Source organism: Sitophilus oryzae, unplaced genomic scaffold (genome assembly GCF_002938485.1).
Source record: "Sitophilus oryzae breed Bouriz unplaced genomic scaffold, Soryzae_2.0 scaffold_359_pilon_pilon, whole genome shotgun sequence".
Taxonomy (NCBI): domain Eukaryota; kingdom Metazoa; phylum Arthropoda; class Insecta; order Coleoptera; family Curculionidae; genus Sitophilus; species Sitophilus oryzae.
In genome coordinates, this window is record NW_022146928.1 from 1,068,824 (window position 1) to 1,348,856 (window position 280,033).

Sequence of the window (280,033 nt, forward strand, 5' to 3'; positions counted from 1 at the left end):
GGAAACCGATAGAAACGGACCCATAACGGACCATAAAACCATAACCAAGGTAAGCAATGAAATACACCCTAAATAAACAAAAATTGTAAATATGAATTTTTCAAATGAAGATAAGCGTGTAAGATTATTGGTTCAATTTTTCTTCGCCATACATTATCGAGCATACGTTGACCGGTGAACATTACTTATGTTTTTTAGAGAACGGTTTTCAAGATATGTTAGAAAAGTTAAATTTAGATACTCGCTCATTAATAGAGTGGTTCCAACATGACTTTCATTATGACACACTACCACAATGGAAGAAATGTTAAAAATTATTTATATCATAATTATGTAGACTTAGGGATAGAAAGAGGTGGACTAATTAGTTGGGCCTAGCAATTGCATGGGCCTCCTCAACTACCTGACCTATCAATTTTAGATTTTTTCTTCGGTTATGGTTAACAGCAAGTTTTACAAAAGAACTTAAGAAGAATTAAGAGCTGCACTCGAAGAGGCGGTACAGGAGAAGTTTAATTAAGTCGACCGGTCGTTCTGTGAGAATAGCTAGAAATTCAGTTTTAAAAAGATGCATTTATGTACTTAAAACAATGTCAGATTTTTGGAAATGTTCTAAAATATCTTAAAATGTATGTAATGATATTATTTTTTTTAAGTTTTAGTTTGTGTAACGTAAATTGTAAAGAGCCGTTTAATAATATATTTTGTCTTTTTATAAGTTATAAATCATAACAAAATAAGAACACCATGCCAACTAAGTGAAATTAGTCAAGAAAGATAAGAATTAGTTATAACTCAGTAATTTTGTGAAAAAAAACATAATATAGCTTATATCGCTGAAAAGCCATAACCAACTATGGTTTCAATTTAAAAAAAAACATATGTTTTGTTATATGTCAAAAATTACAGGCTTTAGAAAAAATCGGAGAACACAAATTCATTAAGGATGTGATTGTCTACAACTTTTTTCTGATTTTTTTTTGTTAAAATTGTTTATAATTGAATTAGGTCATGAACTTTTTCAAAAATCTGAAAGGCGCATATTTATGACCCCATAAAACTGCAATTCTTTCCCCATTTAACCGACTCTCTATCTCCAGTAGTTTCCGAGATACCGATAGAGAACATCGTAGGAAACTCACCCTGTATCATTAATTCAACGGACTAATTATCAGCAGTGGTTTACTAATCAACAAATTTGCCTAGCGGACAAAAAAGTAGGTTTTTTTCGTTAAGCCTTTTTTTTCGTTCATCAGTAAACCACTGCTGGTAATTGAGGAGTAGACTTTCTAGATACATTTTATCCATTTTTTCGAATTTTGAAAAACAAAGTAAACCTGCCTCACTGTTTGCAAGAAACTTACCGAAAAACTAGGTTACTTAGAAAATGGACAAAAAATCACAAAAAAATAGTACACCTACATGTGAAAAATCTAGTTTTGATGATATCTGAAAAAATTGAGAAAACTGTTGACTGTCCTTTTGACTGTCCTTAAACTTACCGAAAAACTAGTATACTTAGAAAATGGACAAAAAATCACAAAAAAACAGTACACCTACATGTGAAAAATCTAGTTTTGATGATATCTGAAAAAATTGAAAAAACTATTGACTGTCCTTTAGACGTGAAATTTCTCTTTATTTTTTTGCTGCCACGATTCATATCCCCAACTACATGGTCCCCAGTCGTAGTTCCATTCATTATTTTAAGTAGTAATATTCAAAAAATAGAGAAGTTGTAGTATAAAAAAAAACTCTTCATCTGGCAATGACAAACAAAAAGCTGTTAGTCCACTGCACATAAGGACATACTTCTGCAATTTGTCTAACGCAAATGCACGTACAGCACATAGAAAGTCTAAGGTATTTTCGCCATTTAATTCGAATGGGATAAAATGTATTTATCTACGTCAGTGAGTTAAGAAGCTCTTAACTCGCGTATTTTGAGTGAGTTAAGAGCTTCTTAACTTACGCATTTTCATTACCGCACTCCTTGTTTAATGATACATATTCATACTTCTGTTTCGATCTTGCTGGAAGCAATCCAGAAATAGCTCTGAATGCCTCTTCTTCAATGTCAGAGGGAACACTTTCCGAATCGCTCATTTTTAAACTAGTGACATCAATATTATTTACTGTCATATTGACATTGCCATGCATGGTGTTATTTGAACAAAGGTATTAAGGTAATTGATTTTTAGGATAGGTATATAGTTAAGTACAATAATTTTTAAAACTCATTGTGTGTTTTTATAGTTAGACGTAGATAAAATATTGTACAATACACGCGAGTTAACTCCATTTACTGTCCTCCATTCACGCAGTTGTGCAGCTCTGGGCCTGTATTCTGTAACTTTGACATCAAAACGTTACGTTTTCAAAGCGGTGAGCGCAAGTATTCGATCAGCGAAACGCAAGGCAGTCGATTTTGGTATTCTCGTTGCCATCCGAATCATGTTTCTGGATACGCGTTAAGCACATATTGGCAACATTACATTTTCTAATGTAGGTAATAGTCAAAAGTTGATAACTGACGGATGTAACAATGAAAAATGTCAATGTTACGTGAATTTCATAACCTATTGTTGAGTTATGTCAAGCAATTTTTCTATGGATATGTCATTATTCTTATTATACGAGAGAAGTGTTGAAGACGCTTCTCAGCATTTTCGATGTTTTGAACAATATTTATAGCTGCCGAGTCGTAAATTATCAATTACTTATTGAGGAATTTATAGAAGAAGTAGTAATTTTCACTAAAGAGCAAGATAACGCACAAAATCACAATTTTTTCGATTTTCACTGACAGTTCGACAAGCAAAACGATCCTTTAAGGCAACCGTTTTCAAAGCGCTCAGCGCAATCAGTAAAGACGCTAAGCGCGTCAGACGAGAATACCGAAATCGTTAATTAAGTGCGCGCTCAGTGAAAATTAACGTCATATACGATGAGCGACTAAAAGCGTTTCAAAGTTACAGAATACGGGCCCTGAACTGTTCAAGAACGCGATACTCTCACTCCATTCAATTGAGTCATAAAGTTCAGAACTATTCCGCGCCATGTGGAGGCAACGGGCTATCGCGCACAGCTCCTTTCAGAACCGTTCTGAGTAGCCCAGGGCGTAAAGCTCTGGAACTTGAAATTCGCGAATGGAGGACAGCAATTAAGATACTTGTGTGGTTGTGTGGTCACACGCGTATCTTAATGATGCTGTTAACTCACTTGTATCGTAAATATCTATTAACACGTCGTTTCTGGCATCATATTTTAACTCTTTGTATGTAGTTTGCAATGCCACCTTTCGTTGAAAATCCTAAAAAATGGACTAAGTGCATTTAGTAAGTCTGCTCCTATCAATTAGTCTATGTAAAAAATGAATATAGTATGTCTCGCTTATAATAAGAATATACTGTAATTATAAGAACAAACGACTTACCTGTAGGAAGTTCGTTCTGAATTATATGAGTATCCTCGTCCAAATAGATATACACCCGTAGTATCATTATCATACTTTATCGAGCACATTTTATTCCCAATTACGTAAAGAATGCATTTTTTGTTAGCCATAGACCTTAGTCATCCGTACTCGACCGTCAGCCTTCTCATAACATTATTTTGCTTTTAAATCAAAAAGAATTTCTTGGGAGGGCTAGTATAGGTAGGGGTCGGGACCTATCTATTTGGACGAGGATACTCATATAATTCAGAACAGACTTCCTACAGGTAAGTCGTTTGTTCTTATAATTATATTTCGTATCCTCGTCCAAATAGATATACACCCGTAGATGTTGAAAGAAAAGAAATTCTTTTGTGGCAGTTTATATTTTGCTATTTTTTCCAACAGGTGATGTAAAATATACATAATCGTATGACATTTAATTATTTGACATTTAACATTTGATTAATTTAATACAATTTATAGTAACATAACTATAAACGTATATTTAAATATAATATGTCAAACCCACAAAACAAAAATATATATAATCTACTCCTACATACATGTTATTATATTATATAACAAAATAGCAAAAAAAATTAATGTAATATAATATGCATCACATGATTCTAAATTAGTATAACACATAGTAGTAGTAAAACACATACATATTATACTAAGGGTCGGCATTTTTGGTCTTGGGTGCCGGTTTTCATGTGTACGAAGAGTACGGTCAACACGCTTAGTAAAATAAGATGTACTGAATAAAGACAGAAGGCGAGTATTTTCCCAAGCGCATGGAATCTAACGTCAGATTAAGTAGTTATGTAATAAATACTTCGTATTTTTACTCACTCCGACTTAGTAGATTGCCATAACGACTCACTCCTATACATTATACATATTGTTTGAAATACTTTTGATTTTGATTTTGAAACATTTAATGTTTTTGTGTATCGGTTTTTTATTTTTTATAAAAGCGCCACACAGTTCCTTTATCTAATTTTTTGCTTTTTTTTTTTTTAATTTGTATTTTAATTAATGTATTTTAAAAAAAAAAGGTAAATAAACTATTTGAATTTGAATTTGAATTATAAGTAATTAGAAAAATATAAAACATACTTATTAACATTAACACAATAAGAGCAACTTACTAGAGCAGTTTATAATGACTGCACTTGCTTCCTGCATGTTTCTATAAAGTTATTTTTTTTTTCTTTTATTCAGTGGACGATTATAAATTGTTTGAAATACTTTTGATTTTGAGGTCCACCCTATGGTATTCTTTATTTGATCAATATTAAATCCCTTTCTGTAGGCCGCTGAAGACGTCGCGTATGTCTGTAATACTGTGAGTACTAAACAATTTTGTGTTGATCCAGCGACTTATAGACTGGGAACTTGCCACTTTGTGTTTTTTTTTTTTTTTTTTTTTTTTTGAGTAAGAAAAAGATAATTCTCTTCTCCTCTTAATGATTCAGTTCTTCTAGGTAAGCTTCTAAAGTGCTGGCAAACATAAATCTTAATAGAGTCGTCTACTTCAGCTATATTTTTTAGTGTCTGAACTCTCTGGCCAGTTGCAAGAATTAGGAGAGTAGCAAGCTTTTTTGTGAGCAATTCTAATGAGAAATTTTCGAGTGGACACCATCTTTTTATAAATTTAAGGACAAGTCAAGGACAATCGACCATTTTCAGATTTTAGTAGTGATAAAATTAAGGTGCAAATATTTTACACCTCCCATTTTATTAGTATATGATATTCTTGGTCTCAAAAACCTCTAGCGTTTAAATAATTACAATAGGTACCCTAACCCGATTTTGATGCATCAATAACCTAGTAAGTAAGAGTAGTAAGAGTATATTTAGGAGGCATGAAATTTTGACCTGCACATTCTGTGTTTCTGAGCCAAAAGCCGTAAACTTCAGAAAAAAAAAACTTGTTAGCACAAAGAACGTGTTATAATTTTCATTATTTTCCTCAAGGGCTTTGTATTTAGTGCATTCAAATCTCTTAGTATCTATAAAACCAGCTGTATTTATCTGCGGGACAAAAAGAAATTAAAGTGCTTGTAAGTTGCGAAGAAACCATCTTATAGTTAGTATGGATACATACCATCTATATTTTCTGGAAAATTTCAGCACTAACTTTTTAATCTTACATTTCTTTGTGTCTGTAGGATACATTTCCATTAATTTTGTATTTAAAATAAAATCTAAGTATGAAATTTCTTGAGTAGACGTGAAGATACTTTTTTTTTTTTATTTATTTATTTATTTATTATTCTTTTTTTTTTATTTAATTTATATTTCCAGTAAATTCCACTAAATGTTTGTTTATTAAAAGAACATGGTCAAGATAACAGTTGTTAATTACCGGTGTTCAGGGTGTTGAAAAACATATGCATAGTGCAAATTCCAAGAAAAAGAGCTTAATTTTTTTTTTTTATTACTATTATTATTATTATTATTATTTATATTTTTAAAGAGTATAATTTAAATTCAGTTTTCTGCAATGAGAGTTTCTGGATAACTATATTGTTTAGGTTAGTCTTAAATTTTAGGTTTAGGTCTACTAGTATAGGACCTAAAAGGTATCGTAATCGTAACCATATTTATTATAACCTTTTAAATAACTTAAAACAAGTTTGTTATGTGTTATTTTCAACCATTGGCTGTAAATAGTCCAGTACCAGCATATTATATATTATAGTCCAGTACCAGCATATTTGTTTTGAGTTCTAACCTGAATTATTGTCTCCTCCAATATATTCTGCCTTCTTTGGAATTCTTGTTCCCCCCTCGTTCTTTTTAAAATGACTCTTCTAGGAATTTTCCCCTTCTTATCTTCTCATTATTCTGTCTGTGGACCTTCACCTGGATCTCAAAGCACTCATTTTTAAGTGTTTTGATTTCTGAGATGAGCCTGCTAGTATTTTCAAGATTCTTGGCTTCTTTGCATTTTTCACTAAAACTTTACTAAAAAGCATATCATCTCTTATTTGGCCAATCGCCACGCTTTTAATTTTGCTATTCAAGTGTGAATTTAAAAAAAAAAGAAAACCTTACAATGGTTCGTACAGTAGGATGCTCCTAACATAACGATTTCTCTAAATCTATCAGATTTTAAGGGCAACTGCAACCTTAGTTATTTTCTTTGGAAAGTTTCACTAACCTTGTAATTTTTTGGTCTAGTGGTGACATTGTTTTTCCTAAAAACGTGCTTTAGGTCTATCAAAAAATATATTTCTTACTTTCTGCTGGAGAAAACATGATTTGGACCTCCGGATTTAACCTCGGTCCTTAAAATATAGGTACTGCAATTGCTGGGGATGGGAAAAATATTTTAGACTGTCTTTCGTTTCTGTTACTAATTATAAGAAAGATAAGCATCCACCTAATTTCAAGTGTGTCACGTATTTTAGGTCCTACTCCTACACAGATCTTTCTCTCTCTCGAATTTGAATTAATTGATTTTTTTCTCTAGATTTGATTCCGAGGACGATTGGAATTAAATAAATATAAGTTTATTGTAAGCCATAATAATGTAAATACAATTTTTTAACCAATTTATGCTATATTGCAACCAAAAGATCTCTTAATTTGTAATGTAATTATATAACATGTAATTCTAAGACAAATCCTAATATAAACTCACTATCTGAATCTGTACCTTTAATAAAAGGCAAAAAAAACATTTTTGGAAAGCGTTTAAAATATTTTATAAACTCAGCCTAAGCCTTGTATATAAGAATATATAAACAAGGGCCTAAAGTACATTTGTGTAACTTCAGCAGTTCCCCGTCCCCATAGCAAGATGTTTAGTTTAAGCCTTGGTTTAAGAATCGATAGCGGTCACCTAGGTACTCATTTTTGTAAACAAATAGCTTTGGGGTTTTTATTTTTTATTATTAAACAGATTCAGATTCGTTTTGACCTGTCTAAAAAAATAAAGTTCATTATTTTATCAAAAGTTATTAAAATTAATTTTAATTAAATTCATTATTTTATCAAAAGTTATTTCTAGAGCAAAAAACACTCTAGAAAAAGGTAAACAAACAACAATGTTGCGTCACCTTGCCCTGTAGAAAAGCACTCCGTTCGGCGTTTTGTGGCCGGGTATAACATAATATATAGTTACCTGTTTGAGTACAAGCTTATTTAATCAAAAGCTTATTTAATCAAAACTGCAAAGCAGATTTTTCAAATACAGTCACAGAATAAAGGATCTGATATCTAGATCATTTTAATAGTTTTCTGAGACATACTAGCGTGCATAAGTCAAGGACTATGCTGGGTTACAATGTGTAGGTATATGAGTATATGTTTACATCCACCAAGGTGGATTAACCCAAGATAGTAAATATTAGACAGAATAATAATACTTGTCTTACCATTTTCCAATTCCAGCCGGAAAATACAGATCATGTTAATGTAACCCACGTGTATATAATTATATCCACAGGGTGGATTAACCCAAGCTAGTAAATTGACTAAAGTAAATCTACTTCTACTCTTCTATCTCTAAAATAATTACTTACTTATTACGCCCCCTGTTGGCAAAAAATAGCTTTAACAGTTATAGCTATTACCTGCAATTTAGACTTAACAGTTATGTCTCTTTTTATACTTGGCTTTAACATTTATAGCCAGTAACTACGAAAGTATTTAGAACTCACTTTCGTTCTCATCACTAGTACTACTGTACACTCTTATACGCCGTTTTCGATCCAAAAAATCCAATTTTTTCAAGAGATGTCTTCTTTCCCTTTCCAGCCTTTCACTTTCATCACCACTAGCACTTAAGGTACGTTTCCTGTTACTATATTTCGGCATTTTTATTTTCACTTCTAACTATACTGTTTACTCGACAAAGCACAATAATGTTATGAGAAGGCTGACGGTCGGGTACGGATGACTAAGGTCTATGGCTAACAAAAAATGCATTCTTTACGTAATTGGGAATAAAATGTGCTCGATAAAGTATGATAATGATACTACGGGTGTATATCTATTTGGACGAGGATACGAAATATAATTTTTTTTAGATGTACGTTAACATTTCTTTCAAAGCAATTATATTTCGTATCCTCGTCCAAATAGATATACACCCGTAGTATCATTATCATACTTTATCGAGCACATTTTATTCCCAATTACGTAAAGAATGCATTTTTTGTTAGCCATAGGCCTTAGTCATCCGTACCCGACCGTCAGTCTTCTCATAACATTATTGTGCTTTGTCGAGTAAACAGTATAGTTAGAAGCAATATAAAATGCCGTGTAATAAACGTACCTTAAAGTGCTAGTGAGTGATGAAAATGAGCTGGAAAGAAAGAAAGAACATCTCTTGAAGAAAAATTGGATTTTTGGATCAACAACATGCTCAAGAGTGTACAGTAGTACTAGTGATGAGAACGAAAGTGAGTTTCTAAATACTGTTGTAGATACTGGCTATAAATGTTAAAGCCAAATATAAAAGAGACATAACTGTTAAGTCTCAAATTGCATGTAATAGCTTATAACTGTTAAAGCTATTTTTTGTCAACAGGGGGCGTACTGAAAGTGCAATTATATATTTTCAGAGATAGAAGAGGTAAACAGATTTACTTTTAGTTAATTACTAACTGGGTTAATCCACCCTGATATAATATATACACGTGGGTTACATTAATTATGATCTGTATTTTCCGGCTGGAATTGAAAATTGAGACAAGTATTATGATATTGTCTAATATTTACTCCGCTTGGGTATTAATTCACCTTTGTGGATGTAAGCATATGCTCATATACACAATTGAAACCCAGCATTAGTCCTTCACTCATATTTACGCTAGTATGTCTCAGAACTGTAAAATGATCTAGATATCGGATCCTTTATTCTGTGGCTGTATTTGAACTAATTCTGCTTTGCAGTTTTGATTAAATAAAAGCTTGTATTCAAACAGGCAACTATTATGTTATACCCGGCCAACCTGCACCGAACGGAGTGCTTTCACAGCGGCAGATGACGCAACGATACTGAGTTGATTTTCCATTTTCTAGAGTGTTTTTTGCTCACTTTTGATAAAATAATGAACTTTATTTTTTTAGACAGGTCAAAACGAATCTGAATCTGTTTAATAATAAAAACCCCAAGGCTATTTGTTTACAAAAATGAGTAGGTGACTAAAATGCTAAGTAAGGACTGCTATCGATTCACCAAGGCTTAAACTAAACATCTTGCTATGGGGACGAGGAACTGCTGAAGTTACACAAATGTACTTTAGGCCCTTGTTTATATATTCTTATATACAAGGCTTAGGCTGAGTTTATAAAATATTTTATTAAAAAATATTTTAAACGCTGTCCAAAAATGTTTTTTTTTGTCTATTATTAAAGGTACAGATTCAGATAGTGAGTTTATATTAAGATTTGTCTTAGAATTACATGTTATATAATTACATTACAAATTAAGAGATCTTTTGGTTGCAATATAGCATAAATTGGTTAAAAAATTGTATTTACATTATTATGGCTTACAATAAACTTATATTTATTTAATTCCAATCGTTCTTGGAATCAAATCTAGAAAAAAATAAATTAATTCAAATTCGAGAGAGAGAGAAAGATCTATGTAGGAGTAGGACCTAAAATATGTGACACACTTGAAATTAGGTGGATGCTTATCTTTCTTAAAATTACAGAAACGAAAGACAGTCTAAAATATTTTTCCCATCCCCAGCAATTGCGGTATATTTTAAGGACCGAGGTTAAATCCGGAGGTCCAAATAATGTTTTCTTCAACAGAAAGTAAGAAATATATTATTTTTTGATAGACCTACAGCACGTTTTTAGGTAAAACAATGTCACCACTCAGACCAAACAATTACAAGGTTAGTGGAACTTTCAAAGAAAATAACCAAGGTTGCAGTTGCCCTTAAAGTCTGATAGATTTAAGGAAATCGTTATGTTAGGGAGAAGTCTACTATACGAACCATTGTAAGGTTTTCTTTTTTTTATTAAATTCACACTTGAATAGCAAAACTAAAAGCATGGCGATTGGCCAAATAAGCGATGATTTGCTTCTTAGTAAAGTTTTAGTGAAAATGCATAGAAGCCAAGAATGTTGAAAATACTAGGGCAGGCTCATCTCAGAAATCAAAACACTTAAAACGAGTGCTTTGAGATCCAGGTGAAGGTCCACAGACAGAATAATGAGAAGATAGGAAGGGGAAATTCTAGAAGAGTCATTTTAGAACGAGGGGGATCAAGAGTTCCAAAGAAGGCAGAATGTATTGGAGGAGACAATATTCAGGTTAGAACTAAAACAAATATGCTGGTATAATTGACTATTTACAGCCAATGGTTGAAAATAACACATAACAAACTTGTTTTAAGTTATTTAAAAGGTTATAATAAATATGGTTGCGATTACGATACCTTTTAGGTCCTAAACTAGTAGACCTAAACCTAAAATTTTAGACTAACCTAAACAATATAGTTATCCAGAAACTCTCATTGCAGAAAACTGGAATTTAAATTATACTTTTAAAATATAAATAATAATAATAATAATAGTAATAAAAAAAATGAATTTTAAGCTCTTTTTCTTGGAATTTGCACTATGCATATGTTTTTCAACCCCCTGAACACAGGTAATTAACAACTGTTTAAGGGAAAACATTTTTTGATTGTGACTAAACTATCTTGACGATGTTCTTTTATTAGACAAACATTTAGCGGAATGTACTGGAAATATAAATTAAAAAAATAAAAAAAATAAAAAAAAAATAAGTAAATAAATAAATAAAAAAAAAAGAGTATCTTCACGTCTACTCAAGAAATTTCATACTTAGATTTTATCTTAAATACAAAATTAATGAAAATATATCATACAGACACAAAGAAATGTAAGATTAAAATGTTAGTGCTGAAATTTTCCAGAAAATAGATAGTATGTATCCATACTAACTATAAGATGGTTTGTTAGCAACTTACAAGCACTTTAATTTCTTTTTGTCCCGCAGATAAATACAGCTGATTTTATAGATACTAAGAGATTTGAATGAGCTAAATACAAAGCCCTTAAGGAAAATAATGAAAATTATAATGCGGTTCTTTGTGCCAACAAGTTTTTTTTTCTGAAGTTTACGGCTGGTGACTCAGAAACACAGAATATGCAGGTCAAAATTTCATGCCTCCTCAATATACTCTTACTTACTAGGTTATTGATGCATCAAAATCGGGTTAGGGTACCTATTGTAATTATTTAAACGCTAGAGGTTTTTGAGACCAAGAATATCATATACTAATAGAATGGGAGGTGTAAAATATTTGCACCTTAATTTTATCACTACTAAAATCTGGAAATCGTCGATTGTCCTTGACTTGTCCTTGAATTTATAAAAAGATGGTGTCCACTCGAATTTTTCATTAGAATTGCTCACAAAAAAGCTTGCTACTCTCCTAATTCTTGCAACTGGACAGAGAATTCAGACACTAAAAAATATAGCTAAAGTAGACGACTCTTCTATTAAGATTTATGTTTGCCAGCACTTTAGAAGCTTACCTAAAAAGAACTGAATCATTAAGAGGGGAAGAGAATTATCTTTTTCTTACTCATAAAAAACCCAACAAAACCACAAAGTGGCAAGTTCCCAGTCTATAAGTCGCTGGATAAAGGAGGTGTTAAACGAAAGTGGAATCAACACAAAACTGTTTAGTACTCATAGTATTACATACGCGACGTCTTCAGCGGCCTACAGAAAGGGATTTAATATAGATCAAATAAAGAATACCATAGTGTGGACATCAACATCAAAAGTATTTCAAAAAATTAATCGTCCACTGAATAAAGGAAAAAAAAATAACTTTATAAAAACAGGCAGGAAGTAAGTATAGTCATTATAAACTGCTCTAGTAAGTTGCTCTTTATTCTGTTAATGTAATAAATAGGTACTATAATGTTAATGTAAATACTTATATTCTTATTCAAATTCAAATAGTTTATTTACCTTTTTTTATATATTAATATACAAATTAAACAAAACACAAAATTAGGTAAAAGGGACTGTGTTGCGATTATAAAAAAAAAACGATACACAAAAACATTAAATGTTTTTGTGTTATACTAATACCCCGCTGGCAAGCGAACCTTTAGGTCGGCGTTTACATGTATAGGAGTGAGTCGTTATGGCAATCTAGTAAGTCGGAGTGAGCAAAAATAGGAAGTATTTATTACATAACTACTTAATCTGACGCTAGATTCCATGCGCTTGGGAAAATACTCGCCTTTCAGTATATCTTATTTTACTAAGCGTGTTGACGGTACTCTTCGTACACATGAAAACCGGCGCCCAAGACCAAAAATGCCGACCCTTAGTATAATATGTATGTGTTATACTACTACTATGTGTTTGGTTTGGTTTTACTAATTTAGAATCATAATTATGTGATGCATATTATATTACATTAATTTTTTGTTGCTATTTTGTTATATATTATAATAACATGTATGTAGAAGTAGATTATATATATTTTTGTTTTGTGGGTTTGACATATTATATTTAAATATACGTTTATAGTTATGTTATACGATTATGTATATTTTACATCACCTGTTTTAAAAAAAATAGCAAAATATAAACTGTCACAAAAGAATTTCTTTTCTTTCAACATCTACGGGTGTATATCTATTTGGACGAGGATACGAAATATAATTATAAGAACAAACGACTTACCTGTAGGAAGTTCGTTCTGAATTATATGAGTATCCTCGTCCAAATAGATAGGTCCCGACCCTACCAATACTAGCCCTCCCAAGAAATTCTTTTTTTGATTTGAAAGCAAAATAATGTTATGAGAAGACTGACGGTCGGGTACGGATGACTAAGGCCTATGGCTAACAAAAAATGCATTCTTTACGTAATTGGGAATAAAATGTGCTCGATAAAGTATGATAATGATACTACGGGTGTATATCTATTTGGACGAGGATACTCATATAATTCAGAACGAACTTCCTACAGGTAAGTCGTTTGTTCTTATAATTATAATGATAAACAATATAATTTCGATGCAACAATATTATTAAAGTACGAAGTTTGTGTTTTCAGTATCATGTAAAATGTTAACCCTAGTTCTGATGTTATACCTCATTTAAACATTTCTGGCATGGTTCAACCATAATGAGCAGCCTACCAATATGTGCAGCTAGCCATAACGCTTGTAAGCCAATAAACATATTACTTCTTGCTTTGATTATTTCAATCAATAAAAAGTACGGGGTCACAATCAAATGAAGTAAACAGCTTAATATTAACAACTGAAAAAAAAAACATTTAATACGATTTAAGTTCTTTTTGTGGTTATATATTGGTAGATATTACTTACTACAACTCCATAAGACGCAGTTGAATTGACAATTTCAACGGATTCTCTAATTCTTCCATATACCGTTAATAGTTCTATCATTCTGTCTGCTAAAACAGAAAAATAGGTGAAAATATTCTTCTAATTGTTGATTTTCGATTATTTTGAAAATGTCGTTAAAAATAACAGAAGAGAGTTAGTTAAGTAGTTAAAATCATTAAAAAAAAACTTACAATTCTTAATACTTCCTAACACCTATTCAATACAAACTACTATAAGATAATTCTAGGTTTTAAAGTAATTGTACCATACGATCGAAAAAAAAAACGGCGTCAAAGACGGCTGGGGAATGACAATTTTGGCAAGGTCAAGCCCTAGACGTCATTACTGCGGGATCGACACATTACTACTGGGTAACCGAAACGATCTCAATCAAGATCAAACCGCTTCGTTCCGGGCCGATGCGTCGACGCTCGGAACTCAGGGGATTCCCATTCTGATTCTGAAAGTGTCCTTTCGGATATTGAAGGCATTGCGCAAAACGTTGTCGATTCCCTACTTCCCGAAAAATCAAGACAAACGTACGAGCAAGCCTATGTAAAACTTGAAGATTAGGGGTTAAGGGAAAGGAATCAAGAATAGGTAGTAACGAAAAGGTTCTCCTGACATATTTTGAACATCTTTCAAAACATAGGAAGGCTTCATCACTTTGGGTATATTATTCCATGCTACGTTCAGTTATATCAGTGAAGAAAAATACAGATATTAGTAAGTACGTCCATTTAATTGCATATCTAAAAAGAAAATCGGAAGGATTTCGGTCAAAAAAATCGAGAATTTTAAGAAAAGAAGACATAACTCGTTTTTTGTTGGAAGCTGATGATAAAACTTATTTCCTGACAAAACCTTCATTGATAGTGGGACATGCGGGAGCCTGCCGGCGCGGCTTATCGAGTTGACAAATCTGCAGCTGCAAAATATTAAAGATGAAGGACAATGCATTCATGTCATTATTCCATTTACGAAAACAAAGATATCACGAGATTTTTTTATAACGAAAGGGAATGTTGAAGGAATAAATATGGTGGAAATGGTTCGAAGATATATAGCTATGCGGCCAAGCAACAGAAAGCATACTCGATTTTTTGTGGGGTACAGAAATGGAAAATGTATTAAGCAACCCGCTGGCATTAATATTTTAGGGAAAATGCCTTATAAAATAGCATTGTTCCTAAGTCTTCCAAATCCTCAACAATACACTGGACATTGTTTCCGTAGATCGTCTGCGTCGTTGCTTGCAGATTCAGGAGTGGATTTATTATCTGTTAAAAGACATGGTGGTTGGCGCTCTAACACAGTGGCAGAGAGCTATATAGAAAATTCCAAAGAAAATAAGAAAAAAGTGTCATGTAATATTTTGGGTAACATTTCTGGCAATGTTAATTTGCAATAAAAATTTACTTTCTAAAAATTCAACTCACCTGTCATCGTCTGGAATTAATTTAACCAATTGTACTGATATTATAATTAATGTTTACAATAAATAGACGTATTTAGGTACCTTTTTTTGCTTGTTTCTTATTTTAAAATTTGCGTGTTATTATGAATTCATAATAGCACTAGTGCTACATAGATAAAAGACTTATAATATTATTATTTATTATTGCTAGTGCTATTACGAAAGCCATAATGAGATCCAAATGACAATGTTAAATGTGTCATAATGACATTGTCGTAGATTAATAAATTAAGAAATGTAAAACACAAAATTGTTTCCAAATTCTTTATAGAAATGTTTTAAATCAGCAAGGACGTTCTTTGTCTGTCTCACGGTGTCCTACATTGTACTTACCTATGTTTCTTTCAAATTTAAGAGATTCGTTCGATTTGAGCTCGATTTTGTTAACAATTATTGTTGATTTTTGTCGAATAGTAAAGATCTTCCTAAACAAACATGAAATCGCCTGTTTCTCTTTCCTCAAATTCCTATTTAAACTGGACATTCGAATGTGAATATAAGATATCAGATGCCAATAGAAAATTTCTTGAAATACTATTATATAGTACAGTAAGTAATAAGTTGTGTACTTTTTCAAGTAGAATATGGATCTGTCTACCATTCCACGCATGGTAATAGTAATTCCTTTTGGAAAACAATAAAATATGATATCGAAAAGAAATAACGCAGTGAAATTTAACAAAGTTGTTAATAGAAAAACGATCGACTTCTTCCTGTACTTCTGGTGGTTTGATATTGGTATAACGTTGTCGATCTGAAAAACAGTATACAGGATTAATTTCTTACCTTTTTTAGTGTTATTATTCACTAGCTTTATACAGGGTGAGTCTTAAATAAGTGCAAATATTTTCATGGGTTGTATATTTTGACCACAGGAACACAACGCGACGTCTATGAGGTTTTTTCGCTAAAAAATGATGTTGAAATCGTGCATTTTCTTTTAAATTTCTCTGTATATTTTTAGAAAACTTTTTAGAACTGCCTGTTCACCGCAAATTTTCCCACGGTATAATTTCTTAATCTCTGATATTACCATAGTTACGGCTTTACTCCATGGTTCCGGTAATAAAAGGGATGCAAATACAGAAAAAAATCCGGTGGCTCTCAAAATTTTTTCAAAAAAAATCATTTGTTTTAAATTTTCAAACTAACTTAAATAACTCGGTTATTTTGGACTTATCTGAAAATGGTAAAGAGCTTCACAAATATGATCCTTTTATCGAGATCTACCAGCACTGAAAATATTTGCACTTATTTAAGACTCACCCTGTATATCAATAGCTTAATTTTTGTTGGATATATGGGCTTTTGAAGAAGACACTAACATCATTGTGGTCCTGACAGCTCTAAGGACTGTCCGCCGGGTCTTGCTGCAAACCCAAAGCAAGGTAGCTCCAATAACGTTGCCTTATGTAGTGGCTATTATATAAAAACACCTGATTATTGCAGGGTACGATAGAACTATTTTTAAAGGGTAACTCAGTAACAATATCTCTGTTGCGTGAAAAAGTGAAGCTGCCTGGTTATTGTAGCCACCCCTTCAATTATTAGGCCAGTAAACGTAGCCGAGTATTATATGTAAAGGTGGAAAAAATTAGTAACCAACCAATCTCAACGGGAATATGTAGATAATTATCTCCTATTTAACCGCTCAAAAGTCCCATTCGGTCCCAGGGGGGAAGTTTGAAAAAAACCGCCGCCATCTTGGATTTTTTCGTTTTTTTCAAATATCTCCGTTTACTTAACTTTTTTGGAAAAAACTAAAGATAATTTTTTTATAGAGAATTAAATATAGAATATTTTACTTTTATTAATTTTTTCTCTAAAATAAATAGTAATAAAGATAGAGCAATTTTTTACTATACGTTTTATAAATTTTCCAGTTTTTTTAAACCAATCAGCTATAATTTTTGCGTTAACAGTATAGTGTTAATATAGATAAACAAAGTATAAATTTAAGCTTTAAAACAATTAAAAATAACGTTTAAACATTATTTATTAAATAAAATTATTGTTAAAAAAATTATTATTAAATTAAATTTATTAAATGAAATCTGTTATGACGCCATCCAGAGCGTCATTTTCGTTCTCAACTGAAATACAAAAGTTTGTGCAACTGATTCCGTAGCACTAACCACACTTTGAAAAACATTTAAGACCCAGTTTTCTACAAGAGCAATTTTTAGAGCACTGTCTTTGCAATTGCAAAAAAATAATTTTAGTAATAAATAATATTTAAACGTTATTTTTAATTGTTTTAATGCTTAAATTTATACTTGGTCTCGCTTGGTTATCTATATTAACACTATACTGTTAACGCAAAAATTAAAGCTGATGGAAAATTTATAAAACGTATAGTAAAATATGGCTTTATCTCTATTAGTTTTCATTTTAGAAAAAAAAAATGACTGAAGGTTATTCTAAATTTAATTCTCTACAAAAAACATATCTTTAGTTTTTTCGAAAAAAGTTATGCAAACGGAGATATTTGAAAAAAAACCAAAAAATTCCAAGATGGCGGCGGTTTTTTTCAAACTTCCCCCACTGGGACCGAATGGGACTTTTGAGGGGTTAAATAGGAGATCATTATCTACACATTCCCGTTGAGATCGGTTGGTTACTAATTTTTTCCACCTCAACCTCCAGATTGACTGGCCTATATGCTCTCCTTTTCGTGTTGACACTCTTTCGGCAATTTCGTTATTATTTGAAATTGCCACAACATAACGCGTCGCCCAGTTTGGGTTCTGTTTCACTTAATTTTTACTACCCGAAACAGCGTTACATCACACAAACTTCGTACCTAAGAGTTTTGTAGTTTCAATAACTAGTAGCTAATTTAATAGTAAAAACTATAATATTTAAATATATGACAAAATCATGATTTTAATATTATTTCAATGTGATCAATATAAACGGTAACCCTAACTGCATGAAATACAGAGCAGGAAAGTTTTGGTTTCTGCCGTACCGTGCCCTGCTGTCGAAATTTTAAAAATCAACTGAAATACGCCAAGCCAACATTCAATTATAACTTAGCATGTGTTTGAAAGTTGGTATTCTCCACAGATTAAGTTGATTACTTAAAAATTCCTATAAAATGGACATGGTTAGTATTTTCCTCTTGCCCTTCATGTAACTATTTATAAAAGAAAGTATCTAATGTCAACCACAACTTATTTATTGCCAGGTCATCTTAACTTTTTCTTCAGTATTCGCATGTCAAGTACTGCAATTATTGTTCGCGTATACATGCCAGATTATACAGGATGGTCCGAACTGTATTCCGGAAACTTCGGCGGCATATTCTGCAGTTAAAAATAAGTAAAACAGTTCGTATAAACTTATGTCCTAAAATGCTTAGCTTGAGTGCAAAAATGCCAGTTGGTAGAAATAGCTGCGAGCAACGGTTTTCAAGATATTTAAAATGGAAATAATCAATACATGTCATTATTGACAAAAAAATGAACACGTTGAGTAGATAGTTATTTGACTGAAATAATAAATTTGGGAAATTTTTATTTTTTTTAAATTAATCATAAATTTTTCTGTGAAAAAATGACGATAAAACAGTTTTGGTTGAACTTTTGGCACAAAAATATTTCAAATTTATGATTTCAGTCTAATAACTATTTAGTCAATATGTTTAATTTATGTCACTGATGACAGGTAGGATTTATAATTTCGATTCCAAATATCTCGAGAAGCATTACTCGTAGCGATTACCAAGATAACTTCATACTTCGTCATAAATGATTGTTTTTGTACTCAGTAGTTTTATACAGGTACGGACGAACAGTTAATACTCTTCAAAGCAGTTAATAAATATTTAGGTGGCGCCTTCTACAAGTAGGAATCATATTGACAACAAAATCAAATTTCTCATGTCAAAAAATCCCAGATACCAATTTTCATCCAAATATTGACGTTACTTCAGAAATTATTTGGAAAAAATCGAAATAAAAATGAAACTTCTATACCCTGTATCTCCGAAACTAAGCATTTTAGGACATACATTTATACGAAGTTTTTTACTTATTTTTATCTGCAGAATATGCTGCCAAAGTTTCCAGAATATAATTCGGACCACCCTGTGTAGCACGTAGATTTTCATGCAAATGATCGTAATCATCAGCAATGAATAGGCTGTAGCGTCAACTAAATTTGGTATTATAAAAATATAATTTTACCTTAGTCCATATATCCAGTAACTTGATAAATGTTCGCATTCTGTATGGAATGGCCAATATTCCGTATAAAGCTATAATAATCACAATAGCTATATCACAAGCTGATATAAATAATGTTTTATTTTTTCGCATTCTTATGGTGCATGTTCCGCAAGTGGCATCTGCGTGAACACCCAGAATAGTTCCAATACCTTTTTAAAAATAGAATAATTCATTAATAAATTGACCTTTTATTTGTAATATCTCAAAAGATTGTAGATATACAGATTGTTAACTGGACGGTTACTTATTGGGGAACAGAATGACAACATTCCAAATAAGTACTAAAAGCTAAGCTGCCGACTCGTTCCGTCCGCGTCGCGTCGTCTCTCGACGAGCGGGCCGAGGTTGCCATATTTCAACCATAAAGCTCTTGCCGCGAGTAATAAACAAATTAACAACCTGTATATCTCTCGATTGTTGTTATAATACGAACTAACGCTTATAACTATATCACTTATAGCTGAGAGAGGGTTGTCTCACTTGGGTAAAAAATATACATTTACTGTCAAAATATTATTTTACTGCAAATAGTCTATCAACGACTGCAAAGAAAATAATATTATATCTGCCATAGAATTATTATAGTCGACATGTAATTCCAACAGAGACACCCCTCGTAAATGAGGGTATCAAATCCTTAGTCCAATAACATACATTTATTACAATTCTATGGAATAAACCTAAAATTTAGGTTGGTCAGACTATACAGGGTGCTATACAAATTCGAGGTACGAGCATTGGTATCTCGGTAATCGTAATAGATACAAAAATGGTTAAATTGGGGCAAAGTTGCGCTTTGGAATCTCCACCAAAATGCCATCAAAAAAGTTTAAAAAATTTTAAGCACTGATGAGTTTTTCGGAAAAAACGGATTTTTTTGAAAATCAATTTTATTTTTTCCTCTCGTTACTTTTTAGAAAATCAAAAAACTAATTGCACATTCTCATAGGCACTTTATTAGGACTATCTGATAGGATTTTTAGATTTCTAAATTAGCTGATAATATGTGAGATACAGAGGGCAACTTCATTTTATTTAAATTTAAAAATTATTTTTTTTTAATTTAATTTTTAAATTTAAATAGAATGAAGTTGGCCTAATTAGAATTTAAAATGATGCATTTTTCCATCCTCGGGTATCTTATAACTTATCGAAAACGTAAAAGCACGATACCATAGAGGTTTTCATGTATAGAATTAAGCAGGGACGCGCCAAGTACTTTCGGCGCCGTCGTGCGAAATAAGACCATAATGAGTAAAAAAGGAGTCTTTCGTCCAATCCCGATTGAGTAAAAACACTCAGTGCTTTTCACTCTGAGAATTGAAGATTCACTCAGTTCTATAGAGTGGAAATTTCACTCAATCGGGTGTGGACAGAAATTGAGAAAGTATTGAGTGAAATCTGAGTGAAATTTCACTCATTTTTTTTACAGTGCACTGGCGTTCATAGATAAAAGTATTACTTAAATTTTATGTTAATTTGTTGATAAGTTCCAAAAATTTGTTTTATTTTTTCAAGTCAATCAACAGTCAACAATCGCCGCGCTAATTCAAAATAAATTTCTATTAGATAAATTGTAAATAAGTTATAAATAGTTCTTTAAGTCTTTTAATCGTTATTGTTTTTGTTAATTAGTGTTAAATAAATTGTGTTTAAATAAATTGTGACTTTCTATCCACATGGAACCGACGAAAAACGTAACAATAATATATCATATTTTACGCAAAATTGTAAAATTTCCAGGGGTTTTGTGCTTAAACGGTTGACTTTAGCGAAAATTTTTATGAAACATTTTTTATAGGAAATTTCATTCTCTTTAATTTTGCTCTCCTCAAATTTTCGCGAAAAACGCATAGTTTTCGAGATATTCACAAAATACCGATTTTGGGCGCCATCTTGGCAAGATGGCGGCGCCGGCGGCAAGTCTGGAAATGTGCATTTTATGGATTTTAGTTAGGGACCCCAAAACCTATAAACTTGCAGAGTTTCAAAACTTCCGGACTTTTTTCCAAGCAGGCCCCTTTTTTGATCCCCAATGACTGAACTGTATACTTATTTTCATAAACAAGGAAAAAAAGCGGCCGTTTTATAGTAGGTGCTAGTTCCTGCATGTAGAATTATGTATTGCACAAGTGCATTAAAAATATCAATAACTCAGATTGGCAGCATGTTATCTTAAAGTTCCACAACTTTCTTTTCAATGCACTTTATTAAGATGACACTATGGAAAGCAAAATAATCTAGCTAAATTAAATTAAGTAAAATAATATTACCCTTTTAAACTAGCTTTATTTAAATTAAAAATTTTAAAAATGCATTTTTACCTTATATATTAAAAATGAAAATAAATATATAAGCAAATAATTTAAAACAATAATATACTAGGTTAAAAAAAACATAAGTTTTTTAACCTTTTATGATTTTTTTTGTGAAAACTTTTTTTTAATTTTATATTTCCAAAAAATTTTAGAAAATTTTAAAATTTTCAGTTTTTAAAATTTTCAAATAACGTATACCGAGACGTATACAGCGTGGTCCAAACTGTATTCCGGAAACTTCGGCAGGATATTCTGCAGATAAAAATACGTAAAAAAGTTCGTAAAATGTATATCCTAAAATGCTTTGTTTTGGAGATACAGGGTGCACACAAATTTCATTTTTATTTCAATTTTTTCCAAATAATTTTAACGTCAATATTTGCATGAAAATTTGTGTCTCGGAGTTTTTTGACATGAGAAATTTGATTTTGAGGTCAATATGACTCCTATTTGTAGAGGGCGCTACCTACATGTGTTTTAACTGTTTTGAAGTGTAATAACTTTTCGTCCGTACCTGTATAAAACTACTGAGTGAAAAAATATACATTTCTGTGATTTTTTACGTAAAAAATATCTCTTGGTAAAAATTGCTGCGAGCAACCGTTCTCAAGATATTTAGAATAGAAATAGTCAATACATGCATTATTGGCAAAAAATAAACATATGTATATGTTGAGGAGATTGTTATTTGACTGAAATGATAAATTTGGTAACTTTTTATTTTTTTAAATTAATCATAAATTTTTCTTCGAAAAAATGATGATAAAACAATTTCTGTTGAACTTTTAACACAAAATCATTTCAAATTTATCATTTCAGTCTAATAACTATTTAGTCAACGTGTTTAATTTGTGTCTATGATGAGAGAGGTATTGATCATTTCGATTCCAAATATCTCGAGAACCATTACTCGTAGCGATTTTTACCAAGAATCCTTTTTTACGTGAAAAACATCGTAAATGTATATTTTTTTAGTTTAGTTCCGTAGTTTTATACAGGTGCGGACGAAAAGTTATTACTCTTCAAACCAGTTAAAACATATGTAGGTAGCGCCCTCTACAAATAGGAGTCATATTGATATTAAAATCAAATTTCTCATGTCAAAAAACTTCTAGATCCCAATTTTTATCTAAATATCGATGTTAGTTAAGAAATCATTTGGAAAAAATCGAAATAAAAATGAAATTTCTACACCCTTATCTCCGAAACTAAGCCCATTTTAGGACATACATTTATACAAACTTTCTTACTTAGTTTTATCTGCAGAATATGCTGCCGAAGTTTCCGGAATACAATTCGGACCTCCCTGTATATTAATAATGGCAACATAGGTAGAAGATTAAAATAGAGTAACGAAAATAGAGAAGAAAAAACAGTGGTTCTCAAAATGTTAAGCAAACATTCATTTTTATTAAATTTTCAAAGTAAAATATGTTGGATGTTTTTAACTTATATGAAAAACGGGAAAGACAAAATGTATTTCTTTTGTCAAGATCTTGTCAAGATCTACCGCCGCGCCGCGCCGGTCCTGAAAATATTTGCACTTATTTAAGACCTACCCTGTATATACCACATGAACTCCATTTTGTATATACAGGGTACATAAAAATACATAATATAAAAATATACTTGGAAAATTTATTATTCTTGAACCTTGAACCTTGCTTTTAAAAATTCTGTTTTTTTTTAATTTTCTTGGGATTTAGGTTCGGGAAAACTCTAATTAAGTTTTAATTTGGTTTTTCATATCTTTATTTCATTTTTAAAAGGAAAAACAAACGTTTCGGCCAAACATTACAGCTTTCATCAGTGTAGTGTCAAATCAAAAAAACAGTGTCGAACATAATAAAAAAATACATACAAAAAACCCACAATCAGTCAATATACATAGATAGTTTTAGTGTTACGAATGATAATTTTAAAAAATATGTGGTCATCTTTTGACAAGTTTATTTTAGTTTATTAATTATAGTAAACATTATGTTATGTGTGTTTGTGGGTTTTTTGTATGTGATTTTTGGATTATGTTCGACACTGTTTTTTTGATTTGACACTACACTGATGAAGGCTGTAATGTTTGGCCGAAACGTTTGTTTTTCCTTTTAAAAATGAAATAAAGATATAAAAACCCAAATAAAAACTTAATTAGAGTTTTCCCGAACCTAAATTCCAAGAAAGTAAAAAAAATCAGAAGATATAAAAATATATATGTATATAGAATGAAGTGCATAATTAAATAAAAAAAGTTAAAAAAGTCATTTCTTAATATTCGTAATTTGTATAATTTAAAATTATTACTACATGTATATTTCTGAACATGAACATTACTTACCAATTGATACTACAATAGTATAACTATAAAGAACTAAAACCTTTGAGTACTTTGCTTCATAAAACTTTCCGATTTTTGCGAACACGATTGGACAGAGACCAAAAATTCTTGCGCTTAGTACTAACGGTTGAATGATTTGATATTGATATTCTGAGAACATTATCTCTTGATTTAATTTCTAAAACAATATGATCAATGTTATACAAAGGTATAACAGAATCTATAGCTTTTATTTTATTATTTAAAAATAAAAAAATGAATAATTTTTAATTAAAAGTTTTCAATTTTACCCAAAAGTTCTTTATTTTAAGGAAACTTTTCGTTCCATAGTCCATTTTATGGTCACTGTAAATTGTATACTATGTATCTTCTAGAATATTTGGTTGTATTTGATTATTGTTGTGAAACTTGAATAATATTTTCTTTGTAGTCCATTAGTTTCCATTAAATCAAGAAAAGTAAACAGTATGTTTGCGACGTACAGACTTATATCAACACAAATGTTTTATCCGATAAAAATCTTTTGTACTTGTTTACAATTGATGTACTCAAGAATATAATATTACATTTTAAATATAAAAATAGCAAATACATTTTGTATGATAAAACTTTTATGATCAAACTGGCCATAACATGCTATTACCTTGTCTGTAAAAAAATATAATGTATTTTTTTATTATACACTTTTTTCTGTTATTGTGAAGTGTATTTATAATATTTATGTGTAAAATTATTTTTAGCGTCTGTAATGCTGTATAATGTAAAATAATATGATTCTTCTAATATACCTTTTAACCAAATATAAAAGAGTAGGTACGTGCATAAGCATTTTTTCTATCTTGTAGCTAATACGTTTAAAAACATTTTAGTAATTATTTTAAATGAGTTATACCGTATGATCGAATAAGAACGACGTCATCGATAGATATGAAATGACAATCGATGACATTTCCCATATAAATTTATATATAAAATGACAGCGATCTTCATTGCATAGCCATCGTTGACGCCGTTTTTATTTGATCATATGGTATTAATGATAATAATATATGTGACTGAAATAATAGTATATTGTTTTGTTAGGAATAAAATAAAAATTTCTGTGACGAGGCTGTAAGTTTGACATTACAATCACAAAAAGTCATTTTTACTCCTAACAGAACATGCTATTTTTTCAAACAAATACTTTTTTAAGTAATTTCAAACGATGTAAATAATATAAAAAGATTTACAATTAATACCTTTTGTAAGTATTATTATTATTATTTTTTAACCTCACCTAACCTAACCTAACTATTTTATTTTGTAGATTTTCTTGCAGTGGCGAAAAACCCATATAGGATTTTTTTGGAGAGATGAATCCGCTACCGCTACACAGACACAGGTAAAGACATTTTTTATAGTACCGGGTGGCCAACTAAGAATGGACGCCGGCTGTATCTCAGAAACTACTTATCGTATAGCTTTGGGAAAAAAATTCTTATAAGTAAATCGACCAAGAGAAATAGTTGGAAATTATTTTCAAGTTCGAAAAATGTCCGCTAGGGGGCGTTTTGCTGGTAGCCAATCAGAAAACAGGGTTTTACTCAAAAATATGCAGGTGAACAGGTATTTTAAATATTATTATTATAATCATCGAGAAATTTGTATTTTTTTTTATATAGAGTGTTTTGCTCTATCTCATAAAATAAAGAGTGGGGGAAGGTTAAACTTGCTTTTATTAAAATAAGGATAACTCTGGTTTAGGTTAACCGATTTAAACAAACTAGGGCTCGTTTAAAAGAGCTTTTCTTCCTTAATGATCTCCAGTATAAATTTTGTTTTCATCATTTTTTTCGTGGTAGCTAGAGGGCGCTGTTTGACATTACAACAGATATTGCGCGTTTGCATAAAAAAATTAAATAGGAAGATATATTTCTCTTTACACAGTTAAATAGAGCACAAAATTTCCAAAATATCAGCGCAAACCGCAATTTTCTATCTTGTCTCTAACCGGAGATATTAAGAGAACAAATTATGTTAGGCTGCCGCTTAGGATTATATAGTTTAAAAATTATAGTAGTAGGCTAGGAAACAAAAAGAGGTAAATTGGTTACGTCAAAATATCAAAAGATATATTTTCATTTCATTTTAATACCATTTAATTGTTATTTATCCATGTTCGTTCTTGATTCAACCCCATAAATTAAAACCCAAGCATATTGAATCCGATGACCTAGCCAGCCATGGATATATGCCGCTCCAGCGTCTCTATCTACTAAAGTAAGTGGTATCCAAGAAGCCCCACACCTTCATAGCAAAATATGCGACACAACTGCACCAAACTGCATTATCTACACCAACAGCATTCATGCTGACGAAATTACAACAAATGCATTTTCATCATGATGGATCGGATCCAGATTGGATCCCCTAACAAAATTGGCAATTCATCTCTTAGAAATTATGGATAGTTCATTTCATTCAGATAATCATTTGTTATCCTAGAATTCCTGGCAAAGATGTACCGACCAACGGTCTTGGTGCTGAACTACTTGCATCCAAGGTAGATTTGGACCAGTAGTGCATATTGTTAACATTCGCACCTTCGGGGCTATATAAAAAGTGATCCTAACGACATAAACTTTATAATACAATAATAAATAACACAAACAACAGGTAAAACACGACAACAAGTGAAATCAAGGACGAACTTGGATTAATAGCTAAATGACGTTACATGAAATAAACCCCTAGTTTTCGGCCATACGAAATTTGACCGTTTTCTGTTAAAAGCACAAAATTCTTAGAAATTTTAATAAAATTATTGATTGTCCGATTTTCGGGCATTTTAATCTGAGAACTACCTACGTATAATTAACCAAGAAATTCGTAAAAATTATGGATGGACGATAATGTTAGATAAACACATTTTAATGTTACATAAACACGTTTAAAAACTTGACGTCATCTTTTTTAAGAAAACGCCCGAAATTCGGATACGTGAAAACTGAACTTAAACGTTTTGATATTTTGACGTAACTAATTTACCTCTTTTTGTTTCCTAGCCTACTACTATAATTTTTAGACTATATAATTCTAGATTAGATTAGATTCTTAGAGGTGGCTTTCGGCCTGATCCACTGCGACCTTCTCGGATCTATTGTGGTCCTCTTCTGATCCTTAGATTACATTCTCCAGTCCTATCCTTCTCACAAAGTTTAGCAACTTGGAGACTGAACCCTCCATGTAGCTCCTTGGCAATGGCCTATCATTGCCTATTACCGGGAACCGCACATTTGCCAGGCTGTCACACCGACATAAAATGTGTTCTGACGTTTCTTCTTCAGATTGGCAGAACCTACACATAGCTTCGTCTGTCAATCCCATCAGCTTTAGATGCCTATTTAGCTTACAATGCCCTGTTAGTAGACCTACTACAGCTTTGACTGTCTTTCTGTCCTTGTATATAATTCTAAGCGGCAGCCTAACATAATTTGTTCTCTTAATATCTCCGGTTAGAGACAACTGATAGATAGACTGATATTTTGGAAATGTTGTGCCCTATTTAACTGCGTAAACAGAAATATAGCCTCCTATTTAATTTTTTTATGCAAAAGCGCAATATCTGTTATGATGTCAAACAGCGCCCTCTAGCACGAAAAAAATGATGGAAACAAAATTTACACTGGAGATCATTAAGGAAGAAAAGCTCTTTTAAACAAGCTCTAGTTTGTTTAAATCGGTTAACCTAAACCAGAGTTATCCTTATTTTAATAAAAGCAAGTTTAACCTTCCCCCACCACTTTATTTTATGAGAGAGTAAAACACTCTACATCAAAAAAATTACAAATTTCTCGATGATTATAATAATAATATTTAAAATACCTGTTCACCTGCATATTTTTGAGAAAAACCCTGTTTTCTGATTGGCTATCAGCGAAACGCCCCCTAGCGGACATTTTTCGAACTTTAAATAATTTCCAGCGATTTCTCTTGGTCGATTTACTTATTAGAATTTTTTTCCCAATGTTATACGATAAGTAGTTTCTGAGATACAGCCGGCGTCCATTCTTAATTGGCCACCCGGTACACTACAACTTTCCTATATCATATCTCATATAATTTTCTATTATATTAACGTACACAACAGTAACAGTTTTCGGGGAAAGAAATAAAACATGAATAAAATTGACTAAAATATGATCTTGAATCGTTAAATTTTTTTGTTGGTTAAATCATAAATTAGGCATAGGAAAGCTTAAATTTGGTTTATAGTAGCGATGGGAACTATCGAATGTATTAGACTATCGAATGGTTACTGAATGAATGATTTCAGCTATCGAATGGTTTTATTCGAATAAAATCATTCATTCATTCATTTGTATACTAAAGCATATGTGATAACCTCGCCGTGCGACTAAATGGTTATCGTTGAGCCACGACTATCGAATGCTTTTGATAAATGAAATTTAGTATTCGTTTGATTTTTGTGTGCGTCAGTGCTTTATTAGTTCTTCCAAATTTTTATAACTTCGCCTTATAAATACTGTGCTATTTTTGCGTTTATTAAAATATTTAAAATACTAAAATAGTCGTTTTATTAATTGACGATTGTATGCGTGTGCAGGTGTCAAAATTTTTCCGAAAATTTGTGTGATTTTCCGAAGCCCGATCTTTCAATTATTTTATTTTATATGGTATATGGTCTATTTTTTTATCGGAAATTTTGAGAAGTAGCAATTTTTAAGAGAGATGAGATGAACTTAGAATTAATTTTAAAAATACATATTTGTATTTTAGATGTTTTAATAATATGAATTAGTTGAACTTATAATAATCATATTTAAGTAATGTGGTTAAGTAAATGGTTATCGAACTCAAACTATGGGGTGAGAAAATTAAATTGAAAGTTTTACACGTGCCAATTTAAAAAAAAGTTAACGATGTTTGTATTTTGTTTATGCTAATTCTCTTACATGTAGTTTTTTGCAAAGAAATATTTCATTTATTTTTTAAAGTAAATGCCAGTAAAAGTAAATATTATTTTTAAATAGTAATATAAAGTAATAAAAAGTAATATAAATAATTTTGATTTCTAATTTTTTATTTATATTTTCCTTCCATTACACTGCTTGCTTAGAAAATTAATAAATGTTTATATTTCATGATTTTAAAATTTGTTGTTAATATAACAAATTAGTTCTGTAATTATTATTATTTAATAAACCAACGTTGCCACATTTAGAGACTATATTATTTTTAAATAGGATCTAATATAAATACTTTTGACTTCTATTTATTGTTTATATTAAGCTACTACTTAAAAAAATGTTTATATTATTAAATGATTTTAAATTTTGTTGTTAATAGGTATAACAAATTATTACTGTTATTATTATTTATTAAACCAGTCTTTGCTTAAAAACATTAAAAATCATTTTCCTACATCCAAAATAAAAAGTATTATTGCAGTGTAACAACAGAATATTAATAAAAAAAATGCAAAACATATAGACATACTATCCCTAACTAACTAATGCTAAAGAATAATATTCTTTGCTAAAAGGCTAATACCAACTAATACGAATATATGGCAACAGCGCCCTTCATAATGTATTTTCTGTGTAAATACTAGCACCTCAATAAAAAAATTAATGTGTCCTTATCTTTATTTGACTCCGCAAAAAATCTAAGATGCCCGCTTCTTTCATAGCATTGCCACCGACCGCTGTCGGGTTTCTCGGAAAGAAACCTACGTCGCCGGGCGACAACTAAAATCCAGTTAATATTTTATTATAATCGATCCTGACGAATAAATGAATTTCATAAATGAATGAATTTTATAAATGAATGGTTTTTGCTGCCGAATTACTAGAATACAATATTTCAAGGCAGATGACGCATCTATTCGATAATTTTTATTCGAATAGTTTTCAACGAATGTTTTCTTACTAGCTATCGAATTATTCGAATGAATTGCAACTATCGAATATTTCGATAGTAGGTATTCATTCGATAGTTCCCACTACTAGTTTATAGGCTAAGTCGGCATATTCGAACTGTGTAAATCAACCGATCAAAGATCGGATCAAAGAGATCAAAAAATACATATTTCCATTTGTTATAAAACCACCCAAATCATTGCTATTTTAAATTTAGGCCTTTTAAAATTAAGCCTTTTAAAAGTCTTTAAAAAATCGAAACATAAATAACATTGAATTATAACAATATACCATGTACCTAAATCAGGTTTACCTTCTGGTTTATTCAGTAAAATCATATAAAAGATAATCATTCTTTTATAAAATTGTTTGGTTTAAAGAAAATCGTTACCATGAGAAATATTCAATTGCCATTGCAACGAAATTCTTGAAATAATCTTATAATAATAGAGTTATTAATATTTAAATAACTCTACTTAATTAACCGGAAGGTTTAGTTATAGGAACATATCAGGAACATATCGTTAAAACGCAATTTTATTAGTCTTAATTTAAAAAAATATATATAGGTTTGAATTTAAATTAACAAGAATTTGGGCAACTTGATAACAAACGGAAATAAATATTTTACAGATCAAATACAGGGTCAGAACTGTATTCCGGAGTAAAAAAATATACATTTACGACGTTTTTTACGTAAAAAGGTCTCTTGGTAAAAGTCGCTACGAGTAATGGCTTTCGAGATATTTTGAATCGAAATTATTAATACCTGTCATCACTGACATTAATTAAACATGGTTGACTAAACTGAAATCATAAATTTGAAATATTTTTGTGCCAAAACAGAAACTGTTTTATCATCATTTTTTGCAGAAAAATTTATGATTAATTTAAAAAAAATTAAAATTTTCAAATTTATTATTTCAGTGAAATAACTATCTACTCAACGTGTTTATTTTTCGTCAATAATGACATGTATTAACTATTTCCATGCTAAATATCTTAAGAACGGTTGCTCGTAACGATTTTTACGAAGAGATATTTTTTACGTAAAAAGTCACACAGATGTATATTTTTTCGCTCGGTAGTTTTATACAGATACGGACAAAAAGTTATTACGCTTCAAAACAGTTAAAACACATGTAGGTGGCACCCTCTAATAGCAGGAGTCATATTGACATCAAAATCAAAGTTCTCATATCAAAAAACTCCCAGACACCAATTAACATCCAAATATTGACGTTACTTCAGAAATTATTTAGAAAAAATCGAAATAAAAATGAAACTTCTACACCCTGTATCTCTGAAACTACGCATTTTAGGACCTACATTTATACGAACTTTTTTATTTATTTTTATCTGCAGAATATGCTGCCGAAGTTCCGGAATACAATTCGGACCACCCTGTATATCGACTTTTGTTAACTTATAATCCAAATTTAACTTAGGTACTTTAACAAAATTACAAATTTTGGTAAAAGGAATTTTGAAGAAGATACTATTATACACTACTTTCTGTTAAAAAAAATAATAATTCGTCGAATTTAGAATTTTAAAAGGGCTTTATATAAGCAGTAAATTTAGTTTACAAACGGTTATATTCAAAAACCACTCGGTATAGTACCTATACGACATTATTTTATTTTTAGAACGAAATTTAGTGTCAAATCCACTGAGCAAAAAATATAGTATATAGTATTCCATTTAAAAATATACAACTTTTTGTTTGAAAATATGTTTGTATCACCCTGTATTTTTCCAAAAATATTTTCAAAATGTGCGTTACAATTACCCCCATATTATGTAAAAAAAATTCACAAACCAAAAACCTAATATATAGCTTTTTAGGAAGCCTAACTGAATCACCCTGTAATCGATATTTCCATAACAACTACTGTTACATACAAATGATGACTTGTGACAAAGACTTTGATCGACTTTGATGATTAAAAACTAACATTATACAACGTGCTTTATACAAGTTTTTAAAATATTAAAGTCAAATTAATCATTTAGCTCCATATACTTGAAAATGCCTGGTCTACCGGATGAAATGTACTGTTCAGAACAGATATGCATACCACCAACTTTTCCATATCTTTTGAGACAGTACGCTAAAGCTGCCATTCGCACTCAGCCTCGAGATCTTTTAAAGTAAGTGAAATATAATGTTTGGCCATATATCTCTCGGACTATAAAATCATAATAATTGAATATATTCTTGTTATAATTTACTTTATAATATAAATTACATAAAATGTATGTTCAGTTTTATCAGTTGCCATCTGTTTCTTTTACAGAATATATTTTAATTTTACCTTAAAGTGGAGTATCTTTGTGATAGCAGTATAACTTTGGTACATTCCTCATATTTTCACATTGTGTAATGTATGGGGTTCGTCATTTTCAAAAATAAAGTTATCTCTACTACATGCTGTCAAATATACACTGTGTCAATTTTAAAAATACCCACCCTTAATATCTTTCTCGCAGTCAAAAATATGAAAAATCGGAAAGACATGTCAATTTTATTTGTAAGGGGAACACTTTAAATTAATATTTTTAGCCGTTTTCTTTTATCCCTCTAGGAAGGGGGAAATGTCACCATTACAATATTAAATGGGAATGGGGGTCAAGTGGCACATCGTTTTAAAAGGCGTTTAATTCTCTTTTCAGTGGTATCCTACTTTCTTGCTTTTTGTCCAGAGGTTTCCGAATAATCGCGAGATTTAAAGTTGCAGAAACAATTAAACATGCCTGCGTTGAGATTTTGGTTTTCAGACTGGTGTTTACACAAAAATTATTGCAATGGGTCTCCTTGTAGTTGATGAGAAGATTAGATAGCAACATGGACATAGCCATTACATTTTTCTAGGGGGGTCGAAATACTAATAAACAGAAAAAAATCATAAACATTAACGTTTCTTTTCTCAAATACGATTATTGCAGTGACGAAAACCCGCATATTTTTCGAGAAGGACATACACAATATCCCCAAAAAGTTAATGTTATGGTTGGTTATCTTAGATATGCCATTATTGGTCCTTTATTTATTGAAGGAAACTTGACAGGGGTCATCTGTACCTTAATATGCTTCAAGAAACTATTGATCCTCTTATCATCCAAGAGCTAGATACTCAAATACAGGGGGATTTGTTAACATTCCAGAAGGACAGTGCTCCATCTCATTATTTTCTTCCGGTCCGACAGTGGTTAAACGAGAGATTTCTGGGTACATGGATTGGCAGAAGGGGACCAATTGAATAACCTCCAAGATGACCGGATTTAACACCCTTAGACTTCTTTCTTTAGGGACATCTTAAATTCCATGTTTATGAGACACAACTTACTGATATTTATGATCTTAAAAGGCGAAGTACAACAGAATGCCGGTCAATTCCCGGTGAAGTTTACCGAAATGTTAGAGAGGAGTTTGAAGAGACTTTCTTATTGTTTGCAGGAAAATGAATAACATTTTGAACAACTTATAAGACAGGGCGTAAGTGGTGTAACTTAATATTCTAATCATTTGTACTACAAGGAGATCCATTGCAATAATTTTTGAGTAAACATTAGCCTGAAAACCAAAATCTGAATGCAGACATGTTTAATTGTTTGTGCAACTATGAAACGCGATTATCCGGAAACCTCTGGACAAAAAGCAACACAGTTGGATACCACTGAACAGAGAATTAAATGCCCTTTAAAACGATGTGCTACTTGACCCCCATTCCCATTAAAGATTGTAAGAGTGACATCTACACCCCCCCCTAGGGGTTTGAAAGAAAAAGGCAAAAAATATTCATTTAAACTGTCCCCCTTACAAATAAAATTGACGTGTGCAAGAAAGATATTAAGGGTTTTAAAATTGACACAGTGTATATAAAATACGACTAAATAACCCAAACTGATCATTCTGCATTGAACAGCGCATGTTTATTAACGGTTTACGGTACGACATTTTATATTTAGCTATATGATGGTTTACAAGTGTCTATTTTCATTTTCTAGATGGTCTACTGCTTATTTCCGTTGTTTGTCTCTAAATATTCCTCCACCGGTAAAACCAAGATTGGAATATCCAATACCGCGAGATTATTATGGCATTACCCCTGGTTGGTTAAAAGCCTTAATTTTTCAGCTTCAAAACAACTTGACCATTTCATTTAAGGTATAGTAGATTAGCTACATGATTTATTTTCCATTTTCTGCATTTTATCTTCTAAATTTTATATTTCGAACATATATACTCTTTTTGATTAATTTGACCAAGTGATAAAAATGCTGAATTTCGTGTGCGTAGGTCTTATGGGACAGATGGATTGGAGCTTGCCTGCAACACAAAACATTAATCAAAATATTATGTCTTGGTGGTTTTGATGATGTGGAAGCTATTCCATGGCTAAGATTTGTTGCTCTGTGTGCAGGAACACTATCAGATGTAAACTAAGTTTTATTCAATCTGCAGATTGTCTAGTCATTGCATAATTTAATTTATATTTCTAGGATCTAACACACACGATGATTTTACTTTGCGAAATCATAAGTGAAGAACCTGAAGGTGAGTTGCTAACCAAATATACTCCACAGTTATTTATAGTATTTTTTTAGGGGGATCCGCCATAATAAGCTGTGAAACTTTTATAGACCTCTACACATTTTTGGCAAATATTGATGCATCACACGATCAAATACTAAGAAACTATTTATTTAGAGACTCTTTGCTATCATTATGGAGGGAAAAAGTTCAAAAAGTTGAGGACATGGAAGAAGTACACGAAGATGTGTTATCTACAACTGAGCGGAGGTAATAGATATTTACGATTACAAGTGAGTTAACATAATCATTAAGATACGCGTGTGAAAGTTAATTTACAAGGACAAATATCTTAATGGAGTTAACTCGCGTGTGTTGTACAATATTTTATCTACGTCTAACTATAAAAACACACAATGAATTTAAAAAATTATTGTTACTTAACTATATACCTATTCTAAAAATCAATTTTATTACCTTAATACCTTTGTTCAAATAACACAATGTCAATATGACAGTAAATAATATTGATGTCACTAGTTTAAAAAATGAGCGATTCGGAAAGTATTCCTCTGACATTGAAGAAGAGACATTCAGAGCCATTTCTGGATTGCTTCCAGCAAGATCGAAACAGAAGTATGAATATACATACTCTAAGTATGAAAAATGGTGCACCGAAATAAAAGTACCCAACTATGAAAATGAAAAGGTACTCCTAAATTTTCCCAATTTATCCGCTACTTATAAGCCTTCGTCTCTTGGGGCTTTCTATTCAATGATACGTACTATGATATCTATTAAAATAAATATATATGCTTCATCGGGCATTTACTTCAAACTGTATCATTAACATTTATAATAAAATAAGTTTTCATGTTTTTATAATTATTATTATCAATAGAACAGTTTATTTGTATTTAGTGCAAAATAAATGTTTTACAAAATATTTTTTTCTCTTTGGTAGTCATCTAAACAAGGAGTGCGGTAATGAAAATGCGTGAGTTAAGAAGCTATTAACTCACTAAAAATGAGTGAGTTAAGAGCTTCTTAACTCTCTGACGTAGATAAATATATACCTATTATTTTATAGACACAAATTATAAATCAACAATCTTTAATACTATTTTAGTAGTGAAAGTAAAAGCTCAACCCTATCGGCCGAGGAAACTGAAAAAAAGGATGATGTATATAAAGTGGTGTCTTGTCCAAGTCTGCCTGATGATGACCATTACTCTTTAGACTATCTTAAAGAAGAAATGGCGGAGGATGAAGAAGCAGTTGATCAATTAGATGTGGCTCTTGATAATATAGCGATGGAACAAGAGGCAGAGGAAGGTACAGAACATGTAGAAGAAAGTACAAAAAGTGATGTGGAAGAAAGTGAAGAGAAAAAGAAACAATCAATGTAAGTTGAGATATTATAAATATTGAGCAAAATATGATCATACATTTTTATTAATGTAGCTATTATATTATTATACAGGGTCCGGCAATAGTGCGTCGGGCATCTGTAGCTCCTATAATAAAAAACTTGAGAATTTTGTTTAAGTGCAAACCTAAAGTATGTACCAGGATGTATTTCAGGAAAATATTTTAACTTCTATAGGGTGGCTCAAAAAAGTGTGAGTGGACCTGGATGATTTTTTTTAAATGGAACACCCTGTATATTATTGCATTTTTGGCTTCCTTTCAGATCACTTTACATAACCCTAAGATATGAATAAATATATTTCGATAGTTTCAGAGATATTAAAAAATAAATCAAAAAAATATATTTTTCAGCCCTTCTTAAAAAAATTATTAAAAATACAAGAACTGTTCTGAAATCAAAACTATATGAGGTATTTACTTTAGATGGTCTGTTCTTACTTTGTTATAAATATGGTAATCGTAAATCATACAGGATGTTCAATATTCAACGCCTTTGATGCTTGAAAGTGAAGAGAAAAAGAAACAATCAATGTAAGTTGAGATATTATAAATATCACTAAAAACCACCCAACATATGTATACTTGCCCACTGTGCCCCGCCAAGTGCACTATAGAGGACCTTATGGCAGCAAAGTCGAACGCAATTGACGTCGCCCGCTTCTGGGCAAAATATGTTTAGTTTCCCGTCTCAAATGATGTTTATATATGCTATGTTTGTTTTATATCTATTAATCGTTTTAATGTACTGTGGTTTCATGTATAACTTTTATGTTTGCAATTTTACTTATTATTATTATTATTATTATATGTAATTATTGTTGTTATTGTTGTTGTATGTGATATTATATGTATATGTAATGTAATCTTGATGATGCCTCTGACACGAATAAATAAATAATATTCAACGCCAAACTTTCTAAAATATAAAATAATTTTTCTTTGGTTTTTTAAATGGAACACCCTGTATATTATTTTTTATTAAATGGAGAGTTAAAAAATAAACATTTTTTGTATTTAGAGTATTTCAAAATTTTTATCGGTTTCGCAGATACACGCAGTATTATTTCATATGGCGCTTTCAATGGTAAAATACGAGAGAAAAATCATTGGGTGGCTTTGATAAAAATTTACTGTGGAAAATTCCATATGAAATATAAAACCGCAAATATCTGCGAACTCGTTAAAAATTTTTAAATACTCTAAATACCAAAAATGTTCATTTTTTAATTCTCCATCTATTGAAAAAATAATATACAGGGTGTTTTATTTAAAAAAACGAAGAAAAATTATTTTATATTTTAGAAAGTTTGGCGTAGAATTTTGAACATCCTGTATAATTTAAGATTTTTATATTTATAGCAAAGTAAGTACAGACCATCTAAAGTAAATACTTAGTATAGTTTTGATTTCAGAACAGTTCTTGTATTTTTAATATTTTTTTAAGGGCTTAAAAATATATATTTTTGATTTATTTTTTAATATCTCTGAAACTATCGAAATGTATTTATTCATATCTTAGAGTTATGTAAAGTGATATGAAAGGAAGCCAAAAATGCAATAATATACAGGGTGTTCTATTTAAAAAAAATCATCCAGGTCCACTCACACTTTTTTGAGCCACCCTATTGAAGTTAAAATATTTTCCTGAAATACATCCTGGTACATACTTTAGATTTGCACTTAAACAAAATTCTCAAGTTTTTTATTTACAGATGCCCGACGCACTATTGCCGGACCCTGTATATAGTATAGAGATCTTTATACAATTGACTTTGTCACTAAATAAAAATTCTTGAAAAAAATTGTGTGTGCACTATGTGCGCATATTTGAAGTGACTCTTCTTACTAACAACTATTAAATTGAAGGATTTGAACGACATGTTTAAAAAAGTGTAGGTCTTTTCAAAAGGATCTTTTCATTTTAAAAGGCATACGTGGAGTTCTACCTCGAAAAGCAGCTGCAATAATTATTTCTCTGCTATTGTCGACAATAGTTGGCCAAGTTTTGTAAGCACTGTCTTTAAAATATCCCCATAAAAAATCGACACTAGATAAAATCAGGAGCATTTAAGTATTCTATTAATTTGTGAATGCACACTGCATTCACCAACTAATGGAATCATATCAATTCTCTCTGATGTAAGATAAGTTTGCATTTTCGGCAAAATTCTGAGAATTTAGTTTGTTTTCACTGACACAAAATGATAACTAGTTGTTAAACTTGGACTAATTAGACAGCTATGTTGAAGTAACATCAGACATATCACAGTCACCTAGATTTTATCAAATAATAAAGATCTACTCAGATCAAATCATGTAAATGAAAATATCTTGGAAAATATTTGTTTGAGGGGTAGGCAACCTTAATAGTATTTTGAAGAGACATGAATTCTCCATTAAGTATAGGAATAATATACTGGGTGTTCCATTTAAAATAAGAGAGTAACATGCTTTTAAAGGTGATCAATGTTCAATATTAATTTTATCTCACCCTGTACAACTTTTTGGATCAAGTTTTAATTTGATTTAAAGTACATTAGTTAATTTAACTACATATAGGCTATACCGGGTAAATTCCAATATAGGTAGCTTTTATTGTAATTTAAAAATTGTTCTTTATTTCTAGAAAATGTTAAATATGTCAAAAACCTTACATTTTAGAGATTCATTCTCTTATAAAACTCACCTTTATTTTTCTCCCAGAATCCGAAAATCAATTAATATATAGGGTGTTCCATTACAAAAAACACAACTTTGATATGTACCTTTTTTTGGGGACACCCTGTAGAACTCTCCATATTTTTAAAAAAGTGCTCTGAATATGAACATATGCTCACAAAATTATATTTCAATACAAAAGGTCGTTCTCATTAGAGCCTCCGAGGCGTATGAGAGGCGCCACCCTGTATTTATATTTTCTATTTTATTACATAAAAATGACATATGCCCAAAAGAAAGACAGACGATTGATTAATCGGTGTCAAAGACAAAAATAATCAGATAGTCGAATGTCGCTGACGTATCTTCAACAAAAATGAAGCGAATTTACTTATACGCGAAGTTTATAATATCTAAGGTTTCAGCCGCTAGCTCATATAGGACCCGAGTTACGATGCTCCAAAGACCCATCTCACCTTCCTCATTGGCTTACCACTTTTCGATCGTTATCACTTTTCATGACGTTAGCTCGTGTGCCACGGCCTTCAATTTTTACCCCCAGTACGCGTAAAGAAGTTTCACTTCAAAAACTGTTGCTATGCTTTCTTCTTGAATTTGATTTATTGAAATAATTAAAGCTTGATTTTCATGCATCCGTTGTCCGACGATACGATGATACGAAGTCTTTCAATTCAACCAATAAAATTAATATCGTATCATCGTATCGTCGGATAACGGATGCATGAAAATCAAGCTTTATTCGTAGCGGTTTTCAAATTATATCTAAATTTTAAGTAATTAGTTAAATAGTATTGCTAGTAGATTCATTTAAAAAAAATGATTGTTTTTTAATTTAGTAAATCCGAAGATGAAGATGATTTGTCAAATAAACATGAGGATAAAATAAAAAGTATGTATGTCAATTTGATTAGCAATATTTAAAAAATGTCTATACCTATGTGGCGGATTCATCTCTCCAAAAAATCCTATACGGGTATTTCGCCACTGTTGTATGGTATTTATCATGAATCATCTCATGAATGCTGACAAATCTTAAGTGCCATTACACGGCGTGTGGAGCGCCGATCCACGCTCCAGGCGCGTGAAGCGCCGCGCCTAGACGCGCCAAGACGCGCCCCACAGTGCGGCGGGTGGTAATTCTAGCCGGACAAAACCTCAGGAGCGATGTTTGGGACTTAAAATCTAAGAACGTAGCAAATGGTTTAATATATGTATAGCACCCATATGGGTTAAATTTATTTATTTATTAACAACTTAATTTATTAATAAATATAATAACAAGATAATAAAACTATTATATTATTCGTACGTGATACACAAAAATCGTACTGTAAACTAATGCTAAATAAATAAAATTATGATATCAGGTAAATACTTAAAAAAAACTTTTTTTTTGCAGTTATTTTTTAATTACTTTGTGATCTTGTAAAACCCTGTATATTTTATTTTAAAAAAATATATTTTATTTAAAAAAATATATTTTATTTAAAAATAAATAAAACAGTTATTTTAATTTTAATTTTAACACTCTGTAATTGTAAATTCATATATAGTAAGTATCTAAGACAATTTTTAAAACTTTTATTAAAACTACTAATAATCATTTAGTTTTCATTAGAAATTATAAGAAATTAAAAAAGGATTTTGCATATAGTCATGCTTTATTTAACTAGAACATCATTTGGATTTTTTTGTCTTGAGAAAAATTGCCGAACTGACTCAATAGTCAGTAAAAATCAATAAATGACACCAATGTGTTATTTATTGATTTTTTAAACGCAGTGTCTTTCGATGGAGTTTCAGTTAAGGTTTCAACGATTACAGCAGCATTCCTACCCCCACTAGCCCTAAAGTTCATAGTACTTGCAAAACCTAATTCTTCATTTCAATGCTCTTCAATTAGCCCTTTAATGAGTCTTTGTTTCGTTATTATACTAGCCAATTGGAATAAAACTTTAGGGCCACCTTTTAAGCTTGAACTCTAAAAAAAACAAGAGAAAATGATCGTAGATGGGTTTTAACACCTTTCTTTTCTTCGTTACTAAGAGAGTTGGGATCTAAAAATTGCATCATGATATCCCACAAAACGGTCAAGAGATGATGTTGGTTTTAAAACGCCTTTTTACATACCTTTGGCAATCTCCAACATATTTTGGGTTTGGAATAGAATGTATGCACTTGTAAATATTTTGTTTTCGTATGACCTCTACCTGGCTGAGCAGAAAACTATCAAATTTTGTTGATAAAAATGTATACGACCAAAAAATAATTCATGCATTTTTATATCAGTTGGAATGAACACTATTTATTCTTATCAGTACACATTTTTTGGCTTATTTTTATAAACAAAACGGTTTTGTCCCGCTAGGCTTATCATCCACCGCACTGTGCGCCGGCGCCGATGGGACGACCGACCGGCAGGCAGATACAAAAAATGCATTGTATAACTTTTTAACATAGATTATCGGTTTAAATTGGGTTTAAATTAATACAATCGAATAATACTAATTTATTCCCCAACTTTATTTTCAGTGCAGTTTATTAAGATAACAAAGTGGAAAGCAAAATCATCTGGTTAAATTAAATTAAATAAGATAATAATACTTTTTTAAACCAGGTTTATTTATGTTCAAAAGTTAAATAATGATTTTTTTACCTTAATTATGAAAATAATTAGAGTATATCGTATTTTTAGAAAGCCCATAACTAGGCAAATAAAATAAAAAATAATACACTGGGTGTCATTTATAAAATAGAAGTCATATTTCGAAAATGAGAGTTACAAGCGAAACTAGTTAACGTCACTGGATTCTATATAAAAAAAACTCAATTAGTCTCGTTGAGTTTTTTATTTTTTAGTTTTCACCTTTTCGATATGTTAACCAATATACGATGGGGTCGAAAAATGCAACATTTTAAAATTCGCTCTGTATTTTAGGAACTAAAAAGACTAGGACAACTCTTGGAGCATCTTTGGTTTCATAAAAAGTAGCATAGTGATGTGAAAACCGCATCTTTAGAAGTATAAATGCAATAAACATTATTAAAAAATACAGTAATTATTACTCATACATACATAAGTCACCTCAGCAAAATTTATCTAGTGTTCCTTACCCTTTATACAACATTTAGAATAAATAATAATAATTATTTTAAACAATAAGATTGTAGAGTATATTGGTATAACCCGTATTTTCAGTAATTTTCCACCTAATTAATATGATATATATAGATTTCTTTAAGCGAATATCAAATTATGCATTTTCGTATTAAATGGAGATATTTAAATAAATTATGTAACAATTAAATTTAACTAAATTAAAAAAATTATTGGCGAAAATTTTTCGCGACGCGTTTGCTTTGGAGTGTGCAGTTTACCGCCAGTTGACGGGAACGACACGCCGCCTGACGATCTCCGCGCCGACCCATTCACACGGCGTGTGGAGCGGTAGTTCACGGTTCAGGCGTGTCCTGGCGCGGGATTCCACACTCCGTGTAAAGGCTGATTCATGGTACACCGGGCCGTACCCGAGCCGGGCACGTTCCGTAAAGTAGACACGGTAGTAGAAGCTCGGCCCGTGCTCGGCTTAGCATGAATGCATAGGTATAAATACCATTTGACAATGTTTGGCCGTGCCTTCACCGTCGCACGGCCCCGGCCCGTCACGGTGTACCATGAATCAGCCTTAACTGCTCATATACCAGGCCCGTGACCCGAAAATCGGCGCGCCGACCCAATCACACGGAGCGTGGAGCGGCAGTCGACGGTCCAGGCGCGGTGCTCCACGCGCCGTGTAATGGCACCTTTAGATTTGTGAAAATCTCCCTTTCTTAAATAATCTTTATGTTCTTTAATTCGAACATTACGTAATAATTATAAATAATGTTAGAATTAAAGAACATAAAGATTATTTAAGAAAGGGAGATTTTCACAAATCTAAGATTTGTCAGCATTCATGGGACACAGTGCACAGAATAAATTTTAATAACGTCAAAATTATAATGAAAGAAGCGATAGCCTCTAAAAGAAAAATAAAAAAGGCTTTTTTAATACAGTCTAATAAAAATAAATGTATTGCTCATGCATCTGTATAGATGTTAGTAATGTATGGCAATCGCTTCTTTGATTTTAAAGAACATAACATACGTAAAATTAAAAATAATCAGTGACAAAATACACCCATAAACGATTTTTTGGAGCAATATTTAAGTAATTTATTAAAATGTTTTTTAAAGGCGAGGAAGACATCGAAGAGACTGACGTTGAAAAGCATAGCGTTGATGATCAAGAAACTAGTAAGGAGGTCGAACCTGAACACGAAAAACATGAAGATGTTGAAGAAAAATCTGACGAAAAAATGGACGGTATAGATATATTTTTTTCAATAATTTCAATTTAATTCCAAATATGTATAAATAAATCTTATTATTTTTGAATTATAGAAACAGAAACAGAAGCGAAGGAATACGAGTCAGTAGATACAATTAGTAATGAACCACTTAGAGATTTAGAACACGTATTCGATGAAGACATTACGTTAAAAGAAGATTTGGAGCGACTAAAAGTACATATCTGTTAATTTAATATTTTCTAGTAATATCTAATTAAAATAAATTTATAGGCGTTACAACAGGAAATGGCTGGAGAAACAGACGATGAGCTGGAAAAGTTTAAATGCAAACTCATAGCAGATATGCCTCTTACACAATCCCAAGAAGAAGGTAACATTTTGTAATAACAATCAACCATTTTTTATTGATTTCTTAATGAGTATATTAAATAAAATTTAAAAAGACTTACGAAAAATATATAGGGTATCAAAAAATAGTGTATAAAGTCTGTCCAACAACAAAATCCTTGACAGTGATATATGGGTCTGTCATTTTAATTTCCAAGTAGATAGTTTACTTTATTCTACAAAGAAATAAGTTGTTACAATTGGAACGCATAGCAGGAAATTAATATATTTAAAATTTGAGTGACAAGTGATTAAAAGTAAAAGTTTTTTAATATTGCACAGGAATAAATAAAACACAACATAAATAAAATAAAACATTTTAATAACACTTACTGAATTGTATAACTTAAGTTGATTAACTAACTTTAACTTTTCTTAACCAGTACCTTTCGACATTATCTTTCTGCAGTACTAAAATCTATTATTTGCCTATCGTGTGATGTCGTTATTTTACCGATACTCTTGTTTCTAGTATCAAATACCAAATACGAGATGGTATACAAACTTTACTGACGGTAACTTTATTGGTGTATAAAACTCTTTGTCTGGGCACTACATATTAACTATAAACTGTGCTCTGGGTCTACAGTTCATTTTTCCTCGATTTTTTCACTAGGGCTCTAACTCACTGACGACCAGGTCGCAACGACCTGGCCGTCGGCTGGCCGGATGCATTGCGTTTTAGCTGCGGCTAGATGAACGACCAGTTTCAACAGAGTTGTCAGATCTAACGATTTTTTACGTTTTACCAATTAGAAAACATTGTTTCAGAAATGTTAAAATATCCGAGTTAACTAAAAAGCGAAGTTGCTGTAGCGTTTTTTAAACCACTACCACTGCCAACGGCAGCTTTTCATCGGAGAGCAGTCGTGGATAAGGTATTTCACTAGAGAGAAAATTAATCAGTCATAATTAACAAAAGATATATAGATTTATAGATAATTAACAAAAGAAATATAGATATTGGGCGCCAGGCATGTACAGAGAAAGAAAACACAGTTGTATAATACTTAAAACTAATGACTATATTTATTCATGACGTTCTTTGCTGATACATGACATTGTAGAGTGCTAGTAAATATATAGTGGTTATATGTCAAAGAAAGTGGTGGTAAGAGTCGTACTAAATATCAATGAAAACAACTACGATAAAATACAGGACATGTAAAGTTTAAGAGAAAATATGAAATGTAGCATTACTTTAATTAATTTGATATATTCCATATGATGCTAAATCGAAGATGTTACACCTGTAGATTCTAGAATCTATGTTTGATTATCCATCTATTAAAATAGTGCAATAATATCTATAAAAGTAATACCATTACAAGATGTAATGCAATGAAACCTAAGATCTAAATTATATTTTAAAGATTATATCGACATGAATGTTCTTAACAATCTAACCACTGAACATAGTCTGTACGATATTACTTAAGATGTACGTTATTGTTTAAGACTGAAAATATAGAAAATCTAAACATAAAAACTAGAACGTAAATCTACACTTAGCTGTTCTTTATGTAATCTTGCTTCAAACAGTAGCAGCGTGAGGTGGTCTCGCATCTCTGTACTCAGCCATCCAACACAACCAAAGGGGCCAGCATGAGACACCATAAATTGGTACAGCCGTAACTAACTAGCTTACAGCTGGGAACGAAGCAGCATAGGACTCAAGCTACATCCACGCTGTGGCACTTATATGTAAGAAAAAATCGTTCTTACTGGGGACACTCGTCCACAGGACATCTGTACATAAGATAATGTCTATACATAAGATACTACCCGTACCTTGGACACAGTCCGTACCTTGGAAATAGTCCGTACCTTGGAAATAGTCCGTACCTTGGACACAGTCCGTACCTTGGACACTGTCCGTACCTTGGAAATAGTCCGTACCTTGGACACAGTCCGTATCTTGGACCCTAAAAATATGAAACTCCTGTTTAAAACCAAACAAGGTCTAATAAACAAAATAAACCTACCTCGAAATACTTCCGAGGGCTTAATAAATAATAAACATGTCCTTTCTTCCATGTGACATTCTGGAGGACAAAAGAAAAGGGACGCCAACGTGCCAGCAAAACACAAATACAAGTTGGGACATCCGTAACTCTACCCTAAAAATATTCAATAATAATATCGAATCTAAAAGGATAATATTTCATCTTTACCTGTTGCTTTGAAATAGCAGCTGATTCAGATTATACAGCAAGATTTAAATAATGACCATGTGGCAGACTTCCAAAGGTAGCAAGTGCCCGCCACAGATTGGTTGGTTCCACGGGAGGAGAATAACAACCCTGAATGGCCGTCCAGCTGATATCTGTCAATCGAGGAAGAGGAAGGATTATTCTGTGGATAGACATTCGACCTTCAACATTCACGTTTCGCGCCAAGAAACCGAATTCTTATGTTTTGTAATAGTTATTTAGTTTTGTAACAATTGATCGAGTTAATTAAATGACTTAATTATTTAGTGTGCCTAATTTGCTACCCGCAACGGCCACATTGGTGACCCCGACGAACGTGTGAGTGCAACAAATTCAGATACGCAATGTCCACCTCCGACACGAACGACTTCCAAACCGACGATCAAGTCGTTATTGCCCGTGTAGGGATTAAAGCACCGGAGTTTTGGCGCACAGAGCCCGAACTATGGTTCCTACGCCTGGAAGCCCAATTCAGGCAAGCCAAAATAACATCTGATGACTGCAAGTTCGATCACACCGTAACAAGTTTAAACAGCGAGGTCCTATTAGAGGTAGCCGACATACTACGAAATCCAACTAGAGGTAGGGCCTACGAAGACCTCAAAACTAGACTGTTAGAGAGATATGACAGTAGCGCTGATGACAAAATTCACCAGCTTATGGAGATGACCTTGGGCGACCTTAAACCAACACAGCTTCTCCACCGAATGCAAGCTTTGGCCTCAAATAACGTTTCTACGCAGGTTCTAAAGAAACTCTGGTTAGACCGCCTACCACCCCAAGCCCGGGGAGTCATAGCAATCCTGGATGGAGACCTGGAGGAATTGGCCAAGAAAGCTGACAAATATATACAATGTTCTAGTTTTCCTATCATGGCCATGGACGGAAAGCCTGCGTTAAACAACAAAGTAAGTGTGGACGAGAAAACTGACGGGCACTGCTACTATCACAGGAGATGTGGGTCCCAAGCTAAGAAGTGTAGAGCACCATGTACCTTCTCAAAAACGATCAAGAGGGGCGCAGTAATCGCGACAACCACTGCCCCCCCCATGCACCACGTCGCCTTTTCGTCACAGATAAAGCCCTAAAACTGCAGTTCCTCGTTGACACTGGAGCCGACTTAAGTGTGCTGCCACGCAAAGCATGTTCTGCTTCAAAACCTAGTATGATACGCCTATACTCTGCTACTGGTTCCTGTATTAGAACGTTTGGGCAGAAACAGTTGACACTTGACCTTGGTTTTGGCCAGCCAGTCACATGGACCTTTGTTGTTGCAGATGTCACTACTGCCATCCTAGGTGCTGACTTCCTCGTACACCATGGTTTCACCCGTAGATATGCGAAACAAGCGCCTTGTGTGTCCAACTATACCAAGCAGCATTACGTGTGTGTCTCGACGAGTAAGCGCGTTGGAGGTGGGAATATCTACTGCCCATCCTTATGACCGACCAACGGATGCACCAGACGACCCTGGAAGAGTCCAGCACTATATCGACACCGAAGGCCCACCAGTGTTCTCCAAGCCGCGCAGGCTTCCACCAGACCGTCTACAAGCTGCACGGGCCGAATTCAATCAACTTATACAAATGGGCATTGTTCAGCCATCAAAATCGCCATGGGCTAGCCCGCTTCACATGGTCCAAAAGCCAACGGCCAGTGGCGTGCTTGTGGGGATTTCCGTCGGTTAAATGCAATTACCAAGCCTGATCGCTATCCAGTGCCACATATTCAGGACTTTGCAAATCAGCTACATGGAAAGAAAATTTTCTCTACCATTGATCTTGTACATGCATTCCACCAGATCCCAGTCCGCCCAGAAGATGTACAAAAAACGGCTGTTATTACACCTTTGGTTTGTACGAATTTCTACGTATGCCCTTTGGCTTACGTAACGCCGCCCAGACACTTCAGCGGTACCTCGACCATCTCTTCCGAGGGTGTTCATTTGTATATGTGTACATCGACGACATACTGGTAGTCTCGGAGACGGAAGCAGAACACGAGCAGCACTTAGCAGTAGTTCTTCAGATCCTAGAAGCAAATGGACTCCAAATCAACAAAGAAAAGTCCAAATTCCGGATACGAGAGGCAAATTTCTTGGGCGTCACAGTCTCCCCAACTGGAGTCAGGCCTCTGCCAGCTAAAGTCAGTGCTATTCGCAGTTTTCCGCAACCAACAACATCAAACAGCTACGTCGCTTCTTAGGGATGGTTAATTTCTATCGACGCTGGTTACCGAATGCTGCAAAAGAGCTTATGCCACTCACCGAGCTACTTTCCCACCAAAAGAAAAAGCAACAGGACCTCAACTTGACCCCAGCAGCATCAAGTGCCTTCACCAGAGTTAAAGAACTCCTAGCTACTGCTGCCGAGTTGGTTTTTCCAGCACCCCATGCTCAGTTGAGCATGTCAGTCGACGCTTCGGACACCGCGATCGGTGGTGTATTGCAACAGCTTGTTGGTGAGCACTTACAGCCTATTTCTTTCTTCTCACGGAAGTTGTCGAAGACGGAGCGTAACTACAGTACCTACGACCGCGAGCTGTTGGCAATATTTAGCGGTATTCACCATTTCCGCTACCTTCTTGAGGGCATGCCATTCATCATATACACTGACCACAAGCCCTTGACGTATGCCTTTCAGCAGCGACATGACCGTCAATCTCCACGACAGATCCGCCAGCTGGAATTTATTGGTCAATTTTCCACAGACATCCGACATGTCCAAGGAGAAAAGAACATTGTAGCCGACTGTCTCTCACGACCTGAGGTAGACGCAATAACATCACCCATCACCATTGACTTTGACCGGTTAGCTGAAGCTCAGACAACTGATGAAGGTCTACAAGAAGCTCTGCAGGACCCCACAAGCTCTTTAAACCTTCAACACATTGTCATACCAGATAGCGAACGACCCCTATACTGTTCAATCCAAGATGGACGTGTACGTGTGTACGTGCCGGCGACCTTCCAGAGGGATGTTTTCTTGAAGTTCCACACCCAGTCCCACCCTGGACACGCTGCTACGCTGAGAATGATCGCCGAACGCTTCGTGTGGCATAATATGAACCGTCAAGTCAAGCAGTGGTCCAGAGAGTGTCTTCAATGTCAGCGGGCCAAAGTAGGACGTCATACTGTTACACCGGTGACACCACTAGGAATGCCTGACGAACGATTTGCCCACATACATATCGACATTGTGGGACCACTTCCACCTAGTGACAATTTTCGATACCTACTCACGATCATTGACCGATTTACGAGATGGCCTGAGGCTATCCCTATTTGTGAGATAACTACTGAAGTAGTGGTACAAAAACTCCTCGAAGGATGGATATCCCGCTTTGGTGTGCCAGCGACCATTACTACAGATAGAGGCAGACAATTCGAGAGCCAGTTGTTCCGCCAGCTCAACACAGCACTTGGTGTACAGCACATAAAGACGACTGCTTATCACCCACAATCAAATGGATGTATCGAACGCTTTCACCGAACCCTCAAGGCTGCACTCATCGCTGCTGACGTCGTATCCTGGGTCGAAGCTCTTCCCCTCGTCATGCTGAGCCTACGGAACACCTTCAAACCGGACATCGCCTGTACAGCCTCCGATTTAGTGTTTGGTGCACCAGTTCGCCTCCCTGGACAGCTATTTGTTCCAAGTGCTACCCCAACTGACGAACACCGATTTGTTCAACGACTCCGTGAGACCATGGGAGCATTGAGGCCTGTACCAACGAGCAACCACTCAGTTCGCACCGCCTATGTCCATCCCGACCTACAGACGACTACACATGTCTTCATACGTAACGACAAGGTGAAGCCTCCATTGACACCTCCATATAGCGGCCCGTACAGAGTTGTGGAACGAGATGACAAGTTCCTAACGGTGGACGTCCAGAATGTTCCCCAACGAGTCTCCATGGATCGACTGGAAGGCAGCATATGTTCCAGCATCTCATCAACTGGCGGAGGAACATTCATACGCCAACCGTTTGCTGCTCAACGTATGCCAGCAGAACCGTTCGCAACCAGTGGCTTCCTCACTGGGGGGGAGCCCTGTGGCAGACTTCCGAAGGTAGCAAGTGCCCGCCACAGATTGGTTGGTTCCACGGGAGGAGAATAACAACCCTGAATGGCCGTCCAGCTGATATCTGTCAATCGAGGAAGAGGAAGGATTATTCTGTGGATAGACATTCGACCTTCAACATTCACGTTTCGCGCCAAGAAACCGAATTCTTATGTTTTGTAATAGTTATTTAGTTTGTAACAATTGATCGAGTTAATTAAATGACTTAATTATTTAGTGTGCCTAATTTGCTACCCGCAACGGCCACAACCATTTCTAAAAGCTGGGATACAACAGAGAGTCAAAACAAAGTGAGGTTAAGCACGGAGAGAGTTGATAGAAGCGACGTTGACAGCGCGCGCCTCCACAGAATAGTAACAGGGTTGTGTCGAACGATAACAGGGTTGGCGACTAGGGAACGTAAAAATTACGCGTCAAATAAACTATCCGGCCTGAACGAGAGGGAATCCGGTGATGATAAGCCAGACATCATATATCATATGTAAAAAAGACATGTAACGAACTAAAAACGTTACATTGCTATTCATGAGTTTATTAAATGTTCTAATATTAAATAAGGCATTTAAAATATTCTTGGATTTTTCGTTAATAAATACTGGTGGGGTAAATGAAGTAAGTAAAATCTCCAACCCCGACTGAGTAAAATTTGCTAATAAATACTGGTGTGGTAAATGGGACAAGTAAAATCTCCAACCCCGTTATTTCCATGTTTTTCAAATCAGCGATGCTTGCTATTCCATCAGTCGTTTCATAACAGAATATTCTACATCCTACGTGTATGTAATTTAATATATGTGTAGAGTGAGACATGTAACTCGAGAGATTTTCAGCATTATAGCAATAAAGGATAAAAACAGTATTGTTCCTAAAGGTGCGTCCAGACTTGAGCATTTTAGCCCAAACGAACCGAGCGCGCACGAACAAGCAGAACAAATAGGCCGAACAAAAAGCATTGTGTACGCGCGACCTACAAAAAGGGAGATATTCTGTTTCTTTTTTCTACTGATATGGACTTCTACTGATGGCTCTTATCGACTTTAGAAGTAAACATATTAGGGCCATCGTTAAAAAAGGTGGTCAGACACTGGCTTTAAATATAAGCAGGTAGAAAGTTTAGCTTCCAGTTATTTCAATGTTTACAATATAAATTCCCCTTTTTTATTGTTACTGAGAATCTACAATAGTAATTACTTCTATTTTTATGAATGTTTAAGTTACTTTTACTCTTAATTTTTATCTAAAAATAATGTACCTAGTAGAAATATAGTCAAATGAACCCTGTTTGAAAAACGTTAAATTAAATATAATATTTAAAATATAGTTATCCTCCTTGTACATGACTGCAATACAACTAAAAAAACTAATTTAATAAAAAAAAGTGGTTGTAGAAAAACTTTAAATATGATTTTTTTTTTATTTTTTAACATCGAAACTCGAAGGTATAATAACAGGTATCATATTAACTATAAATAGAGTAGGTATGCCATATAAAAATGTTTTGAATTTCTACTAGAATCGACCCTTGATAAAAAAGGACTAGATTTAAGTTTCCCTTTGATCCAGTTTGTATTCTATTTCTTTGGATTTTCTGCACGTGTGCAAAAACTACACTAAAACACTATATCTTATAGAAAATAAAATATTGTGCGTTGAATTTGAGGGATTTTATCTGAAAAATTATTAATTTGGAAGAAAAACGGCAACAAGCGGCAGAAAGTAATAATATTTTAGTGCAGTCTACTGGTCGCAACGACCAACGGACGGCCAGGACGTTAATGTGCGCCGTATCATTTGAAATAATGGTTTTAGAGGTAGCAGCGGCTTGGCCGGTGCGACCTGGTCGTCAGTGTGTTCGAGCCCTTAACTTTAAAAGACGCAAAACACACGTAATAACACGAACCAAAATGCAAAAACAATTCGCAAATGTTTAAAATCTTCTCAAACGCAGGTTATTTGACATAATGTGACACAAATTTATAACCTATAGTTTGGCAAGCGAGTTCATATACGCACGATATACGCTTCCGCGTCCATGCATCGTTCATCGTTGCGTTACTCCGTTACTCAAATATTTTTTAAGTTAACTATGGATGGGTTTATATATAAATCCGTCTTGTTGTTTTTAACCAGTTTTATTGGTTTATTTAAAAAATGACAGATCATATTTCACTACTATTGGTTTAATGGAACGATGAACGATAAAGGGACGCCGCGCCGATGCGTATGAACCAGTATGAACTCTATGAAATTTTTGAGAGTTGTCAAACTCTTGCCAAATTATAGGTTATAATTTTGTGTCAAATTATGTCAAATATAAATTATAAATATTTTGCACTTTGCATTTTGGACTTGTGTTTCGTGTTGTTTAAAATTAAGTGGAGGTCAACACGAGGGAAAATTAAGTGTTGACCCAGACCATAGCTTATAATTAATATTCGGTGTCCAGAGGCCGCTACAGACACAGTTTTGAGGAGACTATGCCTAGAGAATTGTATTAGACAAATAAAGTTTGTACCATCTCGTATATGGTACCAAAACTGGAGTATCTGTAAAATAACATCGCACGATAGGTAAATAATAAATTTTAGTACTGCAGAGAGATAATGTCAAAAGATAGTAAAGGTACTGGTTTAAAAAAATGAGGATTGAAGTTAATTAACCAACTTTTAAGGTATAAAATTCAGTAAGTGTTATTATTAATAAAATATTTTGTTTCATTTATGTTGTGTTTTATTTATTCCTTTGCAATATTTTTTTTATTTGTATTATATTGATAAATGTAAGTTGCTAGAGTTTGAAAGTAAGAAATCTTTTTATATTTTTTTGGTATGTGGATGGTGATGTTTTATTTAAAATACACCCATGTTTGTTTTGTATTAATACATACCATAATTTTTTTTAAATAAAATATCTCGATTAGATTTTTTCAGTTTTATAGAGGACATTTTTTTTCACAATAATTTGACATTTTTTTTCACTGAGACATTTTCACTTTTTTTCACAGAGACATTTTTTTTCACAATAATTTGAGGTAATCACTTGTCATTCAAATTTTAAATATATTAACTTTCTGCTATGCGTTCCAATTGCACCAACTTATTTCTTTGTAAAATAAAATTAACTACTTTGAAATTAAAATGACAGACACATCTATCACTGTCAATGATTTTGTCGTTGAACAGATTATACAAATTATTACAAAATCGAGCTGATTTAAAGTTTTAAGACACACAAATACCTACTGATCTGACAATTTGTTGACAATTACCCATTCTTCTAGGTGTAAAGCATTTTATGGGAAGTGAAATAATGAAATGTTCAAGTGATAAGCTTAAAGTTATTGGGGAAAAGAAATCAAAAAGTGATACCAGCACCGATAGTCAAATTGAAGAAGGAGATAAAGTAAGCAAGTGTATTGTTCAAGACATTTCGACGTTGTTGAAATAATTTTGATATCTATTCTTGCTTACTGAACTAAAACAGCAATCTAATCTTGCATATCGGCAATTCTAAGGCGATTGTAGGTTAGACGTTTATAGAGAGCTGGTGATAACATATTTTTTAAAGTGCGGATTTTTGCATAAAGCTAATAATTTACCTGTTCCGTCTATCAAAAATATTTTCAGAGAGTACTTTAGTACATACATTGAAAAGAGGTGGCACCTTTGTTTTTTTTTATTTTATCATTTAAATGGAACATCCGGTATGTTAGTACCGTAATATTTATGGAAACTATTTTTCTATCTCCGTATCTACCGGGTGCGTCTCAAAAGTGGTTCACCCCTATAACTTTTTTATTTTTACAGATAAAAAAACGAGATTTGGTATGTTAGTATATGACACAAATTAGGATTGATTGACGTATTCAATTGTTTTTGGTCACTTCCTGTTTCACCGGAAATGGCTACAATTTTTGATTTTTAAATGACACTCTCCGTATTTTTTTACTTTATTCCATAGAAAATGTCACTCTCAATAGAATGACATATCACATGTCAACTTTTGACATTTTTGCTTTAAAAACAATCGTATTTTAAATTTCAATCTAGTGTGCCATGGCTGTGTATCATGGCCTTGAGAAAATGTTTTTCGTGTCTTGTCTTGGACGGTTAAAAGATGCCCAAATCGTATTTTTAACCATATCTCAATTTTTTCAAATGGAACGAGGGTGGCTAATTAGCAAATTTGGAAAAAGCATTTTTTGCGAATAATTTGGTACCACACACTTGGTATTTCGAGTCAAATTATCGTTATGAACTGCATGTTACAATTTAAAATAAACCATATGAGAAAATGCCAAAAGTTGTCATTTTATTCAGAGTGTCATTTTCTATCGAATAAAGTAAAAAATACCGGGGGTGCCATTTAAAAATCAAAAAATGTAGTTCTTTTCCGGTGAAACGGGAAGTGACCCTGAAAAACAACTGAATACGTCAATCAGTCCTAATTTATGTCATATACTAGCATACCAAATCTCGTTTCATTATGTGAAAAAGTAAAAAAGTTATAGGGGTGAGCCACTTTTGAGACGCACCCGGTATACTGGGTGTTCCATGCATTAATTTAATATGTTAATATAATAAAGATCTTAATAAGGTTCTCCATAAACGTCAAATTTCCCATGGCCGTGAATCACCGTGTATATGCAAGTCTGGAACTTTACTAAAAAATAATTTAGTATTAAAGTTTGTTGGATTTAAAAATACTTTATAGTAGGTACTATCGCTTCGTCCTACGTGGGCGACAAACGGGGGCGATTCGTGCGGTGCGAGCGACGCGACCTTATCAAAAAACGTTTTCTTATGAACAATTAATCATTTTTTATGTAACTTATGAATTAGGTCTGTTATCTATGCTTATGAAGGTGTCCTGCATTGCCGACGCAGGACGATTTCAGAAGAAAAAGGTGTTTGAAAAAATACTTGTTGCTCGCATCGTCCGCTGTTGTCGCTTGATCCTACGTGGGGGACAAAAGCGCGCGATTGCGGTGCGAGCGACGCGTATTTATCAAATAACGTTTTCTTACGAAGCTGTCCTAGGTAGGAGAGTCGCACGACTGAAGCGGCATCGCAGGCAACTGAAATATGTCGCGCGAGTCGCGCTCATCGCCCTCTGCTGTCGCACGCGTTGCTCGCTCGCTTTTGTCTCTCACGTAGGACGAAGCGTATGTGTAACGCTGGAATATTTAAAATTTATTTTAAATTTTCAGAGACCTTACGAAGATGTATTTGTTGAAGCAATTCCGGGTATTGGTGGTATAGTGCCAGAAGATCTAGTAAAGGCAGTTGTGTTTTATGTAAAAAAGTGTGCCAAGAACCAACATGGAATGATTATGCCAAGGAATATTAGGCATTACAGCTGCCCTCCTTTAGAAGTGCTTAACGATTAATGAAGTTTTATCACAAGTCTTTGAGATACGCTGAGTAGTATCATTAATAAAATAAACTGAATGATATTAAAGTTTGTAGGGTTTTTGATTTCGTAGTTTGTTACACCACAGACTAAAAGTTAGTCTATAACTACGGCAGCATATGTTGCAGATAAAAATAATTATAAAAGTTCGTATAGATTTATGTCCTAAAATGCTTTTTTGGTGATACGTACAGGGTGTAGAAATTGCATTTTTATTTCGATTTTTTTCCAATAATCTTTGAACTTGTCGATATGTGGGTGAAAATTGGTGTTAGGGTATTTTTTGACATGAAAAATTTGATTTCAATGTCAGTATGGCTCCTACCTATAGGGGGCGTCAAGGATCTTTGGAAAATATATTTGATCATATAATGTTTTTAGAGTTTTATCCTAGCCGGTTAGAAGATGTTCAAATCGTATTTTTAATGGTATCTCAATTTTCTTCAAATAGAACGAGGGTGGCTCATTGGCATATTTGGAAAAAAGTTAATTAATCCTAATTTATGTCATATATACTAACATACCAAATCTTGTTCTGTAATCTGAAAAAATAAAAAAGTTATAGGGGTGAGTCACTTTTGAGACGCACCCCTATATAACATATTATGATAATACATAATTGAGATTTTAGTTCATCGCATAATATAACTTAAGGATATAAAAGGATTTATTTTGTAAATAACTAAAAACATTTTTTTTATACATCGTACATTTTTATTAAACTATTAATGTTAAAAAATTCGGCGACATTAATTTTTAGAATATTAACATAAATTTATAATATTTTATTAACAAAATTTCATAAGAAAAAAAATGGCTAAAATTTGTATTTAAATATAAGATTTTTTTCTATTTAATAACATCTAAATAACTGATTTTCTTACAACTCAGTTTAGCCTCTTTTATAGAAGGTGAGTTTATGGGTATCTCGGAAACTACTGGACATTGAGAGTCGGTTAAATGGGGAAAGAATTACAGTTTTGTAGGGTCATAAATATGCGCCTGTCGGATTTTTGAAAAAGTTCATGGCTTACTAGATATTTCGAAAAAAAAATTTTGCCAATTTTAAAACTTGTCCCTAATTCCATTATAATCTATTTTATAGACAAAAAAGTTTTCAGATAAAAGTTGTAGATAATCACATACCTAACGAGTTTGTGTTTTTTTTTTATTTTTTTCTAAAGCCTGTTATTTTTGACATATAACACAAAAAACTTTTCGGCGATATAAGGTATACTTAGTGTGTTTATTTCGAAAAATTACTGGCTTATGGCCAATTCTTATCTTTCTTGACTAATTTTACTTAGTTGGCATATTATTCTTATTCTGTGATGATTTATAACTTATAAAAAGACAGAATATATTAATAAACGGTTCTTTACAATTTACATTACGCTAACTAAAACTTCGAGTGCCTCTCTTAATTCATCGAGGAGGCCCATGCAATTATTGGCCTACCTCTTCCGATCCCTGAGTTTGCATAATTATGATATAAATAATTTTTAACCTTTCTTTCATTAAGGGAATAACTTTTTATGTCATGGCCAATTACGATTTCCATTTAAAAAAACATATGTTTGTGTCATATGTCAAAAATGACAGGCTTTAGAAAAAAATGGAGAACACAAACTCATTAGGGATGTGATTATTTACAACTTTTATCTGAAAACTTTTTGTCTAAAATAGATTATAATGGAAGGCAATTTTTGTTAGAGACAATTTTTGAAATAGCCAAATTTTGTTTTTTTTTCGAAATATATAGTAAGCCATGAACTTTTTCAAAAATCTGAAAGGCGCATATTTATGAACTCACAAAACTGCAATTCTTTCCCCATTTAACCGACTCTCCATCTCCAGTAGTTTCCGAGATACCCATAGAGAACATCGTAGCAAACTCACCCTGTATACAAACATAGTGTGTTATTTCGTGATTCTCAAGTGTAAGTATTCAATATTAATGAGTTCATCACATTAATGTTCACAAAATTTTGATCAAATATACTATACATTGTTTGGTCTAGATAATTTTAAAACATTTTAACAAATATTTTGGTCTTACAAATAATTTTCTAATAAATTACATTTTATATTTAAAGCCTGGAAAAATGCTAAGAGATCCTAAGTTCACTTAATACCGTTCAGACATTTGTTAATAAATTGAAAAACACTGGTGACGTAGCTCTCTCTATTTTCAGGTAGATGCTTGACATGTAAACTTGTCTCGTAACATACAGTTGACACATCAACGTCCATATCTCTTCGAACCTTTGCGAAATGTTCAATATCCTATAAAATTATGAAATTCAGGATACTAACGTTTCTAATAGTAATAATTAAACAATGCCTGTTTAAACTTGCACTGCCTGTAATTAATTATTCTAGAATTTTTATTCTGCAAGACACATAAAGTGACCATTGTTATCTTGTAGGACATCAAACATTGAGAATGGACACATATGAGTAAAGCTTCAAGATAAAGAATAAATTATCCAACAACCAACATCAAATTATTTGACCTAAAAGCATTTCTTATTTATGATTGAAATACAGGGTGGCGCCTCTCATATGCCGCGGAAGCTCCAATGAGAACGGTAGTTTATATCGAAATGAAATTTTGACAGCATATGTAGGTTAACTGAAAGTATTTTTACAGGGTGTCCCCAAAAAAAGTTACACATCAAAGTTTTGTATTTCCTAATGGAACACCCTATACATCTAGGAAAAAAATAAAGATGAGTTTTATTAAAGTAGCATATACCTAAAATCTAAGGATTTTGACATATTTCACTTTTGGTGAAAATGAAGAGTAAATTTTAAATTTCGGTAACAGCTACCTAAATTTTACTTGACCTTGTATAGCATGACATTTAATCACAGTAGCTATTGTATGTTAAACTAAATTGAAATTTGATCCGAAAAGTTATACAGGATGAGACAAAATTAGTCACTTTTAAAAGCAAGTTACTCCTTTATTTTAAATGGAATACCCAGTATATTTTTTCGGTGTTCAATGGGGAATTTATATATCTTCAATATCTTATTAAGGTTGCCTACCCCTCAGACAAAGATTTTCCTAAATATTTTAATTTTTATGATTTTGCGTCAGTAGATTTTTATTTGAAAAAATCTAGGGTGGTTGTGTGATGTAGATTTTGTTAATTTAACAAAAATTAAAGATTGTAGAGTAAAATACTCAACGGTAATGAAAAGATACACGTTTAAAACATTATTTTAATTATTACAGAATAAAAACTAGATATACACCTATAATTATGTGACACAAATTAGCTAGATGAAATCAAATGCTCAAAATGTTTCCTTTCCTGTTAACTGCATAAACTGATGGTCTTTTCAAAAGGATTTTTTTATTTTAAAAGGCGTACTTTATGAGGAGTTCTACCTCGAAAAGCAACTACAATAATTTCTCTCATGTTGTCGACAATAGTTTTGTAAACACTGTCTTTAATATATCCCCATAAAAAAAACAGACTAGATAAAAGGAGGAGCATTTAAGTTTTCTATTAATTGGTGAATGCACACTGCATTCACAAACTAATAGAATCATATCAATTCTCTCTGGTGCAGGATAAGTTTCCATTTTCGGCAAATTTCTGAGAATTTTTTTGTTTTAAATTACACAAAATTATTAACTGACACAAAAAGTTGGACTAATTAGACAGCTATGCTGAAGTAACGTCAGACATATCACAGCCACCTAGATTTTATCAAATAATTAAGATCTACTCAGATTAAATAATGTAAATGAAAATATCTAGGAAAATCTTTGTTTGAGTGGTAGGCAACCTTAATAGTATTTTGAAGAGACATAAATTCTCCATTGAATATCGGAATAATATACTGGGTGTTCCATTTAAAATAAAAGACTAACATGCTTTTAAAGATGACCAGTGTTCAATATTAATTTTGTTTCACCCTGTATAACTTTTTGGATCAAGTTTTAATTTGATTTAAAGTACAATAGTTAATTTAACTACATATTAGGCTATACCGGGTAAATTCCAATTGAGGTAGTTTTATTGTAATTTAAAATTTGTTCTTTATTTATAGAAAATGTTAAATATATCAAAAACCTTACATTTTAGTCATATTCTTCTATTATAAAACTTACCTTTATTTTTCTCCCAGAATCCTAAAATCAATTTATATATAGAGTGTTCACCCTGTAGCGTATGAGAGGGGCCACCCTGTACATATTTATAGAAATATGCTTTTCAATATTTTCCTACTGATGAGCTCCATTGAACACAATTTCTCTGCATATGATTGGTAACTACTTATATCTAAAAGCTTCACATAATTTAACTGGTGATATTAGATATTTATTGGCTACCCAAAACATACCTATTAAAACATTAAAAACATACCGGGTGGTGGCATCGGCGCGGCGTTAGTATCATAGGAAATTCTTTGTAAAATTTAACTGTCCAAATATTGAATCCCCTGTTGATTTTACAGGAAAGTCGTGCCAAATTTGAACAATTTTAGATAAGCCGTTTTTGACTAATTTAAGAAAAACTGCATCTATTCTTAAATTAAAACTGAACAGGTTACAATGCAAAACCAGACAAATGTCAACATGCCATAATTCCTCAACCAATGATTTTATCAGTTTGGTGTGCTGTTTACGCACGTTATAGTACCTACATTTAACCCTTTATAGCATTGTGGTCACTAAATCGACCACTTTAATTTAACCAACTAATCAGTCGCGTGGAAGCGTATTATCGCCCAGTTTGTTTGCTATGCTTATTTTTATGCGCGCTTTGGCCATTTAATCAACCATATCTATACATTTGTCGAATTGGCGCTAAAAGTCTAAGTAAGCGGCTGAATATTCGACCAGTGAGCATTGGTGAGACTGAGTTCGCTGTGTATCATATTATATAAGTAATATTTGTAGTCTAAGCATTTTCTATGCAAATTTCGTATGATAAAAATTTAAAAATATAGAATGAAATGTATCTGTGACGTTTATTTCTAATTTAGTGCACCAAATTTCCATGCTCCGATGATATTTTTTAAAATCGTTAACATATCCTGTATATTTTGGATCATAAGATGCGAGTTTCTCGAAAAACAAAACTTGATTTAAAGAGGTAACAGAAATAATCAAAATGGTTTACTCTATTTTCTTACACTGAATGATGCATACAGTTCATACATTATATAGGTATGTCATTGTAAATGTCCGAAAGCCGGTAAAACCTAGGATAAGCGCGCTAAATCTAGGATTTACCAAAAACAAGTGGTAAAAGCTCGAAAACTTCTTTATTTTGCTTCCATTTTGGACTTTTTCCAAACGGACCCAAACAGTAAATCTGAATCTTAGGATTTAAATCTTAGGATTTACCACACAGTATTGGTAAAAGTACAAATTATTTTTCTTATAGCAACAATATGGGTGTAATAATGCATTGGTTTGTCTCGTTATTTGGAGGGTGTTAATGCATTGGTTAGGTGGTTATTTAGTGGGGTTGGTTGGTTTTTACTACCACTTGCTTATTCGTACTTTTACCAATGCGGTGTGGTAAATCCTAAGGCTCGCGGTTAAATTGGACGCGGGTCCGTGCGTTTTTTATACGTGCGAGCTCTGACGGAATTTACTCGCACGACTATTTTATTATAGTGGTTACATTAGATGCTCGTTCATGGTGTCCTGAGTGTCGAGTTTGTCAAAACAAGCGCCACTACTTTGATGCTGTGTGAGAATATAATGTTAAAATAACTACTCATGATAAGAAGAAAATGTTCGGTAAATTATTTCTGTGGTTATTTGCCAAAAGCTGATATGTCACTTTTCATCAATATTGAGATTTTGTCACCTTGGTATGTCAAATAGACCAAATTTTGTGTTTGGCAAAACATGATATCTCAATATTTAAAAATAAGCATGCATCTAATGTGGTCATTACTTGATATCTGTTTTAACTCTGTTTCAGTTTTGGGAGAAACCTGTTATGTTATACATACATGCAAAATGATGAAAATCGACATATCAGCTTTTGGCAAATAACCACAGATTTATATGCAAGAAGAGGACAATAAAATAAATATGTAAAACATTTCGTGAATTAAGACAGAAACCGGTCAAATTTTTTGAATATTTTAGGATTTATCCATCAACATTTAATAAAATTACACCTGTTATTCAAAAATATTTAAATTTTCGGGAATGTATTGGGACCAGAGAAGAAAAATTCGAACGCTCGGACGTGCACGTATTAAAAAAACAAACCAGGATTTTTTCATCCGATCAACGGTAATAGACGTACGTGCACGGACGCGCAAGCTCCGATGCGTAACCGCCTGCGTAGATAGCATTTGTTTGTTTTTTGTTGCGTGCACGTTCGTGCACGTACGACCAAGAAAACGCACCGACACGCATCCAATGTAACCACGGGCTTACTGTTTGGTTTGGTTTGGTTGTGAAGGATGGAAGCAAAATAAATAGTTTTCGGGCTTTTACCACATGCTTTTGGTAAATCCTAGGTTTAGCGCGCTTATCCTAGGTTTTACCGCATTTCGGACGTTTACAGTAACATATACATTAGATCATTAAAATTATCTATTTGCTTTCCTAACATCACCCTCACTCCCTTATTTGTTAACTTTTTGAAAAATGTTATTAAGAAGATATATGCTCCCTTTGTGCTAGTTTATATATTTTTGAAGTCAATTTGATCAAACTAGAAAATAATTAGTACTGCCCTATAAAGGGTTAGGTGTGCCCGAAATGATTTTTTGTAATTTAAAACTTGTTACAAACACCTAACGTTTAGGAAATACAATATGACATTTACAAAATCATAGGTTGACAAGCTAAGGTAAGTTATGAGCATTGCCTGGAAACTTATATGATGAAATTTTGATAAAATAATTTAGTACTCACTAAAAACACGGTATGTCGCTAGTGGTAGGAAAAATAATTTTTAGAGGTTACTAGTTTATTTGGTTGCCTGTGATATGCATATACAGGGTGTTTCCTAATTAATCTAAAAAATAAAAAATCGTTAGAAAACGGCTTAAGGCAGGCTCTTAATAAGTATATTTATTTTTTTCTCGGCAACCGTTTGATGAACAAGAAAAACTCAAAAGATCAATTTTGTTGAAAAAGGATGACCAGTCAAGAAAAAAATATATTTTCTTTAAAAAGGCAGTAGTGTACCATTTATTTTAAACAAAATATCGATTTTTTTTTAATCTTTAACACCCTGTAGATCAGAAAGGAAGTACTTTAGACCCAATGGTTATATAAAAATTGTTTTAAAAACACATGAAGAATCACACCACAATTTTTTAGACTAATTAGAAAGCACCCTGTATATTGTCAACTTGACAATGATTGTTGATAAATCAAAAAATACCTTTTCTGTGAAAAAAGCCCGATTTTCGCGGGAAAAATTTTGGTTTTTATTGAATTTGGGTCTGTGTCTGCAAATACCGGTATGTTTTTTAATATTCTATCTATCTAAATTTTAAATATCATAGTCAGAAATAGTTTTATTATTTATTAACTGTAAAAATGGTATACTTATAAGTTTTATCAAATATTGTGATTTACTTTCTACCTTGTAGTCAAAATTTATATTTAATAAACTGTAAAATATGTATATTCTTATGTTTTATTAAAGTTACTCTCATATATTAATACATATATCAGTGTAGCTTTAAAACTAAATCCTTTGAAATCAAATATAAACATAAAAAATATTTACAGCAGAAAAGGCGAAGGCGCTGGGTTAAACGTAGTCTCTACTAAGAACACGGAGGGGCGCTTTGACCCAAAATTTTACTATTAAGTTTCATATCTATCTTAATAGAAGATTATTTTCTTTTATCTATGGTTATGAGCATTGCCTGGAAACTTATATGGTGAAATTTGATAAAATAATTTAGTACACACTAAAAACACGGTATGTCGCTAGTGGTAGGAAAAATAAGTTTTAGAGGTTACTAGTTTATTTGGTTGCCTGTGATATGCATATACAGGGTGTTTCCTAATTAATCTAAAACATAAAAAATCGTTAGAAAACGAATTAAGGCGGGTTCTTAATAAGTATATTTATTTTTTTCTCGACAACCGTTTGATGAACAAGAAAAACTCAAAAGATCAATTTTGTTGAAAAAAGATGGCCAGTCAAGAAAAAAATGTTTTTTCTTTAAAAAAGCAGTGCCATTTATGTTAAGCAAAAAAATCGATTTTTTTTTCAATTTTTAACACCCTGTAGATCAGAAAGGAAGACCCAATGGTTATATAAAAATTGTTTTAATAACACATGAGGAATCACACCATAATTTTTTTAAACTAATTCGAAAACACCCTGTATATTGTCAACTTGACAATGACTGCTGATAAATCAAAAAATACCTTTTCAGTGAAAAAAGCCTGATTTTCGCAGGAAAAATTTTGATTTTTATTGAATTTGGGCCTGCGTTTGCAAATAATCGTTTGTTTTTTAATTTTCTATCTATCTAAATTTTAAATATCATAGTCAGAAATAGTTTTATTATTTATTAACTGTAAAAATGGTGTTTTCTTGTTGTGTTGCATCTTGCAAAGAAACTAACAAAACTGCAAAAATGTACGTGTTTCCAAAAGATGATAAGGTATGTATCTTAGATAAAAGAAAAATATATGGTATGTATTCGTTGTTTGATTTTTTTTCGTTCGCTTTAAAATCTATAAATCTCGGTCTATTCATTAGACAGCCAGTCGACTTACGATCATTTACATGAAACTCTGTAAAATAAATAAAAAAATAAATTGTAAAAGATATATATTCTTATGTTTTATTAAAGTTACTCTGATATACTAATATATCAGTGTAACTTTAAAAATAAATCCTTTGAATTCAAATATAAACATAAAAAACATTTACAGCAGAAAAGGCGAAGGCGCTGGTTTAAACGTAGTCTCCACTAAAAACACGGAGGGGCGCTTTGACCCAAAATTTTACTATTAAGTTTCATATCTATCTTAATAGTAGATTATTTTCTTTTATCTATGGTTATGAGTTGGCACATGGACAGGAAACTAATATGGTAAAATTTTGACAAAATAATTTAGTATTGACTAAGGAGACGGTATGTCGCTAGCGGTAGGAAAAATAATTTTTAGAGCTTACTAGTAGTTTATTTGATAGTCTATAAAATACCTATAATGTCTATTAAATGTATTTGTATTCAACTTGTATTGTCAACTTGACAATGAAAAATAATAAAAAATAGTATTATTAAATTTGGACCTGCGTCTGACTGAAAAAATATCGGTTTGTTTTTGAATTGAAAACAGAATTGACATCTATGGATATACAATGCCTTCAACATCAAAAGAAAAAGTTTTTAAATTGTTTTATTATACTCTCATGAATATTTTTCATATTAGAAGTGTTTACTGTAAAATTAATATTACATTGACTTATTATAAAATAAATCAATGTAATTTTGCAGTTACTAGTCAAAGAAACATTTCAGATAGAAAGAAATATATCTTGTGAATAAGAAATATATTTCTGTTAAATATACTTTTGTAATTTTTATTAAAAATATTGTTATGTAATTACTAGCTTATAGACAAAATTTATTTTTAATAAACTGTAAAATTTATCTATTTTTATGTTTTATTAAAGTTACTCTGATATACTAATACATCAGAGTAATTTTAAAAATAAATCCTTTATATTCAAATATAAATATAAAAAACATTTAGAGCAGAAAAGGCGAAGGCGCTGGGCTAAACGTAGTCTTAACAGTCTTTCATATCTATCTTAATAGATGGCTATTTTTTATCAATGATGTTGGCATTTGCCTCGTTTTGCATTGTTGCCTGTTCAGTTTAATTTAAAAATAGATACAGTTTTTCTTAAATGACTTAATCCTAAATCAGCTTATTCAAAAGTTTTCAAATTTGGCATGTGTATTCAGCATATTATGCAGACCTTTAATAAATATATTTACGACTTCGCTGTAAAATTACTTGGACAGTTCAAAATTTGCATGGAATTTCCTGTTTCCAGCGATGATTCACCAACAGATATAATAGAGGCAATGCAAGTCAAAACATATTCGACATACAGGGGCGAATCCAAGATTCGGGAAAGGGGGTGGCTAGACATAAAACTTTACTCAAAATACATAATCCGGAGTCGTTTCTGACATAATAAATTAATAATATCGTATTACTTGACTGAACCTAAGGGGGGATTGAGTCCCCAAATCCCCCCACCCCCATGGATCAGCCACTGTCGACATATAGTCTACATGAAATAATACAATAACTATTTTATGGATTCGTTTTGCTTTTCTGAGCTTATTTTATGTTATTTGTTATCTATTCGAATAATTGGTTTTGTTTAGAGGTAATAAATTTAGAAATATATTGTATCAAAACTGAAATTAATAATGATATTATTGGAAACTCCAGATAAAGACTGAAAAGTAGTTTGTAGTGCATTTCAATTTGCTTAAATCTTCCTGTAGCCTATTTATTTTTTGTTGTTAAATAATTATTATAACTATTTTTATCTTTGTCATGTGGTTTATAGACCAGCGCAGCGGTTAAAAAGTGGGGTAGTAACGAAAACGTTCCTAACCACTGGTTTTTCGACCGGAAGATTTTGAATAAATAACAATTAAAAATGTTAATTACCTAGTCAAGAAAAAAGTCATGTCAAATATTAATTTTAAAGTCAATGAATATAAACATAAAACATAAACTCGCTAAAAAATAGCAAAATTTCACAGCAATAGAAAAAATATAGTAACGATACAATTCAGTTGTCACACAAAACTATCAACCATAGATAAATGAAACAAGTTTAAATTGGAAAGTGCCCATAAGGAAAATGCAAGCACTATTTGGCGCTATTCTTGCAACAGTCGCGACCCAAAGCTTTTCAAAATTTCGGAGCGGTTCCGCTTTTTCCGGAATTATATCGACTAATATTATTTATTCAAATTTATTATTATTTTCTTTTAATTTTATAAATAAAATACAGTGTGTTGCATACAAGAATCTTTATTTTAAATAAGGACATGTATGAAATACCTATCTATGAGACATACATATCCACGATTCATAAACAATCCACGATGTTTTTTTGCAGTTCACAGCTCACAGCACATCTTTTTAAATTTTTAATGCCACTTTTTCACAGTTATTACGGGTTTGAGTAAATAAAATTTAAATTAAACTTACAAGATAACAATAATTACTTTGGGGATGGACGCTTTAAACCAGTGGCGTAGCTAGGTAACCAAGGGCCCTGGGGCCAATTAAAAGATGGGGCCCCACTGCTATGTAAACTGATTAGGTTTTATAAACAATAAAAAATTGATTTAAAGAGCTAACAGAAATAATCAAAATGGTTTACTCTATTTTCTTACACTGAATGATGCATGATGCAAATTGCATCAATTGTTATTGATGCAAAAACAAATAAAAATATGAAATATACAAATACTTTAATGCTAAGCTACTTAAGCTCTTTTTTGTGCACTGTAGGGCAGGTAATAAAAATTTTAAACAGTAACAACATAAATTACAATTAATACTCATTAGCATAACTAGCAATTTATCCTGGGTTTGGGCCTGGGGGCGGGGGCCTGTGGTTGAGACCAGGGGGGGCCTAGCACTTTTGTTTTTTTTTAAATGAAAAATAATTTTAAAAACACATTTTTTGAATAATACGTTTACATGAATTTCTCTATCAATAATTTTCATAGACTTGGTTATCAAACCGTGTTCCCGTAGATTACTTAAATACCTACAAATTTTCTAAAAAAATAAAAATTAACACATTTTTGAACACATCAAAAATAATATTAACTAAACAAAACTAGAAAACGTTATTTTTACTGCCTCACGAGCAAATAAAAATTTCATACATACACACATACTGCCACTACTCGCTGACGAGTATTCGACACGCATCAAAAGATGGTCACGCAAGGCGTTTTCTTACATGAGCTTCTCTGTGACTGAAAAGCCCGATAGGTGATGTTATTTGCCTACCGCACTCCGGACGTTCAAAAATCTCATTGCTTTGTTGCCTCTTTACTTTTTGGTTGTCGCTGTTAACTGAGTTTACAATTCTTCTCCATTGAGTTCTATTGTGAATTGCTTCTTCCCAATGATTCTGCATGTTAATCCCCTTTAAGTTTTCGTGGAAAATGTCCTTGCACCTTTTGAGTTGTCCACCCGGCCTCCTCTTACCGTCTACAAGCTCACCGTAAAGCAGAGATTTTGGTATGCGATTTTCTTGCATTCTGCATACGTGACCAGCCCATCTTAAGCGGCATTTTGTAACCATGACTTCAATACTCTCGCAGTTAGCTTTTACCGATACGTTTGAAACATAATGGAACCACCGGATTCTTAAGAGTTGTCTAAGGTGTCTCTGTTGCAACTTGTTTAATCCGTTCATGTGTCGGCGGTACGGCACCCAGGTTTCGCTCCCATATAACATGGTGGGGATTATAATTGCTCGATACACTGCAAGTTTTGTTTTTGTACTCAAGTCATGATTGTAGAAAACCCTGTCCTAGTAATCCTAGTAATTTCCAGAATGCTCTCGAGGCGCTGCTAATTCTGTGCTGAATTTCAGAGTCGATATTGGCCTTTTCCGAAATCAGACTGCCGAGGTAATTAAATTCCGCTACATATTCCAATAGTTCTCCGATTTTTATAGCATTGTTATGATCTTCTGGAGGAATACACATGATTTTGGTTTTGTTGATGTTTAGCTTAAGGCCCAAAGCCTCGTATGCCCAGGTATATGTGTTCAACATTTCTTGTAATTGTTGTAACGTGTTTGCAACTAGAGCGCAGTCATCAACGTATTGAAATTCTGTGATGAATTGTGTACGTGTTTTTGCCCTGAATCTTTTTATGTTGAACAGACCGCCGTCATATCTGTATCTAATGCCCAATCCTCTCTCCTGCAGTTTGCTGTCCACTATAATGGAGAGCGCTGCCATGAATATGTTGAATAAGAGAGGCGCTAAGACACATCCCTGCCTAACTCCTGTACTTGTCAGGAAGGGATCGCTCAGTGATCCATGATGTGTCACTCTTGACTGGTTGTTATGGAGGCTCTTACACACTGTAAGAAATTTGTTAGATACACCGAACTTTTTCATAATTGCCCAAAGTGCATCTCTGTTCACAGAATCGAAGGCTTTTGTTAGATCGATGAATGCAACATAAAGTTTAGACTGCTGCTCTTTTACTTTTTCTTGTAGTTGGCGGATGGAAAATATGGAATCGACGGTGCCACGGTTGGTGCGAAAACCCGTTTGCGATTCTGGAAGGATTTTTTCTATATGTGGGTGCAGGCGATTTGACATAATTTTTGCAAGAATTTTTCCTCTGATAGCCAATAGTGAAATTCCCCGGTAATTTCCGCAGTCTGATGCACTTCCTTTGTTCTTAAATATATTCACTATATTCGCGTTGCAAAAGTCCTGAGGTACCTCTCCGCTTTCCCATATGACATCGAAGAGAGCCTTAAGATGACCATTAAGTTCTTTACTTGCACACTGGATCGCGTCACAGCTAGCTGATTTGTTGTTTTTAAGCTGTTTTATGGATGCTATTATTTCCTGTTCTGTTATTGGAGTATCTAATACATCGAGGCTGTTATACTGAGGTATTGTATTTAGTGCTTCCATATTGGGGTTGTTTTCTTGGTTAAAGATATGGCTGTAGTGCTCTTTCCAGCGGTTTCTAATTTGCTCTTCCTCTTTTAGAAGTTCGCCATTTTGTGCCATGATTGGGCAGCTTACCTTCTTGGTTGGGCCGTATACTTCTTTTACATCCTGGAAGAATTTACAATAATCGTGATGTGTGGCGTACTCTTGAATCTGATTAGCCTTTTGTGACCACCAGTCATCCTTTAATTGGCGCAGATTTCTTCGAAGCGTATTGTTGGCTGCTTTAAAGTTGTCTACCAGCCTTGGATTGTGTGGATTTGCAGTGACTGCTTGATGTGCTCTATTCTTTTGTTCCAACAAGGTCTGTATATGATATGGTTGTTTCATATATTATGGTTGTTTCTTTTTGGTGGACTTTCCCAATACTGCTTCGCTAGTTTTATGAATCGCATCCCTTAATTGTGTCCAGCCTTATTCAGCTTCCAAGATTGAGACAAGTTAGCGGTGGAAGTGATTCTTTGATGGCTTCCCGGAGGGCGTCGGCGGTATTTTTGGTCTCTAGACCCCGTACGTTTAATCTGGTTATGTTGTTTTGCTTTTTACAGTGTGAATGTTTCGGTTTTAACTGGATTTTCATTTTTGAAATTAAAAGTCGGTGGTCAGTGCCGCATTCGGCATCTATTCTGGCTTTTGTGAGTTTGACATCTTTTAGATGCGTCCTTCGAACGATTACGTGGTCCAATTGATGCCAGTGACCTGATCTGGGATGTTTCCAGGTACCTTTAAACTTGTCCTTCAACATGTGCATGTGGTTAATAAGCGTTCACCATTGCTATTTACGTTTTCCATTCCATGTTTTCCCAATACGTCAGGCCATATTTCCTGTTGTCTACCGACACGAGCATTAAAGTCATCCAGCAAAATGATTCGTTCGTGCTTTGGAATTCGTTGGAGAGCATTTTGTAGAGCTTGGTAAAATTTATCCTTATCCTCAATTTTAGCGTCTAGGGTGGGAGCGTAGGCACTAATGATGTTGACGTAAGATTTGTCTGATATGGGGTACCTTAGGGTCATAAGACGTTCGGAGACACCGATAGGCACTTCTGTTAATTTGGTGGCGATTTCGTTTTTGATTGCAATGCCTACGCCATGAATTCTCCTGTGTGTTGCGGGGTGACCTTTCCAAAAGAAGGTGTAATGCTCTTCAGTGAGACTACCCTCGTCCGCGAAGCGGGTTTCGCTAAGAACGGCAACATCTATATTTAGTCGGTGGAGTTCCTGTGAGACCAGTGCTGTTCTTCTCTCTGGTCGATTTGAATTTATCTTGTCCAGTAGAGTGCGGACGTTCGCCGCAAACGTGAAACATTGATGTTTTTTGTTTTTCCGATGATACGCTCGAGTAGGCACCCCCTCCCGGAGATCCGACTGAGGGGGTATTTTACCCCCAGATGATGATTTTGTACTACTGTTCCATCATTGATGTGTGTTAGCTGCGTGAAAAGGTTTAACTGTAACGGTTACGCTGCCGCACAGTTTTGGCTGCAACTGTAGCACGGGATGGCTATGGCACAGTGAGGACCGCGACAATAGTTCCCTTGTGCTACGTTCTCGGCCGGCTAGGAGTAGTTTACTACTCCTCTTCCCCAGAAAGATGGTAGGTCTGTGGGGTTGTGTAAGGTTATACCGCCTATACTCGGACGTCAGAGCCTCGTTTGTGTAAACAGGGTGCACCGCGTGAAGGTAAGGTTGACTTTTGGGTAAGCTAGGCTATATGTGTCGCTTCACTACCCCTTGCACCCCAAATAAAAATTAATGCTTAGCCAAGAGTCATAATTCAGAATTTCTCTGGGGGGTGCCCAGCAGTACCTGGAAAGGGACCCGGCACCCACGGGCTCCCCTGTAGTTACGCCAATGTTAATACTTGGTGTAGGTTTGGCTAATAAAACGAAATAGAGAAGATTCAAGGGTTTATTATATAAAGGTCAACTACCAACTGACTAAATAACAATTATATTTACAATTTTTTCCTAGCTTTAGTTTTCGCAAAAGTATCAATGACTTCGTTTAAATCCAGGCTTGATGCGGTTTTGTTTTCAATTGCTATTAGCGATAAATGTCGGATTCGAGTTGGCCCCTATTATTTCTTAAATAATTTTTTATTATTTTTAATTTGCTAAATGACCTTTCAGCTGCTGCAGAAGTGTAGTATAGTATACTATCAAGTGTACTATATAAGTATATCATCAAAATGTTTTTTAACTTTTCTTTGCCTTTTTTCTTGAAAATGGGTATCAATACCATATTTTCTTGTAGTTTCACTGGTTTTGCACTTGAATAATTCGAAATCATTTCTATAAATTTCCAACTTTGCTTTGGTCTCTGCTAAAACTTTACTCGCCTCGCTCAAATTGATGTTTCATTTTTGTAAAGTTTTGGAGGCATAATTGATGTCGTTCAATACACTGCACATAAAACGCACATATCACTATCCGTCAAATTGACAACACTGCCAACCATGCTGCCAACCTACAGAAAGAATTTAAGGGAATTCCATAGGCATAACTTTTGAATTTCTCTCAACTGAGTTGTCATGATTAAAGTGGGGTTGCAACCTGTCATATTTATTTTGAAAATGGGAGAAATTTCCAAAAGTTCAGTTCGATCGAGATTTCTGGTAAGGATTCGAGGGCCCCCTGAGCTTGAGGGTTCCCGGGGCACTGCCCCGCCTAGCCACTAGGTAGCTACGCCACTGCTTTAAACACTTTTCGGTATTTTCTCAATGTGAGCGGTTTAAATTTTGAAAAATTTTATAATTTTTGAAGATTTGGACTTTGACAAGAGAAAATTATTTCTGTTATTGTTTGCGGTTGTTTTTAGCAACCGCTAAAGCAGCCGCGTACAACGGTCGCGACCCAAAAAAATTATATATTTTGAGGGGCTTTCCAATCTAAACCTATTTCCTTTATCTATGACTATCAATCTGTAAATATTAAACATGTAAAAACAGAGATAATTAAACTGTTACCATAGAAAATATTTTACTTGAGGATGTAAATGAAAAAGTAATTTCTGAAATCGGTAGTTTTAATGAATTAAATAGATTTAAAAACTTGTTTTTTTTTAATATTTTACTTTTCTTTAACTGGTTTGGCGGGATTTAACTAAAATACTTACTGTGTGCGGTATAAGGTCGTCGTTCTTTGAATAAATGAACAACTGTGGACATCTGTTTTTTTCCTTCTGTAAATTCTCAAAAGGATTGTGACTATGGACATTTAATCTAGGAGAAAACTGGTTCCTAACAATCTAAAACATAAATATTTATGAAGCATTTTTAATATTTTTTTTTTCTACAAAATATTACCTCGTACAGCCAGACGACCGACAGAAACATTGTCATAATAAAAGACACAGAAAAATTGTAAATTATATTGCCTTCCAAAATGGCTGATATAGCCCTGAATAAACTCATTACTCGTCGTTTACCCGGTGCTGAATCAAATATAACTCCTTTTATCTAAAAAATGTATTATTTGATTGTTATAAATATAATCTCGATATATTATACATACAAATGACCGAGCATCAGCGATAATGAAGATCACTGTCATTTATATGTGCAGCATATGTAGGTTAACTAAATCATTTTAGAAAAATATATAGAACAGGGTATCCCCAAAGAAAGTTACACATCAAAGTTGTGTTTTTTCTAATGGAACACTCTATATATTAATTGATTTTCGGATTCTAAGAAAAAAATAAAGGTGAGTTTTATTAAAGAAGCATATACCTAAAATCTAAGGATTTTGGCATATTTCACATTTTGTGAAAATGAAGAGTAAATTTTAAATTTCGATAACATCTTCCTAAATTTTAGCTAACCTTGTATAGCCTGATATTTAATTACAGTAACTATTGTATGTTCAACCAAATCGAAATTTGACCCGAAAAGTTATACGGGGTGAGACAAAATTAATATGGAACATTAGTAACTTTTAAAAGTAAGTTACTCCTTTATTTTGGAAAATATTCTGGAACACCCAGTATATTTTCCGGTGTTTAATGGATAATTTATATATCTTCAAAATATTATTAAGGTTGCCTACCCCTCAGGCAAAGATTTTCGTAGATATTTAAATTTTTATGATTTTGTGTCAGTAGATCTTTATTATTTGAACAAAACTAGGGGTGGTTGGTGTGATATACCTTTTGTTAATTTAACAAAAAATGATGGTGCCCAGTGGCGTAGAGGTACAGGTTCTCGTCTACCAATCTGAAGGTAGTGGGTTCGATTCCCACACCCGGCATTGCATCAGCCGACTATTTTTAAAATAAAAATAGTTTGGGTACCTAGGTCGACTCAGCCTTAAATGAGTACTTGGGATGAAATGAGTCACAATCCTGAGGTAATAATAGGCGGTTGAAACGTAGTGCTAGCCACATTACCTTCCTTGTACAACGAACGGCTCTAGTATGGCAAGCTGTACCTTGCTACTCCCAAGGCGTTAAACGCTATATACGGGAGCTATTATTATATAACAAAAATTAAAGATTGTAGAGTAAAATACTCAACGGTAATAAAAAGATGCACGTTTAAAATATATTTTAATTATTACAGAATTAAAACTATAATTATGTGACAAAAATTAGCTAGATAAAATCAAATGCTCAAAATGCTTCCTTTCCTGTTAACTGCATAAAATGATAGTCTTTCCAAAACGATCTTTTCATTTTAAAAAGTATATGTGGAGTTCTACCTCGAAAAGCAGGTACAATAATTTCTCTCATGTTGTCGACAATAGTTGGTCGAGTTTTGTAAACACTGTCTTTAACATATCCCCCATTGAACAAAACAGACTGGATAAAATCAGGAGCATTCAAGTATTCTATTAGCTCTGATGTAGGATAAGTATGCATTTGCGGCAAATTTCTAGAATTTTTTTGTTTTAACTGACATAAAATGATAACTTGTTGTTAAAGTTGGACTAATTAGACAGCTATGTTGACGTAGTAACGTCAGACAAATCACAGCCAGCTATATTTTATCAAATAATAAAGATCTACTCAGATCAAATCATGTAAAAGAAAATATCTAGGAAAATCTTTGTTTGAGGGGTAGGCAACCTTAATAGTATTTTGAAGAGACATGAATTCTCCATTGAATATCGGAATATTATACTGGGTGTTCCATTTAAAATAAAAGAGCACATACTTTTAAAGGTAACCAATGTTCTTTATTAATTTTGTCTCACCCTGTATAACTTTTTGGATCAAATTTTAATTTGATTTAAAGTACAACAGTTAATTTAACTACATATTAGGCTATACCGGATAAATTCCAATTTAGGTAGCTTTTATTGTAATTTAAAAATTGTTCTTTATTTCTAGAAAATGTTAAATATGTCGAAAACCTTACAATTTTGTCATAATATACTTCTCTTATAAAACTCACCTTTATTTTTCTCCCAAAATCCACAAATCAATTAATATATAGGGTGTTCCATTACAAAAAACACAACTTTAATATTATGTAACTTTTTTTGGGGACACCCTGTAAAACTCTCTATGTTTTTAAAAAGTGCTCTGAATTAACGTACATATGCTCACAAAATTTCATTTCAATACAAACTCGTACATACAAATTATTGATATTGTTGTGGTCCTCTTCAGAAGGGCCAACTTGTTGAGGGTCTTTTCGGGTGTGGAATTAATGTACACTGTTGTTTTTTAATATAACTTAACTTTAATTATGATAAACTAATTACAATAGTTACCCTGAGGGAAACTGTGAGAATTAATAATGTGTTGAAGAGTAAAAAGAGAGTTGAAGAGCAAAAGTAAAAGAGTGTTTAGCAAAAAGAAGGTTTCAGCAAAAAAGTTGTGAGGGCCTGTCTTGCAGTTCCTTAAATAATATCTAAGCTACAGAAATGCCAGAGGCGTACAGTACAATTTTTATATCCTTAATCTAATATTCAGAGCAGTGGACGACACTGCCCTAAACTTACATTGTTCAGATCATTGCCTGGAAACTTATATGGCGAAATTTTGATAAAATAGTTTAGTACACACTAAAAACACGGTATGTCGCTAGTGGTAGGAAAAATAATTTTTAGAGGTTACTAGTTTATTTGGTTGCCTGTGATATGCATATACAGGGTGTTTTCTAATTAATCTAAAAAATATAACATCGTTAGAAAACGAATTAAGGCGGGCTCCTAATAAGTATATTTATTTTTTTCTCGACAACCGTTTGATGAACCAGAAAAACTCAAAAGATCAATTTTGTTGAAAAAGGATGGCCAGTCAAGAAAAAAATATATTTTCTTTAAAAAAGCAGTGGTGTGCCATTTATGTTAAGGAAAAAAATCGATTTTTTTTTTATTTTTAACACCCTGTAGATCAGAAAGGAAGTACTTTAGACCTAATGGTTATATAAAAATTGTTTTAAGAACACATGAGGAATCACACAATAATTTTTTTAGACTAATTCGAAAACACCCTGTATATTGTCAACTTGACAATGACTGCTGATAAATCAAAAAATACCTTTTCAGTGAAAAAAGTCTGATTTTCGCAGGAAAAATTTCGATTTTTATTGAATTTGGGCCTGCGTTTGCAAATACTGGTTTGTATTTTAATTTTCTATCTATCTAAATTTTAAATACATAGTCAGAAATAGTTTTATTATTTATTAACTGTAAAAATGTTGTTTTCTTGTTGTGTTGCATCTTGCAAAGAAACTAACAAAACTGCAAAAATGTACGTGTTTCCAAAAGACGATAAGGTATGTATCTTAGATAAAAGAAAAATATATGGTATGTATTCGTTGTTTGCTTTTTTTCGTTCGCTTTAAAATCTATAAATCTCGGTCTATTCATTAGACAGCCAGTCGACTTAAGATCATTTACATGAAACTCTGTAAAATAAATTGTAAAATATATATATTCTTATGTTTTATTAAAGTTACTCTGATATACTAATATATCAGTGTAACTTTAAAAATAAATCCTTTGAATTCAAATATAAACATAAAAAACATTTACAGCAGAAAAGGCGAAGGCGCTGGTTTAAACGTAGTCTCCACTAAAAACACGGAGGGGCGCTTTGACCCAAAATTTTACTATTAAGTTTCATATCTATCTTAATAGTAGATTATTTTCTTTTATCTATGGTTCAGATAGACAGACGTCTGCGAAAGCTATATAAATTTATGATCAAAATTCCCAACAGTAATAGTTAAAGTTATCAATTAGAATTATATTGTAGGGTCGTTTATGACCTCAAAGGTATGAAGGTTTTTATTAGAGATGGGACATTCCTAAACTAATATTACAAATTTGATTAAAATGAGGACGGGATTATAACACCTCCCCCCTAAGAAAATTTTTTTTTATGACAAAAAAAAATTAAGGGAACAAAAATCGTCAAATTAAACAATAAACAATACACACAATAACTACACTATTCTAAGAGTAAAAGTTTGAAAAAAAAAAATAAAAAAGGTAAAAATACACTGAACATTTTAGTCTTTAATTAATCCATATGAACCGATGGTGTTCTAGTCGAGCGTCGACCACTTAAGTTTAAAAATTCCACGGCTGAACGATTACTTGGGAGTCCACTTCTTCCAGCTTCTTCTTCCAATCTTTGTTCGAATTGGGCCTGAGTTATTGGATTTGGAGTATTAATATTTGTATTAAATAGTTTAATACAGCAACCTTCAGAGAGGGTCCTGGGCTCCTTGGTACAGCATAGTAATCTTCTTAGCAGGTTAAAGAGTCCACACCATTTTAGAATATTATACAATAAGATGATCGTACAATAAGAGGATAGTCCAACAGTATACCAGTGTGAATGTTGCACAATAAATGGTTTCTTCAATTGTATGTCTAAAAGATCGTCCATCTGTTTAAGCTTGTGATTAGCTAAGTTCAGTTTATCCAATTTTAAATTTGTTATCTTCACTGGCTCCAGATTTGATGGAGTTAAGTTAAGTTCTTGAATTCTTATAACTTGAGGATGCTTGCATATGAATTCGTTTTCGGTGGTTTTCGTACAACTTGATAGATCCCACATCGCTACGTAATATATCTTACTAGTTTGATTACTGAATTGATTAAAGAATTTTGTATTTATATTTAAAAATTGTTAATTTAAGTTAAAACTTGTGAATACTGGCTTTAAAATTTTGAATAGTATTTGAAATAATTCTTATTTGTTGTTTCATAGTAAGTCGAGTTTCGTAATTAACGGTAAATAGTTATTTTATGGCTTGATCATAAAATTTTGCATCAAGTATACAAACCATCGATTAAAAGCGTATGAAGTGCCATTAAAAATTCCTCTTTTCAAATTATTATATCAAAAATTATTATCGAGACCTGTATCTTCATTACTTATGACATAATTTAAAAGATCTTTAATATGCGTGAGAGAGCGAATTTAGTTTATCATTATAATAAGATAAATTTAGGTGTGTGAAAAGAATGATTTCAGAACCGGATATCTTTGCATTTCCCAATTTATGATAATATATTCCCGCTTGTCCAGGTAGATAAGTTATATGATAATTAGAAGTGTTAGAGGGTAATGGAAAAAGTATAAGGTATAAAAATAAGGCGAACATTTTAATCTGAAATAAAGGGTTTTATCATGTTAGTATGATAAATAATATGTCTTTTTCCCAATTTGAATTGAACATTTTTTTCATTAAGTACTTTTGTTATTCTATACGGGCCTTTAAAATTAGGGGATAATTTTTTGCTTAAGCCTGGAGAAACTTGTTTATTTAATATATATACTAGGTCATTAGGTTTATAAATAGTCGTTTTAATTTTTTGATCGTAATATTCTTTTGATTTAAGCTTTGATTTAATTATTTTTTCTTTAGTTTGAGTTATAAATCTGTTTTCATTCTCGGTAATGGGTAATGAACCAACTATATCAATCGCTAATTTTTCGAAAGCCTTTTGGCTGGTGGATGTAGTTTCCATAGGGACCTTATTTGGTTTATAATTAATTTTATTTATTTGGCACAAAGAACAGCGTTTAATATATTTTTTGATATCTTTCTTCATATTGTTCCATTTATAATTTTCCTTAATCTTTTTATAAGTTCTAGTATAACCAGAGTGTCCGGCTAATTTAGAATCGTGATTTTCTTTTAATATTTGTTCAATCTCTTCCTTAGTCTCAGGTTTATACTTTTCTCTATTAATGACATGTACGTTAATATTGGTATCTCTAAATAAATAATGAATTATTTTGTAGTACATAGATTTTTTTAAATGTGTACAATAAAGTGAAATGTCAGGTAAATTTATTGTTTTCATATCATCTTTTATTAACTGAGTTCTTAAATTACGTAGAGAATAAAATATATCCTTATAGCTTAATTTATCAAAATGAAAATGTTTTGTAATCATTAAATAGCATAATTTATTATGATTTTTTAATTTGTAAATTGAATATAAATTAGGAGAAATTATCTGATTAATATTGTAGTCGAAATTATCTTTAATGTGTTGCGAAAATGGATTATTTTCGTCCAGATCTGAAGAAAAATAAATAGCAGCATCTAAATTATCGAATAAATTTGAGTTTTTAATATCAAGTTTCGGAGTAATTTCTGAGGTTTGATAATGATATTTAATAAAATTTTGATAATCGTCGTCTTTTGATATTATATTAATGTTGATATTTCGTGATAGAGCATCTACATTAGAATTTATTCTGCCTTGTTTATGGACAATCTGAAAGTTTTGTTGTCCAGATACATTTTGTTTTTTCGAATATCTATAAGTTTTTGCTGATAAATTAATTTCGTGTTTCATAGTTTGAGTACAAGTAAATTTATCGCCAGGTAGGTGAAAAATATCATTATATTCCGTACATAAATTTAAAATATGTCCTTTTTCCTCAATATTTAAATGTTCTAGTCTAAGGTTTTGATTTAATAATTTATTTCTGCTAAATAAATCTGTTGAATTAGTAAAGATATTAAGAGTTTTAGCATTATTATTTAATGGTTCTAAATAAACTGAAAATGGTTTTAATTCGTATTCTGTTACTCTAGTGTTTAGAATTGTAGCAAAAGCTTTTTTATTAGAATTGACCTTAGTAATAGCTTTTGATAAGTAAATACCCCTTTCGAGTTCTAGATTAGGTAATATTCCTTCGTTTAAATCAGAATTTAATACATTAACTTCAATAACAGTTTCTGTTCTGGGCTTTAAAATAAGATAATTATTATTATAAGGATTAATATTCATTTTTAGATGTAGCGGAAAAGGTAGCGAGTCAAGAGAGAATAATTGCTTTTTTAAATCAATTTGGGCGTTTTGTGATTTAATAAAGTCGTATCCGATCAGACCGTCATAAGGGACGTTTGTTTTCTGATTAAGAATATGGAACTTTATTTTCAATGTATGATTCCTAATATTAAATGGAATTATAGTACTACCCGCCGTTAATACAGGAGAATCTGTACTTAAACCGTGTAAGGTTAATTTCTCGCTAGGAAAAAATTTAGTAATTTCAGGATTTAACTTATCTAATTTGATTAAAGATACACTAGCACCTGTATCTAATAAAAATCGAAATATTTTATCTTTATTATTAGAAAAATCAGACTTAAATTCTAAAAATATAGAGTTGTTATCGTCACTAAGAATTTTTAGTTTTCGAAGACCTGTAACATTTTGATCGATTCCTCCAGAGGGGTCTTCTCCGCCAGAGGAGCATGGGAGTTTAAAGATAGTTGATTATTTGTTACGGATCTAATATTCGATACTTCATTAGGTATTTGATTCTGATTCGATACCCTGTTAAAATTTTTATTTTGTATATCATTAGGATTTTTGTTTTTGTTAAATACATTGTAAGAATTTTTATATTGCAATTTCCTACATTCATCTATTGTATGTCCGTACTTTTTACAATATTTGCATTGTTTAATATTATTATGTTGACTATTTGAAGAAGGTTGATTAAATGTATGATTAAAATTATGATTATTAGATTTATTAGAATTGTTAACATGAACTCGGTAATTTCCATTAGATTGCGGATAATTTTTACAACAATTATTTGTAGAATGCGAATTGTTACGACATATTTTACAGTATTGGTTGCTTTTATTAGTTTTTAACATATTTAATATCCTTTCTTCACAGAGGGCAGCATTATGAGCCTCCTTAATGCAATTAAATCCTTTATATCTTAACATTTGTGAAATTTCTGGTTTAGAATGGTAAATGAATCTGTTTAAAGTTAATTCGCGTATTGTTTGAGTTTTACCCGGTAATTCGGCATCGTTTCGATAACTCTGCTGAGCAGAAGAAATCGTACGATGGTATAAAACTTCTAAACGTTGAAAGAAATCATCTACGGATTCATTAGAATTCTGTCTACAGTTATTTAGTTCTTCTATTAATTGGACATAATGTTTTCGCTCTTTATATAAATCTTTTAACTTTTGTCGTAAAATTTCCCAAGATTCAAAGCTTTGTGTTGTTAGTTGCTCTTTTGCTGTACCTGATATTCTTGATAATATAAAATATAATAGAGGCAATTTTTGATTTTGACTGGCTAACTCATTGGCACTATTACAATTTGCCAAAAATTGTCCTAATTCGTTTCTATCACCGCTAAATCCGAAAGGAATCAACCTACATATGAAATCTAACGATAGTGAATCGATATTTGAATTGGTATTCATGATAAATTTTGTTAATAAATTTAGTAAAAAAAATGATTAATAAAACTTAGTAAAGTACTTTTTAACGGAGTTAAAAAAAATACTAGTAAGTTATACAAAACGCTCGATACAAAATCTAAACAAGATATACAAATTCCACTTACCAACGGTATTCTCCTGGACCAGTTTCCTGTTTTTCCTCCTTGAGAATCCTTTTGTCCCGTACTATCCCGTCTTGTCCTGAACTGGCCTAACCAATCCTGAATCCTTATCTGGACTAACCCAATCCTATATCCTATCCTGTTCGCAGCGCCAATTTTTGTTGTGGTCCTCTTCAGAAGGGCCAACTTGTTGAGGGTCTTTTCGGGTGTGGAATTAATGTACACTGTTGTTTTTTAATATAACTTAACTTTAATTATGATAAACTAATTACAATAGTTACCCTGAGGGAAACTGTGAGAATTAATAATGTTTTGAAGAGTAAAAAGAGAGTTGAAGAGCAAAAGTAAAAGAGTGTTTAGCAAAAAGAAGGTTTCAGCAAAAAAAGTTGTGAGGGCCTGTCTTGCAGTTCCTTAAATAATATCTAAGCTACAGAAATGCCAGAGGCGTACAGTACAATTTTTATATCCTTAATCTAATATTCAGAGCAGTGGACGACACTGCCCTAAACTTACATTGTTCAGATAGACAGACGTCTGCGAAAGCTATATAAATTTATGATCAAAATTCCCAACAGTAATAGTTAAAGTTATCAATTAGAATTATATTGTAGGGTCGTTTATGACCTCAAAGGTATGAAGGTTTTTATTAGAGATGGGACATTCCTAAACTAATATTACAAATTTGATTAAAATGAGGACGGGATTATAACAATATTATCTACTACACCTACATTATATTTTTGCATATTATTTTAAATAAAAGTAGAAAGTAGAATCTCATTGATAAACTGGAATCTAATACAGTCATCTTAAACCCCTATCGTACTCGTTCTAAGTGTGTTGATATGCTCTTTTTTAATATATTTATTCAAAATAGTCTACAAATTTGTTGTATGAAACAATAAAAAAAAATCATTTCTTCGTTTGGTGCTTACCTGAAGGGGTTTGACTTGTTTGTCTAATGCTATTGAAAAGTTCTGATAGAGGAACGCTCCACCATTAGAAAAACAATGGATAAATATCGGATGAGTTTCAAAGTTCAAATCAAATAATAGTTTGACTAGTTTTTCCCCGATAACAGCCATTAAATGTCGTTTGGTAAACAGTAGCTTTATCGGCGCTGTATATCTTAAAGTAATTAATCTGAAAATAAAAACAAATATTATATAATTAATACATAAATTTAATATTTAGGCTGGAAAGATAATACATATTTAGTATTCATATCGATTGGAGATATTAACAAATCCCACAACACAATCTGTGGACAATTTTATTGTTCTAAGTAAAATATAACGACAGATTTCTAATAAGAAATATAGATGCTGATAAATGTTATTGGGAGATGGCGCAATAAGGTTGATTATCACAAAGATTATCACTTATACGTGCTTATACGTTTTGTATCCGCTACTTTCCGTTTACGGAGAATATTCTATCTCATGGAAATGAATAGGACCATGCACGCTATCCGTTCCGTTTTTCGTACTGTTTCCATGGTTACGTTTAACAGTGTGAATACAATCAAATTAAGGTTGATTCTCTCTATACCTTCCGTTTCCATTCCATATCCGTTCCGTATTTTTGACTGTATTCACGCTATACGTATGCTTCCGTTCCGTATTAGTTCCATACTTTATATTGTACAATTTATATTATTACTAAAGTTTTATTTTAAAAATTTGTATCTTTTGAAAAAGGTAATAGATTTAATTAAGAGGTGAAAGATGTATCACCTCAGATGTATCAGAGGCAATCAAGCTGCATTAAATGCGATCAACTCAATAACCGTCAATTCGAAGTTGGTCATAGAATGACTAGAGAAGCTGAACAAGATAACCGTTGGGAGTTGTAACCTTATGGTGTTGTAACAGCAAAATAAAACACTAATTCACAGAAAGCTGGACCAATCAGACAAAGAAAACAGTGTTAAAAAAAGTGCTATTCTGGATGCCATCCTATCAAGGGATAGAAAGTAATAAAAAAGCAAACGATCTAGCTAGAAAAGGAGCGAATACTCCATTAACTGAACCAGAACCGTTTTGCTTTCAAAGTGGAAATCAACTTAAAGCGGAACTCAAGAACCTGGAAGACTCCATCTGTAACTTGGAATGGGAATCCTCCAACGGTCTAAGTCAATCAAAGATATTTCTTAGAACTTACGACTGAGAATTAAATATTTTCTTTGATATAAGTAACAACGATCTTCGGATTGTCACGATGTTTTTAACAAGGCGCTGTCTCCTCAATGCACACCTCAGTAGAATGAAGCTGAGAAACAACGGCGAATGTAGATTCTGTGATCACAAAATAGATCTACAAGGTTGCTGTGATTAATCGTGATATTGCATTGGTTTGGACCAATACAATGCTATTAGTACCGCAGTCGTCAAACCCAAAATCTGGCTTCGATATGTTGATGATACCTTTATAATCTGGAATGGAACCGATAGACAGTTGGATTCCTTTCTCACTCATCTTAATTCGCAAAATAACTCAATCAGATTCACGATTGAGAGAGAGAAAAACTTTGTGTCTACCGTTTCTGGATGTTTTTGTCAGTAGAAGCAATGGAATATTTAAGTTCTCAGTCGAACCATTCTGAAGCAACCAAAAGAGATATAATAAAAACATTATGTCATAGAGCAATCAATATATGCAGTGACCAAGAATCTCTGAATTATGAACTAAGTAATATTAAAACTGATTTGCTTCAAAATGGTTACTTTGTAAAATCCCTAGACAATGTTATATCCAATTGCAAGTCTGACTCATTGGTGCCCCGGCCTGAGGAGGATGCTGGCTCTCTCTTGACGATTCCATATACAGTGTGGTCATTTTAGTGTGCAACATATGGGATTTTTTTTATTTATTGCACTACCAAAATTCTAATATTGCGAAAAGTTGGTGCATATTCGATAATCATATTAGGTGGATTTAGAATGGTTAAAAGTCAAATAGTATACAAGGTAAGACAAAAAATATAAAAATTGCACGAGAGTAAAGTACCCTTATTTAAAAAAAAAATCAGCAAACTGTCATTAGGAAAAGTTGTTTAGAATTAAAAGTTATGCCTAAATACCAAAACACGGCCTCCTCAGTTAAAATATATTTTTTCTCGAATAATATTAATTATGAAAAAAAAACGTTCAAAATAAATTATACTTTTTTAAATCAGGATTCTTTAATATTCTTATTGTAATAAGTGATGGTTTGACTAGTTAAAAAGAATGTTTGAAAATTTGTATACTATTTGACTTTTAACCATTCTAAATGCACTTAATATGATTATCGAACATGCACAAACTTTAAAGGGTTGTGATAAATACGTAGTTATGTGTTTTTATCGTGTGTTTAAATCAAGTAATTGAGAAATTATATATGATGTAGGCATTAGACATTGCCATCATATATTTTTTTACTTTAAATACAGACGGGTACAATAGGTGAAATGTATTTTTTAAAAGTAGTTTTTGTAACATTTGTAATAGCTCAAACAAAAGTGATACATCAACATAATATACGCCCAATAACAAAAACTTCACAGACCTTGCAACCACTAAAATTAATTTGATTTTTAAATTTTCGCCTAATTTTAATGGTTTTTAATACGGAATATCACACGAGCATAAATTATTTCCGGAATATTTTTAGACTTTGACTCTTGAGAATTTTGAAAGTATTTGTAGCCTGATAAGAATTTCCGGAAAATATTTTCTCTTGTGATATTATAAATGATAAATTTTGTTAGTTTTATTATATAGGGTGAGCCTTATAAGAGCAAATATTCTTTGTTAAATAAGTGAAAATGTTTTTATATTTTGATCCCAGAAACATGATTATGATTTTTTTTTCACGAATAATGTTTTTGAATTTTTTTTAGAACTTCTAGTTTTTAGTTAAAAAAACATAATTTCTTGATAATATAACAGCATTATCATAGGTAGTAGATTAAATTTACAAGAAAGATAACCCAACAAATATCCAATGGTTCTCAAAATTTAAGCAAAAAATATTTTTTTTTGGAAATTTTCAACGTAAAAAAACTCGGTACTTTGGACTTATATGAAAAAACGGTAAAGAGAAAATCTGTTTCTTTTATCGAGGTCTACCAGTCCTGAAAATATTTGCACTTAATTAAGACTCACCCTGTATAGGTAGATAAATTCAAGAGTTAAAATCTGAGTGGCTTTATATTATGTAGATATCTGAAGTTGATGAAATATTTTTTATTTCAACAAAAGCTTCTTATTTTTAGCGCTTCTGTATTCTTTTTATTTTTTCACTCTTGTGATTAAATTGATCTAAAATATTAAAAATATAAAATACTTACAATAGAAAGAAGACTAAAAGATTAGTGATGGGAAAAACCGATTACTTTCAATAATCGAGTACTCGAGTTTCAAGCGATTGAATCGAGCGAAATATCGCCCGTATTTAAAAATACGGTTTTTCACCCGTCACTTGTCACTTGTTGCTTGTACTCGTAGCACCAAGCAGTAAGTTGCGTGCGCAGAGCACATATTCTTTCGGTGATGAATGGCAAGTAGCAAGCGACCAAGCGACGAGTAATTCGCTTGATTTATTTTATTTCAAGGCATTGTCGATGTAGGTCGTAAAATTTTGTCACTCAAATACGCAACGGATAACGTATAAACTTGCTACCTGCAATGTATGTAAAAAATTCGCTCGGCTTTTTATCGAGTATGTCACATTAAAATTAGTGATGGGATTACTTGAGCGAGAATTCGCTCGAGTACTCGATTATTGAAGTAACCGACATCGTTCGATTATGAACAAGCGATGCAAGTGACGAGTTACAAGGGACGAACGCAAGCGATCCTAGAATGAAATAAATTGAAATCCGAATTTAGTTAGATCTTAAATAATCGGTTTATTAGAATAATTTTGAATATGGCGAAGTGCTATAAAAATTTTGAAATCGAAGTTCTTGATTCGACAACCTCATAGACAATTTCAGCCTTTTATTGACCATTAAAATAAAATTTTAATGACTCTCATAACGTCATTCGATACTACGGTTAAAATAATTACAAGATTAAATCAATATATTTACTTATATACGTTTATATGAACTTAATTATTGATTCCGCAGTAACAATAGTACATAATATGGTTTTTAATTAAGTTGATTGTTCTGTTAATTGTGATATTATCAAAATACTATTTTTTCCAATAAACATTTTATTCATCATAATGACAATGTGAGGAAATAAATAAATAAATGCGGCAACTTGGCATTTTTTACAGTAGAGCTACCACCTGAATCCCCAGCACGAAGTTTAAATTCCAGTTAGTCAGCCCGGCGCCGAATATGTCCATGGTTGGTAACAATGAATTGAAAAATTGCGCCCTCCACTACGTAACTACAAATTTAATTGATATCAAATATACTTAAATAATATTTGAAGCAAAAAAATAGTTTTCCTTTTTCTCTATTCTTATCTTCAAAAAATGGGCTTTGTAAAATATTACTGAATAAAAATATATCTACAGGATATAAAAAAATAGGCATAACCATAACACTTTCAGTGGATGGCACTAAAGTTAGAAATAACCATGGAATAACATAAAATGTTCCTATGAAAATATGATCTAAGATGCTTGTGTAATTTTATAAGACCATTGGTAAATAAATTCCCTTCAAATATGTTATTCTTATGGTGCGCTAAGGCGACTCGTGTACTTGGAAAATATTTGTTATACTTTTTAAAGTTGTCAAATGATGACAGAAAAAAAAGCAGTTGACGTCCATACCAATCTTTGTCTATTTATTTCACTACAAAAAGTTTCGATTATTTTTTAAGGTAATTATGGAATTATGGATGGGTTTATATATAAATCCGCCATGGCGTCGTCTCTTGTTGTTTTTAACCAGTTTTATTGGTTTATTTCAAAAATGACAGATCATAATATTTCAATATTATTGGTTTGACGGAACGAAGAACAACAAACGGGCGCCGCGCCGGTGCGTATGAACTCGGCTTAAGATTTCTGAGAGTTGTCAAACTCTTGCCAAATTATAGGTTATAATTTTGTGTCAAATTATGTCAAATAGAAATGATAAATATTTTGCATTTTGGACTGTGTTATTACGTGTGTTTCGTGTTTTTTAAAATTAAGTGGAGGAAAACACGAGGGAAAATTAAGTGTTTACCCAGACCATAGTTCAGAGTTAATATTCGGTGCCAAAGGCCGCCAGAGACAGTTTCCCGAAGACTATGGCCAGAGAATTGAATTAGCCACAAATAAAGTTTGTATACCATCTCGTATATGGTACCAAAAACTGAAGTATCTGTAAAATAACAGAAAATAACATCATACGATAGGTAAATAATACATTTTAGTACTGCAGAGAGATAATGTCAAAAGATACTGATTTAAAAAAAATAAGATTAAAGTTAATTAATCAACTTTTAAGGTATAAAATTCAGTAAGTGTTATTATTAATAGAAATTTTGTTTCATTTATGTTGTGTTTTTATTTATTCCTTTGCAATATATTTTTTTTATTTGTATATCAGTTATATTGATAAATGTAATAATAAATGCAAGAAGTTACCCATTAGCGTAACTAGCAATTTATCCTGGGGTGGGAATGGGGTTGAGCGCAGGGGGGGGGCCCAGGGCTTTTGTTTTTTTAAATGAAAAATAATTTTAAAAAACACATTTTTTGAATAAAACGTTTACGTGAATTTCTCTATCAATAAATTTCATAGACTTGGTTATCAAACCGTGTTCCCGTAGATTATTTAATCACCTACAAATTTTCTAAAAAAATAAAAATTAACATATTTTTCGAACACAACAAAATAATATTAACTAAACAAAACTAGAAAACGTCATTTTTACTGCATCACAAGCAAATAAAAATTAATACGCAGCCAAGAGTCATAATTCGGGATTTCTCTGGGGGGTGCCCAGCAGAACCTGGGGGTCCCGGCACCTCCGGGCACCCTTGTAGTTACGCCAATGAAGTTGCTTGAGCTTGAAAGTAAGAAATCGTTTTATATTTTTTTGGTATGTGTATGTGATGTTTTGTTTAAAACGCACCCTTGTTTGTTTTGTATTAACACATACCATAATATTTTTTTTAAATAAAATATCTTGATTAGATTTTTTCAGTTTTAAACAGTTTTTTTTCACAATATTTTGAAATAATCACTTATCACTCAAATTTTAAATACCTATATTAATTTTCTGCTATGCGTTCCAATTGTACCAACTTATTTCTTTGTAAAATGAAATAAACTATTTTGAAATTAAAATGACAGACATATCACTGTCAAGGATTTTGTCGTTGGACAGAAGAACAGACTATAAATACGATTCGTATTATGGAAGTAAAATAGTTGACTACCTAACAAACAATAAAAACATAAACCTTATTTAATTAAGGACACTGTGGAGTATGCAATGTACATATTATCATAAGTTTATAAATTATTTTTGAATAATAACTAATGTCTACTTATATATTTATGTATTACCACAAACTAACTTAAACAGATGCGACACCTTATGGGAAATTTTGTGTTCAAAAAGACCTATGTTCGGAAGTGCGACGACAGAGCGGCGATACCGTCGATGAAGGCAAAATATTCGGCCAAACAAACAGCCGTGGTGACTTCAAATCGTTCCCGCACACCCCCTTCTCTAAGCTTCCATTTCTTTCGTTCTGTTTCTCGCATTTAACCTTGCCTTTGATACACCGCGCCGTCGTCACAGCCGTCGCAGCCGACGTACGATTATAAAGTCAAAGCGAGATTGCCAGTTTGAATTTTTTTATGTGAAAATTAAAAATATTATATGTACTTGTATTAGCGCTTCTCCTGGATAATAATAAATAACTATAATTACATGATGTTAGGAAATATCAGCTAATATTTATTTGTAAAGTATGAGAAATTTACAAACTTTAACAATGGGTTAAGATCAATACATATGTATAAAGAAAATGACGATATCTTTAAAATTAAAAATGATATAAAATATCAGAAATATAAAATTCTTAAAGAATAGGATCTTTGTTGTTGTCAGCTTGCCGTTTGTATTAGCTGTACTTCCAGCTGTTAATTTCAAATATTAATCTAAAGTCTATCTACTATTAGCCAGCTTAAATTATCTTTTAATTATTTTTATATCCTGCTTGTTAATAGTTTTATGCACTACTATCATTTTATTTGATATTTTAAATTGATTTAAAATTTAGTGTGCTGATCTTTTTATATAGCAAATAGGTACTTTTATGATACAGACACGGCATATTGTTTGCATGTGCCGTGATACCGATATAGTTTATACAAATTGGTAAGTAGAATTGGCACACAGTGTCCTAGAAAAGAATACCAAGAATCTAAGATGGGAATATTGAAGGCTTTCAGAGGATTTTAAGTCAGTTTCTTCAGTTGTTTCACATATGGATATTACATACATCACATTATTATTATTAGCTGCTGTTTCGATTTTTAATTTTCCTGTTGGGTTTTTGTTGGTTTACATTTAGTTAGTTCACGGTGTTCTTAGTATTGTTTAGTTTAATTCAGCTATTCAGTTTAAGTTTCTTGTTTTTTTATTTAAAATGCTTTTAAAAAATGTGCATTCAATGGATGAGAAAACACTAAAACTGAAGAAGATACATTTTAGATTTTCTAGGACTAAATTATATCAAAAACTATGGGTGTTTTTTCCGAAAATACCTAGATTTTCTAATACGAAAAAGCGAATAGACATACAGTTCGATCAAATAATCGACTTATTAACTACATAAACTTTGTAAAAATATTATACTTCTATGCCAGGTAGTAATAAATTTTCTTTTCATACCAGCTTTCACCCTATATCATCCCCCGAGATGAGGAATTTTCAAAAATTTCCATTAACATACAAACTGGATAAAATGTTCTCACATTTATGTCCTTGAGCCTGAGAAAACAATATGGCGATATTATTATATAACTTGGTCATATTTGACGGGTAGTTTCATCTCGTTGGAATTTGACTTTCAGAAAATCTGTTTGTCAAAAATAATAATTTTTTTTACGTCAAGCAGTTAAGCAGAATCGTAGTTAATTACCCAACTTTTTTGGAACACCCAGTATGATTTTTAAAAAAATTCAAAATATGTAAAAAAAAAACAAAATAAATTATGCGTGTCAAGCGTTTTCCGAAAGACTAACCGTTTTTTAAATAACAAATATTGTAATATTTGAGGGGCATTTTCACCCCTCTTGGAATCGAGAAACCCCTCCTTCTTATGGAATCTCTACACCCCACAGTCAATCCGTTTGCCAAAAATCATCAGCTTTAAACGTCAAGCAAGTTTAAGCAAAATCGTGATTACTCAATGGTCATATATTTATGAAACACCCTGTATAAATTTTAAAAAAAATCTTAAAATATGTAAAACAACAAAAAATAAAATATATGCGTTTTTTAGGCTTTTCGAAAAACTCTCATCGGTTTTTAAATAAAAATATTCTAATATTTGAAGGGTGGTTTCACCCCCTTAGAATTCGAGTTTCGAAAAATCCCTTCTCATCGAACCTCTACACCCTAAAGTCAATCCGTTTTCCAAAAATCAGCTTTTTACGTCAAGCGCTTTAAGCAGGATTGTGATTAATCAATGACCAGATTTTTCGAAACACCCTGTATACATTTTTAAAAAATCTTAAATTATGTAAAAAAACAAAATAACTTATACGTGTTTAAGGGTTTTTTCGGAAACTTGTAATATTTAAGGGATGGTTTCACCCCCTTGGAACTGGAATTTCTAAAAATTTCTTCTTTTCGGACCTCTACACCCTAGAATCAACCTGTATGCCAAAATTGAGCTTCTTACGTTGAGTGGTTTGAGCAGGATCGTGATTAATCAGTGAGTCAGTCACTCAAATTTTATATATTAGTAGGTATAGATTGTGAATGTATCAAAAATTGAAAAAAAAACTAATGAAATTAAAATCATCTCTATTTGATTCGAACTACAAAATTTCCCTCTCTATTTTCTACACAAAGGAGGCGTGGCTTCTTAGTAAACGAATGGAGGTTACTTTGCTGGTCCGCTGTAAAATTCGCCTATATGACAAATCTAACGGAAAAATTTGCCTTGCGCATTCGCCAAAATGTAATTTTCACATTTGCATTGTTTGTCGCATCTGTTTAGGTTAGTCTGTGGTATTACTTATGTATTTAAACACTGTAATGTAGGTATATTTTATTAACTTATTAATGACATGACTGCTTACATTAGTCAAGTAATTCTTTATCGTTTTCAGTAGTCTTCAAGATATTATATCATAAAAATAAATAAAGCAAGAAGTAATATTTATTCTATATTACTTTTTTTAATATTTTGTATTATTATATACCTGAAACTAACAAAATTAATGTTTAAATAATATTTAGCAGTAGAAAAATTACTTATTACTGTAACTATAAATAACAAATTATTTTATTTATAGCTGGCACTATACGATATTATCTGTAGTTAAAATAATATAAATTTGAAAGTGCGGTATAATTATAGGTTCCTTTTTTCTAATGTTGTTGTGAACATACATTTAATATGGTTATATGTATATGTATATTCGACAAATTGTATAAAATATTATTTTTACCCTTATTCTACGGCTATGCCTAAAGAATTTAAGGTACGAAAAATACCATCAACATTATTATTCTTCTCAGAAAGATGGGTGATGCAAATAAACAGAACCATTACCTTAAGATGAAATTTGGAAGAAATAGTCATAAATAGTTGCATCATTTTTAGTTTTCCTTTGTAATTCGTTTACTTTCAGACGCGATGTCTGGTTTCTATTTACTTAAGAAATGGTCAATGTTTGTCCCTTTGCAAACCTAATACCTGAAAATATTATTAAAGAGAAATAGTAGGTACGCCCGTGAGTGTTTTCAGAGGGCATTCTCATAAAAACACGGTCACAGAAGGGACCGGGGACATTCATAAAAATTTTTTTCATAGACGTAATACTGCTAAATTTATATTTTGTATTAAAAGTTTAAAATAAAAAAGTAATAACAACTTAGTAAAATTTAATTATAAAAAATAAAGAATACAACATTCCCAACAAGTGGTGATACGAGTCAAATAGAGAACTACAACATTTGGTGGCAGCGACTACAAGATTGGTGACGACGGTGGTCCTAATCCAGGATCACGACATTGGTGGCAGCGGTAAAAACTACCAAGGTTTCCTGAAGGTGCGCCAGACGCAGCAGAAACCTACCAGTTTTTGGAAGAAGATAGAGGCAACGGGCAGTTCTTGAAGGTGCACCAGAAGCAGCAAAAGAAGCCCTCGGACACGAGACTGGAGCATTGGGGGACACTGAAGGAGCGCCAGATGGTCCAGCAGCAAGTCTCAGAGGGAAGCTTTTTGTTTTCACCAGATGATGACAGGGTAAGTCTTTTCATTTGTTTACTGTATTGTGACGCTACTGTTTTTCTTCTGATTTTTAGTTAGTTAGATTTAAGTTAAGACAATAATAATTCTGGGCTGCAAATAACAAAACAAAAAAAAAAAATATTGCTTAAAATTCGTAACATTTTTTTCTCTCTTCAAACTAAAAAATACATCTATAAAATAAATAATAATTCTTAAACTAAAGTAATAAATCATTAATAAAATATAATAATGGCAGGAGGTAAAAGACACCAACTGATGTTCTTTGAATTTAATTCATTTGATGGTCAGGGTGACGCAAATTCACTCAATTTTTCTTAAAAAAATTGTGATTCAATAATAAAATTGTCAAAGTGGATCAAAAAAAAATTACTAGTAGATTTAATTTTTGGTACTAAATTAAAGGGAAGGCACAAGAGGTAACACAATATAAACAGTTTCAAAATTGGGAAGAACTAAAAGATTTCTTATTAGAGCACTTTACTGATAAAACACCACCATCGCATTTTCCTAACACAAATAATGAATATAAAGCAACATTTAGAGGAAACTGTAAAAGAATATGGCGATAGATTACAAATTCTCTTTAATAAATATAAAGAAACGTGTCACTTAAATTATGCAAATAACGAAGCTACTGTTTTAATAGAAAATTTAAACTCCATTTTAGTCAATACTTTTAGAAAAGGACTCAACGATGAAAAAATTCAAATGCGTATTATTGCCGAAAATACTACATATTTAGATAAAGCTTTATCATTAGCAATTGAAATGGAACTTGAGAATAATGACAGGTTTAAAAACTCGCATTTTAAAAATATAGGTTTTGTAGAGCGTGGAAATAGACAATTAAATAATCATTCTTCTAATAATTCCTGTTTATTTTGTTTTAAAAATAATCATTTAACATCACAGTGTAGACAGCTTAGGCAATACGAACAAAATAGTAACTCATATAATAGAAATGTACCTAGCAATAATCAGACACGCCCACCGCAAAATTTTAATAGCAATAATAATTTTTCAAATAGACAAGACGTAAATACAGTACAATATAATCAAGGACGTTTCACTAATCGAAACTACAACAATCAAAATTTTAATCAGAACAACGACGTGCGTAATTATAATCGTAATTATGGTAACAATTATAACAGTAATAATCCTCGTTCAAATTACAATAATAGATATTCTCAGAATCCAAGAAATTTTAATAACTCACAAGTTCCTCAACGGCAGCAAAATGTTTCGATACCTCAACAATCTCAAAATTTTTCTAATTACAATAATGAATCCAGTACTACCAATTTTAATAGTTCAAATAATAGATCACCACAACAAATTCAAACTATAAATTCTCAGTCGTTAATCAATTCAGCAGATAATTATTTTTCAGAACCGAGCACATCTCAAAATTTTTCGGGAAACGAGAGCGAAGCCTTGGTCGCGAGCAGCCGATTAAGCGCTTCTTAAAATTAGATAATAGCTGTTCTATGAATTACACACTACCTGAGCATAAAAATAAAATTAAAATTGAGCAAAACTTAATTGACATACCGCATAAATCAGTATTATTTTCCGATAGTTACCAACAATTAGAGATAATTAAAATCCCTTCTTTAGATATAAAAGATAAAGAATTACATCTTTTATTAGATACAGGGGCAGATATATCTTTATTGAAAGAATGTATCTTATTACAAAATAATCTAAAATTAAATAAAACTTGCATTATAGAATTAAAAGGTATAAGTAAAGAACCTGTATTTACTAAAGGTGTTTGTAACATCCCAATTAAATTAAACAATAACAAAGCAATAACTCATCCTTTTCACATTGTGCCAGATAGTATACCGATTAAAAGTGATGGACTATTAGGACGCGATTTTTTGCAAAAGTATAAAGCCAAAATAAATTACGAAGACGGAGTCATTAATTTTGAAGACAATTTTTTTAAAATTTTGCCGTCAGAAGCAACTACAATAATTCCCGCGAGATGTCAAATTATTGTACCTGCTCTAGCTAATTTATCTTCGTCCGAAGGCATAGTAGTTTCAAAACAATTATCCGAACATTTATATCTAGGGTCAAGCCTAACAAAAGTCCAGAACTATAAATGTTTAGTTAGCATATTAAATATTTCTAATGAAGCTCAAACTATCCATACACCTAGAGTGAATGTCGAACCTATTTCTTTTAATGAGTACGAATTTATAGAAACATATAATTATGACATTATCGATCGTTTTGCTAAAATAAGAAAAGAAATTAATCTAGACCAATTAAATGAAGAAGAAACTAATTCAGTATTAGATATTTGTAGAGATTTTAACGATATTTTTTACTTAGAAGGCGATAAACTAACAAGCACCAACACAATAAAACACACTATACCGACAGAAAGTAATAAAGGTCCTATTAACGTAAAACCTTATAGATTGCCTTTCAAACATAAAGAAATAATTAATGAACAAACTGAGCAAATGTTAAAAGACGGGGTAATTTCCGCTTCGGACAGTCCTTGGAATAGTCCTTTACTAGTTGTTCCTAAGAAAAGCGACCCATTATCACCTAAATTTAGAGTATGCGTTGATTTTCGAAAGTTAAATGAAATTACCATTGGAAACGCATATCCTCTACCTAATATAGCAGAAATTTTAGACCAGTTAGGAAAATCTCATTATTTTACTACCTTAGATCTTACTAGTGGATTTCATCAGGTAGAAATGGACGAAAAAGATAAAAATAAAACCGCTTTTAGCACTAATACAGGACATTACGTTTATAACAGAATGCCTTTCGGTTTAAAAGGAGCTCCCGCCACATTTCAAAGACTCATGAACACAGTTTTAAGCGGTCTTAATGGTATGAAATGCTTTATTTATTTAGATGATATAGTAATTTATGCAAACAACTTAAATGAACATAACGATAGATTAATTGAAGTTTTTCAAAGATTTAGACAACATAATTTAAAACTTCAACCTTCGAAGTGTCAGTTTTTACGAAAAGAATGTTTATACTTAGGTCACATTATTACAGAAAACGGCATTAAACCAGATCCATCAAAAATTCAATGTGTAACAAACTTTCCGCAACCTAAAAATCCTAAAGATATAAAATCTTTTTTAGGGCTTGTAGGATATTATAGGAAATTTATCAAAAATTTCGCTAAAATTGCTAAACCTTTAACCGAATTATTAAAAAAAGATTCTGTTTTTAATTGGGGTATAAAATGCGAAAATTCTTTCCAAATTCTTAAAGATAGTATAACTTTTCCACCTGTTCTCCAATACCCAGATTTTACCAAAGAATTTATTATAACAACAGATGCGAGTAATTTCGCAGTAGGAGCAATTTTATCGCAGGGTAAGGTTAATCATGATCGTCCAATAGCGTTTGCTAGTAGAACTCTAAATAAAGCAGAACAAAATTATTCAACTTCAGAAAAAGAGCTAACTGCAATCGTCTGGGCAGTAAAACATTTCCGTCCATATATTTTTGGCACAAGATTTAAAATTGTTACAGATCACAAACCCCTACTCTATATATTTAATATCAAAGACCCTGGTTCTCGTTTGACGCGTTTTAGAATAAAACTTGAAGAATATGACTATGAAATAATTTATAAAGCTGGAAAGATTAATACAAATGCTGATGCATTGAGTAGAATAGTTAGCACAACAAATGTCAATTCTATTATTACCAATTATGATAATTTTAAAACACATCTCGAAAGCCATATAATTATTAATTCCAAAGTCAAAGAAAAAAACACAAATCTGTTTGAAACACCACAACTTATACCTATAGTTTTATTTTTGCCAAAATTATTCAACAAAAACGACTTTAAAATTCTAGAAAAAAATAAACAAATTAATACATTTTTAGAACATTACGATAACACAAATCCTTTAGACATGCCGTCAGTTTTTCAGTATCAACAAAATAATTGTAATATATTTCTATTAACAGACAACGAAAATACATTCAGTGATATTAATTATGAAAATATTTGGTCTTGCTTACTAACTTTACGAAATATTATATCCAACGAAAAAACCGAACTATCATTTATAAAATATCATTACAACTCATTAGTCAAATGGGAAATCGTTCTTCCTATGATAAGATATATTTTTAAAGACCTCTATTCAGAAATTACAATATTTAACAACAGTCTTATCAACCCCTCAGATGCTGAAAAAGTTGTATTATTAAATGAAAATCACAATTGTCCATTAGGAGGTCATCAAGGGTCATCCCGCACATATAAAAAATTATCTCAATTATATACATGGAAAGGTATGAAAAAAGACATAAAAGAGTTTATAAAAAAATGTGAACTTTGTCAAAAAAATAAACAGTCTCGAAAAACAAAAATGCCTATGGTAATTACGACCACGGCATCAAAACCGTTCGAAAAATGTTTTTTAGATATAGTTGGACCACTACCAGAAACCGAAAATGGTCACAAATACATATTAACCTTTCAGGATGATTTAACAAAATATATAATTAATATACCTATGAGAAATCAAGAAGCTGTAACTGTAGCGCATCATTTTGTAACGAATATTATATGCATTTACGGAATACCTGACATGCTAGTCACAGATCAGGGGTCAAATTTTTTAAGTGATATTTTTAAAAGTACTTGCAAGTTTTTAAAGATAAAAAAGATCCAAACAACAAGTTATCACCCAGAGTCAAACGGAGCACTAGAACGCTCTCATAAAGTTCTAGAAGAATATTTAAGACACTTCATTAAGACATCTCAAACAGACTGGGATAATTGGATTCCCTATGCAACATTTACATATAATACTACACCTCACACTGCTACACAATTTTCTCCATTTGAACTTTTATTCGGACATATTCCTACATTACCAACATCAGTTAAACAACCACCTAAAGTCAATTATACTTATGATGATTTCATAAACAATCTTAAACAAAAAATGCAACATTCTAATCAATTAGCTAAAGAAAACTTATTAAAATGTAAAAACATATCAAAAAATAATTACGATAAAAACAGTTATACCAGAATATTCGAAATTGGTGACAAAGTGTTACTTTACGACGAATCAGTTCGACGTGGCAGAAGTAAAAAACTTTCCGCCTTATGGATTGGTCCATATACCATTATAAAAAAAATATCAGATGTAAATTATACAATTCAAAAAAGGAAAAAAATAAACAAACTATTCATGCAAAATAGATTAAAATATTTTTATTATTAAAACTAAACATAATCAGTATATATAGATTATAAAAACTAGAATTAATAAATTTTAATTAGCTTATTATTAGTATATATATTTTGTTTTAGGGTTAATTTATTTATAATAATTACCAGTAACACTTGGTTATTTGCAGTTCCTCATCCAGAAACTCTTACGATATCATGTAATAATAAAAAAAATCACGTAGATGTAATACTAAAAAATTGCGGTAGTGTCACTATAGGTAAACAATGTAAAGCTTATAGCGCATCATCAATGCTAATCCCTCATGGAAATACAGTCCAGTCCAATATTTCAAGTGATTTTATTCCACCATTCGACATTAGTGATAATTGTTGCGAAAGGATAAAGGAAGAAAAAATAAACATTAGTGAAATATTTCTCAACGAACATTATAGGAAATTAACAAAGCACATCCCCGAACTTAATGTAGCGAGCCATAAGCTAGAAGATATTGAAAAGTTAGGTGATGAAATTCTAAAAAGGAAACTTGTAAACAATTATACATTTCCAGCATCTGTAATTGCCTATATCTTAGCTCTTCTTGCTATTATTTTTATTATTTATAAATTGTATACAAAATGTACTAACAAGACAGCCTGTTGCGGAATTATTCCAAACTTATGCATTAGAGTTAATCAGTCTGTGGAACCATCTTCTAGAAATAGTGATAGATATGTTGCTCATTATAATCGTAATATTAGCCAAAACTCTGAAAATGTAGGTAACTATGAAAACTCCGAAGAAGAGAATGTTAATTTACAGGCGCCCTCGCGCAGACCCATTGGGTATGTACCATCAAGGCGACCATTAAAAGAAAAATAATTTCCGCATTTGATACATTTTTAAATCTGCAATAGTTATAAAAAAAAATGTTAGTTAAGTTAGAATGTAAGTTAGTTATAATTAGTAGTTAAGACTTGTATAATACTTTTATATATGTACTTTTATTCATTTCCATCTGAGTTATACTAATTAATTATATAAACATTTGTTTTGAGATTTCATATCACTTTCACCTCATGAAATCTCTCATTAAGGGGGGAGGTGTTGTGAACATACATTTAATATGGTTATATGTATATGTATATTCGACAAATTGTATAAAATATTATTTTTACCCTTATTCTACGGCTATGCCTAAAGAATTTAAGGTACGAAAAATACCATCAACATTATTATTCTTCTCAGAAAGATGGGTGATGCAAATAAACAGAACCATTACCTTAAGATGAAATTTGGAAGAAATAGTCATAAAAGTTGCATCATTTTTTAGTTTTCCTTTGTATTCGTTTTACTTTCAGACGCGATGTCTGGTTTCTATTTACTTAAGAAATGAGGTCAGCGTTTTGTCCCTTTTTTTGCAAACCTACCTGAAAATATTATTGAAATAGTAGGTACGCCCGTGGAGTTTTCGGAGAGGGCATTCTCATAAAAGCACGGTCACAGAAGGGACCGGGGACATTCATAAAATTTTTTCATAGACGTAATACTGCTAAATTTATATTTTGTATTAAAAGTTTAAAAATAAAAAGTAATAACAACTTAGTAAGAATTTAATTATAAAAAAATAAAGAATAACATTCCCAACAAGTGGTGATACGAGTCAAATAGAGAACTACAACATTTGGTGGCAGCGACTACAAGATTGGTGACGACGGTGGTCCAATCCAGGATCACGACAATGTGCAGTAATACATCTTTAAAATTTAGACACAAAACTAAAGTACAAAGCTATACGTGAACTGTAATTAACAAAAGCCGCTAAACTTACCCTCTTTCCTCGTATATCTGCGAATATTTGGCCAGATATCTGTCTTTGCAGCCGGCCCATCCGAACAAAACAATAACCGGTAGTTTTTCCTCATTGACGACAAAAACAAAATCCGACTCGGCATTGTTCTGGTTGTAATTGAAATTGGGATTGGGGAATTTGATGTGATATTCCAGACCGTCTGGGTTAGCCATTTTTAGGGAACAGCGAGTTTTGCGCGTGTTCCTCTACCGCCGGTCTGTATCGATTGAATTATATTTCCGTGACGTGCAGACCGGCCCTGAAATAATTCCCGTTGTTGCTGTTTTATTGACGAATTTGGAAAAAGTCGAATTTGAAAATTAGAACGCAAATTAGCGTAGTTGGTTAAAATTGGCTATTTAATGTCCAAGTCCAATTTTTAACGAAATTACTGCTCTCAGACGCAAAAAAACGCAACGGAGAAATTTTTGGTCAAATTTAAAGTGCTATATTTGTGTTGTTTTTAGCCTTATTTTCATAAGTTTTTTAGCAAGTTGTATATAATTATGTGAACTTTAATTCGTAAACTCAGTTTATATAAACTTAGTTTTTGGCATATTATACAGGGTTAATCGAGGGGTTGTTTTTTACCCTAACTTTAAAAGACCCTGTGCAATAATTTCGTTTGTAAATTTTCCTAAAATTTAATTTTGCGGTTAGAACCATGTTTCCTGTGTATTTTGTTTTTTGGATCATGTCAGTACATGCCTTCGTTAATTTTTAAGAGGAAAATGAACTGATCACAATCAATTTGCAATTTTTTCAATTATCATTACCTTTTGCTTTAATTTTTTAATATAACGAGTTGGTTTTGGTGACAAACAAATTTTGCATTGGGTATTCTATACTAAATCAAAACAAACTGTTAAAGACTGAAGATACAGTCCTGGTTTAAATAAACATTAATAACGATAATAGGAAAAAAAAAGAAAAAAAAAACATCTGTAATACTCAATTATACAAACAGAGAAAAAAAAATATAAAAAATACCCTGATACTTTGTATTGCCTCCCTTGGATGCTATAACTACCTGTATAGGTCCATTTATACTGTCAATGAGGCTGCATATATCATATTGCGTTATTTTTTCCCATTCTTCTTTAGGGCTCAAACACACTGACGACCAGGTCGCACCGACCAGGCCGCACCTACCTCTAAAACCATTAAATCAAATGAGATAGCGCACACTAACGTCCTGGCCGTCCGTTGGTCGTTGCGACCAGAAAACTGCACGGAAATATTATTATTTTCTGCCGCTTGTTCGCCGGGTTTTCTTCCAATTATTAATAATTTTCAGATGAAATCCACCTCAAATTCAAAGGCACAATATTTTTATTTTCTATAAGATATAGTGTTTTTAGTGTAGTTTTTTTCACACGTGCAGAAAATCCAAAGAAATAGTATACAGACTGGATCAAAGGTAAACTTAAATCTAATCCCTTTTTTTATCAAGGGTCGATTCTAGTAAAAACTCAAAACATTTTTATATGATATACCTACTCTATTTATGGTTGGTATGATACGTGTAATAACAGGTAAACTCAAAGGTATAATAATACCTTTGAGTTTCGGTATAATAATACCTTTGAGTTTCGATATTAAAAAATAAAAAAATAATATTTAAAGTTTATCTACAATCACTTGTTTTTTTTATTAAATTAGTTTTTTTAGTTGTATTCTAGTCATGTACAAGGAGGACAACTGTATTTTAAATATTATATTTAATTTAACGTTTTTCAAACAGGGTTCATTAGACTATATTTCTACTAGGTACACTATTTTGAAAAAAAATTAAGAAAGTAACTTAAACATTCATAAAAATAGAAGTCATTACTGTTTTGTAGAGATTTACTTCTGTTATATTGTAAACATTGAAAATAACTGGAAGCTAAACTTTCTACCTGCTTATATTTAGAGCCAGTGACTGACGATCTTTTTTACGATGGCCCTAATATGTTTACTTCTAAAGTCGATAAGGGCGCCATATCAGTAGAAAAAAGAAACAGAATATCTCCCTTTTTGTCGGTCGCGCGTACACAATGTTTTTTGTTTGTTGTGAATAGCAACTTCGCTTTTTAGTTAACTCGGATATTTTAACATTTCTGAAACAATATTTTCTAATGGGTAAAACGTAAAAAATCGTTAGATCTGATAACTCTGTTGACACTGGTCGTTCATCTGGCCGCAGCTAAAAACGCAATGCATCCGGCCAGCCGACGGCCAGGTCGTTGCGACCTGGTCGTCAGTGAGTTTGAGCCCTTAAGGACCAAGCGAAGTTTATTTAATGAAGCTGGTACCGCTTCGCGACCTCTAACCCTCCTGCCAGGCATTCCCCAAACATCTAACATGATGGGCAGTTCATAGTAGTAGTATATAGTTCATAAAAATCACCAAAGCCGCCTTGCCATATTAAAAAATAACTTCAAAAAGAAATAATAGATCATTGAAAAAATTGCAAATTGTTGGTGGCAAATTTTAAGTCATTTTGCTCTAAAAAATTAACGAAGGCATATATTGACATGATCCAAAAAACAAAATGCTCAGGAGACATGGTTCTTACCGTAAAATTATATATTAGAAAAATTTACAGACAAAATTATTACACAGGCTGTTTTAAAGTTAGGGTAAAAAAACAACCCCTGGTTAACCCTGTATAATATGCCAAATGCTAAAGTTTATAAAAAACTGAGTTTACTAATTAAAGTTGACATAATTATATACAACTTGCTAAAAAATTTATGAAAATAGAGCTAAAAATAACAAAAATATAACACTTTGATTTTGACCAAAAATGTCTCCATTGCGTTTTGAGTGTACAGGATGGGTCAAATTAGACGCTTTTAAATGGAAACACCCTTTCCTATAGGAGATAGACGAAAACTAATATCGGTGTCTGGAGCTCAATTTTCATCAAAAACATGATGGTGAGAACCGCACATCAATATCCGTTACCGTTTCGGAGTTACGGGGTGTTTTTCAAAAATGTGCATTTTTAACAAATCGCTGTAACTTTTTTACTATGGAAAATTTTGTATTTCTATGAAAACATTTCCAAAGCAACTTTTTACGTAGAATTTAATGGTTTAAGTATAATTTTTTTAAAATTAATAATTTAAGAGTTATCAACAAAAAAAATGATTTTTTATTTGGGACACCCTCTATATTTTTAATAAACTGAAAAGAATTTAAAATTACCTTTCCAAAAATATAGCACACTTGATATTTTGTTATAATCTCCTTCGAAATACAGAATTTTTAAAAGTTCGCCACTTTTAACTAGTAGGCTTTGGACTTTGGACCCCTTATTGATGATATGCCCTTAATGGAACTCGAAAAAATATATTTCCAGCAAGACGACGCACCGCCTCTGAACGCTGAAGTTATCAGCAAATTTTTGCAGTCAATTTCAAGAATAATTGAATAGCTAACCAAGACCCCAGCCGTTGGCCGTCGAGGCCGCCTGACTTAGTGCCCATGGATATATTTGCGGAAGAATAAAGGTTCCTTATTCTTCCGTATAATCTAGACAAGAATTAGAAATACTTAGCAGTTATGAGAGGGTATATTTCACACCTACTGAGTTAATGAATTCCGCGAGAAATGTTCAAAAACTGCCCCCTCTGTCCATAACAGAAGACGGTCGATATGTCGAACACCTGTAGCAAAATCTTATGTCTTGGTTTGCTATTTATTTTTATTGTTATTAGATATAGTTTAAATGCGTTGATGTTAGTTAAATATATTTTAAATTGCTATAAAATTCTGCATCTCTCATAGCAAATATTATTTTCGTTTTAATTGATGCTCACAGCTAGAATTTTTTTGCATTACAGCCGGTGCCGTTCAAAGCCTACTTATTTAAAGCCGGCGAATTTTTATATACTCTATATCTCGAAGAGGAATCGAGCAAAATATCAAGTGTGTTATATTTTTGGAAAGGTAATTTTAAAGTATTTTCAATAAATTAAAAATATACAGGGTGTCCCATATAAAAAATCAAATTTTCTCTTGATAATCCTTAAATTATTAATTTAAAAAAAATATACATAAACCATTAAATTCTACGTTAAAAGGTGCTTTGGAAATGTTTTCATAAAAATACAAAATTTGCCTTAGCAAAAAAGTTACAGCGATTTGTTAAAAATGCATATTTTTGAAAAACACCCCGTAACTCCGAAACGGTAACAGATATCGATATGCAGTTTTCACCATCATATTTTTGACAAAAATTGAGCTCCAGACACCGATATTAGTTTTTGTCTATCTCCTATAGAAAAGGGTGTTTCCATTTAAAAGCGTCGAATTTGACCCACCCTGTACATTAATATTATACAACTATGGTATGTACCGGTTGTTTTACTAAAACAGCCCCTACACTTTCCTCGAAATGTTATACGAAAGATTTCTGGACATATTTCGTGAAACATTTTGCAAAACATTTCTGAAAATAATACGATAAATATAAGCCCGTGTTATAAAAATTAGTCCCCACGTTTCCTGAAATTGATCGAGACTCGCCGTGATTGGTTATTTGTTTTTTATTGTTAACCCAGATTAACAAATTTAAAAATCAATAAACATTATTCAAAAAATGGAATTGAGCTATTAAAAAATTATCATAAATAATTTCTTTCAAATGGAAACCCCCTTTTTATTTTACTAGTGAAAAGTTTTTCAATTTGTTACTTTTTGACTATACATGTTCCTATACCTAAAATAAATCGTTTTTAAGTTATTTAAGATTTAGTTTTAAAACGTATATTTTTCTTGATTTTATCTAGGTTCCTTTGACATTAAGTGTCAGACAATTTATTCCCTTCTGTCAAAAAACGAATTATTTGAATTCCGTATATTGTAAATACTGCTGGTAAAATAAGTGTATTTATGAAAATATAATATATCTAGTATTTTAGTGATAGCTAATGGCAATATGACATGGCCAGATATAGTTTTACATTGCCGTAACGATTAAAGTCATAAGTGGCTGGTTAAAAAAACCAAAAATTTACTCTTTAAAACTAAATCTTAAATAACTTAAAAACGATTTATTTTAGGTATAGGAACATGTATAATCAAAAAGTAAGGAATTAAAAAACCTTTTCACTAGTGAAATAAAAAAGTGGGTTTAAATTTGAAATAAATGATTCATGATAATTTTTTAATCGCTCAATTCCATGACTGCTACGACCAATATTATATAACATTCGAACAATTTAATTTCTTAAATAGATAGCCACATGTCTTCTCTTTATGTCACACTGGCTGTGGTAACCACTAAATTTGTTGTTTAGACAACACAACAGTTTTTTTTGACAGGCAGTTTTTTTCCTCCAAAAATTTTAATTTTTTTTTCTCAAAAAACGGTTAAGGTTAGATATCAAAATTCATAAAATTTTATAGAGAATTTAGGTATGTAATAAAAAATGGGGGTACCCATTTAAAATAAGAAAATTGCTGTCAACTTCCGGTATGTCCGGAAGTGTCGCCATATTGAGAATATTTTTAATCCATAGATCTTGTTATGAAACAGTATTGTGAAAAAAATCTCCGATCTGGATATTGTAGTTCTCTAGAAACTTTTAATGCACGCTCAGCCTGGGACATCCTGTATATCTATTTATAATACAACTGCCGGTATGTAGCGGCAGAAATTTCAATAGAGTTCAGGACTAGATGTAGATTTCCATGCAAATAATCGGCAGGCTGGATATAAGTAGGCTGTAATTTGAAGGTAATCTAATATACAGGGCGTTCCAGAAATAAGTGTAAATGTTTTAGGGGGTTGTAGACTTGTTGTAGATCTGGTCAAAAGAAACATATTTTCTCTTTACCATTTTTTAAATACATTGATAATAACCGAGTTATTTAACTTTGAAATTTTTAAAAAATAACGGCAACATTTTGAGAGCCGCTGGGCGTGCATTTCTACAGGGTGGTCCAAACTGTATTCCGGAAATTTTGGTAGCATATTCTGCAGATAAAAATAAATTAAAAAGTTCACACTGTCAAACTGTATTCCGGAAATTTTGGTAGCATATTCTGCAGATAAAAATAAATTAAGAAGTTCATATAAATATATGTCCTAAAATGTTTAGTTTCGGAGATACAGGGTGTAAAAGTTTCATTTTTATTTAGATTTTTTCTAAATAATTTCTCAAGTAACGTCAATATATGTGGATGAAAATTGGTGTCTGGGAGTTTTTTTGACATCGGAAATTTGATTTTGCTGTCAATATGACTCTTATTTGCAGCGGGGCGCCACTTAAAACTTACATGTGTTTTAACTGTTTTAAAGAGTACTAACTTTTTGCCTGTACCTGTATAAAACTACTGAGTAAAAAATATACATTTTCGTGATTTTTTACGTAAAAAATGTCTCTTGGTAAAAATCGCTACGAGCAACCGTTCTCAAAATATTTAGAATGGAAATAGTCAATGCATATCATTATATTGACAAAAAATAAACATGTTGAGTAGATAGTTATTTGACTGAAATGCTAAATTTGGGAACTTTTTATTTTTTTTAAATTAATCGTAAATTTTTCTATGAAAAAATGATGATAAAACAGTTTCTATTGAACTTTTGGCACAAAAACATTTCAAATTGATGATTGCAGTCTAATTAAAAAATATGTAGGTAGCGCCCTCTACAAGTAGGAGTCATACTGACATCAAAATTAAATTTCTCATGTCAAAAAACTCCCAGACACTAATTTCCATCCAAATATTGACGTTACTTCAGAAATTATTTGGAAAAAATTGCAATAAAAATGAAAGTTCTACACCCTGTATCTCCGAATCTAAGCATTTTAGGGCATACATTTATATAAACTTTTTTACTTATTTTTATCTGCAGAATATGTTGCCAACTTGTATATTTTCAAATGGGGTTCGAACTATACTACCTGTTTGAATATTTGCACTTGTTTCTGGGACACCATGTATAATTATGAAAAATAATCAGTATTTTTTAAGAGATGTTATAATTACAATATTTTTTTTCGTTTTGAGATTTTTCGAATTTATCTTTCTGTATGTGTCAACCAGTGGAGTTTATGGTTCCAGTCGATATTACGGACACTAAAAACGTTAAATTTTCCATACAGATTAGGTAGAAACATCGAATATTAGCACTTTACTACATTATATAGATGTGGATTGACCTAGTTTAAGCACAAAAAATCAAGAAAACCTCTTTGTTAGCGTAAAAATTAAGAAAATACATGGATTTACAATATTCCGAGCTAGCAACCATTGACTTTTTGATTGACAGTTGATCGACGGCCTTCGCATGCTATTTGCGACGTTGTCAATATAATTATTTTATATCATTTTCTACTGAAGTGAGGTTATGTTAGATATTCTTTTAGGGGTTCTGTGGTTTTGAATTTTTGGTTAGCTTTTCTTTGTGAAGGGTGTTAAGCTGTGGTTTTTATATTTTAATAATTAACTGTGATTTTGCAAAAATATATTAGATTGGTTAGGATTTGGGTTGCTTTGGTTAGCGTTTCTTTGTGGAGGGTGTTAAGCTGTGGTTTTTATATTTTAATAATTAACTGTGATTTTGCAAAAAATATTATTAGATTGGTTAGCATTTGGGTTGCTTTGGTTAGCTTTTCTTTGCGGAGGGTGTTAAGCTGTGGTTTTTATATTTTAATAATTAACTGTGATTTTGCAAAAATATTAGTAGATTGGTTAGCATTTGAGTTGCTTTGGTTAGCTTTTCTTTGTGAAGGGTGTTAAGCTGTGGTTTTTAAATTTTAATAATTAACTGTGATTTTGCAAAAATATTATTAGATTGGTTAGGATTTGGGTTGCTTTGGTTAGGTTTCCTATGGTGAGTGGTGTTTAGTTGTATTTTTTTATATTTTAATTCGAATCTGAGTGCTTTCAATGATTTGATTTTAAACACAGATTTTAAAATAATTTATTTGTATTCACCGTGATGGCGCCAACGTAGGAGCCGTTCCTCCGGCGACCGACACGTGAAAAATTGGCGTAAAATAGCGGCAACGTCGCACAGGTTAATGTCATCATATGTTTGTGCCATCTCTCAAAATTCCTCCGCAGCATCAAATAGTACCATCATTTTATTTCAATATTTTAAAATTTACTGGATAATCCGCAAATTTTTTTGGCTTATATTACCTACTAAAACACGTACTTTTCAGGACAATTTTTGTTTTTTTAAAATTCTTGTGTCCGTAAAGTCGAACGGACCCGAGTTTATTTATAGTATTACCCTTGTTTATATATTAATAGTTAGTCAATGTGCCTGTATAAGTCGATGCTGCCAACTGGTGGCAGAAATTAAAACGTAAAAAGGGGCGGAGACAATTGAATTTGGCAAAGAAGTAGGGACTAGGAATTCTTCGAATTTAATTCTCCGTAAAGAATAAAATATCTTATCTGCTTCGAACCGAATTTTTACCTCAAAGCGTTATTTACATTTTTTATTTTTGGATATGGATTTATATTTATTTTGATTTTCATGGCCCCTTGTTAAATACTAAATTATTATATTAGGTATATATATATTTTATTTCTAGATGGATAATTAAAAAAATATATGAAACTATACCTACCTCTGTAACTTTGTTAAAAGTATGACGGATTTAACATAATGTTTTTTTTTAAATGTAACATCCTATTTTATTTTAGATCCTGCGTAAAATTATTACTTTTTTATGTATAATCCTTGTATAATGGTGTAACCAAAAACTAGTTTTATAATATTTCAATTTGTTGATGAAGAAAAAATATTAGATATTTATATGTAGATATTTAAGGCAGATGCTACAGGGTGTTCAACATATATTAATGGTTAATTCTACGTATTTAAAATTAAAAAAATATCTGCAGACTCTTTCAATGACACAGCCTATACTGAGTGTTTTTTTTAAAAGTGGTTCACCTCTATAACTTTTTTATTTTTTCAGATTCCGAGAAAAAAACTAAATTGGGAATGTTAGTAGGTATATGACATAAATCGAGATTGATTCGTATTCAGTTAGTTTCGGTCACTTCCTGTTTCACCGGAAATGTATACATTTGATTTTTAAATGGTACCCTCGGTATTTTTTATACCGTAAGATCGAATAAAAACGGCGTCAGCGATGGCTATGAAATGAACATCGATGACATTTCTCATATAAATTTACATATAAAATGACAGCGCTTTTCATTTCATAGCCATTGCTGACGCCGTTTTTATTCGATCATACGGTACTTTATTTGATAGAAAATGACATTCTGAATAGAATGACAACTTTTGACATCAACAATCATATGTCAACTTTTGACATTTTCAATTAAATCAAAAATAGCATTTTAAAATTCAATCTAGTGTCATGGCTGTGTTAAAACCATTATTTTTTAATCAAGGATTAATCAAGGAGCTTTGGAAAAATTGATTTGGTCGTCTAATATTTTTTGTGTCTTTTCCTGGTCAGTTGAAATATGCCCATTTCGTATTTTAATCATAACTCAATTTTTTTTAATGAAACGAGAGTGGCTCATTAGCATATTTGGAAAAGCATTTTTTGATACCTAATAAATTTTGGTACCTAATTTTGGTAAATAATTTGGTACCACACACTCCGTATGTCGAGTCAAACTGTCGTTATCTTTACGACCGGTTACATGTTGTTTATTATCATGGCACTCTACTAGATTGAACTTTAAAATACTATTTTTTAAGTAAAAGAGTCAAAAGTTGACATTGAATTATTCTATTGAGAATGCCATATTCTGCAAAATAAAGTAAAAAAATACCGACGGTACCATTTAAAAACCAAAAGTTGTAGTCATTTCCGGTGAAACAAGAAATGACCGAAACTAATTGAATACATCAATCAAGCTACTTTTGAAAAACACCCGATATATTATAATTCTTTCTGATAGATTTTACAAAATCCTTCAACTTCTATTAAGAATGTCATATAACTAAATAAATCACTTTACTTAATGTTTAATAATAAATAATTTTTGTTTTGTCATATGGCAACTTGTTATAATGTAAATGAATTAAAAGAAGGATAAAATTCAGAACAGATTGCAAGCTGTTGAGTATAGGTGTACTTAATATACTTTCTTAACAAATGTTGAAAGGTTTTGTAAAATCACTAGAAAAAATAATAATATATATATCGGATCAGCCAAAAAAAATGTTTGAACACAGTGTAGCATCTAACTGCAAGTATTTTTACATATAAATATATTTTTTTTTCATCTCTGTAAAACACTCCTACCAAATTTGTGTAGTCCAACTTCGGAAACAACTGACAGTTAAGTAACATAGGAATAAAATTTTACTTTTTTTTTAAATTGTAAATACTTACTAACGTTATTTATAAAAAAAAGTTATAGAATTTTAGGCAGAATCGAAAATAAAATAAAAATGGAGTTTTGCATTAAAAAACATGTATCCGCCACATTTTTTGAAGCAACCAGTATACTCAAAAATAACATTTGAACTGTGTCTCTAAAGATTCTCTATACCCTTTTTTTTATTTTTTTGGAATTCCCAAAACAAACGAGATAATTAACTTTATTTCTTTCGTGATATCTCATTTTATAATATTTCGGAAGAATCAATCAGGTACCTTATTTTTATAATTATTAGAAATAAATCGGAATTAAAGGATAAGGGATATGTAAATATATACCATACGATAAAAAAAAAACGGCCTCAGAGGTGGTTTGGAAATGAATATCAATGTCATTTGTACGTAAACAAATAGACGCCGTTTTTTTTTCGCTCATACCGTATAAGAAAAAAAATTTAATAAAGCAAACGCATTTATTAATATATGTATATAGATTTACATGGTATGAAGAAATTCGCATTATGATCTCTGAAGGTCCCACCAATGGTTGGTTAAAGCGGCGAGTACGACCACTTAGCAGTCACACCTATAATAATTTAATAAAATATGAATATAATAAACAAACTTATTTCTTTTAGATTTTTTAAAAGCGAGTTATATGTGTTAAGTGGTTTTTGATTATTTTAGGCTAAATTTTTATAGACATATTATTTTAGACCAAATTGTCTGCCCACTCAAACGTCTTCAAAATTATAATGTAGGAAATTCTTAATATGTTTTAATTGGGAATACTTTTAGAAAGTTTCATTTTCACCAAACAAAACTACGTACCTATGTATAATAAATTGCAGTATAATCAACTATAATGCATGATATATACTAGGGGCGTCAAAACTAGATGTTTTTTACTAGGGTTTTTCTCGATTATTTCGAACAGAACTCCAATTTTTTCTCAAAAATTTTTTCCAACTTTGTTTTGAAAAATAATTTTTAAATCCATAATCGATGTATATACAGTAATGTCCTCTTTTAGAATACATAATTATTTTCAGCTGCATCGATAAAATAAATCATATTTACTGATGCCAAGTAAAAAAATAATTAGAAAATTATTTTAAACATCTAATTCTTAATTTTTGTCGCTGATAAATAGATATATCACTTTTGACGACAAACCTACTAATAAAAATTGCGTAAAAAATCATGTATTCGCAAAGAGACAATTGAAAACAATTTAATAACTATTAATTTGGGATATAGATCTTAATAAAACAAAAGTTGGATAAAAGCTTTGTTGATTTATGATATAAAATACAGTGTTTCATTTGAAATAGCAAAGAAAAATATAATATCTAGTTTTGACTCATCCTGTATATAATAAACAATTTAGTCTATTTTTAATATAATTATATGAATTATATAATTATTAATTATTAACTTAAATTAGTTCCAGTAAAAAACGTCGATATTACCTATTTTTAACTTAACTTAGAAAGAGAGGGCTTTAAATATATATTTTATTATATAAACAATAAAATTCAATCCAAAAAGGGTCAAAATATATTCTTTGGTCAAAATGAACTCTATACGACTACGACATTATGGTTTTTTTTGGAATGACAATTTAATAACAAATCCACCAAGCAAAAATAAAAAATATAGCCTTTCTTTTCACAAACTCATAACCTTTGCTCATAACTAATAACTTTAAAAGTAAATATATATTTGAATCATCCTGTATATCTATAAAAATACCTCCCTGTAAAATTTACGCTACTTTTGCAAGCATATTTTACAAAAAATATGATTTGAGTGAAAATATAAAATAGGAAATCTGATATGAAGCTTTATCTAAACACAGGGTTGACTGTAGATAAACAATATTTTACGTTATCAAGTTATTAAGAAAAATTCTCGGAAAAATTATAAAATACACAATATATCTGACAGTTCCAAAAAAGCAAAGTGAGAAATGAAACAATATAGCATAAAATCAGTATTTTTTTAAACTAAGCAAACTGGGCATTATCGTTTAATCTATCTATCAATCTATCAAATGTTTATTATTAAACTTATCTCAGACTCTATAAGATTTTTCCCAAGAGTGATTTAAAACAAATTTATATGAGTTTAGAAATAAATATGAACAGTATTTACTTACCTGTAAAACAGATGCTTTTTGCTTAATTAAATATGTTGGAAAATATTATCCAGTAGGTACAAATACACAACACTTAAACACAACAAAATAAACTAATAAAATAATAGTTTCTAATCCAAATTTCACAAATACTGTTTATGTTTCTTCGCGAGAGGACGAAAAAACTGAATTTTTTAATTACTCAGATATGCATTAAGGTATATTTCAATTCAAAAGCTTATAAATATTTATTTTTATAAGACATAACCTAAACGAAACGAAATTACAAGTCGAGAAAGATCAACAAAACTGCCGAATTTAGAAGCGAATATAACTTTTTTTCCTTTTTTCTTGTCACAGTTGAAACAAACAAGGATAAAGCTATTTTCGTAAAACATGGGTGAAACGTGCTAATAAGTGGCCCAATAGATGTGACCTCGCGCCCTTCCATTTTTGAACGATGGGTGGGTTTAACGGATTCCCCTCAAAGAAAATCGTAGGGGAATACAAAAATTCAGAACGGGCAAGGCGCCACCTAGAAGACGGGCTTGTACTAAGCCCTCATTGTATATCTATTTATACATAATCAAGGGTATTACTATGTTATAACATCAAAAAGTTATAAACGCGACTTGTTACATGAAATAAGCGAATATCTAGATGACTATTAGTCGGCAGGCTGGGTGTGAATAGGCTGTGCCCATGAGGATCAAGTTGAGTGACGTTATCACGAATCTACGACGTGACACGCATAGGCGTGTGAGGTTTAATAATTATTTTTAGACGCGTTTTCTATTGAGACTTGTAGCATCTGTGTGTAGCATTATATCCAACCTTTACGGTTGATTCGTTCTTCTGTTTTCTGTTTAAATTATTATGTTGAAATTACAATATGTACGACCTTAGTGTACGACAAATATTTTTCATTCATATACAGGTACGTTGGAATTTTTATCAACAACAAATATTTCAAAATCTTTAACTTCAATGTATAAATTTATCTATTTTTTAATCTTACAGGAAATCGATATAAGTGGTGTTAAGTAGAACAGCCGATGGGTTGTTATACTTTTACTTCAGAAGTACTTGTTATCAGTGAAATATTTTTGAAAATGTTTAAAAAAGTATTAAGACACTTAAAACATATGATGGAAAAGAGAGACCAAAGTATTTTATTGGGAGAAAAAATCGAAATTTTTTCCTTTTAAACTTGAAATTAATTTTGAATAACAATAATACTGTGACAAAATAATATATTGGTAAGTTAATAATATTGCCTCGTTTAATACTGGTGTACAGGGTGAGTCTTGAATAAGTACAAATATTTTCAGGGCTGGTAGATCTCGATAAAAGAAACATATTTTCTCTTTGCCGTTTTTCAAATAAGTACAAAATAACCGAGATATTTTACTTTGAAAATTTCCCAAAAAAATATTTTTTCCTTACATTTTGAGAACCTTTGGATCTTTTCTGGGGTTTCTTTACTGTTAATTTAATTTACTACCTATGTTGCCGTATTATGAAGATATTATGTCAAAAAATTATTTATTCAATTCAAATTTATTAAAAAAATTTCCAAATTTTCAAAAAAAAAATCACTAAAAAACCGCATAGATGTATTTCTGGGATCGAAATCATAACCACCAAATGAAAACCTATAAATATTAAAAATATTTACACTTATTTAAGACTCACCCTCTATAATATTTAAAATAGTAAGGTCTATTTTTAAAAACTGTTTATTTCATCCGCCCAGTATACCGGGTGCGTCTCAAAAGTGGCCCACCCCTACAAATTTTTTATTTTTTTAGTTAAAAAAACGAATTTTGATATGACATAAATTAGGATTGACTGACGTATTCAATTGTTTTCGGGCACTTCCAGTATATGATATGTCATTCTATTCAGAATGTTATTTTCTATCGAATAAAGCAAAAAATACCGAGGGTGCCATTTAAAAATCAAAAGTTGTAGTCATTTCCGGTGAAACAGGAAGCGACCAAAAACAATTGAATACATCAATCAATCCTAATTTATGTCATATACTAACATACCAAATCTCGTTTTTTTATCTGAAAAAATAAAACAGTTATAGGGGGTGAGCCACTTTTGAGACGCACCCGGTATTATAAGTAGCTTATCTTATTATCGCAGGCACTTGAGACCCTGCAATAATATAAATATTTCTCGGTAGTAAATACATTAATTCATTTATAAGCGTTGTGTGGATTTTAAAAGGTTATAATTTTTCTGTTTTAATATACAATTGAAAAAGTAGACATAATTTTACAAAAGCACACCTACAATAATTAACACCAGTTTAGACCGGTTAGTTATCAAAAAGTTTATTTGTTGCAGATAATATGGATGCTATTAGAAACGGTTGGTTTAGTGAAATATCCGAGTTGTGGCCGGGACAAAGTTTTTCATTAAAAATTAAGGAAGTACTGTTTCATGGAAAATCGGACTACCAGGACGTCCTTATTGTACAAACGTGAGTATTGATTTCTTATTTTATTATAACGGGTGCGTCTCAAAAGTGGCTCACCCCTATCACTTTTTTATTTTTTTAAATTAAAACACGAGATTTGGTATGTTAGTATATGACATAAATTGGGATTGATTGACGTATTCAATTGTTTTCGGTCACTTCCTGTTTCACCGGAAATGACTACAACTTTTGATTTTTAAATGGCACCCTCGGTATTTTTTTACTTTATTCGATAGAAAATAACACTCTGAATAGAATGACATATCATATGTCAACTTTTGACATTTTCGCATATGGTTTATTTGAAATTATAACTCGCGGTTCGTAACGAAAATTTGACTTTAAATACGTAAGTGTGTTGTATCAAATTATTCGTAAAAAAATGCGTTTTCCAAATATGCTAATGAGCCACCCTCGTTCCATTTAAAAAAAATTGAGATATGATTAAAAATACAATTTACATTTTTAACCGGCCAGGACAAGACACTAAAAATATTAGACGATCAAATCTATTTTTCCAAGGCTCCTTGATTAAGAATTAGCATTTTTAACATAGCCATGACACTCTAGATTGAATTTTAAAATATGATTTTTTATTAAGCGAGAATGTCAAAAGTTGAGATATGATACGTCATTCTATTCAGAATATCATTTTCTATCAGGCGCAAAGGCCCCCGCGGACACCGCGAGGCGGGGGGCCCCGGGTAAATTGGGGTCCCCCGCACCTCATCCATCAAAAATAATTATTAAACAAACCGAAAACTGAAATTACATTTAGGCACACAATCCTTTTTTCAGCAATAATTAGGCTGATATAAAACAATTATTTTACACTATATTATTCTCTACAGGTATAATAATAATTATTATTGTACGGGTTAATTTGGAATTTGGTTTAGTTGTAAATCTGTTTAGGCGACACAACACACGGCGATTATCATGTTTTCACGGCGTTTTTGATTAAAAGTATCATATCGGTAAACTTTTTCCCAGGCTTTTTCCATAAGCACACTTATTTTAAATGACTCTGTGAACAATATTAGCGAGATAAGAAATTTTTTTGACACGGTTCAGAATCTTTATAAACTTTTCAGTGTAAGTCTATCCCGTTGGCAAAGCCTAAACGGCGAAATAAAAAATAGTAAAACTGTTGGTTTAACTTTAAAAAAATTATGTCCAACTAGACGGTCGTCAAGAGCCGAAAGTATACTATCGATAAAAACTAATTATTTGTCCGTCGTCAAGTGTCTATTAAATTTAACGTTAATACTGAAAAAACCTACTGATAGAGATGAGGCCAAGATGTTACAAGATAAAATAGAAAATTTCTAATTTATTTTCTTACTAAATTTCCAAGGTACAATATTGGAAAATACTAACTTGCTTTCAAAACGCTTACAAAAAAATGACATTGACATAGGACTGGCCACAGATCTAATATCAGGAGTTCTTGTTAAAATAGAAAATCTTAGGGACAATTTTGAAAGTGTGTATGAGCTATCAATTTCAATTGCGAAATCTTGGAATATTGAACCCAAAAGTTAAAAACCAAAGAGTTTGTAGAGTTAAACCTTTTTTTGATGAAATAGCAGCTGATGAGCCCATCGAAAATCCTAAAAGTCGTTTAAAAGTCACAATTTTTTATGCTTGTTTGGATATAATAATAACTCAGTTTGAAATTTGAATTTTTAACCCCACAAACATTGTTAAAATCCCAGAAATCTGATATCTTAGCTAATGCCAAAGTATTAGTAGACAAATATCCTAACGACCTAACACAAAATCTAGCATTGGAGCTAATTCCAGCAAAAAATTTACTTTATGAAAAAAGCAAAAATTTTCACAGTATCAGAGAGTTTTCTGATTTAATTTTTCAAAAAAAAACAATTACTGATTAGCAGTATACCTGAGATTTGCATTGTATTCCAGATGTTTCTGGTTCTCCCTGTAACATCGGCTGAATCAGAAAGAACTTTTTCTAAGCTGAAAAAAAATCGCCTAAGCTCACTGGCCATATCAGTTAAGAATGACCGAGCAAAAGAGGTAGATTTGGACAGCCTCGTAAAGAAGTTCCTTTTGTTAAGGTCGAGGAAAAAGGAATAGACTTTCTAATATACCATAGGGTACTTCATAAATATTTAAAATTTTACTATAATAATAAATAAATACTATAATTATAAATAAATAAATGTTGAAACGATTATCAAAATATAAAAAAAATATCACATTGTGGCTCTTGTTAAAAAATATGTTTCAAGCAGATATCACAATAATGATGAATTTGGAGGAATTTTTGAGTATAGTTAGGGGGGCCCCCTTACAAAGTTTGCGGGGGGGGGGCCGCGAGAATTTGCCACGCCACTGTTTTCTATCGAGTGAAGTAAAAACATACCGCGGGTGCCATTTAAAAATCAAAAGTAGTGGTCATTTCCGGTGAAACAGGAAGTGACCAAAATCAATTGAATATGTCAATCAATTCCAATTTATGTCATATACCAACATACCAAATCTCGTTTTTTTGTTGTAGGGGTGAGCCGCATTTGAGATGTACCCGGTATACATTTTTACACCGGTCTACAGAAACAAGGTTAAGCCTTTCTTGCTTCTGCAAATATTTAAAAACCAAAATTATTAGTTAAATCTAAAGTCTATTCGTTCTCGTGTTTTAGAGACTAACAAACATCATTTTATTTATATATATATATATATATATATATATATATATATATATATATATATATATATATATATATATATATATATATATATATATATAATATAAATAAGAAAGAAATTTATTGGTAAGTCCACAGAAGATTAGTCATGATACATGACTAAAACATGACTACCATGTAGACACTCAGTGTTTCTGCCTTCCGGCTTCATCAATACGGGAGGAATCAATAGAAAGCAGAAACACTGAGTGTCTACGGGTAGTCATGTTTTAGTCATGTATCATGACTAATCTTTCTGTGGACTTGCCCAATAAATTTCTTTCTTCGGTTTTTTATAGTTTCCACGATAACTTCCTTTGTTTATATATATATATATATATATATATATATATATATATATATATATATATATATATATATATATATATATATATATATATATATATATATATATATATATATATATATATATATATATATATATATATATATATATATATATATATATATATGTGGTGCATTTCAAAATTCATTCACCTCTATAACTTTTTTTTCAGATAAAAAACGAGATTTATTCTCGGTCCTTTATTAAAAATTAGTGTTTTTACCACAGAATTAATTGAAACTTAAAATACGATTTTTTAAGCGAAACTGTCGAAAGTTGACATATGATATGTCATTCTATTCAGAGTGTCATTTTGTGTTGTGTGGTACCAAATTATTCGTAAAAAAATTATTTTTCCTAATATGCTAGTGAGCCACCCTTGTTCCATTGATATTATATGATTAAAAATGCGATTTAGACATCTTTTAACAGGCCACACACGAGACGATAAACAGTAGATGATCAAATCTGTATGTCACAAATATTATACCGGGTGCGTCTCAATAGTGGCTCACTCCTATAACGTTTTTAATTTTTCGATAAAAAAAACGAGATTTGGTATGTTAATATGATAGTATGTGACATAAATTAGGATTGATTGACGTGTTCAACTGTTTCATCGGAAATGACTACAACTTTTGATTTTTAAATGGCACCCTCGGTATTTTTTTACTTTATTCGATAGAAAATGACATTCTGAAAGATTTTAGTACAAATATAGCTTGAGCAAGATGGAAGCTCTTCTTATCATATTTTAAATCTCATACAATAATAAATGTTGTTTGAATTTAGTTCAAAGTATGTATATTTACACAAAGCGGAATGAGTAAGTGAAAAATTCAGCACATGTGAAATATAATCTATACCGGGTGTGTCTCAAAAATGGCTCACCTCTATAACTTTTTCATTTTTTCAGATAAAAACTAGATTTGATATGTTAGTATATGACATATAAATTAGGATTGATTGACTTATTCAATTGTTTTTGGTCACTTCCTAGCTGTTTCACCGGAAATGACTAAAACTTTTGATTTTTAAATGTCACCCTCGGTAAATTTTTACTTTATTCGATGCAAAATGACACTCTGAAGAGAATGACATATTATATGTCAACTTTTGACATTTTCGCTAAAAAAATAATATTTTAAATTTCAATCTAGAGTGCCATGACTGTGGTAAAAACAATAATATTTAATCAAGGAGCTTGAAAAAAAAATTGATCATCTACTGCTTTTCGTGTCTTGCATGGCCTGGTCAATTAAAAGATGCCCAAATCGTATTTTTAATGATATTATAATTTTTTTCACTGGCTCACTAGCATATTTGGAAAAAGCATTTTTTTACGAATAATTTGGTACCACACAATTGGTATTTCGAGTCAAATTGTGTGTTGTTATATGAACCGCATGTTACAATTTCAAATAAACCATATGCAAAAATGACAAAAGTTGACATATGATATGTCATTCTCTTTAGAGTGTCATTTTTTATCGAATAAAGTAGAAATATATCGAGGGTGCCATTTAAAAATCAAAAATTGTAGCAATTTCCGGTGAAACAGGAAGTGACCAAAAACAATTGAATAAGTCAGTGAATGCTCATTTATGTCATATACTAACATACAAAATCTCATTTTTTTATCTGAAAAAAATAAAAAAAATATATAGGGGTGAGTCACTTTCGAGACGCACGCGGTATAATAATTACTATTGATGTTTTACATTAAATTAAATATGACATTTGTATCTATTCCAGGACAAATCATGGTAGAGCTCTAATTTTAGATGGAATTATCCAATGCACGGAATTTGATGAATTTTCTTATCAGGAAATGATCAGCTTCTTGCCATTATGCGCTCATAAAAATCCTGAAAAAGTACTAATTGTTGGTGGTGGCGATGGTGGAGTTGCTAGGGAAGTACAAAAGCATCCGTTGGTCAAGACTTTTGTTCAAGTAAGTATAAATCTACTAGCGTGTACCAGCGACTTCGTTCGCGTCGTATTAATCATTTGTAATGGTGATGATAAAGCAAATCAAGAATTGCTATTAACATACAAACTGGATAAAATTTTCTCACATTTATGTCAGCATGAGAAAAAAAATATGGCGATATTATTATATAACTTGAGGGGTAGTTTCATCTCGTTGGAATTTGACTTTCGAAAAATCCGTTTGCCAAAAATAAGCTTTTTACGTCAAGCAGTTTAAGCAGAATCGTGGTTAAGAAATTACCCAACTTTTTGGAACACCCTATATGATTTTTTAAAAAATTTCAAAATATGTAAAAAAATCAAATAAATCATGCTTGTCCAAGCGTTTTCCCGAAAGACTAACCGTTTTTTAAATAAGAAATATTGTAATATTTGAGGGGCGTTTTCACCCTATTGGAATTTGAGATTCGAGAAACCCCTCCTTATCCGCTTCCCAAAAATCAGCTTTAAACGTCAAGCAGTTTAAGCAGAATCGTGATTACTCAATGGTCATATTTTATGAAACACCCTGTATAAATTTATAAAAAGTCTTAAAATATGTAAAACAAGAAAATAAAATATACGTGTTTAAGAGTTTTTCCGAAAAACTCACCGGTTTTTAAATAAAAAATATTTTAATATTTGAGGGATAGTTTCACCCCCTTAGAATTCGAATTCCGAAAACTTTTTACGTCAAGCGCTTTAAGCAGGATCGTGATTAATCAATGACCAGATTTTTCGAAACACCCGTATACGTTTTTTAAAAATCTTAAAATATGTAAAAAAACACAATAAAATATACGTGCTTAAGCGTTTTTTCAGAAACTTGACCGTTTTTTAAATAAAAAATATTGTAATATTTGAGGGGTGGTTTCACCCTCTTGGAACTGGAATTTCGAAAAATCCCTTCTTATCGAACCTCTACACCCTAGAATCACCCTGTATGCTTAAATTGAGCTTCTTACGTTGAGTGGTTTGAGCAGGATCGTGATTAATCAGTATGTCAGTCACTTAAGGATTTTATATATTAGTATAGATTATACAGGTTGGTCCGAAATATATTCAGGAAACAGTAGCACATACAAAATTAATAAGTAGCACAAACAAAAATTAATAAAATGTTTTTATAAATATATGTCCAAAACTGCTTCGTTTCGGAGATACAGGGTGTAGAGATTTAATTTTTATTTCAATTTGTTTCTAAATAATTTCTAAATTAGCATCGATATTTGAATAATAAAAGATGTCTGGATGTTTTTTGACATGAGAAATTTGATTTCGATGTCTAGGGGGTAAATAGTAAACCGGGTTAAACCAATGAGTAAAAAAATATATATTTCCTCCGTATTTTACCTAGTCAGAGTGAGAGAACCATCTACCTATAATTTTAAAATTTTAATACACTTAGAAAAATTGTAAGCCAACATTAATCATATCTGGTGCATTATTTGTTTAACTAATCTTATATTGTTGTTTTTCAAAAATACATTTAGTGCATTATCAGTAAATATTTTGTAAAAACTTTGTTTATGTCTCAGATTAAATATAGTGATTTAATGGGAGGTTTAGTTGCATTTGATAACCTATAAACATGTTAAAGCACCTTGGTATCAAAAATTGTAGCGATCGTCTAATACAATAAATATATAAAATAAAATTAACTATTTAAATACTGTATTTAATTTTTTATTATTGTATTTAAATACAATGAATACAAAAAATAAGAAGATTCATACTGCAGATTCAAGATTATAACATTTTTATATTACAATAATCGTTCTTATCAATAATGCTATACTGCGCATTAATATAATGCTATTTGACAAACTTATTTAATATTATGGAGAAACAGTAATATGTTTTGTTGGATATTCTGGCATTAAAACATTATTATTAATTTGTTTTGTATTTTTTAAAGATCTAAAGATCCCTACACCCGGCATTTCATCAGCCGACTATTTTTATTAAAATAAAAATAGTTTGGGTACCTAGGTCGACTCAGCCTTATAAATGAGTACTTGGGATTCACAATAATAGGCGGTTGAAGCGTAGTGCTAGGCACATTACCAAAGCACATTACCTTCCTTGTATACCGAACGCCTCTAGCATGGCAAGCTGTACCTTGCTCCCAAGGCGTTAAACGCTATATACGGGAGCTATTTATTATTATTATTTTTTAAATTTTTTTTCTATACTATAGATTTTTTTCTCTCTTTTTTTGTTATTTTACTAACACTATTTTCTTATTATTAAATTTAGGTAGAAATCGACGATATGGTAATACAACAGAGTAAAATTCATCTCCCCTTTATGGCCAAAGGTTTCGACTCTCCGAAACTGACGTTAGAAGTATGCGATGGGTTTGAATATATGAAGAACCATCAAAACGAATTTGATGTAATTATTACCGATTCTTCTGACCCAGTGGGCCCTGCTGTTAACCTCTTTACAGAAAGTTACTTCAAATTACTGAAAACTGCTTTAAAACCTAATGGTGAGCACTGATAGTATATTATATATTGTAACAGCAGAGGTTAGAACCTCTGGTGTTACAACAACAAATTAAAACACTGATTTTCACCACAATACACTAAAATACTTTACTTTTGTCTCCAAAAAAATCCTTTATGGGTATTTCGCCACTGCACTGCAAGAAAATCTACAAAATAAAATAGTTATTTTTTTTAAACACTTCTGCGTTAAACATAAACGAACACTGCTTGTCAGAAGTTATGTTTACAGTTATACAAATTTGCCTAACAAAGAAAAAAATTAATAATGTCATTTTAACAGAATCTGTTTTAAAAAAGTAAAGTGTTCTCGAATAGTTGAATTTAAATATTTTAAATAGTTTTTTTTTCTTTATTCTTTGTATTTTTTTTTGCTTCCGACGACGCGACGGAAAGAGATAAACTTTCCGAAACGTTAAGCATTTTTTTCTTTGTTAGGCAAATTTATATAACTGTAAACATAACTTCTGACAAGCAGTGTCCGTTTAGGTTTAACCCTTGATTATGTATAAATAGATGTACAATGAGGGCTTAGTACAAGCCCGTCTTCTAGGTGGCGCCTTGCCCGTTCTGAATTTTTGTATTCCCCTACGATTTTCTTTGAGGGGAATCCGTTAAACCCGCCCATCGTTCAAAAATGGAAGGGCGCGAGGTCACATCTATTGGGCCACTTATTAGCACGTTTCACCCATGTTTTACGAAAATAGCTTTATCCTTGTTTGTTTCAACTGTGACAAAAAAAAGGAAAAAAGTTATATTCGCTTCTAAATTCGGCAGTTTTGTTGATCTTTCTCGACTTGTAATTTCGTTTGTTTAGGTTATGTCTTATAAAAATAAATATTTATAAGCTTTTGAATTGAAATATACCTTAATGCATATCTGAGTAATTAAAAATTCAGTTTTTTCGTCCCTCGCGAAGAAACATAAACAGTATTTGTGAAATTTGGATTAGAAACTATTATTTTATTAGTTTATTTTGTTGTGTTTAAGTGTTGTGTATTTGTACCTACTGGATAATATTTTCCAACATATTTAATTAAGCAAAAAGCATCTGTTTTACAGGTAAGTAAATACTGTTCATATTTATTTCTAAATTCATATAAATTTGTTTTAAATCACTCTTGGGAAAAATGTTATAGAGTCTGAGATAAGTTTAATAATAAACATTTGATAGATTGATAGATAGATTAAACGATAATGCCCAGTTTGCTTAAAAGTTTAAAAAAATACTGATTTTATGCTATAAATTGTTTCATTTCTCACTTTGCTTTTTGTCAGATATATTGTGTATTTTATAATTTTTCCGAGAATTTTTCTTAATAACTTGATAACGTAAAATATTTTTTATCTACAGTCAACCCTGTGTTTAGATAAAGCTTCATATCAGATTTCCTATTTTATATTTTCACTCAAATCATATTTTTTGTAAAATATGCTTGCAAAAGTAGCGTAAATTTGACAGGGAGGTATTTTTATAGATATACAGGATGATTCAAATATATATTTACTTTTAAAGTTATTAGTTATGAGCAAAGGTTATGAGTTTGTGAAAAGAAAGGCTATATTTTGTATTTTTGCTTGGTGGATTTGTTATTAAATTGTCATTCCAAAAAATACCATAATGTCGTAGTCGTATAGAGTTCATTTTGACCAAAGAATATATTTTGACCCTTTTTTGATTGAATTTTATTATTTATATAATAAAATATATTTAAAGCCCTCTCTTTCTAAGTTAAGTTAAAAATAGGTAATATCGACGTTTTTACTGAACTAATTTAAGTTAATAATTAATAATTATATAATTCATATAATAATATTAAAATAGACTAAATTGTTTATTATATACAGGATGAGTCAAAACTAGATATTATATTTTTCTTTGCTATTTCAAATGAAACACTGTATTTTATATCATAAATCAACAAAGCTTTTATGCAACTTTTGTTTTATTAAGATCTATATCCCAAATTAATAGTTATTAAATTGTTTTCAATTGTCTCTTTGCGAATAAACATGATTTGTTTTTACGCAATTTTTATTAGTAGGTTTGTCGTCAAAAGTGATGTATCTATTTATCAGCGACAAAAATTAAGAATTAGATGTCTAAAATAATTTCCTAATTATTTTTTTACTTGGCATCAGTAAATATGATTTATTTTATCGATGCAGCTGAAAATAATTATCTATTCTAAAAAGAGGACATTGCTGTATAAACATCGATTATGGATTTAAAAATTATTTTTCAAAACAAAGTTGGACAAAATTTTTGAGAGAAAAATTGGACTTCTGTTCGAAATAATTGAGAAAAACCCAACATCTAGTTTTGACGCCCCAGTAGTATATATCGTGCATTATAGTTGATTATACTGCAATTTATTATACACACGTAGTTTTGTTTGGTGAAAATGAAACTTTCTAAAAGTATTCCCAATTAAAACATATTAAGAATTTCCTACATTATAATTTTGAAAGACGTTTGAGTGGGCAGACAATTTGGTCTAAAATAATCATATGTCTAAAAAAATTAGTCTAAAATAATCAAAAACCACTTAACACATATAACTCGCTTTTAAAAAATCTAAAAGAAATAAGTTTGTTTATTATATTCATATTTTATTAAATTATTATAGGTGTGACTGCTAAGTGGTCGTACTCGCCACTTTAACCAAGCATTGGTGGGACCTTCAGAGATCATAATGCGAATTTCTTCATACCATGTAAATCTATATACATGTATTAATAAATGCGTTTGCTTTATTAAATTTTTTTTCTTATACGGTATGAGCGAAAAAAAACGGCGTCTATTTGTTTACGTACAAATGACATCGATATTCATTTCCAAACCACCTCTGAGGCCGTTTTTTTTTATCGTATGGTATATATTTACATATCCCTTATCCTTTAATTCCGATTTATTTCTAATAATTATAAAAATAAGATACCTGATTAATTCTTCCGAAATATTATAAAATGAGATATCACGAAAGAAATAAAGTTAATTATCTCGTTTGTTTTGGGAATTCCAAAAAAATAAAAAAAAGGGTATAGAGAATCTTTAGAGACACAGTTCAAATGTTATTTTTGAGTATACTGGTTGCTTCAAAAAATGTGGCGGATACATGTTTTTTAATGCAAAACTCCATTTTTATTTTATTTTCGATTCTGCCTAAAATTCTATAACTTTTTTTTATAAATAACGTTAGTAAGTATTTACAATTTAAAAAAAAAGTAAAATTTTATTCCTATGTTACTTAACTGTCAGTTGTTTCCGAAGTTGGACTACACAAATTTGGTAGGAGTGTTTTACAGAGATGAAAAAAAAATATATTTATATGTAAAAATACTTGCAGTTAGATGCTACACTGTGTTCAAACATTTTTTTTGGCTGATCCGATATATATATTATTATTTTTTCTAGTGATTTTACAAAACCTTTCAACATTTGTTAAGAAAGTATATTAAGTACACCTATACTCAACAGCTTGCAATCTGTTCTGAATTTTATCCTTCTTTTAATTCATTTACATTATAACAAGTTGCCATATGACAAAACAAAAATTATTTATTATTAAACATTAAGTAAAGTGATTTATTTAGTTATATGACATTCTTAATAGAAGTTGAAGGATTTTGTAAAATCTATCAGAAAGAATTATAATATATCGGGTGTTTTTCAAAAGTAGCTTGATTGATGTATTCAATTAGTTTCGGTCATTTCTTGTTTCACCGGAAATGACTACAACTTTTGGTTTTTAAATGGTACCGTCGGTATTTTTTTACTTTATTTTGCAGAATATGGCATTCTCAATAGAATAATTCAATGTCAACTTTTGACTCTTTTACTTAAAAAATAGTATTTTAAAGTTCAATCTAGTAGAGTGCCATGATAATAAACAACATGTAACCGGTCGTAAAGATAACGACAGTTTGACTCGACATACGGAGTGTGTGGTACCAAATTATTTACCAAAATTAGGTACCAAAATTTATTAGGTATCAAAAAATGCTTTTCCAAATATGCTAATGAGCCACTCTCGTTTCATTAAAAAAAATTGAGTTATGATTAAAATACGAAATGGGCATATTTCAACTGACCAGGAAAAGACACAAAAAATATTAGACGACCAAATCAATTTTTCCAAAGCTCCTTGATTAATCCTTGATTAAAAAATAATGGTTTTAACACAGCCATGACACTAGATTGAATTTTAAAATGCTATTTTTGATTTAATTGAAAATGTCAAAAGTTGACATATGATTGTTGATGTCAAAAGTTGTCATTCTATTCAGAATGTCATTTTCTATCAAATAAAGTACCGTATGATCGAATAAAAACGGCGTCAGCAATGGCTATGAAATGAAAAGCGCTGTCATTTTATATGTAAATTTATATGAGAAATGTCATCGATGTTCATTTCATAGCCATCGCTGACGCCGTTTTTATTCGATCTTACGGTATAAAAAATACCGAGGGTACCATTTAAAAATCAAATGTATACATTTCCGGTGAAACAGGAAGTGACCGAAACTAACTGAATACGAATCAATCTCGATTTATGTCATATACCTACTAACATTCCCAATTTAGTTTTTTTCTCGGAATCTGAAAAAATAAAAAAGTTATAGAGGTGAACCACTTTAAAAAAAAACACTCAGTATAGGCTGTGTCATTGAAAGAGTCTGCAGATATTTTTTTAATTTTAAATACGTAGAATTAACCATTAATATATGTTGAACACCCTGTAGCATCTGCCTTAAATATCTACATAGTATCTAATATTTTTTCTTCATCAACAAATTGAAATATTAGAAAACTAGTTTTAGGTTACACCATTATACAAGGATTATACATAAAAAAGTAATAATTTTACGCAGGATCTAAAATAAAATAGGATGTTACATTTAAAAAAAAACATTATGTTAAATCCGTCATACTTTTCAAAGTTACAGAGGTAGGTAGGTATAGTTTCATATATTTTTTTAATTATCCATCTAGAAATAAAATATATACATATATACCTAATATAATAATTTAGTATTTAACAAGGGGCCATGAAAATCAAAATAAATATAAATCCATATCCAAAAATAAAAAATGTAAATAACGCTTTGAGATAAAAATTCGGTTCAAAGCAGATAAGATATTTTATTCTTTACCGAGAATTAAATTCGAAGAATTCCTAGTCCCTACTTCTTTGCCAAATTCAATAGTCTCCGCCCCTTTTTATGTTTTAATTTCTGCCACCAGTTGGCAGCATCGACTTATACAGGCACATTGACTAACTATTAATATATAAACAAGGGTTTAACGCAGAAGTGTTTACAAAAAATAACTATTTTATTTTGTAGATTTTCTTGCAGTGCAGTGGCGAAATACCCATAAAGGATTTTTTTGGAGAGATCAATCCGCCACATAGGTATAGACATTTTTTACTTTACTTTTGCACTGGACGCGCTTTTTTGCTAACTATATTAGCATCGTCAGCAGATGATTAAAACTAAACTAATATCTGGAAATTGAACGTTTATATAGGGGCTTAGTTGGAACTGACCAAGCGTGACCAAAGTAGAAAGGAATTGGACCATTATCTCTGGCCATATTATCTTTAAATTTATTAATTTTGACGTTCGCATATGCATCCATTTTTTTGTAATTTAGTATTTGGGATAAGACAGTTTTTGCAACTTGACCAATGAGTCAGGAAAGAGTTCTACAACAGTTTAAAGAATACATACCAGTTGGCCCACTCTAAGGAATTCTATTGTTATTTTGACTTCAAAGGCGGCCCGTGACCCTTCGAGGTGACAAAAAATTTGTATGTTTGCTGGGTGCAGCGGAAGTGCTATTTTATCAGTCAGAACGCTGGCCGTATACGAGGGATCAACTAATAATACTAAGGAATTTTAATATAGCAAGTAGAAAAATAAAAATACAGTACTAGTTTTATTGATTAACAGCATATCTGTTGGATCCCATAAATCCTAAGGCACTTTTCCAGGCTCCACACCTACAAGTTATTTTCCTTATCAGACTCTACTTATACATATTATGGGGAATACATTAATATTAAAATATTAGATATATTATTCTATCCTAATTCTTTGGAATATGGAATTGTCAATAGGGTAATTATTATTAATAATTATTATGGAAACCCCATATGAAAAATGTATACTAAATAAATATAATTAATAAGTAATAATAAGTTAATTTTTTTTAAATAATAATTTGCATATTTCTTAAATTATAGCATGTTTTGCTTTATACAGTACGTCTGCTGGATCTGTGTCTATGAAAGGAATGCGGACAAAAAACATTTAAATAAACAGCAATATATTTTATACGTCGACTTGACGAGTACGTCACCGCAAATCGCTCCGCCCACTCATTTTATTGGCCAGTTGCAAATTTGTCGAATTTTTATTGAGGGACGCGTCGTCTAATTTTTTAAGAAAAACATCGAGAGAATATCGTTTCCCCTCTCACAGATACCCCGTAGCTACAGAACGGACAGACGTACTGTAGATGTTTGCATTTTACTTTAATTACCTACCCGGAAAACCCAAATTTTATCGTAAGGTAATAAAAGTACCTTTGCATACAACTAGTGTTGCCATTGTCAATTTTTTTGGAATTTTTTCTAAATTTTATGATTATCATGAACAGTAATTATGACTGTTAGTAGTTAATTGTGTAATAAATTTTACTGTTCGATAAAATTTAGTAAAAACTGAAAAAAATTGACAATGGCAAGACAAGTTGTATCCAAGTAGTTTTTATTACCTTTTGATAAAAAGGCAGATAATTCAAAAACTCTAAAAAACTTGTCAATAGCAGAACAAGTTGTATGCACGTATTTTTATTACCTGACGATAAAATTTGGACTTTCCAGGTAGGTAGTTAAAGTTAAATACAAACATCTAAAAAGTAAAACAGGCTATTTAAAAGAATGCAAATATCTTAAAAATAATTTAATATGCACTTTGCAAACCGGTAAATACTGCAAAATCCAAAACATAATAGTAAAGTATCTACTATACTACTCTAAAATATCTACTAAAATAATAAACTAATTGTTAAAAGTAAATATTTTGTGCATATTTCGAGTAAAATCTTTTCTTAATTTATATGTATATTTTTAAAACAATTTATTCATAGTTAGGTTTCCATAATTATAATATAATTAATATGTCTAATACTTTAATTATTATATACTTAATATCCGATACTATATAAACACATATCTTCCTTCATCTTTTGGGCACCTAAAGAACGATATATTATCTGTCATTCTACTTTCACAACCATCCACTGCACAAATATTTTTAGTAGATATTTTATTCACAATTAGAACAAAACAACTAAAACACTATTTTTGGTTCACCCTATGCGTCGGACCGAAAACAAAACGAAAATAAACTTGGAACGCTGTGTACCCGTCGAGCAACGGATGTAGACTGACCCAAGTCTACAAGACAGGCGGGGAGCGGCGGGAGGAATTTTGATACGGGCGAAGAGTGGGTCAACTGATATATTTATATTCTTTAAACTGTGGTTCTACAGATCACATCCAAGAAATATAGAAAATACAACTTACTTATTTGTCGCTCAAAATGACAGGCAATAGCTGTCATTCTCTTGTATTTCTTCGTGGGATAGACTTTACACAATTGGGGCAAAAGACACTCGAGATTTTTTAGTAATCTCTGTTACTTTACTGATGATAGTCATAATGTTCTGAGTACAGGATCCGGCAATAGAGTGCGTCGGGCATCTGTAGCTCCTAGAATAAAAAACTTGAGAATTTTGTTTATGTGCAAACCTAAAGTATGTACCAGGATGTATTTCACGAAAATATTTTAACTTCTATAGGGTGGCTCAAAAAAGTGTGAGCGGATGTGGATTATTTTTTTTAAATGGAACACCCTGTATATTATTGCATTTTTGGCTTCCTCTCAGATCATTTTACATAATTTTATGATATGAGTAAATATATTTTGGATAGTTTCAGAGATATTAAAAAATAAATCAAAAATATATATTTCTCAGCCATTTTTAAAAAAATTATTAAAAATACAAGAACTGTTCTGAAATCAAAACTATATTAGGTATTTACTTGAAATGACCCGTTCTTACTTTGCTATAAATATGGTAACACAAGTATACACGGTTTTGGACCTAAACAACTAAAAGCAATTTCTAAAATAATTTTCGGAGCTGAATCCAAATCAGCAGTCCATTCTTTAAGATGGGTTCTAGTTTTCGAAATATTCAATAAATTCATTATTTTACTATTTTTGACTGTTAACGGTCATTTATTGAATTAAACAATATAAATCAGAAATGAACAGAGGTTGAACTGAGTCTTTTATACTGCTTGGGATCTGTTTCACGGATTAGGGCCCAACAGTAATCGCACTTGCCTTCGTCAAAATCCTTGGTATCGCCTTTCGATTCGCTATATCTTGGTGCAGCCGCTCTCCTTACTCGTCGCTCGTGTCGCCCAAGTTTTGTGGAAAAAAATCAAGATGTGAATGCAGAAAATGTATCTTGAGAGATTTTGTCTCTTATATATATATATATATATATATATATATATATATATATATATATATATATATATATATATATATATATATATATATATATATATATATATATATTGAGCTCCAATCTTGTGATAATTTTGCAACAAATTGTCGATTATTTGTTTGTAATCGGGTGATTTATGATTACCGAGAATGTTGTGAACAACACTTTGAGACGATGCCCATGCTGCTGCCTCATCAAGCGTTAAACATTTTGTAAACGTTGCGTCAGCCATTAGTTTTCGAATATCAGGTCTGACAAATATTCCTTCTTTGATTTTTGCGTATGACAGTTTTGGAAACAACTTGGTTAAGTACTAGAAAGCCGGTCCTTCGCGATTGAGCGCTTTGACAAAGTTCTTAATAAGGCCAAGTTTAATGTGAAGAGGTGGCAGTAAAAGGTCCTGTTGGTTTACAAGTGGTATCAACGTCGTCAACTGACCGTGCGTCAACTACCCGGGCGGTTATAAGAGCGCAGTGCTACTGCCATGCGCGAACTCGAAAACTAGAGCCGATCTTGACAAACGGATTGAAGATCTGAGTTCGGGAGCGCCAAGAATTTCCTAATTCTACTTTTTCCTAATATTACTACTGCGTCCGAACGTCTTCGGAAAGTAAAAAACACTGTTGCCAGTATTCTCATATTTTCGTAAGTATATCAGACAGAGTGAATTATTGTTCGTTACTGAACGGAGTGAATTATTGTGAATTGAAAATGGAAGGATTATTTAGGATTATTTAAAAAGTAAGCCAGAAGGTAGGAAATTTTATTTGTGCTTATCTTTTGTAGTTATGTATTAAAAAAAAACAAAATATTCAGTATCCATAATGTTTCGGCTTACTTATAACTTGATTAGCATGTATTTAAGTGGAAGGTAATTAATTAATTTGTAATAAAATACTTTCAGATCCTCTCAAAGTGTAGGACAAGTACTGGCAGCTGGATAATCCAACTCCGATTGGATCCGCAATTATATGAAGATATAGATGTGAAAATAATAATAGTGGAAAATAATAATAGTGTAGGTATACCTACGCTCACCTTCAGTAGCAGTTTTTCACCAGCCACCCGCAGTTCGCAGTCACTAGAATACCAGAGGGACTACAGTTTGATTTATTTTATTTTATCATACATTTATATTTTATAATAAACCATTTCATATAATACCAACTTCCATGCTTTATTTTGACCGACTTAAAGTTCATGAATAAATTCGAAATATTTTGAAAAAATTTCCTTATTAAGGTCTTAAAATTGAATTGCAATATCATTTAAGGGGTGGTAAAAAGGTTGAGTTGGGGGAAAATGTTTTTTTCTAGTACCTTAAACTTCTTCAGTCAACTCAAAATAGCCTAAAAACGTTCCTTAGAGTCTCTAAATTAAAATACAAAATTATTTAATTGTGACCTTCTGGGTAATTTTATAAATAAAATACTCTTTGACTCCAGAACATTTTTTTTTCAGTTAACCCAAAGAATAGTTAACCTTTAAATTGACTCTAGGGATTATTGCCATTATTAGAATTCTCAGCTCTTATTTATTTAATTATACCATAGGCAACCAATAATACACACTCTCATGACATCTATATCTTTAATTTTGAAAGCTCTAAACATATATAACTATTTAAATTTTGCCGTGTATATGACGGGCCTTGATTCTGAAAAGAATTAATTATGTTAGAAAGTCACTGCACATAATATGTTTTTAAAATATATTTACCTTTGTATGTTTCCTGCTTCTCCTTCGTGATGCTTGTGCTATAACGTTCTAATGTTCTAAAAAAACATTAACTGTCAAAATTACAATTTTGTTTTAATTTCCAATAAAATTAGTTTGTTTTTCTGCTTCATCTGTCTCTTTTCCCTTCACCCTTCCTCACAAGAGTTATCAGTTATATAAAAATGTTTAATTTAATTTCCAGTTAATCGCCCCATACCACACCACTAATTATTATTTCTTGTTTCCGATTAAAAATATTATCAACACTCAATGCGTCTGCATAATTATAACATTTTATTTTTATATCACTTTCTAACGTAACGTATGGAGCACCAACCTGGACAGCCTCTAACTTTTCGAGTCTCAACTCTCGATAGCGACTGCGAGGAGCGACGTTGACAAATTTAACACGTTTTTTTCCTTCATTTCATGTAGAATTTACATCTCAAGGATTTCGATCCAAGCCGATGACAGCCGAACCGAGTAGGTCGGGCGAGAATTAGAAATCTCGCGCAGTAGGAAAAATTCACATTAGGATTTTTTACGCCATCCCCTGAGTTCAGGGTATCAAATAACGTTAAGAATCGTTCTCATCTGCTCGGGTCCAAAAGTTGACCCGAATTTGTAAACTTGTGTAATCGTAAATCATACAGGATGTTTAATATTCTACGCCAAACTTTATAAAATATAAAATATTTTTTCTTTGTGTTTTAACATTAATCTTCCCTCGTATTTACCAACACCTTTTTCTCGAAGTGTACCATCCATGAATTTTATGGAAAGGTTCATAAATACTATGGCTATGTGGTACGACAAATATCTTAAAATTTTCTACCATTATCCAGCTCAGCAAGCATTGATAAATAAACATTTTCCTGTAAAGTATAAATTAGAAGATATTATGTATAGTGCTAGTCTAATGTTAAGCTGTTCACATATCAGTACTAGTGGTTCTATACCTCTAACACCATCTGTGATTGAAGTTGGTGGGCTACATATAAAAACAAAAGAATTACCCGATAATTTTAAGTCATTCCTGGACTCAGCAACCGAGGGTGCAATTTTGTTCAGCATGGGTTCTAACTTAAGAAGCAGTAGTTTTTCTAAGGAAACTATCAGAGAAATTGTTACTATGATAGCAAATTTGCAGTACAAAGTAATATGGAAATTTGAAGATCTGGATTTGGAAAATAAACCTAGTAATCTACTGATATCAAAATGGGTACCTCAAAATGATATTTTAGGTATTAAACATAACTTACATCTATTCATATACGCACATGGCCAAAATTATTGCATATATCGGTAAAAATATAGAGAAAGAAATTTAAAGAATCTGTTTAGGGTTCCATAATAATATAGTGTCCGTCCGTCCGTCCGTCTGTCACAAAGGTCTATCTTATGAACCTTTATAGCTAGACAGTTGAAAATTTTACATAGAATCTTTGAAGTCCTCGGTGACCGCGTGGTTAAAGCGTTAGGACTTTACGCTGCTATGACGTTGGAGCCGTAGTAAGGCAGGTTCAAATCCCAGTCAAGACGACTTTTTTTGATCGTTTTTTTTTTAATTTTTACATATTTTTATATATTTATTTTTACTTTTTACATATTTATTATTGATTAATACAATTTTTAGTAATATGTTTCTTCATTTTTTTAAATTACTTATACGTACGCATTCATAATTTCAGCTAAATCGGAAAAAAAGTTTATAATAATATAGTGTCTAATGTTGTATAGATAATGAATGGTACGGAACCCTTTGTGCGCGAGTCCGACTCGCACTTGACCAATTTTTTATACATAACTTTGATAATCTGTAATAAACATTTTCTGTAATAAACAGGTTTTTTGTTAAAATTGATATGGTAAACAATGACTTCAGACCCAATATTATTACAAATTCTTGCACATTTCGATTTGTGATCTCTTGGGTTTTAGAAGAAATATGACCATCGTTTTGGGCTTAAAATGCCTAGAAACATTATTTCACAGTTTAATAGAGTCAGAATAGTAATACTGTCTAAACAGGGCTACCGGCAAGTTGCAATAGCTGAAATTGTAGGAGTTAAGCAAAGCGATGTTTCGCGAATATTAAAAAAGATCAGGGAGGCAAACGAGGTTATACAGACCGGCCTGGAAGAGGTCGAAAGAGAGTTACTACTGCTGTGCAAGACCGTCAAATATCCCTAATTGCACGATGCAATCCCCTGTTTTCTAGTACTGCTATTAAAAATGAGTTAGCTCGCCTTGAAGGAGTAAATATTTCAAGAAAGACCATAGCAAGAAGACTCCATGACAGAGGATTACATTTAAGGAGGCCTCTACGTGTTCCGAAGCTTAATTTACAGCACAAAATTACGCGACTACAATGGGCTGAGGAGATGAGAGCAAATGGACCTAATTGGAATTTCGTCATGTTTAGTGATGAAACAAGAATAGGCCTAGTGTCAGACTCGCGACGAATTTTGGTCTGGAGGGCAATTTTTGGAATTGATCGTTTACATGCGAACGCGCAACTTTGCGAGTGTTAGAAAACGAATACGTTTTAAAAATTCAAATTTTCAACCATCTTCGCATCTTAATTTGCGATCGTCTTGAGCGTACGCAAAATTACGAGCCGGAGCTGTTGCAACGTCGACAAATCACAGTGAAAAACTAAATTCTCTCCAGTTTAACCGTATATTTTACTGTTTGTTTAATTTTCATTACTTAATGTCGATAATCGAGGTTTGTTGTATTGTTGGTCAAGTGGGTTAATAATGAAAAAAACAACGTGGAAGTAACACTCCCGGGAACCTATGTATTCGGAAAAATCTACAATGATAATACGTAATTATGCAATAAATACCCGTATTGCAAAACCATACTGTTCTCTAATTCTGTTGAGTTTTTCAAAATTATTTGGAAATTCAACCCATTGATGGAATATCTCTGGATGGTTTACAGCGTTGGTAACTTCATCAATTGAGAAACCGAGGCTTGGCACATATCGATGTATTTATTTAAAGCAACATCCGGCTGGTAACAATCACTTCCGTAAAATTTCAAAGCATCTAAAATCTGAAAGTTACCCGGCTTTGCACATCCAAATCAGTCTCTCTTCTTTGTGGTCGCATGTACGGCTAAATTAAAAAACGGCACAAATTTTTGGATAACCGAAATATTTTAATAAATTGCCTTTCACTCAGTTCTATGAACGCATTCCCCGGATTGTGCAAAACATTACGGCGGTATTGCAGTTCTGCATTTTCTAGGTTTCGAATGGCCAAAAGCTTCATTAAGTCATCTATTACTATTATTCTTACACCTAAACCCAACTACAAACTTGGAACTATCAAATATAATATGTGCACTTAAAAAACATATCCTTACAATGCTGTCGATCCACTCGCAACACAACGCAGGGAAATTTGCTAATACGCAAAAATGCGAACACTTAAAAATTGAATGCAACTCAACCCCGTGTCCTGTTTCAAGGGGGAAGCATTATGGTATGGGCAGGTATATTGCACGGGGCTCGAACTTCTCTTGTTTTTATTGATGGCACAATGATAGGTACTTCATATCTTACCTTTATCTTAGTTTTAGAGCCTATTGTGCGTCCATTTCGAGGGGCAGTGGAGGATCGCGAATTTTGTGAGGAAGAGAGTATAAGAAAACTGTGGTGGTCACCTATGTCTCCAGATATGAATTTGATCGAGCATGCTTGGAACATGCTAAAACGCCATATTGCCAAAAGGAATGATCCCCCCCGTACCTTAAATGAATTGAAAATTGCTGCGCGCGAAATATGAGAAGCCATTCCTCAACATATTCTGGACAACTTAATTGAGAGAATGCCACGTTGTCTCACAGATTGCATTGAGGCTCGAGGAGACAATACAGACTATTAGTTGTGAAAAATAATTAAAATTGTTTTCAATATTTTCTGTTTAAAATGAAATTTGTTTTTGTTGATTTTCACTCATTATGAAATAAAATTATAATAACAGCCTAGTTGCACTTAGATTTTTAATTTTATATTAGTTAGTCGTGTAGTACGCCAATATGTTCAAAAATATAAAAAGAATCATATTAGGTCCAAAAATAAAAATAAAAATATCGTTATATGCAATAAGTTTGGCCATGTATCTATACTACTACATACACTATGTACCGGTTGTCCCACTAAGAATAGCTCCCGGCTGTATCTCGGAAAGTATTAGCCGTAGGGCTTACGGAAAAAAATATTTATAACTAAAGGGGCTAGGAGAAATTGCTGGAAATTATTTTCAAGTTTGTAAAATGGCCGCTAGGTGGCGCAACTGCTATTGATAATAAGAAAATAGACTTTTACAAAATTCAGCCTAGATAATGGGTACTATAAATAATAGCTTCATAATCTTCAGTAAATTTTGGATTTTTTTTATTCGAACCATTTTCCCCTATCTGCTAAAATAAAGTGGTGGGGGAAGGTTAAATCTATCTTTATTTAAATGTTAATAGGTAACTGCGGACTGGATGATCAGAATCCAACAAACGAGGGCTCGTTTAAAAGAGCGTTTCTTACTCTATATTATACCATAAACAGCTAATATCTTCGGTTTGAAAGAAGATATCAAGATGCGGTTTTCGCTGACTTTTTAAGCTTTCACTACTCTTTAGCAGTTAAAATAACTTAATATAACTTTTAATTAACTTACTCTAGCAGCTAAAATAACACATAATATCCTATTTAATTTTTTTGAAAAAACGCGCTATGTTTGTTAAATTGTAAGAAAGCGCCCCCTAGCGTCTACGTTCAAAACCTTATTATTATTGTTTATATGGTAAAGTGTAGATTAAGAAACGCTCTTTTAAACGAGCTCTATATATATAGATATAGAAGAGGTTTGAACTGAATCAAGGATTGTAGAATTCAAATCTCTCAGATACCGTTGCGTGTTTTACCTTTTGCGATACGCTTTTTAAGCATAGGATTATCTACTAACGACATCAGCACTGGGGGGAGAAGTACGATTTATAAGCGTTTGTCGAAAATCCTAATACTTAGATTGCTGAAGATGTTTTATTATTAAGACGTTTGTTATTTTGGTCTTTGTCTTAAGGCGATAAGGAGGAGGACAAAGTAAAGAGGAGGGCATCTCCTCAAAAATACAGGAAGTCCTAGATGCAATTCACGGCTGGTGCACACTGGAACAATTAAGTGTTAACCCACAGAAAACCGTGATCATACCATTCACCAGAAGAAGGAAAACAGACAAACTGAAACCGCCCATTCTTCTTGGTGAGACAATTCCGTTTGCGGAGGAAGTTAAGTATCTAGGATTAAACCTGGACAAAAAACTTAGCTGGACCTCTCATCTGGAAAAAACATCAAAAAAGGTTTGCTATGCTCTATGGGCATGCCGCCGAATTTGTGGTAGAAACTGGGGATTAAACCCCAAAAATATGTACTGGCTATACGTGACGGCCATCAGACCTATTATCACGTATGGTGCAGTTGCCTGGTGGTAGAAAGCCTACCAAACAACGGCAAAGAATAAATTGTCGAAACTACAACGACAAGGATGCTTAGCGGTGACTGGTGCCTTCCATTCCACGCCGTCAAAAGCTATGGAAACCCTACTCGACCTACCTCCTCTTCAAATTCTTTTGGAAAGAGAGGCGAGATGGGCTACATATAGGTTTCTAAATATAGCACGAGGAAGCCAAGGAACAATTATGTTCATACAAAACCGGCTAGTAGAAGAACTACAGTCGGATGAGATTCTGGGAATGATCTCGGATATTACACCACCAGTCCAACTCTTGACGCGCACCTACAACGTCCTGTTTCCGAATAGGGACGAGTGGGATAAGCCGGGAAACGGTTTACTACATGCGGAAATGTGTTGGTACACGGACGGATCCAAAAACGAAAAAGGATCTGGAGCAGGAATTTACTGCAGCAGTCCAAAGACTGAGATCTACTACAGTCTTGGAAAACACACCACGATCTTCCAAGCTGAGCTATATGCTATTGAAACCTGTGTGCAACTGCTGGTAGAACAGCAATACACCGGGAAAACAATATGCATATTTTCGGATAGTCAAGCCGCGCTGAAAGCACTTGAGGCAACGAAAAGCACGTCTATGCGATTCTTCAATGTAAGAAACTACTCAATATACTGGGAGATAGGAACAAAGTGTCGCTAATATGGATACCGGGACATGTCGGCCTAGAGGGAAATGAACCTGCTGATTCCCTCGCCAAAATTGGTGCAGGCTCGCCATTCGTGGGCCCAGAACCGACACTTAGCGTTCCTAAAAATCTCGCAAGAGACAGGCTCTGTGAATGGGTTAGGAGTGCGACGTTCCGGGACTGGAATAACAGTCCCGGAATGGAACATGCCAAGAAAATCCTAGCAGGGCCATCCATACATAGAACAGGAGAACTCCTAAAGGCCGGTAGGAATGGAACGCGTGTGCTCACTGCAGTGTACACGGGCCACTGCCGGCTGAGATCTCACCTACAGAGGACGGGACTGGTGGAAGACGCCGAATGCCGACCCTGTATGGAAGATGACGAAACAATGAAGCACGTTATGTGTACCTGCCCCGCTGGGAGCAGGACCAGGTTTGAGATGTTTGGCAAACCCATGCTAGACCTATCAGACCTAGGAGACATATCGCCCTCAGACATAACGGCCTATATTAGGAGGCTGAGTCTTGAGGGTGAACTTTGACGCTCTTGTAAATTAGAGCGTGTAGAAACTGAGCCACAATAGGCCCTCGCGGCCTCAGTGGAGGGTCCCCCCCATGGGACCCACTCTTAGTCAATACAATAAGGAGATAAAATGTAAAGAGATACAACTAAAAAACTGCTTTATTAGTTATTAATAAGTACAAATTTGTACGTTACATATCCGAAAACTAGCCAAAACAAATGCATGTTTCACTTAAAACATTTTCTTCGTACAAAAATATTAATCTCCATAAAATCATATTAAAAATAAAAAAATGTAATGTCATTGTAAAGTAAATTTTTCAATAAATAACATAAAACTACAAAAGCTACTTATACATCTTAGGAACATCTATAGTCTGTCCAGCGAAAGAATATATAATTTCGACAGACCACATATAAAACATGAGGGAGGTAACAATTTACTTATGTATATAAATAACAGTCCACGTGATATATTTTTTTGCTGGACAGGCTATAAAATAAATACTGTTGGTATAGTGCTTACAACAAAACAATTTACTCAATTTGTAAATTTTACAAAATAGTTAAAATCTATCTAAAGTACTTTTTTAATATTGTATATAGCACCAATCAATTTAAAATAGCAAATTACATATTTCAGGTCACTTGAAAGGACGTGAGTAATGTCGGAGCGTATAGCGATTCAATGTCAAACTTCAAACCTGTGTTTACTCTAATAATTAGTATCATACTTTTTAACCGCAATATCATAGAAAACATTTCATTTTAGTTTGATTTCAGAGTTGTATGCCACAAATAACTTAGTACTTTATTTTAAGTTTTATATAGATACAATTAAAAATGAATGCGACAAAAAAAATACAGCAATGTAACCATATTGTTTGATTTTGAAACATGTATCTTCCAATTGAATAAAAAATGGTGTCACCGTTAGCTGGGCAATCAAGATCGCTCTGTCATTTTAAATGTAATATTATATAAAGAATGTCATCGATCGTGAATTATTAGCCAACTTCATACAGTTTTATTCAATCATATTGTAACATATTCTCCATTTACTACACACCAACTAATTAGTAGTATGCGCCTGCAGTCTGAAACCACACTAAAACTGTCAAAACATTGAAAGTAATTTTTCAAGAAATTATAATAACTATTTTTGATTGGAAGTAATTTTGCTTACATGGTGTCATATAATTAAAAATTATATTTCGTATCCTCGTCCAAATAGATATACACCCGTAGTATCATTATCATACTTTATCGAGCACATTTTATTCACAATTACGTAAAGAATGCATTTTTTGTTAGCCATAAGCCTTAGTCATCCGTACCCGACCGTCAGCCTTCTCATAACATTATTGTGCTTTGTCGAGTAAACAAAATAGTTAGAAATTAAAATAAAAATGCCGAAATTATAAGGAAAATATAAATAAGGAAACGTACCTTAAGTGCTAGTGGTAACGAAAGTGAAAGGCTGAAAAGGGAAAGAAGACATCTCTTAAGAAAATTGGATTTTTTGGACCGAAAACGGCGTATAAGAGTGTACATTAGTACTAGTGATGAGGAGAACGAAAGTGAGTTCTAAATACTTTCGTAGTTACTGGCTATAAATGTTAAAGTCAAACATAAAAAGAGACATAACTGTTAAGTCTCAAATTGCATGTAATAGCTATAACTGTTAAAGCTATTTTTTGTCAACAGGGGGCGTAACAAGTAAGTAATTATATATTTTTAGAGATAGAAGAGGTAGTAGATTTACTTTGGTTAATTTACTAGCTTGGGTTAATCCACCCTGTGGATATAATTATATACACGTGGGTCACATTAACATGATCTGTATTTCCGGCTGGAATTGGAAAATGGTGAGACAAGTATTATGATTCTGTCTAATATTTACTAGCTTGGGTTAATCCACCTTGTGGATGTAAACATATGCTCATATACACATTGTAACCCAGCATAGTCCTTCACTTATGCACGCTAGTATGTCTCAGAAAACTATTAAAATGATCTAGATATCGGATCCTTTATTCTGTGGCTGTATTTGAAAAATCTGCTTTGCAGTTTTGATTTAATAAAAGCTTGTATTCAAACAGGTAACTATATATTATGTTATACCCGGCCACAAAACACCGAACGGAGTGCTTTTCTACAGCGGCAAGGTGACGCAACATTGTTGTTTGTTTACCATTTTCTAGAGTGTTTTTTGCTCACTTTTGATAAAATAATGAACTTTATTTTTTTAGACAGGTCAAAACGAATCTGAATCTGTTTAATAATAAAAACCCCAAAGCTATTTGTTTACAAAAATGAGTAGGTAACTAAAATGCAAAGTAATAAAGACCGCTATCGATTCTTAAACCAAGGCTTAAACTAAACATCTTGCTATGGGGACGGGGAACTGCTGAAGTTACACAAATGACCTTAAGCCCTTGTTTATATATCTTATACACAAGGCTTAGGCTGAATTTATAAAATATTTTATTAAAAAATATTTTAAACGCTTTCCAAAAATGTTTTTTTTTGTCTTTTATTAAAGGTACAGATTCAGGTAGTGAGTTTATATTAAGATTTGTCTTAGAATTACATGTTATATAATTACATTACAAAGTAAGAGATCTTTTGGTTGCAATCTATGGTTGCAATATAGCATAAATTGGTTAAAAAATTGTATTTACATTATTATGGCTTACAATAAACTTATATTTATTTAATTCCAATCGTCCTCGGAATCAAATCTAGAAAAAAATCAATTAATTCAAATTCGAGAGAGATAAAGATCTGTGTAGGAGTAGGACCTAAAATGTGTGACACACTTAAAATTAGGTGGATGCTTATCTTTCTTAAAATTACTAACAGAAACGAAAGACAGTCTAAAATATTTTTTCCATCCCCAGCAATTGCAGTATATTTTAAGGACCGAGGTTAAATCCGGAGGTCCAAATCATGTTTTCTTCAACAGAAAATAAGAAATATATTTTTTGATAGACCTACAGCACGTTTTTAGGTAAAACAATGTCACCACTAGACCAAACAATTACAAGGTTAGTGGAACTTCCCAAAGAAAATAACCAAGGTTGGAGTTGCCCTTAAAATCTGATAGATTTAGGGAAATCGTTATGTTAGGAGAATCCTACTTTACGAACCATTGGAAGGTTTTCTTTTTTTATTAAATTCACACTTGAATAGCAAAATTAAAAGCGTGGCGATTGGCCAAATAAGCGATGATTTGCTTTTTAGTAAAGTTTTAGTGAAAAATGCAAAGAAGCCAAGAATCTTGAAAATACTAGCAGGCTCATCTCAGAAATCAAAACACTTAAAAATGAGTGCTTTGAGATCCAGGTGAAGGTCCACAGACAGAATAATGAGAAGATAAGAAGGGGAAAATTCCTAGAAGATTCATTTTAAAAAGAACGAGGGGGGAACAAGAATTCCAAAGAAGGCAGAATGTGTTGAAGGAGACAATAATTCAGGTTAGAACTCAAAACAAATATGCTGGTATAATTGACTATTTACAGCCAATGGTTGAAAATAACACATAACGAACTTGTTTTAAGTTATTTAAAAGGTTATTATAAATATGGTTGCGATTACGATACCTTTTAGGTCCTAAACTAGTAGACCTAAACCTAAAATTTTAGACTAACCTAAACAATATAGTTATCCAGAAACTCTCATTGCAGAAAACTGGAATTTAAATTATACTTTTAAAATATAAATAATAATAATAATAATAGAAAAAAAATGGGAATTTTAAGCTCTTCTTGGAATTTGCACTATGCATATGTTTTTCAACCCCCTAAACACCGGTAATTAACAACTGTTTAAGGGAAAACGTTTTTTGTTTGTGACTAAACTATCTTGACGATGTTCTTTTATTAGACAAACATTTAGCGGAATGTACTGGAAATATAAATTAAATAAAAAAAATATAAGTAAATAAATAAATTAAAAAAGAGTATCTTCACGTCTACTCAAGAAATTTCATACTTAGATTTTATCTTAAATACAAAATTAATGAAAATGTATCCTACAGACACAAAGAAATGTAAGATTAAAAAGTTAGTGCTGAAATTTTCCAGAAAATATAGACAGTATGTATCCATACTAACTATAAGATGGTTTGTTCGCAACTTACAAGCACTTTAATTTCTTTTTGTCCCGCAGATAAATACAGCTGTTTTATAGATACTAAGAGATTTGAATGAGCTAAATACAAAGCCCTTAAGGAAAATAATGAAAATTATAATGCGGTTCTTTGTGCCAACAAGTTTTTTTTTCTGAAGTTTACGGCTGGTGGCTCAGAAACACAGAATATGCAGGTCAAAATTTCATACCTCCTAAATATACTCTTACTTACTAGGTTATTGATGCATCAGAATCGGGTTAGGGTACCTATTGTAATTATTTAAACGCTAGAGGTTTTTGAGACCAAGAATATCATATACTAATAGAATGGGAGGTGTAAAATATTTGCACCTTAATTTTATCACTACTAAAATCTGGAAATGGTGGATTGTCCTTGACTTGTCCTTGAATTTATAAAAAGATGGTGTCCACTCAGATTTTTCATTAGAATTGCTCAAAAAAGCTTGCTACTCTCCTAATTCTTGCAACTGGACAGAGAATTCAGACACTAAAAAATATAGCTAAAGTAGACGACTCTTCTATTAAGATTTATGTTTGCCAGCACTTTAGAAGCTTACCTAAAAAGAACTGAATCATTAAGAGGGGAAGAGAATTATCTTTTTCTTACTCATAAAAAACCCAACAAAACCACAAAGTGGCAAGTTCCCAGTCTATAAGTCGCTGGATAAAGGAGGTGTTAAACGAAAGTGGAATCAACACAAAACTGTTTAGTACTCATAGTATTACATACGCGACGTCTTCAGCGGCCTACAGAAAGGGATTTAATATAGATCAAATAAAGAATACCATAGTGTGGACATCAACATCAAAAGTATTTCAAAAAATTAATCGTCCACTGAATAAAGGAAAAAAAAATAACTTTATAAAAACAGGCAGGAAGTAAGTATAGTCATTATAAACTGCTCTAGTAAGTTGCTCTTTATTCTGTTAATGTAATAAATAGGTACTATAATGTTAATGTAAATACTTATATTCTTATTCAAATTCAAATAGTTTATTTACCTTTTTTTATATATTAATATACAAATTAAACAAAACACAAAATTAGGTAAAAGGGACTGTGTTGCGATTATAAAAAAAAAACGATACACAAAAACATTAAATGTTTTTGTGTTATACTAATACCCCGCTGGCAAGCGAACCTTTAGGTCGGCGTTTACATGTATAGGAGTGAGTCGTTATGGCAATCTAGTAAGTCGGAGTGAGCAAAAATAGGAAGTATTTATTACATAACTACTTAATCTGACGCTAGATTCCATGCGCTTGGGAAAATACTCGCCTTTCAGTATATCTTATTTTACTAAGCGTGTTGACGGTACTCTTCGTACACATGAAAACCGGCGCCCAAGACCAAAAATGCCGACCCTTAGTATAATATGTATGTGTTATACTACTACTATGTGTTTGGTTTGGTTTTACTAATTTAGAATCATAATTATGTGATGCATATTATATTACATTAATTTTTTGTTGCTATTTTGTTATATATTATAATAACATGTATGTAGAAGTAGATTATATATATTTTTGTTTTGTGGGTTTGACATATTATATTTAAATATACGTTTATAGTTATGTTATACGATTATGTATATTTTACATCACCTGTTTTAAAAAAAATAGCAAAATATAAACTGTCACAAAAGAATTTCTTTTCTTTCAACATCTACGGGTGTATATCTATTTGGACGAGGATACGAAATATAATTATAAGAACAAACGACTTACCTGTAGGAAGTTCGTTCTGAATTATATGAGTATCCTCGTCCAAATAGATAGGTCCCGACCCTACCAATACTAGCCCTCCCAAGAAATTCTTTTTTTGATTTGAAAGCAAAATAATGTTATGAGAAGGCTGACGGTCGGGTACGGATGACTAAGGCTTATGGCTAACAAAAAATGCATTCTTTACGTAATTGTGAATAAAATGTGCTCGATAAAGTATGATAATGATACTACGGGTGTATATCTATTTGGACGAGGATACTCATATAATTCAGAACGAACTTCCTACAGGTAAGTCGTTTGTTCTTATAATTATACATTAAATAATATGTTTAAGCTCTGTTAAGTAATTTCTCGGTTTGAGTATTGGATTTAATAATTTGTTGCGGTACCCTCGAAACAATTTTGGGTGTTTTTTTATTCGATTTCTTTTTGTTTCTTTCTTCGGAACATAAATATAGGCCTCCGCTGGTTGCAAAATAATTCGTGATTTCGGACAATTTTTTCCCGTGCGTTTCGGGCAAAAATATGAATGTATATATCGAAGCCATGACTGAGACGACTGCGAAGAACCTGGAATAAAAGGAAAATAACTATTATAAAACAAAAAGATCTTATTTTAGACAGAGTACTTGGGAGAATCGAGTTTTACATAAAACAATGGATGAAATTCGTTTACAAATATATTTCAAAGTTTTGCATCGTCCTACAACTTAATTTCACCAACGTTGTAATAGATTAGATTGAAAAAAAAATATTGTTATTGCTATCTTTGACAACAATGAAAGGTTCAAAACGCTACGTATGCTGTGTGTGAAATTACCAATCCGTTCTCGTAGTAGTTATAATATTAAATGAATATTTAATTCAACCTAAAAGATCTATTATGGGTATTTCGCCACTGTACTGCAAGAAAATCTACAAAATAAAATAGTTAATTTTTGTAAACACTTCTGCGTTAAACCTAAATAGACACTGCTTGTCCCAAGTTATGTTTACAGTTATACAAATTTGCCTAACAAAGAAAAAAATGCTTAACGTTTCGGAAAGTTTATCTCTTTCCGTCGTCGGAAGCAAAAAAAATACAAAGAATAAAGAAAAAAACTATTTAAAATATTTAAATTCAACTATTCGAGAACACTTTACTTTTTTAAAACAGATACTTCTACAAGAAACCGTTGACGTTCTGTTAAAATGACATTATATCAAGTTAAACTTCAAAATTAATAATTACTATCTGATCACAATTACTTAATAAGGTAAAACCAAAAAGCCCCAAACTTTCTGTATGATTATTTTTAAATTTTACGTATGTTATGTTTATTTATGTTATGTTCTTTAAAATCAAAGAAGCGATTGCCATACATTACTAACATCTACAGATGCATGAGCAATACATTTATTTTTATTAGATTGAATTAAAAAAGCCTCTTTTATTTTTCTTTTAGAGGCTATCGCTTCTTTCATTATAATTTTGGCGTTATTAAAATTTATTTTGTGCCCTGTGTCCCATGACAAATCTTAGATTTGTGAAAATCTCCCTTTCTTAAATAATCTTTATGTTCTTTAATTCTAACATTTTAGGGTCTAGATGTTTCACAAATGTAAAATTTATCGCATTCGCATGGTAGGTATTTAGTACATTAAAAAAAGTAAAGTGTTCTCGAATAGTTGAATTTAAATATTTTAAATAGTTTTTTTCTTTATTCTTTGTATTTTTTTTGCTTCCGAAACGTTAAGCATTTTTTTCTTTGTTAGGCAAATTATAAAAAACTTAAACTAAAATTATAAATAATTGTAAATATAACTTCTGACAAGCAGTGTCTGTTTAGGTTTAACGCAGAAGTGTTTACAAAAAATAACTATTTTATTTTGTAAATTTTCTTGCAGTGCAGTGGCGAAATACCGATAAAGGTTTTTTTTTGAGAGATGAATCCGCCACATAGTTATAGACATTTTTTACTAAGAGATCTATTGTGTCCTCCTTTCTTGAATTATAATTCATTATACAGCCTCAGGGGTTTGGCAAAAGCCAGTATCTGAGACGGTTTTACAAAGGCTGTAGATGTTGTCTTCTTTGTTCCTAATTGTTCTTATGTATTGGCGGGTTTTGCAACTTGACGCCTCGCCTATATTAACAAAATAAAGTAAAAAAAAATATTACCATTGCAAACCGACAATTCCTCCAAACCAGTCTTGAAGTGTATAAAACATCTGGACCGAAGCAAACATGAGCAAGTTGGCAGCACTGTAAGCTATCGAATGTGCCACTCCACGTATTTCAATAGGAAATAATTCAGCTGTCATAGTCCATGGAATGGGCAGCAAGCCAATCATTGTCGTTATGACATACACAAGAATCAACAGTGTCGGAACCCAAGTATGTGTTGTCGTTCCTAAACAGAATACATTTTATCAAAAATTGATAACTAAATTTAAGCATTTATAATTGAAGATGGGTCCATGGCGTTTTCACACAGATTTAGTTTTTCCAGAAATTTTAGGGATTGATATTAATAAAAAAAGTAGTTTAGTATTATGTTTAAAATATATTTTTTCTGTAGAAAAAATATATCACTTTATGAAATATAATGCCCTTCTTAGTATGCGTACTTAAAGTTAAAATTGCATGATTATTACAAAAACCACTCTGGGAGTAAATGTTCTCTGTGATTCACGTATAATTTTACCGGGTTGGTCTCTCAAAAGTGGCTCACTGCGGTCACATACGGTTCATAACAACAATTCGACTCTAAATACCAAGTGTGTGGTATTAAATTATTCGTAAAGAAATGCTTTTTCCAGATATGCTAATGAGCCACACTCATTCCATTTGAAAAAATTGGGATATGATTAAAAATACGATTTGGGTGCCTTTTAACCGGCCAAGACAAGACACTAAAAATATTATACGATCAAATATATTTTTCCAAGGCTCCTTGGTTAGCAAAATAAAACACTAAATCACCACAATACACCAAACACTTTTACTTTTACACTGGACGCGCGTTTCGCTAACCATGTTAGCATCATCAGCAGATGATTATAAACTAAAGTACAATCTACAAGTTGAGCGTTTATATACTCGGTCAGTGGGTACCGATTGGGCGTGGCAAAATCTAGCCAACCGATGATTCCAAGAGTATGGTTTAGGTATGTGGATGATATTTTTGCTGTTTTTGACACACATTCAGACACCATAGATAATTTTATTTCTAAGTTAAATAATCGTTTTCCTTCCAATAAATTTACGCATGAAATTGAGAACAACGACAGATTACCATTTCTAGATGTATTAGTTATTAGAAATACTAATAATTGCCTGGAATTTGATATCTATAGGAAAAATACCACCACGCGCATATATATTCCTAATGAATCACATCATAGTGTTGAACATATAAGGGCTAGTTTAAATTTCTTAGTTCATAGATTACTTAGTTTCCCACTTTCCAACGAAATATATGAAATAGAAAGAGATTACGTTAGGAATGTAGCTGAGTGTAATGAATATTCTCCTTCACTAGTTGATAAATTAATTAGAAAACGTAGGTATAGGTTAATGATTTCTGAAATTTCGACTTTTCAAGTGGAGAAAGATACTAAATATTTTTCAATACCGTTTGAGAGAGAGTTATCCCGTGGTCTAAAAGGAATTTTTAAGATTGTCAATTATAAACTTGTGTATAGTGCTAATAATAAATTACAGCAATTATTAGGTAATCCAAAGGATAAAACACCTCCACTGGAAAGGTGAGGTATTTATGAAATTTCTTGTAAAGATTGTAATCAGAAATATGTTGGGCAAACTAGAAGATCAATACTAACTAGATTTAAAGAACATTTAGCCCAGATAAGATATGGTAGACCGGATAAATCTTGCGTTGCCGAACATATTGTTGATAAAGAACATTGTATAGATCTTAATAATTTAAAATTAATTAAACAATTCTCAAATTACAGGCAATTAGATGCATATGAAAGCATCAGAATTAATAAATGTAAAGATAGTATGAACAGAGAAAACGGTCCAATTCCTTCAAGTTATTTGTTCCTACTACTCTAGTGGCGGAAATCTAACTGTTACGCTCAGTGGGCTCTGACTCGGTTGGCTAGGTTTTGCCACGCCCACTCGGTGCCCACTGAGCGAGTATATAAACGCTCAACTTGTAGATTGTACTTTAGTTTATAATCATCTGCTGATGATGCTAACATGGTTAGCGAAACGCGCGTCCAGTGTAAAAGTAAAAGTGTTTTGGTGTATTGTGGTGATTTAGTGTTTTATTTTGCTGTGTAACACCAAAGGTTCCAACCCTCAACTGTAAGCTACTTGGTTAAAAATTAGTGTTTTTAACACAGCCATGGCACTCTAGATTGAAATTTAAAATTCAATTTGTTTTTGAGCGAATGTCATTTTCTAGCGAATAAAGTAGAAATATACCGAGAGTGCCATTTAAAAATCAAATTTTGTAGTCATTTCCGGTGAAAGAGGAAGTGACCGAAAACAATTGAATACCTCAATCAATCCTAATTTATGTCATATACTATCGTACCAAATCTCCTTTTTTTATTAATAAAAAGTTATAGGTGTGAGCCACTTTTGAGACGCACCCGGTATAAGTCAGTTTAATAAAAAATATTTTTAATTTTCAAAATTTGATAATTTTAACTATGATAGTTGGGAGGATATAATTTTTTCTTTATTATTTCTTTTTTCTATTCAGTTGAAAATATGTATAAATAAATACCTTCATGAATCCATTTTGTAAAGAATCCAGAAGTGACCATACATATTGCCATACTAACTCCCGAAACCACTATAAGAGGTCGCCTGTGGAAAGTCTTTAACATATACGTATTTATACATGACATGAGAAATCTGATTGTGCCTATAAGTACCGATGCCAAATAACCATCCATGGCAGAACCAGTTTCCTAAAAGTAGGTAGTATTAATATAAAAATACCCTGTATGTTATAGTTAAACGCTTGTATAATAATATACAGGCTGTCCCAATATTCCGTGGACATAGAACTACTATGTATTTTTCGAATCAAAATAAGTTCATTGGACACAATTTACCTCTATACAAAAGTGCTTCGATTATCCGCTAGAGGGCATCAAACTTTAAAAAAATAAACACCTTTTTAATATATTTTAAGAACAGTTATTCTGATTTGAATGATATTTTGGGTGACTCTATTTTGCTAAGTGATTTAACATTTGAGTTTCACAAAAAAACAAGAAAAAGTACGGGAATTTGATTTTTGTGAAACTCAAATGTTAAAGTATTTAGCAAAACATAGTCATACAGAATCTCATTCAAATCGGAATAGCGGTTCTTAATCTAATATACAGGGTGTCCCAGAAGCAGTGCAAGTATTAACTGGTAGTATAGTTCAACCCCAGAAACAAGCTATGAGGTTTTTTACGCGAAAAAAAAAATTGAAAATTCACAATTTTTTAAAAAAATTTTTGGATTTTAGTTAAAAACATAATTTCTTGATAATATGGCAACATAGGTATAAGATTAAATTTACAAGAAAGGAAATCCAGAAAAGATCCAGTGGTTAGATTATAATTTGGTTAGGAGAATTTTTTTTTTGGAAATTTTCAAAGTAAATTAACTCCGTTATTTTGGACTTATTTGAAAAACGATAAAGAGAAAATATGTTTCTTTTATCGAGATCTACCACCCTTTAAAATACTTGCACTTATTTCTGTGACACCCTGTATATAAAAATCTAGTTCTATATCAACGGAATATTGGGACACCCTGTATAAACGAGAGTAAAAGTAAATATATCTGTAACAAATCATAATAATTTTGTAATTATTTTCCCGGAATTAGCGGCACCCATGAAATAACATTAATGTTATTTCGTAGATGCCGGCATCAGTCGCTAGGTTTAAAACCACATGGTTGGTCGCGCGGAAGCATTTTGCTCACAATCGTTAAGATGAGTTTTGTTGATGATGTTAAGATGATGTAAATAATAACTGTATATATAATTAATATATTTTTGTTACCTAAAATATAGTGATTAAAAGAAAATATGTAAAAGTGGGCAATGTGAGCTGTAGCGACCAATCCCGTGTTGATTATTAAATTTTCTCTCTTCTATAAGAAAGAGATTAATGAATCGGAGTTATGGATACTCTTCGGAGAAAAATCAATGTCTCGATGATCTTCATCTCACTTAAGCATCTTTAAGTTCATCAAATCACTCAATTAATGCGTCTTGAAAATTAGCGTCCCTGTGCGGCACACTTTTTAGACTACCCACCATCCTAATAGATAATCAAACATTCTTGGCGTGGTGGTGCCACACATACCCCACTGAAACTTTAGCCTCCGCTGGTAGGAACAATACTTGATAAAATCAAGTGCGCCTTTAACAGTTGCATATTGGTACCCCAACTTAAAGGTAAATGGCGCGGCAAAGCCTAATTCTTAAACGTAAACATTTTACAGAGGTTTAAATAGTGCTTGGGGTCCGCTGGCGTAGTGAGGTTCAGCGAATCCCAAGCACTATTTGCGCCGTGATTTTTCTCCGAAGAGCATAACTCCGATTCTGAATCTCTTTCTTATAGAAAAGAGAAAATTGAATAATCAATACCAGAAAATAAAGAGATGTGGTATATGGTAACCATATGTCAATGAAGAAATGACAAAAAACAAAAATCTCATGAATCAAATGTGAACGATCCATGTGCGGCAAATGCAGATTCTATATTAGCATGAACTGTATTTAAAAAAGTTATGTACATCCAAGGTTTGCAGTTTTGTTGAAAATAATTTATGTTTAGTACTTTAGTTTCACATTTCAGTTGCTTGTACTTTTAATAATACGGAGAAATCATAAAATATATATGTTTTTAATTTCTATGGGTTTCTTAGCCAAGTTATATTTCTGTCGTCAAAAATTCCGAAAAAATGCGTTTTACTTTATTTTCGTGCCCGTTCTTATTAATTTGTTGAAAATTAATAAAATTGTTTGTTCAGAAGTTTCAATATATTGTAAACAGTGTTAAAATAGCAAGCTGTCTTCATCATGTATTTTTAACTGAAAAAAATTGGGGTCCGTAGCACGCCATAAGCGTTCCAAAAATTCACCATGCGAGCCAGTTGAGTGTTAAACAATCTCAATCAACTCATTAACAAATTCCTATTAAGATTTAAATAAAAATTAACAAAGATTTAGGTAAACTAATTAAGATCTATGTCAAAACTAATACTTACTTTGAAAAATGTAATGGAATAGAATAACATAATATAGATTCCAGAAAACTGTTGGAAGAAAAATAGAGCAAACAATAGTAAAAGTGGCTTATATCCCGTTGGTTTTAAAAACAGCTTGCACTTTTGTATAAACCCGGTTCCTTTTCTACTTTCTTCCTCCATTTTTAATTGATGCTCTTTCTGGAGCAACTGTAAGTGTAGCTCTGCTAAACTTTCAGGCTAAAATTTATTAAATTGATAAATTCTGTTTAGCTATATAAATTATTTTTATTACTCTTTGATCAGGATGCGGTTGATTCTTGTTAATCCAATTTAAACTCTTTGCTGCTTCTTCGACTCTTCCTTTGGCTACTAACCATGGCGGACTTTCCTTTATGAAAAATTGGATTAAAATAATTGGCAAAATCGAATAAATTAAACATAGCCAAGCGACTGTTCTCCAACTTAAAAAGTAACCTTTTAAGAAAGCAACCATCATTCCTATAAAAATTAGAAATAAGTTTAGAGGTAATGTTTATAATATACAGGGTGGGTCCGAACTGTATTCCGGCCACTTCGGCAGCATATTCTGCTAATAAAAATAAGTAAAAAAGTTCGTATAAATGTATGTCCTAAAGTGCTTACTTTCAGAGATACAGGGTGAAGAAGTTTTATTTTTATTTCGATTTTTTGTAAATAATTTCTGAAGTAACGTCAATATTTGGATCAAAATTGGTGTCTGGGAGTTTTTTGACCTGAGAAATTTTATTTTGGTGTCAATATGACTCCTAACTAGTAGAGGGCGCTACCTACATGTGTTTTAATTGTTTTGAAGCATAATAATTTAACTAAAGAACTAAATAAAAAAATATACGTTTGCGACGTTTTTTACGTAAAAAAGGTCTCTTGATAAAAATCGCTACGAGTAATGGTTCTCGAGATATTTCGAATCGAAATTATCAATACCTGTCAATCATTGACATAAATTAAACATGTTAACTAAAAAAAAGTTAGGAAAAAAAATAAACATAAAAAAAATTGAAAAAAAATTATAAAAAAATAATTAAACAATAATTATAAATTTGAAATGTTTTTGTGCCAAAAATTCAACAAAAACTGTTTTGTCATCATTATTTTGCCAAAAAAATTATGATTAATTTAAAAAAAAAATCCCAAATTTACTATTTTATTCAAAAAAATGATTATCTTACTCAACGTGTTTTATTTTTTGTCAATAATGACATGTATTGACTATTTATTACGTAAACATTTTTTACGTAAAAATTCACAGAAATGTATATTTCTTCACGCAGTAGTTTTATACAGGTACGGACGAAAAGTTATTACTCTTCAAAACAGTTAAAACACATGTAGGTGACGCCCCCTACAAATAAGAGTCATATTGACATCAAAATCAAATTTCTCATGTCAAAAAACTCCCAGATATCAATTTTCACCCAAATATTGATGTTTACTTGCAAAATATCGAAATAAAAATATATCTTCTACACCCCGTATCTCCGAAACTAAGCATTTTAGAACATACTTTTATACGAACTTTTTTACTTATTTTTATCTGCAGAATATGCTGCCGAAGTTTCCGGAATACAGTTCGGACCACCCTGTATAGTCTGTCAAGGGAGAAAATATAGAATTTCTACAGATATTGAGAAAGAAATGAATGTAGAAGAAAAATGAAAGCGAAGGAAAAATGAATCTGCGTTTAACTTAAAAATACATACAACGTCATATATACAGTGATGCAGATAAAGTTCGCATCGTATTGAGCTTTTTGTTATTTATTGACTTAAGTGTAAAAATGACATAAGAAATTTTAGCATGTTCCTTTTGGGTTTCTGTCAAATTTATAAAGAAGTAATAAATGTCAAAAAATAGCTTTCCTGGCTGAATTTCAAAACAATTTGTCGGCAGAAGTGTTTCTTTTTTAACTCTACAGTATGTCTCCGGATTGTCTTTGAAGAGGAAAAACTTTTTATTATTGACATTTTGAGAAAAATGAATTCTTCATAAAAAATGTTGTTTGTTCTAAAACGGTTAATCCCGTTTATATTTTTAGATATTTCCATACCGTTTTAGAGAAAATTAAGAAAAACATAAAAATATAGTTAAATTTTTCCTAGAGTCCTAAAAATCAAAAAGCTATGGTAATATAATTTCGTTTTCATCTTTTTCTTTTTGATAGATTGTTATCGATAGAATTTTAATTAACGTCATATTTTTGCTGTTTTAAAATGTTAAAAAGCATGACATTTATTTAGTTTAATGCTACGGAAACTACATTTTACGCCGGTACGTCCTGGGACCAATTAGGGACCGTACTATGTAAGTACAAAAGTGTACGTACATAGTACGTGCCCCATGTACGTACTCTTTACGTACATTGTAGGACTTCACTACGGACGAACATGCGAGTACAGTTATGTATCCAGCCTTCATTGTTCAATAATGCTGATGCAAGATACCCTTTAATTATAAATAGCGAAGACAGGACTTCGAACGACGGATTGATCTATCGACAGCAGTGCAGAACGAATCTCTGCCCGTCACCATATCAATTTTTTCTATTGTTAATTAAATAAGTTAAAAATAAATAAATCTTTGGTTTTCTGAGTTAGAATTATTTTTTAAAAATCAATTTTTAATATTGGAAAACATAAAGTGGCGCAGTCATCAGTAGGATTGGAAAAGAGAAATTTTTGAGAAAAAATCATCTCTTTGCTATCAAGCATTAATTCCAAGAAAAGAACTTCGTGCATCGTGCAAGAAGAGGAACCGCTGAGAGAAAATAGAGACAGACTACGGCACTTCTAGGACCAACGAAGTGGGTCACTCTATTCGCTGTATCTCCCGGTCAACGTCAGAAAAAAAGAAAAAAGAAGCTATGGTGAGAAGACTACTCATGTAAGTACTTCCTGTCCATGTCAATTCCCTCGTTATCACCTAATTCCTTGGCGGAAAGTAGCGAAAATAGCGAGTTAAATTTAAGCGAATTAGATTTAAGACAAGAAAACGTAACTAGAAACGCGGATTTAGATTTAACAGATTTATTATCTAGCTTATCAATTAATTCTCCTAAGTTAAGTTCTAAAGATAAGTTTAATTTTAATTTAGAAAAACCAGAAAGCTTAAACATGTCAGCACCACCGCATTTTGATGCAAAAATTTTAGAAATTGTACCTAAATTCGATGGTAATCCATTAGAACTATCATCTTACTTAGAGACAGCTAATACTTTAATTTCAAATTTTTGGGATACTAGACCAGATCATGTAAATTGTGTTCAAAATGTGACTATTATTTATGGCATATATTCAAAATTAATTGGCAAGGCTAGAGAGGTTTATAGTATTTCTATAAATAAAGATTGGCAAAGCATTAAAACTTCTTTAATTGCTCATTTTGGAGACCAACGTGATGAAAATGGCTTGCTTTTTGATTTAGACCAATTAAGACAAACAAATCATGAAACACCACTACAATTCCACACTCGTGTCATGTCTAATTTAAGTGCTTTACATAATTATATCGACACACACGAAACTATTGAAGCAACAAAACAATTAAAAAAACAATTTTACAACACCCATGCATTGAAAATATTTTTAGCAGGTTTAAAAGAACCATTAGGATCTAGCATTAGGGCTATGAGACCAGAATGTTTGGCTTCAGCACGACAATTCATAATTTCGGAAAATAACATAAGACATTTACAAAAACCACACATACCACAAGTCACACCAAAATTTAATGTTCCAACATTCACACAATATTTTCCAAACCAACCCTTCCAAAATCAACAATTTAATCAATTTAATCAACCTTTTAGACAGAACTTTCCAAGTAATTTCTCAAGACAAACCAAACCTGTCTTTCCTTCTCAACCTATTGATATAAGACCGAGGCAGTTACCACCGCCCAAATTTTTCACAAACAAACAAGTTTTTGGGACTAATAAAAATACCAATGTCTTTAAACCTAGAAATATCCCTCAAAATCAATTTCCAAAACCTACACCGATGAGCGGAATATCTCACGGAACTTTTCCAAAACCCCCCGTAAATCAACAAAGATATTTTAATCCACCTCATTTTGTTTTCGAGGAATTGCACAACGTAGAACAAAATAACAATGAGCCTTATATTTCAAACAATGAGTTCGAAGGTTATCAATATTCCTATCCCGAACAACAGTACTACTCAGAGTCGGAATATGCTGATACACACACTATAAATGAAACTCAAACATATGATGACACAAACCAACCACATACATCATCATACAATGAACAAAATTTTCCCGACATCAACGAAAAAAACCAGAACACGTAGAAATTCACTCGATATACGATAAAAAAGATTTACCATATATTCAAATTAAAAATCCTCCTTTAAAATTATTAATTGATACCGGTGCAACTAAATCTTTTATAAATCCAGAAAAGGCTGAAAAATACTTTTATAATTCAATAAAAAAGGAACCATTTACTATATCATCAATTTTCCAAACAACAACTAGGAATCACTGTATAGAAATTCCAGCTTTTGATGAATTTAGATCAAAACAAAAAATGAAATTCTATCTTTTTAAATTTCATCACTTTTTTGACGGCTTAATAGGTTACGAAACATTAAAAGATTTAAAAGTTCAATTAGATTTGAATAACTATAAATTAAAAACACCTTTTAGTGAAATTCCTTTATCTCACTACGAAGCAAAAAATAAACTTTTATTTTTCGCTCGAATTGAATCAAAATCTATCGAACAATTAAATATTCCTGTTTCAATTTCTAATGGTCAAATAAGTTTAGAAAATACAAATATTTATAATTGTTTTATCCCAGCCTGTATAACAGTTTCTAAAAATAATTATGCACCAGTAGAAATTCATAACAACACCGACGATATTCAAGAAATATGCTTATATAGTCCAATAAAAGTTAATAGCTTAGATTTAAATAATTTCGAATTATATAATTTTTCTATTAATAGTCCTTATTCAGATGGTCATACTGATATAAGTTCACTTATTAGAACTGATCATATGAATAGAGAGGAACAAAGCAAACTTTTAAAATTATGTTATTCATATTCAGATATTTTTCATAAACCAAATATACCCTTAACATTTACTAATACTATAAAACACCAAATTAAGATGAAAGACGAAATTCCTATATACACAAAATCGTATCGCTATCCATTTATACACAAAGAAGAAGTCCAACGACAAATCGAAGATATGTTGAATCAGAATATAATTAGACCAAGCGATTCACCATGGTCGTCCCCGATATGGATCGTTCCGAAGAAAGCAGATGCTTCGAATAGGAAAAAATGGCGTCTAGTTATCGATTTTCGAAAATTAAACGAAAAAACAATCGACGACAGATACCCTATTCCGAACGTATCAGATATTCTAGATAAACTTGGTCGCTGTCAATATTTTTCGACACTAGATCTTGCAAGTGGATTTTACCAAATAGAAATGCACCCAGATGATATCAAGAAAACAGCTTTTAGTGTTGAAAATGGGCACTACGAATATTTACGTATGCCCTTTGGCCTAAAAAATGCCCCAGCCACGTTCCAGCGTGTGATGGACAACGTTTTAAGAGGAATGGTCAACAAAACATGTCTCGTATACATGGACGATATAATAGTATTTTCGACTTCTTTACAAGAACACCTCGTAAATTTGAAAAAAGTATTTGATAGATTACGAGAGAGCAACCTGAAAATTCAGTTAGACAAATCAGAATTTTTACACAAAGAAGTAAAATTTTTAGGACACATTATTACCCCTAACGGAATAAAGCCAAATCCAGACAAAATAAAAACAATTGAGAATTTTCCTATTCCAAAAACTGTAAAACAAATAAAATCATTTCTCGGACTTTTAGGATATTACAGAAAATTCATTCAGAATTTTGCAAATTTAACTAAACCATTTACACAGTGTCTTAAAAAAGGAGCTAATATAAATATAAAAGACCCAATTTACATCAAGACCTTTGAAGATTGTAAAAAATTATTAAGCAATGAACCATTATTGCAATATCCAGATTTTAATCAAGAATTTATTCTTACAACGGATGCTAGCAATATAGCTATAGGAGCAATATTATCGCAAGGAAGAATCGGAAGTGATAAACCTATTGCCTATGCATCAAGGACGTTGAACAGCTCTGAACAGAACTACTCGACAATTGAAAAAGAGCTACTAGCTATAGTATGGGCTACAAAATACTTTAGACCCTATCTATACGGTAGAAAGTTCAAAATAGTTACTGATCATAAGCCTTTACAATGGCTAATGTCATTAAAAGAACCTCATTCTAGATTAGTAAGATGGCGTCTCAAACTGGAAGAATTCGATTATGAAGTAATTTACAAGAAAGGTAAATTAAATGTAAATGCAGATGCTCTATCTCGTATTGAAATATATCCAACAGAAACAAATGTAGCAACACCTCCTATACTAAGAGATATGGAAAGGTTCAACGAAAACCCTTCACTATATGAAGATCCACAACCATCAACGAGTAGACAAGCAGACAATGAATCTATCGTAGGACAAGTCGACCCTGAAGAACGTTCTGATTTAGACACAGTTCACACTAGCGCGGAAGACCCTATTTTGACAATAAATATTTCTGAGAAACCTTTAAATTATTTTCTATGTCAAGTAATTTTAACTGAAGTTGATGTAAACCCAAGAATTGAAATAAAGAAAATATTTGGTCCACCTATCAATAGAACTCGATGGCGTATATATTTTCTAAAAGAAACCTTTACACAACAATTAATAAGTTTTCTTAAAGAATATGCCGAACCAAAAAGACAGTATGTCTTTTACTTTGAAAACGATAATGATGATCAAAACTTTTATAAAGAAATGTGTAGAGTTCTTCCTCAGATATTTAAAAATTCTAGTTTTAGACTTTTAAAAACAAATAAAATTTTACAAGATATCACTCGTGAAAATTCACAACAAAGTTTGATAAAATTACAACACGAAGGCATAACAAACCATCGTGGGATAAAAGAAACTATCGACGAATTACGGATTAAATATTACTGGCCGAAATTAAGCGATGACGTCAGAAATTTTGTTAATAATTGTACTATTTGTCAACAAGTAAAATATGAACGACATCCACCCCTAATTAAATTACAATTAACACCAACACCTAAAAAACCATTTGAAACTATACACATTGACACATTTAAATTTGATAACACAATTGCTTTGACAATTTGTGACAGCTTCTCGAAATTCGGACAAGCTTATGTCATTCCTTCTTTATCAGCTCTACATGTATATCAATCTCTTTTACAATTTATTTCAACTTATAAAATCCCAGAGAATATAATCTCTGATAATGGTATTGAATTTTCTCAAAGTATTCTTAAAGATTTTGCTAAAGTTTATAAAATCAATTGGCATTACTGTTTGGCACAAAACCCGAACTCTAATGCAATTGTCGAAAGATTTCATTTAACACTTTTAGAACATATGAGAACTTTAAAGTTAACTAATCCAAGATTAAACCCCTTCGAAAAATTACATTATTCTATTATCGGTTATAACAATTCTATTCATTCTTCAACAAATAAAAAACCTGTTGATTTATTATTAGGACATTTAGAACTTCGAGAACCAATCGATATTAATAATGACGTGAGAACTGTTAATGAACAATTAGAAACGCATAAAGAAGTAATGAATGATTTATATAAGAATATAGCTGAAAAAATATCAACTGAAAAGAAAAAAATTATCGATAAAAGAAATGAGAAACGTGACCACCCTGTAGATATCGAACCTGGTACTATAGGATATCGTAAACAATCTGAAAGACAATCTAAAACAAATCCCCTGTATAAACCTGAACATATTTTACAAAGCAATGATTTGACAGTCACTACTACAGCTAAAAATAAATATCATAAACAATGTTTTAAAAAACCAAGAAAATTAACTGATAAATCATTGTTACAGATTGACGATTCTCTCACGAATCTTGATGGCACAGCAAATACAAGTACAGAACCTTGACTCAAATCCTGGCATACTTCCTTTTAAGTTAGGAGAGGTCAGTTTAAAAACTGCAACACATACATTTCTACACTATATTGATATGAATGAAATTAATAAGCAAGTTCTTGAAACGAATAAACACTATGACGATTTAAAATTATTAATTGATCAATTTTCAGACGACATAAATCGTATCACACTTCTAAATACTTGTAACAGTTTAAATTATGAGCTAAAGTTAGTAAATTATAAAATTCGTTCATTAATGCCAAATCTAAGAACTAAACGAGGTTTAATAAATCCTCTAGGCTCGTTAGTAAAATTTATTTCAGGAAATCTTGATCAACAGGATGCCGAAGAAATACATAATCACTTAAAAGAGTTAGAAAATAATGAAAATAAGATTATCAATAAATTTAATAATCATTTGTCTCTTTCTAAAATATCTATGCGTAATATGAATAAAACAATGACAGTTTTAATTGATAACCAAAACGCAATTAAATATAAAGTCGAAGAAATAAGAAATACTTTAAACGGTACTCTATTTCATTTTTATCATACATTGGAAATAAATAGTATATCTGGACAAATAAAGAATAACCTTGACATCTTAATGAACTTTCTTACAAATTTAGAAACTTCTATAAGTTTTTCTAATTTAAAGATTATGCATTCGAGTTTAATAACTCATGAAGAATTAAAAGAACTTTTATATAATATGTCAAATATTTATAATGAAGAACAATTACCTTTTAAAAATAAAGATTTCTTAGATTATTATAAAGTGGTAGAAACAAATACATTCTTTTACGAAAATAAAATAATATTTTCGCTAAATTTTCCATTGATACATCCACATCCTTTAGAATATTATCATTTATATTCTATTCCTAATGTTAATCAAACAATAATTATCCCACCTTCAAATTACCTTATCCTGGGAAAACATGAGTATCAATACGACACTGAAGAATGTATGAAGACCAGTACAAAGTATTTTTGCCAAAGAAGTCATCTCCTACCACTACCTCAAAGTGAAGATTGCGTTACGTCAATGCTATCCACTACGAAGAATACACAAACTTGTAATCAAATATCTATCAATATGAAGAATAACATCATAGAAGAAGTAGATCAAATGCATTATATTGCAGTATTTCCAAAAGAAGAAAAAATAACTACTATATGTGAAGAAAAACAAGTAATGGCCCTGAAAGGAACATATTTATTCACATTACCGAAAAATTGTGAATTTATAATGTCACAAGCGACTTATACTAATAAACAAGGAATTATTAGTACACACCCTGTATTGATTTCTGGAATACAGACATTGACAAATATAAATGTTATTCCAATCAAGAAATTAAATATTGAAAAAGTACCCTTGGATAAAATGCATTTAATTCAATTAGAAGAAGAAAACCCAATGGAAAACTTCTACATTCATTCCCATGCAGTGAATTGGACACTTTGGAGCATCTTCTTCATTCTAATTATTTTTGCAACTTCTTATTTCATTTTTAGAAAAAGAAAACTTCAACCGAAGCCCGTTCCCCATCCAAGGATGATTAACGAAACTCAAGTTAGTCCACCCTAGAGTTTCTTCTTCGCAGGGAGGAGTTATGTATCCAGCCTTCATTGTTCAATAATGCTGATGCAAGATACCCTTTAATTATAAATAGCGAAGACAGGACTTCGAACGACGGATTGATCTATCGACAGCAGTGCAGAACGAATCTCTGCCCGTCACCATATCAATTTTTTCTATTGTTAATTAAATAAGTTAAAAATAAATAAATCTTTGGTTTTCTGAGTTAGAATTATTTTTTAAAAATCAATTTTTAATATTGGAAAACATAAAGGTACGTACTACGGACGTACATGCCAGTACGTACTACGGACGTACATGCGAGTACGTACTACGGACGTACATGCGAGTACGTACTACGGACGTACATGCGAGTACGTACTACGTACGTATCTTGAAAATTTTTCAAAACGCATTACAAAGTGTTATTTAATTTTAATATCATGACTGGATTATTTTGGTCAGATATACCCAATAATAATGAAGCCTTGTTTTCTTTTGTCGTTGCCTTCGTTGCTCGTTGTTTCAAGGTAAGTTAAAGTGTAATAATATAATGTGCCTATTTCACCTAGCACAGTCACAACCTCGAATGATTGAGAATCGGCTCATTCAATTTTTTCAAAACAGAGATAAGAATTAGATATTTGAATACTTAGTTTTCTTTTTGTATTTTTTAGTTAGAAGTAGTTCGAGAATAAAAAAATAAAATATCTATCAACATCCAATAAAAGACAGAGTGCGCTAAGGGTGTAGTTGCCGGACCGAAGCCAGACTCACGGGTGTATGACATAAGGGATGCAGCCCCGGATCTACAATTTTTTTGAACCAGGGCAAAAAATTGATAGTAGCGCCCCCACTTCCAGCGTTTGCAATAAATTAATTTAAAAAATTCACAGTCCTTTCCAAAGATGCAACCGGGGGGGCATTGAAAATGATGAATAAAAACGTAAAAATATGATTAGTGTTAATATGAGTGTATTACATACATATGATTAAATAACGAACTTAACAAAAAATGCGAGATGAAGTGGACGAGTCTATGCATCGGAGAGGACTACGAGAGGGAACATGGGATGATCGAGACGAATGGAGGACCCGGTTGATGGAAGGAAGGCAGCCAGAGCTGTAGAATCCTTTATATATATATATATATATACAAAAAACAACAGATTTAAAGATTCACTGAAAAAGTAGTAATGTTAAAATTAAATAAAACATTATCAATAATAATTATGCGATGGCACCTATCCGTAAAACAAGCAAGCAAAAAAAAGAATTCTTACGGAAAGTTACACTTTACGATATAATTTTTTAACTGTTAAAGGCAAACCCCATTTAAACACAAAACTTTTAATACCTACTACTGTATCTAAAAAAGACTTTTTTTCAATTACTAAATTCTTAGCCACGCTTCTGTTTTTCTTGGCTGTTGTGCGTCACGTCACAGATTAACAGGCCCACGTTTGCACCACAAGGCGATACTGCAGACCACTAGGTAGACCGGTCGTAGAAATTTATGTTATACAACTTGTAGTCAATCTACACAAATATTATCAAAAACTTTTTTTCTTTTAAAATGTGTTCAGATTTTGTAAAAAGTACAAGTCAAAATCGCAAAACTTAAATTTGATATGAGTTTCTTAGTTTTTAACTAATATAGTGGCGAATTACAAAAATTCCTTTTCAATGAAAATTAATGAGTTAAATAAAATAATTTAATAAATTACTAGCTTTTTCTCGCGACTACGTTCGCGTTACACCTCGAATCGTTCATGCATTGATTTAAATGATTTTTACTTCTTTATAGAGAGCTAGTGAGCATAGATGTTTTTTATTTTTCATCTTTTTTTAATTTATTAAGAGCACTAATACTCTCTTTATAGGTTATTTTTTATTCTTTGAAGGATAATTGAGGAAGATATATTTCGTTATGATGTCACTAAATAAACCCTTGTATAAAATTTTATACTGTCTGGTTTATAATGTTATAATATTGCATTTTCGTACAGCAAACTTTCATTCCCTATTCTACTCCCTAAGGGTATAAATTTCATAAATTCGCTTTACCTTGTGCCCATTTTTATGTGTATAATCCAGAGGTCACCAAGTTTTATATAAATTTTTACTAACTTTACCCCGTTGATGAATTTCAAAAATTTCTTCTAATTCTTTTTGTAGGATTTCATTCTTCTAGACCAAATAATAAGGAATTTTCATACAACAAACTGTTCCGAGATAATTTTACTCTCTAAGAGGATGGATTTCCTAAAATCGCTTTGTGTAGCTAATTCACTAATGTCGTTTAAACGAACCTTTGTGCTAATATTTATGTATGTAAAGCTGGCGGCATGAACTCACTCTAAAATATCTAAAAACGTAATATATAATCTAACTGACACACCACTGACAATGACAAATAATTTATTTCTGGAGGTATTGTGTGTAGGTGTTTTTCAGGTATGTTTTAGTATTTAGTCGTTTTACACAAAGAAATAGCCATTAAGCACTATAAAAATACTTCATAACAAATCTACACATACTTTTCATTTAAAAAAAGAATCATCAAGATTGGTAAAGCGGTTTCGGCGGGATGGATGGAACAAAAAACCCTTTGAGCTTTTATATATGTATGGATTCATTATTTTTCCAACATATTTTACTTTGCAAATTTTTATAAATATTCAGACTCGCCAATATCGTACTTCACCGTATCCAGCCTGTTTAGCCAAACGTAGGCCGATTCCTCTTCGGAGCGTCGTGACCCTGGCCGAAGGAAGAGTCTTGAAGACGCTCATCCGCGCATAGGAATAATTTGACTGCGTAGCATATTGCGTATTAATCGATTCTGAAACTTTCTATCTCGTGTATAACATGTTACGCAAGTTTATTATTTTAATCTCGATTTTAATAGATAAATGTGTGAAATGGCACCTGAATATCTTCCGCCATGACATGTTTTTACTTTTTTGTTATGGTAAAGTGATTTGTATAAACTTTATTCAATAAAGTATATTTTCCTCCATTTGTGATTTTTTAATTTTAAGCGAAAATTAAGTATAACATTTTAGGAAAATGAAACACTGTAATATTTAAAAGAATAAGAAGAAATTAGTCTTATTTTGAAAGGAAAATATAGAAAAAACTCTTTCTATAGAAAAAGTCTTTATACTAACCAGAAACCGGTGACATATACGCGGTCTCACCGGAAACATTACTTATTACTTCGCATAACTTGAAGAATATCTACTTTTAATAATGAACACTTCAGAAATACACCAATAAAAACATTTATTATTTGAGATTAAAACTCGAATTAAATTATAAATATTAGTTATCTATGTTGTTATAGCTTTTATAGGCCTGTTTAACGACTTAATAAGTTACCTAGCGAAAAAATCTGTGCGCGTACCTACCACTATTGTTACAGGTTAATTCGTTAAAGAAATATGTTACACAAGTTAAAAACGCTAAAATTTTAATGGTATTACTTGTGCATTATTGGCCTTATAATGTAATTTGTTGGAATTATATCTTCTTTAAATATAATTAGACTTTTAACGACTTTTAAGTTACCTAGGAAAAAATCTGTGCACGTACCTACCAGTATTGTTACAGGTTAATGCATGAAACAAATGTGTTATATATTATTCGTAGTATTAGTGGTATTATATTGGAATCAGCTTGGCATTAGTGGGGCATTATATGAGAAATTTTGGTATTTAATTTGTATTTTTGGCATTACTTTGGCATTAGTATACAGTCATTTGCGGTTTACTCCTTGTAGATAATCAAAAAGTTTTTTGATAAAGTTTGCTTTTTATGTCAGATCATTTCTATGAAAAATTACATTAGATTTTTATTAAAGACGCTGGGTAATTAAAACATTGACTAATAAAGCTTGTCCACTTTAAATAAGGGGTCACGAAATATCCTCCTTGGAGTGTTTGGGTTAAGGGGTGTATAATAAATTAATCGTTGTTTTATAATAAAACCATAAAACATTTATTTGTGAGTAAAATAATGCAATGGTTGGATATCTCTCCTTTATAATTAGGTGACTAAAAATACACTAAAATAATTAGAAAAAAAATCTCGTACTTATTTAGTAATTACGTCAATATTAATTAATTGACTTTCTAGTCTATTTTAATTTTATGTACAAATATATTATTAAATTTTAAGCATTAAGTAATAAAACACTTTGTGCCCTCTTATATCGTAAGAGGTTACGAAATATACTCATGGTTACACCCCTTACAGAAAACAGTGTAAGGGGTGTAAATAAATTGTATAATCACTGTTTTTTATAATAAAAACTATAAAACATTTCTTATTTGTGAGATTAAAAAACAAAACAATGCATTGGTTAAAATAAGTACATTCAATACATATGTATGTGTTATAACATAATATAGCCATTACTATTATACTATTATTATTAAAATAATATGTGTGTAACATATTTCTTTAAGGAATTAACCTGTAACAGACATTTATATGCCCAGTATATTTTTGTTTAACAAACCAATCAGGAAAAATCCAAAACCTACCGTTATAGGAGGTATAAGATGATTAAACTTATATAATGACAACTACTTATCGGATAACAAATTAATTACTACTGTCAGCTAGTTCAGCTACTGTCTAGGTAGAATATACGTAGAGTACCTACACCTACCTATGATGTAGGTAGATTAAAGCTTATTTTGACGTTACCTCTCACTTCGGTGTCACAAGCTGAATTTTTCAGGGATGGAAGTACAGTACATGATATGGGGACCAAAGATGGGGACCCTTATTCCGAAAGTAGTACAAAATTAGACCGGGTAAAAGGGCACTATCATCAAAAATCGATATATTAATACCACCGTATAGAGAAAACAAATACTTATTTTCTGATCCAGTACACAATAAAGTCTTCGTAGAGAGTAATTTTTTATAATTATTTACGAAAAAACATTTCCATTAGCGCTTATGACCAAAAAAAACTTTAAACATGAATAATCATATTAATCATGCGAAAATTTGGTTTAAAAATAGATTTTGTTTAATATAACTTCATTTAACGAAAAACGAAGGCCTAAATGAAAAAAAGAAACAATTTAAAAGTTTCGCTTATGTCTTGACAAGGTATCAAAGGAAACCCCATATTTTTTGCTTTTAAACTAATAAAGATATATCAATAAACAATTAGCGATGTAATGGTTTTTGCGCGCGCTGGCCGACTGCCGCCGCTGCGCCGAGATTTCCTATACCCTTGTATATATGACGTCATGGTGTGGCAAATGTAGCATTTTAATTCGATTTGGGCTCCCTTATATAGGATAACAGAAACATTTTCAATGTTAAAACTTACAAATATCTAGATATAGGTAGGCATTTTTCGTAAACCAGACAGAATGATCCCTTAAGCTTCATTCAGAACCTCCGAATTAGTGGAATAAATTAGTGGTTTCAATTAACGTAGAAGTTTGTTCCTTTAATTTCAATGTAAGCATTCAGAACGTCTAAATTAGTGGTAGTCATTTTCAATTAGTAGAAAAAGTGAACAAACTTTTGACTTTTCCACTAATTATACTTCAAATTTTGCGGGAAATGTCATTTTGGCCATTGATTAGCATCCGTCAAGAGAAATCGTGGTTAGAAATCAAAAGTTTATTGTTTTATAAGCTAAATATTTGGCTTTCTTTATGGGTACAACATCGGATATAACTGACTACCGCAAGCTGTTGCTAGGATATTCTATTAATTTTAATTGTTTTTTTTAAACATTGTGAATGATCGTAAACTAAAAATTAAAAAATGTAAACCTTCATTCAGAACCTCGCAATTAGTGGATTAAATTAGTAGTTTCAATTACACTTTATACATTTTAGATTACGATCATTCACAATGTCTAAAAAACACAATTAAAATTAGTAACAGAATATCCTAGCAACAGCTTGCGGTAATCAGTTGTATCCATAGAGAAAGCCTAATATTTAGCTTATAAACTTTTGATTTCTAATCGCATTTTTCTCTTGGCAGATGATAATCAAAGGCCAAAATGACATTCCTCGCAAATTTTGAAGTATAATTAACGGAAAAGTTGAAGGTTTGTTAACTTTTTCCACTAATTGAAAATTCCTACCACTAATTTTAACGCTCTGAATGCTTACATTCAAATCAGAGGAACAAACTTCTACGCTAATTGAAACCAGTAAATTATTCCACTAATTGCCAGGTTCTGAATGAAACTTTAGAATGTGTTCAAAAACTAAATGGGCGTTTTAAACTAAAATGAATACTTGATAGAAGAACGTAAGGTGCATACTAGACGCTTTGTGGAGCATTTTTTTTGATTTTCAACCATATTATATTATGATTTTGGCGCCCCCTGATATTGGCGCCCGGGGCAGGTGCCCCGGTTTGCCCACCCTTAGATCCGGGGCTGAAGGGATGACCCTGTACCTGAGTTTTTATATTAATAAATATTTTAAGCTGACTTCCATTTTTTTTACTATTTCTAATTAAATTCCTAGGTCGTATACGTCGTTGAAAAATGTACGTCCATAGTACGTACATTGTATATCCATAGTACGTACATTGTATGTCCATAGTACGTACATTGTACGTACTTTCGATCATTTTACATCCAGTTTTGGTCCGGAACAAAACATAAAATGTACGTCCCTGGAATGTACGTACATGCGACGTACATAGTACGTACTTTACCACATCCCAGGGACGTACCGGGACATACATAGCGTTGGAAAATGTACGTACCAGAGACCTAACGTTCGTCCCAACATTACGTACCAGGTACGTACATAGTACGTACCGTGGCTGTATGGGAAGGGTGATAAAATAGTTATCGGAAAATGATAATAAAAGAAACAAGTTTAGATTGGAAAGTGCCCATAAGGGCAATGTTTTGGGACAATGTAAATACTATTTGGCGCTATTCTAATTATTGTCGCTCTCCAAAGCTTTTGATAATTTCGGAGTGGTTCGGCTTTTTCCGGAATTATGTAGCCAAATATTATTTATACAAATTTATTATTATTTCCTTTTAATTTTTTAAATAAAATACAGTGTATTGCATATTAGAAACTTTATTTTATATAAGAACATGTATGAAATATCTATGAAAACATTTGAAACCGACGTTATGCTACGATCAACGATGGTTTTTGTAGTTCACAGTTCAAACAGCTTTTTAAGTTTTAATTCCATTTTTTCACAATTATCACGGGTTTGAGTAAATAAAAAATAAATTAAACTCTAAGTTAGCAATAATTAATTTAAAATGGGCGCTTTTAACACTATTTATTTTCCAAACGGTATTTTTTCAATGAGGGCGGTTTAAATTTTAAAAGAATTTATAAGTTTTGAAGACTTTCACAAGAGAAAAAACAACTATTTCTGTTTTTGCTTGCGTTGTTCTTAGGAACCGCTATAGCAGCGCCCTACAACGTATGCGCTTCAAAACAATTATAAGTTTTTGGCGGCAAGCCGAGCATTCTTATCTAAACTTGTTTCCTTTATCTATGATATAACGTTAATCAAAATTAATAATAATACAGATTATACAGGGTCCGGCAATAGTGCGTCGGGCATCTGTAGCTCCTAGAATAAAAAACTTGATAATTTTGTTTAAGTGCAGACCTACAGTATGTACCAGGATGTATTTCGGGAAAATATTTTAACTTCTATAGGGTGGCTCAAAAAAGTGTGAGTGGAATTTTTCTTCGTTTTTTTAAATGGAACACCCTGTATATTATTTTTTCAATAGACGGAGAATTAAAAAATGAACATTTTTTGTATTTAGAGTATTTCAAAATTTTGAACGGTTTCGCAGATATTTGCGGTTTTATATTTCATATGGCATTTTCCACAGTAAATTTTTATCAAAGCCAACCAATGATTTTTCTCTCATATTTTACCATTGAAAGCGCCATATGAAATAATAATAACTGCGTGTATTTGCGAAATCGTTAAGAATTTTGAAATACTCTAAATACAAAAAATGTTCATTTTTTTACTCTCCATCTAATAAAAAAATAATATACAGGGTGTTGCATTTAAAAAAACGAAGAAAAAATATTTTCTATTTTAGAAAGTTTGGCGTAGAATATTGAACATCCTGTATGATTTACGATTATCATATTTATAGCAAAGTGAGAACAGACCATCTAATGTAAATACCTAATATAGTTTTGCTTTCAGGACAGTTTTTGTATTTTTAATAATTTTTTTAAGACGGGCTGAAAAATATATATTTTTGATTTATTTTTTAATATCTCTGAAACTATCGAAATATATTTATTCATATCTTAGGGTTATGTAAAGTGATCTGAAAGGAAGCCAAAAATGCAATAATATACAGGGTGTTCCATTTAAAAAAAATCATCCAGGTCCGCTCACACTTTTTTGAGCCGCCCTATAGAAGTTAAAATATTTTCCTGAAATACATCCTGGTACATACTTTAGGTTTGCACTTAAACAAAATTCTCAAATTTTTTATTCTAGGAACTACAGATGCCCGACGCACTATTGCCGGACCCTGTATAGATTATAAACTTATCGTCAAAAGCATTGTTTTTCGTGGTTCCAATTTTCGGAGTCGCGCACTAGTTAGGTTACTAGTTTGCACACATAGCACGCCCACTTATGGCGTCTAAAATTGCACAGCGCCTGACCGGCCCAGTTATTACGCTGTTTAACCGTGGGTTTATTTTTGCGCACAGGAAATTTTACTCGTTTGCTCATCGTCATAAAAAATAATTTTCGTACCACGAATTAGGGATTAGGGACAAGATTTTTATCTGTATACATATACCTAATCTGTGATAATAACCATTTCCTTTCCAACAACCAAAGAATGAAACCGAAATTACATTACCATAGAAACACCTTTCGATTTTTAGGACTAAAAATTCATTAATTTTTTCATGTTTTGTTTTAATTTTTTCTAAAACTGTATGAATATTTAGAAAAAGATAAACGGGATTAACCATTTTAGAACAAGCAAAATTTTTTTATAAAGAATGCGATTTTCTCAAAATGTCAACAATCCTCTTATAAAGACAATCTTTTTTAACAATTAAATAGCAAAAAATTGTACATTTGTGTGAAATTAGGAAACCGGATTTTGAAACATTTATTACTTTAAATGTCAAATTTAATAGATACCCGGAAGCGACATGTTAAATTTTCTTGTCTTTATTAATTTAAATCAAAGCAAAGATTATCGCCGAAGTTCACCGATGCAGTGGGGGCTCGTGACTCGTGTGACTGGGTAGGCAACAAAATTTTAGTTGCGTCTACTGCAAACCTTATTTCTAATGTATAACAATGTTATCTAATATTTCATAAAATAACATTTATTAACATATCGAATTGATTAGCACACTGAGACTTTTGTGTAATATCTGTTGTATCGTCTTCTTGCACCGAATAACGCCCTTTATTTCAGATTCTTTTACTTCTGTGGCGTGTTTTGAAATACAACCGGATATATCATTTTGAATAACGGTTCCAATTTGTTTTAAACGTTTTTTGAATTTTCATATAAAAGTCATAATAAATAAATGCTATGTATAATGAATCATATGAAATATCCCTTAACAAAATGTGATATATTCCCTTATAAAATATCGGGAATATCCCCTTAATTTCTAAGCCTACCGAGCCTCCACGACTTCATGCGAAGGCGACCGGAGGTTTCGCCTAAGCCCCGCCTTAATATGATACAACTCCGACTTACGTCGCGTCGCTATCGCACGATGAGTTAGACAGAGACAGAAGACTGCCGTACGTCGTGCATCGAATCTGATAGTAGGCGATGTAGAAATCGCCGAACTATGGCATTTGTTCCAGCGGTCAAAATTATTTTATTAGTTTTCTAAGCCAGCGGTAGTGAATAATATACAAGACCACAAATATTAAAATAATTGATTATTATAACACACTTCTGTGTATTAACAGTATTTTTATGTATTGGCAACATTAGTAGTAAATAATGTAATGTAAGAAACCGTTCAAATTCTGCCTATTTTAGAGTAGGGGCTGCCTACCCTGACGAGCCGCCACTGCACCGATGTAACGCCACAAATGAACATATAAAAAAGCCCCATATGTCATCTTCCCTAACTCGTTGGAATGAATTTAAAATTAATTGAAATGATTTAAAAAAAGTATCTTACCTAACGAAGCGTATGCAGGACTAAAGGATATTAAAGACCCTCTAGCATCAACTCTGGCAATCTCAGTTATGTAAACAATCGCAGGACTTGTACCCCATGCTACGTAATGCTTTATAGTTACATAGTTTGCAAATAAATTAATCAAAAGTCTTACATGATCCCAAGCCCGTAAGTACTCTTCCAATAATTAACATAGGAACGTTATTTGCAGTTGCGATTGTTATCCAGCCTATAATACTTGGTATAGCTGCTAGTTTTAATGTATTTAATCGTCCTACACTATCCATCAAGAAACCGCCGGTTATCCCTCCTATTGGTGATACTAGTACAGTTGAACTAGCTGAAAAAAATAAACTAATGTAATGAACATATTTAGAAGTTTTGACTAGATTGATTCTCTCCTATATGGGTATTTCGCCACTGCAAGAAAATCTACAAAATAAAATAGTTTTTTTTGTAAACACTTCGTTAATCCCAAACGGAAATTACTTGTCAGAAGTTAGGTTTACAGATATACAAATTTGCCTAACGAACAAAAAAATGCTTAACGTTTGCTAAATTTGAAACGTTAAACATGTTTTTTTGTTACTAAAGCACAACATATTTATCTCTCAAACTTTATTACTGTTTCCTATACCTATCTGGCTCCGATTTTAAATAAAAAGCGATTTTTGGTTAAAATGGCAATCAAGATGGCTGGTGTAACCATGGCAATTTGCTAGTGACAGAAGCTATTTTCAAAATCAACATTAGCTTATGGACTTTATTTAAATTTATAACAGTTTACTTTTAATTAATTTACCTACAATAGTTTAATAAGTAGGTATTTATTGTTTTTTCAAAAAAAAATAATTCTTTTTGATTTATATTACGATGACTTGTAGATATATTGGATTTTCTATAAAAGAGCCAAGGCAAATTCATTTTTTTCACTTGCAAAGACAGGTTTTGGCCTAACAGGTTTTTCATATATGTATGTACCTCACTATCAGCTCTGCGAAATAGGAAAAGTAGTATTTCAAAGGAACGCTTGTCAAGAAAATTCCTCTTTGGATATCTTTGAGCATAAACCCTTCCTAACAATTGTTCCCAAAAAATAAAATCACTAGTAACATATCCATTCCCTCCGTCAGCAGATACTGCTTTATTTTTCTTGATAAAATAATATATATTTACCGTTAATATATAATTAACCTTATTGTAGGTAAATTAAATAAAAATAACCTGTTATAAATTTAAATAAAGTCTATAAATTAATGCCGATTTTGAAAATAGCTACTAAGTGTCACTAGAAAATTGACACCAGCCATCTTGATTACAATTTTATTGAAAAATCGCTTTTTATTCAAAATCTGAGCCAGATAGGTATAGGAAACCCTAATATAGTTTCAAAGAACATTTAAATTTGATTCGACTTAATTAAAAAAACACATAGTGTTGCATTTGTCACACAAGATAGAAATAATGAAGTTGCTCTTCCTCACAAGCTAGAAATAATGAAGTTTTTATGTAAAATAAATAATTAAAATAGACTAGCAATTTTTGATACCCCTGTATACATTTAAGGAAGCAATCAATTTTTTTAGTAAAGCTTGTTTCTCTGGCTTGAAAGTAAGCACAAGAATTAATTTTGAAAAGTAATGTACAGGGTGGGTCAAATTCGACGCTTTTAAATGGAAACACCCTTTTCTATAGAAGATAGACGAAAACTAATATCGTGTCTGGAGCTCAATTTTCATCAAAAACATGATGGTGAAAACCGCACATCAATATCTGTTACCGTTTCGGAGTTACGGGGTGTTTTTCAAAAATGTGCATTTTTAACAAATTGCTGTAACTTTTTTGCTATGTATTTACTATTTTGTATTTCTATGAAAACATTTCCAAAGCACCTTTTTACATAGAATTTAATGGTTTAAGTATAATTTTTTTAAAATTAATAATTTAAGAGTTATCAACAGAAAAATTGATTTTTTATTTGGGACACCCTCTACATTTTTAATTAGCTGAAAAGAATTTTAAATTACCTTTCCAAAAATATAGCACACTTGATATTTTGTTATAATCCCCTTCGAATTACAGAATTTTTAAAAGTTCGCCACTTTTAACATATTGATGATATGCCCCTAATGGAACTCGAAAACATATTTTTTTCAGCAAGACGACGCGACGCACCGCCTCTGAACGCTGTCAGCAAATTTTTGCAGCGAATTTCAAGAATAATTGAATAGCTAACCAAGATCCCAGCTGTTGGTCGTCGAGGCCGCCTGACTTAGTGCCCATGGATCTAATCCTATGGATATATTTGCGGAAGAATAAAGGTTCCTTATTATTCCTATAATAATCTAGATAAGAATTAGAAAAAATTAGCAGTTATGAGAGAGTATCTTTCACCCCTACTGAGTTATTGAATTCCGCGAGAAATGTTCAAAAACTGCCCCGTCTGTCCATAACATAAGACGGTCGATATGTCGAACACCTGTAGCAAAATCTCATGTCTTGGTTTGCTATTTATTTTTATTGTTATTAGATATAGTTTAAATGTGTTGATGTTGGTTAAATATATTTTAAATTGTTATAAAATTCTGCATCTCCCATAGCAAATATTATTTTCGTTTTAATTGATGCTCACAGCTAGAATTTTTTTGCATTACAGCCGGTGCCGTTCAAAGCCTACTCATTTAAAGCGGGCGAATTTTTATATACTCTATATCTCGAAGAGGAATCGTGCAAAATATCAAGTGTATTATATTTTTGAAAAGGTAATTTTAAATTCTTTTCAATAAATTAAAAATATACAGGGTCTCCCATATAAAAAATCAAATTTTCTGTTGATAATTCTTAAATTATAAAGTTAAAAAAAATTATACTTAAACCATTAAATTCTACGTAAAAAGGTGCTTTGGAAATGTTTTCATAAAAATACAAAATTTTCCAAAGCAAAAAACTTACCGCGATTTGTTAAAAATGCATAATTTTGAAAAACACCCCGTAACTCCGAAACGGTAACAGATATCGATATGCGGTTTTCACCATCATGTTTTTGACAAAAATTGCGCTTCAGACACCGATATTAGTTTTTGTCTATCTCCTATAAAAAAAGGGTGTTTCCATTTAAAAACGTCGAATTTGACCCACCCTGTACAAGGTGTTGACAAACTTTTTTTATTATAGCATGTATATTTAAATATCTTTAAATATCTCGAAAACCAAAGCTTTTAAACATATTAAACCTTTATAATAAATGCCTTATTTTATGTCCAAGAATCCAAAAATGATATAAAATACAGGGTGTTCCATAAGAAAGAAATATAACTTTGGTATGGATCTTAGTTCTGACACACCCTGTACATTTCAAAATAATTTTAAATTATGCATATTGTCTTCCCACATATACCCATAAAATATTTTGTTACTACATCTTTCCGTTTTCGTATAATCAACCGAGGCGAATGAGGTGCGCCACCCTGTATTATGTAATACTTTTTGTAAATTTTTGGTTTTAGTTTAATAAAACGAAACTTTTGTTTACATTTAGTTTAATACTTAGTTTGATATCCTTACCTATCCATGATGTTTCAGTCTTCGTAGCAATTATATCATCACTAGTTTGATTAGTAAAATTTGTATTTAGATGGGGAATTAAAATAGCTGAGTACGCCAAACTTACTCCTACTACAAAGTGAAACGAAGCTGCAATAGCTGCACCGGCCACCTAAAAAAGGTTGTTGTTTTATATTTCGGATATATTATATAATTTTAAGAAACAATAATTACTTTAGATACAATTTCAAAACTACTTAAATTACAACGAGCGAAGATATAGTATTCGATTGAAAACGGAGTCAAGGCTGGAAGTAAAGGAATCGGTGACAACAATTAATAATGTCATCGATCCTCATTTCCAAGCTATAACTTGACGTTTGACGAATAACGTTTCAACAAAAATATACATGGCCAAAATTATTGCATATTACGATATTTTTATTTTATTTTGGACCTAATATGATTCTTTTTATATTTTTGGACACATTGGCTTACTACACGACTAACTAATATAAAATTAAAATCTAAGTGCAACTAGGCTGTTATTATAGGTAATTTTATTTCATAATGAGTGAAAATCAGCCAAAAACAAATTTCATTTTAAACAGAAAATATTGAAAACAATTTTAATTATTTCTCATAACTAATAGTCTGTATTGCCTCCTCAATGCAAGCTGTGGGACGACGTGGCATGCTCTCAATTAAGTTTAAAGGGGGGGATCATTCCTTTTGGCAATATGGTTTTTTAGCATGTCCCAAGCATGCTCGATCACATTCATATCTGGAGACATCGGTGGCCACCACCGTTTTCTTATACCCTCTTCCTCACAAAATTCGCGAACCGCTAAAGTGCGATGGGGAGGAGCATCATTATCGTCCATGTAAACAAATTCATACCCCACTGCCCCTCGAAATGGACGCAAAATAGGCTCTAAAACGTCTATAAGATACGAGGCACCTGTCATTGTGCCATCAATAAAAACAAGAGGAGTTCGAGCTTCGTGCATTATACTTGCCCATACCATAATGCTTCCCACTTAAAACGGGACACGGGGTTGAGCTGCATTCAAGCGTGCTCGTCTTCCAGATGCTCTCCAGATCAAAGTTCGTCGCGAGTCTGACACTAGGCCTATTCTTGTTTCATCACTAAATACGACGAAGTTCCAATTAGGTCCATTTGCTCTCATCTCCTCAGTCCATTGTAGTCGCGTAATTTTGTGCTGTAAATTAAGCTTCGGAATACGTAGAGGCCTCCTTAAATGTAATCCTCTGTCACTGAGTCTTCTTGCTACGGCCTTTCTTGCAACATTTACTCCTTCAAGGCGAGCTAACTCATTTTTAATAGCAGTACTAGAAAGCAGGGGATTGCGTCGTGCAATTAGGGATATTTGACGGCCTTACACAGCAGTCGTAACTCTCTATCTACCTCTTCCAGGCCGGTCTGTAACATCGTTTGTCTCCCTGATTTTTTTTAATATTCGCGAAACATCGCTTTGGTTAACTCCTACAATTTCAGCTATCTTGCCGGTAGCCCTGTTGAGACAGTGTTATTATTCTGACTCTACTAAACTGTGAAATAATGTTTCTAGGCATTTTAAGGCCAAAACAATGGTCAAATTTCTTCTGAAACCCAAGAGACCACAAATCGAAATGTGCAAGAATTTGTAATAATATTGGGTCTGAACGATAAACATTGTTTACCATATCCATTTTGACAAAAAAAAAAATGTTTATTACAGATTACCAAAGCTATGTATAAAAAAAGATTCTTTAAATTCCTTTCCGTATATTTTTAAACGATATATGCAATAATTTTGGCCATGTGTGTATACCGGGTGCGTCTCAAAAGTGGCTGACCCCCTATAACTTTTTTATTTTTTCAGATAAAAAAACGACATTTAGTATGTTAGTATATGACATAAATTAGGATTGATTGATGTATTCAATTGTTTTCGGTCACTTCCTGTTTCACCGGAAATGGCTGCAACTTTTGATTTTTAAATGACACTCTCGGTATTTTTTTTACTTTATTCGATAGCAAATAACGCTCCTAATAAACATCAATCCTAATTTATGTCATATACTAACATACCAAATCTCGTTTTTTTATCTGAAAAAATACATAAGTTATAGGGGCAGGCCACTTTTGAGACGCACCCGGTATTTCATAAATGACTAAAGGATTATGAAAGAATTTTTAAAGATAAGCTGCAAAAGATTTTTATTATCTTCTCTGCTCGATTTTTACTTTAATTAGGTTATTCCAAAAATCGAAGATATATTTATTTGCAAAGTCAGGTATTACCTTTGAATAAAAATATTAAAAAACTTGGTGCAGGGTAATAGGAGATTAATACGGCTGACTTCTTGTTCATCAGTGCCGTTCTAATTTTATTTAAAATATAGAGTCGACTCTGTCATATTTTTTTATTTTGTTTTACGGTTGTTGTTGTATTTTGTTTTTAGTCATTAAAATTGCTTAAAAATATATTTTTAATAAAAATAGATAAGTAATATTTAATTTCTGTACGATCGAGTGGCATTGATCCCAGATTAACAATTTTATTAGTAATATATATAGATTTGTTTAATTTTTATTATACTCCATACATTATATTCCATCCTTAATATTTTTACTAATTATTATGTACTCACATTAGGTCGCTGAACGCTTACTTAATATTTTTACTCAAAAAAAAAGTATTACAAACTAAATGTGAACATTTATTCCACTAAAATTTTAGGCATACTTACTTGTGGTAACATTGACTTAAAAGATCTACCTTCATATTTACTAAGAGATCGGACGCTAACAATAATTTCGGCAAATTTGTCACCCTCATCTTCTTCTAAATTAGCATTTTCTTCGACGCTAAAAATCAATACAACATAATATTACAAACTATTTGAGACAGTTTACGAAAAATGCTTTTTATAACTACTACTGGGTAAATGAATTTCTAGTATAGTATGACTTTTTTTGAAACTTTAGTTTCGGAGATATAAATTTAATCGGACCTTTTAAAAAAAATATTTTTTTTTCAGAAACTATTTGAGACAGAGTTTACCAAAAATGCTTTTTATTACTACTACTTGGTAAATGAAGTTCGAGTATAGTATGACTTTTTTTGAAACTTTAGTTTCGGAGATCTTATTTTTACATAATTTTTTTTCTTATTATATTAATTATACAGGGTGTTTCAAAAATATGTGCCATGTCTCGTGGGGAGATTCCTCACGTAAAAATAAGATATATTTTTCATATCAACATAGGTCCGATTCTGCTGTGTTTCGTAGTTACAGGGTGTTAAAGTCTCAATATTTTTTCGATTTATTATAATTTTTTTCCAAGTACTTTTAGTGATTTGAGTGAAATTTTGAGGGTAAAAATTACTATAAGTGCTACATACATATTTTAATGCTAAAAAAGTGTCGATAGATTCATCAGGGAAGTGTATATGTGTTATCACTAGAATATTTAAAAAAAAAACATGTGCTGCATTGACTTTTTTTCTTTTGATATGAGAATTGTGTAGGCCGTTTAATGTCAATTAAAAGTTATCTCTTGATATTTTGTCGAATTCGGCCTCCTTGATTAGATAAACGCAATTTTATTAATCACAATTAATAAAATTAAAATAAAAGTGAAATTAATAAATTATATTTTTTACCTAATTTATTATTAAATATTAATACTATTAGTTATTATTACTATTAGTCCAACATACAGCAATTTCAAATAATAAAATTATGGCATTTAAGATAATTACAAAAAATCTCATTTCAAAAAGTTTTAACATCCTGTAACTCTAAAACTATGCATTTCCATATCCATGTTTATAGGAATTTTTTTTCATATTTTTTGATGAGGAATCAATGAGTACTTATTTATAACTTTCTTAAGTTAAATGATATTAAAATTCTTTTAAAGGTTGCTGTTAGACTTGGATCAAGGCAAATTAATAAAATTGCGTTTATCTCATTAAGGGGGCCGAAATAGACAAAATATGAAAAGACAACTTTTAATCGACATTAAACTGCTTACACTATTTCGCTAACAAAAGAAAAAAGTCAGTGGCGTACATGGTTTTTTTTAGAAAAATATTCCAGTGATAACCCATATGCACGTCCCTGGTGAATATGACGACATTGTTTAGCCTTAAAATATGTCGCATTTATAGTAACTTTTACCCTCAATTTCATTCGAAACGAACTTGGAAGAAAAATATAACAAATCGAAAAAATATTAAGACTTTAACACCCTGTAGCTAGGAAACAAAGCACAATCGGACCTATGTTGATATCAAAAATAAATCTTATTTTTAAGTGGGGTATCTCTCCACGAGAGATGGCACATGTTTTTTGAAATACCCTGTATATTTTCTTGTTGAGTAGACTGAAGCATGGTGGTAAGTGTGAATACATAATTAATAACTTAACTAAATGAAAATATCATCTCTTATGGAAACTTATGCGAGATGATAAATTACAATTAAGTAGCAATATGTTTGGAAAGAAAATAGGCGAGTTTTCAATTTGGTTATTGATAGGGGCTGGGCAGTTATCTGCTCAGGCAAATTGATTTGTGTATATGTTTTACGCCTTGACTTTTATCGGCATGATTTATGAGTTTATTAGATATTTATACTTCAATATTGAAGGTGTTTTTATAATTTGATGTTTTGATCACTTTCTAGAAAGTTTTCTATAGTGCGGAGTACGAAATTTAGTTTACCCTTGAATTTAGTGAAATGGTAAAAAATGGAGACGATAAATTTGTTATTCTTAATATTTCTATCGTTTTTTTACTATACCAAGTGATAAGATATACAGGTATCATAAAAAAACGGCGTCTAGGAGGCTTGTGAATGACGATCGATGACATTCCCCATGTAAATTTACACACAAAATGACAGCGAGCTTCATTTCAACGCCAACGCTGACGCCATTTTTATCGATCATATTTTATAACTATGAAAATGTCGTTAAACAACATTATAAATACAGGGTGAGTTTCCTAGGATGTTCTCTATGGGTATCTCGGAAACTACTAGAGATAGAGAGTCAGTTAAATGGGGAAAGAATTGCAGTTTTGTGGGGTCATAAATATGCGCTTTTCAGATTTTCGAAAAAGTTCATGGCTTACTAGATATTTCGAAAAAAACAAATTTTGGCTATTTTAAAAATTGTCCCTAATTCCATTATAATCTATTTTAGACAAAAAGTTTTCAGATAAAAGTTGTAGATAATCACATCCTTAATGAGACTGTGCTCTCCGATTTTTTCTAAAGCTTGTCATTTTTGACATATGACACAAACATATGTTTTTTTAAATGGAAACCATAGTTGGCCATGACTTCATAAATAGCGCCATTTTTTAAGCTTTTCAGCGATATAAGCTATAATATGTTTCTTTCACAAAATTACTGAGTTATAGCCAATTCTTATATTTCTTGACTAATTTCACTTAGTTAGCCATGGAAACAAGTTCAATTGTCGTTGCTCTCAGAAATGTGAAATTGTCACATCCAATCTTTGTAAATTAAAATAAACAAAAATTGTAAATACGAGTTTTTCAAATGAATAAAAGCGTGTAGGATTATTGGTTCAACTTTTCTTGGCCATACAGTTTCGAGAATACGTTGACCGGTGAACGTTACTTATGTTTTTTAGAGAACGGTTTTCAAGACATGTTAGAAAAGTTAAATTTAAATACTCGTTCATTAATAGAGTGGTTCCAATATGACTTTCATTATGACACACCAACCCCCCCCCCCATAATATAAGAAATGTTAAAAATTATTTCATTATCATAATTATGTAGACTCAGGGATAGAAAGAGGTGGACCAATTGCATGGGTCTCCTCGGTCACCTCACCTATCCATTTTAGATTTTTTTTATGCGGTATGGTTAACAAAAGAACTTATGAACTTATGAGAGGCTCTCGAAGAGGCGGAACAGGAGAAGTTTAATAAAGTCGACCGGTCGTTCTGTGACAATAGCTAGAAATTCAGTTTTAAATAGATGCATTTATGTACTGAAAACAATTGCGGATTTTTTGAACATTTTCTAAAATAACTTGTGTATTGTAGCATTTTCTATTTCCTTTAATAAAATTGAATTTAAAATTCTATTTTTATTTAAATTTCTTAGTATTGGCGCCATCTATTTGCTAGATGCCAAAGATATCAAACTTCATTTATTACAGTTCACTTGTCTTGATTATTAGCGCCATCTATTCGCTATATGCCAAACTTCCTTAATTGTATTTCACTTGTCCCGATATTTAATTTTTATTAGCGCATCTATTCGCTAGATGTCAAACTTCATTTATGACAGTTCGGTTCTGAAACTGAGAAGAACAGGGCCATGTAAGTGAAATATTAAAAATGGTTCGAGCAAAAGTTTCCCAATTATGACGGATGATGGCGCTGATCGTCAAAATTTTTGGACAGGGATTTTGCTTACCGACAAAACGACGTGAGCTACGACCGGACCAGGACCAATCAGAATGATCAGTCCAGGGCCATGTAAGTGAAATATTCAAAATGGTTCCAGCAAAAGTTTCCCAATTATGACGGGTGATGGCGCTGATCGTCAAGATTTTTGGACAGGGATTTTGCTTACCGACAATACGACGTGAGCTACGACCGTACCAGGACCAATCAGAATGATCAGTCTTTCTTGGAGATTTGCCGCGGAAGTGTGTGTTAATTTCTGTTGTGGTAAGTGTGGTTGTGTTTGCAGTTTGATTTTTCGGTTTTGATATTATGTTAAAATTAATTTTGAAGTATTGTATCACCTGTTTTTATGTAATAGTACTTTTTTTAGTTCTATGATCTGATATGTTATGATTTGTTAATGTTTGTTTAACAATGTTATCCAAAGAGGTTATACAGTTCGTCTGTTGGATCTGTGTCTATGAAAGGAATGCGGACAAAAAACATTTAAATAAACAGCAATATATTTTATACGTCGACTTGACGAGTACGTCACCGCAAATTGCTCCACCCACTCATTTTATTGGCTACTTGCAAATTTGTCGAATTTTTATTGATGGGATGCGTCGTCTAATTTTTTACGAAAAACATCGAGAGAATATCGTTTCCCCTCTCACGGATACCCCGTAGCCACAGAACGGACAGACGTACTGTACTTAATATATCAATTTGCATAGCCTAACTTTTTTATCAATAAACTTTGTAGATTTTCAGATTATTTAATTCCTTTTGTTTCCGGTTGTAATTTTATTTTTAAGACATATTATGCGATTGTTTCAGATAATATGTTTTAAAAATAAAATTGCAAATAGCGAATAAAAATAATTTAAAATAACCAAACCAAACCAAACCAAACAAGTGTATTTTACAATTCCCCCCGGCCCCGCACCCCTTTGGCTAACCTGTAAATGTCAGCTTTGTCGAGAGATGGCGTTACGAAAATGGAACCGATTTATTACAAGGAACTTGGGCTTCTTTTTCGTTAGTATATTCTCATATTCTGTGGATCAGTCTTTCTTGGACATTTGCCGCGGAAGCGTGTGTTAATTTCTGTTGTGATAAGTGTGGTTGTGTTTGCAGTTTGATTTTTCGGTTTTGATATCATGTTAAAATTAATTTTGAAGTATTGTATCACCTGTTTTTATGTAATAGTACGTTTTTTAGTTCTATGATCTGATATGTTATGATTTGTTAATGTTTGTTTAACAATGTTATACCAAAGAGGTTATACTTAATATACTTATCAATTTGCATAGCCTAACTTTTTTATCAATAAACTTTGTAGATTTTCAGATTATTTAATTCCTTTTGTAATTTTATTTTTAAGACATATTATGTGATTGTTTCACATAATATGTTTTAAAAATAAAATTGCAAATAGCGAATAAAAATAATTAAAATAAAAAAGTGTATTTTACAATTCCCCCCGGCCCCGCACCCCTTTGGCTAACCTATAATGTCAGCTATGTCGAGAGATGGCTTTACGAAAATGGAACCGATTTATTACAAGGAACTTGGGCTTCTTTTTCGTTAGTATATTCTGTGGAGAAGAAGGTCTTTCTTTTTGGGAATTTGGATCTGAAGAAGACGCGTGTGTCGGCGTCCGACAAATTTTCCAGTGAAAAGCACTCTGAATCCACTTTTCGATTTCCATTGCATGGGTGTCCGATTAGGAGATTTGAAAACCTTGTAAAGTATGCAATTCAGAGTATAGATCGTATTTGTTTGGTTTCTTCTTGGAATGATCACCGTAAGTTTATCCGCCATTTTATATAGCCCTATCTAACTAAATTCTATTTCAGTTATTTCCGTTTTATTTCGTTTATTTGAGTATTTAATTACTGGTTTGGATCGGCATATGGTTTGAATATATTTATGTAAAGCTGATTTTCAGACCGTAAGTTGTTTTTTTTATTGAGTATCTGTCCTGAGAACTATTTTTTATTTATAGAGTAACTACCACATGGTACTCAGTAACTACCACATGGTACTCAGTAATTACCACATGGTATGCAGTAATAATGCAGTAATTATTGTATGTTTCACCCACTTTCATTTTGTATGGACCTATGCAGACCTTAACACAGTGTTCCTGACATTACAATCGTTTTTTTTTTTGGCTGATATCGAAGACTTCTCCTGCCATAGTCATCTGCATCCACTTCTGTTAGTCTGGAGAATACCTACCTACCTGTTTACATCATAAGAAACTATATACAGATAAGTCTCTCTCTCTCTCTCTTAAGTTTGATACACAAGGTACGCTTTTATTTTATAATTTTTGAGACAACAGATTTAATAACCTGGTAAATTATCACTATTTATCCCACATATTGTAGTCAAAATTATTTTTTATTTAACGTTATAAGTTATAATTTGATTCGTACAGTAGACTCTTACTTAGCTATGATATTTTATATGAAAATTATTAACACGTATTCATTTTAAAGGTTTTTGTACACGACATGTTTCGAAACATCATCGTATTGAGACATACATAAATTTCACCTGTTTTTATATTAAGTAGCTTACTTAGTTCAAAGAATACAGTTACTAAATTCGAATCTATTTAAAATAACTTGCGGTTTTATTGGGATCACTGTGACTAATCGATGATACTTGTGTTCGTTTTCAATAAATGTTTAATGTAGGATAGTTATTTCTGACTTTTATTCCTGATAAACATAATAAACCCTTAATGCTGTTGATTACTTTATTTTAGCTATGTTGTGATATCGTATTTTTCTTTTTGGTTTCTTACTTTACCACTCTCATAAACAAAGTAAGTGGCGCCCTTTTCACTGTCTTTGACCATATCTATTTGAATTCTTAACATCAATATTAAAATCTCTGCAGCCTATATATGTTATCATTTTTTTTATTTTTTTAACAACATTAGAAAGTCACTGTGAGTCGGAAGCCTTACCTACGAACCCAGCTTTCCTCTAACCCTGAGCAACGGATTCTTTTTTCATTCTATTTGGGTAACGACAGAAAAGTCGTCACAGTATGTATTGATTATTTTTTTAAGTTTTAGTTTGTGTAATGTAAATTGTAAAGAGCCCTTTAATAATATATTTTGTCTTTTTATAAGTTATAAATCATAACAAAATTAGAACACCATTGGAAACCGTTCTCTAAAAAACGTAAGTAACTTGCACTGGTCAACGTATCTTGTATGGTCAAGAAAAGTTGAACAAATAATCCTACATGCTTTTCTTCATTAAAAAAAAAATATTTACAATTTTTGTTTATTTTAATTTACAAAGATTGGATGTGACAATTTCACATTTCTGAGAGCAACGACGATTGAACTTGTTTCCATGGCTAACTAAGTGAAATTAGTCAAGAAAGATAAGAATTGGCTATAACTCAGTAATTTTGTAAAAGAAACATATTATAACTTATATCGCTGGAAAGCTTAAAGAATGGCGCTTTTTATGAAGTCATGGCCAACTATGGTTTCCATTTAAAAAAACATATGTTTGTGTCATATGTCTAAAATGACAGGCTTTAGAAAAAATCGGAGAACACAATCTCACTTAGAAATGTGATTATTTACAACTTTTATCTGAACACTTTTTGTCTAAAATAGATTATAATGGAATTAGGGACAATTTTTAAAATAGCCAAAATTTGTTTTTTTCGAAATATATAGTAAGCCATGAACTTTTTCAAAAATCTAAAAAGCGCATATTTATGACCTCACAAAACTGCAATTCTTTCCCCATTTAACCGACTCTCTATCTCCAGTAGTTTCCGAAATACCCATAGAGAACATCGTAGGAAACTTACCCTGTATATTGCGAAAATTAATTAAATATTTATTAATATTATTACAAGGTTAATTAATTTTATCTTTAATAGTTTTTATCATGTTTATCAAAAGATAATTTAGTAGTTTAGTAGTAATTTTTAGTAGATATTTTTTTCAGGGCAGTTAAAAAATTAAACTTTCCTTGTATTTTCCCATATTTAGTAAAACTATGTAATGAAATACTACTAACAATTATTAAAAACCACACCACAAATAACAATATATAAATATTATAATTACTTACTGCAAGTTATAGCAGCTGGAACTGAAATGAAAAAAAAAGGATTAATTATTATTAATTATATAAGAAAACTTGTTATCTATATAATTTATAAGTCTATTTTATTTTTGATTAAAATCAGTTGTTCAGTATCAAAAAATTGGCAATTTCTGAGATTATTGAGTTTAGCCTAGTAATTTTTTTTTTGTATTAATCATATTTGAAATAAAGTGATGTTTCATTGGCATTACTCAATTAATTTAATGTCTCTTATATATAATTTTTTACTAAAAAACCTGATGGTAATGACTGGCAAATTTAGACTTACCCAATAGGATCCATTTTTTACTTCAGATCTTCTTGCTCATATCACTGAAACACAGCATACAAATCTGCAACAAATACCATAAAATCAAAACTAATCGATATTTATTACTGCTAAATAATTTTTATCTATTTTGAGCGTCAAGAGACGCCTGATAATTACGTTATTTTCCTCTTGAAATCGATAACTTTTGTTTAAAATGTACTCATCGTTTTATTTTTCTACTACATCATCTACACTACACATTATTATAGGTAAATGGTAGTATAGCAGCTCTTCAATTATCACATTGATAATTATCTTATTAGTGGTATTATGAAAATATTCCAACCGCTTGTGTAATATATTCAAATAATTTTCTGTTTGGGAAAGAAATATATTCAATATTAAATTGAATATTTCACTCATCTACAAAAAATCCCATATGGAGCGGGTAATTTTCGGCGAAAATTGCCTGCTAAAATCGAAAATTACCCGGCGAAAATTTCCCGCAGAATGTCTAAGTGACAATGACACATTTATCACTTAGACGTAAATTATTTATAATAGGTATTCTAAAAATGTCTCGATTTGGAAACGATTCTTATGGTGCGTTTAGACTTGAGCACGCACGAGTTGAGCGTGCGCGCACGGCGTTCGTTGGCACTCTTGGCTCCGTTCAAATTAAAAACTTATTTTTCGACGAATGAAGTGATCCATTTTTGCGCACACAGCAGAGTTGTGTTGGCGAAAATAATGGACGACCAAGAAATAGTCGAGGCTGCAGTCATTGTTATGCACAGCTTAATTATTAAAAAGAAGAAAAATCGAAAACATCGTCGCTGATGGCAAACACAAATTTTTAGAAATCGATATAATTTACTGCAACAACTTAGTGTCTGAGGAGGGCTATCAGTTCAAAAACTTTACAAGAATCACCAGGCCCGACTTTGAATATTTACAAAATTTAATAACACCAAAAATTACGAACAAAAGATACACATTTTAGAATAGCAATTTCATTAATATCGACATATTCAATATTAATTTTATTTACAAGGTCTTGCCATGCGTTATTTTTAGCCGACAATACCAAAGGTATGGTAGGCTATTAGGATCGGCAAAAAAAAAAGGTTTTTAATTTCACTCAAAATGAGTTATTTGGGTCATAAATGACCTAAATACAAAATATTTTCATGGTGTCTGTCTGTCTGTCCGTCTGTAACACGATAACTCAAAAACCGCTGAACCGATTTTAACCAAATTTGGCACAAAAATACTGTGGCGCCCGAGAATCTGGCCATTAGTTTTTGGTAGAGGTGGGGAGTTGGGAAGGGGGTATGGGAGGGGGTTAAAAATTTTAAAAAATCGTAACTCCAAAATTACAGTAGCTAGCGAAACGCGGTTTTCAAATTAAGATTAGGTTTAATACTTGCAACAAAATTTGTAATAACATCAAAATCAGTCAAAGTCGCAGTTTTCGAGATATTAACATATTTTAGTATGGGCGGCATACGTACCTCCCGGCGCCAATTTTTTATTTTTTTTATTTTTTAATAATACAAAGGATGTTTAACATCCCATAATGTAGGCAACTTTTTATATTCTTCAATTAATAATAACGAAGATTCATTGATCCACTTCATATTTTTAATAAAGAAAACGAAAAAAAATCACACACGCACGCACGAACGCAGACAAAACAAATTGCCGGTCCAAACTGAGCGTTCGCGCACACATAAAATCCCTTTGAGCACGGACCAAAAACCGACACCAGACGGCTCACGTTCGCGGCTACTCGCGCACAGAGAGATTCAGAGTGAGCGTGCGCGCACAGCCGTTTACATTTGAACATTCGCGGAGGATCAGTGCGTGCATGCTCAAGTCTAAACGCACCATTAAAGCGTAATTGAAGAAAAAGTTGCCAAAATTAAGCCGAAAAACACTATAATTAATCACCAGAATGTAGGGAAACAGTTTATGGACTTTATGAAAGATAGAAACTACATTTTGGATGCGAACATCTCAATCTCGGCACTGGTTAATATTTTGACCGATTGGGCATTTAATGTGACAAGGAAAAACGGCTAAGACTATAAGGATTTTACGGTAAAAACTATTTGCAATGCAACAGCCAAGTTATTAATGGAAAAATACCAAAAAGAATATAATATTAAATAATTTTTAATTTCTAATATTATAAGTTCTGTTTCATTTTATTGCTTCATTTTTAAATAGATTTTTTTAATATGTTCAAATAAATGTTTTTAAAAAATCTGTGTATTTTCATGTTTTTTATTCGCGAAATATTCTACCGTATTATACTCGGGCATCAACATTAACCTGATAATTTTTCATTTAAGCATGTTGTCAATAAAAAACAGCATTCGTTTATATTCATATTTTGGAAGAGCCCTCCTCCTTCGAAGTCGGGCTCTTACGGCAAAATATGAATATAAGCTCATGCAGTTTTTAGACAACATGTTTTCATGAAAAATTATCGGTAATTTTGATGCACTTGGGTAATTACTTCCGAATATTTCACTCATGTACAAAAAATCCCATATGAAGCGGGTAATTTTTGGCGAAAATTGCCCGCTAAAATCGAAACTTACTCGGCAAAAATTTCCCGCAGAATGTCTCGATTTGGAAACGATTCTTTAAGTGCAATTGGAGAAAAAGTTGCCGAAAGTAACGGGTTGTGGTTCGAAAGACCAAAATGTTTCTGGCTTGTAGGACCAAAATGTATCTTGGCGGAGAACCAAAATCTAGATGACTCTGGTAGTTGGACTGTCGAAGGACCAGTTGAAATAACGTTCAACAACGATAACTTTTACACACTTATATGATAGACAAATATACCACAAATGAAACTTATTAATAATACTTAAAATAAGAACATTTAAAATTTCTCGTAACAATTATAAAAGCCAAAGGAAAAACTGTCGATATGCGGATGGCGTCTTTCGACGCGACGTGCGTCGAAACGTGAGGAAGAGGAAGAGGAAGAGGAAGAGGAAGAGGAAGAGGAAGAGGAAGAGGAAGAGGAAGAGGAAGAGGAAGAGGAAGAGGAAGAGGAAGAGGAAGAGGAAGAGGAAGAGGAAGAGGAAGAGGAAGAGGAAGAGGAAGAGGAAGAGGAAGAGGAAGAGGAAGAGGAAGAGGAAGAGGAAGAGGAAGAGGAAGAGGAAGAGGAAGAGGAAGAGGAAGAGGAAGAGGAAGAGGAAGAGGAAGAGGAAGAGGAAGAGGAAGAGGAAGAGGAAGAGGAAGAGGAAGAGGAAGAGGAAGAGGAAGAGGAAGAGGAAGAGGAAGAGGAAGAGGAAGAGGAAGAGGAAGAGGAAGAGGAAGAGGAAGAGGAAGAGGAAGAGGAAGAGGAAGAGGAAGAGGAAGAGGAAGAGGAAGAGGAAGAGGAAGAGGAAGAGGAAGAGGAAGAGGAAGAGGAAGAGGAAGAGGAAGAGGAAGAGGAAGAGGAAGAGAAAGAGAAAGAGAAAGAGAAAGAGAAAGAGAAAGAGAAAGAGAAAGAGAAAGAGAAAGAGAAAGAGAAAGAGAAAGAGAAAGAGAAAGAGAAAGAGACAGAGAAAGAGAAAGAGAAAGAGAAAGAGAAAGATGCTGTTATAAGAATTTCCTCTATAGTTATAGAAATTATTGTTTTATGAATTGTTTCTTGTTTAGGTTGTAGTAGTATAGAAACTAATCGTACACCTTTCGAGTTTGCTGAAGCAACCCAGAGAATTCGAAGATAAATAAATAATTTTGCAAACTGTCTGTATGGATGATTAGCTAATTATGATAAGAGTATAATATTTGTAATAACACTAAATAAAATCTTGTTCTATATAATACGATAATTCTTGATATAAGGTTGTATGTACTCATTGCGTTACATTTTGAAAAGTTATTTATTGTATACGGTCTAAAAAAAAAGTAAAACAATAGCTAGTTTACATTCGTTTGTTATTAAGGTCCTTTTGTTAAATTATTTACAGGGTGTAGAATTGACGAACACAAACATCTTAGTTTATCTTTACTGGGAAACAAATTTATACATAACAATGAATACAATAAACAAACAATGACAGAGGGTTTTTTGGTTGAGCATAGAATTAGAATAAGTAGATTTTATTATTAAAAATCTAAATTAATCAGACAGAAAGACAGACGGATGTAATAATACGCACATAGTGCCGAAACAATTTTTGTATTTATTTTTTTTATTTTAATGTATTTGCCATGGCCATAAAGGTATCAACAATAATTATTGAATCACTAAGTTGGTTAAGTATTTATTGTTTGTTAATTTTACTACCTTTTTTTTAAACATAAATTTTCTTATTTAGCAATTGTGATTAATTATATTACTTAACATTTCGAGAGGTATAACTTTATTTCCCAATTGTTTTTTCTAATAAGGCATTTTGAGTACTGAATATTTTCGCTACAGTGATTATATTCCTAGATAAAATTCAAGTAGGTATTTTAAGACCACCACAAAGAGATACACAGGATATTTTTTTTTATTGTTACTACGTTGATATAATATAAATCCGTTATTACTGTAAAAGCAATATTATATATAATATTAATAATATTACTATAAAATTTATTCCTTTTAATCATAGCGTAATTATCAAAAATTGAAAATACACAGTGTCCATATTTTATAGGAAAATGTCATATAATTGATATATTGGTCTAACAGAACAGCCAACTACTTCACAGATATTAGTAGATGTCAAAGATATCAGTCATGTCGCCCTTTAATTAAAAGGGAATTCGAATTCGAATGAAAATTACCAAGTCATTATAATTATTATATAAATAAAGATGACTATAATATTGATACTAACAATTTATATCAAAATTGTTGCATAGGTGCTTAAAGAGAGACTAAATAAAATAAACTGACTTGGTTTTACATCTCATAACTTTTTATACCGGAGGAATTGTGTTGCCAAACTTAGCATTTTTTTACATTCTATGTTTTTGATGGGATCTTATTTATTATGTCTCTTGCAATCTCCCCACAAGAGATGGCACATGCTTTTTGAAACACCCCAAAAATAATGAAAATTGGGTCTAATATTTAATAATAATAGTAAATTTAAATCCAACTTCCATAATCATTTTAAATTTAACTAGCAAATTTTTCTTATCGGATTAACCATTTTCAAGTAACAAAGTAATCAATTAACAATTTACTCATAATCGTCCTTTAAAAAATAAAAAAAAGTAAAATTACCTATATTGCTTCATGAAGTACATTTGATATTAGCTTCACTTTCATCATCGTTGGTGGTATTTTTTAATCTTTGACTGCACTTTTCGTATCATTAGAAAATATGTAGGCATTGTAATCTTACTTTTTTAATATAAAGCTCTGTCTACACAGAACGTTTTTTTGGTGTACAACAAAACACTGTCGCTTTCCCTATACTGAATAAAATATGCCTTTATATAAATCTAATAATTTTGTATAGTTTCAAAAAATAATATAATTTTACAGAATTATTTAGAGATATTTAATTGTTTTACCAAACGATACTACTTTCACAATTAGCTTTGCATGTTTACAAGTTAAATCTTAACTATATATAAGATTTTGTAGTATTCTTCCCTGTTTTTCTTTTCAACTTCACTAAATACAATGCTATGATTGTTAAGATCAGTGGGCCTTCTCCATGGGTCAAAAAGTGACCTAAATCCGCAGGTAAAATTTCCAGTTTTCCAAGGATTATTGTATTGTATTGAATAGGAGTGGGTCCTATTGTGGCTCAGTTTCTACAAGCTCTTTAATAGAAAAAGAGCATTAAAGTTCACCCTCAAGACCCAGCCTTATAGGCCGTTATGTCCGAGGGTGACATGTCTCCTAGGTCTGATAGGTCTAGCGTGGGCTTGCCAAACTCTTCAAACCTGGTCCTGCCCCCAACGCAGCGGGGCAGGTACACATAACGTGCTTCATTGTTTCGTCATCGTCCATACAAAGTCGGCATTCGGCGTCTTCCACCAGTCCCATCTTTTGTAGGTGTGATCTCAGTGGCAGTGGCATTATTTTGTATATCGTGTTGTTGGTGAATCTTTGTGAGTAATTCTTCGCCTATTTTCATAATCTTTTTTTTTAATTGTACTTTTAAGCACAAACAGTTCTTTTAAGAACTAAATTTTCCAGTTTTTGTACTGCATTTCTTGAAATTGTGCATATGTTAAAAATATGTCGAAGCATTTAAACAGTCGAAGCAAAGAGCTTGTAGATTCCCTGATAAACTAATTTGAACAAGAACGTGACAATAAAGGTACTTTATTACCCTTGATTGCAGCCAGAGAAGTGAGTTTGATTGGTAAGCACATTATACCACTATCAAAGTTATTTCTACTTTAGTTTTTAGTAAATTTTGTGATTATTAGTTTGTGCATTAATGGCATCTTCTTACTTGTTATTACCACTTCTGGTGTGGTAAGTTGTACATCAATAAATAAATAAATGACCTATAATAACGCTTGGAATAATATTCATAATGGACTAGTTTTCGCCAATATGTAATAAGTAAAATAAGCTATAAAACAAATCAATTAATTACTAAAATATTAATTGTTAAATTACTCTGGAAACAAATACAAGAAAGAATGCTTTATAATTGATATAGCCGTACCATTAGACCAGAATCTTCAAAAAACTGCAACAGAAAAAATACAGAAGTATCAAGATCTTACATATGGATTAAAAAGAGTATACCAGCTCAATAAAGCCATGGTTTTACCTTTTGTAATCTCTGCCAATGGACTTATTCATAAAGATTTTACAAGGAACACGGAATTATTGAAATTAAACCCAAAGCTTACCAACGAGTGCTTAAAAGCAGCCATATTGGGAACAGTGAGAATTGTCCGAAAAGTGCTTAATATTTAGAAGCCCCTGAACTAGAGCAGTTCTGGTCAAGAAACCAAACCTACCGAGTTAATCATGAAAAAAAAAGTTAAATTAAAAATAAAACGTATGAAATCTTTAAAAAATGATATAATAAATATATTGTATTCCAATGACATTAAGATTCATCCCATAAATCCATTACAATCTGGCAGCGCTGTAGCCATCACTTGTCACTCAAAGTTGAGCATATGCATCGGAAATTGTTTTTGCGATTACCATATGATTGAGTCTAACCTATACTATATTTTTATAAAATTAAGGTCCCCATCTTGCTTCACCTAGGTTTTTGATATGCTCCTTCTTTATTCAATGGTTTTATTTGATACTTTTAACTGGCAATTAAATCCCCTTGCTTCTAAATTAACTTCCGGTTCATTCAGGACTCCTTAATAATAATTAAAAATTTTGTTAGGTGAGAAAATCTTTTTAAAAACAAATCAAACCCTTCTAATAAGAAATGATGCTATTTCTTATTGTTCTTGTTTCTTTTCTCTTTTGAAGTTCCTATAATGTTTATTACACAGGTTTATTAGTAATTATTGAAGTTTAAACATATTATTTTATTATTTAGTATAATGTTGTTTATGTATATTTTATGTTATGTTTTAATAGATATCTGCATTTTTAATTTAAAAGTGTAGTTTTTTTTTCTCAAGTTTAGTTAAATTGGTGGTTGTTTGATGTGAATTTTAAGTTACCCATATTTTTTTCTTTGTTTCATGTTAATTTCCTCATGACTTAGATTTAAAAATTTCCATTTTTTATAGATTCTATGGGAAACCATTCTTTGCTTTCTAACTGCTGAACTGCACCACTACTGAACAAAAGTTAGTTAGTAACGAAAGTACTGAAAAAAATGGGGAATCCCAGTTCCAAAAAAACAACTCCGGAAATCTTAGTGTAGACGAGGCTTAAGTATTGATAACTACTACTTTAAATAAATTTTTAAATTTATCTATAAATTTAAGTACGATATCTTACTAAGCTTTTTTAAAATACGTAAATTTACACTTATTTAGTAAGTAATAGGTAATTACTTATAAGCAGCATTTATAATCTAATCTCTCTAAGAAATCATCGGCTTCAAGCAACAACTCACATAACATACATTGATAAATATTTTTCATCTTGTGATTTAGATATTTACATCGTTCTGATGCCCGAACTTGACATTGACTTTTGAATACGAAACACCCATATACGCGCCGCGCTATTTTGAACATACATATGTTATATGGCAAAGTTTAAATTCGACTGCTTTTAATCATCATTGAGTTCGTTTATCTCATCCTTGAAATATTTCAATTCCTTAAATAATTGACAGCACTGACGTAGTCACGGTTTTGCGATATAATTTTTCAGATATTGTTATCCATTTCTTTTGTGGTTTTAATCAGAATGTGGCTTTAATCAGAATATATGCATTTTAATTATAATATGTCTTAATAATATTTTATTTTAAATAAAAAGTTTTATGATATAAGGCTACTACTCTACAATATTGCAGTATCCGGAGATAAAATATATTTTTTTTAAATTATATATTTGTTATTGTTTTATCATATTAAATTTTAAAACCTAAAAATAGCAAAAAATTAAAATGACTTTTTTATTGTTTTGTTTACTGTAATGAATTTGTAGTTCCGATAGTTATAACCACAATAATAATTAGATAATATTAAATAATTAAATTATTAAATAACTTTTGTACCTGCATCTTGCATGGCCTTCTGCATCTTGCCTTTATTTAAATGCTCTTCCTATAGGCTCTTGTTAATGAGGTAAATGAGGTTATACATTTTGCTTATGAAAATCTATATTCGACACTCTAGTTTTCATGCTCGAAACGTACGTAACGTACGTAAATGTTAGTGTAACATAAAAATATCATCAAGCACTTAATTAGAACTTATTCCCCTATGACTTTTTTGTATTTTATTTCAACACGCTTTAGTTAAGAACGTATTACCAAAAATGGCATACGCTGTTAAATGTGATAATAATTATTGATATAAAGTACCATACGATCAAAAAAAAATCGAAGCCAACTAGACGTCTTTCTTTTTACTTTATACGCTCTTTTTTATCTTTCTTTAACTAAAACACAGTATACATTATGAGAAGGAAAGGAAAACATGAAATTGCCATCCTATCCAATAGTCAAGCAGCAGTAAACGCGATGAACTCAGTAACCATCAATTCGAAGTTGGTCAAAGAATGCCTAGAGAAGCTCAACAAATTAGGCAAAAAACATTAAGTCCTCCTATTCTGGGCGCCTGCCCACCAAGGGATAGAAGGCAATGAAAAAGCAAATGATCTAGCTAGAAAAGGAGCGAACAACTGAAAGCGGAACTGAAGAAAAGAAACTGAAAGACTTCATTCGTAACTTGGAATGGGTGTCTTCTAACGGTCTAAGACACTCTAAAAAGTTCCTCAGAACTTACGACCGGGAAAAATCAAATTTTCCTTGATCTAAGTAAAAACAATCTTCGGATTGTTACGGGGTTTCTAACAGGACACTGTCTCCTCAACGAACACCTCAGTAGGCTGAAGCTGAGAAACAACGGCGAATGCAGATTCTGTGGGGAAAATGGGGAAACACCAGAACACCTTATCACTGAGTGCGCCGAGACGACGACTATTCGTGCCATGAACTTTGGTACGGCTGATGTCGAAGATGGAGAGTTGGCCTATGTAGAGCCGTCTCAGATACTGGCTTTTGTTAAAGCCCTGAGGCTGTATGATGAGTTATAACTCGTTATAACTCAAGAAAGGGGAACACACAATAGATCTGTAAGGTCGCGGTGATTAAATCCCCTTCTAAACCTTCTACATTCTACATTTTGCTTGTTCTAAAACGGTTAATCCTGTTTATACTTTCCATATATAAATTTCCATAAAGTTTTAAAGAGAAAAATATAATAAAAATAAATAATACATAATTAAAAAAAACATGAAAATATGGTTAAATTTTTTCATATAAAAAATCCTAAAAATCAACGAGCGTTTCTATGGTAATATAATTTCAATTTCATTCTTTGATGGATGGTTATTATTAATTTTGATTAACGTTATATTTTTTGCGGTTGTTAAAGTGTCACATTTTCCGATAACTATTATCACCCTCTCCGAAGAATTGAACTAAAAAAAAATGTTCTTCCTTAACATTTTAAAAGAGCAAACAATATGACGTTACAACCCAGCTTAAATTTGGCTTAGCAACTTAATTAGAAAAAACCAGCTTACATTTTGCGAAACAAAATAACTTTATCCTATTTTGTGTTTCACAAAAATAGTCAATCTATTATGAGCTGTCACTGTTTACAGAGAGCAAAGGTGAAACCATTATACAAAATTTTATTTTTCATGGTCATATATGGTATGGTATAAATACTGTTATGGGTAAATTATTACATATTACCTTACAGGAAAAACCGAGCAAATGTTAGAAAATTATTTGCAATCCAATTCATTCAATTTTAATTCAAGAAATATAAATAATATTTTAATAAAAAAAATTAAATAATAATAAATAAATAATAATAATTAATGAATTTTAATATAAAATTAATTTTATTAATATTATTATTTAAGTAAGAGGGTTTAGACTATTAATGCATAAACTAATAATAACAGAATTTAATAAAAACTAACTTTTAAAGTGGTATAATGTGCTTATCAATCAAACTTACCTTTCTGATTGCAGTCAAGGGTAATTATTTGTCACATTCTCGTTCAAAATAGTTTTTAAAAAACAGAGAAGATACAGGCTCTTTGCCTCGACTGTTCATAGGCTTCGGCATATTTTCGACACACAATTTTAAGAAATGCAATACAAAAACTCGAAAATTTAGTTCTTAAAAAACTATTTGTGCTTAAAAGTGCAACTTTTAAAAAAATATTATGAAAATAGGCAAAAAAAAACGATAATTTCTCACAAAGATTCAATAACAACACGATATTATACAAAATAATGACTGACACTAGGGATGCACTAGGGTAATTATTGTCAAATAATAAAGGACAACATTGCTGAACACTGCGCAATGTGACCAACGCATAGCGATAATAAAATTCGGTTTAAACTAAAATTGCAGCTTTAATCCAAATAAAATATCCGTTACAATCATTAGCTCTATAAAGGAAAATGAAGAGCTGCTCGGTATCTTAAATTATACAACAAATTTAAACATTTTTGCCAAAATTTCATTTAGTCAGGTTTATAGACTTTAGTGTCAATGTCGATATGATTGATGAGGTGCATCCGAAAATGTTTTGCGATTACTATAATATATATCCTATAGCATTATCTATATCTTTGTGGTGTGTGGTGGGTTCATTACAAAGAAAATATCTGATAAATATTTACTGCGCCACTAAAACTAAAAACTAATAAAAATAGTATATTTTTGTAACTGCTTTCTTTTATTTTTCTTCGGTAAATTGACTTTAGCTCACGCCAAATTTCAGCTTTAGCTCACGCCAAATTACTTAGTGCTACCATATAATTGCGTGAACAACTGAGTGTATGTATGTATTTATTTAAACTAACTAAAACTAAAAACTAATTAGATTCATTTTAACCCACATTAAACCAATGAACACTGAACAACAAACAAAAAATTGTAATATACAAAATACCATGTGCATGTAATAAATTTTATATAGGTGAAATATCTAGACCCTAAAATGTTCCAATTAGAGAACATAAAGATTATTTAAGAAAGGGCGATTTTCACAAATCTTTGTCAGCATTCATGGGACACAGGGCAGAGAGTAGATTTTAACAATGCAAAAATTATTATACGATAGCCTCTAAATGAAAAATAAAGGAGGCTTTATTAATATAGTCTAATATAAATAAATGTATTGCTCAGGCATCTGTAGAGGTTAATAATGTATGGCAATCGCTTCTTTGATTATAATGAACATAACATGAGGGCAAAAATCACTGCTGACAAGCTAGTCTCCGCTGGATTAACGCAGCATTGTTCTAAAAGCGTGTGGCGAGATACACATAAGACTTTTTTAAACAGGTAGTCTAAAACAGTGTACACACTATGCCAGAAACAATTCGAAACATGTCAAGGTCGCATTTCGTCGCCCAACTTGGAACACATTTCGATTTATTTCCAGTTGTCTTGACCCACTTCGGTTTGCCTCGACCTACTTTCGATTCTTAAAAGCACCAGAAAACTACTCGTGAGGAGGGCGAGGGGGGATTTTTTTTGGCATTTTTTGTTGCCTTGTTCAATTTTGCTTTGTTTTGAGCTATTTTCAAAACGTGGCGGTATCTGTACCGGAGGCAAAGGATTTTTTTCATACATCTCAGTAAAATAAGTAAACCGAGACGTTTCTAAAACAGCTGTTGTTACGATGATATTTCGTTAATTACATCTCTCTTGATATCTCATCTATTTCGAATATTTCCAGAAATATTTCGTAAAACATTTCGGGAATAGTGTAGCGGCTGTTTAATAGTGAAACGGTTTTTTCCTTTACCTTATTATATCACAGTAGAGTTAGTATCTCAACATTATTTCAACTAGAGTTTTTGATTAATTCTACTCAATACTCACAATTTATCTTGTGATGGGTGGCATGTTTATAAAAATTAGTTAACGACTGTTAATTCGATTTTTTTAAAAAACAGAAATAAATTCTCAGTGAAAATTGTGTGAGTTCGACATTTTGCAATCTAAATTATTAAGTATTATATCAAATTTACCATTCAATCGTGAATATTGCAGGAAAAGGTCATTATTTCCAAAGCAATAACAAAGATAGTTAAAGAATAACATACTTATGGTGGGTTCATAACAAATAACAAGAGATTAAACCACATACAAATAATCTTGCTTGGTTAAACGATATCGTTGAGAAAGTTTTGTTTTGAGAAAAAATAAATACGTTAAAAATATCTCTTGTTTCCTAAAGATGTACGAGGTACGAAAAAAATGTAGTTTTTTGTCTAAAGTGTTCTCCACTACTCTCAGTACTTAATATAAAAATTAATAATAATTAAAGAGCTAAAATACATTAGCTAAATTACAGTGGACTAATAAATTGATAGTTTGTGACCATGCATAGTCATGTAAAAAAATACATTAATAATTAATAGATTGTGTCGTAAAAGTTTTCATAAAATAGTATATTGACTATAGCGGGTGCGTCTCGAAAGTGGCTCACTCCTATAACTTTTTTATTTATTTTTTTCGGATAAAAAACTATATTTGGTATGCTAGTGACATAAATTAGTAAACATGACATAAATTAGTAGACATTAATTGACGTATTAAATTGTTTTGGTCACTTACTGTTTCACCGGAATTGACTACAACTTTTGATTTTTAAATGGTACCCTCGGTATATTTCTACTTTATTCGATAGAAAATCAAATGAAACAAGGGAGGCTCATTAGCATATTTGGAAAAAGCATTTTTTTGCGAATAATTTGGCACCACACACTTGGTATTTCGAGTGAAATTGTCGTAATAAACTGCATATTACAATTTCAAATAAACCATATGTGAAAGTGTCAAAAGCTGACATATGACATGCCATTCTATTAAAAATAAAGTAAAAAAATACCAAAGGTGTCATTTAAAAATCAAAAGTTGAAGTTATTCCCTGTTAAACTGGATGTGTCAATCAATCCTAATTTATGTCATATTATATATAATAACATACCAAATCTCTAGTTATCGGGGTGAGCCACTTTTAAGACGCACCCTCTATTGTGCCGTGAAATTGCCAAATCATTATAATTTTTACAGAAACAAAGATGTCTAATATTCATTCTAGATTAGATTCGATTCCTAGAGGCTATCGGCCTGATACACTGCCACCTTCTCAGATAATATATAATATATTGTAGTCCTCTTCCGACCCTTTTTACAAAGGTTACATTCTCCAGTCCATATCTGCCCTTGCTTATCAGTTGTTCATGTTCTAATATGACCTTTTTCGCCTGTCTCTGCCCTGATGAGTTTCTCCACCATTCTAGAGATTTGTTAGCCACCCATCGTGCCGTGGCCATTCTTGTGACTGCTTTTGCAACGCGCAGAAGGGTTCTGGGCCTATGAATTTTATTGATGAGCCTTACATGAATTGAAATTCATACTAACAATTTTACTAAAAGGTTTACTACTAGGTGCTTCCATAGAAAGTAAATAAAACAAACTGACTTGGTTTTGCATGAGATCTCACAACTTTTTGTAGTCGAAGAATTGCGGTGCCAGACTTCATTAATTTTTTACATTCTGTAATTGTTCTTGAAATGGAATCTTATTTCTTTTTGTAGGTCATTCTCCTATTTTTTCTTCGCATTCGAAGGTTTAGGACCAAAAAATAAAAGGTTGTTTATTTCCTAGTCCTAAACCTGCAAACGCCATTTGATATACCGGGTGTTGCATCGTCGGACGGGACATAGGAAATCCCATGTAAATTTTAATGGGGTCAATTATTGGCTTCCCTAATTATTTTAGAGAATAATTCTATTTAGGTTTATTGAAGAGCACTAAAACCCACATTCAAAAGAATAACTTTAGATATTTTGTATTAGCTCGTTTACGAGTTATCGCCGATTTCTTTTTAAATATTTCCCCTTTCTTATGGCCCTGTATTTACTTATGAGCACCAGTCAAGGCAAAAGATAACTGTCAAACGAAGTTGTCATTTCAGAAATTTACCGATTTAGTGCTTTATTATTATTGAAAACTCATTCCTACATCGGAAATCTTAAAGATGTATTTATAAATACAAATTAATATGAATTAAAGTAAAATAAAATAATCAATTACAAGGTTAATTACAGTATTATTACAATATTCAATAACTTATTAATTTAGGTACTATTAAATTGTTAGAACTTTAGGATTTAAGAAGATGTTCAAATATTCCTCCATCGACTGCTAGACAATAACCCAGTCGATCATAAAATCCTCTTCTTACATTCGCTAGTTGGTAAACTGAAATTCTATTGCATTCGGCAGAAATAGCATTTTTTAACTCGTCTAGATTTGGGTATTTTTTTATCCTTGTATATCCTGTTTTTTAAATGGCCCCAGAGAAAGAAATCATTTGGCAAAATATCAGGAGACCTTGCTGGCCAATTTACTGTATGATTTAGGCCAATAACGTTTCCGTTAAAACTATTGTCTAAATATTCCCGAACAGCCAGGGTACTATGTGCCGGGCAGCCATCCGTTTGGTATCAAACTTCCTGATTTTCCCTAGCGGCATCATGTAAAGCAGGTAAAATATGATTTTCGAGTAGTTCCAAACAATATTCTGCATTTAAAATTCCTATTTTCATTTAACTATTTCCTTGATAATACCATTTAATCATCAATACTTCTTCTTCGGTAGTGTAATTCATGGCTAATATTTTCGATGTAGGTATGAGTTTTTAATAATAATAATAAAGCACTAAATAGATAAATTTCTGAAATGACAACTTCATTTGACAGTTTTATTTTACCTTGACTGGTGCTCATAAGTAAATACAGGGCCATAAGAAAGGAGAAATAAAAGAAATCGGCGATAACTCGTAAACGGGCTAATCAAAAATATCTAAAGTTATTCTTTTGAATGTGGGTTTTAGTGCTCTTCAATAAACCTAAATAGAATTATTCTCTAAAATAATTAGGGAAGTCAATAATTGACCCCATTAAAATTTACATGAGATTTCCTATGTCCCGCTCGACCATGCAACACCCGCTATGCATGTATAACATAAGGATGCAAATCCACTACATTATTTCAAAATAATATTAAAGAAGTTTGACTGGGCGAAATTCATAAGCTTTGAATTATTGTTGATTATTATCAACTAATTATATCTGTATACCTTTTTGGCGACTGGAAACCCAGTTACCGGCAGTGGCTAGACATCTAATTCTTAATGCATAAATATATTTCAAGATTTCTTTTCTTTCCTTCGGTTATAGGCTTAAAGCTACCAAAAATTCCAAATTTTAAGTTAGTGAAACTTCTAGAAGTACCTTAAAATTTTGATGATCCGCCAGTGAGTCACTGCCCAAATTAAATAAATTTGACATGCGATAATCCATAAACTATGTGCTATAATTACTAAATCTATTGGTAATATAGCCAGCTTTAGTATGTCATCTTGATTAGTAAAAATTAATATTTTTGCTTTATCTACTAAAAAAAGTTAAGGGGGGGGGGGGATCAAAAGTTCCGTAAAAAGAAAAGGATGGTACAGCTGTGTTCGACTTATGGCCATTTTCAGATTTTTCCTCAAGTTATTTATCACCATCTGCTGCTTTTGATAATTTCTTACAGTAAAAAATTGCAATAAAACCAGAGTTCCTGTTCCTGGAACATAATATATGGTAATTGCAAAACAATTTCCGATGCATGTGATCAACTTGGAGTGACAAGCGATGGAGACAGCACTGCCAGATTGTGATGGATTTATGAGATGAAAGTTTTATTTTTAATTTAATAACTAATATTTTAGTGATTAGTTGATTTATTTGTTTTATAGCTTAATGCACAAACTAATAATAGCAGAATTTAATAAAAACTAACTAAAACTAAAATTTACTTTTCTGACTGCAGTCAAGGGTAATAATGGACCTTTATTGTCACCTTCTCGTTCAAAATTGTTTAAAAAAAACAGGGAAACTACAAGCTCTTTGCTTCGACTGTTTAAATGCTTCGGCATATTTTCAACACACAATTTCAAGAAATGCAATACAAAAACTTGAAAATTTAGTTCTTAAAAGAACTGTTTGTGCTTAAAAGTGCAATTTTTAAAAAAAGATTATGAAAATAGGCAAAAAAAACGAAAATTACTCACAAAGATTCAACAACAACACGATATACAAAATATTGACTGACACTAGGATAATTGTTAAATAATAAAAGACAACATTGCTGAACATGGCGCAATGTGACCAACATAGTGATAATAAAATTCGGTTTAAACTAATTTTTGCAGTTTTAATCTAAATAAAATATCAGTTACAATAATTTGATCTATAAAATAAAATGAAGAGCTGCTCAGTATCTTAAATTATACAACAAATTTAAACATGTTTGCCAAAATTTTATTTAGTCAGGTTTATAGACTTGAGTGTCAATGTCGATATGATTGATGACGTGCATCGGAAAATGTTTTGCGATTACAATAGATACTGTTTAAAATTGAATACACTGCAAAATTTTAAAAATTAACAAGGGCCCAAAATCTTCATGTTGTTCTTGTTAAATGTCGACAGAGTAGATATCCTTGAAAACCATAGTTGAAAACACTGTGCAGTCGACAGGCTGCTAAAAAAATCGAAATAATCTCGTGTTTCAAGAATACAGCTTGGCTCTCTTTGCTTGACCTTGCTACGATTGGAATATACAATGTGTATAATTAAGCGATGTGCTCATAGGCACTGGGAATGAAAGAAGTTCACGTATAATTTGATGGTCAGTCCCATCCAATTTATGGTTTTAAAAGTAGGTAGTTTAATCAAGAGTTCAACATATAGAGAGGCACATATAGAGTGTCCCAAAAAAATTACACAACATTACACTTCACTTCAATTTCGAACTCAAAAACTAACATTGATAAACATAAAAAGTAGACTTTAATTTATCACTTATAAATGGAAAATATATATATATATATATATACCGTACTGACAAGCAAAACCTTGGGTCGATGTTTACATGTCTAGGTTAGGTTGCTGGGGTTTGGGATCATGTTTGATCCCTCACTCGGAGACCTTGGGCCCATTGCGATACTCCTATATTGTTGTACAAAACCTTCCTCTCATTCTTTCTTTGCGTTAAAGCACTTCCAGCTTTTTGCAAAGTTCCCGTTATCGCTGATGTTGGCTTCTGCTGCTTCCTCTAGTCCCTCCAAAAAACCTTCCTCGAAAATTTTAAAGCGTCGGTATTCCAGTGCCGGACAGTGGCACAGCAGGTGCTCTATGGTTTCTTCTTCCTCGCTGCATTCTCTGCAGTAGTCGTCGTTGGTAACTTTCCATCTCACGAGGTTTACCCCCATGAGACAGTTTCCATTGACGACACCTACAATTATGCGTACTAGGTCCTTTTTGTGCTCTAGTAGTTGTTTTGTCTTTTTGCTATCTACCACTGGCCATAGTCTTCGAGCTGTAGCGCAGTCCTCATGGTGTTGCCACGTCTCTTGCTGCTTGGCCTTGATGGCAGTTCCTATAGCTTCCTTCAGTGTGTTGATCGTCACAAGTGGTGGGTCATCTGCCACGGCCTCTCCCCTGGCCCCGCCTTTAGCGAGTCTGTCTGCTTCCTGATGGTAGCATGGCACCCAGCACAGAGTAGCCCCGCCCTTACGTAGCCAGGACAGTGCTTCTCGGCATTCCATCACAGTTTTCGATCTCACTGATTGCATGGTGACGCTTCTTAAAGCGCCCAAGCTGTCAGAGTATATCACTACATCCCTTATTGGTCTATCAGCAATTTTCTCCCGTATACAACTAGCCGCGTCCTTTATGGCGTAAACCTCTGCTTGTAGAACATTACAGCCACCCGATAGCCTTAAAGATCGTCGGATGTCTAGTTCCTTCTGAGAAGATGCCTATACATGTGCCTCCTGAAGTTGCGGAAGCATCTGTGTAGACTGCTATCTCTTGAGTGTTCATTACTCGGTTGCTTTCCCATTCCTCCCTTGTCAGAATGCGAATCCTTATCTTTTCTGTTTACATGTCTAAGTGTGAATTCCTATATCGATCTTGGAGAGAGGAGAATGCGAAGTATTTATAATATAACCACCTAATCCGACGCTAGATTTCATCGCTTGAGAAAATACTTGCTCTTCTTTCTTTATTCAATATATATGTTACTGTAATGCACGCGTATTGACTGTACTCTTCGTACACAGGAAAACGGCACCCAAGGCCAGAAATGCCGACCCTAGTATAATTTAGTGTACAGGGTCCGGCAATAGTGCGTAGAGCATCTGTAGTTCCTATAATAAAAAAGCTAGGAATTTTGTTTAAGCGCAAACCTAAAGTATGTACCAGGATATATTTCAGGAAAATATTTTAACTTCTACAGGGTGGCTCTAAAAAGTGTGAGTGGATCGAGATGATTTTTTTAAAAGGAACACCCTGTATATTATTGAATTTTTGGTTTAGCCACCCTGTAGAAGTTAAAATATTTTTCTGAAATACATTCTTTGCATCCTGCACACGCCCGTCATATTAATGTATGTATCTTCTTAATACCTTCGCCATTATCATCACTTTGTACTATCCGCTTAAGCTAACTGGCGCAGTCGGTAGGAGTTGAGAAAGTGCTAAAAAAGCTAGCAGTCGAACCATCATCGGGCTGGTATGTTAAAAAGTACAATATATAAGAAAGAAGTGTTGCGCATGTATTTGGACGTATCTACATTACAGAGGTATAGAGATAATAAAAGAGGAAAATTTCCGAATATATGCATGGAAATTTTATTTATTACCGTAATTTCTAATCAGCAATATCGAATTTGATACGTATATGAAAAGTATATTTTGTAGGTTTTGTGTACATAATAATACAGCAGCGATCCGCATATATATATTAGATTATGTAGGCAGAGAAAAAAAACAAAATAGATAAGATAATTATCGGTCTTTTTTTTATTATTATTTATCATTAATTAGCCAGCAAGGTCAAATTTATAAATTAAAGACTAACTGATATGAAGGGTGAAAGGATAAACCACCAATGACCAATTTATAGGAATTTTTACGTAATGAAACTTAATTTCTTCTTCAAATAATAACCCATACAGTAATACATTTTTGTACTTTTACGTGCTATTTGGCAAGTTTTGTGACATCGTCTGTTTTTCCCCTCACCATTCATATAGGTATAGTAAGGGTATAGTTTAAAAACTGTTTATGGTAATAACATATTCACTCAATCACGAACATATTCCTAACTTTAAAAGTTTTCACCTCACTGATTCAATGTTACTGAAAGAAGAATGAATGCCTTAACTCTTATTCAGTAAAAATGATCAGTAGGTATGTGAAAGGGAAAGGTAATTCTATTTCTGTTTATTTTGGCTGAACAATAAATACAAACTGAAGTGTGAAAATGTAGTTTTTCCAAAGCAATATTGACAGAACTGGCTTCCAATTTAGTTATTTCAATATCGTTTCACTAGCCTTCATTGCTGTCTGTATATGCGTAATATCCACCGCCTTTCGTAACTCATATGCTAATAATTCTAAACAGACTTCTCCAACAACTTGTTGTAATTTCGTTGCCTACAAAATTACAAGTTCATTTGTTTTCGAGATCAACAAAAGAGATCTAAACCAACTGAAAGTGATCAAGAGCTTGAAACACCCTCAAAAAGAAAATTCCACTCCTTCAACTGCCGGTGGATGATATACCAAGAATAAAGTAAAGTTAAGTAAAGAGTTCAGTTGCGTAAAAAAACATTCTTTTACGACGTTTTTTACGTAAAAAAGGTCCCTTGATAAAAATCGCTACGATTAATGGTTCTCGAGACATTTGGAATAGAATTTATCAATACCTGTCATCATTGACATAAATTAAACATCTTGACTAAATAGTTATTAGATTGAAATCATAAATTTGAAATGTTTTTTGTAAAAGTAAAGATTTCAGTTAACGTCTCCTTTTTGCTGCCAGGGCTAATCTGGACGGGGTCTACTTTGTTTACGCGGAATCCGAACCGCGGTCCTCGGTCATATCATGGTCAATGGCCTACTGACTTAGGATGTGTCTAAATCAACTCTTAAGCTTGATTTTCATGCATCCGTTATACGTTGGTACGTTAGTCCGATGGTGCTCTGATTGGTCATAGCGTTTTCGCGCCACTTTTCATCCGTAAATATTTTACTTCAGCCCATCAACGGACCTGTGCATATGATAACGGACGTTTTGACACTTTTTTGACAAATTTAAACTAACAATAATAAAAATATAAGTAAAATAGCAAAATCGTTATGGAAACGAAAATATAAAATAACACCAACGTATATCCAATAAACGGAGGCATGAAAATGCAATAAATTTAAAAACTGCGTTATTTTCTAACCAATCAAAGTATTTAAATTCTACCAATAAAATTAATATCGTATCAACGTATCGTCGGACAACGGATGCATGAAAATCAAGCTTTACTCACGAGATATCTGATCTCATCCGGCCTCGAACCGGCGCACTGTGTATCAATAGATTTTACACTTTTCCCTTGGACAACAGCACGATACAGAGTTTCGAACCGGTCACCCGTCCATCCACCAGTATCGCCTTACGTCGCTTAACTTCGGTGTTCTAATGGGAACCGGTGTTTCAACGTAGCTAGGCCGTTGCTTCTACCAAAAATAAAAATAGCAATAAAGAGGACTGGAAGAGAGAAACGTTTGCTCAGCATTTAAAAGGCCATACCACAACGTGGTATACTGATGCTTCCAAAACCAAAGCAGGGACAAGGATAGGAGTATTTGGATCAAAAACTAAATACTCCGAACTAATGGGCATCAGACCTAACCCAGCATCCATCAAGCAGGAATATACGATATCGAAAAATGCGTAGATTTCTAACCATCAATTCTAAGTTGGTTTCTAACCATCAATTCTAAGAATGCCTAGAGAAGCTGAACAAATTAGGCAAAGAAAATAAAATCCTCCTACTCTGGGTGCCCGCTCACCAAAGAATAGAACAAAAAGTTCTCAAAACATTTTTGAGAACTTTTTGAGAATTTTCCTTGGTTAAAGTAAGAACAATCTTCGGGTTGAAGAAATTTGTTTTTTTGGGTTATTAGGCCATCGCGTCTAATTAAGAAAATTTAAGAAACCCCGTGACAACCCGAAGATTGTAGTAGTTTAGGCTTTCGCGGCCATCGTTTGAAGAAATTTGGGTTTTCGGGTTATTAGGCCGTCGTCAGTTAGACTTGCTTCCTAACGTTTCGCTAGTACGAGTTGTTTGCTCCGACTGCTCACACTAGACTGATGAGCAGTCGGAGCAAACACACCTCTGAAGATGCTAGCCACTCGTGCTAGCGAAACGTTAGGAAGCAAGTCTAACTGACGACGGCCTAATAACCCGAAAACCCAAATTTCTTCAAACGATGGCCGCAAAAGTCTAAACTACTACAATCTTCGGGTTGTCACGGGGTTTCTAACAGGACATTGTCTCCTCAACGAAGGCCTTAGTAGATTGAAGCTGAGAAACAACGGCGAATGCAGATTCTGTGGGGAAGATGGAGAAACAGCAGAACACCTTATTACTGAGTGCACCGAGACGACAACCGTTCAAGGAACAAAAAAAAAGCATTATTGTACAAAAAGCCAAAACAGCTTCATCGACAAAGCATTCACAAAACAAAAAAGCACAAAAACAAATATACAAATAATACAAAAAAATGTCATACAATACAAAGCAATTCAAAAAAAGTTACGTCATAAAATTACAAATAAAACATATATGGACATTGCAGAACACAGGCGTATCTAGAAAATGTTACAAAAGGAAAACTGTAAATGGATAAAATCATGTTATATGTCATAAAATCAAGAGTTATCAAATATTAAATATTAAATATTAGACCTTTAATCAGTGTGTGAAATGATCAAAATTTTAAAATTCAAAATTGTTCATGATTAAACATCAACAAAAAAGTCGTTTACCGCACATAGAGCTCTCTCAGTAAGTATAATTTCAGAGCTTTGCGAAATGCGGGAAAGAATGAAAGTGACTTGATATTCGAAGGCAAATGATTGTACATTTTCTTGGCATTGTACAGTATTGAGCCCTTAACTAGTTCTGAGCTCGGGGTTGGCAGATAAATATCGTGCTCCGCATTCCTAAGTGGATAGTTGTGAGAAGGCCTTTCGGAAATAGAGAATATGTGCTTGCGGATTAAGCAAACGGATTCAAAAATGAATAAGGAAGGAAGAGTCAGTATTTTGAAATTTTTAAAGAAATTCTGGCAGTGAGTTCTACTGTTTAGTCCCAATAAGTATCGAACTGCTCTCTTTTGAAGTTTGAAAATACGATCAAATTTTGTCACGCAGCAAGTAACCCAGAATGGAAGGGCATAACGAAGATGCGACTCAAAAAGGACATAATAGACCATTCTAGAGGTTGATGAATTATGTTCCTTAGAAACTGATCTTAGCGCAAAACAGACAGTGCTTAGTTTCTTTGATAAGGCTTCGATGTGGAAGTCCCATTTTAACTAGTTGTCTACAACAAGTCCTAAGAATCTCACTGAGTGAAGGACTCTACAGTCAACGAATTCCGGGTCAAAAGACGACACGACATAATCTATAGTACTAGGCCAGCTTTAGTTATTCTAGTTGGTGAGTCAACATGCCTCATGCATTAACCAAAAGAATGAAAAATGGACTGGAGAGACTCCCTAACTGCACACACACTGGAAAAGTCAATATTTAGGTCGCCACACAAAATCAATTTACTTTTTATAGGTAGGGATTCAAGCAAGCTTAGCAATTTTTGACTGAAAATATGCACGTCAGCGTCAGGTGTTCTGTAAATACAAATAATATAAAGGTCAAAAGCATTATGATAACCGACGGAAAATTCATTTTTTTTTCGGATATTAGAGTATTGAACTTAGTTACTGCCGTAAAGTTGTTGTTAGTAGACATTATCATAGTACCTCCATGAGATGAGTTACTTCTATTGAATCTAGTTACTGTAGTGTAATTTTTGACAAATACAGGCTCATCTATATTAACCAAAGTTATGGCAACAATTTCTGGAAAATTGACCTCTTCTAATAAAAGATATAATTCATCCGTTTTTATGTCTTAAGGGCTGAATATTAATTAAAAAAACACTAAGCTTGCTATCGTCTAGTTTTTCAGAGATTGCTTGATCCTCTGTTCACGTTATTTCACCTAAAAAAATTATTTTTATTTGGAGAGCCATTGGAGAAGTACTTGGTATGACTTTCCCTAATTCTCTGAAGCTGTTGAAGTTTTTCCGTTGAAAAGAAGGACCTGAAAGATCCGCATCCACTTCAGCTGACGGTTTAGTAGATTTGTGTTAAAAACTCGGACATATCCGGGTAAATATGGACATATGGGAACCCCAATTCTGACTGAAGTGTTACTAAAAGACGAAAAATGGAAAAACCCGCGTTAAGCAACGCTGCAGAGCACATATTGGTATTCAAAAGAGTAGTTTAAGAAAACAGTGATAATGTTTGCTAGATAACTATTCACCTGGAGTTTTACTGGATATCTTAATTATTTTTAATTAGAAAAAAATATATTTTATAAATTTACGAAATTATTTTTTAACACTATGGGGTCTGCTTAAGATCATTATTTTATTACAATATACAGGGTCCGGCAATAGTGCGTCGGGCATCTGTAGAATAAGAAACTTAAGAATTTTGTTTAAGTGCAAATCTAAAGTGTGTTCTAAAATGTATTCGAGGAAAATATTTTAACTTCTATAGGGTGGCTCCAAAAAGTGTGAGTGGATCAGGATGAGTTTTTTAAAATGGAATACCCTGTATATTATTGCATTTTTGGCTTCTTTTCAGATCACTTTACATAATCCTAAGATATGAGTAAATATATTTTGATAGTTTCAGAGATATTAATAAATAAATAAAAAATCAGCATTTCTTAAAAAAAATTATTAAAAATACAAGAACTGTCCCGAAAACAAAACTATATTAAGTATTTACTTTAGATGGTCTGTACTTACTTTGCTATAAATATGGTAATCGTTATCAAACAGGATGATCAAAATTTTACCCCAAACTTTCTAAAATATAAAATAACTTTTCTTCGTTTTTTTAAATGGAACACTCTGTATATTATTTTTTAACAGATGGAGAATTAAAAAAATATTATTTTATTTTTATATGTTTGAGTATTTCAAATTTTTTAACGGTTTCGCAGATATTAGCTGTTTTATATTTCATATGGCATTTTCCATAGCAAATGTTTATAAAAGCTACCCAATGATTTTTCTCTCGTATTTTACCGTTGAGAGATATAAAATAATACTGCATGTATCTGCGAAACCATTAAAAATTTTGAAGTACTTTAGATACAGAAAATATTCATTTTTTAATTCTGCATCTAATAAAAAAATCATATACAGGGTGTTCCATTTAAAAAAAAACAAAGAAAAGTTATTTTATATTTTATAAAGTTTGGCATAGAATTGTGAACATCCTGTATGATTTTAGATTACGATATTTGCAGGAAAGTTAAGTATATACCATCTAAAGTAAATACCTAAAATAGTTTTGATTTCAGAAGAGTTCTTGTATTTGTAATTTTTTTTTTAATGAAACAGCGATTTGTTAAAAATGCATATTTTTGAAAAACACCCCGTAACTCCGAAACGGTAACAAATATTGATTTGCGGTTTTCACCATCATGTTTTTGATGAAAATTTAGCTCCAGACACGGATATTAGTTTACGTCTATCTCCTATAGAAAAAGGTGTTTCCATTTAAAAGCGTCGAATTTGACCCACCCTGTACGTGCTTTAGGCGTGCTTTAGGTTTACAATTAAACAAAATTCCTAATATTTTTCTACTAGGAGCTACAGCCCGACGCACTTTTGCCGGACCCTGTAGAAACTAAATTGTCTGAGAGTAATTCTTGGAAATTAATTTTGATTTATATATGACCGGATTTTAACTTGACTTTAACTGACAGGTGTTTAATTAATTATTCTAACAGTATTTTCGTTATGTAACTCATAATATACCAGATAGAACATTCTAGCCGAGGGGTATAATTGGTTTATGTCGGCATATTTATTACAGGAAGATAATTTCACCTATAAATTAATTAAGCAATATTTAATAGTAGTAGTAATACAAATTTTTTACACTTGACAGTGTAAATTTATGAAGAAATATTGTATATAAAACATAATCAATTTTAATTTTAGTTTCATCTTGATTTAGGAACAAACAGTTTTACAAAATGCAGCAACAAGCTTCTATAAAACTGCGAAAACTACTGAAGTTTACTATAAAATACTTAAAATAATAAAGAGATCAAAAGATGTTATAATAATTATCGGTTTTGAAGCTGTTAATTTAAGCAGGATATAATAAATATTTACACGATTTATTTGAGTTGTTAAAACAGAGAATTTAATTTAAATTAATATCGCAGTCCAGCCAAAGTTTACAGAACAGCCGATTATTATACCATGAAAAAAAAACAGCGTCCAGTTGGCTTAGAAATTACGGTCTATAATATTTCCCATATAATTTTACATACAGGGTACGGCAATAGTGCGTCGGGCATCTGCAGCTCCTAGAATAAAAAACTTAGGAATTGTGTTTAAGTGCAAATCTAAAACATGTACCTACTAGGATGTATTTCGGGAAAATATTTTAACTTCTACAAAGTGGCTCAAAAAAGTGTGAGTGGATCGGAATGACTTTAAAAAAAACTGTATATTATTGCATTTTTGGCTTCATTTGAGATCAGTTTACATAATTCTAAGATATGAGAAAATATTTTTCGATTGCTTTAAAGATATTAATACATAAATAAAAAATATATATTTTTCAGCCTTTCTTAAAAAAATTATTAAAAAAACAAAAACTGCCCTGAAATGAAAACTACTATATTAGGTACTTACTTTAGATGGTCTGTACTTATTATGCTGCAAATATCGCGATCTTAAATCATAGAGGATGTTCAAAATTCTACGCCAAACTTTCTAAAATAGAAAATAATTTTTCTTCCTTTCTTTAAATGGAACACCCTGTATATTATTTTTCTAGTACGAAAGTTTGGCGTAGAAATTTGAATACCCTGTACGATTTAAGATTACGATAATTATATGTATTATTATTTACTTGGATATGGTAAAGCTGCTAACAGCGTCGTAATACTACTCGTACAAAATTCTAGTAATTGAGCATTGGCCAGAGCGAGTATTCTAAAAAGCATGCTTCTGCCGTTTTGACAACCAGCAAGTTATATTAACCATAAAAAATAACTAATATTTATTATACAGAGTTAGTCTTAAATCAGTGCAAATACTTTTAAGAAGTGGTATATTTGGACACCAGGAACACGTCTATGTGTTTTTTTTTCACAAAAAAAGATGTTGAAAGTCTTGCATTTTCTTCTAAATTTTCCTTTAGGTATATTTTAGAAAACTTTTTAAAACTGCCTGTTCACAAAAAAAAATTTACTTGTTTTCCGGTGGCTCTCAAATTTTTTTAAAAACAAGTCAATTTTTTTTTAAATTTTCAAACTTGAAAAACTCGGTTATTTTGGACTTATTTGAAAAACGACAAAGAAACAATATGTTCCTTTTATCGAGATCTACTAGCCCTGAAAATATTTGCACTTGTTTAAGGCTCACACCCTATATAATATTCGTAATTACCTGGACTATTTACAAAACTTAGTCTGTATATTCTTACGAGAGATTCGACATTTGCTTTTATTCTAGGACATTGAACCATATGCTTGTAATATAATAATTAGCAAACAAATCATGACTAACAATTTCAAGAACACGTTAGTTGAAATACTAATTAGAATATCTATAGTAGAATGGTAATTAATTTTGCTGGGCAATAAAATATAGATAAATTTTTATAGGATACCATTGTTCTTTAAAGTTATTACAAATAAAATTTTAAGAAACAAAAAAAAAATGAAGAATGGAAAAATTTGTCCGTTTGTAGATATTAGCTCCAAATTTTCCTTTAATTTTTTCCTCTTTGGCAACACTTAAATGATAAATTCGATATCACACTACAAGGTTCCACATCTCTAGGTATTATATTTGTGTATAATTAGTGCACAAGTGCGTTTATATATGTTTTATACTGCGTGTACCCGCGACTTCGTCCGCGTCGAATTAATCATATGTGATGGTGATTATAAAGCAAAGCAAGAATTTCCATTAACATACAAACTGGATAAAAAAAATTCACATTTATGTCAGCATGAGAAAAAGCAATATGGTGATATTATTATATTTTGGCAGTTACTAAATATGAAAGATAAAAATCATTTTTACCCCATTTCACCTCCTTAAAAAAATCCGTTTGTTGTTTTTTTATGTCAAACAGTTTAAGCAGAATCGTGGTTAATCAATTACCCAACTTTTTGGAACACCCTGTATAATGTTTTAAAAAAAATCAAAATATGTAAAAAAACAAAATAAATCCAGTTTTTTAAATAACAAATATTGTAATATTTGAGGGGCGTTTTCACCCTCTCGGAATTTGAGATTCGAAAAACCCCTCCTTATCGAACCTCTACACTCGTCAGCGTCAATCCGTTTGCCAAAAATCAGCTTTAAACGTCAAGCAGTTTAAGCAGAATCGTGATTACTCAATGGTCATATTTTATGAAACACCCTGTATAAATTTTTAAAAAACCTTAAAATATGTAAAACAACAAAATAAAGCATAGGTGTTTATTTATTTTTAGAGTTTTTCCGAAAAACTCACCGGTTTTTAAATAAAAAATATTCTAATATTTGAGGGGTGGTTTCACCACCTTAGAATTCGAGTTTCGAAAAATCCCTTCTTATCGAACCTCTGCACCCTAAAGTCAATCCGTTTTCCAAAAATCAGCTTTTTACGTCAAGCGCCTTAAGCAGGATCGTGATTAATGAATGACCAGATTTTTCAAAACACCCTGTATATATTTTTAAAAAATCTTAAAATATGTCAAAAACAAAATAAAATAAACGTGTTTAAGCGTTTTTCGGAAACTTGATCGTTTTTGACCCTTGGAACTGGAATTTCGAAAAACCCCTTCTTATCGAACCTCTACACCCTAGAATCAACCTGTAGGTATGCCAAAATTGAGCTTCTTACGTTGAGTGGTTTGAGAATATATTAGTATAGATTTTTCCTCATTTTATTTAGTCTCACGCTATGTTTGTTATCTTTGGACAATCAACGATAATTCGTCACGTAAAACTATGAGTTTTAAACTAATTAACCTATTTTTAACCAGTAGGTATAGTAAAAGTGTAGTACCAAGTAACGCAAGCTACGTAATGTATGTACTTTATTTACACACATTACGATACATATTATTTAATTTATGAAATAGCTTTTGTATTCTGATTTACTAGTTTTTTGTATGTTAAAGTGTCACCAAGTCATCAAAGAATGACACATTAATACAACTGTACTAACATTATCATAATTATATATTAATTAATTTAATGGACATATTAAAACAAAATAAGAAATGTATTCCAATTGATGTTAATGAGTTAAATTACAACGCAAATAATGTTTAACGACAACTAAGTATTTTTCGTTAAAAATCAGTATATTTATACATCGTTGTAGACCAATATAGTAGAGTTAATAACAGGTTAATGGTTATTTTTTATTTAAGATTAATTCACGAGCGATGAAATCTCGAGTGAATTAATTTGGGGAGACGATAATGCAATTTTATCGTCGTGTATAAAACAATATTTTTTTCCATAGCGAGTTACGTTTTAAAAAATATTTAGAAATTATTATTTCAAGGAATTTATTACGAGTAGAAAAAATATTGTGCTGGGTTGGCGTTGGTTTCTATGTAATTTGACAAATAAATAAAGCTGTCTCTTTAGTTGTCAGTTTTGAGTCACTATTTTTTAATTCCCTTTCGTGTCGATTGCATGAATTGGAGCCAGAAATGGCTCAAAACGAAATAAGTAAATTACCAACAGATATTCAGGCTGATGCGACAAACGCCATATCCAAACTACTTCCATTTAAATGCCGAATAACTTATGAAAAGGAATACAAAAATTTTCAAAAATGGAAGCAATTAAAAAACATGCGAGAAGAAATAAAGTTTTTAACCTATCCTCGCTGTTAAAGTATCACTTAATCTGCTCTTGCGGTTAACTATTTTATACTATATTTACTACTATTTTTGATAGATATATAAGGCAATTTTAACAGCTGCAATGGAAAAAATATTATTTTATTGGTCTAATTTTTATCTTTATTATTCTCTTCGTATTTAGTAGACATTGTCATGATATTTGTCAATAAACCTAAATTGGTCTATTGAAACATGGTGGGATCAGTTATTTTTATTTAGTACTAGTTATAAATGTATGTAGATACAGTATGTCTCGGGATTATCTTTACTTTCCAAGAGGAAGCACTATTTTATTATTAACATTTTGAGAAAAATGCATTCTTCATAAACGTCAGCTGACGTTCTTAAAAATTCATCAAATTAAATTAACGTCATATTTTTTGCTGTTTTAAAATGTTAAAGAAGCTCTAAACTTAAAAAATGTCTATACCTATGTGGCGGATTCATCTTTCCACAAAAATCCTTTATGGGTATTTCGCAACTGCACTGCAAGAAAATCTACAAAATAATATAATTATTTTTTGTAAACACTTCTGCGTTAAACCTAAACGGACGCTGCTTGTCATAAGTTATGTTTATAGTATATATTGGGAGAAAGAGATAACTTTCCGAAACGTTAAGTATTTTTTTTCTTTGTTAGGTAAATTTGTATTACTATAAACATAACTTCTTACAAGCAGCGTCCGTTTAGGTTTAACGCAGAAGTGTTTACAAAAAATAATTATTTTATTTTGTAGATTTTCTTGCAGTGCAGTGGCGAAATACCCATAAAGGATTTTTTTGGATAGCTCTAAATTAACTTGGTTCAGGGCTACTGAAAAGGTAATTATACATTTTCTGCTAACTAAAATAGCAATAACGCTAATCAAAATTAATACTAACCATCTCTGTAACCATCTATCCAAGAATAAAAACTAAGGGTGTATTCCGTTGCTTACCTTGGTTATGGTTTTATGGTCCGTTTCTATCGGTTTCCTGAAGGTTTTCTTATTACGGAACACGGTTCCTGAAAAATTCGGTTATAACTGTCACCAAACTAACCAGCGCCAGAAGGCTGGTTTTTCTGGTTTTGTTTGTCAATCAATGTCATTTATGTGACAGAAATCAAGCAAATATTGTTCGAGTGAAATTCTCATTTAATTTCTAAAATTTGTAATAATATTTTGTATTTACATCCAACAGCAATGGAGGTAGGCAGTAAAGGTAAATACATTTCATTAACTATATAAAATTACTTTTTAGGACCATTTAAACTTATCATGCAGCCATTGTTTCTTAATGTCAGGAACATTTAAAGAAAACATGAAAAACAAGACAACAAGTAATCGTGAATGTTTTGTAGCTATAAAAATATAAATATTGATTAGATTTGTTTATTTATTATCGATCTGTTTTAATATTGGACCTGCAAATCTTCACTTGAGCTGTCTAACGAGTTTAACAGTTTATTAATAAAGTACTTTTCAATATTAAACTCCATTGAAAAGAAGAAGCAAACCTAAAAGCAGAGAATAGGTACCTACATTAAAAATGCATAAAAGATACATTTTATAATAGAGGTATTGAAATTTAGGAAACGTCAACATTTGACTTTTCCAATATTTTACCAAACCCTTCCGTATCAAACCTTTGAATAAGAAGACTAAGGAAGAAGCATAATGCTATCCATGTATTCATGCATGGTGGGCGAAAAAAGCACTCTAGGGTGGGGATCCTTGACAGTTCTGTTTGACGATTCATTTGACACATTTGAATTTGATTTGAAATTTTGTGGATTTGTCAGTCTTTACGGAGCTTATTTTATGTTATTTATTATTTATTCTACTACTGATAGTTGTATAAAGGTAGTAAATCTAGATGGAAATTGTGGCAGAACTTAAATTAACAGTGACACTATCGCGATTTATCGAAAAAGACTCTAAAATAGTTGGTTGTGTAGCGTGGGTAGATCTCGGCAAAAATTGAGTGAAATAATGGAACAACTGTTCGCTAGTAACTGACTATATGTATAATATACATACGTGTAGCAAACCGATCATTTATGAAATTCACTTAAATTAATTAAATTATATATTTTTCTTGCATTTTAGCTTTTATTTACTACTCGTCAAAGATCAGACGTCACAGAATGTTGATACGTTAATTTGACTTACCTGCTTCAGTAGCGTATCGGATGTTTGTGTTAATAAATACTTATTATAACTTATCTATTTTTATTAGAATTATATATTTTTATCACAATTTTAATAACTACCAACATTTATTCACAATGTAAAATAAAATAACAAATGATTGAGTCTACCCCACGTCTACCCTACATCATAGTTTTACATCTGTTAAATAAAATTAGAACGGCATTGATAAACCGGAATTTAAGTCGGCCATATTTGAGACCGATCGCGGTGTACCTAAGATTTTTGATATGCTCCTCCCTTAGTCTTCTTATTCAAAGTATCAAACCGATGTTTTTCAGGAACCGCCAGAACCGCTCTTTACCGTAGTTTACCGGTCTGGTTCGCCTGGTTTTGCAACGGAATAGAGCCTAAATGATTTTGCCATAGATAGGCCTATTGGTTTTTAGGACTTCGAAAAAATTCAGCCATATTTTCGTGTTTTTTTTTTATTTTTTTTCTAAAACGGTATGAAAATTTGTAAAAGTAAAAACGGGATTAACCATTTTAGAACAAGCAAAAATAACAATACATATTTCTCAAAATGTCAATAATAAAAAGTTTTTCCTTTTTTAAAGACAATCCGGGGACATACTGTATATAGAGCAAAGCATTGGCGTATTATAAGGGAGGGGTAATGGGGGTAATTACCTCTACCAGCATGTACAACCTAACATTATCATATTATTATTTATTATAAGTCAATAACTGAAAATAAGTAGTATAATGCTGATATATGTATAAGTTACATTCGAATTCTTAACCTCCCTATCATTAATTGATTTATTTTTATTTTTTAATCGTGTATCAGAGTAAAAGTTTATTGTATTTTGACCTGTATCTTGAGATATTCTTTTTGGCTGTACTACTTTGAAAATATCCGTGGTTTTTTATTTTTTTGCCATTCTTGAAGACGCCTTGATTTTTTTGGATCTTAAGGTGATTTACACGATGCAAGTGTTGCTTGCGCTAATACTTGATTTCAAGTATCTGAACAATGCAAACATTGTTTCAAGTACTTACAAGTAAAGTAGATTGATATACTTTGCGTGTTAGGGCTTGCGGAGCAAAAATTGTAACGTGTTAACATGTCAAATTCTTGCATTAGCAGTTTCATGAAATGATACCAAGCGGGTGATCTGCCTACTAAATTATGTTTTTTATCAATTTTTGGAACATTAGAAATATACATTATAAAAGTAATATATGAGAGATGCTGCCTATGACAGCTTTTTGGAATAAAGAATTTTGCCTTCAATTTATTTATGGTTTTACCCATACTCTCGCTTTTTGAATTTTCTTTTTTTTTTTTCAAACAAAAAACAAGAAACTCATCACCATAACCATCTCAGTGGTCTCGATAGTTCTTGCACAATAAGTTGATTAGTGTAAACATGCATTTTTTAAAATGTTCAACGGAAGTACTAGCAATCAAGTATATACAACGCTGCTTTACTATTATCAGCCACACACGGATACTTGCGTAAGTATACTGGATCGTATGTGGGAAGATATGCGCAAGTATCTAAACTAGTGCAAGTTTCTAGAAAATTTAAATTTTTGATTCCCAGACTTGCGCAAGTCTAATTGGCGTTAGTTCGCTAAATGAGGTGAAAACCACAAAAGTAAACAAAAAGAAAGTTAATATAGACTTATGAAAGAATACTGTAACGTGTGTGACTGGCTTAAATGGCACTTGACTCATATTTTCTAAATATAAACCAGTTTTTCTGTTGAAAACAGTCTCATATTTATTGAATAGAAATACATGAACTATACCGGGTGCGTCTCAAAAGTGGCTCACCCTTATAACTTTTTTATTTTTTCAGATAAAACAACGAGCTTTGGTATGTTAGTATATGATATAAATTAGCATTGATTGAGATATTCAATTGTTTTCAGTCACTTCCGGTTTCACCGGAAATGACTACAACTTTTGATTTTTTAATGGCACCCTCGGTATTTTTTTACTTTATTCGATAGAAAATGACACTCTGAATCGAATGACATATCATATGTCAACTTTTGATAATTTGGCATATGGTTTATTTGAAATTATAACATACGGTTCATAACGATAATTTGACTCAAAATACCAAGTGTGTGGTATCAAATTATTCGTAAAAAAATGGTTTTTCCAAATAAGCTAATGAGCCCCCCTCGTTCCATTTGAAAAAATTGAGATATGATTCAAAATACGATTTGGGCATCTTTTAACCGGCCAGGACAAGGCACTAAAAACATTAGACGATCAAATCTATTTTTCCAAGGCTCCTTGGTTAAAAATTAGTGTTTTTAACACAGCCATGGCACTCTAGATTGAAATTTAAAATAAAATTTGTTTTTGAGTGACTATGTCAAAAATTGACATATAATATGTCATTCGATTCAGAGTGTCATTTTCTATTGAATAAAGTAAAAAAAACCGAGAGTGCCATTAAAAAATCAAAAGTTGTAGTCATTTCCGGCGAAATCGGAAGTGACCGAAAACAATTGAATACGTCAATCAATCCCAATTTATGTCATATACTAACATACCAAATCTCGTTGTTTTATCTGAAAAAATAAAAAAGTTATAGGGGGTGAGCCACTTTTGAGACGCACCCTATATAAACCTTTTAGATTAAGAAAGCTATACAATATTTTGAGTTTGGGCTTTTACTTTGTCAGTATTTATGCAGACTTTTAGTTTCATAAATATTTCAGCAAATTTTGATGAAAAAGTTTTATTTGAAAAATGCCGAATCAATAATATCAATTAGCAATTTAATATTTTTTATATTAGCTTTTGAAATCGTGGTACATACTAAAAAATGTATTACGTTGTAATTCTTGATAATAAAAAATAATATAAATCTAAATCTAACCTTTTGCAATTTTATATCGTTTATTGTAAATACATATATCACATATTTGATGTTCATTAACATACACACAACCAAACTTATATGGAATCACTCTTTATTTCTGACTAAATTTCTTGCAAGGATAAAAATTGGTATACAATTTTAAGATAAGGTTTTTTGTTGTAAATGATAATAAAGAATAAACGACTGCCGCGATTTATTTTCTTTTGAATTTTGTGTTCAGTAGTAAAATCACGATTGTCCAGTAATTTTCATTCGATTCAAAAAAATAAAAAAAATGCCTTAAGTTGGATTAACAGATGCACAGAAGGGAAGAATGATTGCTCTCACCGAACAAGGAATGCTCCAAAGAGACGTAGCAGAGATAGTAGGCGTTACCCAGGGTGTTGTATCGAAAACATATGCAAGGTACTTGGAATTAGGAACACACAAGGATAGGCCCAGACAAAGTCATCAAAGAGTCACAATTGAACAACAAGACCGCCTTGTGTGCCAAATTGCTAGAATAAATCCCAATGCTCGTTCCAGAGCTACAAAGACAACTTCTGGCAGCTACAGGTGTGAACGTTTCAGTTGAAACCATGAGAAAAAGGCTTCGTGCTCGAGGATTTTACAGTAGGAGAGAGTTACGGATCCCACAATTATCTCGGTAAAATAAAATTGACCGGCTAAATTGATGCCTTAAACATCAAAACTGGATAACTGAGAATTGACAAAATGTTCTTTTTTTGGATTAGACCAGAAATGGCCTGAGATCAGATAACCATCGAATTCGGGTTCTCGGAGCTCCAGGAAGACTAGCGAGACTTCAGGCTGCCAAATCTGTAGCAAGGAGGAACTGTAATGATCTGGGCGGTATTATACTGGGAGGAAAAACTCCATTGTTACCACTTCAACAAACTTTAACGGGTCGGAGATATGATCTAAATCCTATCGAACACTTGTGGGAATAGCTCAAAAAAAAGGTTAGAGCTCGTCGAAACAATCCAGGAAATCTTGCACAGCTTATTGATGCAGCATTAGTAGAATGGGAAAACATATCCCAAGACAATATTGAGAATTTAATAAGAAGCATGCCAGCGCGGATAGAAGCTAGCATAAGGGCTAGAGGTGGCAAAAAAGAATATTAAAATTATCAATTTTCTTTTTGTTTTTGCTTTTTGGCCATTAAAAATTTAAATCTTAATTTCGTCAAAATAAAAACACTAAATCACCACAATACACTTTTACTTTTACACTGGACGCGCGTTTCTCTAACTATGTTAGCATCATCAGCAGATGATTATAAACTAAATTACAATCTACAAGTTGAGCGTTTATATACTCGCCCAGTGGGCACCGAGTGGGCGTGGCAAAATCTAGCCAACCAAGTTAGAGCCAACTGAGCGTAACAGTTAGATTTCCGCCACTAGAGTAGTAGGAAGAAAGAACTTGCAGGAATTGGACCGTTGTCTCTGTTCATACTCTCTTTACATTTATTAATTCTGATGCTTTCATATGCATCTAATTGCCTGTAATTTGAGACTTGTTTAATTAATTTTAAATTATTAAGATCTATACAATGTTCTTTATCAACAATATATTCGGCAACACAAGATTTATCCTGTCTACCATATCTTATCTGAGCTAAATGTTCTTTAAATCTAGTTAATATTGATCTTCTAGTTTGCCCATCATATTTCTCCCAACATATCAGCTTTTAGGTAGAAACAATCTTTGTTACGCAAACTCTTGACAATATTGTGCTCCTTGTTAGATTTTAATGATTTACTTGAAACGATATTTTTTGATAACTGATTTCTACAAGCCTCTCTTGTAAATAGTTTAGAAGCATCGGGCAAGTGCTGAATAGCAGTTTCAACACCAATGACGATTTCCTCCAAAGCGCTACCTGCAGAGTTGGGCAATGCAAATTTTAAACCTTTGTTTAATAAACTGAGCTCTTGTTTATCAAAAGTCTGCGAAGAAAGATTCTCTACTATGTTTATGTCTCTTTGGAAAACATGTTTGTTTTTAGAGCTTTTTAATTTTTTAAACTTACTATTCAAAATGGACATTTTCTTAACAAATTTTGAATTGATAACCACAAACATATTTCTCTGAAAGAGACACCAACATTCATACTCTACATTAGTTAGCTTATAAGTAAGTTTTTTGTAAAGTCCATAGGCTTCAATTTCAAGCCTACTTCGTTTACTATACAGAAATTTGACTTCTAAATCAAGCCATTTTTGGTTTGGTTTGGTTTGATCAACTATAATTTTAATTTCGTTTTAGAAAACAAAAAAATGCAATTTTGCTTATTTTGGGAACTGATTCTTTTTTATTGCTATATGGATTATTTTTCATTAAAAGTCATTGGTAAGAACTGAGTTTTATTCATAAACACAAAATTTTCATACGTCTCAAAGATTATGAAAAATAATAGATGATTCCATATAAGTTTGGTTTTGTGTATTGTTTCATATAGTTCCCACGAAATTATGTAAGAATATCAAGTTCAATTAACAGATGTTACGGCAACAGTTAGTAATAGTAATTAGATATAAACATGATTATGTTCTTATTGAAACGTTTTAAATAAAGTCTTTCAAATAAAAATTATTTTTCTTAATGAAATTAAACATTAGAATGTGCTTATCTTGTGCAAAATCAAGCTTATTACATAATCTTTTAGTGGATTTTCTAATTTGCATACCTGTTATTCACCGCAATCTCCCATTTATGCAATAGTGATATATTGAAGTATTGTTAAATTATTCTAAATACATAATAATTCTACTCGTTCTAGATTTATAATCTATCGTATATTATAATAAATTTTTTAGACCTTAGACCAGAAGATTTTTGGAGGAAAGAAGATAGACAACATATGGACCATAAGAACAAATGAACAATTAAAGCAACTATATCGGGCATCGAGTATAACGCAAGAGCACAAAGACTGAGGTGGCTGGGACACATTGAAAGAATGGCTGAAGCAAGAATTCCTAGTATGATAATGAAACGTGAAATAGGTAAAAAGAGAAGGAGGGGTAGACCGAGAATCAGGTGGAAAAAGGATGTAGAAGAGGACTTGAGAAGGATAAGAGTGGATGGGTGGAGAATAAAGGCGAAAGACAGAAACAAATGGAGATAACCGATAACCAATCAAGCCATGAGCCTCTATAATAATTCGAGGGGTGTCTCACTTGGGCAAAAAATGTACATGTACTGCCAAAATATCATTCTATTTCCAAGCGATTGCCAATGACTGCGTAGAAGACTGCCTATGACTGCCATGTAATTATTATAGGCGACTGCCATAAGACTGCCAATGACTGCCAGCGACTGTCAAGAAAATGTACATGTAATTCCAACAGTGAGACACCCCTCATAATAATTATTTACTTTATTAATTGGAAATTTACGTTAAGTGTTTGTTCAAAAGATATTATATGAAAATATGCTGTATTACATGGTATAGATCTCGGTATAGATGATACTGTGAAGCTTCGAAATTAGTGAATATGAACATTCACCTGTCAATGTCGATAATATTTATTAATTTTATCAATTCGGGTTTGGTGTGTGTCAACAAATACAAATGAGCTCCGGTGACAGCACAGGTTATAACTACAAGCAGATTTAAAAAACTTTCGTCTTTGATCCTCACACACAATGCAAAATCGTATTAAAAAAGCAAAGAATTGCGAAAAACGAAAGGTTGAAACCGATGACCAAAGAATACAAGGACCAATAACACCCGAGACTGAATTGTTGCCATACCTCCAAACAGTGCCGTGGCATATTTTTCTTCACTTACCTAGCTGTTTAAAAAGTGTTGCGACTATTAATTAGTGCTGTGTACTTTAGGTGGTATCGCACTAAATAATTCCAAAAAAGAAGTATTAAAATGTTAACAAAAAGAACAAGACTAGTATGAGTTTAACTTTTTTGGTTTCAACTTTTTTTGTTTTCAAAAAGCATAGCAATTCGTTTTCCATTCTCACGCACCTTACATCAAGATAAAATCGTATTAAAAAAGGGATTACGAAAAGAAATTGAACCCAAAACAATCAAAACTTAGTTGCACAAATGAGTTTGATTGCTTTGGTTTCAACCTTTTTCGTGATTCTTTGTTTTCAAAAACCTTTACAATTCGTCTTGGATGCTCATGCACCATACATCAAGGCAAGATCGTATTAAAAAAATTAGAATTCAAACCAAAGCAATCAAAACTTAGTTGAACTAATGAATTTGACTGCTTTGGTTTTAACGTTTTTTCGTGATTCTTTGTTTTCAAAAAAAATACAATTCGTCTTACATCAAAGCAAAATCGTATTAATAAAAAAAAGTTGAAACTAAAGCAATCAAAACTTAGTTGTATGACTGGGTTTGATTTATTTGGTTTTAATCTTTTTTCGTTTGTAACGTGATTTGTGCAAGCATCGAAGACGAATTGTAACGTTTTCTGAATATAGGCTTTTGTTATTACTGGCTTTTTGTCGGTTTATTTCATTGTGTTGGCTTGGCATCAAGGTTGGATAGCGTGCATGTGCGGACAATTTCTTTGCTTTTATTGAAAAACGTTTTCCGTATTGTAATAAATCAATATGTACAAATATATATAACTTTATTGTTGTTTTCATCCAATAAAAAAAAATATTTTCAACATACTCGGGGATTTTCAACATATTCAGGGAGTATATTGATATTCACCGAATTTTGGACTTTTACAGTACCATGTAGACTCTGCCATTTAACTCTCAGATAAATTTTTTACTCTAAAAAAATTATGATCTACTAGAATCTGCGATGTAAATTTTTTTATCGCAAACCGTTTCAAAGTTATGGTACTTTTAATGGTAAAGTTAAAACTTTGAATGGTAAAGGTGCCCGGTGGCGTACAGGTACAGGCTCTCGTCTACCAATCTCAAGGTAGTGGGTTCGAATCCCACACCCGGCATTTCAGCAGCCGACTATATTTATTAAAATAAAAATAGTTTGGGTACCTAGGTCGACTCAGCCTTAAATGAGTACTTGGGATTCACAATCCTGAGGTAATAATAGGCGGTTGAAGCGTAGTGCTAGCCACATTACCTTCCTTGTATACCGAACGGCTCTAGTATGGCAAGCTGTACCTTGCTGCTCCCAAGACGTCAAACGCTATATACGGGAGCTATTATTTTTAACTTTGAATCGTCACCGATACCTTTTAAAACTGAGCTAAAAATCCTGCCTTCCGGGGATATTTTTTTTTCGATTATTAGGTTCATTTTAACCCATAAATTCCAGAGGTTAGTTTTTTGGCTCACCCCAATGGCGCCCCCTACAAGTAAGCGTCATATTGATATCGAAATAAAATTTCTCATGTCAAAAAAACTTCCAGACCCCAATTTTCATCCAAATATCGATGTTAGTTCAGAAATTATTTGGAAAAATCTAAATAAAAATTAAAATTGTCCACCCTGTAGCTCCTAAACGAAGCATTTTAGGACGGACCTTTTTACTTATTATTATCAGCAGAATATACTGCCGAAGGGCAACGGCCCAGCTACGTCGAAACACCGGTTCCCATTAGAACACCGAAGTTAAGCGACGTAAGGCGATACTAGTGGATGGATGGGTGACCGGTTCGAAACTCTGTATCGTGCTGTTGCCCAAAAAAAAGGCAAAAGTGTAAAATCTATTGACACACACTGCTCATTCACGCCGGTTCGAGGCCGGATGAGATCGGATATCTCGTGAGTAAGAGTCGATTTAGGCACTTGCCAAGTCAGTAGGCCATTGACCATGACATAGCCGAGGACCGCGGTTCGGATTCCGCGTAAACAGAGTAGGCCCCGTCCAGATTAGCCCTGGCAGCAAAAAGGAGACGTTAACTTTTACTTTTTATACTGCCGAAGTTACAATTTGGAAATTCGGACCACCCTATATATCAATGAAAATATTTTAAGTGTGTATCTGTTGCTAGAATATTAAAAAAAACATTGGACTAAAAATATCAAACAGAACACCCGATAGGCATGGTTCTTTTTCGGAACACTGTGTCACCCTGTATGCTGCAAGCTGAAATTATAAAATATTATCCAATGGTGGGTTTATACAGCCAAATAAAATAAAATAAGAATAAAATAAAATAAAATAAGAAAGTTGGTTATATGGGATACCGTACATGCGTTCATACAGCCAAATAAAATAACAAATAAAATAAGAAGTCTTTATCTTTTAACTTCTTGTTTTATTTTATGTGAAAACGGCTTTGCGCACGCTTAATTCTAACCTACAAATATTTTCAGTTTGGATTTAATTTATTTTATAATTTCACATAAGTAAAATGTATAATATAGTAGGCAACTAATAAATAAATATACTATAAATAGTAAAATTACTATAAACAATCGTAAAAGTTAACTTTTATCCAGCCTCATCGTACTGCGCATGAGCAAATATATATTTCTTATTTTATTTTATTTGACTGTATGAACGCACACAAATAAGAATTCTTTATTTCTTATTTTATTTTATTCTTATTTTATTTTATTTGGCTGTATGAACCCACCACAAGTCTAAAGCTTAGGTAGGCTATGCAAAAATTTAAACTAACTAGTTCGCGTTGGTCTAGTGGTTTATCTAATTTGCATACCTACGTAATTTATGTAAATGTCATTGTCTATTGTGTATTTGGTCGTTAAATGTCACGGAATCTTCATTATTTATACGCTGTTCCATGTTTTTAACTCATAGCTATGAACACGTATAATTTTTTCAGCATTTTATTTTGTTCAGACCTACTGGCGTCAGCTATTACTTTATGTTCCATAGGAGAATTTTTCAATTTTTATACTTATTGATTTCGACAGATTACAGAAGTACACGACAGATAAGTTTTCATTAAAAAGTAACCAATTACAGAGTTTGAGATAATATGAGCGAAAAATCATAAACTCTACTAATCATATTTTTTATACTTATAAATAAATAAATAAATTGAAAAAAAAATGGCACAAAGTTGCACATAGTGTAAAGAAAAATGTCAAAAATCGACACTCCTGTCAACTATAATAAATAAATCTAAGCCTTATCAACATTTTTTATGTACGTCATTATACAGGGTGGTACGAACTGTATTCGGGAAACTTCGGCAGCATATTCTGCAATTAAAAATAAGTAATAAAGTTCATATACATGTATGCCCTAAAATGCTTCATTTCGGAGATACAGGGTGTAGAAGTTTCATTGTTATTTCAGTTTTTTCCAAATAATTTCTGAAGCCACGTCAATATTTGGATGAAAATTGGCGTCTGGTAGTTTTTTGACATGAGAAATTTGATTTTGATTTCAATATGACTCCTACTTGTAGAGGGCGCCACATACATGGTTTTAACTCTTTTAAAAATTAATAACTAGTCTAGTAGTTTTTTTTAACTAGTTTGAAGAGTAATAACTTTTTGTCCATAACTGTATAAAACCACTCATTAATAAAATATACATTTACGACGTTTTTTATGAAAAAAAGTCTCTTGGTAAAGATCGCTAAGAGTAAAAGGTTCTCGAGGTATTTGGAATCTAAATTACCGATACCTGTCAAAAATATATTAAAAAAATTAATATATATAAATTAAGAAAATATATGTATTTACAATATTCCCAGATAGCAGCGGTTGACTTTTTGGTTGACAGTTGATCGAACGTAATGTTATCATATGCTTGTGTCATTTGTCAAAATTCTACCGCGGCATCAAATAGCACCATAATTTTAATTCAATATTTTCAAATTTACTGGATAATCCGCAAATTTTTTTGGCCAAAATTACCTATTAAAACCCGGACTTTTGAGGTTTTTTTTTTAAATTCTGCTGTTCGTGAATTCGAACGGATCCCTGAATTCAATTCTGCATAGAAAAATTGAGGGTGCAGTTTAATAAAACTTACAACTTCATCATTACTCTTTTTTTTAAATATACTCTCTACAACATATTTTTAGGATATTTTTTAAAACACTTACGGACACCTTTTTAAACCATTTTTAAGCAATTTTTATGTTAATTTTTTTCTTTGTCAACAAACAATGTCAAATATCTTCGTCAACGGCGATATTCGACTTCTACTCACTAATGGGCCACCCTGTATTTTTACATTATATTCTTGTTACCAATGACTTTGTTGCTTATAATGTTGATAATGATCATTGCGATTTAAAACAATAATTATTTTTTAAGAGATTTAAAACTCTCTTAGAATATTGCATCAGAAATTTTGAACTGTCAAACTGCCTTTAATCACAAAACTTTTTAATCACAAGCTAGGTATATTTAATCATTGTGTTTACTTGTGAAAATTTGGAATATGATTTAATATTAGGTACATATTATAAATTATAGACCCAATAGAGAAAAAATAAAATTAATTAAAATATATAAGTACAGTTACTAATTTCATATGACACTTAAAATAATAAGCAATAATATTGATAAAAAAATATTTAAATAAAATTACATTTTTAAAGAGTTCTTTCTCTTTACAATAATCAGCTTCTATTTTACAATTGTATTGTAATAAAAATTGTTTGCGATAAGAAAGGCCTTTGTTTTTATTAGGTTGAAATAGAAATATGCAGTATTACAATGCAGATATTATGCCAATTGTTAATTTCCTCAACAATACAAAATTTACTAGATATTTTTGGTTTATTATGTATTGTATACAATATCAAGTTAATGTTTGAAAGACGAAATTCTATTTTTTTACTAATTTTGTTACCAATTTTGTTAAAGTTCTCGCCAACTACTTCTATTTAATTCAACAATGATTATACCAATTTTTTGACTATTAATTCTGAATTAAATAGAATACTCGTACTAGAATTATACTAATCGATAAAATAACCTTACCTTATTTACGTCACGCACACTAAATCCACGAAAACTATAATTCGCGTACTCTAAAATTCAAAAGAATAGCCTCAAAAAAAAAACAAAGGAATATTTTAAAAAACACAGCCAACTTAGTAAGAATAAGACCGACTCAACATCGCCGAAACAGCTGAAAACCGCTCGACCCAGCCAACGCTTCGCTTCGTGCGAATGTGTGTACCCCACGGGTGATCGTCAGCTGTTTTTCCTCCTAGTTCCAATATTGGATATCGATGGCGGCCTACCGTGATCCTAGCGTTGGCGGAAAGTACCAAGGATCGTCAAATAGACAGCGATGTCACTGGAGTCCCTATATGAAATAGGGCTTCTCTGATTCAGATAATTGCATAAAATATAGATGCAAATATCTAAGATTAGAAGGAAGGAAGGGGGAAGGGTAGGGCTTCACAATGCAAATTGTATTTTTTTATTTATTTTTGCGGTTCGTTCATAAATATCAATCGATATAATTTGTGTTTTTGCGACTTAAGTCTTTATCTTGATTAAATACATAGATATACAGGGTGAGTCTTAAATAAGTGCAAATATTTTCAGGGGTGGTATATTTCGACCCCAGAAACACGTCTATGAGTTTTTTTTTTCGCAAAAAAATACGTTGAAAATCGTGCATTTTCTTTTAAATCTCACTGTATATTTTTTGAAAGCTTTTTAGAACTGCCTGTTCACCGCAAATTTTCCCACGGTATAATTTCTTAATCTCTGATATTACCACAGATTATACAGATTATAAACTTATCGTCAAAAGCATTGTTTTTCGTGGTTCCAATTTTCGGAGTCGCGCACTAGTTAGGTTACTAGTTTGCGCACATAGGACGCCAACTTATAGCCTCTGAAATTGTGCACAGCGCCTGACCGGCCCAGTTATTACGCTGTTTAAACGCGAGTTTATTTTTGCGCACAGGAAATTCTACTCGTTTGCGCATTACCATAAAAACAAATTTCGTACCACGAATTAGGGACAAGATTTTTATCTGTATATATACATATAATATACCTATAATCTGTGATATTACTATAGTTACGGCTTTACTCTATGGTTACAGTTACTAAAAGGGATGCAATTACAGAAAAAATTCGGTAGCTCTCAATTAAAAAAAAAATCATTTTTTTTAAAGTACAGGTTTCTAATTTATAAATGAAGATGACATGACAGTCCCTATGTTGACTATTGTCTATGGTCTAGTTTTGTCTAGTTGGCAAAATGTTGGTGAAAAAAATGGTATAATAAAATTTGATAGACAATTAAATTGTGCATCTGATTCACGTAAAATATATAGGGTGTTCCATTTAAATTAAACAAGTTATTGCCGTTTAAAGCTAGTAATTATTTAATATAAATTTTTGGACACTCTGTATAAGGTAGTCAAATTTTTATTATTGCAACACAATATCTGCTCAATAAATAATCTTCAGTAAATATTCAGTTTTAAAAACTTTGATACCCTTGGAGAAATGAAGCCTTAAAATTTTTACTGTAATTTCATAAAATTGAAAATATTTCAAAAACGGTAAGGTTTATTACCAAAGTATGATAAACCTTAATCAAATTTACCTTTATTTTAATCGTAGAATCTATCTATACAGGGAATCTATCGTAGAATCTATCTATACAGGGAGTTTTTAAATTTAAAAAAATACACATTATTAAATTAAATTAAATTTAAAAAAATACAACTATAATACCCAAGCAGCATTTGGACGTCGGGACAACGTTGTGTCACGCGACCAAACGTCGGGGCGCAACGTCGGCACAACCTCGTGCCAACCCTAGTCTGCACTAGTTTGGAGAATAATTTTTGGGTCGAAACGACGTTGGATACCGACGTTGGCTAGAAGCCTAATTTAGTACAAACTGCAACGTTGTTTAAAATCCTAATTTACAGAAATACAAAACTAATATGGCGTCTAAGTCGCGTTTTATCCTAAATTGGGATAATTATAGTAAAAATATTATTTTTATGATTTAGTTAGAGACATATGTCAGATGACAGTGAAGGAAAACAAAACAAAAGTATTTAAGTGTGGAGGATGTTTGAAGATCATAATTATTGAAACGCTTTAACCGACTCTGTAACTCGTTACCCAAGGCAAAAAAGTTAAACGCAAACAACTTAATTGATAAATGTATTGTTTCTACTTTGAAAAATACTAATGGTCCTTAAAATTAAAGTAGTTTTAAAAATTTTCTTGAATTTTTTTTTAGTAAAATGAGAATAATTTATTCGCAGTCGAAAAAATTGTTTCCGCGTGTTTTTTAGGATCAAATATTTCAAGTTAATGTATTCAAAAAGCAGGAATTGCTATTTTAGGAGCGAAACATTTTCTTATTTAACAACATGGCGGCTTTCGCTTTGTTGTTTTGGAGATTAAGATGGAGTAGTTCGAGTAGTCGCATACTGGACTAATAAAGTCGCAGTTCGGCCTTAACAGGTGGTATACTAGTCGCAAAATTGCCTAATTTAGTCATCCTAGAGTCTAGCTTGTGCCGCCCTCTATAATCTAAATAAACGAGGGAGTGGATAAACTATCGGTAATATATGTCGATGTATATTTAAATTTAGTTTTATATTACCTTTCTTATGTCCCATTTTAATTAAGTTTTTTTTTTATAAAAACAAAACAGCACTGAACTGTCTGACTGAACAGAACAATGAAGTGAAAATTTAAGATTTAAGGTTATGGTTCAATACAGTTGCAAAAAGGTAGTGACTCGACGTCCTACCAACGTAAGAATAAGGAAATCTAAACAACGTTGGAATTAGTAAACCAGACGACGTTTGCATAACGTTGGAATAGGTCCTGAAACTGACGTCGGAAAACTCTATATTGTCCAACGTTGTAACTACGTTGTCCGAATAACCTAAAGATCACTTAAGCAAAAAAGGTTACAAGACAACGTTTATTCGACGTCGCAGAAGCTTCTACTTTGCTGTAGTACTAGTCCAACGTCGGCACAACGTTATAAAAACGTTTAAATTTATTTTAATACCAAAGGTAGGGAGCTAACTATTTTTTGTAACTAATCCAACGTTGTGTTTAGTAAACATGTGGTCGCAAGTCGTGAAAATGCTACTTGGGTAATTTTTACATATTTAGGACACTCTGTATCTTGTAAAAATATTTTTAAATTGTAGCTCTAATAGTCCTTCAAGGAACCCAAAACTTACAATTTGTAAAAATCTAATCGTTTAGCCACAATACTCCGTGTCGTATGTGGTGACAACCCTGTATTTACCCATATCTTAGGATTATGGAAAGTTATCAAAAAGGAAGCCAAAAATGGAATAACATAAAGGGTGTTCCATTCAAAAAAAGTCATCCCGATCCAATCACTTTCTTGAGCCATCCTGTAGAAGATAAATATTTTCCTGAAATACATCCTAATACATACTTTAGGTTGTAGCCCACTCCAACTAAGTTTCCAAGCAATTTTATTCTAGCATCTGTAGCCCGACGCACTATTGCCGGACCCTGTATTATAATCCTGAAATGATAATATCTGAGACAAATATATATTTTTTTTGTAAAGTTTTGTGCACGACAAGTAGAGGGCATTATACTACTGAAATTACAACATATTTATTGATTTAAAAAGAGACAATTGATAGTATATATCAATACACAGTAGTTTCCAAGATAATTCATAGATGTCACGTATAAATGTAAATATATAAAATCATATTTTAAATTTATAATTTTTTATAAAGGGTTAGAATCAGAAAAATACAAAAAATAAAAATATACTAGGTGTACGATCGAACATAAATTGCGTCAGAGTTGGCTTAGAAATGAAGATCGCCGTCGTCCGTCATTTAATATATAAAATTAAATGGCAAATGTCATCGACCTTTCCACGCAAATTTGGCGCTTTTTTAACCACGTTAATATGACCAGTTTTCGTAATATTTTATCAATAAGTATCAATTATTATTATTAATACCAAATCAATTATCTTTACTTTCGTTTTATCAAATCTATCTACAGATAAAACTTACTAATTGCATATGCATTTGTATGTTAATGCATGCGTATCTCGTTTATTTTATTACCTATTTTAAGTCAAACATTTGACGCAAATATATTACTCAACAAAATAATTCATAGTATGGAAACGCTGATTAAGAAACTAAAATTAGTAATTTTTTAGTTATTTTTTATAGAAGACGATAAAATGGTATTTTACCCTCGACCGAACAGATTAATTCACGAGCGATAAAATTGCCAGTGAATTAATTTCGGGAGACGATAATGCAACTTTATCGTCGTGTATAAAACAATATTTCTTTCCATAGCGAGTTACGTTATATTATTAAAAATATTCAGAAATTATTATTTCAAGGAATTTATTAGGAGTAGAAAAAATATTGTGCTGGGTTGGCGTTGGTTTCTATGTAATTTGACAAATAAATAAATCTGTCTCTTTAGTTGTCAGTTTGGTTTGGTTGAATCAATATCTTTTAATTCTCTTTCGTGTCGATTGCTGATTGAATTGGAGCCAAAAATGTTTTTATTTTTTATCTTGAAAACGAGAAGAGATAGACTAATAAAATTTTATGGAAGCATTACTGTTATGAAAACACACTTTCTGGCATTTTTTTTACTTTTTTAAAATGATTGGGAGGGGTTGAAATAAACTACCCCAATCATTCTTGTTAACGAAATCTAAAAAAAAATCTTATCAAACACATGCAAAAAAATTAATTTGGATAGTTTAGTTTGTTTAGAAACTCTTCTGTTTTTTTGATAAAACTCACTGATTTGAAATTAAAAAATAAAATGTAAAGCATTACATGTCATTTAGATTCTTTATATAAAAATGTTTTTTGTCCTGACATGTAATGCTTTACATTTTATTTTTTAACTTCAAATCGGTGAGGTTTATCAAAAAAAACAAAAGAGATAAAAAAGTTTCTAAACAAACTGAACTATTCAAATTAATTTTTTTGCATGTGTTTGATAAGATTTTTCTTTAAATTTCGTTAACAAGAATGATAGGGGTAGTTTATTTCAACCCCTTCCACTCACTTTAGAAAAGTGAGAAAATTACCAGAAAGTGTGATTTCATAACAGTAATGCTTCCATAAAATTTCATTAGTCTATTGCTTTTCGTTTTCAAGATAAAAAATAAAAACTTTATTTTTCAGCCATCTTTGTGTCGCGATATCTCCCTAATGTTTGACTTGCGATCCAACGTTTATAAAGCAAACTACCTTTTATTTTGAACAAGGAATCACCCCCTGAAGTTTTTCGCATTTCTTTTGAAACACCCTTGTATAGAGGGTACCTAACTAATTAGATTTGGGGATGATCTGGCAATGGTGGTATTTGCAAAAACTGAAGAGGCACTGATGAACACTGCCAATATTAGTTTGATTAGAACATTAAATTGGATGAAAAAAAGATACTTCAATTTAGCATTGCACAAGGCGGAAGCTATTTTGTTGGCAACCAAAAGGAAAATATCTGAAATATATTTTAACCTTGAATATATAAAAATTAAATTCACCAAAACCATTAAATACTTCGAGAGTCTGGCTCGATACTAAGATGAAATTTGGCAAAGACATTGGCATAACTATAATCAACGCAAGCAAAACATTAACTGTACTTCCAAATGCCGCTGGACTAAAAGCTTCTAAGAGAAGGGAGTCAGGGGAGGGGAAGGCTTCTCTAGTGGGAGTCATTCACTCCCAACTTCTGTATGCTGCGAATAGCGGTTATACCAGAGTAAGTAAGTTATACAGCGAACAGCGGCTATAAGAGTCGGCAGTGCCTACAGAACCATTTTTGCAGAGACTGTTCTTGTTATAACACGGGTATACCCCCAATGCATCTCTTGGTTCAAGAACGAGTTGAAACCTACCAAGGAACTTTTTTGAAGGAACATATTTGAATGGATAATATGGCAAGAAAAATGGATCAATATCAACGGCAAGTATGGAAGGTGGACCTAAAGTTTAATTCCTAATATTAGAGAATGGATACAGAGACTATGTCCATACGGTGAAGTAGATTATTATACCGCCCAGGCTCTATCAGGCCAGTTTTTAGTATTTCAAAACTTATCTATTCAATGAAGAGAAATCACAAACAAACCATTGCATATACTGCAATGAGATAGATGATGCTCAACATACCTTTTTGTCGAAGTTTAAGATGGTCTGGGTTAAGACATCAGTATTCCATAGCTATGAGCCTAAAGGGAGGAGAAACAAACTGGACCTTGGTCTATGCAGTAATAAAAGGAATCCAAATAACTGAAGAAGATGAAGCTCGTAGAAATACGTAGACAGTCCTCACGAGAAAAAAAACTATTTTTTATATAAAAAACATTTTGAGTATAGCTAACTCTATATATTTAACTATTACAGATTTAACTAGATGCCGTTATACAGGGTGGTCCGAACTGTATTCCGGAAACTTTGGTAGTGTATTCTGCAGATAAGTAAAAAACTTTGTATAAATGTATTTCCTAAAATGCTTAGTTTCGGAGATACAGGGTGTAGAAGTTTCATATTTATTTCGATTTTTTCCAAATAATTTCTGAAGTAACGTCAAAACATCAATTTTCATCTAAATATTGACGTTACATCAGAAATTATATGGAAAAAAATCGAAATAAAAATGAAACTGCTACACCCTGTATCTCCGAAACTAAGTATTTCAGGACATACCTTTATACGAACTTTTTTACTTATGTTTATCTGTAGAATATGCTGCCGAAGTTTCCGGAATACAGTTCGGACCACCCTGTATACATTTTTATAAAAGTTAAATTATGTCGACATGTCATTTTTAAAAATGGTCACTTCAAATAAATATTTATTTATTTTAAATAGCTTAGAGACGCTGGTAACAATAATTTAAACATTGGCGTGCTAAATAATGCTGTATATTATTAACCCAACAAAATCAGTTCTTGTTTAAACTAGTTTGGTTTAATGAATTTTAATTTGTCTGATTGATATCGCGAACATTTTTCTAAAAAAATAGCTCGTGATTTGTTACAGCTGTTAACATCGAGTTAATCTTTTTTATGGTTTTAAGTTAATGTAAAAATGTGTTTTTTTTTCTATGATACAATAGGTTGAAGTTACAATTAATTTGAGGTAGAAAACTCGACTCTTCTGAAGAGCTGAAGAACAGAAAACATAATCTTGTTGTTAAGTGACTGTCCGTATAGGTACTGTAGCTCTAAAGATATCTATAAAGTTAATAAACATCCAAACCATCTTCAGAGGCTCTTTAACCAAGAGTTTTGACGTCTGTCGATACCTAGATCTTTTCTTTGATTTTCTCTTCACTCATGTACAAAAAATCCCATACGAAGCGGGTAATTTTCGGAATTAATTACCCAAGTGCATCAAAATTACCGATAATTTTTCATGAAAGCAATTTTTTCTTCAATTACGCTTAAAGTAACGTTTCCAAATCGAGACATTTTTAGTAGGTATTCTAATTAAAAATTAAAAATAATTTTATAAATTTAATTTTTTCTTTGACCTTTTGTATATTTAGTTGTAATTTATTCTTGGTAAAAATAATTTACGTCGAAGTGACAAATGTGTCATTGTCACTTAGACATTCTGCGGGAAATTTTCGCCGGGTAATTTTCGATTTTAGCGGGCAATTTTCGCCGAAAATTGCCCGCTTCAAATTACCCGTTTAAAAAAAAAATTGTATTATCCTACGAATTGGCATGGCGAGGAGGAGAGGGAGGGAAATATTTTGTTTCCTATTTTAAAGATGATATTGATAATATAGAACAACCCACCGGTCGCATTGAATGCAACCAGATATTCGATAAAACCACCCAAGGAGGAGATAAACCTTGTGCTCCGTCAAAATGGCTGGTCATAAATAGAGGCCATAGAGGTCAAGCGGATATATGTCCAGTAAAGCTAATCAAAAAATTTATGGTAAAAAGAAAATTAATTAATGTTCCAAGATTGTTTTTAACTGTAAATCCTTCCTGGAAAATGGGTAAACGGTTTAAGAACCTTCCTGTTGGGAAAAATACGATTGGTCAATGAGTGTCTATCGAAGCGAAAAAATCAGGTTTGGTTAAGGAGAAAGTAAAAATTACTAATCATTCGCTACGTGCAACAGCTGTGCCGACACTACCAAAGAAGGGGGTTGAGGAGAACACAATGGTCAAAATAACTGGGCATGCAAACCCGAAGTCAATTAAACCTTACCTTCAACTCCATGATGAACATCATGCAAATTTGGTAGAAAAAATGAGAGACAATGAAACTGCTACAAGTTCTAATAATAATACTAATGTGTTTTTGTACCTACTCTAGGTTCTTTTAATATCAATTCAAATTCAGCATGTTTAAATTCAGCATCTTCAAGTACCGCAACGGACTCTAAACAAAATCATTTTTATAATTGTTTTTCACTGCAATTCTTCATGTAATTCCAAAGATTGTTCTTACTTTAATCAAGGAAAATTTTTCATTTTTCTATGTCGTAAGTTCTAAAAAAATTCTTTGGGTGTCTTAGACCTTTATTGGAAGATTCACATTCCATTTTACGGATGGTGGCTTCCAGGTTCTTGAGTTCCACTTTAAGGTTAATTCTCACTATACCCTCTGTTTCTATTCCATATCCGTTCCGTATTTTTTATTGTATTGAAGCTATACATAAGCTTCCGTTCCGTATCAGTTCCTTACTTTTTATTGTACAATTTATATAAGTACGAAAGTTTTATTTTAAAAATTTGTATCTTTTGAAAAGATAATCGTTTTAATTAAAAGGTGAAAGAATAAATAAATATCAGCAAAATTTTAACAGAGCTGGTACAAATGTAAGAACTTGACAACGCTGTTTCCGATACGCTTCAGTCCGTCCGTCAAAAAAATGTATGGAAGGAAAGAATATGAAACGGAAGGGAAACGGAACGGATAGTGTGCATTGTCCTATTCATTTACATGATATAATACTTTATGTAAACGTAAGTGAAACGAAAGGGAGCTGATATGAAAGGTATAGTGAGAATCAACCTTTAAGTTGCTTTCCACTTGGGAAGTAGAACGGTTCTGGTCCTACTGGTCTAGTTAGTGGAATGTTTGCCTCTTTTCTAGCTAGATCGTTTGCTTTTTCATTAATGTTTAACAGTTAATAATATTTATTTTTGTTTTTTTTTCATATGCATAAAATGTTTTGTTTCTATTTCGACGACCTTGTGTTAAGGCCTTTTGTATTTACACGTAGCGTGATGAGCAAATGCAAGACCAAGACCAAGATTCCCTTAGTTTTGTTCTTAGTATTTGTCTTGGTCTTGCTCAAGATTCTTTTAAATTTTTTTATGGAATTTTACTAGAAGCATTTTTTACATAACAATTCATCAAATAAATAGTGTGCACATGAACCTTAAAGAAAGAAGCAGTATTTATCCCATAAAAAAACTTTGATTTTTCAATATATTATTTTGAATTCAGCATGCCTAAATTTTATGAAAAAGTCGAGAAATCACTATATTTGCAGTAAATTAAAACAATCATTTTGAACAAATACCTAATTTTTATACCATATCATATTTATTGATTTTGAACGGTTCATAAAACATGAGCGCCTTAACTAATCCGGTAGTATTCAGTATTTTCAATTTTTATATAACCACGCTTTTCTTAAAATATTAAGTTTTGATATTTAAAATATCAATCTACTGGTTTGTAAGCATGGAGTAAAAAATAAATTTGTAAGTTTGAAATATGCGCATTCGCCATTTTGTCAAGAATTGATTTCTTTACCGAAATATATTATTTAATACAGAATACAGACTATATTATATTAGATGTTACACAATATATATAATAGATTGTGTAACAAAATGCAATAAGGGAAAAGAAAATTAGGATATTTATAATTTAAATACAATTCAGGTAGTTATACAGGGTGTCAAAAAAATAATATGTCTAACTTCGGTGTGTCATTCTACAGATAAAAATAAAACAAAAAGGTCCTATGAACGTATGCCGTAAAATGCTACCTGAAGAAGTTACAACCCACGAAAGGGTAAATAAAAATTAATTATTTTTTATACAAGACGATAAAATGGTATTTATATAAAACAATATTTTTTCCATAGCGAGTTACGTTTTAAAAAATATTCAGAAATTATTATTTCAAGGAATTTATTACGAGTAGAAAAAATATTGTGCTGGGTTGGCGTTGGTTTCAATGTAATTTGACAAATAAATAAAGCTGTCTCTTTAGTTGTCAGTTTTGAGTCAATATTTTTTAATTCTCTTTCGTGTCGATTGCTGATTGAATTGGAGCCAGAAATGGCTCAAAACGAAATAAGTAAATTACCAACAGATATTCAGACTGAGGCGACAAACGCCATATCCAAACTACTTCCATTTAAATCCCGAATAACAATATGAAAAGGAATACAAAAATTTTCAAAAATGGAAGCAATTAAAAAACGTGCGAGAAAAAATAAAGTTTTTAACCTATTCTCGCTGTTAAAGTATTATATAATCTACCCTTGCGATTAAAGTACTATTTTATCTACTATTTTTGATAGACAATTTTAACAGTTGCTATGGAAAAAATATATTTTGTTTATCTTTAAAAATATTGGTAAACAGTGATGTTTCTTGAAATTTGATAACTCCTCTTACACACATTTTAATGCCAAACCAAATGGCGATAGTGTAAAATTCTTTAAGAGCCCTGAAAGCATACTATCCATTAAGGTATAGAGTACTACTGGTCTTTTATTCTTATAGATATAGTAACTTCAATAAATGAGAATTAAAGCTAGGATTTTTATGTAAAAAAGGTGCTCTTCGTTTAGTTCGAAACGGTGAACGGGTTTCAAGATATTTACGTTTAAGAGTTTAGTATTAGCAAAATCAGGATATTAATTTATTTAAAATTTCTTTACATTTTATCTTGGATTTTATCATTTCACTAATACTAAAATCGATGCATCCTAACCTTTAAACGCAAATATGTTGAAAACAGTTCACCGTTTCAAACTAAACGAAGAGCACCTTTTTTACGTAAAAAAGTTCCTGCTTTTTGTGTCATTTATCCTTATAGATACAGCAAATCTATAAGGATAAAAAATATCTACCCTAGTAGAAACTATAGGTACGCTTCAGGGAATTTTATACGATCGGTATTCCTTTTGGCATTAAAATGTGTGTAGGAGTACCAAACCACAACCAAGCTTCAGGAAAAACGGTTTACCAGTGTTCTTAAAAATAATCAAAATATATTATTTTTATTTAACTTTTCGAGATTTGTAATTTCCTCGGGAAGCATTTTAGGGTATACACACATGGCCAAAATTATTGCATATATCGTTTAAAAATATACGGAAAGGAATTTAAAGAATATTTTTTTATACAGAGCTTTGATAACACTGGGGAACAGCAATTTTGTTGACTTGGATCTGGGACCTGTTTTTGACTAATTTTTGGTCTCTGAGTTCAAAAATATTCACAGTTTTTCTCTATTACGTCAAGTTTTTAAGCTACAGCATACCCCTCCTTTTACCTTAAAAGTGCACATACAAAGGGAAATAAGGTAAGATCTGACCAAATAGATTAGAATATTTTATTCATAGAGAGGTTAATATATTAAAAGTTACATTGTGTTTATAAAAAAAATAATAAAAAAGGCTATTATGGTAAAAATTTCCTCTTGTAGCTTTTCCTGGAGTGTTCAATTTGTGGGAATTCCCGCTTGATGCCCCAACAGTAGTCAGCCATCATACTGACATTCCATCTGCCTTGATATCGCGCCTCCATAACCTTCAGATCTTGGTGAAATCGCTCGCCTTGCTCATCACTAACAGCACCAATATATTCTGGGAAGTTATAGCAAGATGGCTATGTAAAAAATGCACTTTGATGCTCATGTTGCAACCAAGCTTCTTAAAGCTCTCCAAGGCTTGTTCAACAATTTCGATATAATTCGGGGCCCGTGTATTTCCTAGAAAGCCTTTAACAAAACTTTTGAAAGCCAACCAAGCATTCCTTTCAAGTTCGGTCATTGTTTCAGTGAAATGTTCATCTGTAATGAGTTGCCTAATTTGTGGACCATCAAACACACCAGCCTTTATCTTTTCATATGACAGGCTAGGGAATGCCAAAATGATATACTTAAAGCAACGTCCTTCAATTGACAAAGCTTTCACAAATTGCTTCATGAGACCTAGTTTTATATGCAAAGGCGGAAATATAATGTTTTTTTCTGTCAACAAGTGGCTGATTTAAAATGTTTGGATCACCAGATCTTAGGTCAGATCTTGGCGGTCAGTTCGATTGCTCCCAATGCTTCTCACAAGTTCTGCTGTCCCACATGCACAAAAAACAGGGATACTTGGTATATCCGCGTTGCTGGCGAAGTAGGAAACAGACCATTTTAAGGTCAAGGTGATTCGCATTCAATCCTGCGAAGCGTAGTCGCATGCACAACAACTGTCGGGAAAAAACTTGACGTGGTAGGAAAAAACTAAATACAGTTTTGGAATTAGCATGTCAATTTACTTATAAAACAGCTTAAATATCGAACTCAACAGAAATTATTTTTCAAATTGTTCCCCAGTGTAATCTGTAATAAACATTTTTTTATTAAAATGGATATGGTAAACAATGTTTATCGTTCAGACCCAATATTATTACAAATTCTTGCACATTTCGATTTGTGGTCTCTTTGTGGTTTTAGAAGAAATTTGACCATTGTTTTGGCCTTAAAATGCTTAGAAACATTATTTCACAGTTTAATAGCGTCAGAATAGTAACACTGTCTCAACCAGGGCTACCGGCAAGTTGCAATAGCTGAAATTGTAGGAGTTAACCAAAGCGATGTTTCGCGAATATTAAAAAAAAATCAGGGAGACAAACGAGGTTACAGACCGGCCTGGAAGAGGTAGAAAGAGAGTTACTACTGCTGTGCAAGTAATCTGCACACTGGTTATTTGCAGAATCACCCAACGAATTTAATACACTATTTTTTGACATCCTGTATATCTCAAGGATATTTTCGGAATAAAAGACCATTCAAAATAGAAAAATAAATATAAGCATGAATTATACTTATTTAAGTGATTTTTAGGCTTTGTAGATATACAGGTCAACTCTGTGTATAGGATTTTAACGTGTAAGACAGTGATGTAGGCAGCTTAATGGCAAATCAAATGTATTAAAAAGAGAAAAAAGTTGGGTGGGTATGGGTGGGAACATTTCTTCTGAGCGGTATTGCCAGATTTTGCATCAAAATTTCAAACCGCATAAGTAGACGTTTCAAAAAAATGTGGCATCTAGGGTTGGATCTGGATTTTCAACAATTAGTTACTCATTTTACTACAACTGTAATAGATTACATTTAGCTTAAATATATTATCTTCATTTCAGTAGTATACATGAACATTTTTAACATAGTTTATTTTATTCTAATTTCTTTAAGACTACAATAATATACTGGTCGGCAAGAGAAAATCTTGGGTCGTTTATTTTAGTCATCATTTACCTACATGTCTAGAAGTGAATCGCTATGGCAATCTTGTAAGTCGGGGAGAGAAAATTATTACCTATCCACTTAATCCGGAGCTCAACTTCATACGCTTGGGAAAATTCTTGCTCTTTTCTCTTTGTTCATTTATACAATCACAGAGTCTATAGACTCTGTGCACGACAATCGGCACCCAAAGCCGTGTGTACATTATCGGTTATATCATTAAATAAACTAACCAAAAAATATGCTGTATTACGTAGTAAATGGTGCAAATTCTATTGTCGACCATTCTAATCAGTATTAAATAATAACGGAGTGAGCCAGTGTGAAGTGAGACATTAAATGATTGATCTTTTTGTTAAATTACGTGGTATAACTTAACACAATGATGAATCGTTTAATGTTTCATATGCACCTCCATAATTATTTAATCTGTAATCATACTGATTACATTGTTCAACAACAGAATTTGCGCTTTTAGTACGTTTTGGAATTAATAGATTATCTGTCTTATTATGCAACTAAGGATGTACGTGTCTACGTAATAGTGCATCAGCATCTCTCTCAATATATCGTATTGTACTGAACACGTTGACACACGAGAATCAGCAACCAAAGCCGTGTGTACGCTTCATTAAATAAACTAACCAAAAAATATGCTCTATTACTTAGTTACGTACATCCTCAGTTACATAATAGGACCGATAATCAATTAATTACATAATGTTGTAAATATCACAAATTCTATTGTCGACCGATCCGGATTAAGTGGATAGGTAATAAACTTCTCATTTTTCTCCCGTATTTTATAGTCTTTTCTCTTTCAGTATATCGTATTGTACTGAACAAACGTTGACTTTATTCTTCATACACACGACAATCGGCATACAAAGCCGTACGTTGTACGTTTTATTAAATAAATTAACCTTTTTGTTTATTTATTGGTTCGTTTATGCTTTATTTAATGATTGATATTATTTTGTCAAGTTATACCACCAAGTGCTATAAACTAGTACAAAATTAAAAAACTTAATTTTAAGTAAAGTTCTTTGAAATATATCTGTATTACTATTATGAATGAAAACTCTTATCCATTTTTAATTTGGAATTATATTAATTGCCATGTGTCATGTTTTTATTATTATTGTCAATTTTCTGCGGATAGCTGATAAATTAATCTATTGTCAATTCAATATGATTATATTATGATGTTCAAATACCATTTTGTTATTCATAAAAACGGCCTTTTTATTACTTCTCTGTCATACTGATCCATCAATAAATATTTCTTACGTGTTGCAGCAGACCAGCAAAATTTATTAATTTTATGGTCCTTTATATTTACTCATCCCTGATTCCATCCAATTATGGCCGCTGATGAAGCGGGAGGTAGACGTTCGCTTTCGGTCATAGGCGTACTGAAAACTAAAATTTCTTATCCTCGTATTCAGAATTATAAATAGCAATAAAAAGGATAAAGATAAGTAAAACTTTATACTGATAAGTTTGCTGTACCAATATTAAAAAAATTGGTAGTAGGAAATATTATTTCATAATATTATGACATGATAATGTTATAATGTAATACTATAAAGTAAAGTAAAAGATTTGAAGTTAACATCTCCTTTTTGCTGCCAGGGCTAATTTGGACGGGGCCTACTTTGTTTACGCGGAATCCGAACAGCGGTCCTCGGTCAATGACCGAGCAAGTGTCTAAATCGACTCTTACTCACGAGATATCCGATCTCATCCGGCCTTGAACCGGCGTGAATGAGCAGTGTGTGTCAAAATATTTTACACTTTTGCCTTTATTGGACAACAGCACGATACAGAGTTTCGAACTGGTCACCCGTCTATCCACTAGTATCGCCTTACGTCGCTTAACTTCGGTGTTCTAATGGGAACCGGTGTTTCGACGTAGCTGGACCGTTGGTTGCCCGTAATACTATAGCTACAACCGTTATAACACTAGTTATACCACCCCGCATAAATTCAGTATTATTATAAATAAGTAATTTATTTCACACCCCTTAAAGTGTAGCACAATTAGAATCATAAAAACGATGCCACTTAACAGTTACATAATGTTTATAATGTTAATTTTAAAGGTCGTTTTACATAAAAATTGTTTATCTGTTTTTATTTATGATACAAAACCCGCTTGATCATAAAACTTTTTGATCATGTCGATGAGTTTTTTTTATATTGAGTATGTATGGGGCTTAAGAAGCAGCGTGGTGAAGGCGTTGTTCCACTGTTTGCATCTTAAACATTGTCAGCTGTCATAAAAAGATTATTATTAAAATTCTAATAAATTAAATTTTACAGAATTCATAAGCAAAACTTTTAAACTAAAATTGGCTGTAATACTAAATCTAAAAGAAAATAAAATATTAGTACGTCTATGACTCAAGAGTTTGGTTTGGTTTGGTGGCGACACGTGCGAAGAGATATGCATGGCTTCCACATTTCGAGAGGCGGGGTGAGACAAATCAAGTGGTGGGAGAGAATATGGCCGTAGATGCCAGGTCTAGGAAATATTCCCTAACATTAAGGTTTCTATCCAGGAAATACCTTTTTAGAAAGCATATTTTTGGACACAATTTAGTGTGTGTATTTAATTTGTTTTCTCAAACTTGGCATTTCTAAAAGTATCATCAGATAAATATTTTAAAAGAATATTTTTTGTTGGTTGATTGACCGTGCCAACCAGGCTTCAGGAAATTTTCAAAACTTCATCTGGCAACACTGACAGAATCGAAGTCCTAGAACGGTAGACAGAAATCAAATCAGTCGGATTTTGAAAGGGGTTGGGTGTACATCATTCTACAATATATTTACGATTTTGAAGGTTATCCATACATCTCGAGACGTTTAATCTTTTAACAATAAAAATAATTAAACGTCCGGTTGTATCTATACTGCTCATGTTTTTGTTGCTGTTTCAGCATAAGTTAAAACAAGCATTAAAAAAATGACTAAAAATCAACTTTAAAAAAGGACAATTAGCAAAATAATTATAAAAAATTAAATCAAAGGTTCAAAAATACCTCCCTGTTGTGCTTCGCAATAGCCAAGACGGTTATAAAACTCTGACCTAACTTTAGCTAACATAACAGCGGGGATATTTTCTAACGACTGAACGATTTTTAATCGCAGCTCGTCAATATTCATGGGTCGTTCATGGTTATGGCCATAAATGGAGTTTTTTACATATCCCCACAGAAAGAAGTCATTGGGCGACAAATCAGGAGAACGTGGTGGCCAATTAATTGTGCCTTGTGTGGAAATTAGCCGATTGGGAAATGTGGTTTGAAGGAACAGATTTACGTTCCGCGCGTTATGCGCAGGACAGCCATCCTGCTGAAACCACACTTCCTCAAAATTGATTGGCAAATTTCGAACTGCTGGTACAATTTGGTTTTGTAGCATATCCAAATATTTGGCAGCTGTTAACATACCATCAATAAAAAAAGGCCCAATGATATGATTTTGCAGCATGCCAGCCCAAACATTTAGTTTTTGTGGATATTGTGTCCGCAGTGCCATACTAAGGTGCTTATTTTCTCGAGACCAATAACGTACTATCGAAGGATTGTGGTAGCCATGTAAGGGAAACGAGCTTTCATCTGAGAATAATATATTTTCCAAAAGTAAATTATTCCGATCGGCTCTTTCTCTTACAGCCTCGCAAAACTCCAGACGTCTGTTATAATCTGCGGGAAAAATTTCTTGCCTGGTACTGATTTTGTAGGACTTATATCCATGCTTTTTTAAAACCCTGCGCACCGTTCGAGCATTGCAACCAACTTGTTCGGCTATATTTCGGCTTGAACAAGGTTCGCTTGTTTCGACCGCGGCACAAATATTAATTTCCTTGTCGTGAATCACCTTCTCTGCGCCTTCCTTATTGTCACAATTTCTGCACGCCGCAATGCAGCCTGTTTGCTCAAATTTATGGACAATGTTTCGTACAGTTGTGGCACAAGGCACAGGGCGATCTTGAAAGGTGAACACAAAACGCCCAATGACCTCTTCCACACTTGACGAAATGTAAAACCAGTTAACGATATGCACCTTCTCTTCGGTCGTATAAATAGCCATTTTTGAAACACTTAACGTACATACCGAAACAGCTAGGCGAAAAGAATGATGCAAAAATAGTTTGGATCTCAGGTGATCTATTTCCTTTCCCCACCCTTTCATCTACATAAAGGTGCGTATTCACTATCCGAACGAACGAATGCTACTATCCAACGAGCGAACGTCCAGTCTTGTACGCGCGGTTCTATAATTTTCATTCGTTTGCGAAAGTCTCTGATATACCGACTGAAAACGGATGATGGAGCGAACCGAATGGCGAACGGCCGCATGCATTCGGATTGCTGTCCAAATATACCGAATTTCATTCCTTTGTTCTTTCGGATAGTGAATACGAACCTTAACATAAAGCACCGCCCCTCTCAATGCGTTCTCCCACCATGCTTATGCTTTACCTTGCCCACACCCGTAAAAACCGGCAACACTGTATCGGTCGCACCGGCTTCTCGCCGGCCCCTTTTGATGCTGTCTCTCTGTCTGTCAACCGGTCATTTATATTATTCTCTGTCTTACACGTTAAAATCCTATACACAGTAATCAAATGACCAGGTCGGTATTTTATTATAATATTTTCAATAATAAAACGGCTATCAAAATTACTCTAATTTTGAATATTGAACTAAATTTTTTTGGATAAAATTACTTTATTTTTAATAAGAAACGATGGAGACTTTATAAGCGAAATTTTATTCACCGAATATATTGGAGAATTGTTGGTACGCTGCCAAAACTAGATTTGTGCTGTTAAAGGCATAAATTACATCTCCAAACAATGTCTTACAGACCGAGTTACTGCAGATATAAATGTAGTGCTGCTTTTAAAACGGACAAGACTGAAAAGCCATTATAAATGTTAGAATAGAGGAGTTGGCATAATAATTTACATAAATATAATGTACAAGTAATAATGAAAAATACAAAACGACGTACGAAGACGTTTAATTGTAATATCTACAATATTTTTCTTGTAAATGGAAAAACTCTTATGTGATCAGTTATTCGGAAGACGTTCGGAAATACTGCAATATAAAATTTTGAGCTAAAAATTTTAGAATCCTCTAAAACTAACTATAAGTCTACTCAAAGAAAGTTTTATGAGAGGGCTATAACGAACTATAAAATGTGCTCGTCCTTTTTATAACAAAAACATTTGTTCAGCTTTATACATCACTTTTTTACATTACATTACTTTATACATCACTATTTCCAACTTTGTAACTATTTAATATGTTGAGTGTATTATTTCTTCAAAGCATCTTAGATAGGTATTTCGCCATTCAAACCAAAATCAAATCAAAAAAATCTTTATTACTATAATACAATCAGAGTTGCAAGCTCACAGAAAACTTAAGTCTTTTTTTGATTTAAATAATTTTAATGACTTTTAATGACTTTGAAATTTAAGTCTTTTTCAAAATAACTTGTGATTTAAATCTGCCTGGAAACCTTCTGGAAACTTATATGGTGAAATTTTGATAAAATATTTTAGTACACACTAAAAACGCGGTATGTCGCTAGTGGTAGGAAAAATAATTTTTAGAGCTTACTAGTTTATTTGGTTGCCTGTGATATGCATATACAGGGTGTTTCCTAATTAATCTAAAAAATAAAAAATCGTTAGAAAACGAATTAAGACGGGCTCTTAATAAGTATATTTATTTTTTTCTCGACAACCGTTTGATGAACAAGAAAAACTCAAAAGACCAATTTTGTTGAAAAAGGATGGCCAGTCAAGAAAAAAATATATTTTCTTTAAAAAAACAGTGGTGTACCATTTATGTTAAGCAAAAAAATCGTTTTTTTTTAATTTTTAACACCCTGTAGATCATAAAGAAAGTACTTTAGACCCTAGAACCTTTAGAATAATGGTTATATAAAAATTGTTTTAAGAACACATGAGGAATCACCCCATAATTTTTTTAGACTCATTCGAAAACACCCTGTATATTGTCAACTTGACAATGACTGCTGATAAATCAAAAAATACCTTTTCAGTGAAAAAAGCCTGATTTTCGCAGGAAAAAATTTGATTTTTATTGAATTTGGGCCTGCGTTTGCAAATACTCGTTTGTTTTTAAATTTTCTATCTATCTAAATTTTAAATATCATTATTTATTAACTGTAAAAATGGTATTTTTTTGTTGTGTTGCATCTTGCAAAGAAACTAACAAAACTGCAAAAATGTACGTGTTTCCAACAGACGATAAGGTATGTATCTTAGATAAAAGAAAAATATATGGTATGTTTCGTTGTTTGATTTTTTTTTCGTTCGCTTTAAAATCTATAAATCTCGGTCTATTCGTTAGACAGCCAGTCGACTTACGATCATTTATATGAAATTCTGTAAAAGAAATAAAAAAATAAATCGTAAAATATATATATTCTTATGTTTTATTAAAGTTACTCTGATATACTAATAATAACTAAGTAACTTTAAAAATAAATCATTTGAATTCAAATTTAACATAAAAACATTTACAGCAGAAAAGGCGAAGGCGCTGGGTTAAACGTAGTCTCCGCTAAAAACACGGAGGGGCGCTTTGATCCAAAATTTTACTATAAGTTTCATATCTATCTTAATAGTAGATTATTTTCTTTTATTTAAATCTTTATTTCGAAATAGGAAAAGGCTTAAGCCTTTTTAGAAAAGTAAACAAAGGATATGGGAAAAAATAAATGACATATTATGTGTATATATTGGAAGCAGATGCCGGAATTCGGCCTATGTCCGAAATAATTAGACATATGGCGATTTGTCCATACTAAACTTGCCAGATGTGTGCAACTTCGTGGTTATAAATAGTCTTTACATAACTTCTTTGCGGAGGGGGTTAATCTTTTTTTGGTATAATATAACAAGAAAAGATTAACACCCTCCGCATAGAAGTTGAAACCAATGCAATCACAACTCTTCCGCGCAACTTTGTGGATATAGGTAGGTATATTTAATTATAATCGCGATATGTCTAATTATTTCGGACATAAGCCGAATTCGGCATCTGTCTCCAACATATATACAGAAAAAAAGCACATATAAAAATTACTATACAGGGTGCTACAAATTCGAGGTACGAGCATTGGTATCTCGGTAACCGTAATAGATACGAACATGGTTAAATTGGGGTAAAGTTGCACTTTATAGGATGTTCACCAAGATATACAATCAATAAAGTTTTAAAAATTTCAAAGATTGCTGAGTTTTTTGGAAAAAACGGATTTTTTTTTCAATCAATTTTATTTTTTCCTGTCGTTACTTTTTAGAAAATCAAAAAACCAATTGCACATTCTCATAGCCACTTTATTAGTGCTACCTTATGGTACTTTTAGATTTTCAAATTAACTGATAATTTGTGAGATACATACGGACCTGCATTTTTTATTTCAGGTTTTGAAAGAACTCAGTCTCTTGAGTACAATGATATGCCACACTTGATACTTTTTTTTGTTTTGGACATTTGAACACAATTTATTTAAACTAATTTCAAGTCCTGCTCTGTTTTTTAATATTTAACTTTTTCATCGTTACAATATCGATAAGCTTTCAAACTTAACAGTGACGTGGGTTGAATACGGAAAAGCAAATGCAATAAAATAAAAAAAAGTAATATAAATATAATATAATATACTATCAAATCATTTCCCCGGAAGATGGATTGGAAATGGTAGAGAAGTATAATGGCCAGCGAGGTTCCGGGACCTGTTTTCAAGGTGGGGGGGGGGGGATTACTTGACGTCATTTGTAAAAGTACGTAACATTTCAACATTTACAATAAAGAGTGCATTCGGAGGTATAAGAATATCTGTTCAAAGAACTATAAATAATATTGAAAGAAAAATAAATGTTTGCATTATAACCCTTTCGAACATTAGAAACTAGTTTGTAGAAGTTGATTAATAATAACTACGATTAGTATTAAATTAGTTAGTATTATGATATACAGGGTGAGTCTTAAAGTAGTGCAAATATTTTTAGGACTGGTATATCCCGATAAAAGAAACACATTTTCTCTTTACCATTTTTCAAATAAGTTCAAAATAACCGAGTTATTTAAGTTTGAAAATAAAAAAAAATATATTTTTTTTGGAAAAATTTTGAGAGCCACCGGCTTTTTTCTGTATTTGCATGGGGTCCTGGGGTCGAAATATACTACCCCTGAAATTATTTGCACTTATTTAAGACTCACCCTGTATAATAATAAAATTAAAAAAACAGAGTCGGACTTGAAACTATTTTAAATACTAATTAAATACTTTTGTTATTATTAAGGTACCCAAAACAAAAAAAAAGTGTCAAGTATGGCATATCATTGTACTCAGGAGACCGAGTTCTTTCAAACACTGAAATAAAAAATGCAGGTCCGAATTTAAAAAAAAATAACTCGGCCTCGGTATCTCACAAATTATCAGCTAATTTGAAAATCTAAATCTAAAAATACTATAATCAGATAGCCCTATTTAGGGAATGCAATCCCGCAAATGCTGGATCCCGCAAATGCGGGATCCCTCTGTGATTCCGCGGAATCAAAGTTGCGGGATTTACCGTGCGGGATCTGCGGGATCGACACCAGGGGATTCCCCTTACGGCTTGGTCATTAAAAATAAGTGAAACAAACAGGTTAATTGTTAGATTTCTTTCTGGCGTGCCTAAGTGAAGAAAAGCGTTTAACTAGTATTTGTGCACAATTACGTCAAATAAACTGCAGGACATAATTATCGGGACAAGCAAAATTTTAGGGTAAATTTAAAGTTGAATATCTCTTGAACTAAAAAAGATTTTGGGATGCAGTTTGGACCAAGTTTTAGATGCATCTATTGTGATTAAGATACTATGTGGTTTTCGAAAATATGAAAATATATTTAGCGAATTCTCGTATACAGGGTGTTTTATAAGAGTGAAAATTTGGTCAAATTGGAAATTGGAAATGTTTACCAAGTACAACTAATCTGTATTGAAATTAGAAAAAAACAATTTGATCGGGTTTTTATTGTTTTTTGTTTTAAGGGCGACGTTTTTTATACGTTTAAATATGACGTTTTTTATACGATGATTCTAAATGGTACAAAAAGCTTTGTACATTCTGCATATGTCCGAAAATTATTGATATGAGTGTATCTGAAAGCAAATAACTAACACAAGTTAAAAAAAAAACTTCAACATCAGAATAATATTTTTATTTAAGTATAAAATAAGTAGATAAATTATAATAAAATTTAAGTTTATCTAATATTAAATATATTTTTTGAACTCCCTGTATACATCGGTTCAAATTTCTGTACAGATAGTTTAAGATACACGCTATATCAATATATTGTGGGCCTATGCAAAATGTACAATGCCTTTTGTACCATTTAGGACCAAATGTATAATTATAAATGCATATTTTTCGAAAAAAAAATCGTATTTTTCTTAAAACAGAAAATTAAAAAAAAACACTAAATTGTAATTCTAATTTCAATACAGATTAGTCGTACATAGTTAAAATTTCGATTTTTCAAAAATTGTAAATTTTCGGTAAAAAAGATTCTTGATCAAATTTGTACACTATTATAAAACACCCTGTATACGACAATTCGCTAAATATATTTTCGAAAACCACATAGCATCTTAATCACAACAGATGCGTCTAAAACCTGGTCCAAACCGCATCCCAAAATCGGAGAGAGAAGAGCATTTATTGTTTACAATCCCGCAATTTTGCGGATCCGCGGGATTGATTGCTTTAATCCCGCGGGTTTGCGGGATTGAGATTTTGGTGCGGGATTGCATTCCCTAGCCCTATTAAAGTGGCTATGAGAATGTGCAATTAGTTTTTTGATTTTCTAAAAAGTAACGAAAGGAAAAAATAAAATTGATTTTTAAAACTTTTTTGATGGCATCTTGGTGAACATCCTAAAGCGCAACTTTGTCCCAATTTAACCATGTTCGTATCTATTACGGTTACCGAGATTCCAATGCTCGTACCTCGATTTTGTAGCACCCTGTATATCTATTAATAAATATGTAAATGAATCCAATTACACTTTTGCTCATATACATTTTACAGTATTTTACAGTTTTCTGGCTTTTCTTGAAAAGTAATTTTAGCATGCAAATTTTTAAAATTCTACTATGATTTGGAACATTTAGCAAAAAAGTGTAGTTTAAGATATGGAAATTCATGTGTCTAGACATACTAAATAAAATTTTTAGTTTCTTAAAAATGGATATAATATTAGTTATAGTAAAAGGGGATATATAGGGAAAAAAATAAAATATTATGTGTATATACAAAAAAAAGCACATATAAAAATTACTCATTTTGAATATATTGGAGTGTATAAATAATATGCTCATATATCCATATGATTTATTATATTTTAATGCTATTTATTTAATTTAATTATTGCACTGAACAATACAAAATTAGAAAAATTATTAACTACTTTATAGTATACGGTAGTTTATATCGAAATAAAATTTTGGCAGCATATGTAGGTTAACTGAAAGTATTTTATGAAAATATATAGAATTATATAGGGTGTCTCCAAAAAAAGTTACATATCAAAATTGTGTTTTTTCTAATGGAACACCCTATTGATTTTCGGATTCTAGGAATAAAATAAAGATGAGTTTTATTAAAGAAGTATACCGGGTGCGTCTCAAAAGTGGCTCACCCCTATAACTTTTTTATCTTTTCAGATAAAACAACGAGATTTGGTATGTTAGTATATGACATAAATTAGGATTGATTGGCGTATTCAATTGTTTTCCGGTCACTTCCGGTTTCACCGGAAATGACTACATCTTTTGATTTTTAAATAGCACCCTCGGTATTTTTTTACTTCATTCCATAGAAAATGACAGTTTGAATCGAATGACATAGTCACTCAAAAACAAATTCTATTTTAAATTTCAATCTAGAGTGCCATGGCTGTGTTAGAAACACTAATTTTTAATCAAGGAGTCTTGGAAAAATAGATTTAATCGTCTAATGTTTTTAGTGTCTTGTCCTGGCCGGTTAAAAGATGCCCAAATCGTATTTTGAATCATATCTCAATTTTTTCAAATGGAACGAGGGTGGCTCATTAGCATATTTGGAATTCAATTCCGGTGAAACCGGAAGGGACCAAAAACAATTGAATACGTCAATCAATCCCAATTTATGTCATATACTAACATACCAAATATCGTTGTTTTATCTGAAAAAATAAAAAAGTTATATTGGTGAGCCACTTTTGAGATGAACCCGGTATACCTAAAATCTAAGGATTTTGACATATTTCACATTTTGTGAAAATGAAGTGTAAATTTTAAATTTCGATAACAGCTACCTAAATTTTAGTTGACCATATATAGCCTGATATTTAATTACAGTTACCATTTGTCCATGTTAAACCAAATTGAAATTTCACCCGAAAAGTTATACAGGATGAAACAAAATTAATATGGAACATTAAACTCACTTTTAAAAGCAAGATACTCCTTTATTTTAAATGGAACACCCAGTATATTATGGGGATATTATGATGGATTTATATATCTTCAAAATATTATTAAGATTGCCTACCCCTCAGACAAAGATTTTCCTAGATATTTTAATTTTTATGATTTTGCGTCAGTAGATCTTTATTATTTGAAAAAATCTAGGTTGCTCTGATACACCTTTTGTTAATTTAACAAAAATTAAAGATTGTAGAGTAAAATACTCAACGGTAATAAAAAGATACATGTTTAAAACATATTTTAATTATTACAGAATTAAAACTAGATATAAACCTATGATGATGTGACAAAAATTAACTAAATGAAATCAAAATGCTCAAAATGCTTCCTTTCCTGTTAACTGCATAAAATTGATTCCCATATCCCTACACTTAAGCATTAATTTTTTTAGTGCTTGTTGCAGGTATATTTTGAATAGCATAGGAGATGCATCTCTGCTTGAGGCCTTTTGTAATTTTTATGTTTTCTGACAATGAGTCTCGTATTTTTATTCTAGATGTGATGCTCTGGTATAAGTTCTTAACTGCTTTAAGTAGGTTGCAGGTTAGTTATTTCCAACGTGTCCCACAATTTATGTAATTGTATGCTGTCATAAGTCTTTTGAAGGTCTACAGGGTGGTCCAAACTGTATTCCGGAAACTTCAGTGACATATTCTGCAGATAAAAATAAGTATAAAAAGTTCGAATAAATATATGTCCTAAAATGCTTAGTTTCGGAGATACAGGGTGTAGAAGTTTGAATTCTATTTTTTTCAAATTATTTCCGAAGTAACGTCAATATTTGGATGAAAATTGGTGTTTGGGGTTTTTTTGCAATGAGAAATTTAATTTTTATGTCAATATGACTCCTACTTCTAGGGGGCGCCACCTACATATTTTTTAACTGGTTTGACGAGAAATAACTTTTCGTCCGTACCTGTATAAAACTATTAAGTAAAAAAAAAACATTTACGCCGTTTTTTAAGTAAAATGGGACTCTTGGTAAAAATAGCTACGAGTAATAGTTCTCGAGATATTTGGAATCGAAATTAACAATACCTATTATCATTGACATAAATTAAACATGTCAACTAAATAGTTACTAGACTGAAATCATAAATTTGAAATGTTTTTTGTGCCAAAAGTTCAACAGAAACTGTTTTATCATCATTTTATGATTAATTTAAAAAAATAAAAATTTCCCAAATTTATTAATTCAGTCAAGTAACTATCTACTCAACGTGTTTATATTTTGTCAATAATGGCATGTATTGACTATTTCCATTCTAAATATCTTGAGAACGGTTGCTCGTAGCGATTTTTACCAAGAGATATTTTTTACGTAAAAAGTCACAGAAATGTGTATTTTATCACTCAGTAGTTTTATACAGGTACGGACAAAAAGTTATTACTCTTTAAAACAGTTAAAACACATGTAGGTGGCGCCCCCTACAAATAGGAGTCATATTGACCTCAAAATCAAATTTCTCATGTCAAAAAACTCCCAGACACCAATTTTCATCCAAATATTGAGGTTATTTCAGAAATTATTTGGAAAAAAATCGAAATAAAAATTGTGTAAATGTATGTCCTAAAAGCTTACTTTCGGAGATATAGGGTGTAGAAATTTAATTTTTATTTCGATTTTTTCGAAATAATTTCTGACCAAAAATCTTTTCTGTCTGGGAGTTTTTTGACATGAGAAATTTGATTTTGATGTCAATATGACTCCTATTTGTAGGGGGCGCCACCTATATATGTTTTAACTGGTTTGAAGAGTTATAACTTTTCATCCGTACCTGTATAAAACTACTGAATGAAAATATGTGCATTTCCGTGATTTTCCACGTAGAAAATATCTCTTGGTAAAAATCGCTACGAGCAACCGTTCTCAAGATATTTAGAATGGAAATAGTCAATACATGTCATTATTGACAAAAAAATAAACACGTTGAGTAGATAGTTATTTGACTGAAATAATAAATTTGGAGAATTTTTATTTTTTTAAATTAATAATAAATTTTTCTGCGAAAAAATGATGATAAAACAGTTTCTGTTGAACTTTTGATAGAAAAACATTCCAAATTTATGATTTCAGTTTGATAACTATTTATTCAACATGTTTAATATGTCAATGATGACAGGTATTGATAATTTTGATTCCAAATATCTCGAGAACCATTACTCGTAGCGATTTTTACCAAGAGACCTTTTTTACGCAAAAAATATCGCTAATGTATATTTTTTACTCAGTAATTTTATACAGGTACGGACAAAAAGTTATTAGTCTTCAAACCATTTAAAAATATGTAGGTGGCGCCCTCTACAAGCAGGAGTCATATTGACATCAAAATCAAATTTATCATGTCAAAAAACTCCTAGACACCAATTTTCATCCAAATATTGACATACTGTATACAGGGTGGTCCGAACTGTATTCCGGAAACTTCGGCAGCATATTCTCCAGATAAAAATATGTAAAAAAGTTCGTATAAATGTATGTCCTAAAATGCTTAGTTTCGGGGATACATGGTGTAGAAGTTTCATTTTTATTTCGATTTTTTCCAAATAATTTCTGAAGTAACCTCAATATTTGGATGAAAATTGGGGTCTGGAAGTTTTTTGACGTGAGAAATTTGATTTTGATGTCAATATGACTCCTACTAGTAGAGGGCGCCACCTACATATTTGTTTACTGGTTTGAAGAGTAATAACTTTTCGTCCGTGCCTGTATAAAACTACTGAAAAATTTTTAATTTAAAAATAATGTATTTTGATATAAATAAATTAATAATCTAGATTGAAATTATCCCTGAAATTAGAATGAAACACGAAAAACACATTCAATACTACACAAGTATATATAAAAGTTATCAGAATTTATACGATCAGTTATAAATAATTATAAAAAAAGGTTATAAATTAAAAATAAATAAATCATTATATAAAAGGCAGTTATTAGTTAACGTGTATCTAATTTGGTATAACTTTAATCTCAACTTTAATGACCTATTCAAATAGAAACACCTTACAATTCGCGTTGTATAATACAGAAAGTAAAGGGACAAATTTGTTAGTAAATCTATTCTGGATGACCCGAAACATTTTTTTACAAACAAAACAGGACATATAAAGCTTATCAATAATACAAGTGTATAGAAAATGTATAAATAAGTAAATAAAAATATATTTTCATACTAAATGATTAATGATTATACTCGTTTAAATAAATAAATAATCTTTTTAAAATTACTTGTTTGTCTTTGCAAATTTGTATATTTCATATTTATCTAAAACGGTACCCTTCCGTTAAAATTACTGCACAACCTTAAAAATTAAGCTTTTAATATGAAATGTTATACAAGTTCTTGATTCGATCCTCATTTAAATAAAACTTTAAATTGATATTCTAAATTTCTAAGACAGCCATTTTGTTGAAAGAATTTGTTTTGATTATGAGAAATTTCATAAACATTATCACAGGGATTAATTAATCTTATATATTGAACTACTTGGCTTTTAAATTTCACAATCCTATCGTCCAAAATACTCTAAATTCGCGAAAATCCGTAAAATATTCCCATAAAAACAAATCACAATTCACTTTCACTTTAGAAACTGACAGACTGGCCAAATATGGAATGACGTTTACTTTTCAATTTATTTTATTAATCTAACTGATCCGGGTTACTTAGAAATTAAATTTTTATTAAATTATTTAATTATAATTGTTTCTGGTGAAAGAAACTTCATACCAATATTTGTTGATAAGGTAACAAAGCACATCACTGTTAAATTATCAACATTTTATATAAATATTTCTATTTTTCAACTACTCCACGAATTCGTTAATTAAACTATACTCTGTGGATGACTTGATAAAATCATGATGAAATTAAAGTCCCTAGATATATATCTAGGGACTTTAGATTAGTTTTAGATATATATCTAGGGACTTTAGATGAAATTTCTACGCAGCGCCATCTATCCCTCTACTGGCAGAAACTCCGCCATGTTTCCAAAATTCAAATGCCAGTTTCATCCGCCTGGAAATAACTATCTACTCTCTCCCTCAACGTGTTCATTTTTATATCAATAATGACATGTATTGACTATTTCTATTCTAAATATCTTAAAAACGGTTGCTCGTAGCGATTTTTCAAAGAGATATTTTTTACGTAAAAAGTCACAGAGATGCATATTTTTTCGGTAGTTTTGTACAGGTATGGACAAAAAGTTATTAATTACGCTTCGAAACAGTTAAAACACATGTAGGTGGCGTCCTCTACAAGTAGGAGTCATATTGACATCAAAATCAAATTTCTCATGTCAAAAAACTCCCAGACACCAATTTTCATCTAAATATTGACTTTAATTCAGAAATTATTTGGAAAAAATCGAAATAAAAATAAAACTTCTACACCCTGTATCTGTCAAATAAGCAATTTAGGACATACATTTATACGAACTTTTTTATTTATTTTTATCTGCAGAATATGCTGCCGAAGTTTCCGGAATACAGTTCGGACCACCCTGTATAGTAAGTGTACCTCTTGATATTTGGCCGTTCTTTTCTTTAAGACCTGTGTTATGGTAAACAGATGATCCACAGTAGCAACCTTCCCGCTCTAAAACCCGCCTGTTTTTCTATTTATATCCCTTTATATTAATTTATTAATTATATTACAGTAAACTAAAATATAAATTTAACCATATTGTGCTCTTTTAAAATGAAAGAATTGCTTTCGGATTTTTTTTGGAAAATGCTGGGCGTAAATCACTTAGACAAAGATAAAAAGATTAACTGGGGGATCCTCTATATTGAATATATTTTAGAACATGTTAAACTTCGGAGCTGAGCCAAAGTTCGCTACAGTTGCCAAAAACTTTTTCTAAATGCACGAAATGCGACTTTGTTCGCTTCCGCCCCAAAATATGTAGCTCTAGATTTTGATTATTTCAAATTTCGGACGTCTATATTTACTGTAGTATTTAGTGGGAAATTTTAATTTATTCTTAAAAGACATTTTTTTTAAATAAATATTATCAATTTTTTTTCGAAAAAGACTCATTGGCGTGTTAATTAAAATACCATTCCCAAAATACTTGCACTCAAATGTGTATCGGTCAAATATTGAAATATGATTCACCCTAAATTAGTAAAAATATACAGGGTGGTCCGAACTTTATTCCGGAAACTTCGGTAGCATGTTCTACAGATAAGAATAAGTAAAAAAGTTCACATAAATGTATGTCCTAAAATGCTTAGTTTCGGGGATACAGGGTGTAGAAGATTCATTTTTATTTCGATTTTTTTCAAATAATTTCTGAAGTAACGTCAATACATATTTGGATGAAAATTGGTGTTTAGGAGTTTTTTGACATGAGAAATTTGATTTTGATGTCAATATGACTCCTACCTTTGAATAAGAAGACTAAGGAAGGAGCATAATTAATAATACTATCCATGTATTCATGCATGGTGGGCGGAAAAGGCACTCTAGGGTGGGGATCCTTGACAGTTCTCTTTGACGATTCATTTGACACATTTGAATTTGATTTGAAATTTTGTGGATTTGTCAATCTTTACGGAGCTTATTTTATGTTATTTATTATTTATTCTACTACTGATAGTTGTATAAAGGTAGTAAATCTAGATGAAAATTGTGGCAGAACTGAAATTAACAGTGACACTATCGCGATTTATCGAAAAAGACTCTAAAATAGTTGGTTGTGTAGCGTGCGGTAAATCTCGGCAAAATTTGAGTAAAATAATGGAACAACTTTTCGCTAGTAAGTGACTATATAATATACATACGTGTAGTAAACCGATCATTTATGAAATTCACTTAAATTAACTAAATTATATATTTTTCTTGCATTTTAGCTTTTATTTATTACTTGTCAAAGATTAGATGTCAAAGAATTTAGATACGTTAATTTGACTTACCTGCTTCAGTAGCGTATCGGATGTTTGTGTTAATAAATACTTATTATAACTTATCTATTTTTATTAGAATTATATATTTTTATAACAATTTTAATAACTACCAACATTTATCCACAACGTAAAATAAAACAACAAATTATTGAGTCTACCCCACGTCTACCCTACATCATAGTTTTACATCTTTTAAATAAAATTAGAACGACATTGATAAACCGAAATTTAAGTCGGCCATATTTGAGGCCTATCGCGGTGTACCTAAGATTTTTGATATGCTCCTTCCTTAGTCTGCTTATTCAAAGACTCCTACTAGTAGAGGGCGCCAGCTGTATGTGTTTTAACTGTTTTAAAGAGTAATAACTTTTCGTCCGTACCTGTATAAAACTATGGAGAAAAAAAAATCCGTGATTTTTCCGTGATTTTTTACGTAAAAAATGTCTCTTGGTAAAAATCGCTACGAGCAACCGTTCTTAAGATATTTATAGAATAAAAATGGTCAATACATGTCATTATTGACAAAAAATAAACACGTTAATTAGATATAATTCTCTCTTCAGTCGTTCACTTTACGTGAGGGTATGGTGACATCATGTGTTGACTTCCTCGGACCAAGTTGCTCGACACTGCGCCATATATGAAGCTTCGGGGAGGTTGTGGCCCACTAGGGTTTTGACTTGGTCTACCCACCTCTTAGGTGACCTTCCACGTGATCGTCTTCCCTCTACCTTCCCCTCCACCATCAGTCTCCCAATTGAGGTGCCACTCCTGGCAATATGGCCAAAATATCGGAGAATTGACTGATTTAATCTGGTAACCAGGCGTGTCTCAATTTTTAGTTCCTCTATAATGGAAATGTTTGTTCGATGAGCCGTCCATGGTATTCGCAGCAGCCGTCGATATACCCACATCTCCAAGGAATTTATTCTTTGCTTATCACTTTCCTTTAGTGTCCATGTTTCGGAGCCATACATAGCTATGGGGAATATGAGGGAATTCGCAATGCGCAGTTTAGTTCTTCGTGTGATTGCTGAAGTCTTCCATATCTTAGTCAGCTTTGTGGTTGCATTCCTCGCCATTGCCACTCTGCGCCTGATTTCAGCCTCGCATCCTCCAGAGTTTGCTATCATGGAACCTAAGTAGTTGAACTGGCTCACAACCTCGTATCCAGCCAAGGTTCGGACATCAGGTTGGTTATTACGGAGGCGGTCAACAATCAAAGTCTTGGTTTTCCGTTTGTTTAGCTCCAAGCCATATTCTGCACTAATAGAGCACAGTGCAGTCATGACTTCCTGCAACTCTTCTTTGCTGGCGGCTATAATCAATAGTTGCTTGACTGCAATAATAAATTTGGAAAATTTTAATTTTTTTAAATTAATAATATACTTTTCTTAAAAATGATGATAAAACAGTTTCTGTTGAACTTTTGGCACAAAAACATTTTAAATTTATGATTTCAGTCTAATAACTATTTAGTCAACATGTTTAATTTAAGTCAATGATAATAGGCATTGATAAATTCGATTCTAAATATCTCGAGAACCATTACTCGTAGCGATTTTTATGTAGAAACATTTTTTACGTAAAAAATTACTAAAATGTATATTTTTTATTCACTAGTTTTATACAACTACGGACGAAAAGTTAAAACTCTTCAAACCGGTTAAATATGTAGCTGGCGCCCTCTACAAGTAGGAATTACATTGACAGCAAAATCAAATTTCTCATGTCAAAAAACTACCAGACACCAATTTTCATCCGAATATGTATTGACGTCGAAATCATCGAAATAAAAATGAAAATCGAAATAAAAATGAAACTTCTACACCCTGTATCTACGAAACTAAGCCTTTTAGTACATACATTTATACGAACTTTTTTACTTATTTTTATCTGCAGAATATGCTGCTGCAGTTTCCGGAATACAATTCGGACCACCCTGTATATTGATAATTTCTGATTTTTGTCGTTGAAGCGCGGCGGCCAAAATTTAAGAGCAACTTTTAATTGGCATTAAACGACCTACACAATTTTGATACCAAAAGAAAAAAGTCAGTGGCGACTTTTTTTTTGAAAATTATTCCAGTGATAATCCATATGCACGTCTCTGATAAACTTATCCACACTTTTCCCTCAAAATTTCATTCGAATCAGTAAAGGTACTTGGAAGAAAATTATAATAAATCGAAAGATTATTAAGACTTTAACACCCTGTACCTACGAAACAAAGCAGAATCGGACCTATGTTAATATAAAAAATAAATCTTATTTTTATGTGAGAAATCTTCACACGAGAGATGCACATCTTTTTGAAACACCCTGTGTAGTACATTGGTACAATGGTTTTTTGATTTCTATATGGTAATATAATTTCGTTTTCATCCTTTGATAGATTGTTATTGGTAAAGTATTAAATAATTTCATATTTTTTTCTGTTTTAAAATATAAAAGAAGTACACAATTTATTTAGGTTGATTCTATAGAAAGCTTAGAAAGAAACCAAGTTAAGAAAGCAAAAAATATGATATTAATTAAAATAATCACTGATAACCATCTATCAAAGAAAGCAATCGAAATTATATTACCGTAGAAACGCCTTTTGCTTTATATGACTCCTTTAGGAAAAGAATCAACGATATTTTCATGTTAATATTTAACTTTCTCTAAAACGGTATGGAAATTTGGAAAAGTATAAACGGAATTACCCATTTTAGACCAAGCCAATGAAGAATGTAGGTATTTTTCTAAAAATGTCAATTTTAAAAAAGTGTTTCCTCTTGTAAAGACAAGCCGGGGAAATACAGTATCTCTAAATAATGGAAAATAACATGTGTCTGTTCTAAAATCGTTATAATCTTAATGACTGGTTGACACCAATATCATCTTACATGTTACAGATAGACACATAGCGAAGGCAACACAGAAAGCTGCCATCTCTTTAGGTAGGTGCAGAAGGATGTGTGGAAAAAACTGGGGACTTAACCCTAAAATGACTCTATGACTATACACAAGGGTAGTAAGACCCATGATAACCTATGGGTTGGTTGCGTGGTGAACAAAGACATCGCAAGTGGGTGCGGTAAGGCTGTTAAGTTCCACACAAAAGCTTGCGTGCCTGTGTGTAACTGGGGCCTTAAAAACCACTCCCACAAATGCGATGGAAGTCTTGTTGAACTTACCACCACTATATATTTTCATACAAGGCGAAGCCAGATCTGTCATGCACAGGTTAATTCACGGTCAGCAGCACATAAGCCATAGTGCTGCTAATCAGAAGCTAATCGAAGAGCTAAAAACAGACAAAGTATTGGGATTACAAATTGATGCAATAGCTACAAGGTATAGCTTCAACAACAAATTTAATATAACCATACCAGGAAGGGAAGCTCCAGACTGAGGCAACCTGCTATACAGACGGCTCAAAAACTTCAGAAGGCGTAGTAGCTGGGATAGTAGGGCCGAAACAAGGGAGATCCTTCTACGTAAACCTATCTAAGGATGTCACAATTTTCCAGGCAGAAATAGCGACAATCCACTATTGTGTAGAGGAAATAAAAAGTCAACAAAGAACAAATCGTTTTGTGGCCATCTTCACAGACAGCCAAGGGGCGCTAAAGGCACTCGGCTCCGCGGAGCTCAATTTTAGACTAGTGTGGGACTGTGCGCGTGCTCTGAATACTTTAGGCGAATGTAGCACTGTTACGTTGGCCTGGGTGCCAGGGCACGAGGGTAACGAAAAGGCAGATGAAAGGGCCAAGCAAGGCTCATCAATGCCATTCATAGGCCCAGAACCCTTCTGCGGCGTTGCAAAGGCGGTCACGAGAATGGAAAAGAGCGATGGGTGGCCAACAAATCTCTAGAATGGTGGAGAAACTCAGGGCAGAGCCAGGCGAAAAGGTTCATTGTAGAACATTCGCCAAAATTCACGATAGATTTGATAAGCAAGGACAGAAAGACAGTCAAAGCTGTAGTAGGTCTACTAACAGGGCATTGTAAGCTAAATAGGCATCTAAAGCTGATGGGACTGTCAGACAAAGTTATGTGTAGGTTCTGCCAATCTAAAGAAGAAATGTCAGAACACATTTTATGTCGGTATGACAGCCTGGCAAATGTGCGGTTCTCGGTAATAGGCAATGATGGGCCATTGCCAGGGAGTTACATGGAGGGTTCAGTCTCCAAGTTGCTAAACTTTGTGAAAAGGATAGGACTGGAGAATGTAATCTAAGGATCAGAAGAGGACCACAATATCTGGGAAGGTCGCAGTGGATCAGACCGAAAGCCACCTCTAAGAATATAATCTAATCTACTGGTAGACACAGTCAAAGTGTACTTGGATCTCGACTTGGATCACATGGATGCTGTTTGGATAGTAACTGATTTAAAGACGGTTGGTACGATCCAAGTGTCAATATTCTTACCCTATGCAATGAGGCGTCATGATTAAAGAAAATAATATACCTACCAGTAATGACATTTTGACATTGTCTTCGCGTTGATTAGTCAGATTCAGCGACAGACACAATGCCGTTTCCATAAACCTGCGCCGTTTTGGGCGAAAATGCTAGAATTATTGTTTGATCGCCACAGTAAAATATCCTTGTATATTGTCTATGATATCTACACTCAGATGCAAAAAAAACCAACGGAGAAAATTTTGGTCAAATTTAAAGCGGCCCATACATTATCAAACAAATTGCGCAACAAAGCGATGCGCAACGTTGCGTTGCACAACTGATTCAGCGGCCCATACACTATCAAACAAATTGCACAACAAAGCGATGGGCAACGTTGTATTGCACAACTGCATTACCCATGCACTTGGTAAAATTTTGATCAAACTTTTTATAAAAATTTGTGCATTGTTCGAGAAACAATCAAGTCCTCAATTGCCATTGTATCAATTATTATCGTACATACCCTAGATGATGTCGATGATACCAAAAAACGAGAAAGAAAACAAAGAATTTGGATGAATGAACTAAAATATTGCACAACGAAGCGCAACACACACATATACTACACAATGCGTTGCGCATAGAGTCCTGTTGCACAAAAGAATTTAAACATTCTTGAAACTTATTAAACAATTGCGCAACGCATCAAACAGGACCATATATTGGCAACTCGTTGCCAACAGCCTATGTTGCGCAATTTGTTTGATAATGTATGGGCCGCTTAAAGTGTTATATTTTTGTTATTTTTAGCCATATTTTGATGACTTTTTAGCAAACTGTATATTAATTATTAACTTTAGTATTTTGCATATTATACAAGATTAATCGAGGGGTTGTTTTTTCATCCTAAGTGTGAAACACCCTGTGCAATAATTTCGTTTGTAAATTTTCCTAAAATATAATTTTACGGTCAGAACCATGACTCCTGAGCATTTTGTTTTTTGATTCAAGTCAATACATGCTTTGGTTAATTTTTAAGAGCGAAACGAACTGGTAATGCTCAATTTGCAATTTTTTCAATAATCATTACTTTTTGATGTAATTTTTTAATATGACGAGATGGTTTTGGTAATCATTATCGTGACGACATTACGCTGCATTATTGGATATTCTACTAAATTAAAAAAAAAATAAAGACTTACGATACAGTACAACGATAACAGAACTAACGATATTAAAGAAAATATCTGTAATTGAAATCAAGTATACAAACAGAAAAAAAAATTGTAAAAAATACCCTAATACTTTGTATTGCCTCCCTTGGCTGCTACAACTACCTGTATACGTCGGTTTATATTGTCATTGGGGCTGCCTATATCATATTGCATTATGCTTTCCCATTTTTCCCAAGTTCATTTAATGAAGCTGGTACCACTTCGCGACCCCTAAACCCAAACATTTTCCAAACGTCGAACATGATGGGTAGTTCATAGTAGTATACAGTTCACAATAATCACCAAATCCGCGTTGGCATATTGATAAATAACTTCAAAAAGAAATGATAACTGAAAAAATTGCAAATTGTTGGTGGAATGTTCATTTCAGTCTTAAAAATTAACCAAAACTTGTATTGACAGATCGAAAAAACAAAATGCTCAGGAGACATGGTTTTGGCTGTAGAATTATATTTTAGAAAATTTTACACACGAAATTATTGCACAGGGTGTTTTAAAGTTAAGATAAAAAAACAACCCCTCGTTTAACCCTGTACAACATGCCAAATACTAAAGATTATAAAAAACTGAGTTTACGAATTAAAGTTGATATAATTATATACAGTTTGCTAAAAAAATCATGAAAATAGAGAGCTAAAAATAACAAAAATATAACACTTTAAATTTGCCCAAAAATTTCTCCGTTGCGTTGTTTTTGCATCTGAGTGTATAAACATTTTAAGTAGCTGTATGTAATTTATAACAATGAATGTTATAACTTGTAGTCCATTATAATATCCTACTTCTGATTTAAGTAATTTTCGATACTACACTCTATATATTCAGTAGATATTTTATGGCGAAGAAAAACGCACTATGCAAATTTTTAAAATTTTTATTTATTGAAGGTATTTTTTATAATTTTTATATCAGGAACAATTACTTTTTGTTTTATTCTTTTTAATAAAAACTGCTGCCTTACTTTTACTAACTACCGAGCCGTTAATATCAAATTTTAGTTGCCTTTGCAAAAGCTAAGTTTATTGTACAATTTTAACGTCTTATAAAAAGTAAATTTATAATAATTACTAATCTTCTTTTTTTTTCTCTTATTCGACACGTACAGAGCTAAATACGGCAGAGTAATAAAGAATGTTTAACGACTTCAAAATCTTTATGACATTCAAACTACCGTAACTTCTCTGGCATTTTCCATCTCTGGCAATTTTCGTCATATACCTATTTCTATGGAAATATATGTTTGTTTATAGACGAAATTTGGAATAATCTATTTAGCTTTATATGTTCGAATAATAGAACCGTAATATCACGACTATAAAGCTCTGCGTTTAATAGTTATTTTGATTGTTCTATTATTATTTAAAAGTAAATAAAAGTCTTTTTACATTTGAAATAAATATTTGATATACACCTTACAAACATAAAAATATTCCCTTAAGACTAATTCAAATGTTACGTTACTAATTTTATTTTGTGTATATTAATTTTCTTATTGCTTTATAATATAATTTTATAAATTATATATTATATTCTAAATGAACACAAAAATATAGAATAATATAATGTACAGTATGTTCCCGGATTGTCTTTGCAAGAGGAAAAACTTTTTTAATATTGACATTTTGAGGAAAATGCATTCTTCATAAAAGTTTTTGCTTCTTCTAAAATGGTTAATCCCCTTTATATTTTTCCAAATATTGGAAATATCGTTTTAGAGAAAATAAAAAAAAAATCATGAAAATGTAGTATTGTTTTCGTAATTTTCTCTTAGGGTGTATTCCGTTGTTTACCTTAGTTATGGTTTTTATGTTCCGCTTCTATCGGTTTCCTGAAAGTTTGCTTATTACGGAACACGGTTCCTGAAAAATTCGGTTATAACTGTCACCAAACTAACCAGCTCGAGAAGGCTGGTTTTCCTGGTTTTGTTTGTCAATCAATGGTCATTTATGTGAGAGAAATTAAGCAAATATAGGAAGTTCGAGTAAAATTCTCATTTAATTTCTAAAATTTGTAATAATATTTTGTATTTACATCCAAAAGCAATGGAGATAGGCAATAAAGGTAAATAAATTTCATTATCTAAATATAATTACTTTTTAGGACCGTTTAAACTTATCATGCAGCCATTGTTTCTTAAAGTCGGGAACATTTAAAGAAAACATGAATAACAAGACAACAAGTAATCGTGAATGTTTTGTAAGCCATAAAAATATAAATATTGATTAGATTTTTTTATTTATTATTGATCTATTTCCGATATTGGACCTGCAAATCTTCACTTGAGCTGTCTAACGAGTTTAACAGTTTATTAATAAACTACTTTTCAATATTAAACTCCATTGAAAAGAAGAAGCAAACGTAAAAGCAGAGAACATTAAAAATGCATAAAAGATAAATTTTATAATAGAGGAATTGAAATTTAGAAAACGTCAACATTTGACGTTTCCAGTACTTTACCAAACCGTTCCGTATCAAACCGATGTTTTTCAGGAACCGCTCTTTACCCTAGTTTACCGGTCTGGTTCGCTTGGTTTTGCAACGGAATACAGCCTAGTTATAAGGCGTTTCTATGGTAATATAATTTCTATTTCATTCCCTGATAGATCGTTATAATTAATTTTAACTACCGTCATATTTTTTGACGTTAAAGTATCACATTTTCCGATAACTATTATACCGCGTTTTGATTTTTAGGAACTTGGGAAAACATTGAACTACATTTTCATGATTTTTTTTTATTTTCTCTAAAACGGTATGGAAATTTGGAAAAATATAAACGGGATTTTAGAACAAGCAAACATTTTTATAAAGAAATTTTAAATTTTAAATAATTTTAATTTTAAAAAAAATTAAATAATCTGACATTTGTCAGATTATTTAATAATAGTTTGATTTTGTCACAACCAAATACCAATTTCTCTCTATTGCAAAATACTTACTTACCAAATACAAAATAAATATATACAAACGATACCAAATAAACTTCTAGTTACGTCATCGAGGGCTCGATTATTAAATTCATTGTTGCCAACTATATTTTTTCCAACCAGAAAATTTAACTTCTCCGCTGGCGATTAAGGTGGTAGCTCTGCTCTAAAAAATGCAGATTGCCACATTTATTTATATATTTCCTGACATTTTTATTCGTTTCGATACTCTAGTTCTTATATATTATAGTTGTATTACGAGTTTTTGGTTTAAGTCAATTGTGTTGTGATACTTTAAGCTTAATTTTTTTTTACTAGTAGGTAGTGCGAGGCGTTAAAAATGCCGAAACAGCTTAACAGCCATTGTAAAAAACTCATCGTAACTTTATTAGAATATTTTGAACGCCAAAGCGGTAATAATGGTTCTTTATGTCCCTTGAGTGCTGTTAAGGAGGTGAGTTTTGTTGATGTAAATAATAACTGTTTATATACTTATAGTTTTATTAAAAGAAAATATGGTAAAGTTACCGGTATGGTAAAGTACCGGTCAAGCTTAATCACGTGACTAAAAGTTTATTTAGCATGATCTATAGTTTACTAAAGAGATTCATAGGAAATCTATATTAATTTTTTTTGAAAACTATTAAGAAAATATATAAGAAAATTAGATTTTTAAATCTTAAAGGAATATTTTATTCTTTTACGCCTTTTTCGGTTATTATCTTATTTTACACAGCATGGTTTTTAAGCGACAACTTTAGCTTTTTACATTGTAAAAGTAAGTAATATTTGTAAAAATGTAAACAAATTTATGTTGTTAACTAGATATATACAATTATTATAGTATTTCTGTACTATAATACCCATACAGTTATTAGTTCTAGAATACTTTTTAAAGTTGTTTTCTTCATAGAAATTTGATGTTTGTTACCAATTCCACTCAAAATTTAATTATCTGTTTTAATCTGACAGTGGTCTTTGCTTATAGAAGTTTAGATACTTGGGTAATAAATTGAATAAAGTTATTTCAGATATCACCATGATAGTATATTATTCTTTTTAACTATATAAAAGTAAGTTTTTCATTATTTATATCAAATGTTCTAAGAATTATTTTACAATAGTATTGGTAATATTTCAAAATTACAGTAATTGACATATGCCGAATTTTTAGATTTTCTAGTCTTAATTGACAGTTAAAGATATTAAGTTTAGTAAAAATATGTGTAAGTAAATAAGCTTGAAATTTGTTTAATACAGGGTCAGCAATAGTGCGTCGGGCATCTGTAGCTCCTAACTGGAGAATTTTGTTTAAGTGCAAACCTAAAGTATGTACGAGTATGTATTTCAGGAAAATATTTTAACTTCTAATGGGTGGCCCAAAAAGTGTAAGTGGATCGGGATGATTTTTTTAAAATGTAATTCTGTATATTATTGCATTTTTGACTTCCTTTCCGATCATTTTACATAATCCTAAGATATGAGTAAATATATACATTGATAATTTTATGTATGTATGTCCGGTTTTACAGCGTCCTTCGTCGCCCTCCGGTCTCCATGCACCACCTCCGTCTATTGTCCAAATGTCCTGGTAGTAGGTTCCTTCCCGACATGGCTCTGTCGATTCCTTGATTCCAAGAAAGTTTAGGTCGGCCTCGTTTACGTCTGTCTGTAGGGGTTCACTGCAACACTTGCTTTGGTATTCTATCGTCAGCCATTCGTTGTACATGGCCGTACCACTGCAGTTGTTTTTCTTGTATATCTTGAACAATGTTACCCTCCACCTTCATTTTTTCACGTATTCTCTCGTTCCTAATTCTGTCTAAACGAGAGATTCGGGCTGATCTTCGCCAGAAGTCCATTTCGGTCGACAACAACTTTTTATGTTTTTCGCTTAACTGTCATACCTCAGAGTCATATAACCTGACGCTTTTCAGAATCGCGTTATAAATCAGTTTTTTTCTGTGATCCGAGATATCCCTAGACCAAAGCACCGAGTTCAGCGCTCCTATCACCTTTCTGCCTTTACCAATCCGTTCTTCGATTTCCTTTTCGCATCTCCCTTTGCTTGCGATTTTTACCCCTAAATACATATATTCTTCGCAAACTACAATTTTTATACTGTTATTTAATACTAGGTCTTCCAACTCGCCACCAACACACATATATCTTGTCTTCTTCTTGTTTAGCTCCAGTCCCCATTTCTCTCCTCTATCAGTTTTCTGGTCATGTATTCTAGGTCTTCTTTATCTTGGGCCATTACTATCTGGTCATCGGCGAAATGCAGAGTATACAGAGAAAGGTTGTCATTAATAGGTACCTATTCCCATCTGAGAGCACTTCTTGCGCCAGTGCTTAAGATCTTCTGATAGGTAGATTTTAAATAAAGTTGGGGACAGATAACAACCTTGTACACCTTTTGATATTGGGAATAATTCAGATAGAGTTGAGCCTATTTTAATTCTTGCGGAACAATTGCAGTAAAGTTGCTGTACCTAGTTGCGAGAACTTCCCATAGTTTCTTAATTGGTACCGTATCATAAGCCTTGCTAAGGTCCACAAACAGGAGATGAATTTGGTCGTTATTCGTTGCCGTCTTTTTCTCAATGATCTGAGTTATTGGAAAGATATTATCAATGCATGAACGGCCTGCTCTGAACCCGGCTTGTTCTTCAATCTCATGGGGGCTAAATTCATCTTTTATTAGGGTTTTAAGTATTTTTCCGTACAGTCTGCTAAGAGTGTCAGATACAGCTATACATCTGTAGTTAGTGCAAATATCTTTCCTTCCTTTTTTGTGGATCGGAGTTATCCATGACGTTTTCCATGAATCAGGTATGGGCTCCCCGTTAATATATGTAGTGAAAATACAAGCGAGAAGCATTACAGAAGTTCCGCTGTTATTCCTTCATTGCAATTTAAGCCTTTTCAACCATCTCTACACTCACCGTCATATATGTTCCTCGAGTTCTATATGCTGTTAGGGACATCATTTCATATAAAGGGCGACTTTCTTTCAATTCATTTTTATAATGTTCTTGGAATTTATTTAGGCTGATAGAAGGTATATTTACTTTAGGTGATTTATCCGATCTGAGGTTATTTATAAATTTCCAAGCTTCATTTGATCTTGAGCCTCCTAGAAATGAGTTAATTTCAGCACATTTTCTCTCCCACGTTTCATTCCTTTCTTTGTTTAACAATTTCTTGAAAGTGATAATTTTAGAGACATTAATAAAAAAATATATATTTTTCAACCTTTCTTAAAAAAAATATTACAAACACTAGAACCTGTCCTCAAATCAAAACTGTATCGGGTATTTACTTTAGATGGTCTATACTTATCGTAATCTTCAATCATACAAAGTGTTCAAAGTTCTACGCCAAACTTTCTAATAATTTTTTTTAATTAGAGATTTAAAAAATAAACATTTTTTTTAAAGTATTCCAAAATGTTTAGTAGTTTCGCAGATACCCGCAGTATTATTTCATATGGCTCTTTTAACGGTAAAATACCAGAGAAAAACCAATGAGTGATAAAAATTGGCTGTGAAAAATTTCATATGAAATATAAAACCGCGGATATCTGCGAAACCGTTAAAAATTCTGAAATATTCTAAATACAAAAAATGTTCATTTTTTAATTCTCCATCTATTGAAAAAATAATATACAGGGTGATCCATTTTAAAAATGTAAGAAAAATTATTTTATATTTTAGAAAGTTTAGCGAAGAATTTTGAACATCCTCTACGGTTAGCATAATTAAGTTAGTACATGCCATCTAAACTAGATACCTAATATACATAGTTTTGATTTTAGGACAGTTCTTGTATTTTTAATTTGTTTAAGAATGGCTGAAACATATATATTTTTTATTTATTTATTAATATTTCTAAAACTATCGAAATATATTTACTCATATCTTACGATTATGTAAGGTGATCTGAAAGGAAGCCAAAAATGTCATAATATACAGTGTGTTCCATTATTAGCCACCCTATGCCAAAAAGATCCTGGCACATACTTTAAGTTTGCACATAAACAGAATTCCCAAGTTTTTTTATTTTAGGAGCTACAGATGCCCCCCCACCCACCAAGAAGTATGAATTAAAAAAAGAGCCATTAAAAAAAGAGCCACCCTATGCTAAATACATCCTGGCACATACTTTAGCTGTGCGCATAAACAAAATTCCTAAGTTTTTTTTATTTTAGGAGCTACAGATGCCCGACGAACTATTGTCGGATCCTGTATAATAATTATAATAATTTATTACTGGCAGCAACAACATATTAGGCCAAAAACAAAAAATAAAATACTATTTAACGTCAGGGAATTAATTTTTAATAGAATTTTGAAATATACCAAACACTCTGGTGAGTTACTGGAATAGTAATTTAGCCTAACCCAGAATTAGTTGTTTAAAACATAATTATTTACAATTATGGTAGTTTTGCATATTTATTTACGGAAAACATTACTATATAAATCGACTTAAGCACTAATATTACTATTTAGTCTAATTCCACCTAATTATATTTGTCATGGATTAATACTGGCAATAGACATACAAAGAAAACTAAAAATTTTGAATTATAAAGAAACGTGTTACTACAAAGGGTAATATGGTAAAATTCTTGAATACCCTGCTTTTTTTAAGCTAAAAATATATTTGGTTGATTTTATATTAGGCACTTATTTTGTCTAAATGTTTTTTTCATTTATAATGTAAGATTTGTCTAATTTATTTTTTACTAAAAAAAAACACATGACAATGCATATAAGAATACTGAACATCGATAGAGTTCAAAGATCAAAGTTTTATGAGAAGTCTTAATAAATATCTATATTTCTAGTAGTTATTGATTTGTCTCATAATATATATTGTTGATCACACCAATATCATTTTCCCTATTCAATTCAATTTCAAATAAAAGTAATAATTATTTCTTTAATTAAGATTTATAGCCCCATTCTAAGCTGACTGCCATGCAAAGGATCGGCTGGGTATAAATATGCTGTGCTAATATTTCTTGTATGTTTTATGCTATTGTTTAGATAATATATTAAAAATTAATTAGCGATTTATGTAATATACACTCACTGGCAAAAAAACCGGCCACTAAAAACTACTCCCAATTTCAAAGTTGGATTTCTCGCGAACCACTCATTAGATTTTGATGTTTTTTTTTAAATTGTATATTAATTCCTTCTTAACGGATGCTACGTCACAAATTTTTATTCCGAATTTATTTTGAGCATTATACAGAGCACAACAATAAGATGAAGTTTTTTGCCCGAACTTAAATCAAATCACATTGTAGCCTCATCTTTTGTGAGAATTTTATTTTTTTAATCACGCCATTATCTCTGTTTGTATTGGAACAAACGCATCGAAAAAAGTTTTAAAATCAAATCAAACATCAGAACGTAGGTAAGTTTAATCTGAAAACTAACTAAAACATGAAAATTAAGAAAAAGGTAAAGAAAGTTTAAGGGACTAATATCTAGTATATTCTCCGCGCTTCAAGATCGCTTCGTTTAGTTAGGTTTGTTACAAATTCTTGTGGAATGTCATCAAATTCTTCTTGAAGTGCAATTCGCAGATCTTGAAGGCTGTGGGGTAAAACAGGTCGACGACGAATGCGCCTTTGAAGTTGTTCCACAGATGTTCAATGGGGTTGAAGTCAGGGCTACAAGCTGACCAAACCATTCGTTCAATACCCACTTCGTCCAAATATTCGTTAACTACTAATGCCACGCGCATTATCTTGTATTAATATCGACCCGTCTCCGATAAATGAGAATAGGGAATAATCGCGTTCTGTAGAATACACTCAATATATCGATGTGCATTTTTTTTTATCGGGTAGTTTTAGGTATCGGACACATAATGTTGACTTCGGCCATCCTCAATTAAAGCCACAATACGAGCAACATCCGTCACAGATAACGGCATTTTTTAATTTGACAACCGTTATTGTCATATTGCAAATACTCATAAATCCATTTTCGCCTTGGTCGCCTTGATTATTTATACATAAAACTTTCTGCCTGCGAAGCATTAAAACAGCATATCTCCAATACAAAAAGAGATAATGGCATGATTAAAAAACAAAATGCTCACAAAAGATGAGGCTACAATGTGATTTGATTTAGCAATAGCTACTACAGCTGCTGCGCCCTACAGGGTGTTACAAAGTTCCGGCAATAAACTTCGTCTTATTAGTGTGCCCTGTATATCAAAATTAATTCGGAATAAAAGTTTCTGACGTAGCATCCGTTAGAAGGAATTAATTTACAATTTAAAAAAAAATCATCAAAATCTAATGAGTGAGTCTAATGAGTTTTTAGTGGCCGGTATTTTTTTCCGGTGAGTTTATATTCCCAGTCCAAAGAAAAAGAAAAAAAAGAAATATAGTCAGAGATAAACAAGGACAATATAATTGATTATTTCTCCTCAGCAATTAAAAAAAATATTTCATTTTTTATATGCTGATATCTGTCGAAACTTTCTTATTAAGATAAAATAAATAATATTTTAATATATTGTGAGACAGGTTAATAAATATAAATTTGAATAATATTCTTTAAGCCGGCATCCCACGACGTGGGACTTGGCGAGTTTGGCGCGCGATTTGGCGAGCCACGCTTCTCACAGTGATAGAAAATAGGAATCTAGAATTCCAAAAGTCTCTTAGTAAGAAAATATATTTTATTTCTTACAAAAATTATTCTATTTTCTTCTTTTTGTGTTTAAATATAACCATTGATATTTAAAGTAAAATTTATAATGCACAGGGTGAGTCAACGATGTGTTGGGGGTAGATATTTTCCTTATTTACAGTGATACAAAAAAATGTTAAATACAAAAGTTAATTAGGAAATTAGTGGTGCATAATTTAAAATTATTTTCAAGATAGTAACATTTCCGGTTATACCGAAAGTAGATGTCAACTTGCTTATTTTAAATAGAACCCTCTATATTATTCCATATTCGGATTTTATATAAAATTCTAGACATATCTCATTATACATTTTCATGTTGCATGTTATTTTTATGTATAATGTCCTATATGGACCTAAATTCAATGGATTTCGATATAATTTAAATTTCATGTCAAAAATGAAGTGTACAGGCCACAAAATACTTAGCTTTTTTCCTTATGGGATCATTAATTACTTAATTGGGAATGACTTTCTTGTTGAAGAGGACATAGTTTATGTGAATTATGTTAATTTTTGGTAATAATTTGATACATGGTGGTCAAAATCACACAAGAAAAATTTAATTAAAAAAAAATGTAAAAATTCAATGTTTTAACTGTGAACACCCTGTACAAACGCACGTATACGCAAAATGTTTATGGATATTTGAAAAGAAGAATGATTATACAAGACATCAGTGACAAAAGGTCCGAGTCGTAACGAGTCGCAAAAAAGTTCTGCTCCAATTTATATAAATTTGATTATTATTATGTTTAATTTTTTCCAGATTACTGTTGGTGTTTACTGTGAGTAGTTTTATTTTAAAAATAAACAAATCATGAAAAAAGTAAAATACTTACCTCCGTAAATATCCATCTTAATTTTGGTAAACTCAATTTGCCCAACACACCTCTGACAGCTCTTTTCAGTTCGCGTAAATAACTACAAATAATGTCTCCATGCCTTCTAATTAAATATACCATTTATGGAATTCCGTAAAAAATTGTTTACGGAAATATAAATTCAAATTTCCACTTTTTGTGATTCCTGAATATTTCTAAAGATAAAACGGAGATTGATTCGTTATCTTACAACCAAAAATTGGACTTTTGGAATTCTAGATTCGCGTTTTCTATCACTGTGCGACGGTTGCGCGCAAATTTGCACTCGCTACGCGCCGCGCCGTGGGAAACAACCACGCTCGCTGACTCGCCACTTGGCGAACTGACTTGCCAAGCCGAAATTCGCCAAGTCCCGCGCCGTGGTATGCCGGCTTTAATAGGAGACAAAATTATAATTAATCATTTTAATAATTTTGTCGGAAATAATCATATTATTGTCATAGCTTAACAGCAGTAAAAAATGTCAGTTTAGGCTAATACTAGATAAGTTTTTAGAAAAATAGTTCAAAATAACTATACAAATTATCATTTGCATTTTGATTAAACAATTTGTTCCTACCAATAATTCTTATATCTGACTTCTTCGCTAATTTCGTAACATGTTTAAAATAATCGCCAGTATATATAAAAGAGTATGATAATAATTATAATAAAGTTACATGCTGTTAAATGCAGAAATAATATAAAATATTATAAATAAGTATAATATAAAAAATAACTTGTAAATTTAGTTAAGTTCCTAATAATGTTATATTTATACATATCAAAACTCTAATATCTAATCTACTAATTATATTTATACAATAAAAATCCTACTAAAAATCACAGTTAATGGTAAAAAACCTTTGCAACTTTAATATCAACGTTGTCTAGATAATTCTACTTCACTATTTCTTTTCTTATCCGAACAGCCTTCAAATTAGCAAAGATGGGTGTATTCCGTTGCTTACCTTGGTTATGGTTTTATGTTCCGCTATCGGTTCCCTGAAAGTTTGCTTATTACGGAACACGGTTCCTGAAAAATTCGGTTATAACCATCAAACTAACCAGCGCGAGAAGGCTGGTTTTTCTGGTTTTGTTTGTCAATGTCATTTATGTGAGAGAAATCAAGCAAATATTGGAAGTTCGCCTGAAATTCTCATTTAATTTCTAAAATTTGTAATAATATTTTGTATTTACATCCAAAAGCAATGGAGGTAGGCAGTAAAGGTAAATAAATTTCATTAACTAAATACAATTACTTTTTAGAACCATTTAAACTTATCATGCAGCCATTGTTTCTTAAAGCCTTAAGCATTTAAGGAAAACATGAACAACGAGACAACAAGTAATCGAGAATGTTTTGTATGCTATAAAAATATAAATATTGATTAGATTCGTTTATTTATTATTGATCTACTTCAATATTGGACCTGCAAATCTTCACTTGAGCTGTCTAACGAGTTTAACAGTTTATTAATAAAGTACTTTTCAATATTAAACTCCATTAAAAAGAAGAAGCAAACCTAAAAGCAGAGAACAGGTACATCAAAAATGCATAAAAGATAAATTTTTAATAGAGGTATTGAAATTTAGAAAACGTCAACATTTGACGTTTCCAGTATTTTACCAAACCGTTCCGTATCAAACCGATATTTTTCAGGAACCGCTCTTTACCGTAGTTTACCGGTCTGGTTTGCCTGGTTTTGCAACGGAATACAGCCTAATTATTCATTTTCTTATATAGATATACCGTATGATCGAAAAATGATGGTCCATAAAATAATGAGTACTTAAAAGACGTAAAAAGTTTCCAAATATAAAGATTGATTTTCATGCATCCGTTGTCCGATGATACGATATTAATTTTATTGGTTAAATTTAAATTCCAATGGTTAAAAAATTACGCAATTTTTTTTAATTTATTTTATTTTCATGCCTCCGTTCATCGGATATACGATGCGCTTGTCGTCATTTTATATTTTCATTTTTATGATTATTATAACGATTCCGCTGTTTTACTCATAGTCTAAGAGCTAGCGTTTTCGGGAGAGAATTTTAAGAAAGCTGGTTCTTTCAAATATCTTTGCTATGCTTGGCTTTCAAATATCTTTGTCTCACCACTGCGCATCCATATCTGTATTCAACATCTGTTCACTACTGCGCATCAAAAATTCGCCATGAATTTCATGAACTAAGGAGGCTAGGACAAACCTATGTGTAGTATATTTACTTTCATAAAAATTACCAAAGTAATGTGAAAATCGCATCATTGTATCTCTACTCATAAGCGAGAAATCTCATAAAACGCACGAAAACTAGATATCCTGTACATATGTGATGCGCAATATAGTGAACCGCAGTAGTTTACCGGCAGCCAGACGGCCCACACTTTGGTCAGGAGAGCACAGGGGAGCATAACAAAAGATATATCAAAGAACCAGCTTTCTATATTTTTATTAAGGTTAGATTAAATTCACAAAGAAGCGCCAAAACGTCCGTTATCGTATGATCTATCTCCGTTGACGGGCTGGAGTAAAAAATATTCGGACTGCAACCAATCAGATCGTATCAACGGATAACGGAAGCACGAAAATCAAGCTTAAATCTGCATCCAAAGAATAAAATTGACTGAATAGATCTTTACACAGTGACGCCATTTTTTGATCGCATGGTATAGTTTACATTACAATAAACTAATTGCTTCCATATTCAAATCTATCCAACGTCAATATTAAAGTATTTTAAATAAATCACAAAGAAAAATAGATCACAAGTTTAAAGATTAAAAAGATCTTTATTAATACTACGTCTAATAATATTATTTATAAATAATATATAATGCTGGAATGTATTATGAAATTTTAAAATTTCGTCATATTAGTATAATTATGAACAAAAATTGGAATTTTAAGACCATCGTTAATACAGTCAGATGCCACATTAAGCAATTTTATTATAAATTTAAATTTATTTTATAATTTGCTATTAATTTATTAGTATACAAATCACATAAGTAAGTAGGCTAATTAATTTTAGCTAATAAGTGGCTCTAAAATAAACTAAGCTATTAATTGTTTAAAATTTGTTTTCATAGAGTCTCCTAGT

The 280,033-nt window shown here is 31.8% G+C and overlaps 6 protein-coding genes, 1 long non-coding RNA gene and 1 pseudogene across 8 annotated transcripts; 5 read left to right on the forward strand and 3 right to left on the reverse strand.

Moving 5' to 3' along the window:
- Nucleotides 1–13,565: 13,565 nt before the first annotated feature.
- LOC115885002 (gustatory receptor for sugar taste 43a) lies at nucleotides 13,566–26,542 on the reverse strand. The gene is made up of 6 exons (XM_030903742.1): nucleotides 26,480–26,542; nucleotides 24,191–24,368; nucleotides 19,499–19,689; nucleotides 15,642–16,062; nucleotides 13,811–13,899; nucleotides 13,566–13,742 (listed from the first exon to the last, which is right to left on the reverse strand). The coding sequence occupies exons 1-6, from the start codon at nucleotides 26,540–26,542 to the stop codon at nucleotides 13,566–13,568; spliced, it is 1,119 nt and encodes a 372-aa protein (XP_030759602.1).
- Nucleotides 26,543–32,025: 5,483 nt separating this feature from the next.
- Nucleotides 32,026–55,243, forward strand: LOC115884989 (caldesmon-like). The gene is made up of 12 exons (XM_030903730.1): nucleotides 32,026–32,268; nucleotides 34,126–34,285; nucleotides 34,418–34,555; nucleotides 34,621–34,675; nucleotides 34,726–34,921; nucleotides 35,781–36,056; nucleotides 39,598–39,650; nucleotides 42,998–43,126; nucleotides 43,205–43,326; nucleotides 43,384–43,483; nucleotides 53,079–53,200; nucleotides 55,008–55,243. Exons 1-12 carry the CDS (start codon nucleotides 32,147–32,149, stop codon nucleotides 55,185–55,187), a joined length of 1,653 nt encoding a protein of 550 aa, XP_030759590.1. The 5' UTR covers nucleotides 32,026–32,146; the 3' UTR covers nucleotides 55,188–55,243.
- A 1,799-nt stretch (nucleotides 55,244–57,042) lies between these two features.
- LOC115885062 (transmembrane protein 53) lies at nucleotides 57,043–99,634 on the reverse strand. Its single transcript, XM_030903824.1, has 5 exons — nucleotides 99,210–99,634; nucleotides 81,679–81,886; nucleotides 72,249–72,401; nucleotides 72,059–72,190; nucleotides 57,043–57,496 (listed from the first exon to the last, which is right to left on the reverse strand). The coding sequence occupies exons 1-5, from the start codon at nucleotides 99,401–99,403 to the stop codon at nucleotides 57,335–57,337; spliced, it is 849 nt and encodes a 282-aa protein (XP_030759684.1). The 5' UTR covers nucleotides 99,404–99,634; the 3' UTR covers nucleotides 57,043–57,334.
- Nucleotides 99,635–113,805: 14,171 nt separating this feature from the next.
- On the forward strand, nucleotides 113,806–121,740 carry LOC115885042 (spermidine synthase). The gene is made up of 4 exons (XM_030903791.1): nucleotides 113,806–113,936; nucleotides 114,057–114,192; nucleotides 119,005–119,203; nucleotides 121,480–121,740. The coding sequence occupies exons 2-4, from the start codon at nucleotides 114,062–114,064 to the stop codon at nucleotides 121,723–121,725; spliced, it is 576 nt and encodes a 191-aa protein (XP_030759651.1). The 5' UTR covers nucleotides 113,806–113,936; nucleotides 114,057–114,061; the 3' UTR covers nucleotides 121,726–121,740.
- Nucleotides 121,741–122,626: 886 nt separating this feature from the next.
- LOC115885026 lies at nucleotides 122,627–124,487 on the forward strand. Its single transcript, XR_004050667.1, has 2 exons — nucleotides 122,627–122,792; nucleotides 124,361–124,487. It is a non-coding gene; the product is annotated as an uncharacterized LOC115885026 (long non-coding RNA).
- Nucleotides 124,488–138,867: 14,380 nt separating this feature from the next.
- On the reverse strand, nucleotides 138,868–229,957 carry LOC115885044 (facilitated trehalose transporter Tret1-like). 2 transcript variants are annotated; one of them, XM_030903792.1, is made up of 13 exons: nucleotides 229,754–229,957; nucleotides 186,091–186,154; nucleotides 185,787–185,807; nucleotides 177,979–178,096; nucleotides 175,243–175,393; nucleotides 171,833–172,018; nucleotides 171,679–171,777; nucleotides 152,131–152,336; nucleotides 151,857–152,075; nucleotides 149,362–149,548; nucleotides 146,778–147,009; nucleotides 144,930–145,186; nucleotides 138,868–139,944 (listed from the first exon to the last, which is right to left on the reverse strand). In XM_030903792.1, exons 2-12 carry the CDS (start codon nucleotides 186,102–186,104, stop codon nucleotides 144,946–144,948), a joined length of 1,674 nt encoding a protein of 557 aa, XP_030759652.1. In that variant the 5' UTR covers nucleotides 186,105–186,154; nucleotides 229,754–229,957; the 3' UTR covers nucleotides 138,868–139,944; nucleotides 144,930–144,945. The 2 variants fall into 2 exon arrangements, with proteins under 2 accessions (XP_030759652.1, XP_030759653.1); XM_030903793.1 differs by lacking the exon at nucleotides 229,754–229,957 and adding an exon at nucleotides 194,097–194,121.
- On the forward strand, nucleotides 159,980–161,716 carry LOC115885045. Its single transcript, XM_030903794.1, has 2 exons — nucleotides 159,980–161,121; nucleotides 161,203–161,716. The coding sequence occupies exons 1-2, from the start codon at nucleotides 159,998–160,000 to the stop codon at nucleotides 161,498–161,500; spliced, it is 1,422 nt and encodes a 473-aa protein (XP_030759654.1). The 5' UTR covers nucleotides 159,980–159,997; the 3' UTR covers nucleotides 161,501–161,716.
- LOC115885069 lies at nucleotides 226,401–226,521 on the forward strand (annotated as a pseudogene).
- Nucleotides 229,958–280,033: the final 50,076 nt, after the last annotated feature.

What these genes read in the sequence shown, in the direction of transcription:
- LOC115885002 (XM_030903742.1), bottom strand. Translation starts at nt 26,542, where the DNA reads ATGAATGCTGTTGGTGTAGATAATGCAGTTTGGTGCAGTTGTGTCGCA. An exon ending in TAAATTTGAAAGAAACATAG is followed by an intron (nt 13,900 to 15,641) that starts GTAAGTACAATG and finishes TTTCTGTTTTAG; the next exon opens with CAGACAGAATGATAGAACTA. An exon ending in CTGCGTCTTATGGAGTTGTA is followed by an intron (nt 13,743 to 13,810) that starts GTAAGTAATATC and finishes TTTTTTTTTCAG; the next exon opens with TTGTTAATATTAAGCTGTTT.
- LOC115884989 (XM_030903730.1), top strand. Translation starts at nt 32,147, where the DNA reads ATGCCTGGTCTACCGGATGAAATGTACTGTTCAGAACAGATATGCATA. An exon ending in ACTTGACCATTTCATTTAAG is followed by an intron (nt 34,286 to 34,417) that starts GTATAGTAGATT and finishes TCGTGTGCGTAG; the next exon opens with GTCTTATGGGACAGATGGAT. An exon ending in ATCTGACGAAAAAATGGACG is followed by an intron (nt 43,127 to 43,204) that starts GTATAGATATAT and finishes TTTGAATTATAG; the next exon opens with AAACAGAAACAGAAGCGAAG.
- LOC115885062 (XM_030903824.1), bottom strand. Translation starts at nt 99,403, where the DNA reads ATGGCTAACCCAGACGGTCTGGAATATCACATCAAATTCCCCAATCCC. An exon ending in CAGATATACGAGGAAAGAGG is followed by an intron (nt 81,887 to 99,209) that starts GTAAGTTTAGCG and finishes TTTTATTTTCAG; the next exon opens with ATTAATTACTTTAAGATATA. An exon ending in AACAAGTCAAACCCCTTCAG is followed by an intron (nt 72,402 to 81,678) that starts GTAAGCACCAAA and finishes TACATTTTTTAG; the next exon opens with ATAAAAGGAGTTATATTTGA.
- LOC115885042 (XM_030903791.1), top strand. Translation starts at nt 114,062, where the DNA reads ATGGATGCTATTAGAAACGGTTGGTTTAGTGAAATATCCGAGTTGTGG. An exon ending in GACGTCCTTATTGTACAAAC is followed by an intron (nt 114,193 to 119,004) that starts GTGAGTATTGAT and finishes TATCTATTCCAG; the next exon opens with GACAAATCATGGTAGAGCTC. An exon ending in TGGTCAAGACTTTTGTTCAA is followed by an intron (nt 119,204 to 121,479) that starts GTAAGTATAAAT and finishes TATTAAATTTAG; the next exon opens with GTAGAAATCGACGATATGGT.
- LOC115885045 (XM_030903794.1), top strand. Translation starts at nt 159,998, where the DNA reads ATGAATGAAATTAATAAGCAAGTTCTTGAAACGAATAAACACTATGAC. An exon ending in GTAATGGCCCTGAAAGGAAC is followed by an intron (nt 161,122 to 161,202) that starts ATATTTATTCAC and finishes AATTATTAGTAC; the next exon opens with ACACCCTGTATTGATTTCTG.
- LOC115885044 (XM_030903792.1), bottom strand. An exon ending in TTAAGTCAATGTTACCACAA is followed by an intron (nt 175,394 to 177,978) that starts GTAAGTATGCCT and finishes AACCTTTTTTAG; the next exon opens with GTGGCCGGTGCAGCTATTGC. An exon ending in ACTTACGGGCTTGGGATCAT is followed by an intron (nt 171,778 to 171,832) that starts GTAAGACTTTTG and finishes AGCATTACGTAG; the next exon opens with CATGGGGTACAAGTCCTGCG.